Genomic DNA, 247,289 nt, shown 5'->3' with positions numbered 1-247,289 from the left:
CACCAAAATAAACAGCACCCCTACAGTAATGAAAGATCTTACAACCTGGAAAAGAGCAGAGCTATGGTATATGATGGAAGGGACGCAGAGATTCTCAGTAACGCACAGTCAACACCACAGAAAAACAGAACATAAAAGCTCAAATTCAACATTCAACATCTGACCAAATCAGATGCACGAACACTTTGCATGACCCAGTCCTTCACATGCCACACTTCACTGCAGATGTGGCAAAATCGAGGCTGCCTCTTGCATATACCTCATAGATTCTTTGCCACTCAGTTGAAGGAAGACCTCGTTGTCTTCATGGTAAGTATCAAAGAGAATAACCACAAAGTAAAAAATCCAACCCTATTTTTAAAGCAAATAGAAACCAGATCAGGCCGGGAATTCTGTACGATTTCAGAGCAGAAATGAAACAGCTGCATCTCTCCCTTTTGCCTAATTCAGGATGATTAATGAGCGGGCACAAAGGATTATATATTTCATGTCAAAATTTGGGGATGATAATGTCCAGATAGGCAAAGAGTGAAATAACGTAATAAAAATGATAACATTTTAATGATAATTGTGCTTTTTGGTATTCAAAAAACCCCAACCGTCACAAAGTCTCATTATTTGAAAATAAGCCTTTCCAAAAGCTCAGTGAAATGACAAAATGCTCAAATTCAAACACACACCCTGGAAGCATCCTTTTCATATTAATATTCTTCTTCGCAATGTTAGTTTGTTTTCCTTTCCCCAATCAACTCCAACGTGTAACTCCATCCGCTATACAATTCCATGAACGCATCTGTATTTCATCCCGTATAGACAAAGTACCACACCGCAGAGATAGAAATAGCTGGGAACAGGCAACAACAATAATAAAAACAAACCAGAAACCCACTGCAGGTTTGTACAGACACCAGATCAGAATGAGGAAAAAGAAGATTGCTGTTCCTGCCGAGCAACTGTGCAAATTGTAGAGAGGAGACAGCACAGAGGAGGTCTTGTGAACCCCACTCTGAGAGATGTGTTTTGCAGTCCTGTCACGTGCTTTAGGTGAAACCCAGTAACATTCCCACCTTTTTTCATCTGCTCGTGTTTGGGTTTCATTTCTCGGGTCTTTATTTCCTGATTTTTTTTTTCCCTTTCCCCCTATAGAATAACTGGATTTAAGTTCAGTAGCGTATTTTTTTTCTCCTTACTTTTAAAGAATATATCATATTCTATTTACGTCTGATTCCTTCTGGTCATTACAATTTACCTACTCATTTTTCACAGAGCAGTGAAGGAAAATGCTCCTTTCCCTACAGTCTGGTGGAAGGGAAATGGAGAGGATTCACCTTGTTCTGCTCCCAGTGAAGACAGTGCGTGAGATCTATTCTCAAATCAAGAGTGCCAGCGTTTGGGCTCAGTGTATTTTTTTTCCCCCTAATTCCAGCCTGTGAGAGCCTCGTCCTTCTCAGCAGTCTTCCCTGACACTCATCTCCCTTCTGTAGGACTCAGCCAGCATTTCTGTGCCAGATTTTTGTCATTTTTTTGATACTGCTGGATAGTCCCTGGGTCTAAGGATATTATCCACCACATGAACATAGCAGCAACAGGTAGAGTTCTATTTTTCCACTTTGCCAAGAGGGCAGGAGCTCCCACCTTCCTCATCCCCCCCACTGATAGAGCACGAGTTATTTGGTTCAGAATAATGCACATGACCAAAACACTGTGAGAGTTTTCATTAGCCAGGATGATCTTTGTGCACTTGCGATGGGAGTCCTTGAACTTGATTTTAGCCCAGAGATTTGAGGTGTCTAATCCGAACTCCTCTGCTCTATCCACAGAGAAAAGGAGATACACCCATCCTGAAGGAGTTGTATCCCACGTATCTCAGACAAGTGTCTTAGGTGTGAAGAGCCCTAGGGAACTTTTTGTCTCTCTCCATTCCAATAGAAAGGAGCTGGATGTGTGCCTCCGGCCCAGGGACTGCCATGAGGCACACAGCTAACTTTTCACTGCCTGGAATTAAGCTCAGTGAGTGCAGTCTCCATCATAAAGATGTGCCACATTTCATTCCAGTTATTTCAAAGAATGAATCCTCTCTTCAGCCAAATTGTGATGAATATTTTTCCTTCATTCCTTCCTATGCTCACCCTTGTAGTCTCTCTGTTTTTGCTTCCACTTCCTGCCAAATTCAGTGCTACAATCAGACAATCCAAAATTGAAAGATCAGGACTGCAAATCATTTTCTTTCAATGTCACTGTTTGATTCCAGTTACATGCGGGCTATATACGGGGAAAAAAACACATAAACCAATTCATGTTTTGACAATTCTGGTGTCTATCTCACATCTCAAAAACATCACTTAAGTGGAAAAGCAACAGAAATAATAATCATTCACTCGTGAATGCGACATTGATTTTAGTGTACAGGAAAACAGGATCCAGACAGGATTTTACAACTAAAATGGGAACATCACAATAAAGATTATGACATTTTATGAATATTCAGTGTTATAGCTTTGAGCTTTATTGCAAAGCAAAAAATATATATTTTTATATATATATATATATATTTATCTACATTTCACCTCTGACATTGTATACAACACTAAATCACAAGAAATCAAAGAAATCATAGTGAGGTAGATACAAAACAAAGGGATGTTGAAGAATCCAGCTGCTAAATTTGGCTTAACGCAACTGTCGTTAACATACGTATATCCAACACAGCAGTGAGCTTTGATTACTTGATCAATGGGTCCTACTAACATTGATACCAGTATTACAGTCCACTTAGAAACAATGCCGTTGGAAAGCCGGGGGAAAGGCAGGGGTAAATCAGAAGCATTTTCTACTGACTAGCCATCTTCAAGGGAAAATTTTTTGTGATGTTCAGCATTGATAATATAGCTCTGAAAAATAGCCTGTTTTCCAGGGGTACTCATAGTGCATGAACACAAAGAGGGAGAAATCTAAGGGAATCTACTGGCACTCAGTGAAAGAAAGATAAGCCATTTCCCCTCTCTTTTGGTGGCCAAGGGGAAGCAGCACACCCTGGGAATGCTTGAAGCTACATTCACCAACACGTGCTTGTGAATATTAGCTCAGACTTGTTGACAGTGGCCAACAAAAGAAGGCTTCAGCAGAAGGGCAGCCCCTTGATGGATTCTGTTGCACTCTTCAGGCAACAGCAGCTACGTGGCAAGAAAGATGGCACCACTGAAGTGACTGGGCTCTGGGGTGACCAGCATGGGTAGCTGGTGGGATCTGGCTGTGTGGTCAGCACTCCTACAAGGAGACTTGCTAAGGCACCTGGATGACTGGGGCTCTTAACTCTGATCACAAACCTCAGAGGAGGCATTTGGAATAAGGTTAGGCTTACTGGCTTCTATATTTTGCCTGTCGATCCAGGATGGTGTGTAGGTGGCACTTCCATAGCAGAAAGGATATGGAGATGAGAAGCAGCTGGTCTAATGACAGCAGTGGGAAGCAGGATGGATGCTGGTAAACATTCCCAACAAGACTGGTTGAGCACATTCCCGGTAAGAGTGGCTGAGCACGGGACAGTTGGGGAAGGCTCTTCTTCAGGCCAATGGACCAGTCTCATCCAAGTGGTATGTGCAGCAAAGAAAGGGTGTGCACCTTCATATCCCAGGATGTGGGAGCCACACTCCAGCAGGGATGGAAGGAGCTTAGGTGCTCAGTGTGAAACAAAGACAAAAGCAGATAAGACAGCCCACTTGCTGCTGATCAAACATACCTTCAAAACTTCTGCAGAGTTAGGAAGTAGTGCCCTGGAAGGAGTGTGATTCCTCAGCTGTTCTGTAAATGGTTGCAATCTGACCTTTACTCTCCTGTCACTTACAGTGTGGTGCTTGAATTAAAGAAAATGAGGAAAATTGACCGGAACGGATTGCTAATGAGATGAAGAAGCCAATGTGATTGCTATCAGCTCGCTGTATTTGAACAAGTCATTGTTGTAGCTCAGTTTTTCCTTTTTGCTCTTCATCTAGACAAAGAATGACCTTATCCTGCAGGAAAACAGAAGGAAGGTTACTCCTTGTATATTAATTTTCAAGGTTTTTTTGTGAATCCTTACTGTGATCAGGAGACTGTCACAGAAAGTGACAATTTCTCCCCCACTTGAGTGGGTCCAAGTCTGAACTGTAGCCTGATTTTCTTCAGTCTGACTGCCTGGTGTCAGTGTATCCCTTTGGTAGGGGATGTTGGGCAAGCACAGAGCTATGCTGAAGGAGATAACTTTGAATGTTTGTTGGCTGAGCAAGCAGAGAAGCAGTCTCATGGTAAGACATGGTGGGAAATGGTTTGGAAGTGTGGAAAATCCTGTCCAGTCCAGGTGGGATTCAACTCACCTAAATGTAACCAGCTAAAGGGCACATGACTGATCTAAACTGGACACCAAGCAGGAGAAATCCCTACCTGGAGGTACCCCTATCTCTCTTCTGAATACAGAAGGAATCATGATAACTCACTGGGTATCCAGCTTTTCTTGCTAAATTAGAAGATGTCCACTCCATGCTCACAGAGCCAGAAGGCAAAGCACTTGGAACAAACATCTCCAATTAAGAGGACAAGAAATGTGCTCCCTCTTAGGGTCTGAAAACTGCAACTGGCTTTCTACTTGTCCACAAAGCAAATCTCTCCTGCTGTTTGCCAACAGTTTCTTAAAAGTGGGTTCACTGCATTGTTTTGAAGGCTCTGGATAACACAGAGAGGAAGAATATATCACCGAGTGTCCTCCATGCATTTATTTCCCTTGCAGAGAGTTTCTGGATGAGCCATGGAAGGCAGAATCCTTTCCAATGTACTGCCTTTAAGAAACTGAAGCGCGTGAACTTAAAAGACTTTGACTGCATGATTATGGATTGAGTCAAATTTGACCTCTAGGCTCCTCCATTTGTTGAATCTAGCAATTAGAAAAATATCTTTTTCTTTTTTTCCTTAAAGCTTCACTAGAAACCACTAACTGAGGCAGCAAATGATTCCTCCTGGCCTCATTTTTAGATGGACACCTTTCAGCATTGTATTTTCAGGGAAGGAAATTAAGTGTTCTGCCTTCAAGTCACTCAGGGGGAAAAAAGACCATCTTTGATTTGTGAGAGATTAATCATTCACACAGATCCCAACATCCTAATGGCAAGTCCAAGGGACAGATACATCTCCTTGCAAACACCAGCCACAGTCTGAAACGTGCTATTAGGCAGAAGAGCCTGCAAAGTGTGGAGAAGTAGACACTTGAGACAATACAGCTGCATTACATATTACACCATTAAATAGACAGTGTGTAACATCAAAGGCTGGGCAAGGTCTCCTATGATACATTATTTTAGGTATGAATGCTGTTTTCTAGAGAACTGAGTTACAAGGAGCAGTCACAGTAGGTTTCCAAACCCACCTGGCTCTACAGCTCAACCAACTGACTGAGAAGGGCAGTTTTCAGATAATTGTGGGTTTAAGGATGTTCTAGTTTAGGATTTAAAGATGAAAGATGGCCTGAAAGGACATCCGTGTTGCTACAGACTGATGTGGACACTTGTATTCTCACTGACAAGTGGAAGAGATGCCACAGACCCATTCCCTTGTCCTTCCCAGTTATGCTGGCTCCATTAAGGGCCCTTTCTGTATCCAGAGTGGAGTATAATACCAGCCTAGCTGTCACGTGGAAGGTGACCAAATGGGCAAGTTTCCAATGGGCCATGAAGTCAGAAATGGAGCTTCATGTGCCCTACACCGAGAAATGTGAAGTTCACATGTAAGATGTGGTACAAAAGTGGGCTTGTAATTACTTCGTCACGACGGGACATAGCTCTCGAGGACTGAGAAACCTTGAGTGGAAAGAAGAACGCCATTGCTCGTTTAAAACCTAAAGAAAAGGTGATGAAGGACAAAGCATGCACCAACAAGGCAGGGGTGGGCTTCATGAACAGAAGAGAGCTGGAGTACAAGGGTAAGATGCTGAAGATCTCACTGTAAACTGGCCCAAATCACCTCCCACCAGTGTTGAGGGGAACCCTGTGGTATTGGCAGAGAAGGACCATGAGTGCAAAGTGCTTAAAGGCTTGGAAAGAATCAGCAACCCCAATCTGACAGGCACAGAGAAGTAGGAGAGGTGTTGCTTCGGTGGCATGGTGAGTTGGTGGCAGGGGACATGGCAGCCGGTTTCCTGAGCTCATCACTGGCTGGATGACCTGTTTTTTCTTCCTCTACACCCACTGGTAAACCAAGGTGGGAAAAGAAAGGCGATAAAGGCAAAATCCTCCTAGATCTATGCACGCATTTCTCCCATGACAAGGGCACAGTGCACTGGGGACAACAAAGGAGGATAATTTTCTACCTTTCATCCAAGGACAGGGAGGAAGTTTACTGAATAGAGCCAGGCTATTTATCGTAGCTTGAAAACTTCAAGGAAATGCAAAACCTCTACTTTTATGGTACAGGAGGGCATGATCATGTGTTTGGATGTGTGTATCTATTATACACACCCTAACATGGACGTACACTATTATATATTTCTGTAATATATAATATAGTATATAATACACACACACGCGCACATGAGATACTCAAATATCTGAACTCCTCTTAATCAAAACTCTCTTCTTTGAAGGTCAGATTACTCACTACTTTTTCTATATAGACAACTTTGTACATACATGTCATAAAGTGCGTTAAAAAGCGTGTAAAATTTTCTATGTAGAAAACTATATACATATAGCACACACATGTACTAAAACACTTGAAGTTAAGCCAAATTTCACCTTCATCTTCACATCCCCAATACCTACAATACGAAACCAGACTTAAAAAAAAAAAGAGAAAATAAATACAGAAGGAAACAAATCAATAAACAAATCCTCAAACCCAAGAGAGAGAACATGAATCAAGAAATGAAACCAAACTCAAGAAACAGTCAACAGAAGCCTGGCACATGTAGAAAACATCAATTCATTTAGAAAACAGAAAAAGGGTCATGTCTGAACCTCCTTTTTAAAAAAACCAAACCAAACCAAACCAAACCCCTTTTGTTTTGTCTGTTTGTTAGCTCTTATCGCTTGAGAAAAGTCACAGTAGCACTCTCACCTTGAACCAGAGTTTGGAACTTTTTGTGTTTCTTTGTACGAAAGAAAAAACGGTTTAGGTTATGGAAAATAGTTGGGAAATTTGAGGTTGGAGAGAAGAGATAGAGAGAGAAACTGGAAGATTGCATAGTTGTGAACAGTGGCTTCTCATCAAGGTGAAAAAGTGCATCATCTGATAAAATAGCATTTGATTATTATTTTTTGTTCGGTTCCATATGTTTTTTTCCTCAGTCAACTGTACATGTCACACATGAAAAGGTATATACAGCACACACACATGCTAACATTAAACGTCTGACATCGAAACAGCCATTCTTTAAATGCTCCATCAGTTTTTTTCCATGCAAATTTGTATTCTTTTAGATACATTTTTTTTTGCTACAGCCTAAGACCACAAACTCGTCCTAGCCCATCTCGTGTGATTTTGACCATTAGCAAACTAAAAAGGGGAAAAGCACCAGAATGGCTCGATTTGATCACCAAACCTCTGCTTTGACTTCTTTCTTTGATATTTCTTACGACTCCATTCACTGCTGGTTGTTCATGTTTTCAATTGTTTTGTTGTCATTGATTTCATTTGTTTGTTTGAATTTTCCAGACACGGGGGGGAAAAAAAAAACAACAAAAAAAAACAACTGACTTTTTTCTTTTTGTAAGGATTCTTGAGGTAAGAGTTACACCAAGCACCTGGGGCAGGCAGCAAAGCTTTAAAAAGCGTTTGAGAAACGGAGTCCAAACACAGTCATAAACGAGCCAGAAAAGGAAAAACAAAGATGAATATTCCAGGCTTGCTTGCTAGCTAAACCTCCCACCTCCTTCCCATTCCTCTTCCCTTCTCTCAAAAAAATTACACACAATTAAAAGGAAATAGAAGTGCCTTGGCACATTCCCTCTTGCACCAACTGAATGAGAAAAGACAGGTGTTGTACATTAAAAAGTGTGCTACAAAAGCTTTCCATGCTTGCCGCCTGCCTCAAGTGCATTTTAATATATGTCTGATCATTTACATTTATATAGGAACCTCATATTTGTTACACTTTGTACAGGATCACTTCATTTTTGTCCTTTTTTAACCTTTTCACTTTTTTTTTTTTAATTTTTTTTGGATAAAGAGTTGGTTATAACAATTTACAGTAAGGCTGCACAGGAAGAATTCTGTGTAATTTTTTTTTTCTCTAAGAACCAAAGTATATAAAATGAGGTTTGATTCTAGCACCTTTTACAGTATTATTGGTGTTGTTCCCTTTAGTACAAAATACCTTCACTCAACATCTGTTCTATCCAAAACGGGCCCATAGGTTCAGTAATACGATAGATAACGACAAGGTGACGATTGACCCAACCCAGCAGTCCCTTGACAAAAATAAATTGCCCCCTGAAGTCAGGCAGAACTACCAGCGTGAGCAAAGCAAACCACGTTTGCCAGCTTCCCTCCTCCCCATTGTGGGAAACCGAGCATCCCAATGGGAAAAAAATGAATTGAGCGCTTGGGAAGATGAGACAGGAATGCTTGCTGGTGGGCAGGGTGGTTGGCTAGCAGGGAAAACACCACTTGCAAGCTGTTGGGTTGCATCCCCTTGGTGCAAAGGAAAAGGTAAAGCCACCACCTGGGGATGCCGCTCCACTGGTCCCATCGTCCTCACTTCATGGCAGGGCAACACCCACCCATCCCATGGCAGGAGGACGATGCTGCCACGTGGCATCATCTGCCCCAGAATTTGGAGAAATGGTTTGGAAATCATTGTTGCAAGGAGGAGAAATGGGTGACGTGAGAACGAATGCACGGGAGAGAAGCTCCTTGCCAAGGCTGCAAGCCTTTATGAGATATTGAGCTGTTGGTTTCACCCAGTGTAATCCTGCAGAGGAACGGTTTGTTCCTCGCACAGCGGCATCAGAACCTCAATTATATATATATAATTATTACTATAGTAATATTTCTATCTATCTATCTATATTTATATATGTATACATTAAAGTCTGTTACTGCAGTGGCACATAATCCAGAGAAGAAGTACTGGCATTGCTGTTTGATGCTAGTGGTTGCCTTGACTGGAGTCCTCCAAAGGGTAAGCACCACAAGAAAAGGCACCACAAGGTCTGGAGAATTGAAACGTTTTTGCCCTAATGTCACTGGTGTCAATAAATAAAGGGCTTTGGGAATTAGTGAGGGCAGGCGGGGCCAGGCCAACGTCTGGTCTTGCTGATGGCAAAAATTCAGGCTGTTCCATTAAAAAATTCATACAGGGTTCATACAGCGAAATGAGGACCAGAATTTGGTCTTTTAAAGGAGCACGTTGATTTTTGCGAGCTCTTTTCTAGCAATTTGGACACTTGTAAAAACAGCCTTCCTAAATTTGAAAGACCACGTCTTGCCAAGTTCAAGATGCTTGCATCAGTGTAAAGGAAGCAGGATTTAGCACTCAAAGCTTGATCAAAGATCAGGGCACAGCCTGACGTGGGCTGCCTCCTGGGACGTGCTGGATGTGCTCAGAGAGGCTGATCTCATCCCTCCACACAACCCTGCCCTGAATATCTCAATCTGTCACTCCACAGGAGCCCGGAGACAAAACTGTCCCGGACACAGGCAACAGTCTCAACAGATTTACAGAAGTGCTGTCAGATGGAGATGGAGATCAAAATGAGCGTGTCTGGTTTTCTCAGGGCTTACCCCGCACTCCTCATTCACTCAGACCAATCCTCTGCTGCAATGAACTTTCTGGATTGGCCCTGGCTTTGTTACTTCTGCTCATGGATTGACATGCAAGCACCCACACATGCACACCTTGCCCTCTAAGATGCAGAAATTAGAGGAAGAGCTGAGGAGCAAGATGGAATAACTCAGAGCCCTCCTGTGAAAGGAGAAGTCACAGCAGGCAGTACATAAACCTTGGGTTTCCTGTGCATAAACTGACTGCTTGGTGAACAAGAAAAGATGAGACTCGTAGGCACTCTACGCCAAGTTAATAGCACCACATTTGCATCATGGTGACGCTCGCCCGACTCTGCTTTCAGTAGCACTGCACCAAATCAAGGGGACAGTCACTGAGCTCGGTGGCAGTGCATGAGGATCAAGCCTACCCTCGTCTGCTTCTCTTAGCCAGAGCAGGGGTCACTGGGGGTCCTCATGCCTCCCAAGTGCATCCTGTTGGCAAAAGCTGGGGATGGTGCTGAAATGCTACCATGGCAGGACTTGAAGTAGTTTTGCTTGGTCTTTCAAATCTTTTTGTGGGGTCTGATTTGGAGCCCAGTTTGTCTAGACCCCAGTAAGGACAAGAGGGTGGCTCACAAAATGACCTAAGAAGGAGTCAGCCTCTCCTGATCTCAGTGGTAGATTCTTGATCCTTAAATGATGACAGACAGCAAGCCCCACAGGATCAGAATGGCACTGGAAGGATGACTTCAGACGAATGAGCTGGGTCCAGAATGGGCTCAGTGTGGTTAATAAGGCAAGATTCAAGGCATGGGCATGACTGAGTTTCAAGCTTAGTTTGCAAAAGAAAAAATATATATATACTTCTTACTAGGAAATCTTAGGCCATTATTTCTGTTTAACGTGCCTGATCAAGAGGGTCTAGGATAAGCAAGGCCCTTCTTTGGAATATTTCCATGTGGACAGGATTCAGGGTGGGGAGCATAAGATAAAGGATGCCTGCGGCACAGGCATTCTTGGGAATGCACCTGATGACCCATGTGCTCTTTCCACCTCTGCTCTCTAACTCCATGCCCAAAGATGACTGTAAGAAATCCCTCATCAGCTGACTGCCGTGGCTGTTTTCCTATGGGAGAGTGAAGCATTTTGAAGGTTGATCCTAAGCTTAGCATGACATTTTGTGTGGCTTTTGCTAGTCCTCCTTGAAACAGCCAAATCATCAGGATTCTAGGCTGCGTGAAAACAGGGGCCAGGAGATGTGCTGCACCATTCTGACTAAGAATGCCACAGTCCTACAGTACTTCTGATATTAAGGGCTCAGAGCACTTTGCTGTCGTTGACATAATCCTTACACCATCTGCAAGGTGGATGGGCAGTATTCAGTGGTTACGGTTTAGCACACTGCAAATCCATGAGAAGAACTCCTCCTTCACCAGCTTCCCCTGACCATTCTGGAGTGATTTTGGAATGTGTGCTCACTGAATAAGGTTTATCTGAGGAATCTGGTGCAGGAACGTTTTCCGGGTTTTCAGTGTTACCAAAGAGCTTTCTAGTGACCATCAGTCAAATTTCAATGTCGATGGGAAAAGTGGCACTTTTGAAATATTAGAATTTCGATTGTGCTATTCTCTATGGCTGTGCCACCTTTCTGGCGCTATCAAAATTCACTAATCAAAAGTGCTTCTAGGATGAAAGCTGGTTTTAGAAGATGCCATCAACTTACAGAATCCCATTCCATCAGAAGGTGCTCAAGAGCTTTGCAAGAAGTGTTTCACTAGCTTGTCTTCCTAATGCTTCTGCAGGGCAGAAGGGACCTTTAAAGCCACACTGCAATACCTTGGGGAAGTATGGCAGAAATGCAGTGCTGGAGATGGGGTTGCTGATGGTGCCAGACAACAGCCTGGCCATTCCCTCATCACCTTCCCCAGAGCAAAAGCCAATGGTATCAAGGAGTTTAGGCAGGGCAGGTTGCATTTGCTAGCAGAAGCATCGTTAACATCTTCATGCTTTGCCTTTCCAACAGCCCATGGCAGAGATGGAAAGAGAACATACATCTTCAGGCACTATGATTTTACCTTCTATATTACAACAGTCCACCCAAAAATATGCATGCTAAAGAGATGATATTTCCCTGCAATTAAAAAATAATAACAAAAAAAAACAAAATAAAAAACATTAGGGAAACAGCTCCTGAGTATGGGACACAGTGGAGATCCTTCTGCCTGGTGGGATGTGGTAGGTCAGGTCTCCAGGTATGTCACCACTGGGAACACACTGCATTGGGTTACCACTGGGAACCACATACAGGCCCCACCCCAGCTGTTGTCTCACTCTGGTTTCATACCATGGGAAATCACATTACTGGAATGGTTTGAACTTGGCCCAGTGACACAAATGGAAGTCACCAGACCTAGATTTGAAATAGTCCTTCCCTGAGTATTTAAACACTTTTGAAACTACAACCCATTCCCACTGGAACTAAAGGCTGGAATGGTAAAAGAGTTTGCAGAGTGGAACCACTAGACAAAACCATTGTTTTCTTCTGATAGAGGGCACATTTTGTAGCTAATGGCAAACTTTGATGCTTATGTAAAGTCTCTTCCTTCTCACTCTCCCTACGTAGAGAAGACAGGGCCAAGGGACTTTGCTGCGATACCTTTTTAGACAAGAAAACAACACAGCTCTCCTCCAAACGGCAGCAATTACATCCAATTTAAGGCCTGCTTAATTGCTGGAGTAGTGCTAAGAGGTCTACGGATAAGTGAGAACCAGTACACCTTTCCCACTACTTATCCATTGTAAATTTACTGTCTGTTAACCAGTTTTCAGTATTAGTTGGAAAACAAAAACAAAACCGAACACGAATCATATGGAAACAGCACGAAACTGTGTTAATCTGGAGGAGCCAGGGGAACGCGTGGTGCGTGGTTTCTCTTTGAGCAGTGTCAGCTCAGAGCAAGTCCATTGAAGTCAAGTGGCTTCAACTTCAGGTTACTGCAATTTCTGCGGGCACGCGTCTCTGTGTGTACTCACATGCCCTCTGAAACTGAAATAAAATCCTAAAGCAAACAGATTGCAGGTGTAATCATCTGGCATTTGTCCTCGATCTCTGCTACTTGGGAAAGACTAGCATTTGTTTTTAAGGTGGAAGAAAGAGGAGCCATGCAGGTGGTGGTAGCTGGGTTTGAGGAAGGGGACTCTGGCACCGGGAGCACGTCTTATTGGCAAAAACAGGAAAATATGAGCTCCTTGTCCTTGTGATTGATGGATGGGAATGAAATCTGGAGAGAAAACAATCCTCATTCCCTTTGGGTACCAGTTGTCATTTAGATCTGAAGGGCTTGAAGTCAGATTTGGGGTCGTTCGCACAAAAAAGGACCCACTGTGTTGGGTTGTTCCCACTGCTATGGGTGACAGAGAAAGCCCCTGTTGTAGGTCAGGGGTTTGCCAAATTCACATGGCTCTGCTTGGAAAAAGGTGCATGGTTTCATCCAAGGTTTTGTTTGGGTTTCAGCAACAACAGAAAGTCTCTTATCACCAGTTCAGGAAAGCCCAGTGGGGCCATAATGCTCAGTTTAGGTTCTCCTGGCACCAGATGAAGGGATTGTTTTTGAGATGCAGAATGTGAGGACATCAGTGGAGCTTTACTGATTTATACTGACACTATACTTGGCCCTTATTTTTGGTCTGATTTTGGCTTCCACGTTTCTTCAAGAAAGGAAAATCAGGTGGTACAGCATTTCTCCAGAAGGATCTTAAGTTTCTGATGATTGTTTATCCCTGTGTTGACTTTATTAAATGATAGACTAGGAATACTTATTACAGCCCTACCTTCAATCCCCAAATTCTTCGCAGCTCTCACCAGAAACTACCTTCCTCATCTTGAAAAGCCCTTAGGAATTCACAATGTATTCATATATATATTAAAACATATATACTGTTGCAGTAACATGGCATGTATCCTCGTCTATATCTCCACAGGGCTGTGGATACAGACGCAGACATACATGTTGACTAGACCCTTTAATCCCCAAAACTCCGAGCCATCCACTTCGGATCAGGCCTCACACCTGCTTGCTGACCTCTGCAGTTGGAACAGCCATTGCTGCTGGAGTGGCTCAAAGCAAAATTAGCTGGCTGCGAACACGGGCAGATGTGTTTACTGTTGAACAGTGCATTTCCAGGAAAATTAAAGGGCGATATTTATCAATAAAGGTGAACTTTTCATCATTTCTTATATATGTATGTATATATATATATATAAATATATATATAATGCCCTCAATACCTTATAGGCTATATCCTACTTAGTTCCACAAGTCGGTTGACAATTAGCTATGAAAGCAGTCTGCATATACATCTTTTTTTTTTTCTTTTTCTATTGGATACACATAAGACTTCCGTTGCTTTCTGAACAGCACTCGCCCTCTCTCATCCCCCTCAGCTCATCCCTGTTCACAGCACAGATGTGTGGTGCTTCTTAGGACAAAGAGGGACAATCTGTACGTTGGCCAGCACTTGGTTGGGTAGAACAAAGCAGTTAGCATAGCACCGAAGGAGTTACATTGCTGTGTGGTTTTTTTTTTTCCAGCTTCAATCTTTTTTTTTTCTTCTTTTTTTTTTTTTCTTTTGGAAAAGAAGCAGTAAAAAGAAAACCCAGAAGCACTGAGCTGAGCGCTTCCAACAGGAAAAATAAATGGTGGAGGACATGAAGGGGGAAGGAGCAGCTCCAAAGCTGATGCTCACGGGAAGAGGCTCATCTGCAAGGAGAGAGCTTCTGAATGTGCTCTACCCCAGGGGGAAGGTCTGCAGTTACATGGTTGGTGATGTGGAAGAGACTGGGCCACGCAGCCAGAAGATCTGACCCACCTCCCTATGGTGGTACGCAGGGACAGAGAAGGAGCACAAGGGACTCAGCACACTAAGGCGGAGGTGGAGGAGGGGGAGGAGGGTTTCCCAGCTTTGTTCTGGCTTCATGCAAGGCAAATCTCGGGTTAGGGAAGATGACAGCTTGCTGAAACGCTGCCCAGATTTCAGTCCTTACTCAGGAGAGAAATGGAGACGCCACAGCAAAACCCAGGGGCTCTGCCTGAGTAAGGAGTGCGTGAGCAGGCTTCACAAAGCGCTGCTGGACGGAAGTCTTGCCTCGCATTGCATTTCTAACAGAAGACATTACAGGATGGTCAGGACACTCAAGCAGTAAAATAACAGTAAAACGGCAGAAAAAAAGAAAGGCTTCCGTAATATGAGTTTTCCCTTCTGAATTATCAGACAATAGTTGGAGCAATGAACTAGACCCCTCCCCCTGCTCTAGAGAGAATTACCACGGGTTTCACTGAGCGTTCTGGGGTTAAACCAGGGATGGATCCACCTTGAAGGACTCATCATCGACAGCCAAAACTCCCACTGATGGCGAGGGGGGCTTTGGTTGAGGATGGGTGTGAAGGCAGCCCTGGTCTGGTCTCTCTGGATGCGTTTTTGGCAGGGAAGCAGGTACTTGGAGGAGAGCTGCACACGAGCAGTGCAGACTCTGGTTTACCTTCACACAACCCACCTTCATCCTTGGTGGAAGGAAACAGTTTGAAAAATGCTACCAAATGACCAAGCAAACTAATGTTACTGTGCTGCACCTAGACAGCCAAGAAACCCAAAGGCAAAAGCAAAAAAGACTAACAGATTTTTCACGTTTTTCAGTTAAGACTCCAGTTTCCCATGCCTACAAGACTCCTCAGCAAACAGAATACCAGCCTCCCAACCAAGGTCCAGGCTATTCCAAAACAGCGTGAGCAAATTTTTCACTGTATTCAGATGGATGCTGATGACTGAAAGATTAGTGCACATTGACCGTGGCTGATGAGAGCATCTTTTAAAGAAATTCAAGTATTTATCAGTAATCTGTTTGTTTCAGAAATACTTCTGTGATCTTTAGTTTCAAGTTTCCAGAAACAGAAAGGAAAAGGGAAAGGCTATTGAGTTGGCGCACGACAATTTTCTCCATTCCTTGCTTTTGGGGAGGGGAAAGACTTAAGATCACTTTCTCAACACGCACTCGGACCAGCAGGATCTCCTTCTGCATGGTGTAACCAACCCCTTGACTTCTCCTTTCTGATAACAGCACAAACCCAGAGAGAACAACAACGTTACGGCGTGACTCCCGCACCTCCCGCACACATTTGCTTAAGCCTCACAACACCCCTGTGAGGTAGGTAAATATTATTGTACCCATGTATACAGATGGGTAAACTGTAGGCACAGAAAGGTTAAATCACTTGCCCAAGGTTACACAGCGACGTCGTGGCAGAGCTGGGGCTGAAACCCAGGAGTCCCATCACCCTGAAACCTGCAATGAGCTTTCAACCGTGGCCCCTTGCTATGCTCACTGGGAAAAAACCATCTGACCAACACAGCCGTTGACAAATTCAAAGACACTCGTACATACTCTGCATGTAACAGGTTTTCCAAGAATTCCTTTGCTGCACATGTCCCAAAGAGGGAGAGAGGGAAGTCTGTGCGCTCGAATGATGTCGCTGTGGCTTGGGAATTTCTGTTTGTTTCTTCTAAAATATACAACAGGAAAGAAGAGTCCACATTATTTTATCATCAACATCGCTCATTCCAATTGGGTTGCGTGTATGTCCGAATTTATACTAAAGCCCAGATTGTTTTCATAGAACCACAAAACAGCTCAGCTTGGAGGGGACCTTAAAGATCACCCACTTCCAACGCCACTGCTGTAGGCAGGGTTGCCAGCAACTGGATCAGCAAGTTCGTTTTAGATTTTGCAGATTTAATTGTTACCGATTGCCTCCCTCCTCTTCAGCCAAGAGCCAGTGGGACATATGCAGCTATCTGTCATCACACTTTCTCATTTTTCTCATTATCCTACAGCCTGAGCTTCAAGTAAGGAACAAGGGTTGAACACAGGCAATCTCCATCTCAGAAGGAAGGGTCCTCCCTTTCCCACATCACACCACAGCAGAAAAGAGCCAACCACACTGCTACTTCCAGGTTCAAACACAATGATGCGATTCTGAACACGCTCATGGAGAAATAAGTGGTACCCAAAGGTCTGGAAATGCACTCTGCACACAGTGAAAGGTTTGCCCACGTCTATTTGGGATAGCCTCCAATCTTCCCATTCAAACCATGCTGAGGTTCTCTGCACCAGAATACACCTGAGCTCCAAGGAAAAATGAAAACAGCAATCGCAGCCCTGGGCATCGACCATCCCCAAAGCCCAGGGCTGCAGACAACTGCCAAAGTAAGAGCATGCAAGCTGCAGCAAGCAAAGGGTGTGCAACTGAGTTCACGTCGTCCCTACCAGCTAGCCTTGGCTTCTGTGGGGATTGGCATAGACCTTATTTTGTGTGAGTTTTGTTGTTTGTTTTACTTCGCATGACCTCATTGGAGCTGAACAGAATCCAGAGGAAAGCTAACCCAGTAACAGAAGATCCTAGAAAAGCCTGTCCCTACAATTTTTTTTTACTGACTCTGGCAGCTTCCAAATGGTCTCTCGCCCAAGCTGCCCAGCAAGCAGGCACTAAAAGGTTTTGCAAATGCACAGTAGTTAAGTTTTCCTTTTCAAAGCACCTCTGAGCTTCAATGAAATCGTGCTGGGTGGACCTCAGACCACATTTTCTTCAAGAGGTTTGGTGATGCTGCAGGGGTGTGGGTGACTCGGTTCATGCATTGCTGGGGAGGAGGAGCAGGGTTGCATTGTGAAGTGAATCCTGTGTATAGGGAAATACATCTGAAGAGCAAGGGACGGTCGTTCTCTGAAAGCCAACAGCGACACTTTCCTATCAGCACCATCAGATGGATTTTAGCAGACCACTGTCTAAAGCTTGGAATTCATTTTGTCCCATTTAATCTCGTCAGCTCTAAATAAATAGTCGCTTCCAACCCCTACAATTCTGTGATTCTGCGTGATAAAAATACAGGCAAATGGCTACTGAGATTTTGGCAGGTGCAGAGATGGACAGGATGAAGTGGACAATTAGCTCCCATCCAATACACTGCAAAATACACACTTACTCCTGAAATCAGTGGCTCGCTTGCACTCTCCACTGGCAATTACAGAACACTGGCCCCCCTTCTGCAGTCCAGATGAGATGTGCTTTGGATGAGAAACAACTTGTGTGGGTGGCACAGCATGACGAGCACACGGTCAGGGACCTTGGGACTCCTGTATGCCCATTGCAGACTTGGCTTGGTCTGAATCACTCAAGTCTCCAAATTAACTGCCTGCAGATGTGTTAACGCTGCCCCAGTGAGCGCACCATTCATCTGACATGGATGGAGAGATGGATGCATTGACATGAGCGCAATGAAAGTGACACTGCTTGAAAAATAAGCTCAGCAAAAAGAACCAGGTGAACTAAGAAATACTTCATCCATCGAACTGGGCAGAAAACAGAAGTATGCCAGGCCAGGGCTGATGCACTCCACACAATCCCGAATCCTGCTGTGTGTCATACAGATACATCTTTATTAGCAGAATAAGCACTGCCAGGATCCATTCCGGCCTCAAAGCCAACCGTGCTGGCCACATCCATGCTACTAAACTCTTTCATCTCAATACAGCGTCGCCACATCCACGCTGCCAACTGGGGATGGTCTCTGGCAAGCATCAGTGCCTGTGCAAGCTGTGCCCAAGCCCACACTTGCTGGAGTGGATGAAAACCATGCCAGGGATGGGCTGAACAACTTAACAGTGGGGACGGTGAAGCCCCGGCTTTGTCCTGGCATGGTGTGGTTGGCTCATTTCTATGGTTTCAGGGTGAATTTAGCAGCACAAACATGGCAGAGAAGTTGTCCATGCAGCTTGTGGTGTGAATAACTACGGGCCCAGTTTTCTCCAGTTCAAAAAACCCCTCAAACAGTATCTTCTGTTAAAAAAAAAAAAACAAGTGAAAACAAAGCATCCTGCCAGGGTGCACTCCAAAAATCAAAGGGAACCTGGGCCAAAAAAAAAAAAAAAAAAGATTAAAAAATGGTGAGGATGAGACTCTCTGTTTTGGGATTACTATGAACAAAGAGATGTGGGCAGTTTTGCTCCCCACGCTTGGCAAAAGGTGCTGTTTGGCAGCACGATCACAGACAGCCCCTAGAGGAGATGGTCACCACCCCAAGCTGTCCACTGGGCGTGCTGGGAGGGCACGTGCTTTGCGTTAAGGCTGCAATGAAGTCTTTCAAAGGGAAATAGTTCATGTCTGGGACGGGCTCTCACTGGAAATCTTCTGCTAAATCAAGATGCCAGTGGATATCAGTCAAAGCAAGGACTCAAAGCAGAGGCAGAAAGTCCGTGTGGCTAAGGATAATGTAACAGTCTTAGCACGCAGTGGAAGCACCTGCTTTCGTTGTTATCCGTACTACGAGACCCAAAGAAGGAGGACTTTGGAGCAGAGATGAGTCAAGCCCTTAGTCAAGCTGGTTTGGTTGTGAGAAGTTAGCACTGTATTGAGAAGTAAGGTCACTTCTGGAGTGGTTTGCCCCTCTGCTCTTGCAGTGAGACAGAGAGGACGGCTGTCGGTGTGGTGGTCTGGAGAGAGGGTCTCGTTCCTGAGGGAAGGCAGGCTGCAGGTGCTCCCAAGGTCAGGCAACGCCGAAGGGTCTCCTCTTTGACTCCCAGTGAGTGTACTGTGGCACACTGGCTCATCTCACTGTCTTGGTGCAAAGTGACAGGGTCCGACTGTTCCAGCAGATGTGTTCACACCTCCAAAGCAGACCTCAAGTCTGATGTGTTTGGTGTGGAACCTTCTCCTGGTGCTTTTGGAAGTGAGGGCGCTGCCTCCTGGAGGACATGTCCCCAAGGAAGAGTGGAGCTGTCCACCCATCCGTTCCTTTCTCGTGCTCGTGCCAATGAAAAGTTGGAGGTGTGGATGAGAGCTCTTCACGGAAGGATTAAAGAGAGTCTATAAGAAGGGGGTAAGACTTGGAGAAGCAGATTAGAGTATATCTACAGTGGTATGAAGGCTGAGTCCTTGCAGAAAAAGAAACAAGTCTTGGGAGGAGAAACTCAGGGCCATTGTCAGGGGGTTAGCACCTGTGTCTTTTAATGACAGCAATGCAAAATTGCTCAGAGGATGGCAGGTTCACTTCACAAATGATCTCTTTTGATGGAGACAGCATACTGATTAGGGAAGGAACACAGTGATACATTAGTAGGGCGCTTGAGAGGGGACAGACTATGGGATACGGGCAATGGAGAAAGGAAATGAAAGCTTTCCATATGTAAGTGTATATACATATATATATGTGCACAACAAACAAGGGAGTGGGAATTTAGGTAGGGGATGACAAGACAAAGCACCTCCTTTTGCACGAAAATGTGGCCATCGTATCGGTTCTAATCAGAGCCCAGAAAACATTTGCCTGAAATGGAGTTTGACTGGGAATTACAGTACCAGTGACAATTTGGCTTTGTACAAACTTTGCCGTGTGTCTCTAGTTTGGCGCAAACGAGTCCCACCCTCCTTAAAAGGGATGGACAAGAGCTAAAAGTTTCTTTACAAAAGAAAATGACACAACTGGAAAAAAAATAAAATGATAACAATAATAAAAAATAAAACGTTTTTCTCTCGGAATACTGCAAAGGATCACTGATTGAAAAAAATGTTTCTCTTCAGGTATATTCAGGCGAAGAAAGCATTCAGCTTCTTTAAACTGTTATATAAAATTTGTACTAGTTTCTTTAAGTGCTATTATGATTAAAAAAAAAATCCAAACCACAACTTATTCTTCAAATTAAAAACAAAATAATAATCGTAATCATAATTAAAAAAATATCCCCCCGTGCTGATTTGCTCTACAGAAGAGGTCAGCACGGGAGTTTTTGCACCCTAGACAGTTACAGTATTTCTGGAATAAAAAATTGCAAACACACACAGAAAATACTACAGTATTCACGTAAAAATACCATTTTTGTTGTTGTTGCTTCTCCCCTCCGAAGCAGAGGGGCGGTGGGATGGAAAAGATGCCCTGAAACGGGGATATTCCTTTAAAAGAGTAATGCTCTCCAAAAGGAAAAGGGTGGTGGGTGAACGCGACCCCGCGATTGAACTCGAAACAGAGATTCCAGCACAGATAACAGAAGTTGAAGGATGCGAATGGTCTGAGAGCGGGCGGGCTACTGGGAAATGTCAAGACAAGCACGCGACCCTTGGCAGGTGACCGAATACGCTTCGCCATGATCGGAGGCGGCAGAATCTCCTTGTGGTGAGAAGGCCAAGCTACACCACGACGCTCTCGCTACGCTCTTGCGTTCCCCGTGGTGTTGTTCCTTGCCATGTACTTACAGTCGAGGGTGACACGAGACAGTTTTATCAGCAGTTCCCCACATGTACCGAGTCGAAGAAATCTCAGCTAAATCACAACAACAACATCAACAAAAATACAAAGCACCAAATCATCTCAAGACGTTGAGTCAGTTTACAGGTTGTTACCGTGTGAAGAAGTTTGCTGTCGTTTTTTTTTGTTTGTGTTTTTTTTTTGTTGTTGTTGCTCTCCTGTTGTTGTTCGTTCCTTCATTTGTTTTATCCCGATTTTCAGATTTTGTTTTCCTTAAAAACAAAAACAAAAACAAAAACAAAACAAAACAGAACAGAACGAAAAAAATCAAAACCCCCAAAAAGCCCCAAATGAAACAAAGGATGCTTTACAATCACTTTAAGGCTCGCACTGAATGAGACGTGACAGGTCTTACACGAGATTACAAATAATACACGTATGCCTTTCACAGCCTTAAAATGATACAGTAGGTCAAATTATTTTGCCAGTCACTGATCAAGTATTGTGCCTTTAAATTGACTCACTTTTTGCTACTATGCTGAGTTTTATTATTACTGAAATTATTAGAGATGCGTAGGTATGCTTTAGGACAGCGTTTTTGGTATACGATCTCAACATTTGCAGATCTCTTATTTTACTTTCCAGAAATCAAGGTGGCCGGCCTCATTCCGGCCTCAGGCGGTGCTTATTGACTCCACCGAAGCCAGTGGTGGGTCAAGGTGTGAAGCTGTACAAGACAAGACCAGCTATGCACGGCCTTGTTCCCACTCTGCAAAATGACCACGGTTTCTGCGTGGGCAACCTGCAGGAGGAACGTGGCTCCCCAGCAGGGCCGCATGTACAACATGACTTGGGCAAGGTGCATAGGGCTTGGCCAAATGGTGTCATAAATGCGCCGTCAACTGGAGGTGCAGACCTGATACTGTCTCTCAGCCTTTAGCAAAATCAATCTCCATTGGGATGCCTTGGCCTTGCTTTCTTTGTCATTTCTTTTTGTTTGTTTCTTTTTTTTAACGTTAAATCCAATAAGAGCGATGAGATGTTTTCAGACATTTCTCTCTCTTTTTTTTTTTGTTGTTCCTGTTATTAATTCTAAGGTTTGTATTTCAGTTGCACGTTCTTTTTATTATGATTATTATTATTTTCCTGGCATATAATCATCAAAGAGTTTTGCATGAGAAAGGTGACAGTACTTAATGAAACTCAGCACCTAAGGGCATAAGGCAGTTGTAGGTCTGTTTGTTTGTTTTTTGTTTTTTTTTTTTTATTTTTCAATCAGCACCAATCCCTTAAATAATGTTCTACACTTGGTGTACGGTATAAAACTGATGTGGAGATGCCTCCTTCTCCACCTGTGAATCCTAGGTGTGGAAGTTGAAATACTGTTTCTTGTGTGTAAAAAACAAAAGAAAAGTTTTTCTTTTTGTTTTTACTTACAAAACATAGAGAATATCTTTTTTTCTTTTTTTTTTATACATACAGCAACCAGAAAGAAAGCTTATCTGAAGATTTGTGTTTGTTTCATGATCTGTGTTTACCGTAAACAAAAATAAGGTCCCCTCTTTTACTTTTGCTTTAAGGAGCTTTAAAGTGAAGATTCATATTGTAGCAACTCATATAAGAGAGGTCCATCTCTATACCTAATACCTACAGCTGTGGGGGTGACATACTGGAGGATGTTGATAGTTCTTCTTAACCTCCTGTCTACAAAATGAGCATCCCATGCAGGATACCTCTTTCTTGGGATGTCAATCTTAATGAGAGGCCCCTCGGGGGGGTAGGGTCGCCCAGATGGAGTAGATGGTACCATTGCTCTCACCTGGAAAACGGGCAAGCAAGTGTCAGCTGTGAGTTCCTCCTGTTGCTCCGTGACCGCTCTGGTGGGCGTAACCTGGGCCCCCCGGTACCCAGGGGTTTGGGGTGCCATGGGCTCAACATCAGGGGGCAGAGGAATGCCCCAGAGCAGCTCGGCGCAACAGGAGCTGGCAAAGATCTTAGCTCTTGGCCCCATGGGATGCAGCACACCATAATATAACAGCATCAAAGCTATCCCAGCAGCAAAGCTAAGAAAGACACAACACAGTGCTGGCACGGCATATGAGTCAGTGGTGTCAGGATCTCTGTAAAAATACCAAAGGAGCGTCAAGGCAGCGTTCTCTGTCAGCACTACCGTGTAATACGCAAACATTCTGTATCGAGTCCGCCCTTCCTTGACATTAAACCAGCAGAAAATGTACACAATCCCTACCACCATGTTGAAGAGGATCTCCTCCCACTTAGACATGCAGAAATCTGTCCCACCATGGATGATCCAGAAAGCCATGGCACACCAATGGACCACTACAAAGATCCCAAAGTAGAGCTGGAAGATGGAAGCAAAGAGAGCAAAAGAAATAACTCGGGATGAGATGGTGAAGAGGCGCCAGAAGAGATGGATGAGGGCCCCTCTGTAGCTCATACTCTTCTTGTCGTCCCTAGAGTCCCGAAGAAGCTTGTGATAGGAGGCTAGCACCCAAGCCAGGGACATCAGGGAGGCCACAGAGGACACACCTGCCGGAAGACACACAGATCCACTGAGTTAGACAGGAGGATTGGTTGAAAACATCATCTGCTCACTAAATTACTGCATCTGGGGCAGGCTCAGGAGCCCAAAGGTTCAACTCACGCCAGGTTGTCCTTACAGTCTGGAGGAGAGAAATACAGAAAGATCAGTGTGGGAATTGCAGTCGATGCCGCATTCATGAGTTTTCTGACACGGAACCGTGTGCTTATATTCATGAGCAGTGGGGCTCTGCCACCCCACCCCAGCTCTGCTGTTCCTACTGAAAACAGTCTCCGTCCTCATCATGATTACGTCTACATCTGAGACTCTGAAACTCCCATCTAGAGGTTGCAGCCCAAGGATGAAGGTTACTTTCTGCAGAAAGGGATCCATCTTGGAGCACGTCCTTGGAAGAGCAGAACAGCTATGTTTCCTTCACACCCTTTTTATTCTGAAGTACTTTCCTACAAGCTGCATTCACATTAACTTTTATGATTCTGCCTCGATAAGGAAGCTCTGTTTGCATTCACCAATGGGACAAATAGGCAGATCTTCAGTTTTATCACCAGCAGTCACATGCAGATGAATATACAGATGCCATCAGCACCGTCTGACATTCCAAAAACACAGAACCTGATTGCTCCAGCAATTTTCCTGCACTACTTCCAGCACACACTAAAGACCTGTATCAAAAGCAGCATGCCTCCAGCACCGACTCCAGAACAAACCTAGGACCAGCCCCAGAGTCATGTCTCCAGTCCTGTCTGTCTCCTTCTCCAGATGAGACCCACTGGAAAGACCTCAGACCTCTTTTATGTCCTTGCTCTGTGTTTCGGACAGCTAATAGACTATTTGGCTCTGCCTGGTGCTCCTGGATCCTATAGGATCACACAATGGATAAAATAGTGCCCCATCACACTCCAGGAGTGCGATAATGTTTTAGAAATACAGCACCACTGATTATCACTAGGGTAAATTGAACAAATCACTGAGCAAATCACCAGCATAAAAATTAAGAGAGAGATTCCTGAAAACAAATAGAGGCCATTGGCATCTCATTGCTTTGCTCCTACTGCAGATCACTGGACAACAGCCCTGCACGTGAGGGAACTGGTGATGGGCTAAGATATGTGACTGAGAAGCCAAATCATTGGGTAGCTATAGTTTGACTGGGGCATGGCCAGAAATTCCTCCAGGAGCATCACCTATACATTCAGATCCTCCTTCCTTCTCCCCTTTCCCTACAGGGATGGTAGAAAGACCTCTGGCTTTTCAGATACCACTCCAGATTAGCTTCAGCCACTCATAAGAGCACACAAGACTTTCACACAGAACTTGGGGAAGTATGGAGACTTCTGAAAGGGAACAGCCTAAGCCCCATAGAGTTGCAGATTGGATTTATTTTCAGCCTGCCTGATTTTCCAAAGGCGTGTTATATTTTTGAGGGACATGGTAAAACAGTTTTGGAAGCCTGGGAAACGCCACTGAACTTTTAGGTAAACGCTGCTGTGTGTCAGTGTCACTTGCTGCAGTTCCTTCTAGCTATTCAGTTTGAAAACTTTACATGATTGACAGAAATAAGTGAATAAATAAATAAAAGTCATGTATTGGCTTACTGTGCTGCAATACGTATGGCATTAGGTGTACCTGAACACTGAAAACTCAAGCAGTGCCAGCCCACAAGAGGCAGATGTGTCATGCTGGCTTAAAAATGTTTCTGTTGAGTTCATTTAGAGGGAGAGGAATAAAATACATCAGAAACAAAGACCCAGTATACACATAAAAGCTTTTCCCACTGTAAGGTTTTCTGTGCATAAACCTACACTAATCACAGCCTTTGCTGTAAATTGCATAGAGCTGGCTTAGAGTACGGGCGTTGAGTCACTCACATTGCACAGTACTAGGCCTGCTGACAGTCATCTGAACGTCTCCTTGAGAGGCAGACACCCCCAGAAAGTGATTCACCCTGTCCTAAGATCCACGTGTGGGACAGGGGGGAGTTGACTCATGCTCTCAAAGTGTCTGTCTCCATCCTTGACAGGGGAGTGTGGGGACTTGCAAACGCCGGCGGGCAGGAGGGATGAGTCCTACCCTTACCACAACATCAGTTGCATCCTCATCTGTGCTCTGATCCGAGGAGGGGAATGAAGTATCTCCAGACAGTTTGACAGACTCTTGCCATTGTTTAAAAAATTCACGACTCTGTGCCGAATGCATCTTTGAGCTGAGTGTCATTGGGATGCAGTCAGGAGGCAGACATCAACCACGGAGCAATATGAAGGTTTCTCCAGTACTGGGGTGCCACAGGAATCATTCCCTGGCTATTTTATCCAAACTCAAATGACAAAGCATGCTTAGATTTTTGCTATCTTGGCTGTGAGTTTCTCATTCCCACCTCTCCCTCTTACTTCCAGCCTGTGACTTCTTCGCACAATAGGATCCTCTGGGATACGAACACTGGGATAATCTTTTCCTTTCTATTTCACTTCTCCCAGGCTTCAATTATAACTAAAACAAAAATTTCTGGCTGGTTGGATCACATGGAAAGTATTTTCTTGTTTTTACTTTAAAATTTGCACATGGTGACTGACGCACCTTCATGAGGTGCATGAGTGGGTTTACACTCCCTTCCAAGGTTTGTCTATCAAATCCAGGCTGGGGTTGGTTTGAAACTGAAGTCACTTCAAAGAAACCCACTCCTACTCCTCTCTGTGCTTAGTCTTGGGAGTAGAAAATACCTGCTCTGCTCTGCTGAGCCTATGTGGGCCCTCTTAAACCAGTAGGACATCACTTGTCATGGGACTGGAAGCCTCACAGACCTGTGAGGTCCGTGTCACCTGCCCATAACAAACCAGGGTGACACAGGCTGGTGTCATCTCGAACCTCCCTGTACCAGCTGTACAACAGCCCTTAACTCCTGATATCACCCACTAGGCAGCAGTGGGTGACTCACAGGCTATAGTCAGCACTTCTGAGGAGTCAAGCCCATGTGCCTTGAATGACACATCACAAGAATTAGCCTCCTAGTAATATGCCCCAAAGTCCCCACAGTGAGACATCTACCTTATGTTCAGCACAGTGAGGTAAACCTCTATAGTGTTCCCATTTGAGAGATGAAATACCAAGATTTATCTTGGTAGAAGTACCACCTTGGTAGAGACCACCTTGGGGTGTCCATGGCTGAGGACATCTTACCATACCCAATGGAGAATTAGGACTAAGTGCAAACATTTGAGATACGATTCCTACACCATTTGAGATACTCTAGGCTATTCCAGACCTCCCAGTGGAGCCAGCAGACAGGAGAAGCTTGCATACAGAAGACATTTTGGAGCTGGAAGCTGGAGTGAGGCATGGTACTCAGGGCTTCTCAGATGGCCACTGACTTGAGTGCTGCCATCTCACCTCGAGTACTGCACACAGTTTTGGGTACCTCAATAGAATAAAGGTGTAAAACTAATAAAGAGCATCCAAAAGAAGGCTCTGAAGATGTGGAAGGGTCTAAAGGACAAGAGGGGAGGCAAAAAAGGCTCTAAAAGAAGGGCCCTGAAGGCCGATGGAAGCTCATGGGGGCAGGCTGAATATTAGGCTGTTTCCTCTGTTTCCTGCTGATGGGTCAGGGCAAGAAAAGGTCACCTCAGAAATGTAATGAAGCTCTCTGAAAAATCCCCATCAACAAATGGGACCCAAGCAAATGGCTCCTCTTAAATTGCCATTGCTGTTTTCAAAGCCCTTGTACATGCAGGAACAAAAACAGCGTATGGAAAGGCATCTCAGGCTACCTGGCTTGTTAACACTACACAATTGCACACGGCTTTACATTTCATCTGAAAAAAACTGTAGACAAATCACATACAAAAAAAAAACCCATAATATTTAAAATGAACAGTATTTCCATTCTACACATCGTGCTACTATTAGATGTTGTACTGAGGGACATGGGCTGGATGATCTTGGGGGTCCTTTCCAACCTCAGTGATCCTATGATTCTATCTTACTGAAGAGAAAGGTTTTCACAAAAGACATGTACAGCTGCAGGTTATCTGCTGTGGAAAATTTGAATGCAGTTAGTATAGCATACTGCCTACTTACTGCGGTGCCTGTCCCTTTAAAGCTGAAAATGATGCCTAAATGGTTCTCTATTTCTTCTTTGACATTAATTCTCCTACAGATTCTCTTACAAAAACGGGAAGATGCCAACATTTCTTTCTGGTGGGCTGGACAGCAAATGTTCAGCATGACACGAACCCTTCCATCAAGCCCTGCGTGAAGGCAGCACCTGCTTAATGCAGCGTGCTGCATCTCAGTCCCTCCCCATCACTTGCTGGCTGCTCATGCTCTGTGCAGTGAACCCTCTTATCATGTTTTCCCCTTTGGGTGGCACGCTCCTTACTGAAGCTCAGCATGAATCTAGGAACAGTTTTCATTCTGATGCGCACAGAGTGGAAGTGTACTCCTATACAAAAGAGATTCTGCTCGCCTAACAGCATTGCCTGAGAGTCATTCTCCCTTTCTTTTTAACCCATTATTGCTATTTATTTACATTGGAGTAAAAGGGATCAGAATCAGACTCCAGATCTGATTTTCTTCTGTTCCTGTAGATTCTGACGCTTGATCTTTCTTTTAGCAGAAGGAATAACCTTTAGTCTTCTTTCTTTCATCCCCCTCCCTTTGTTTTTCCCTTTCAACATGGAAAAAGAAATAATAATGGGCTGCACAGACTGTTCTGCCATTCATTTTCTTCATAGGATTTCAGAGCATCTCCTTAACCGATTTCTCCAGTGTGTCTCCAGTCCATTCCAGTAGGTGAACACTAACATCATTCATGAGTCCGACCCAGGAATGGCTTACTCACTCTGGGTGCCCTTGAACACTCTGAAAGTACTCTGCAGCTGAAACCAAGCCCGAAGGGTGAGCTGCATGTAACTTTGGTGGTAAAAACTTCTCCATTCGTCTATCTGCTTTTAATGGAAAGAATAATTTTGGCTAAAAACCAGAACTCCCATCAGGGGTTGACTCGATTCATCCATCTCAGACATGGGAAGATGGAACAAGTCACCATTTTGGAGGGTCTTCGTCAAACCAGTGACTACATAGGGTGTCAACTGCATTTGGACAGTTTAAGATGAAGGTTAAGCTGTCTAAGATGAATTCAGTTGTGTAGCAAGGGGGAATGGATCCCATTCCAAATGAGCTGAGGGATCTATTCACCTCCAGAGGTCACGTGGGTAAAAGATACGGATTTACTGAAATGCTTCTAGGATGGGGACTGGCATCCATCCGTCGTGGCAATCTGACTCTAACTCTATATTGAGATCTGCCTTTGGACATAGGACTGCCAGCTTACCTCTGTGCTACTTGGAATGGGAGTGACAAGGGATGGAAAACCAGAGCCTGACATTCTTAAGAGATGTGACTTAATTGCTGAATTTTTTGCTGGCTACTCTGATATCCTGTCCTTTGCTCGGTTCTCATGACAAACACGTTGATTTCATTTCAGTATGGGCAAGAGTTGAGTTTCCAATCCTCAGCATTCGCTCCCCTGTTAGGGACCTCCTATGAGACTTTCCTCCAAGGAATACAGCCCTGCTCTGCCCAGGATCTCTCATGGGACAGATTCACCAGTCCATAAGAAAAATACTGGGGACTGTTTGGGAAAGGCAGGGAGTCAAGACAAGTAACTCAGTTCAAGAGCCAATCTCCAAGTAGACCTGGACAACATCTGGTCTTCTGCTACTGAATCCCACTGGGACTTTCTGATACAATAAAGCTTGCTTTGAACTTCTATTCAGGACTATCTGTGACCAAGACAGCACAAAGAAACTCTTCCATATTAGACCAGATGAACAGCCTAGGCCATCATTCCTGAACCTTGTATTGAGAGAGGGAGAGCAGTTTGTCGTGCTAAGGCAACCTCAGAACAGCTTGCACACATAGAGTTGCCCTCCAACCCCTACCAGTTAAAGGCTGGCTCATGGTCTGAAATGTGAATGCTTCCTAAAGCCTGCTCCTTCCACATAATTAGGATGACTGCAGATGTCCTCACTGACCCCAGAAATGTTGGATCCCTTTTTAGCTTCCCCCCGAGTCTTTGCCTTAACACTGCCTTGAGTAACTGAGCTCCACAGGTTCACTGTGGATTGTGTTTTGAAAGGGCTTGCTTTTCTCCCCTTTCATCCTGCTGCCTTTCAGCTCTCCCAAATGCCCCTTTTTTCTGTACTGCCAGAAGAGGTGACCAGCCACATTCGTCTGATCTGTGCTCTCGTTATCTCGGCTGCCTCTGTCATGTCTCCTCCTATTCATATCCTCTGCAAACACAGAAACTGCCAAACTGGCTCAGGCCCTGAGGCCATCCAGTCTTGTATCTTCTCATGGATGCAAGCCAGCCACTGATCTTCTGCAGGAGGCACAAGCACCCTAGGCCAAGCAGAAATGGGATAATCTGCTCTCTGTTTTGGAATACCCTCCAATACCCTCAGCAAAGTGTCAGATCTCCTGTTGAAAATGTTGGCAATCACCTTCCATGTAAGGATTGGCAAGCCTTCCCCCAGTTTTACAACACCCTTAATGAAGATCTTCCCTGCATCACACGCCTCAGTGCTTATCCCACTCTAGGAGAGCTGTCCGATGCAAGCGATGAGCTGCCCTCTGGAAATGCCTCTCTGATGTTCCATTGACTCTGCCTGGAGTGTGGATGATCAAACTGAGATGACAAAGCAAGCAGAAAGGAAAGAGATGAAAAGCACCCTGATAACAGTGGTTTGGCATCCACCAAATCCCCACCAGAGAGAGTCCTGAGCTCCAGAGGGGTGAGAAGAGCAGAAAGGAGGACTGGGGAAACCTGTTCCTGGCTCCAGGCTGGGCAACACAGCTTGCTTTGAACTTCTACTCAGGACCATTGGTGACCAAGAAGCTCTCCCACGTTAGACACAGAGCAGAAGTTGACAGATCCAAGAGAACATGGGAAAATGCAGGTGATGTGACATTAAGATTCTCTACCACTGAAGGACAAGCAGGCTAACAATGCTCCAACATCCTCCTGATGAGCAAAGGTGCCACGACAAGTCAGAGGTCATATTCAAGGTATGCCATCCTCAAGAGGAAGTAAATATCTCTCTGCTGCATCAATGAGAAGAAAGTTGATCTCAACAGTCCTCATAGGCATGGGAGTTCACTGCCTGCTCTCCACAAGTTTTTACCTATGTCAGCAAAAAAAACCCAACTCTCTCAGACTCCAGAACAGAGCACTTGTATTCAATCTGCCCTTTGGGAATGGCTCCTGACCTATATGACCATACCAGGGAAGGCCTTAGGAAATGGCTAGCTGGCCAAAATTGTACCAGAGTCATCACTAAGAGAATGAGTTTAGTGTCAGTGCTTGAGTAGGAATCTGGTCTCAGATGTACTCCCAAAGCTACATTTGGGGAAAACATCAGCGTGACTGTCTTGCTGGATGGACAAACCTGCCTATGGAGGAAAGCTGTCTTCTGAAGGGTCATACTTTCACCAGTCACTGATCAATGTTTAATGAGGGTGTTCATAGAACTTACCTACTGAATCACACTTTGAATGGGGACCAATGCATGACAGGAGACTAAGACCACTCAGGAATCTGAGGTGTGTCTGGTGAACTGTTTCAACCCGGAGATGTAGGCAATCATGAAGTGAAGGAGAGAGGAGGACATACAACGAGACTAATCTGTCCTTTGGATGTGCTGCGCTCTCGTATAATGCCATTCAAGGCAAGAAGCTACTTAATTTGAAATGCATCTTCCATTTAAGTGCTAAAAGGAATGTTCCACCTAAACGTTAAACGAATACAAAGAAAAGAATTCACTGTTCCTCTCTCACTAAAAGCAAGCAATCCCTCTTTAGTGAATGCAATTTTCAGGCTGTTAACACAAGCCTTTCCTTTGTGGTGTTTGGCCAATAAACCAGGAACTTCAACAACCTCATTTTGATGTTGCTGTTAGGTTCTTGCTAGCTTTGAGTTGTTCCCAACAGGGATGGTTGCAGTTATCCCCCAAGCTGGGGCTCACACAGCCTGGAAACCCACCCTTCAGCAGTGAAAACTCAGGCTATCCTACCCAAATACCTCTCCAGTATCTTACTGTAATGCTGTGGGACATTCTCCCTCTGAAAGGCATGCTGAATCTTACGTGACGCATAGAGATTCTCAGCACCAATAGCTGCATGCATCTCTTGCTTCTACTGCCACCCATATAGGAATAAATAAATGTCCAGTCTAAGCCTGGTCTACTTTTATGCAGGTATGAATTACCTGGGCTAATTCTGCAGTGGTAAAGAGCTTGGTGAGTAGCAGACAGGATTTCCTGGGCACAGTTAAGGCAGCTGGTAAACAGAGCATGAGAATTCTTGCATATGTCTACTTTTGTCAAAGACTGCATGAAATGTCACTTTTCTCTTTCCCTCCACGCAGTCCTCCCTGTCATTATGAAGACTCCAGTTAAATTCCTGTCAATTTGACTGTCTTAACTTCTATCTTAAGATAACACTAAAAAAAAAAAAAGTGCAACCACACACACACACACACATACACACACACACAAAAGTAGCCACCAAACCAACAAACACCTAAATCCCCAAAACTGAACAACCACAGACAAGGGGATTCAGGGCTCCCAAGAGACCCCAAGGGATTTCACTTGAAATGTTCCATCACGATGCCTTGCCTCAGCAAGGACAGTATATCTACATCTCTGCTTGCATACTGAAATCCATCTTTGTACGGTGTATCATGGGTCTACAATATAAACCTGGCCCAACCTGAAAGAAGCAAGGGCAGCAGAGAAGTGCAGAAGTCGTCTCTACAGACTTCTACTGCTTTTTTTAAATGTACATTCTATTTTTTTTTCTTAATCTCTTCTGACCTTGGAAATTAGAGGACCGTTAGTAGAGCCTTGTATCTGGATGGCCATCAGCCAAGCAATGCTGAGGCCCAGAGGCCTCCAGATCTTACTGGGCATCTTAAATGGGAGAAAAGCCCATCTAAGATCCATTTAGAGTAAAAGAGTCAAAAACCTAGATAACATAGATCTACAATCAGCCTCTACTGTCTGAAAATGCCCCAGTATGACAGAGCTGCTCCTGTAGCCTCTTGGTTACATGTTCAGTGTTGAGAGGCCAGATGAAATCTATTTTTTTTTCTCTCTGATGTCAAGAATAGTCTTTCCTGGAGTAACAGGAGGGAAAAGAACCACCTTTTTGGTGATTATTTTAACTGAGAGAACAAGAACTGCTGAATATTCAAATATCTTCACAAATTCCAGCAGAGTCAATTCTGATTTACGCTCCACAGAGATACGAACGAACTTCCTTCACTGAGAGTTTTTTCAAGACATAATAATCCTTGAACTCTACCAACAGGAGCATTTAGTATAGAAACACACCTTACAACACTACTAGGATGCACTGAAATGGGAAGAACTTTGCTAGAATAGAAAACATATGTTTTGATTTAGAACAAAATCTTTCCCACCCATTTCTGTGTTCTGATTAAGGATAGTTGGCATGAAACAACACAACTCTTATCACAAACACATACAGTATTCTTGAATTTTAACACTGTGCATTTGATATTTACTACAGCATTTTTTCTCCTGATATTCCTTCTTAATTCAGATGAGAACCACCGTCACGGAGAAGAATTTAAATCTACCTGGGACAAATAGAAAGGATGCTGAAATCTTGCAGGTGGGACTGGAATACTCTGAAAAACAGGGGAGCACATCAGCACTGCGAAGGAAAGCCCTAGAAGTTCTTTTGTCCACTTTCAAAAGTAACTTCAAGAATCTCTTTTCCTAGCACAGATCTCAAACCTGGGGCTCTGTGCCTGGAGATCAGTGACTGAGCAAACCTAGCTCTGTTAACTGCTATATCCAGGCCATCATTCTGTCTTAGCCTCTGAAACAGGGTGGCCTGATCCAGACTGCTCACTGGGAACGGTCCTTGGGCCACGCTGATGCCTGCCACAAGCCAGGGAATTGTTGGGGTTGGTGCTAATTGATGTGGGCTAAAAATGTGCCAAGGACCACGCTTCTCATTGAACCATGTGGATGACCAAAAGCTGCTGGCTGCACTCATGTTCTGATGTGTTTTGGGCTTTGAACATGATGAAACCAACAGATTCATCACCAGATCTGGGAAGTGAGAGCCTCTGACGGGTCTTAGCAAAGGAACTTCCTGCTGTAAATACAGCTCCCACGGCCAGTTTCTTGGGGGTGAGGCCATGGCAAGGCAGCACTTCCAAGCAGTGAGACAGTACATGCATGGATCCTGCAAACCACCTCTGGTTCATGGTTAGACCCAAGCATAAATGACTTGGAGAAATAGATTCATCTCAGTCCTGGAAATGCTTTTGACTTGAGTGAAGGGAAAGAAAGAAATCCAGCGTGGTTCACACTTACTGGCCAAAGGAAGAGGTCTTCAGTCACTGAGAAGTGTCACAGGGCACACCGTGCTCACCTTATGGCTTATGGATATTTGCTATTGTGTATGGTGAAATTATCTCGCTGTCAATACAGACAAAGGGACTGGTTTCCTGAAAAGAGGGAGAAACTCAGCCCTGGGGCTGAACAGACAGGGCTGGCACTGGGAAATCAAGTCTGGCAGAGCATTTCTGTGAGGGGGAGTGACAAAGTGACAAAAACGGATGTGGTGCAGCTGGTATCATCTTGCAGTGAAGTAGTTGCAGGCACCAGGGAAATGGATTCCAAAGAACGACAGTAGGAATCTGTTTCTTCCTCTGCTCCCCATGCTCTGCACGCTCTGAAAACGTCTGAGCAATGTGTAGCAGGCCAGACTCCAATGGCATGCCGGCATCAACCAGTTTAGTCATACCCAGATTGATCTGTCTCTCCTGGGACTTTCTGTCTCCTCAGAAGTTCGTGTATACACAGGATGGAGTTTGAGACTGCCTCTTCAACAGGTTAAAGAACAACACCTTCCCCAAAGACAGGCTGAGGCCAAAATATGCATCTACTCCCTTATTGAAAAGGTCAGCTTGCACCTTTGTGTGTTTGGGAAGTGGTCGTTAGCGAGCATCCGTGTGAAGATGTGATCATGCTGAGGGCACTGAGAGCAATGAGGTCAGCCAGATGCCACTTAGGACAAAAGTCATTTCGGGAGGAGATTTCCACTGATTCAGTAAATCTGATGCACTCCCAGATTCAGGACTGTCACCCCGAGCTGGTCGTATAAAAACAGTGATAGTTTCTGAAACAAAGATGTTCCTTCCTTCAGTGCTCAGCAATTTTGAGCCAGTTGTCAACCGAGTCAATCTGAACTGCTCCGTCTATGTCAGGGACAGAAACATGGACAAGTCCCTGCCTACTGCTTGCCTTGCATCTTCCCTAGGTTTCCTTTGCACATCTCAGCGGATATCTCCTCCTTGTTCATCCAGAGTTACCATGGATGCCTGAGATGAACCCCAGAGCACACTAGAGTAACCTGAAGACGAAGAGTTGAATTTCTGTATAGTTTACCAGCCACCTTCTCCTATGCTCTAACCACGAATTTGCAGCTATGTCTCCAAGAATGTCTGCTGCACAAAATTACCTGAAAAGGCCTTAATTTCCTACCTGGCACCTGGTTGGCACGACCTTGCTCTGCAGGATCCTCTAGCATAAAGACCAAAGACCTCAGGCTAATCAAACCTCTCTCTCCGTGCCTCAGTTTCCCAGCTTGCAGCTCCTAGGAGCAGCATGAGCTAATGTTTGTGTAGTGCTCTGAGGATGCAATACCCCCCTGGTGACTGCCACAGTCTACGAAACCTAAAACTGGCAGTGCTGGCTGCCTGCCAGTGCTGTCCCGTGGATGGTGACTCATCTCTATTGGCTGTGCCATGTCCTGTGCGTGATGGTGGCACGTGATGTGGAACAGAAGGGTTTTTATCAAGAGCTCCAAAATAACAGCGCAAGAGCTACGGCAAAGCAGTGGACAGAGAAGCTGAAGATGGGGGAAGGAGAAGGCAGAAGGATGACATCGCTTGCTGGGCTTGCTCCAAAATCCCACTGGAACAAAAAGCTGCCCCTGGCTTCAAAGACTCCTGGACCCAGCCCTTCCCCGTGCCGTTACAATACGGCTGATGATAGGGCAGGCTTTCCCCACATCACTCACTGCCTTGGGCCTCAGGTTGGCCTGCTTTCAGCACGCCAGAGCAAGACGTTTCTGTGCCCACTGCCAACTGTGGAGATGGCTTTGATGCTGCTGGGAACTGGCTGGGGACCAGAGACTCGTTTCAAGCAGGGCACCAAATTGCTATCTGTCATCCGGCGTTGGTGAGGGGGGGTGGGAGGAGGCAGGAACAGAGCCATATGCCCCTGTCTGGCAAAGCACTTGGGTCATATGAGCGTCCTCCTGAGCGAGCTGCTCGTGTGTTTGGAGCCTCCTTGGTTTGTCGACGAACATTTAAAGGGAAACTGTGGTTCAACCAGGGCAAGCTTTCAACGAAAATAACCCAGCTGCTCTCTGCCAAGCTCCTTCAGTGAGCACACATTCACTGAAGCCCTTTTTTCCTTGCCCACATGGCTTCAAGCAATTGCTTTTCTGCTCACCCCTCCACTCTCGCAAGGAACTGGGGCTGTGGGAAGGATATCTCCCATTCCCAGTAGTACAACTCTCCAACATCTCCACCTCCACAGATAAAAGTTTTGATGTTGTATTTTTTTGCCCTACAAGCTGTCACACAGCCCATGTCTAAGTCCAGAGCCTGACACTGGTAGACCTTCCCTTCACCCCATCTCCTGTTATGTAGGACTCAGTGAGGCAAAGCTTTTCTTAGACAAACACTTCTATTACCTTATCAAGAAATAGTCAGCAGTAAAAAAATGAAGGAGGATTTCTGCTTCTGGAGGAAAAGGGCTTTACTTAGGGCAGCATTAATGCCTCATCCACCCCAAAACAGGAGATGTACATGACATGTCAGCCTTTGGGTACTCAGTCCTCTGGAATCTAAAGGCTGTGTAGAAAGAGTTAACCATGGTTTACTTGTGAGGAGTAACTTTGGTTATGGGACTCTGCATAAACGGAGACAATTTTGCAGTGTGAGGCCACAGAGGTTTGAACTTGGGTTTTTGGATTCATGTTTTGGGTATGGAATGCATACATTTCATTACACACACATTGAAAAACACTTCTGGAAACCAGGTTGCTGCAAGTGCTTACTCCTATGTATGATTTTCCATTCAGCATGGTATCTCTCACTCATAGCCCTTTGTGGCTGCACCTCTGCTAAGAACCAAACATTTGCAAGGACTGATCTCCAGCACTTTGGCCAGAAGACACATCCTGGCCCTGCATCTCATATCTTGCCATCCAAAGGTGGCCATATCCAAACTACCTGCTCAGAGCAACCCGTTCTGTGCTCCCTCCCAGGCAGACTGTGGGGATTATGTGGCTTGGAGTGAGCTGGGCCATGCCAAAATCATGCCAGGTCCGAGCTAGCGGTGCAGTTGTGATGACAGATGCCCACTGCTGATGCCTATACATCTGCACCCAAAAAACTGCATTACTGCTGCATTCTGCAATGGACATACCTTGGCTCAGGTCAACTAATGAGGCTCCTCTCCACCTTCAGCAGAGATTGTGCAGTCTCAACCTCTTCAGTCACATTCAGGTTGGTGCTGATCACATCTGAAAACCCCACCCTTGGGCTGCTAAAGGTTGAAGGCTCCCTTTCTAACTCACCCCAGCTAAGGAGGTTACATTGATTTTTGGAGCATGAGTGGGAACAGGACTGACTAAGAAAGTGATCCATTAATTTGTTGTCTTTTCAATATCACCTTGTTTTTACATCTCAAACCATTCCTCACCAAAGTCCTGGTGCCTTTAGACGTATTTCTTAGCTAGCAGGATATTTCAGATAGTATATAGTTCCCAGCAAAGCCATTATTCACAGCATATTATTGGTTAAATATCAGCCTGTCATCGGGGAAAATTAATTGAGAAGTCTATCTTCACATTAAACCTAACTCATTATCACTCACACAGGAAGAATCTCACTCAGGTGCAGGGGTGTTGAGTCAACCTCAGGTTGACTCATCCCAAACCCACTCGGCGTGGCTGGAAATGCCTTTTCCAGGCAGCAAAGACATCTGATAGCTCACTGACTTTCCTCCGGTATCCTTCCCTCCAATTCTCCGCAAGGACTGGTCCAGTTTTCTGAACAGAGCTGCAGGGAAAAGCATCTGAAGTGTCTCTGCAAAAAAGGACAAGCCGTAATCATAAATGGTCCCTGGATACAGTAAAGGTGAGGAGAGGACAAAACAGACAGCACTCTGCTTTGGGAAAAAGCAACAAGATTTGGCTATGTCCTTTGCAGACTCCACCACAGCTCTGCAGCCAACAAACATCTGTAGCTAAGATGTCCAAAACCCCTTTTAGTGCCTGACTTGGACCCCTTGGCCTGCATGAGGGACACCTCAGAGAGGCTGAAGCTAATGTTGCTGTTCCTTAAGTACACGTGCAGTTTCAGACAGCTTACTGCAGGCTGCAGAGAGCACAGACGCCTTACAAAATCCTGGAGGTTGGAACAGGGCTTTGAATAATGGAGGCTTACGTTGAAAATCTCCTTCAGATCACCAGCAGGGCTGCAGAGGAGACAGCACGGCGTCGGTGGATAGACAGTGCTTATGGGGGGGAGAGACCCTGCACTGAATGCTGCATCCTCAAGCAGGAAAACTCCCATCAGGAGCATTGGGAAAGACACTTGTGTCACGACTGGGAGGAACACTTGATGTTCTGCTAAATCTCATTAAGTCTTTAAGTAGTGACATGAAAAAAATAAATTCCGTGAAAGGAAGCCTCTTTAAGAGATTTATGGTGAAAAAGTGACATTTCTCTTCCCTCGCTAGCTGCCTAAAAGCTGGGGGTCTTCTTTAAGTTGGTTGTACATGCCCCTTGCCATTCAGCACAGGGGAACAGGCATCTCTGAAGGATGATGTGGGCTTATGGCAGCTTACTCTGCGAGAAGTGAGATGGATTATCCACAAGGAGTGGTTATGAGAAGAAAATCTGGGCTATTTTTGTTGCTGTTAATGTTACGTTTCCTTCCCCAAATACACCATGTCCAAGGGAATCGGTGAATTCCTCTGCCTGGTGCTGTCCAGGAGTCTGAAGGTGAGGGCCACCTCTCCAAAAGCCCAGGGACAATTACAGTGAGCAAGGGACAGGGCTGCCCCTTCTCCTGAGTCCTGTCACCTTTTGCCTAATGATAAAGGGTTGATCTAAAAGCACCACCTAGGTTCCCTCCAGATTCCCTGGAAGCAGAACCACAGAATGGTTTGGGTCAGAAGGGACCGTTAAGGTCACCCAGTCCCAACCCCCTGCTATAGGCAGGGACACCTTTCCCTGCACCAGGTTGCTCACAGCCCCATCCAGTGCAGCCAGAGGACAAGCACCCCATCCCCCATCCCTTGGCCCTTTTGGATACAGGCTGACCACATTTTGGAGGCATCCACCCTCCTTCACCCCCCGCTGGCACCAGGACATGGCTTAGTGATGATGCTCTGTAGGTTAGGTTGACGGTTGGACTTGGTGCTCTTGAAGGTCTTTTCCAACCCAAATGGAAATGATTCTATGACTCTGCTCTGAGCTGGCTGCCAGTTCTGCAGACAGCTGCGCTTGCAGCAGATGAATTGCTCGCAGTGGGCCTGCATACCAATACCTGCTCCTTCCACATACATATTCAGGAACTGATGTAGACCCACTTGTCCCAGCAGCCACAGCACGAGGTTCTCCTGCTCAGGCTCTCAGCATGCATCTTCCAGGTCAAATCTGCTGACCCAATGGAGTACACTGTGTTCTCGCTTCTTTTCTCTCCGTGCTATTTTCTGCTCTTCCCAAGTCATCAGGCAACAGCAGCTAAGCTGAGATCTGGTCTGCCTTGTGCCAAGGATATGATGAAGGAATGGGTCTGACCTTCACAAAATCTCAGCAGATGATGTCCTGAGCTGTCCAGAGTCTGGGATTTTACCTTGAGTCCCAACTCCAGCACTTCTGTGGTTGGTGGTGTCAGAGCATGCAGGAGATGCTAATTCATGGGTTAGTGAAACAGGTCCGTACATTTCCCCCAGCCCTTTCAAAGAGCTGCTTCTAAGATTAAAATGACTCTTGCAAAGCATGGTAAGGCTGTTCTTTCTTCAACCCATCCACGGAATATAGAACCAGAATCATAGACTCCTTTGGGCTGGAAGGGATATACATGTAAAGGCCACCTGGTCCAACTGCCCTGCAGTGAGTAGGGAGACCTACAGCTCCTTCAGGTGCCCAGAGCCCATCCATCCAGTACAAATAGAACCCAGGAAAAGTATTAACTTGATCTCATCCCCATCTGCTCCCTGCTAACTGCAACTACAGCAAGTTAAGATCAGTCCTTGCTGTCCCTATGTTCCTAAACATTTCTGGAGGAGATGTTCTGGGTCTAAGGAAGTACTTCCAACGGATCCAATCCTCTCACCTCAACAGCTTTTTTATCACGGGAACCAAAAGGAAAAGGCAAAATGTCCTGATAGCCTTTGCACACCTTATCTATTGGATAGGAGATGGAGATGTGAGCTGACATTTGCACCACAAGCCTGGCTTGGCTTCCTGCACTGGGCTTGGCATTGCAGTCTTAAGATTAGGGAAGACTGAAGCTTGGGAGTGGGATGTATGCTGTGGCAAATGGTAAAGACTGTCCTCTAGCACTGACTGAATCCATGAAAAACTGTCCACCTGGATTGTGGACTTACAAACACGGGCTGTACCTGGGTTTTCAGGCCCTGATGTGGGTCATTTTGCCCACAGAAGATGTTCTCTCTGTTGAGAGGCAAAACTGGCCCCTCCTGTCCCACGACACATAAACACCGTCGGTCAGAAGAGGCCTGATTTTTAAACACAGTGACTTCCTAACAATATCTATCTCCACCTCCTTTCATTTCTGCCTGCGTTAAGGGAAATCTGCGACACCCTTGTTCCTAACTGATCCACTCAGTAACTATTTTCCCTTTGCAGAATTACGTGCTGGCTGGGAGGGAGGAAAACAGAACCATGGAGGAGCTCCAGGAAACCTTGCACCTGTGCCAGGAGTGCTGAGCAAGATCTGCTGCCTGCCTCCCTGAGCATCACCTGCTTGCTGTGCTCTCAGAGAGAGGACGTGTGCTGCCTTGGAAGAGACAGCAGGTTGCTCGCTTTGGTGGAGGAATGGAGGAACTGCATAGCTGGAGGAAGGGAGGGGGAAGAAAATGATGCAGCTTGTCCGGTGGCAGCCACACCTGGAAGTGGCAAACTGAAACAGGCACAGGCCTGGAAGCTTAGGAGAACTATGGCACAGGCCAGCAAACTTCACCCAGCACATTCTGCAGAAGGCATGGGCAGACCTCCTAGATTGAGATTTTGTCCATTTTTAGTGGGGTTAATAATCACTGTTGGAAGCAGCAGGAAAAGGGATGGCCAATGTGAGCAGTTGTAGCGGGAGCTGTAGAAAATCCTGTCCATCAGCAGCAGTTTGGAGGTCTGGAGAGCTCGTGATGGAAGGCTTCAGAAAAAAGATTGTTCAAACAGAAGCCCTGTGCTGGACACGCTTAAAATATGGAAGAAGCAGAGTCCAGCTTAGTGATAGAGGTTACCTTGGTCCAAATAGCATAATTTATCCCAGAACTGCTTGCTTCCAACACCTACAACAAGAATCATCCACACAGCAATGCCACAGAGAGGCTGCCTTTGGGAAACATCATCTAAATGCAAACCCTGGTGCACAGATTCTGCAGGGTCTGAATAACCCAGCAGTTCATGGGCTGATACCACAGCTGGTTCTCAGAAGGGATGGCTCTTTCTCAAGCTGGAGACCTGTTGGTGGCCAGCTTGCCCGTGGGCATGGAATGGGGAGGTGCTCACCCAAGGGCTGGGACAGGGACAGATACCTCTTGGCTGGGACGCACGTCCCCTGCTCCAGAACCTAAATGCAGCAAATGACATTAGAATTGGCCAACTCTACTATGTGTCTGCTCCCGAGATTCTGCTCACCTATCTATACAGCTCCTGTGATGCCTACTCTACAACATCTTTGTCTCCACACACTCCTTTCCACTGACTTCACCTTGGACTGGCTGAGACAACAGCACCACGGTCACCCCTTCATCCTCTTATAGGCAGGACATGACAATGACCAACCTTCATTCCCAGGCACAAAAGGTCCTCCAGCCTACAACCAAGCCCCTTATACTACACTTAGCACCATCAGAGTATTACACAGGCATGGAGCTGTTTTTCCTCACAACACAATGCCAAATGTGGCCAGCTTGATCATCTCACAGGTGTTAGGAGGGAAACTGAGGCACAGAAGGATTGTGTTCACTCAGTGCCTGGCGGCACTTCCAACTGCAACAGAGATTGCCATCCTCCTGCTGGTAATGTTACAATTCCTCTAGTCTGTACTGAGTTTGGAAGAGCTGAACCTCATCTTTCGACTGATACTGTCTTTTCTCAGCACAAATTTTACCCAGCAAACACAGCGCGGAGCTGCAATGAGGTTTGTCCAAAGTTACGTCGCGTCCACCGGCAGCAAGGGATCACGGGGAAGGCCGGGAGGACGGGGAGGGGAGGACGAGGGGACCACTTACATGGTAATGTTTCTGCACGGTTCTTTTGGATCATTATGCAGAGCTGTAGCACCAGTTGAGGAGCGCTCTCGAGGAAGGTTTCCAGGAGGCGCAACATATTTACGTCTGCATATTCGTACATCATAGCCCAGTAGAAACGCCGCTGGTGTTCCTTCCGCCTCTGGCTCTGGATCCCCAGGTACATAGTTCGGATATACCTGCAGGAAACAGGAGGAAAAGCAAAGTGTGAGACTTGGGCGTTGGACGAAATCCAACGGGAGAGGGGCTGTGGGGCAGCAGGTGGGGGAGGGAAGTTGTTGAGGGCGAGACTGGGGTGGGCATAGGCGCCTCTGCAGCTCTACCAGCAGGATCAGAGGAGCTGGGAAACCTACAGCATCCTCACAGTGCAATGCAGAAGTGGGACCTCTTTGACTTACACCACACAAAATGTGACGTGTGAGGGGTAGGAAATGCTCATGGAACATCTGCACAAGGAAACAACTCCTCTACCTCATTTTCTTGAGGAGTAGCTACGTAGCAAAGGCTGCTTACAACACTCAGTGATGGTCTGTCCTATTGCCTACGTCCCTTCAGCACTCCACCAAGACCCTCCCTCATGGACCCCAGAAACATGACCACATTTCATCACTGGCAGAGCAATAGGATGGCAGCTTTACCGTCAGCACGTGTGCCACTGAACAGCAATTGAGGTTTTTGGCAATGCTGGACTACAAGGAGGTGCTGTGTACGGACACACACTGCTCTGTTGTCTCTGTCTCCATACCAGCTGAGTAAGGAGACCTGCAAACCTCACCCTGGGAACGCAACTTCCCTTGAGAGAACCTCTGGCCAACCTTGGTCAACAGTGTTGATCAAATCAGGGCAGCACAAGCTGCCCAAATCTAACATGACTCATGGCATTCTTAGAAAATAAGCATCTCCTATTGGGCTCCTTGATAATTCTTGCTGACCCGATAGTAGTTCTCTTTAATTCTGAGCAGTAGCTGTAACCTTGTGCACTGAGATTTAGTATAGGGATCTCTGTACTTAATGCTGACACTGAAGTTGGTCATCTGAGCGAATCAATGGAGAGAAACGTCCCCTCTGCTCCACCTCAGATGCCTGTATGGGGGTGGGATGTGGAGCTGGGGTGGGCTCCCAGCTTCACAAACCTGGGTCCCACCAAACCACTGAGATCATTCCTGGCCACCCAGAGCAGGATTGCATGGCAAGAAAGAGTGGGAGGAAAGGATGCAAGCCCTGATAGCCTCTATAGCTCTAAACAAGGGCCAGGGAGAGGGAGAGAAGCTCTGCAAGCCCTGCCCTTGCTCAAGCACCTTGTCATTCCCGTTGGCTGCCCACGACCACAGAAAATTAAAGACCCCGAAAGAAAACTCAAGAGGACACCAAAGGACTGACGCAGGAAAGCCACCAGGTGGGGCTCAACACTCGAGAAAATGCCACACCGACCACTGGCGACACTGGTGACACTGGTGACACAGCCCCAGCACAACCCGAGTGGGGTGGGAGCACCCACGGACACAGTTGCTTCCCATGGCAGCCGGCCTCCTCCCAGCACCACCCATAGCCCCGACCCAGCAGCTGCAGGATGACATGGGACTCTGAATTTAGGCAAAGACAGCAGTCATTCTGCCCAGCTCTCTCCACACGGATACCCTACGGTGAGTTGTCTACCCACTGTCCTTCCTTTCCAGGAGCTCCCACTCCAGCTAGGATGTGAAGCCTGAGCCCCTCTGCTGAAGATGAAGATGCTCATTTCTCATCATCCCAGCTGTGGGCAAGGAGAATTCTGTCTCCTTGTGCCCTGCAGCGGTCTTACGCCTTTTTGCACACAGTTACCATGTAAACCCTCAGTCTTCTTGGAAAAAAAAAAAAGAGCATTATTCTTTCAGTCCCTACTCACAGCTCACTTTTTCTCCATCCCTACACTGCTGTCCCTCAGTGGATGGTTTTTAAGGACACTGTTCTTTTTTGAAGACTATAGGATGGCAGAAATGACCACAGCAATGGCACTGAGTCACTCAGGACTCAGGAGCAGCTCCCCTGCAGCATCTGCACAAAACACATTGGAGTAGTGCATGCCCTGACCCTGACTGCACCGGGAGCTGGAACAAAGGCAATGACAGTGTCGCACCTCACTCTGCCAGCTGTAGAACCTACAGCTCTTTGCAAAGGTTGGCTGCACCACGCTCCCCCTGTAGTTGGGGAAACTGAGTCATGGATGCCCACAAGGCCCCTCCTGAGTCCTCCAGACAGGCAGAGAGCCGAGTGCAGATGTCTCAGGGATGAAGCACTGGCACAGGCTGCACACAGAGGTGGTGGAGTCTCCTTCTCTGGGGACGTTCAAGACTCATCTGGACGCCTACCTGTGCAACCTGGGCTGGGAGCTGCTTTGGTAGGGGGTTGGACTGATGATCCCTAGAGGTCCCTTCCAACCCCTACAACGATCAGTGATAAACTGGTGGGAGCTGTTGGCTCTTTCAAAGGCAAAGAGGTCTTAGAGAGAGATGTGGACAAACTGGAGGGTTGGGCCATCACCAACTGCATGGACCTGAGCAAGAGCCAACACTGAATGTTTGCACCTGGGATGGGGCAAGCAAGGCTATACACATGGGCTGGGGGACTGCTGGGCAGCAGTTCTGTAGAAAGGGATCTGGGGGTTCTGGCATGCTGAACAGGAGCCAGCAGTTTACCCTGGCAGCCAAAAGGGCCAACTGTACCCTGGTGGTGGACCCAGCAGCTGGGCTCAGTGGTCCTCGCTGGTCCCTTCCAACTCAGGATAGAATGGCCTGGGTTGAAAAGGACTGCAATGATCATCTAGTTTCAACACCCCTGCTATGTGCAGGGGCCATAGTGGCTCATCAGCCACTAGAGCAGGCTGCCCAGAGCCACATCCAGCCTTGCCTTGAATGCCTCCAGGGATGGTTTTATTCCACTACGTATGTTTCTCCTCCGTGGTATTTCATTCCTTTGTTTGAGGGCTTTTTTGCCTACTTTTACTAACGCTGGTTAAGTGTAGACAAACTCAAAAAATAAAATCGATGTCATTTCACCTGAAATTTGTTGTTCTTGGTCAAGCCAGTAGCAAATAGAGTTCTATAATTAGACTTTCAAATCCATATTCAGGCCTGATCCTCAGTCTCCAGCAACACGATGCTTCCTCTTATGTCAGTGAAAGCCATTCACCGCCCCGTGCTTTCAAAAATCAGGCTAATTTATTTATTTAAGAGCTTAATTTTGGATACAGGAGTCTAACTTTGGGCTTTGTTTATTTTGTTTTGAATATTTGGGGCTATTTTTACATACGAGTGTGTGCATTCGCGTGTACGCATGCATTTTTAGTTCTGAGTTCCATCACGGCTTCAAGAGACAGAACTAATTTGGGGTCGGGGTGCTTTTCTTTACATGCACAAAGGGTTGGCTGTCCCCTCAGCTCTGGCAGGGCTCCCAGAATTCCTGTTGGTATAATTACCCTCATGCTTATTTACTACGGATGCTGCAGCAGCACACAAACTGCGCCGGGCAAAGGCGTTGCTGTCCTGAGACAAAGAGTGTTTTGGAGGAGCGAAAGCCATCGGCTGCAAAAACGTGGCCAAATAATTTTTGGAGGGGACCCCGTGGATGACAAAGACTGCTTAGAAGAAATGCCCAGAGATGGGATTGTGGAGTCAGAAGCTGTGTCTGCACCATTAAACAAAAGAGACCAAAGTGTTTGGCCAGCTGGCTTGACTCGACTCCACGTGTCTACATCTGTGTTGGCTGGCCTTGGCCAAAGTTGCCAGAGCCTATATGGAAAATATAGCAGCATGGACTGTTGCAGGATACTGCCTGCTCCTTGGCCCTGTCCCTCTAACAGAGGTAGCAGAAAGCATAGAAGGATGTTCCATGCAGCAAGGGAAAAGATAAAGGATACTGGTGTGTGCGAGGGCTGCAAAGCACAGTAAGGAACAGCAGCCTAGCCCCTGCGTTGTGTTTTGGGGGAGTATGTGTCCTAATGGCCTGTCCCACACAACCAGAGGCTGACCAAGGTCAAGAACCTCATGCTGCATCTACAATAGTCAACAAATAGTCACCTGGTGTAGGGAACCTGCTTTGGCAGGGGGGTTGGACTCGATGATCTCTTGAGGTCCCTTCCAACCCCTATGATTCTATGATTCAAAGCACGTGAGCCTGATCGCTTTACCTGAGGCCAACTGGCCCAAGATGACCCCAGAAATGAGCTCTGTCATGACCTCAAGCCAGTTGACTGCTTTCAGACCCAGTACTGGGAGTGATTTCTGGCCCCTGCTTGGTCCTGAACCCTGTTGAGGTTATCTTCATTTGAGAGAGCACTACTATAGCTTGCTGGTTACCCAACAACTGCAGGTTAGGAAACTCATCTCGACTACACATAACCAAGCTTGCGACTGCTGAGAAGCAAATCCAGGATGGAAAAATGAGAGTATTTATGACCTCAAGGATCACTTTTGACAGTTTTAACCCCTCTACGCTCATTTTTTGACCCTAGAAGATCACAGATGGTAGAGGAACATGAATGGACTCCTGACCGTTCCCTACAGACCACAAATAGACCACAAGAGTAAGAAGAAGCTCAAAGCATTAACTCTGCTTGTAGCACCTTACATGCCTTTTTTGCTTCATCGGGGTTTGTCAGGACCAGGAAGGCTGCAGGTAAAACCTCTTTCATTTCTCTCCAGATAACTCTTCTCTCCCACACTACAGCAGACAGTTGGTGATGTCCTGAATGACATGGTAGCAATGCACACAGGGTAGGCAGACAACATTTCCCTCACCATCCTGTGGCACCAACCTATTCCCTGGTGCTCTGCCCTGGGAGAACAAGGATGGTTTGGGGTGAGTTACCCACGTTGCTGGCTCACCCTCCTACCACCTCCTCCACTGGAAGTCCATCTAACTCTTGCAAAGGGCCATTATCTTTATGCACCAGAGGGTGTTTGCAGATTAAAAGCCTGCTCCTTGGAAGGGAGGAAATCAGGACATGTGGAACCACTCAGCTGGAAGGCTTGAAAGGGAGGCTGGCTGAACACAGCCTTAAAATGAGGTTACATAAGGCCAGATCTCAGCTGGAGCAAGCTGGCATCCATAGGGCTCTAGCAATTTACACCAGCTGAGGCTTTGGCCTGCTTTTTTAATTTTAATGAATTATTTTCATTCTAACGGATATAAAAAGGAATATAAGATGCAGCACTCAAGCAACAGGGGAACATGAAAGTAAAATGCTATCTATTAAAAACATCAAAATCCAACGTACAGTCACCAGCACAATTAACGTGCTCAGTATCAACATTTGTTAGGGATTTCTGCTTTGTTATGATGTTGCAAGTTAGCAATAAGGATTCACAGATGATTACTGTTCCTAGATGGAGTACCAAGGTAGCAACCCCAGGCCCTATCCAGGTGCTGACAGCACTGCCTCCTCTGGCTGCATCCAAACCACACTGAGGAACAGTTCCTGGCCCTGGGGTAACTCCCAAAGGGTATTTCAGGGCTTTTCTGCACCACTGCTGGCTGTCCTGGGCCCACACCATGCTGGGGACCACAGCTAAATTGGGAAATATCACTTGCCACTTCAGTAGCAAGCAAGGACACCTAAAATCTTCCATGTATGCCAATCACACATGGCTATATCTGTCTGGATTTTGGATGCATTCATCAGGGACTTCATTTTCCAGAGTTGTCTGATTTAGAATGGCAGAATCACAGGATCACCGAGGTTGGAAAAGACCTCCAAGATCATCCAGTCCAACCATCCACCCATCACCAGTATTTCCCATATCTCACCACCGTTGGCATTTTTGATGGGGTTTGTACCCCAGAATGAATAAAATGCAGCAAAAAGTGTGTTCATCGAGTATTTCAGCCCTTCTGCCTTGTAATTTCTGCCCTCTCCTTCCAAGAAAACGTGCCTTAGTATACAACTACCCTTTATTTATGTGACTGCTTCAAACTATGCCTAATAATTAATAATCTCCAAGCCTTGCCTTGCTTGAAGAGAATGTTGGTAAACACAAGACAAGCTTGTTCCAAGCATCAGAGATGTTTAAAAAGCTTACATGAAGGGCATGACACCATTTGTGACTTCTGTAAACTGGCAGAGGAGGACAGCAATCTTTGCTGGGACACAGAGTTTACACCATTACCTCGGCACCGAACCCGGCATGCCAAAATTGCACTATCTTAGCTTGAAAACTTCTCTGTGAGAGAGATTCTCAAGGGTATTAGTCAAGATCTGTTATCTTTAAAGACAGAATCAAGTCAGCCCAAGCTGGATGGGCTGTGAGCAACCCGGTCTCGAGGAAGGTGTCCCTGCCTATAGCAGGGGGTTGGAACTACATGATCTTAAGGGCTCCTTCCAACCCAACCCATTCTTTGACTCTAAGTCCAGCTTTCAGAATAAGTGCCTCTCCAGAGGAAACACTTGTCTCAGGGTGATTCAAAACCTGACTCTGTAAATGCATGTCTTTGAGAGCGGATGATATCTGAATGTCCATTTATATTGTAAGGCCATTTTGTGACAATCCGTTTGCAGCTGTAGCATCTGCTAGAAAAAAAATAAAATGATAGTGCCACTCTTCTGCTGTGTAGGAGAAACTGTAATCATTTTGTATTTTAAGCTAGTTTAAAGCTGTTTTAAAACACAGATGGCTTTACTATACACCAACCATGGAAGGCGCATATGATTTATTTCATTTAGGGAGTATCATATCACAGAGTGATAGTGTAATTTGGTTTGGAAGGGAGTCCTAGACATCTATGAACCAAATCTCATCTCAAAATGGGGATAACTTCTGACTGGTCGTGGCTTTGTGCAGTCAAGTGCTGGAAATCCCCAAGGACGGGGACTCCACAGACCTCTTCCAGCACTTATCTGCAATTGCTGCACAAACTCTTTTCATTCCAAGGTCATTTTCACTACTTGAAGAAAGTCTACAAGCCAACCTCCACGTGGAAGGACTCCATTCCATCCAATAGTTGGAGAGGCAAAATCACGAGGATGCTTTTAAGGATCACCACTCACAGTACTCTGATGTTTGCACGCTGATTTAACTTGCTGCTGATGATGTGGGGGCTCCTGTGGTTGATAAGGGGCTCCAGAGGAAGGCCATGAAGATGATCAGAGGGATGGAGCACCTCCCCTAAGAAGACAGGCTGAGAGAGGTGGGCTTGTTCATCCTGGAGAAGAGAAGGCTGCGAGGAGACCTCATTGCAACCTTCCAGTTTTTAAAAGGGGACTATAAAAAGGAGAGGAATCAACTTTTCACAAGGGTAGACAGGACAAGGGGGAGTGGTTTTAAGCTCAAGGAGGGAAGGTTTAGATTGGATGTCAGGGAAGTTGCTTACAGAGAGAGCAGTGAGGTGCTGGCACAGGCTGCCCAGAGAGGCTGTGGGTGCTCCATGCCTTGAGGTGTTCAAGACCAGGTTGGATGGGGCCCTGGGCAACCTGGCCTGGTACCAGATGTGGAGGTTGGTGATCCTGCCTGTGGCAGGGGGTTGGAACCTGCTGATCCTTGGGGTCCCTTCCAACCCAACCATTCTGTGATTCGATGATTCTGTAATTTCAGAATGGTTTGATTCCCTTTCTGCTGGGCAGTTTAAGTGGAGATTTGGGATTATTTGTTTTGTGACCTCACGGCAGAGCTGCAGGTGTGCTTTCATCCTGCTGACAGTGCCGGGGTTGTAACCTCCAGCAAACACACGGAGCAGAGATCTGGGGCAGAGGCATCACTGCTGCTAAAGCTGCCAGAGGCTGAAGACACATGGGCTATCTGTACCTGTGCTGCATGGTCTGGGGGTCGTTCGTGGGATTCATCTGTGTGACTTTCTCCTTCCATACCTGCAGATATTTGTTTCTGACTCACAGACCAAAAGATCACAACCAGAGAAGAGAAACAAACCTCACTTCCCATCACTACTTCATCAAACTTATCCAAATCCTGTCTGTTACTGAAAGAGAGGAGGCTTCTCTAGAGCCTGGCACGCAGCCCCTTGTTTGCACAGATAGTCATGGCTGTGTCACTGGCATCTTCAGTACAGCCCCAGTTTTGCAAGCTGCTTCCCAGCCAGTCTCTCCTCGCCTGCATTCCCACGGGCCATGGGGCTCCTGGGGACAGATGGAATCCCCATTGCAGATCTTTGCTCAGTAAATCAATAGAGGATCAGAGAACAGCTTCGTAGCGGGAGTTACCACGGTGCTGAGATGAGCTTGTAGAAATCATGCTTATGTTTTGACTCTGTCAATTATGTCGTGAAGCATACAGCCCAAAACACAGAAAATAACAAGGACCTCTACATCACCATGGCATGGAAATCCCTTTTTTCTTTTTTAATTTCAATGTGGGAAGCATCTTCTGTGCCGTGCAAAAGAGCAGGCGGGGTAGCAGGGGCTGCTGGGGAGGGCATCAAAGTGCTGGGTGCTGCAGAGATGTTACAGCATCTAGCACACGTGGGAGGGTCTCGTATCCCAGTGCTGAGCCAAATGCCCTCTTCTGTCACAGGTTCTCCCCAAATTCTTTACAATTCTGAAGTCCCCATGCCTTTCCTATTTTACACATGCTTATTTACTTAAAGCACATTCCCGTACCTACTGCTATCGCCTCTGGCAAAGCCTTCTGTTTTAAATCAAAGCTGTTAAATAGCTTTATGCAGAAAGAAAGGAGTTGAACTCAGAGTGAATTTTCATTTCAAGAGTGTTTGAGTGAACAGGGTTTAATGTCAGGGCTCTTCTTTCGGAAATAAAAGTGGTCCCGGTTCAGTTAAGTGTTACAGAACGGATGCAGCCTTGAAAGCAAATGGAGGTCTTATGAATGACCTGTCTGGTCTTGGCTCCTTGCAAGGGAAGTTTCAGTGCATATCCAAAGAAATGCCTGAGGCCTCCTAAAATGTAAGTATTCAAGGGCATGATACTACAGGGACACACTAAACAGTCACCTTGCCCTTTCTATAGGACGGGCTGCATTATAGTACTTATCCCAGATGGCCTCCAGAGATAACCTGGCATCATGTGGACTCCTCAGAGCCACTAGATAACTCAGGGGAAGAGGAGTTTGCATTGGTTTGGGAGCTGAAGGCAGGGACACATATATCCTCGCAGCTCTCTGCAAGCCTCCAGGATCCCACGGTGGAGGATGAGAGCAGCAGAGAGGGAAGCACTGGCTGTAGAGATGGAGGCACACCATGGGTGTTTCTTCCTCTGAGGGTCTTCCACTTCCCAGATGATTTAAGGGACCACCGTGGCCCTGGGATGTGGCATTCAGCAGCATGTCCCCAGCTCGTCTGTGCCGCCGGGTCACAGCATCCCCAAAGCAGGGCTCCCGACGTGTCGCACAAGAGCTGAGGCTGTCGCCTTCGCTTTGCTGTCTGCTGGAGAAAAAAGGAGCTAAGAATTGGGTGAGCGCCTGTGAAATCCTGGAAGAGCGGCCTCAGATCTTGGCTATTTTTAGTTTCACAGAAGCTGTGCATACATTACCAGGGGCCTGCCTTCCTCTCTGGGCTCTCAGAAATCACACGGCGTCCTCTCAGCCTGCCATGAGAGTTTAACCCTTGCTGTCCGATCGCCGACAGCCCATCCGTGCCAGTCTCACTTTCGTATGGATCCCAATGGGGGCCAGAAAAGGGTCTGGGAAAGTCATCGTGACTATTTTGGCTGTAGTCAGGTGGAGGAGAATTTGGGGTGTTTGCTGTCTGGCCCTTACATCAGTCAAGATCTTCGGGCAGTCTGGTCTAGTGGAAGACATCCCTGCCCATGGCAGTTTGACCTGGATGGTCTTTAGGGTCCATCCCAGCCCAAACTGTTCTGTGATTCTATGATTACATCCAGAAGGAGGAGCTTTCGTCTCAGAGGGGACTGGACCCCTGTCTGATAACCATCACCAACAGCTCTTGTTGGGAAATAGCCAGCCTGTAGGCTGAGAGGGGCAGGGAGTTGTTCAGCACACTTGCAGGACCCACTAATTGTTGCCTCAGCTCCTCTCTGACAACCTGTCAGCATGGCTAAGCCATACACCCTTCGTGAACCACCACGTGTCATCCTCCCATGAGGTGGGACTACCCCGCAGTTCCCTAGCCATGCAGTCACCCAGGAAGCCAGACCTCATAGCACTCACACTCTCCAAATGCTTGGCATAGCATCTCCTTCATCCCACCAGCTGTATCTCCCATGGCCACAGAATCACAGAGTCATTAAGATTGGAAAAGACCACTAAGATCACCTAGCCCCACCACCAACCCATCCCACCACCCCCACCAACCATGCCCACGCTCCAAACGCATCGTACCAAGAAAACCATCGCCACGCAGGGGATGAGAGCAGGATCACAAGTGCTGAAATGCACTTCAACAGCATCCAGCTCTTCAATATTTATTACCTCTGCCGCTCTGTGTTACTCATCAGCTATTCCTGGCCAGAGGAAATGTCGCGTAGCGTGTTTGTACTCTGCTCTTTAAGGGGGCTGTGAGTACAACTGCAGGCTTGCAAACAGGAGCACACGTGCAGGCACTGCATTGCATTTGGGTGTCACACCCTCCTGGGGCTTTTGAGGCATTGGTATCAGAGAAATGGGCCTCCATCCCCGCAGAGTGGCTTTTCCAAGTTGCGAGATGTGGTTAGCCATTGGGAGAGGAGACACGGCGCTTTCAGAAGGCACAGGAGCCCTTAACTCAGTGTATGTGTGCTGATCCCTGCAGAAACACCCCTTTCCCCCTTGGCATGGTTCAGAGGAGCATCACTCCCCGTGATTAACCACGAGCATCCCAGCAGCATGCCTACTTGCAGCACTTACTCCAGCTGCTGGGAGCTCTGGCTATGGACGTACCACTGCAACAAAGCAAGTTGCACTCCAGAGCCTATGGGTACCTGCAATTGCAGCTGCTCCATTAAATAAGCAACTCCTCATTAAGACTGTAAATAATGAAGCAAAGAGGGATGCTTTCTAGTGATTGCGATCAGGAAAAAAAACAACAGCCCAGGTGTGGCATTGCACAGCATTACAGCAACCATTCCTTCTCCTTTCCTCCTCCTAATTCAAAAGGAGCTTTCTGCTCAGAGCTTCATGGAAACGGAGCCACCTGAGCACGTCTCCATCCTCCCCTGCTCGCTGCAGAGCACACGTGCTGGCGGGCAGTTTGTCCAAGTGACACAAATGCAGCCGCAGGAGCTCTGTACCAGCAAACAGCATCTGCGAGGCACGGCACCCTGGGACGAGGGCCTGATGCTCACGCACTGCAGAAATGGAGGCAGGGAGGTCAAACGAAATGGGGAATGGGGCGCTGGAGGGAGGATCTCAATTCAGAAGGCCTTTGTCTCTCTGCTCCTCCTGGATCAGCTCCTTGTCTCCTTTTGGACGTGCAAGGTGAGCGCCTGACACAAATGAAAATAAAGCCCTTCCTTCTCACACACGTCCTTTCGACCTCCTGCTGCTCAAAATGCTTCCCCAGCCCAAACGAATGCCTCCTGCATGCATGATGTGCCCGAGGCAGCTGCCCTGTGCTGCACGGGGGGGGATGTTTGCATTAACATTGACTATCGTAAATGCTCAGACGAGATATACCCCAGAAACACCGATAAATTGCTGAACTCATTGATCTAGACATGACTCAGGAGTCACCACTGAATAATCTCCTTTAGGCACCTTCCTCTGGCAGAGCCCGGAGCAGAGTTTCTGCTCTGATCAGCAAAGAGGGAGAGGTCTTTTCCATCTTGCACTTCTCTAGGGGAAGGCCAGCTTAAATGACACGTGGGGGTTATCGATTCCAGTAATGTATGAATGGATTTCCCCCCCTCCCTGCTCTCCCCCTGCCACGCAGAATCATTCAGCTTCTCTGTCATTCACTGCCCAAGTGCCTCTTGAAAGTGCAAAGATGCAACCTCTCCCTGCTGGCACTGCTTGCTGTCTCCAAAGCCCTGATCATGGCCATCCTGCTTTCTCCTGCCTCCTGGAGGCAGGATTTAACCTTGTGCAGTGATAGGAGGATCCAGCAATGGCTGCTGAACTGGATGGGAAAGGTGGTGCAGCTGCCTGTCGGGGTGGGCCTGGAAGAGGAGTGACCCCACCACCCCATGACTCACTGCCAGCTGCCACTGACCACACGCATAGCTTCCACTAGATCAGGAGTTAGGACCTCAGACGTGATGGGACTTAGTCCCTATGACCTCCACTTGCAGAGATCTCTGAGAGATGGGAGATGTCCAGCCCATAAAATGGGAGGTAACAAAACCAAATTTGGGGGCTGGGATTTGGTATGACCCCTCCACTACAGACTCCGAATCTCACTCAGGTTGTCCTTCCCCTCCAACGCTGAGCCCTGGCTGGTTAAAAAGATGCAGATTCTTTACCTTTGAGAATTCATAATGTCCTCTTCCACTCTCCCATCCCTCCAACACACCAACCCATGTGTTGGCCTAGAGCTCAGCACCCAACTAGAAACAGTCCCCCCACTCCTCTCCCCTCAGCCTGGAGTTATCCTGGTGGGTTCAAACCCCTTCTTGTGGGTCCACACTCCTTTCTCCTAAGTGTGAAGGACAGCTTTGACTTTGGATGCACTGCCACTCTCCCTGCCTTGAACTGTGTTGGATGCCGAGGTGTGGACGAGTGAACAGAGCTCCTTGAACTCATCCCAGAGGAGGAATCTCTACCATGAAAGACCACCCAGCCAAGCAAACCAATCCTACCCTGCCACAGAGAAGGAAGCAGGCACTCCTGCTCCCTGTGCTAGTAGTTTCCCTGTCCACCCTTTCCCACTGGGGACTCAGCTTTTTCACCTCAAGCCTGGAGGTCCTGTCCCCCTCAGCTCCTGCTGCCCACTGCAATCACCAGCTGGAAGAAAGCCTCACCACGAGACTGACAGCAGAGCCTGCACGTCCCTGCAAGCCACAGCTGGCCATCCCCTCTGTCCTGGCATCCTCCAGGGCTGCTAGTCCTCCTGTCACCAGCAGTGCCCTCTGACAAAGATGTCAGCGCTCAGAGTTCAGCAAAGAGAAGCAGCACATAAAGCTGGAGAGCGCTGCTCTGACCTGGGTAGGTTTGGAGGCAGCACAGAATAGGACGTGGGCAGAATGCAGCCCTCTGAACAGCTTCGTTTCTTAAGGCAGAGGGCAGAGAAGGATGGGAAGCGTGGAGGAGCAGGACAGCAGCCACACAGCGAAGCCAAGACATGGCCCAGTACTGGATCAGCCCTAAGGGTAAGCAAAACCCCTGTAGGAAACTCAAGCACGTTCAGATTAATTACTCCCAACTGGTTATTCGACTCCCACCCCACCAAGCTACAATAAAGTGATATTTGTGATCAGATCCTCCATTCCTCTCCCATTCAGCCAGTCCTTCCAACCTCTGTTTTATAGGTGCTTGGCTCTAGAGGGGGGGGTGAAACAGCCGGTCCCTGGTGCACTGCAGTGCTGAGAGACCTGGGCACAGAACCTAGCAGTCCTGGCTCCTAGGTATCACTGTTATTTATATTACAGCGATGCTAAAAGGCTTCTGCTGAGATCAGAGTTTGATTGTACGGAGCCCGGTTCGTGCAAATAGTAAGAGACAGTTCTTGCCCTTAAGGATTTACAATCTAAACTGACAAGGACAGAGACACAGCAAAGGGAGGGATGTGTTATTAACAGCAGGGGACCAAGGCACTGAGAGATGCAATAAATTGCCTGCAGTCACACAGGGAGCTTGTGGAAGAGCCGAAGCCTGACCCTTGATTTCTCACTGACACTGCCTTGTGTCAGCCTGTGGAGCTTGCCTCTCGAGGGCTGCACTGCTGCTTCAGGTACAGCCAGGACCACAGCCAAAATCCCATCACGTTCAGGAAGGGGGAGAAAAGCCCCACTCCACTGCCACCCCCCCCAGTGTTGTTATCAGATGTCTCTGTTTTGCACAGCAGCTCCCCTCCAGGCCCCATTAGAGGGGTGAGGGCTGAGGCTGGGGTGACATCGATGCTGCTGCCCACGGAGCATTGCATGCAGAGCTCAAAGGCTTTGCCAGGGCTCATCCCCACTTGTGGGTTGCCTTCTCCACCACAAGGAAAATAAACCTCTGCAGTGGTTGGAAGCTGCTTATGCCACTTAGCACAGTAGATGCTATAGGAAAACAATGCATTGCTAGAGCATCTGGCTGCAGTAAAGTTGATAAATTAATCCACACACTCCAAATAGCCATTCCTTTTCCAAGGCAATTTTCTAGGCCCAAGAAAGGGAGGCACTGCGAGGTTCAGTCAGGCCTTGATGTGCCCTGAGCTCTGGAGGGGTCTGGCAGCCCATCCGGCCCAGCCTTTCTGCATCCTCACCATGGCAGGCTGCACATGCTTCAGATCCTGCACACGAATCCTGACTGAGAGACGACCACCGTGAATTGGATGCTCAGATCTGACCCAAACCAATGAGTCCTTCCCCAGAGATCTCCTGCATAAAGCCTGGGAGATGGATCAGGGAATCAAGCAATGCATCTTTAGCCACCCCGCTTCAAGGGGTGAGAGAATGTATGGGTGGATGTCCCTGGGCCCCAGGGACAGAGTTTATGAGTAGGGAATGCAGCCTTTTGGCCTCAAGAGGACCTGAAACCTCAGCTCTTCAGCCTCCTGCTATTCCAATTGCACTGGGCTCAGCTTCTTTGGCTTTTGTTGAGGTGATGGAACATGGCTGAATGCCCACAGTGGAAACTGACCACACTGTGATCAGCAAGCTGACTCAAGACAAAATACAAGTGTGGTTAGAAAGACCACCTCAACCACTCCCTCCCCCCTAAAACCATTTAATACAAGCTGAATCCCCTACCTTTCTATTTCACACACCTACCACTAAACAGGTATTTCTCCCAAGTTCTATTCCTGTTACAACCCTTGGGCACAACTCACTCTTGTAATTGGTGAGAAGCAGCAGTCCAGGCACTTTCGTGGGCTGCTAAGGATGATGAAGCTGAAATCACTTTTACTTAGGGGAAACCTACCTGAAAATGCAGGTTTTAAGGAACATCTCTTTGAAAGTGGGAGCCCCATCATGATTGCTACGTTGGGCACAATGCCATGCTAAGGCTGACAAGGTGTCTTGGCCACTTCTGAGTCGTGCCAGGACATCTCAAAGCACACAGTGATTATCCCAGCCTGACCTCTGCACCTGTCTGTGCACACATGCACTAAAGTGCATCAAAGTGCACTTTAACAGTCAGGGATGGATTCAAACCTTAGCACTGATAAAAAGGAGATTCATTATAAAATCATGGAATCACCAAAGTTGGAAAAGATCTCTAATATCATCCAGTCCAACTGCCCACCTATCACCAGTACTTCCCACTAAATCATGTCCTTTAGTACAACTTCTAAACGTTTCTTGAACAACTCCGGGGACATTCCAGGGTCCTCCTCTGGCCCCAAGGCCAATGGGCAGAGTGTGGCCATGGCCCTGCTATTGGAGTCTCCTAATGGCACATCCTGTGTCCTCAGGAGAGGGAGCAGCTCAAAGCTACAGAGAGCAGGGCAGGTGCATTGTGGCTGCCCTCGTCAACAGGGACAGACAGGATTTAATAACACCTTATGTCAATTTATAGTAAATGTTTCACACTGTCAGTCTGCTCCCCCAGGAAGGCATCTCTAACTCTGTGAAACCAAGGCAGACTGTGATAACTGCTTCCTCTGCAAAGCCATAATCTCACAAGGATCCTGTGCCAGTGTGCTGACTGCCTTCTCATTCCTGAAGAAGGTTAAAGTCTTTGGGAAGAAACCCCTAATCGATTATCATGACCTTAGCTGGGCCCTCAGGTCTGATTTTCTTCATGACACAGACTTATTTCTCAAAGAGAGTTGTGCATCATACTCCTCATACATCCCAGCATCCAAAAAACATCCCCTGGCTCAAGTAGACTTGGTGTTGAAGCAAGAGCCTTTGGGCTTCGAAGTCTGCCCCTTCCCTCTTGGAATCATACAACTGTTAATTGACCAAGACCACTACGATCATCTAGCCATCAACCCATCACCACCACACCTACTGAACTCTTCCCTGGCTTCAGCCACCTTTGGTGGAAGTTGACTTGGGATGCCAACCTTCAAGTGAAAAATGGTGTTAGTTTGGGGAGCACCCCACTGAGGGCAGCTGTCCATGCACAGAGGTGGTCAAGAGGAAGCCTTGCTTTTAGGAAAATCAGTACAAGCATGAAACTCCTGATGTTCCATTGACCAGAGGTCTTCTTGGGGATTGCCATCACACAAGAGTCCATGATTTTAATAGTATTTTTCTTCAACAGCTGCAAAAACTGCAGTGCCTTCACCCACTCTGCTGAATAATGGGAGTGTTTCTGCAAGCTTACCATGATAATTTAAAATCAATTTTGCTTTTGTATCCCATTATAAGTTTTGCTATAGGAAATTAGCGCTTTAGTAAATCATATCATGCTTGCAAAAACAACACCACACATTACATTGTAGCACTGGAAGGTTTAGTTGGTTTTCAATTAAAAAAATTTTAAAAAAGGCAATGAGTGCATATGTTGTAACTCAAATGTGCACTTCTGTAACATTAGACATAAGAAACACAAGGAAGGAATGTGAATCCTGAACAGACAGTGACATTTATTCAGTGATAGGGAGGAACACGCCCAGCTATTTAAGGACAAATGGGAGTCCAGGTGAGATCCAAAGTTGTGTGAGCTGGGCACCATCTTATTTATGGACAAGTTGATCAGTAGTGGGGGGGGGGGGGAGGGTGATGAGATGCACGTACTCTTTGGAGGAGCCAAAGCACAGAGGGAGAGCTAATGGATGGAGGTGACAAAACTACTTTAAGACTGTAAATGGTGTTGGATGGGGTCTGAACTGGGTCTTCTGCTACCCATCAAATGGCCTCATCAACAGGGTACAGTAGAAGAACTTCCTCCTCCTGCATTCAGGGAATGATCATTAAACCCTCTGGCAATGCCGGAGTGAAAATGAGTGTTATATCTTCCATGGCGAGTGAACTAGTCTTACCAGGATCATTTCCTGTCCATTTTCCCACCGGTGAGCAGAAATTGCAAAATATATTGGTTACCTCCAGCCCTTTCCACGGCCATCGCTTCAATAAAAAGGCTTGCTAAAAAGATACACACTGAGAAAGAAAAAAAAATAAAATAAAATTGCCTGTCTCTGAGTTCCTCCATTTAAATTGCTGCAGCCATTCAAAAGCGAGGTGTTTCATGCTGTCCAGACCTCCAGATTACCCGACCCATCTCTTTAAATGCACAGCACCAAAAAAAAGGCATTAGGCCGGGCCTTCATCTCCTCTCTCAATGATGCCTGCTTTCAGCCCTTGCTGTCAGCAGTCCCCTCCTACCATCAGAGGAATCAAAGGCGAAACCGGCTCCGACATGACAAATAATAAAAGCACCAGCTCCTCGCTCCTGAGCCACGAGTCATTAGGAAGTTCCTGCCTCTCTCCCAGTTGCACGTTAATGAGCAGACGGGATGGTTTGGCTCTGTGTCTGACAGGCAGCTCGGGGGAGAGATGAAACCTGCAGCTCAGTGGCTTTTACAGGAAAGCTGCTCCCCTCACAGGCTCTGAAAACCTGCATCGAACCCGGCAAGGGCGGCCTGAGCCAAAGGACGGGGAGCGATGGTGATGGTTGGTAGGGATGCAGGAAGCTCCCCTGACCCCACTGCCCTTCATTTCCTCCAAGGTGTTTAGCATCCCGCTGGGGTGTTAAATTAGAGTGCAAGATGAACTTTGGATTAACCCGAAGACACATAGTGTAACCTGCTAATAGACAAGGTTGGGTAGACCTAGGCCGAACTTGGGATTAAGCCAATGATGCACAGTGCTAACAGACAAGGTAGAGTGGACCTAGACCAGGACCTCAACCTCCTCAACTCAATGGAGATCTCAGATCCTGAAGAGATGGGAGATCTGGTTTGCCTTCCTTAGAGTGCTGTTGCTTGTAAAACAGGGGCATGAAGGTGAAATTGTGACAGATGGGACAGAAAGGCCATGCCTATGCTGCAAAACTGCCTTCTACCTGTTGGCCTCTTCTTCCCCATGCATTCCAAGATAAAGGAGATGTACCTCCCCCTGTATGAACACACTCCACTTATCAGCTGCTTCTGGAGATGGAACCAGGAGACCACCTTGGACACAAACACAGCCCTTCCCACAAAAGCTTTTCCAACATAGGTGCTGCCACCTAAAACATCTGCTTTTGGGAAACGGGCAGATTCCCTCAAGGGAAAGTCAGCAGCTTCATTCTCAAATGTCTTGCTTACGTTACTGAGTATTCTGCCCAGATGAGCATTCTGCCACACAAAGACCCCCACAGTGCTGCCACACCAGCTGGTGACAACTCAAATGTATGCTATGAGATCACAGCTCCGAGATGCCTTTAGGGAGCTTGCAGGGTGCACTGTAGGCTTCCCATTGTACAGTAAGCCCTGAGGGATTACTTGTGCCACGTCGTACCACTACAAAGCTGCATGGAGGAGGAAATACAGTAAAAAACATAAATTTGCTTGCCCCATCCTCTATCATCCCCAATCAGTGAGACGCTGCCTGTGCCTGGGGCACAATGTCCAAGCCAATCATGGCTGACACTGCCTTCAAGGGATGCTGTCAAAGAGGTTCAGGCTCAGCATTCAGTGGGGGAAAGGCTTCGTGACCGACTTGGTGGGAAGCAGCACCTCTGCAGACATGCCAGGAGCACTACCTGCAGCCGGTGCAGCTTAACCCCTGTTCCCTCTGCTCAGCACTGCTGCAGGATGCTGCCACCATCCTGGAAGCCCAGTGCTAGGTCTCAAAAGGGTTGTGGGAGTGATTGGCTGAGGAGTCGGGACTGAGGGAAGCTCTAATTAGGGGCATGGTGGAGATGCTGTGACATGCCAGTCCTATGGGACAGGTAGATGTCCTTCACTTGTCCTTCTGCTCCACGTTTCCAGTGGTTTGGACGCTGCAGCTTGACACGAGGTGCTGAAACACACGGGGCGTGGTGAACTGCAGTGCTCAGTGCATCAGGTTTTGCTGTGTCCCCAGCTCAGGTGTCTGACAGCAGCTGGACATCTGCAGCAAGGGGCAAGGCAGAGCGTGACTGGGCTCGGGAACCCAGGCTCTGCACTGAGGCAACCTCTGGAAGAACCTTTCTCAGATGGGCAGCAGGAGGACGAGGTGGGCAAAGCTCATGGGCACAGCACAGCAGTGGCTGTCAGAGCTTCCCAGGGCTGCAGTGGCTGAGGTTCTTTCCCAGGAGGACCCATCACCCACACGACCGTGTGTGCCGACAACACACAATGCCCTTTATATTCACCAGGAAGAAAACTTGTGGGTTTTTTGTTTTGTTTCGTAGTGAGAGCCATCTGATGCATTTCAGAGATCTGCTTTAGGCTGAGATGAGTTATGAGTTTAATTATAAATTATATAGCTCATTTCAAAGCATCTCCATTGCCAAGATACCAAGTCAGGTGTGGTAAATCTCTTCCTTCTGGCCCAACCATTCTCCCATTTAGAAATTCTCTACATATTCACTCGTTTCCATTTTCTGACACTAGACTGCTGCCCCATTTTTGTCTTTCCTGGGATTTTGCTTACAAGTCTCTTTATGCAATGGCTCTGGAATTAATTTTTAAGCAGTTTTGATTTTTTTTTTTAATTTCTAAGCACCATAGAGGGCTGCATATCCCAGGGAAATTATTGCAAGGAATAGCATACAATGAACAAATAAACCACATTACATGTACATGCCCTTACACACAGGTACAAGTTCATATATAGGTACAAACCTATATGAGTACATTTACAAGGCATACTCATTAATGATCTGCGTATATACATGTATAGATGTATGCATTTATACGTATAGTGCTTATTTATAAATATAAGCACAGAGCATTCAAAGACCATTTTTACATCTTTTATAAATTAATAAGCAGTATTTGTGTACGTGTCATCTACTGGGTGATGTGATATATTTAGGGGACATAGTTAGTGGGCATGTAGGTTGATGGTTGGACTGGATGATCTTAGTGGTCTTTTCTAACTGTGATGATTATGTTACTCTAAGATTCTATTATTTACTCATACATCTACAAACACAATCTCCTGCTGGTGGAGCAGGTAAAACTAGGAATTATCGCTTGATGTAAATATGGCAGACCAACACAGAGGTCAAGCTGGACCAAATAAATGAATATTTGGAAAATTCTGTGTAAAAGATCGTTGGAACTCGTTGGGACAAGGCTTTTTTAGAAACCTTTGAAATATCATGGTCTAGCACAATTGGACTTCCTGGTTACGTTTCACTTTTTAAACCTCACAGTAAGTGTATGCCAGTGCTGGATGGGATGACACATTATTGTGTGTTATCGTGACAAAACACTACTGCAAAATCTTAGGATCACAAAATCATTAAGGTTGGAAAGACCAATAAGATCATTAAGGCCGTCAACCCATGTCTGTGACTCCTCTAGGCCACGTCCCTCAGTGCCACATCCATTCTGTTCTTGAGCCCCTCTGGGGATGGTGACCCCACCACCTCCCTAAACAGCCTGTGCCACTGCATCGCCACTCTTTTTGAGAGGAAGATGTTTCCTAATATCCAAGCTGACCCTCCCTTGGTGCAACATAAAGCCACAGCTCTCACCCTATTGCTGTCACCTGAGAGAAGAAGCTGACCCTCACCTCACCTCAACCTCCCTTCAGGGAATTGTAGGGAGCAATGAGGTCTCTGTGCCATCCTTGCAGAACCCTCTTGGTGGCAAAGCCCAGCTCCCAGCCTTTGTTCTGGGGCACCTGGCTTCACGAACAAACAAGCATGGAAATGACTCATTTCATTCTATATATATACACACACACCATAGCCCGACGAATGGAAGGGAATCTCTTTCTTGTTAATTCATGAATTAAATCTGAATTCATACACCTTCAGTGAACCTCCAATCATCTGTGCCAACCCAAGTGGGAGAAGGGAGAGAATTGTAGCTAGGAAAGAGCTGTAGGGAGCACTACAACCCTTCTCATGCACAACTTCTTCCAGACATCAGCAACGTGCTGCTGCCAGCCCAGCAGCCACCAGCCCAACAATAGGTCAGAATGGTGAAATCAGACTGTAGAATCCAAATCAAATGGCATCATTAAGGTTAGAAAAGATCTCCAAGATCATCTAGTCCAGCTGTCCACCAATGTCATGCACTAAACCCCATCCCTCAGTACCACAGCTAAATGCTTCCTGAACATTTCCAGAGACAATGACTCCACCACCTCCCTGGGCAGCTCGTTTCAGTTCATTATTTCTCTTTCAGAGAATAAATGTTTCCTAATATCCAAACTGACCCTTCCCTTGTGCAACTTGAGGCTATTCCCTCTCATGCTATCACTGGTTACCCAAGATATAAAGGAGTCACGGAGGAAGAAAGCAAATGATGTAAGATAAACAGCTTTTCCCACTTTCCTTGCTCCCTGCCTTGCACACTGGCTATTGAATGGTTTCGAGGATCTTTATTGGATGCTAATGCTTTTCTGGCAATCTTATTGATTGTGAGTAGAAATCTGATCTGCTGCAGACAGAAAAAGGTGGGTCCGAGTGCAAGCCCTGGTGAAGCACACCGAGGTTGCTACTACTCAGCAGTCACCAGATGAAAGAAACACCGAGATATTTCCACAGGATCACCAAGAAGCTCCGTGTTGGTACAAAATACTGTTGTCAGCTGGGCGAAGTGAATGTGAAAATGAAATACTTAAAGAATGAGTGGGAATTCTTGTTTTTTCTTTTCTTTACAGACAGGCAAATGGGGAGGAGGAGCTAGCAGGGCAGTAATGAGTGACTGTAGGTGTGGGGTTGAGCTCCTTGTTCAAGAACTTCATTGGAGCCCTGTCTTGTGTTATGGCTTCCAGAAAGCAACCCAGCCTTGGTGTATCCATGCAAATAATGGAAAAAAAATCACAGTCCCTGTTGGTGTTTGTTCCCGTTTCCAGCAACCCACACAGCTGAAAGATGCAAACTTTGTGTTTCAAGTGGGAATTGACACGACAGCACTGCCAAACTCGGCACGTCAGTGGGCGATTTTCTCTCTTGCAGCAGTTCCTGCCTTCCTGCGTGTGAGCAACCAACGGTGCCCATTCAAGAACTGGTTGTGCCTTCAGAAATCAGAAGTTCACCCACTGGGGCTGTTCTGACTTGGGAGACAGGATCCATGGGAACCATTGTTAGCAATTCACAGCAGAGTGGGCTCGCATTTTTTTTTAATCAACATTTGCATACTCTACATGTGTTTCTATTTTATTTTTATCCACCTCCTTTCTTATTTCCAGAGGAAAAAAAATGAAGACCAAAGAGAACTTTTAAATTAAAGTTCGGAAGAAAAATGCAATATTAAAGCTGCTCTTTATACTGCAGGAAACAAATCACTGCAAACATTTTAGAGAGGCCTCCCTGTTCCAGTGTTTTGAGTGCACTGTGTCAGGGCAGACCCACCTCAGAAGTGACCTCAGGTCCCAGCTTGGCTCCAGGTTGAATTTAACTCAGTCCCTGCTTCACAGACTGAGGAACCAGCCAAGGCAATGTGATGTCAGATACATTTGGGGCACCCCTGACAAGGGATGAGCATGCCACATCCCTCCTATTCTGATGAAACACAGAGGTGTGCAAAATACAAATCTTTGCACATGGGCAAAGATCTTCCTGACAGAGAGATTACACCAGCATTAATAAATCAAAGAATCAAGACTGACACTCTCCCACCTGAACTTAGCAAACTCCTCAGCTACTAAAATTGAAGATTTTGGGACTGATCCACATAAAACTCCATCAGATTTCAATACAGAAATGTCATGGTGTATTTTCCTAGGAGCTATGACTCACATGCTCCATATTATCAGTCTTAATAAGATAAGGCTTCTCGGAAGACTTAAACTTCCAGGATGCACCAGCCTTCTTCCCTTGGTACGTGACCTTACAGGAATAAAATCTCGAGTCCTTCTATGAAAAAGCCAGTGGATAAAGGAAAAGCAACTGATGCCATCTCCCTGGACTTGTGCAAAGCATTTAACATTGTCCCACAGGACATCCTGGTCACCAAATTGGAGAAAAACGGACTTGATGGATGGAGCACTCGCTGCATAAGGACCTGGCTGGGTGGTCGCCCTCTGGGAGCTGCAGTCAGTGGCTCAATGTCCAACTGGAGACCAGTGACAAGTGGCACTCCTCAAGGATCAGTGCTGGGACTGGTGCTATTTAATGTCTTTGTAGGCAATGCGGACAGTGGGATCAAGCACACCCTCAGCACGTTTGCAGATGACACCAAGATGAGCGGTGGAGCTGACATGCTACAGTGAAGGGATGACATCCAGAGGGAGCTGGACAGGCTCGAGAGATGGGCTCATGCCAACCTCAAGAAGTTCAACAAGGCCAAGTGCAAGGTCCTGCACCCGAGCTGGGGCAATCCCAAGCACTGATAGAGAATGGCTCGAGAGCAGCCCTGAGGAGATGGATATGGCAGTGCCAGTTGATGAAAGGTTCAACATAAGCCAGCAAGGTGTGCTTGCAGCCAAGAAGGCCAACAGCATCCTGGCTTGCATCAAGAAAAACGTGATCAGCAGGGTGAGGGAGGGGATTCTGTCCCTCTGCTCTCATGAGACCCCACCTGGTGTACTGCATCCAGTTCTGGGGCCCCCAGTGCTAAAAAGACACAGAGCTGTTGGGGTGGGTCCAGAGGAAGGCCATGAAGAGGATCAGAAGGCTGGAGCACCTCCTCCATGTGAACAGTCAGAGAGCTGGGGCTACACAGGCTGGAGAAGGCTTTGGAGGTACCTTATAGGACCTGAAGGGGCCTACAGAAAAGCTGGAGAGGACTTTTTAAAAGGACACGTAGTGACAGGAGGAGGAGAAATGGCTTTAAATTGGAAGAGGGCAGATTTAGGCTAGATGTTAGAAAGAAATTCTTTACTATGAAGGTGTTGAGACACTGGAACAGGCTGCACAGTGAGGCTGTGGATGCCCCCTCCATGGAAGCACTCAAAGCCAGGCTGGATGGGGCTGTGGGCAACCTGGTGCAGAGGGAGGTGTCCCTGCCTACAGCAGGGGGTTGGGACTGGGTGATCTTAAGGGTCCCTTCCAACTCAAACCCAGTCTACGATTCTATGATCCCATGATCCCCAAGTCAATATCTCTGGGTATCACAAAAGATCCTAGTCAAAGGTTTTTAAGACAAAATACTGAAGCTGAATAAGCAGTATGCAATGAATTATGCATAAACTGAACTGAACCTTAGGTGTCTAAAATGCAAGTGTCTACTCTTGAGTTTGTTGCCCCAGGTTCTCTCTGTAATCAACTGCGAAAAATGCATTTGTGCTATTTCAGCTACATGTTTCCCTCCATTAACTATAAAGAGGTCTAGGTAACAGCTCAGAAATAAGTGTCTACATGGAGGAGGTTTTCTTCTGGCCAGATGACTCCCACTGTCTATACCTTCTTGTTTTCCCCTAAGGTAGATGATCTTCTGCTCCGTTCGTGATGTTTATCCGAGCATCCCCTCACTGGATATTGTGGCCATCACTACCTATTTATCAAAAATACAAACGTTCTCAGTTGTTGCTCTTGTTTTTAGAAAAGGCCCCAGAAAAATGAAGACTTACTCGTGTTCACAGTGGAAGGGATGGGTCAGCACACAAGATAAAGCATCAGCTAATATTAAACACCTTATCCATATCACAACTCTCGCTATAGACTGCTGCTATCACTCCTCCTCCTACAAACTGTCCAACTCCATAGAGGTTAAAACAACACTTCTCCAGAACAGGGATGTGAAGCTAGCAGACAGGGATATTTCAGGTTTGCAGGAGAAAACAAATCAAAAAAGCCCTCTGCTTTTAGTCCAGTAGTAGAGGAACGATAAAGGCTTCTTCAAACCCTCCTCGTTGACTCATTAAACATCTCTAAGCACAATGAACTGACAACACACTTACTCACCAGTACCAACAAGAGTCTCGTCATGCTTCCATGGGCCTTGGAGCAGCAGTTTGGTCATCAGACCCAAAGCTCCCAACCAGTTTGGCAGCCATCACACAGACAGCAGTCTGCTAATGGGCAAGACAGAGAGGGATGCTTCCCTCCACACCTTGGCAAAGAAGATCCTTGGATGTAATGGTTCATATCCTGGCCTGCTCCCCTTTGCACAGGAGCATTTGCCTGTCAGATTAATAATGCAGTCGATGCAGCTTGTCACCATGCATAAGGTGAGCTGTGATAAGCCCAGCATCCGATAAAGCTGTCTTCAATAGTGACAGCTAGTGTAATTTCCCAGACTGTCAGCAGGGAAAGAATAGAAAGAAATGCAATGGGACTTTTCCAAAGTATTTCCTGGGCTCACTGATCAGTGGCATCAGCAGGGAAAGCCTGCAGATGAAGACCAAGATCAGTTACTGGGTGCAGCGTGCAATGGCAGCATGAAGTCCCCACAACAAAGTCTTCCCATCCTCTTTGCTCAGATGCCAGGTTTAGTTGATAAGAGTAACTGCAAAGGACTTCTGTCAAGAGCTTGACTTTGTATTCTGCTACAATGACTTGGAAAAATCAGCCCAACACTGTGCCAACAAAACTCAAGTCTGATCAAATATCCCAGAAATACCAGTTGGAAGAGAAACATGGAGGTCTCTGATCTCCTTGGAGCAGGACTACGTGCAGCAACGGAGAGTGCTCACCAGGTCATGACAGCCAGCAGAGATTTTCCACTCCCTGAGTACCTTTTCCAGAGCTGCAGGACTCAGGGTGGATATTAGGAAACACGTCTCCCCTAAAAAGTGTGGTGACATAATGGCACAGGTTGCCCAGGGAGGTGGTGGGATCTCTGTCCCTGGAGGGCTCCAGTGGGAGATGTGGCCAGTGGGCATGGTGGGAGTGGCTGGGGATGGAGATCTGAAAAGTCTTTTCCAACCTGAATGATTCTGTCCATGATTCTATGACCTCTTATGGAAAAAGCTTTCCTGATGTCCTGCCTGAGCCTCCGGATGTCTTGGGAGAAATGCTGCCTTAAGGAAACAATGGCTGCAGTCACGGGAAGTGATGGATGAATTTGAGCAACAGCTTTGTGTTAAAAGTAAAAAAAGCATCCAAGAAAGGAGAGAAAAATGTAAGAAATCTGGACTGAGATTTAGAAAAAACAAAACCCAAATGCTTCAACAGCCCTTGTCAGTGCTCAGCTTAAAAGCAAAACACAAAATCAGCCTGAAACAACGGTACTTTTATTTTTAATATCCAAAAGCAGTGCAAGCTGCACTGGGGAGGATCTGTCCTTTAAACACAGAGATCACAGATGTGCTCAGAATCAGGCAGTAAAACCAGGGGTGCACCCCCTTGCACCCAGTTTTCCTCCTGGATCCCCACCCCACCCTGCCAGACTCCCTAACAGGGATGCTGCATCCCGCATCCCCCCCCCTCTGCAACCCATGAGTTAGAGACCACACCACGTGTGATGTCATCCCACAAGGAGGAGCTGGGCAACTCCTGAACGATTTCTTTCCTAACCCTTATATTCGTTCCCTCTTCTAACAGCACCAGCTCCGGAGAGGAACTGGACAAAAGGAGCCACCCCACAAGGGGATGGGGAGCATGAGAGGATGTCCCACACCAGCATCTCTACACCAGCATCCCTTCTGCTGGGTGGGGAACAGCTGACCTGCCTCCCTGCCACGATCACCTGCCTCATGGCACAGCCAGCTTGCCTGCAAGAAAACCCGTGTGCTGCAAAAGGTGATGTCATCCTTTCCCAGCTCCTGAAATCTAGCTCCTCACTGCACGGAGCTAGTGTTATTCACAGTCCCTTCTGACACATCCTGTGCTCTGATGATTTCTTTCTTTCTCCATTTTTCTCCCCCCCTCCCCTTTTTGCTCCTCTTTTTTTTTGCTGCACAGTGACCAGGCTCCTGAGAATCAGGTTGATTAAATTCCTACGCCTAGCAGCTTCCCCTGGAGTCCACGTAATTTATGTAAATACGAGAGATAAGAAACGAGGGGGAATCACAAGAAAAATGGAGCATTAAGCCGCCAAGATCCATTAAATTCTCCATCACCCTCTTCAGAATCTCAATGTTCAGCCGTACCGCCCCCATGCTTTCCCCCTGCCAGAGCAGCATGGATCAAATTAACACTCATTGGGCTGAGGAAATCCACAGGATCAGCCCTGCCTCCTGCCTAACGTTTGGATTTAGCTCTGCCTGCAATGAATCAGCGCACAAAACCAGCCCTATCTGAAAAGAAAGCACCAAAGCAACCCAACAGGTGGTGCAGCTGGTGGCAGCCTTCTTGCCTTGCTGCATGGTAATGGTGCCTGAGGTGGGATTGGGAGGTGGCCTTGGTTGGTGGCAGGACTCAGTTTGCAGGTTGGATTGAAATGAGCTGCTGGAGATCAGGGAGTGTTCGGGCAATGCCCTCAGACATAGGGTTTGGATTTCAGGTGATCCTGTTTGGAGTCACGAGCCGGACTCGATGGTCCCTGTGCATCCTTTCCAACCCATAAACCACAACTCTGACTCTATGACCAAAGGACGACAGGGACAGGAAAAGAGCATGAGTATGGCCAGGCTGCACCTCAGGGCCATAAAACACACCTGGAAATCTGCTCCTAAGGTGCAAGAGCTCTGGGTATTGCACCAGCCCTGGGTATTGCAGGTCAGAGTCACCACGGCCATGACCTCCCCAGGCAGCACTGGGGCCCAAAGCATGCTGGCATGCTCTAACAGCAGCTGAGAGCACTCTGATTTCCCTCCTGCACGGAAAATAAAGTTAACCTCAGCTCTTCAGGAATATCTTTCCCTCACCAGAAGCATTGCTAATAATACCACGTAGTTTTTATTTAAGTTTTGAGCTCGCAGGCAGCACTTGAATCGCTCTTAACAAGTGAGATGGATAGAAGCATCTCCTTAATGGAAGCAAAGACCTTCCAACAACAGTGTTGTTTTAGGAGAAGAAAACACCACAGTTCCTGAGCGATGTGGGAATGCCAAGAGCAGAAATCACAGAATGGCCTAGTCTGAAAAGGACCTCAAAGTCCCTCCAGCCCCAACCCCTGCCATGGGCTGGGTGCCCCCCACCAGCTCACACTGCCCAGGGCCCATCCATGGCCTTGAGCACCTCCAGGGATGGGAAACCCACAGCTCTCACTCAGCCCTGTCCCAAACCTGCAGCATTACCCTTGGCTAACACGGCCTAACGTTGTGCTCAAGGCACAATGAATCAATTCAATAATCAAATGTCACCTTGTAGACCTTTCAGTAGTCATCCTGGATTGCAATCTAATGAAGACCACAAGTGAGTTCATCACATCTGCAGAAGTCTCCCAGGAAAATTATACCCTACACTTACATCCTTCTCCCAGAGATGCAGATACTTTTGGTAAAGCCCCAAAGAAGAGACTGAAATAACAGCCCATGGTAAATGGGTACAAGCAACAGAACTACATGGGTTTCATGAAGTACTCAACATATAATCTGCAGCATGGAGTACCAAATTCTTTGAGACAGGCTCCTTCAAAATATTTAATAACTCCACAAATCTCTTTCCCCAGCACTCGCTGACCAACAACTGAAAAAGACCTACTGAGGTACAAAAAAAAGCATTGCTTTCAGCCATGGGTAAATGAAACTCCACCACAGCTGCCCTTGATCACAGCCAAAAAAAGCCAAGGAGAAATGACAAACTGTTTGAACTTCCAAATCAATGATGGTGACAGCACAGCCTAGAGTGCCCTGGAAGTAATAAGTGTGCCTGACATTTAACCAGGCTTGAAAGGTCTGTTCCCTGGCTTCATCCTGCCCCACAAATGCATCATTTGCTGTGCTACCATGCTAAAAGTGACCGTGGTCATTAGGAACAATTTATACTTAGGAAAATAATGATGGTCATTAATGGGGCTGAAAGGAGACAGTGTTTGGAATTGGGAGCAGAGTTGTGACAGCCATCCACGCATGCAACATGATTGACATGCATGGCAATTACAGTGTCCACATGAGTAGGCATCCCACCTAACTCATGTTAATGATCAGAAGGGAGCCAACGAGTGATACATTCAAGGGATGTTGGAAGAAGGCTGGGAGGTAACACCAGGACAAGCCACAGCAGTGCCTTGGAGAGCTGGCAGATCACACAGCATGGGTGAGGGTCACCAAGAGTCACCACTGACCACAACAGCACACAAAGTATGCCTGCATCTTCTATCTACTGCTAACACTGGCTGGCAGGGCCTTGTAACTAGGTCACACCCAGCTGTTAGAGCCTAACTTCACAAAAACACAATGTCTAGGCCAGTGGGTGAACTTGGAGCCAGCTGTTGGCATTTTAGGACCACATGGTGTAAGGCAGGACTAAGCATGGAGGGCTTATCCTCTGGAGTAGCTCTCCCAGAGAGAAATCAACAGCGAAGTGAAATCTTTAAGCATCCAATTGCACCACGTTCTCAAGGCAGGCTACGTGCTGTAGACCTGGGAAACAGGACCAAGAAATTCAATGAGAATTGAAAGTCCTGTCTGGATTTCCTTAGCCCCCCTCTTCCCATGAAAAGCCTGGGATTATTGGCAGTTAGTTAATAAAGCTCATTTGGTCTGTCTGGACAGTCTCCTAGAGATTTAATATATTACTTAACAAAAGAGTGAATTTGGAAAGGATAACGCTTAGTAAAATTGGCCAGTGACTGATTGATATCTACACCAGTGATACAAATATATGCTGTTTTCATTGAGACCAATTAGGAAGGGGAGTTTATCTCAGCTGTTCACATCTAAGGCAAACCTCTTCCCTCCCAAACACAGGAGCACAAAGTCGCCTCACTGCACAATGCACACAACACGTACAGGTAGGTAGGAGCATGGTATCTTGGCCATGTGAGAGATTCAGAACATGGATGACTATATTTTGCACCGCAGAGGACAGCTATCGTGTCCCAGAGGTGATCAGACAGACGTGATGCGTAGCCCCAGAGCCTCCAATGATATCCAGGAGCAGTCACACTCACCCAAGTTATCCCCTAGTTCAAAATACCTTTCTCTCTTCCTTAACTCCCAATCTACAAACCTCTTATCCCTTCAGCAAAGAAACATTTGTGCCCCTATTTCACTGCAAAGAAAAGGCACAGAACCATAGACCCACAGAGGTTGGAAAGACCAATAGGATCATCCAGTCCAACCACCAGTCCACATCTGTGGCTGCACTAAGCCATGCCCCTCAGTGCCACATCTCCATGGGTCTTGAACCCCTCCAGGGACAGTGACCCCACCTCCTCCCTGGGCAGCTGTGCCACTGCATCACCGCTCTTTTAGAGAAGGATTGTTTTCTACTATCCAACCTGAAAAGTCACATGTGTTGCTTAGGCCTATCTGTCCTCGTGTTGAATTCAAGGCTGAATTTTGCTGATTCAGCTGCAGGGATCTTCTTGTGATTTAATTTAAAGAGCCTTTTAGTTTGAGGAATCTCCCTAGTACGTATTTAGTGAGCCCTGTTAAGTAGATCCACGGCACTGAGTACAAATGCATGCCGCAAGGCCAGGAGTGCAGCTCCAAATTGTGATGGAGAAACTTTTGCCAGTTCCACCTGCACTGGGATTCATTCCCTCTGATGGGAGGGAAGCTGGCACCAGAGAAAGAGAGAAAAGCACAAAATCTGGGGTTAAACCACCCCAGAAGACACAATTCCACCAAGCTTCCCACCTGGATTAAGCATGTCACAAAGCAAATGGACCATCTGCAAACTGGGGCATCCAATGGGTGGGAAGATACAAAGTGCTCGGAGAACAGCAAAATAAACATGGTGGTGCCTTGAGTGCCCGGCTGACCAGACAGGAGAGGTAAGTGCATGGACACAGCAGGCACTGTGCCATGCAGGACACAGGGGTGAAGCAGTCAGGCTCTGGTGCCAACTTGCAGGCACTCTTCCATAAAGAGTTCACTTCATCAGTTGTCCATTGAGTTTTGAGAATGTGGAACCCCTTCCCACTGTACTCCAGCATGTGGGACATGAAAGACAGAAGCAGGAGGATGTACTAGGGTGCATGCCCCATCCCCAGAGGTGTTCTAGGTCAGGGTAGATGGAGTCCTGGACCACCTGGTCTCATGGAGGATGCCCACACCCATAGCAGGGACGACCTTGAAGGTCCTGTCTAAGCCATGCTATGATCCCTTGCAACCTCAAGAACTCTTGATTCTGTGAAACTCCTGCACTAGAGGATATTGTGTCCATGGACTGCAGCCAAACCCACATCATCCAAAACTAAAGGGGAACGTGGGCTCTAAGGATCACTTGGGAAGGCAGCCTTGTTCAGACAGAACAGCTGGAAGTCTGACAACAAAGGCAAAATGCAGAGAAAGAAACTTCTACCTGGATTCCCCAAAACTGATTTCCCTTATGAATGAGACCACAGCTCAGCACAAAGGCAGGCCCATAAGTAAGACTCTCCTTCCCATCATGGGTGCTTCCCTGCAGTGCAGCCACAGAGGCAAGATACTCAGAGGTGGGAAAAGTAAAAACAGACCAGCCAGCCCTGCTTGAGTAACCTCCACTCCTGCAAGCCAATGATTTGCAAATGGAAAGATTAAAAAAAAACACAAATGAAAAGGAAGCTGCAGAAGCCCACGATGAGCACAGAGTATCTCCAGTTGCAGAAGGAGAAGGATCCCTAAGCTCACACACGGCTCCCTGAAAGTGCTGGGAACATCTCTTTCATTTTCGAAGCATGCTAGCATCTCTGAGATGCAAAGGGAAGAAAATGCAGCAGCAGCACTGCTCCCAGGCTCTGGGAAAAGGAGATGTGGTGGGGAAGCATCCCTCAATGCAGACCTGACCATCAGCTGCCTGCAAACAGAGGGCTGAATGCCCCCTTTGCTCACAGGGGTATATAAATCCATGGGTATGATGAGCACTCAGAGCAGGATTACTGAAGCCATCCTCTCCCCACAAACAAGAATGGGGGGAGAGGGGCTTTTGGGTGCAGGGCTCTTTCTTGGTGGGGGCATTTGCCTGCTTACCTCCTTACAGTAGCTTTACAAAAGCTCTTAGAATCAGCAGCAATCTGCTCCATCGTTGATTTTGGAGGTATAACCCCTGCTGACTTCAACACGAGCTGAGATAGTGCAGTGCTGAGCTGCTCTGGAAAATCCAGCCCTCAAAGCTGAAATTCTATTAATTTTTATTTTTTTTAAAGGTTTTTATACAAACTCTTGCCACACACATTATCACAGGCTTTTGGTGCAGCTCCCACAAAGCCAAAGGCATTTTCACTGCATCTTGTGAGGCAGTCATAAAGAACCTACTGCCCGTGTTACTGAGCTCTTGTAGATATTCTTTTGTCCTTTACTTGTGGCTGTAGCCTAACAGCTGTGACAGATTTCATTTGAAGTCCTTTATTTACAGCTGTGATATGCTCTCACTTCATCAGCCCTGTCCACCCTGCTCCACCCATTATATGTGGCTACCTGCACTCCAGCTGCCCTGTGGGTGTGCTAAGGAGACACAAACAGAGAAACCTAGAGTTATCCAGGCACTTCCAATGACAACTCCCCTGTCCCATAGGTGAACAGTGAGTGCCATATTGTCTTCTCCACTGTTGGGGTTTCCCAGGATACTTAAGTAAAAATTTCTGAGCATACTGCAAGGGAGGGTGGACCACAATGGAGTAAGAAGGAGTCAGAGTCATAGAAGTGTCACAGAACCACAGGATGGTTTGGGAGGGACCTTAAAACCCATTTAGTCCCTCCCACAGCCCCACTGATGGCCTACAGAGATGGGACACCACGTAGTTACGTAACAGATAAACAGTCTGAATAGTATTGCAGTTAAGACAGTGTTTTACAAATAGCATGGAAAGATCATTGTGGTAGAAAAAGATATAAAAAATAAACTAAATGCTCACCAGTATCCCAGGCTTATGGTAGAAAACTTCAAAGGGAGCAATCTCCAGAAAGAGAGCCTTCCCCAGTGGTGGTCAGCCCTTAAATGGGGTCTGGGAGAGCTGGAGTCAGACTCCACCCCTTCTGGTCACACAGGTGCATTGCCTTCACCTGTGCTCCTGTGGCTGACTCAGTGCTCACCTCAGGTGATCAATCAGTGGTTCAGACTGTGATTCAACAGTTCCCATACAAGCACCCACAGCTCTCAGGGCAGCAGTACCAGTGCCTCATTGCCCTCTGGGTCTTATAGCTGAGTATGTTTCTCCTGTCCTCGGCCCTGGCACTTCTCTGTCCTTCTCCACCTCATTCAGGTGAGAATGATAATGTGAGCTGTGATCATCAACTTCTGAACATGAGATACCAGGGAACACATGAAGTCTGGATGGTGAGTAGTACAAGCACCTGAATCGTTGGTGCTCTCCTGAGCCTGGAGGCCAGGTAATGCAGGGTGATCCTGCTGAATGAAGCCTAGAAAAAAAACCCAGACACACTCTGAACCAAAGGGCAGCCAAGCGTTTGACCCTGTGTGTCTTTAGCTAAACTCTTCTTGACTTGTGGCAAACTCAAGGGATTGTTGCTAGACTTTCAACATGACTGACACATCTGGAGGCTGCCCCAACAGAGGTGGGATTGAGATGCCATTCAGTTTTTGCCCACTAAGACAAAGTCTTTGCAAGCCAGTTGTGTCCACACTTTGGGACACGGTAATAGAAGAGCAATAGCACTGGGCTCCCACTGACTGCAGCACGACTTTCCCCACTTGAATGCTTGGGCAACCCCACGCCAAGCCGTGGGACAGCAGCTATATGGTTTGGGCTGTCGAGGTGTGAGGAACAGGACCTCAGTGCAGAGGGACTGCCAGGAGAGGGACCACTACCTGCACATCACCCTGGGACAGCTCACACTAGGAGATGCTAAAATGCACCCTGAGGCTTGATTCAAAGCTGCAAGGCCAGTTCATCACCTCCATGGCTTGACTTCCCATCTTTCCAATGCACAGCTCAAAATTCCAAATCATCACAGCAAGCAAATCAAGCTACAATGAGAAATACAAGAAAAATCAAAATAGTTGGACCATCCTTTCTGCCCGCTAGTACTACGAAGTGGCACGGAGCATCATTCAGAGATGGGTTCCCATTGCAGCACGGCTCCTGGGAGAAGAGCTGTGTCCACCCCACCACCCCAACACCCTCTGTTTTCAAACCACAGTCCCTCTCTTTGCTGCAGACCTGGCTGGGAAAGCCAAGCCAGCATCTTCACATTAACTTCATCACCATAATCGTTCCCCTAGGGAGCACATCACAGGGAAGCTGATGTGAAAAGATGGGCCTCGCCAGCTCCTGAAGTGACAAAGATCCCTGGTCATCTTCACCTCCAGAGGATAGAACCTGTAGCCAAAGGGCAGCTCTGCCAAAAGCCCAACCTCCCTGCAATGGAGATGTTCCCCCTGAAGGCTTGGTAAGCACGACCTCCCTGTGGAGCCCAGCTGTCTTGGGTGGTCACATCATGCAGGCAGAAGGCATGATCTTTACATAGTTTCCCCACCCTGACTTCCTTCATTTTGCATTTCACCAATCATGGTGCCTCTGCGTTTCCCCCAGAGCACCTTCTGCACCTCAATTCCTGCTGTTTGGCCAGTATAAGACCTGGATGAGGTTTCAAATCATGAATAAGAACGTTCCTCTACAAGATGAAGGGCCACCCAAGGGCTATCCCTACCCTAAGCTAACCCCAACAGAGCACCTAGGAGCCATCTGGGCTCTTGGTCCCGAATCCTGTCCTGGCACTGCTTAATTCACCCATACAGCTGTAGTCATGTAGGACTCACTGAAACGTCTAATACCTCAAATGAGAAACATCTCAAAAGGCTCTTACAACACAGAATTCTCATTTTATTCTGTCTGGAAATTTGCAGCAGCTTCTTGGAAGAAAAAACAAATCCCAATAATTTAGGAAGATCATTTGCTGCTGGGCTCGAAACCAGAAGTGGGTTGCTTCACGTCTGCTCATTTGCCTCTCCTCTGTGTCCAACAATCCCACTCCTTCTCACCTCTCCTCTTCCCTCTCTTTCTCTGATAGCAGCTTTGCCCCTTCTGACAGTGGGAGAAACGAGCCAAGAGCCACTCAATGGATCAGTGGCAGAGTGAAGAAAAGATGAACAACCAACACAATTTCCAAGCAGGTCAGCAGCTTTCCTTCAGCTCACCTCCTGTTGGTCAATGACTGCAGAAAAGGTTACCTTCCCCAAGCCTGGTTGTCATCGCAGCAACTTAAAATGTTACCCAACATCAGCTAAGACTCAGTCATTGCTCACAGGTGTGGATGTTCAGAGCAAGGTACTGCTGGGTGAGTTTATCCTCCTCTCTGAGATGGGATATTGGGCTGATTTGCTTCACATTTTCTACGGGATTGCCTGCCTGTTGGGTTGGTTACCAAAGCTCAGCTGATCTGTGCTAATTTCTTAACCTGGTTTTGTGGCGGGGCCCCGGGTGAATTGATCTAATTTGGAACGAGGTGTGTCTGAGTCTAGAATAGGAGCATCAACACAGGGAATTAATTATGAACTGCTAATGTCAAGTGCACAGTCCAGAGTAAGTCCTTGGACAGATGAGGCTTAAGGCCAGTTCCAGCTTTTTTCCTGGGTCCACCTCTTGATCTGTTTATCAGGAAGTACGCTGCTATTTTGCCCTTGTCTCGTTTCAGACCCTGACCCTTCAAAATAGCTCTGTGAATGGGATGATCAAAGTTCTTTGCACAGTTAGGGCTTGATCTTACCCCTGAAGCAGGAATTGTGCTTATTTTCTCTAGAAGTTACTGAGATCACAGTCCTATGTCACCACTGTCCTGCCAGTTCAAACAGAGATTTCCTAAAGGCAGTAGGGAGCATCCCGAAAAACGGAACCAAACCCAGAGAAAGTGTGATCCTCCAAGCACGTGCACCTCTCTGCCTCCAGCCCCCATGAGCACACCCTCTCTATCGTATTTCAGTATAAAATGGTTTGTTTATCCAGACTATGTACATATGGAGTTTTAAGTCACCTACTTCAGAAGATAATCAGACTGACTTTCAGTAGTGGCGCCACTTAAATACAACCTTTTAAGCCTCCACTGTAGTTAAGCTGGCTTTAATTACCCTGAGATAATTTACACGATGTAGTTTCCCATGATCACCCTTTGAGCAGGATAATGCCAATGTAGGAAGCATTCTGCTCCAGCCCCACCATCCCCAAAGAACCCAACAGGAAAGATGGGAACCACTGGGGCTGCCACCTCCCTGCTCCAGTGTGGGAGGTCCAAGGTGACCAGAACACCTAGAAAACATCAGTGACCTCATTTCCAACCACAGCTTATCTCTGAGATTGCTCTGCATCCAGGTTGTGGATGTGAACACTGCTATCTCCTGTGCTGGCCCCAGAGAAGAATTTTAGGCTCGTGGAAGTGTAAGCTGGTGCCATTTAGACCTGAGAAGCTTTCTTGGCCTGAGGACATTGTGTTACAGGGATGCTGGCATACAGAAACTGCTCTCATCCAGGGAAGTTTCATCAGCATTGTTAGATAACACGATAGAGACATGGCAATTCGGTTCAGTTTGTCACTTATTTGCTCAAATTGTTTTCAGTTAGAGATGAAGTGCACGGGCAGTTCCTAATAGCAATATAACCATGACAAAGTGAGGATAAATGCTAAAATTAGTTTAACTGGAGTGATTTGTAGAGCCATCAAGAATGATGCGGTAACGTATGAATATCGTAAAGACATCTCAGAGCTCTGCCAGCAAGGAAAGCATTCCTGGTACTCGTACAGGTCTCCAAAGATGATTTTCCCTTTTTCTTCCAGTGCAAATACCACTCATTTCCTTGGGTTCATCTGAAATCAAGCCATCTCCGTGCATGCAGCCACAATTCTTCTGTGCTTTCTACCTGCCACTATATACACACTCCCTGGGTGCAAACCTGGCGTGCTCCAAATGTTCATGGGAACTGTCCACTCAGCTTCTGACTCCAATAGCTCTGCCAGGAGAGACCCAGGGGAGAGCCCATGGCCCTCCATATTACATATGTAATTACATATTTTACATAGGTGCCCATGAGTGTGGGTACAGACATAGGGTAAGAAGGTGAGAAGTGATCTCCAGGTTCCCTCTGGATCTTCACTGTCATCCAAAGTAGGGATAGCTTGAAAGTTGGATGAAGTTAGATGCCTCCCATCCTTTCCCTGGGCACCTTGGAGGGAAGATCTTCTCTATTTCTCATGCTCATGACAAGAAGTTAATCCCTCTCCATGAACCTTCCTCAGTCCCTTCTAGGACTGACAGATGCAGAGAGAGGGCACTTCTCTGCAGCAAACCTTCCAGCTGCTTCACTCTGTGACTCAGTTTCCCATCGTTTTCTCTTGCAGCCTTCTTAACATCCCCACAAAGCAGAAGTGGTCACCCATGAGTGCAGCCTACAGTCCTCATGACAAACCTCACCCTCTGACATCACTGCCTTGTGTACAAGGACTTGCTTTCCTCCAGCATGTCCCCCTCCAACAAAACCCAGTGGCCCTCAAGGACCAGAGGACAACAACCACAACTATCATCACCTAAGAACTCTTCAACCTTTGTTTCCAGCCTCCTTCCAATTAACTCTCCCCATCTTTTTCTTTTTATGAATGGAATCACTGATGGAGCTTAAAAAGACCAATTCCCTGATCTGCATACTCAGTGAAGCTCAAACACTTCATAAATGCGACATGAGTTTTAATGGTATTTAATGGTATGCATTAATTAATAATTCTTTAAAGACGTCAAACATTTGTAGGTTTAAAAACTTTTATAACTTCAATAAATTCAGCAGGGCTTAATGAATTCATTCGGATTTATACAGCTTCTGAAACACGCTCCATCTCAAACAAACTCAATAATGTGTGCATGTTTAAAAGAGGGGAAGAAAGGAAAGAAGGAAGGAAGAAAGAAAAAAAGGTGAAAAAAAAAAGAAGACGATGAGTTAAGTCTTGACTTAACGGGAAAGAGGCGTATTAAATCTCTTTGGCATTTTGTTACTTGATTGATTTTTCAAGCAGTTCTGAGGAAGAACCCTCGGTGTGATGAGGGGCTGAGCAAGGCATGGGCTGCGTGAACACCACCCACAACAAATTGAGGTCATGGTGGGTTGGGTGAAGTCACCCCCACGAGAAGGAGGGAGACCTGAAATGGTCAGACTGCACCATGCACAGGGATTAGCAGTGAGCTGAGCTGGGATGTTTTAATTCAGGAATACCCAAACATGCAATAATGTCAGCAAAATGAAGATTGCCCATTAGCATACAAGTATCTACTGACATAGATACATGTCTCTTTATATATCTACATCTGCACGTGTATCTATATTCATATTCACTCATAGAGTAGCTCAGCTATAAATACTTAGCACAGACATATACACAATCTAATATATACATATATATTATTAGTATTAGCAGTATTATTTCTGAAATAAAGTAGTCCAGCCTCCCTCCCATCCCTGGAAAGGTGATGGTATGGTTTGTTCTGGATGCCATCTCCAGGCAGTTGGAAGAAGAGTGAGTTATCAGGAGTAGTCAGCATGGGCTCCCCAGGGGGAGGTGATGCTCGACCAACCTGGTGCCTTCTATGATGTCATTCCTGGATGGGTGGGTGGGGGGAGAGCAGTGGATGTAGTCTACCTTGATTTCAGCAAGGCATCTGACACTGCTTCCCACAGCATCCTTATAACAAAGCTGAGGAGGTGTGGAATAGGTGAGAGGATGGTGAGGTGGGTTGAGAACTGGCTGACTGGCAGGGCTCAGAGGGTTGTGATTGGTGGTGCAGAGTCCAGTTGGAGGCCATCCCTCCTCCCCCACTGGTAATTGCAAGTTTTGGGGAAGCTCTCTGCAGAAGGGCTGGAAATGGGACATAACTCACCGCCATGGGTGGCCATGTGTACAAACAGACTGGGTTTTAACTTAAAACAACTTCCCAAACCAAAGAGACCATAAAGCCAATGAGTTTACCAAAAGAGCTTTTGTTCCAGCTTGTTCAGGGAGCCATTGACCCCCTGATGCACCTTGCAAGCCTTCTAGTAGAGATCAATCACCCCACTCCTACAAGATATTGGGTGCATAATGTGGCCATGGTCACTGGAGACCTTCCCATTGAGTCTGCATGCCCAGGAAGGCATGAAGGAGAACAAGGAGGATGTTACACAGAAAACAAAGGCCCGCATGAAGGCTGGGTATTCACATCATGTATGTGTACTTTCTTGTTCCCACTGTTTGACGCCACTCTTTTTGAGTCTCTCATGCAGTGATCCCAAAACCAGAGGTGAGTCCTATTCCCAAATTAGCTGCTGACCTGCTGAAGGGCACTGCTCGCCCTGTGTGACCCGTATCCCTCAGGACAGGGATCACAACGTGTGCTGCTGCCTCTAAAAACAGCAGTGCAGGGCTGCAGCCTCTGCAAGCTCCTGTCACGCAAACCAGATCCTAGCAGATGCCCCTCAGTTCGACCACAGAATAACTTTTCTTATCCTACAGGATGATGTTTTGATTTTGGCAGTCAGAAGGCTTGCAACCTTTGCAAGGCTGCAAAGCTCTCAGCTGACATACGTGTGAGGGTACACATTGTGCTCCAGAGCCTACACCTTACTTTGGGGGCTGTCTGATGGGATGGGATGCCACTGCCCCCCAAGGTTTTGGCACCTCCCCTTGTCCCTGCAGCCTGTAGGGACACTGAGCCTTACAGAGGGATTGATGAGAGACACAGCCATCCATATGGATTTGCTGCTGACATGAGTTTGGCCCAGGAAACCTGTCCGTGTGCCTGGCTCATTCCTGCAGCTCTTTTGCAGCATCCTGGGAACGTCCTGGGCACCAGCTCTGCTGGGCAGGCTGGGTTAGGAGGCAGAGGAAATAAGGCTATACTTGCAACAGAGGGGAAAGCTGCAGGGGGGGGTTGTCTCTGGATGGCATGCAGGAGCTGGCAACACAAGAAGGAGCTTGGGGAAGAGGGATAAGGAGCAGCAAGAAGGGCTTGAGCTGCTTCACCACACTGGCTGCAGCCATGGGCACTGGAGGAGGAGGAGGATGCTCTTACAGATAAGGGCTTGTGTGATGCAGCCCTGCTGTGCTGCACAGGACCAGCTCCAGCCAACCCAAAGGGGCTGAAGGTACCTCCACCACCAGCAGCAGCTCCCCTGCAAGGTGGGTATGGCATGTTGTGGTTTGATGGGGCTTGGGGTACACAGGGTGGGAGGCTTAAATCCACCAGAAACAATGGGAGTAGCCCTGGTGCAGCCAGGGTCCTGCTCGTATTGAAGTAAACCCACATGCTCACTGATTTTTTTCCACCCATCTTGGCCCACGACTTCAAAACTCTGCCTCTGTGCTCCTGACCTGACAGAGCAGCATCAAAGCATGTGGCCAAGGCCACCTGCTTGCTCTAATGGTCATGCAATAGGGCTCAGAGAGCAGTGAGGCACTGGCACTGCTGCCCACAGAGCTGAGGGTGCAAATTAAAACTACTTTAAGATTCCCCTCCCCTTCTCTCTTCTCCTCATCTGTTCAAATCCAGAGGCATCACCTCATAGAAACACAGCCGGATCTGCCCTAGGGTGTCTCCTCGAGCCCTGTGTTCTCAGCCCTGCCCGAAGGCTTGGGTACTCTTTGCTCTAAAGCAGGACCGATGAAAAGAAAAAGTCTGTGGTCTTCCTGGATAATAGAACAAAGACCTAGATGCTTTTCGGATGTCAGCTGCTGCCAGTAATTAGCACTTAACAGCTGCTGAGTCATAAATAGCTTGAGAAGTATTTCCAGTCCTCACTCTCCTCAGAGCTAATCCCTGAACGGACAGTCCTTACAAAAAATAATAATCCTCCAATGACCAGAATGACTCCAGCATCCTTCTTAGGGACAGCAGGTTGAGGTTGGCTCAACCACCGAACTGCCCCATCCTCAAGACTTCCCCTCTGCCCTCTGCTCCTTCCCCTAACCTTCCCCTCCCTGCCAAAACATCAGATTAAATACTGTACTACGTTCATTGCTGGTTTTTTGTTTTTATTATTTTCTGTATGTGGTTGGGCTCAAGTTTTTTCCAGTCGCCCTTCAAATTGAACATGAACATCCTTCTAAATAGTTTCTTAACTGTGCTGCCCAAACGTTTCCCCTGTGCTTGACTCAGGCTTGCTCCAATTTGGTTTACTAGTCCCGTTAAGGGGAAAGAAAAGGACAAAAACCCAGCTCCTTTATCAGACTTGTAAAAGTGAATGCCAAGCACGCTGCCGGTGTCGTCATCATTAATTAAGCAGAACAAAGGCCAGCTGAAACCAACACGAGTGCATCCGTGCAGCTGTTTGCATCAGTTTAAGCAAAAATATCCTTCAGTGCTCCTCCTCCAGCTCCGGCCACCAGAGCTCTGCCAGTTCCCAGCTGGTGTGACCGCATGGGTTGGTGCATCCCGCGTTGGCAGTCTGGAACTGCACGGCCATGGTTAGGTTGACATTGGGAAATGGGAGAGGAAGGATTCTCATTTAGTAGCAGGGTGAAGGTGTTGGCATTCTCACACCTGACATCCCCTGTCATAAAACCAAAACGCTGGGGCACAGCAAGGCCGTGAGCACCCAGGGTGGCACTGATAATGACCCTGCCCATGGCAGAGGGGTTGAAGCTAGATGAACTTTGAGGTTCTTTTCAACCCAGGCCATTCTCTGATTCTATGATAAGGGGGAGCAGTCCTGACCTCAGCTTTTCCCTCCCAGGTCCTTCCCAATTCTGTAACTCTTACTCCAGACGCAAGGATCCAATACGTTAAGCAAACCCAGGACATGGGTAGCCAGGAGACATCCACACCTCACCAGCCCGGTGAGAGCAGAATCCTCTATAGCTCAGCAGAGCATATTTTTAACGTGAACAAGAATAAGCGGATGATGGCCTGCCCTACAAAACCCTGCTGCAGGGCATCCAGCCCAGCGTGGCAATGCTCCCGAGTGGCTGCTGGGGCTCTCGGTGCTAAGTTTAGCCCTACGATGAGCTCAGACCCCACGCTGAGGTCTCTGACTCACCGCCTCCCCCTCCGACCTCCGGCACTGTCCGTGCTGATGGCTCCTTGTGCCCATGGGAGGGGATGGCACAAGGTTGTGCTTGTCCCAAAAGCTTTGGCTCTGAGGGATCGGTGACTGCCCTGCCTTGCTCCCTGCTCTGATTTTGCCACAGAGAAGGAAAGACAAAAAGCAGCACCAGCTCCTCCTCAGCCTTCCCCCTTGTGATGGTCAGAGCTGAGCTCTGCCCTCTGTGTGAGCTGAGCTGAGCAGGAGGCCTTCAAGGACGTCTAGACAAAGCACGAGACATCATAAGGAAATAAATATGAGATAAATCAGGGGGGGGGACCCCAGGAATCTCACTGCCATCCCCAAGACTGCACAGAGGTGAAAGGAAAGGAGGGGCAGCCAGCAGGCGGCTGGCTATTTTAAGGACAAGCTCCAATAGTAAAGCAATCATCTCCCCAGCAATGCTATTTTCTGGATCCCTGCCCTCGAGGCAGCACGAAACCACCGCGCTTTCTATTCCAGTCACACCCAGGGCTTCTCACCAATCCATCCATCTTAAATCCAACCCTGCCGGGGGGGGGGGGGGATGGGGGGGGATTAGCAGGGATGGCACTGACGTGGGGATGGGGACACGGGACTCAGTGCTGGTTTGGGACTGGCTGCCGGCACGATGTGCGCGTGGGATGAAGGCGTTGACGCTGCACCAGCACTAAGGGCTCTTCTGCTTCTGTCATCTGCATTCTCACTGCTGCTGGACAAAATGCCTCCCACGTAAGTGGTTCCCAGCCTCCCTCCTCCCCGCATCCCCTCCTGCATCGCATCACGGCTGTGGATATCAGCACCGGTCCTGCGGCGACGGGGTCATTTCAGCACAAGATGCTCATCTCCATAACAGCCCCGAGGGATGGGACCAGCCAGAGCCAGGGAGATGTCAGGATGCTCTGTGAGCTATGCCTGCACCCACAGCCCACCCCGGTGCCTCTTGCTGTTTGCACGCTGTGCCTCAGATCTCACGGAGGCAAATGGTACCTGCAATGCACCTTCACCCTTTGCATATTCACTAGGACCCTCTTTGCTAAGCACATCCAGCCCAGACCCCACCTGAGTGCTGCTTAAAGCTCTTCTTGCTCATCCGTGGATCGCCAGCCAGGAGCTGTATTTCATGCTGCAAGGATTTCCCTGCAAACCTCACCTTCAAAAGCCCGAGTCCCCCAAAGCCCCGAGGCACAGTGCTTCCTTCTGCTCAGTGGTCCGGAGCTTTGGTATTTTATTTGTTTCTGAAATATGTTTTTTGTTGTTGTGTTGCTTTTTTTTTTTTTCTTTTTTCCTGGAGCCTAAGAGATGAAAAGCCCAATTCTGAAAAAGATGTTCACAGGGAGCACAAAAGGAACTGGACATTAAACAAGCACAGGCACACACACCGATGTAATACAGCACTCTGGGACCCTCCTGAGCACAAAATAACATCCAGTGATGCTCTGGGTGGAAACCTTCCTGGGGCTGTGTGCTGTAGCAATACTCAAATGCCAGTCACTGCCACTGCACTGATAAACCTGAGCCACTCAGGCAATTTTGGCCAACCTGAACACTTGAATTTGAACCCCATTTTTCCATCAAACCGACTCAGAAACCCTGATCTGAGATGTTCATACATCTGCACCTCAGTTTCCCCACGTGCCCCAGCACCTGAAGCACAGGAGAGCCAGAAGTTTGCTCCAATTCCTTTTCCTGCTGAAAGAAACCCTCCTCAAATCAAGAAACCCACAAAAAGGAGCCAGGACTGCACAAACAGGAGCGGAGTTTAACCATCCCTTGGCCAAACCTCACGCCAGGACAGATAAATATTAACTGATACTCTCAGTTCAAGCAGGGGCTCTTTACGTGCTCCTCTGCCCCTGCTGGGCTGTATCCTGACCTCTCACTGCCCATCTCCTGCCAAACTGCCCTGGCCACATCCTCACCCATAAGTCAGCATTCAGAAGCCCTAATAGGAAATGAATAAATACTCATAAATACCCTCCAACCTGGAAATCCTTAGTGTTTTTTCTCCTCAAAAATAGGGGAGGGGAAAAAAAAGCAAGGCAGAACGACCCCAAACCTCCTAACAGGCAAAACCAGATTGCACCACAGTCATTCTGGGTCCCCAGCACTAAACTGGAGCAGGTCCCTAGGAGTCACTCGAGCAGCAGAGAAGATGCAGAGTGCTGCAGGAAGCAGTTTGACGCCCTGCAGCTAGCAAAATAAGAATAACAGTAATAATAATAATAAGCCATGTCCAATCAGTCCTAATATCCATCACCGCCATCAGGTTCGATGCACGATGAAGGACTGAAAGTGAAGAAATAGGCCTGTGATTTCCACTGCATCCAGAGAGAGACTGGAAATCCCAGTGGAGATGCATTTCCAGCCACAGATGCACTGCAGAGCTTTGGCGAGCTCTCTCCCCACGTCTGACCCCACTCCTCTTCCTCCTTCCACCTCTCACTTATGGCTTCAGCCACAGCTGGGGTCATGCAGGGCTGTAGATGAAGCTAAAGGGGCCAAACCAGCTCATGCATGAATACAACTAGGGATTCACTCTGTCTTACACTTAGGGATCCCCCTGGCTTGCATTTATGTTGCCTAATTCCGTGCATGTGAGTGAAGTCCCTACGAGGGGACATGGTCACAGACATCCCTGTTCTTGTTATAAGCATAGGAAGTTCATTTGGAGCGATTTGCAGCACTGGATGAAGTCCATCACCTTCCAGAAGCACTTCCTCCTCTTATAAAGGCAGCTCTGGGCTCAGGCTACTATCTAATATTTATCAGGATAAATCACAGCTCGCCGTTACCTCTGCTGCTGGTGAAATATTCATCCCAAGCACAGGTGGGGATTCATGCCTAAAGCTGGACGAAATTTCACACTGAGTGCACAGGCAAACCCTCTGCAAACACCTCCTGCAGGCTGGGGACACCTGTGAGCCCCACTCAGCTCCATCTCTGCCACCAGCATTGCCCCCTGTATCAATGTGGCACTCCTGGAGGGAATGGTTCACTTGGGACGCTCACTGCAATGCTGAAGGCACCAAAAAAAAAAGATGAGGACACAAGATGGATGGGGCCACCCAGTTTTGGAAATGCAAGACAATCCTCAAGTTTTGAGCATGCAGTACTGGGATATGGCCAGAGCAGGCCACACCAATGGGTTAAGAATAGTGCTTCACTCAGGATTAACTCAGGGGTGTGCAGCTAGCAGCACTTGATCTGTACCCAGCATTTTAATGTTATATCAAGATGTTGGGGGTGGTGGTGGAGGAAACTGGGAGGTGTGAGGGTACAGCAGGGGCTACAGATGTTCTCCCTGGACCCCACTGCATCATTCCCAGCATCACACACCTCACCTACACAGCTGCACTGCAGGAATCACAGGGACAACAGCACTTGGCATTATTCCTCCACGCACCTCTGGATCCTCACCAAGAGCCTGCTCATTTTCTTCCTTCTTTCTCTTTTTTTCTTCAGTGCTACGGGGAGGAATGGGTTGACTTGGAGAAGGAGCAGCACAGACAGATCCATCAACTTCAGCCCTGCCGGTCGGGAGGAGCCGAGCCAGCGAGCTGCAGCACATAAAGCAGCAACGAGATGCCTCCACCTCGGGGGAGCTCTGCATCGAGGGATGATGGGAGAGCCCCCTGGCCTCCCTGCCTCCCCGAATCCTCCTCCTCCGCACCACATCCCTGGTTTCCGTGACGACAGCCGGCTTGCATCAGTCTCTCTACTATGCAGCAGTGCAAGGGACAGCCTGTGTGGCTCACACATCCTGTGGGGAGTTCTGTGGGGCCACCAGCCAGAACCCTGCTGGTTGGGGATCACCCCTTCAATCCAACTCCTGGGAAATGCTGCAAGAGGAGGTGCTGAGAGCAGCTGGGATGGAGGAAGGGCAAAGCGAGAAATCCCAGCAGAGTTTGGTGCTCAGAATACACATCTGACAAGGAATAAACCCATGACAGAGCATAGCCAAGTCCACACTACCAGTCCTAAGCCACCCAGCTGTATGGGAACTTTTAAATCATGGCCTGAACCTCTGATTGATCACCTGAGGTGAGCACTGAGTCAGCCACAGGAGCACAGGTGGAGGCAATGCACCTGTGTGACCAGAAGGGGTGGAGCCTGACTCCACCTCTCCCAGACCCCATTTAAGGGCTGACCACCACTGGGAAAAGGTCTTTTTTTTAGAGATTGTTCCTTTGTAGTTTCCTACTGTGAGCTCAGGACATGGGTAAGCATTTCCCTTTGTTTCAATTGTCTCTTTCCATCATGATAATCTTTTTACAACACCTGTAAAGTATCTCTGCTCTGAATACTGTTTGGTACTATTCATTCTGTTAACCATATACCAGCCCACGTCAACACCAGAGCTGTGCCAGAGATGGTTGGAGTAACCCCAGTTTGGCCAGGTCTGCAGTGGTGCTAGGGAGGGCATTGGCAATGTAAGGGTAGAAAGGATTCAGCCCTAAACTCGGTGTCATAACCGTTTCATCTGCAATTCACATCACTCAATCACACAGCCACAGTAAGGCTGGGCCAAACTTGAGCCTATCTCTTGGCTGCTGGCATCACTGATTTTAATTAAGGATATGAAGGCATCTCTATGGACTCAGATAGGGGAGACAGTGAAGGGCTATGGCTAGAAAACAAACAGCTGATGGAAGAAAAAAAAAGAGCTGGAAGGGTGTGGGTAAGTGCAGGTGGAAGAGAAACCCTTTCCCAGGAAGGGAATGTCCCATGGTCTTGCTCCTGCTGCAGAAATCAGCAAGTCCAAGTGGGGTGGACAGCATTCACCAAGGCCCACGCAGAACTTGCACCTGCTAAGCAGAGGGAAGGGAACTTACATCCTCACTCCCATTACATTGGGAAAACGTGATCCAGAGGGAAAAACCTTCTGGTTTCTAGTGAAGGCTCAGGGTTGGAGGCCAGCAACATGGGATTTACGTACGCTGCTGCCTGCCCTAGCCCATGGAAATAGATCAATGGAGGGGGAAACACAGCTCAGTGTGAACCCTGGACCACTGAAGAGGGAGTTAATTAGCCTTCCTGCAGCTTGTTATTGCCACAAGATCAAGTGTTTCATGCTCTTTGAGAACACCAACCATTCAATGAAAAGACAAAGGAGGAAAAAAGCACAGGAGAAAAGGGGAAAAAAAAATGGCATCTCGCTGTCGCTGCTGGAATTTGTTTGCAAGACTGCTTTATCAGTGTCAGGAGAACACCAGGCTGTTTTGCACCACAGGGGTCCACGCAGCTCAGCTTACTAACAGCAGCTTGGTGGGGGCCCACTCTGCTGGCTGAGTACCCTAAGGTGATGGAGATGTCGTTACAGGCAGCCAGATCCACACAGCGCACAGGAAGGGATCAGTGTGGGCAGCTCTCCTGTGTCACATGAAATCACCCCTTATCATGGGTGAGAAGCAGTGTTTTCTTCAAGATCCAGAGCCCTGGCCTCAGTGGGAAGGAACCCTGGCACTTGAAAATATGGGGTTGGTCTCAGTAGTGTTGGATAAAAAGCTGGGATTCATCCGGACCCCAGAACACTGAGCACCTGTACTTAACAGCATGAAGATAGAGCTCTGTGTTATGTACACACACACAGAGCTGTTCCTGGCATTAAAATTTCATTACAAGGAGTGTACCAGGAATAACCATTATCTATTATATATTACATGCTGCTTTAGTTTAAAACAAATCTAATGGCTGAGGGGCTCTGCTGCAAGAAGGAGCCTCTCTGGCCTGCAGCTGCTTGTGCTGAGGAACCTTCTGCTTCGTGACATCTCCCCACCATCACCTCCCAGCCCCACACTGGCACAGTGGGGAAATCCAGCCCAGGAGATGGCTTGCAGATTGTTTCTCCAGCTCAGTGCAGGTCTTGCTGGATTCTGGGTCCCTCTGTGGAATGCCCAGGGCAGGGATAGAGGATAAGATCAGAGGGGCTGTTCTGCAAAGCCCTCTCTTCTCTGCCTGGGTGAGATCAAGGTGCCATGGGCTGAATGCTTCCTGCTCGTGGCTGTTTCACATCCTGCCCTTCCCAGACACAGTGCCCTTGGTTCAACATTGCAGTGCTACCAGATTTACAAAGTCCAGGAATTGCTTGTGAGTTCACCCCACGACCCTGTAATGCTTCTCTCCCACCGTGCATCCTCCTTTCAACTTGCTCAGACAAGACCTGGTCATCCCTCACAACCCCAGCACGCTCCTCCTGGCAGCTCAGGGCCAGAAAGAGATGCTCATCAGGAAACCTTTGAACACCTACCAGGCTCTTGCCTCCACCAGCTTGCAGGCAGCACAGATCACAGTCCCCAACAGTCCCACACTTCCCTGGTGAGGAACAGCTGCTCCTCAGCTCTGTGGCACTGCACTGCTTGTACAAACACCCACAGCATCCATGCAGGTAGAGGTGAAAGGACTGAAGCCTATATGATGAAGGAGCATATGTGCCACGTCTGACCCTAGATCCCCCTGCCCACCCTCCATGCTCTTCTGCATGGCCATCATAGCAAGAAATTAATGTCTGCACTGTCCAAAGGCTTCCCTTTGTTATGTGATTTGCAGATCCTGCTTGCTAGATGGCAGACAGCAAACAACCCCAGCATCCTGATAGATGCCATCTAATAAAAGATATTAACAGGGACACTAAGCTGTAATGGGGTGGAGGGAGAGGCTGCTGGGCTAAAATCTTAACGTTGCCATCATGCTGCATTGGCACCATGCTACCACTAATCCCATCAGTGCCCTAGTTTGTACAGAGGTGGTGGATCCCTTGGAGACCTCCAAACAAAGGCAGTCAGCTGAGGAGTGGGCAGGATTCTGCAGGACTTCAGCCATCCTTTTGCTCAGGAGTTGGAGTTGATGATCTCCAGAGGTCCCTTCCAACCCCTACAGTTCTGTGATTCGCTGAGCTTCAGGGAAGATGTGGGAGAAAGAAAGGAATTAAACCGTAAAGCCGCCTTGATCTTGTCCAATGGTTCAAAATCCAGCAGGTTTCTTGTGATCGAAGTTTTGGGGACTTGTTGTGGGGTCACTGCAATGGCAGAGCAAAGTGGGGAAGCAAGCCCAAGCCCAGCTCAGGCAGCAGGATAAGCTGCCAAGAAGCAGAGAGGATGTGGCCACCTTGATGGCTGAGGAACAACGGCAAGAGGGAAGGGGCATTAGTTGTGCAGGCATGTGTTGTACTAATGCTAAAGCAGGTCTCACCTTTTTTCACTGTCAGCAAGCATTCTGAAGACCCTTTACTCCTTCCCCATTCGGTAGCTGGTGCCTGAGAAAGTGATTTCTCAGGATGCAGATGAAAGCAGAACAGCAGAGAGCCCTCAGCGCAATTATGAAAAGGAAGTCGTAAAAAACAGTAATTAAAAGTCGTATTTCTGCTGGGTAAATGCCTGGACAGGGCCAGGAGTTGTTAAGAGAGAAAGATGTCTGAAAGACAGGATGTGGAGGAGGGAGAGAGGAGATGGGAAAAGCTGTGTCTGCCCCAGGGAATGAAGCAGGGACAAGGGCAGAGATGGCACCATCCCTGCTGTGACGTGCGAGCACAGCCCCGTGCGTGGTTCTGCTCCTGGAAACCAGTCCTGGTCCAAACTGCACCCAGGCACAGCTGGGAGCTAAGGCAGGCAGCGTGGATGCACCTACCCTGCCATAATGTGTGCCTGCAACATGTAGGATCTCATGTGAGACTCCTTCAGAAAGAACTGGTCCTGTTGCTAGAATGGTGGCAGGGAAGGGGATCTGGTGCCTGATGATATCTCTTAGACGCGTTCAATCCTGGCCTCTGTTGTGACTCTTCTGCTCCTCAGCTTCCTGATGCATCCGTCTCTGGCACAGAGACCTCCCAGCAGAGGGGTTTGCAGGTGAGTTCAGCTTGAAGGTTCTGCTCTTGGAAACCTGAACCAAGCTTCTGCTGCAGACACAGAGTCAGGAGAGGCTGCCAGGGGAGTGATTATGGGACCCTCCCAGGGGAGGCTGCACGTGTCATCCATCAGTCCATTGCAGCTGCAGTGACACTGCTCCAGCCCCAAAGGTAACAGATGTGGCCCTGACTGGGATGAACCTTTTGGGACATCTTCTGGGAAATGATAACAAACAAAACAAAACAAAAAAACCCCAACCAGGAGCCAACAACCTCCAATTCCAGTGGGAGCCCTTGCCTTCCTGCTGCTGGCCTGAATCTCCGGCAGCTTGTCTTAAACAGAAGAAGGAAGAGTGGAGCAACAGTAAATGGAAACTGTAAACACGAGACAGATTAAGAACTTAATGGGTCTAAGTAGGCACCAGGGGAGAGCAGGAGTGGGAAGGGATGGGGCTGGTCTCGTATGATGGTGGAAAGGGCTGCGGGAAGATCAAGAGATCCCGCTGCACTCAGGGGAGGGAATGAGATGCTCAGAGAGCAAGAGCTGGGATGCACTAAAGAGCTAAAAATGGATTGGCTCTCCCGAACATGCAGCTGCTGCCTCAGAGCTCGGAGGGAATGTGGAGGTCTTACCCAAGGCTGTGATGTTCAGAAAGTCCAATGAGTGGTTTTTGGGGTGGGTTTAAGAGGGGATACGATAGGACAAAAGGAAACTGGTAGGACAAGGGGAAATAGTTTTAAGCTAGAAGAGGGGACATTTAGATTGGATATAAAGAAGAGGGTTTTTTATACAGTAAGGGCGGTGAGGCAGTGGCACAGGATGCACAAAGAGGCAGTGGTGCCCCATCCCTGCAGGCAGCCAAGGTCAGGCTGGATGGGCTGTGAGCACTGATGGAGCTGTGGGTGTCCCTGCTCAGTGCAGGCAGTGGGACAGATGGCCTTGAAAGGTCCCTTCCATCTCAGACCACTCCATGATTCCATGTGCTCCTAAGCCTTCAGTGAGGTCAGGACACTAAGTGCTCCCTCCTCTCTATCCAAGGGCCTGGACGTATGAATCTTGTAGGATTTACCCTCTGCTAAATTAGTATTAAAAGTTAGGATGCGTCCTCAGCCACTGACATCCCCCCTGCTTTGCCACGTAGGTCTGGTTTCCTTAGAGAAGCAAAGTAAACCTGAGACAGTCACTCTACTGAAAGACACTGCGTGAAATCAAGCACGAAACCTCTGGAAACAGATTTTTGCACCTCTCGCACCAAATCAGGCATTTTAAATGTCTCCCAGGTGAGAAGATACGACTCAGAAGTCTTCCTCAGAGCGCTGACACGCCAAGGCAAAAATAATAATTAAAAAAAAAAAAAGGGATGCCTGCTTTTTTCCTACTCGGTTTTGTTTTCTGAGGAAATGACATACATCCCAAAGGGCGTGAGACTGGAGAAGTGATAGAGGAGACCACTGTGTGTGTGAGTACGTGTGTGCACGCATGTGTATACATGCACACAGCGGGGTGTGTGCAAGGGGCTCCACACGAACCCGAAACCCTTCCATGCAAGTCCCCGTGCAATGACAGCGAGGTGGGCTGACCTGCACCACGAGGTGTTAGCAAACAGCAACGGGATCTCGCTATGACTCATCATCAAGGCGCTGAAAAACTGTTGATCCCATTGATAAAAGCCCAGAGGGTTCAGGCACACAGCCAAATCCCTCCACTTCATTCATGGAAAGAGGGCCGGGGAGGGAAAGCAGCTGGGCTCGGGGCCAGGGAACAGAAGCACAAGCTCTGGCTATTGCACAGGGCCCTCTGATAGCCGTGGATGGAGGCCAGAGGCACGGGCAGGCAACATGAGCCATGGGCACCCCTACACAACAAGGCACTGGCCAGCAAACAAGAGTTACATGGCAGGTAAAAGGAACCACGATGAATGCCACAGTTACCCTTCATGTCTCCAGATTTTACATCGATTCGTGGGCGTAGAATACTTGGCACTGATGGCATCACACCTCGTGTGTCTCAACAAAACTGTGTCCTACGCTCGCTCCTTAAAATTGGGATGATGAAACATGGCCAAGTCAGGGACAGGAGCCAAGCTGTATTTGGGGGCTCAAACACCTCACCATGCCAGCGATGGCTGGCCTTGGATCTCTGTGCTATGGGACGTGCAGATAGCAAGCTGTGACCTGGGCTCTTCTTACCCCGCTGGCAGCCACAGAATCACAGAGTTACAGAATCACTGAGGTTGGAAAAGACCTCTGAGATCATCCAGGCCAACTGCCCACCTACCACCACTACTGCTGGCCATACCACGTCCCTCAGTGCCACATCTGCACAACTCATGACCACCACCAAGGACAGTGACCCCACCACCTCCCTGGGCAGGCTGTCTCAGACAGCCCAGCTATGTTTTGTCACCTTCTGCCTTCTAGCACAAGACAGACAGTCGACAGCAAGAGAGAAACACCTTCAGAAAGCCTCATCCCGTGCCTGGACCAACCCCTTGGAGAGCGATCTACATCACTCCCTCACATCCTCACGTTATTTCCACGCCTGGGTGCAGAAATCAGGGAAGCACCTGCCTAAATACCGGTGACTAACGACATCAAGCAGAGAGGAAAATTAATGCTTTCGACGTGTATTGCAGCATTAGTCACGAACTGTCGTGCGTGAGAAGCGCCGGTCCCCGTGCTGTGCTCTGCCCACACGAGCAGTCCCATTGAGATCCAGAGGTTACTCAAGCGGGGAAAGTCAAGCAAAGAAGCGAGGACGTGTGGGTAGCTTTCACAGTGCTTTTAAGGCAACGTTTGAGGTTGCCATCTGATTTTTTCTCTTGAAATTCACTGAGCAATTTCCCCTCTCTTGTAATGCTTTGCTATTTTTTTTTTTGCTTTTTTTTTGTTTTTTTGCTTTTTTATTTCCAACCAAACGCGCGTTACGGAGAAAAACGGTAAGGAACTGTAATTGTAGAGGAGGGGAGTGAACGCAGAGAAGGGAGACAAGGCAGATGTATTGACCATCTGCTATACCACTAAAAACACCCACTTAAGTATCTGTTTACAAATCAAGTTGCCTGTGTGAGTAGAAACAGAGGCGCCTGCTTCTGAAGTAGCAGAGGATTGGCAGCCAACACGCTGAGTTTATCCGTAGCAGGATGGCTCTTTGAGCGAGGCGTGGTAGGAGGAATAAACCCAAAAGCTGTTCTAACAGGGAGATACTGCGATAGAAAGAGCAGTGGATCGTGAGGAGCTGCCAAGAGTGCCCAGCCCAGAGCCAGCTGCCATGGCTGGAGGAAGCCTAACTGTGGTGTTATAAAGAAATCACGATGAATAAACGCTCGGCCCCAGCTCTACCGAGGACCATGTGCAGGAATGCTCTGCTGTCACAGAGACAGCTCGTGGCTGGGTCATAATACTGTATCATTTCTTTAAAAGTACAAAGTTCTTGCTTGCTTTACAACTCTGAGAGCTCAGAATCCCTCAGGAGCAGGGTATGTATTGTTCAAGTGTTTATCTTTGCAACAAAAACCCAAACAACTCATATAAACTATTATTGAATTAATATCTTTGTGACATTTTGTGATTGTTACCAAGAGATATGGTCTGATACCTGATGCTATCAGCCTGGCAGCCTTGATTGAATTCCAAGCAAGTGCAAGAAAGATCTCTGAAGACAGGAGCTCGAACATGCTCAGCATAAGGAGCCCAACAAATCAGGTCCTGTTCTCCTCTGCTTATACGCCTAGAGAAGATCTGATGGTGCTAACAGCATAAAAGTGATGGTGGCTTTGGGGCTGGGCTGCCTGAGGGCTGCTCAGACCCACACCAAGTCTCACATGGTTGCAGGTAGCAGCAGACCATGCAGGGAACCTGGCCGAGATGCTGGATCCCTTCCCAAACATTGGCAGAGAAAAGCACATCCCTCTATTCCACAGAGGTCCCACTAGAAGTTTGCTTCTCATCTCTGGTCACTGGAGATGTTCTGGGGGATCTCTCCAGCTCCAGCCTGCACAGCAGCCCTGCCAGGACACCTTGGTGTGTCCTGAATGACACTAGCAGCCTACATGTGGACAACTACTGGAACACTGTGGACAAACACTTGCCCTGAGAGGTGGTGGTGCCCCATCCCTGCAGACAGCCAAGGTGAGGCTGGACAGGGCTGTGAGCACTGATGGAGCTGTGGGTGTCCCTGCTCAGTGCAGGGAGTGGGACAGATAGCCTTCAAGGGACACTTCTAATTCAAATTCCGTGATTCACATTCTGCTTCGTGGCCCCAGAGGTGCCAGCAGCGCCAAATGCAGCACTTAGCAGAAGGACCAGAGGAGCCTGAATGTCAGATGGCACTGCTTGGAATCTTACATCCATTTTTCATATCGAAACATTAAACAAAAAAATCCCCAAATACCTTCCAGAGGTGTGTTTGATCACAGCAGGGATCACGGAGCATCCTGACCCCTGAGCGCTCAGGTCACCGCTCATCAATGCCTAATGGTACAAACAGAGTTTTAAAGACGTGCTGCTAACTGATCCTTATTTCCATCTGCATCATCACATGAGAAACAGGTGCAGCAGGATGTAGCTGCATCTGGGGAAGCCAGGGTTTGCACACACAGCTGAGGCTGCCTCTGCTTTGAAAAGAAGGGGCTGAGCACCTCTGACTCAGCTGTGTCTCAGATGATGCCCATCAGGCAGTCAAAGTCAGGTCTCTGGCAAGCACCTCACCCCATGCCACCCTAAAACGGTTTGGGAGGAAACAGCAGTCCTAGGACAATCTGGTAATGGTGAGCTGAAGTCAAGTGGAGGGAACAAGGCTTTGCTGTGGCTACAGGATTCACGGGATAGGACATAAGGACCAGGAAAGCGTTGATAAGTTGGCTCAGACTAATTGCACTCAGCAGCTCAGCCCCAGTTTGGGGCACTTTATAAGGCAGAAAGCCACGTGTCTGCCGTGTTGGAAATGTATCTGACACAGGGAAAATCTCCAGGAAAAACAGATGTTTGAGGTGTCAGCTTCCAGTGAATGTACCTTTAAAAGGGAGCGAAAAGAGCAGACGCTGCCGATCAGCTGCTGATGCTCACTGCAAAGATGAAAACATGAAATCAGATCTTAGGGGATAGGGCTTTATTTTTTTTTCCCCCCTCTTCTTTCTCTTTCATTCCCGTCCCTTTTAATTCGCTCCTTTATCTCTCAGGCCTTGATAGTGTCAAGCACTGACTGATGAGTACAGCAGTAAGTTGCCTCTGGTTAAATCAAACACTGCTCCAAGCAACGAGTGTCTGGCCAGGAGCAGTTTAGGACTGAAGAGGAGAAAGGGAATAGGCAATGCTCCTTTGATGAGTGCAGAGAAACGAGCTCTTAGCCTGATGGACAGAAGAAGAAAGTGTCCCTGCATCAGTTATCCCCCTCCTCAGGCACACGGAGCTGCCCACGGTGGGATGGGCATGAGATGGGGTCTGTGAGGCTGATGCTGATGGGAGTGAAGGCACGGAGAAGTGGCAGCATCTTCCACTCCAACACCGATACCAAGCACCAGTGCAGTCACTCTGAGCTGCTCACAGATACACACATGTTGGAGCTGAGTTTTCTTCAAGGTCAGTTCCTGCCTCTGCTCCCACCAGGTGAAGCTCCTCTGCAAAGACGGTGCTCTCTTCCCACTCCACTTTATGCCATTTTGCATTAGCATCAATGCCACTTGGAGCTGCAAAGCTCTGCTCTTTATTAATTCAGCAGGGCTGTTCATCCACCTCATGCACATGAACTCCAAAGCACGTTCAGAAGGGCCCCTGGTGACCAGCACTGGGGAACAGTCCCCCACTTAGAAGTGTAATTTTGGTTGATGCAGAAAGCTGGAAAGGCTGGAAGAAGGGGTCTTTTAGGAGCTGTAGGATCTGCAACACATCAGGTGTGAGCCAGGCTACCTGCAGCATTCATATGGGCATGTCACCTTGGTGCCAAGGTGGAATTCCCACTCTGAAGTCATGCAGCAATCATGATGCTGAACGTGATCAATCCCTCGGAGCCCAAACACTTCTCCTCCCCAGGCTGCCTTGGAAAGCTCTTTGTGTGCTGTGCACTGCCAGTTGTCACGCTACCCCAGAACTTAAAACACGCAAGAGTTGTCCAAAATGGGCTCACGAATCCTAACTCCCTTGGGCTGGCTCATGCTGAATCAAATCTAGGTTGGATATGAGCAAAAAAAGTCTTTTTCAGCGAGGGCTCGCAGGTGAGGCACTGAAACAGGTTGCCCAGTGATGTGGTTGACATCCCATCCCTGGAGACATTCAAAGCCAGGCTGGATCAGGCCCCAAGACGTCCAGACACACAGTGCAGGGCAGCTTACCCTGTGCAGCCTGGTGATACAACACACCAATGCAGCACCTGCAGGACATGCAGCCCGTGTCCATGCTGGGAAATAAAATGGGTTCACAGCCAGGGCAAGCAACACGGAACAGCTCACGTCCATATGGCAAACCTCACCCATCCTCCCAAAGCGTGGCTCTGTGCCCACTGCAATGCATCGACACTAAACCCTCGAGCATGCCATCGTCTGGGAGAACCAAGCTGGCCCCAAACCATGCTTTGGGCCGTGGTGATGGTATGGAGGTGTGCCAATGTTAGCTGCCTAAAGCACACTGCCCTCCCTTCCTCTGAACAACTGCAGCGGCTCGACAAGGCCAGAAGCAGAAGAGCTCCTAGGGAATAAAGCATTTTTGGGCACGCTTCATCACACCACTTGTTCTTCACATCCCTGCCTCCACGGTGTGCACACTGCAGCTTTATTTCCGTGGTCTTCTGCCTTGGCTCCGCAACGCATCTGAAAGGCTTCGAATCAATCCTGAGGGGACATTTATTATTACAGCTTTCACGTTTGTATTTTTAACCTCCTTGAAGAGTTCCCAAGGATAGCCAGAGGAGGCATGCTATTTTAAGTGCACAGAGCAGAGGAAAAAAAAGAAGTAAAAAAAATACAAAATTAGCACTTTTAGCGGACTGGAAAGCAGTGTGTATGATCTGATCCTCAGCCTGGAAGGGGTTGGATTTCCTTGCATGCCTGAGAGCAGAACACTTCAGGATGGCCGATATCCACCTTCCACATGCCAGCCCTACACGAGCTTGGTTCTGCCTGAAAAGCAATAGTCAGAGTGCATGTTCACATCCTCATGGAGGTCAGTGGCCAGTTTTACCTGTGCAACCTGGGCTGGGAGCTGCTTTGGCAGGGGGTTGGACTCGATGATCTCTAGAGGTCCCTTCCAACCCCTACAACTCTGTGATTCTGAGGTCTGCCTGCTCTCCTGGAAGCACTGCAGGTCAGTGTCTGTGCAGTGCTGGATCTGGAGCAAGGCGAGCACCAAGCTCACCTGCCCCCAGATCTCCTTGCAGTGTCCTAAAAAAGGGAGACCCCAACCATCAGGATCAGCACACACCCTGCTGGTGCCCCAAACCCACGAGGAGATGGGGTGCTTCCAGCTAATACCTTACAATCCTTCCACTATCCCTCTCCCTTATGAATTAGGATGACACAGACATCCCCCTGACCCCGTCCTGTCCTCTGCCATCACAAGATCAGCATCACACAGTCTCTCTCCTTGGTGCATCAAAGACCAGCTTAACTTAGCACGCCTTGTTTCTCACACATCAACATGGAGACATGTATGGGAACTGCTGAATCACGGCCTGAACCACTGATTGGTCACCTGAGGTGAGCACCAAGTCAGCCATGGGGGCACAGGTGAAGGTGATATACCTGTGTGGGTGGAAGGGGTGGAGCCTAGTTCCTCCTCTCTCAAACCCCATTTAAGGGCTGACCACCACCAGGGAAGGATCTCTTCTTGGAGATCCCTCCCATGTGGAGTCCTCTGCGAGCCTTGTCATCTTAAAGGTGAGCCATCTTCTCTTTTGTATTACCTGTATAACTGTTTGTATAGAACTACTTAAAATATACCATCTTCTATACTATTCCCTGGTGGAGTATCGTCATTAGGAGTTATTTACTCTACATTTGGCGAGCCAGGCAGCTCTAACTAAATCCATAATGTCGTTTATTTGGAATATGTTTAAATGGGCCAAGGGGGAGAACGTTACCCCCCTAGAACAGACAATCCCTGGTCTAATTCCAGGATTCATGGGGTCACCCTACTATGGATTGGCATCCGTTATTGAGAAATGGGGACCCATGCGGGTTCCAGGGACTGCCGCTCCTTCTCCATCTTATTTGACTGACTACTTTGTAGGATTAGATAAAGACATACTTGTTACCAAGGAGCGGCGGTTAGCTGCCTCTGCAGTAGCCTGGCCATTAGTAATGGCCATACTCAAGTTAGATGTTGCAAATGTTAATTTGGAGACTGAAAATCAGTTATTACGAGACCGTATTGAGAAACTGGAACAACAGCTGGGTACGTTAACAACCAAAAAGCCTGGCCTAAATGTCCCCACAAGACAAATAAGGAATATATTGGTAGAAGACACCCCAAAATCAGAGGAAGAAGACTCTGATATGACAGGGGAAAAGATCTCTAAGGCAGATCTCGAAACTCCATCTATGATGGACCCATTCGAGATTCGGCCTATTATAACTCAAAAAACAAAGAAGGTACAGGATAGACCAGCAGGGGTGCCTCCTGACCAATGGCCCCCTGCAGAAACCTGCCTCCATGTGACCGCTCGTCCATATACAGCCAATGAGTTGATGGACCTAGTACAACGGTTCCATCAGAAACCAAGAGAAAGCATACCATCATGGCTCCTAAGGTTATGGGATGCAGGAGCTGAAAGTGTTTTAGTAAATGGAACAGAAATGTCAAAATTAGCATCTATAACGATAAACCCGGCATTAAGACAAAGATTATATGCAGCTGTCCATTATAATGAGGAAAACCATTCTATTATAGATTGGTTGATGGCTGCATGCCGCTTGACATGGCCCAACAAAACCGATATCCCTCTTAATACTGGTTTGTGGTCCTCTATGGAGGACCTCCAGACCTATATCAGAGAACTGGGTATGAGGGAGGCTCTGTATGCGGACACTTTTGAAAGCCCCGATACGGAAAAATTTACAGCGGGCATGAGAGATCTAATACTACAGCAGGCCCCCTCCCACCTATATGGGATGTTGGTTTCCATATTAAATCCATTGGTGGCATCAGAAGCCATCGTACAGCAGGCAGCCCAGTTAGTAGCAGACTTAGGGGAGACGGAGCGCGTAAGAACCAGGCGTAATGTTCGTATAGTGGAAGATGCTGAGGCCTTCCCTATTAGAACTAAAAAGCCTGCTCCACGGATGCCCCGATCAGGCCCCGTACGGGTATCCCGGAGGACTATGTTTAATGATCTCATACGGGCTGGGGTTGCATTTACCAAAATTGATGGGCAACCCAACCATGTTTTGTTACAGCTGTGGAAACAGCTTAGAAATGATCAGAAATTTCAGAGTGCTCCCAGAAAATCGGGAGTACGAATTATAGAAAAAACACCAACAACAACCTGGAATTTGGCTGACTTTATAATACCGAACAGAAGGAAAAAATATCCGCAGGTGTCACAGGCTACAGTGCCTGAGCCACCTGTGGCAAAAGATTTAGATCTGGCAAAATTCATGGATTAACGGAAAATTCTGGTCCCCATAGGGCCTCTAGCTGTGACCGGAGGCCCTATGTAGAACTAACAATATTCTGGTCCAGGACAAATGTGCAGAAGGTGATGGCTCTAGTGGATACTGGCGCAGAAACATCGATTATATATGGAGACCCAACGAAATTTAAGGGTAATAGAGTGATGATTGGTGGGTTTGGGGGACAGACTATTCCAGTCACCCAGACGTGGCTGAAATTGGGGGTTGGGCGTCTCCCGCCCCGGGAGTATAAGGTGTCGATTGCCCCAATTCCAGAATATATCTTGGGCATAGACATTCTATGGGGTCTGGCTCTCCAGACAACTGTGGGAGAGTTCAGACTACGGCAGAGGTACATTAGTATCCGGGCAATACGGACAATATTGAGGGGCCATGCGAAACATGAGCCCATTTGTTTGCCAAAACCACGCCGGATTACTAATGTAAGACAGTACAGACTCCCGGGTGGACAAGAAGAAATATCAAAAACAGTGCAGGAATTAGAGAAAGTAGGTATTATAAGGCCTGCACACAGCCCATATAATTCCCCCATATGGCCAGTACGGAAGTCGGATGGAACATGGAGAATGACGGTGGATTATAGGGAACTGAATAAGGTCACGCCGCCCATCCATGCGGCCGTACCCAATATTGCCTCCTTAATGGACACTCTTAGTAGGGAAATTAAAACCTACCATTGTGTCCTGGATTTAGCGAATGCGTTTTTTAGCATACCTATTGCTAAAGAATCACAAGATCAATTTGCATTTACGTGGGGAGGCAGGCAGTGGACCTTTCAGGTCTTGCCACAGGGGTACGTGCACTCACCAACATACTGTCATAATTTGGTGGCACGTGACCTGGCTGATTGGAGGAAACCAAACAGTGTGAACCTATACCACTATATTGATGACCTCCTGTTAACATCCGACTCACTGGAAGCAGTAGGGGAGGCAGCAGATTCATTAACTGCCTACCTAAGTGAAAGAGGATGGGCTATCAATCCTCAAAAAGTGCAAGGTCCAGGACTGTCCGTAAAATTTCTAGGGGTAGTCTGGTCAGGAAAGACCAAAGTATTACCTGATGCCGTCATAGATAAGGTTCAGGCATTTCCAGTCCCTACAACACCAAAGCAGCTGCAGGAATTCCTGGGTATATTGGGATATTGGCGTTCCTTTATACCTCATTTGGCGCAGCTGCTGAGACCTTTATATAGACTTACCAAAAAGGGCCAATTATGGGACTGGGGGAGAACAGAACAGGATGCTTTTCAACAGGCGAAACAGGCGGTTAAACAAGCCCAGGCACTGGGTATATTTGATCCTACCCTTCCAGCTGAGCTAGATGTTCACGTAACTCAAGATGGCTTTGGCTGGGGCCTGTGGCAACGTCAGAGTTCTGTTCGGACCCCCATTGGATTTTGGTCTCAGGTGTGGCATGGAGCAGAGGAAAGATATAGTATGATTGAAAAACAGTTATTGGCTGCCTATTCCGCATTACAAGCGGTAGAGCCAATAACCCAAACGGCCGAAGTTATAGTCAAGACTACACTGCCAATCCAGGGGTGGGTAAGAGATCTGACCCACCTTCCTAAGACGGGGGTGGCCCAGGCGCAGACGGTGGCACGATGGGTTGCCTATCTCAGTCAGAGGAGTAGTCTATCTTCCTCACCGTTGAAAGAAGAGCTTCAGAAGATTCTTGGCCCAGTAACGTATCATAGTGATGCACCAAAACAAACTTCGGTTGCTCCACCACAGAAGAGTCCCGTCCAGGAAGGAAAATATCCTATTCCTGAAGATGCCTGGTACACGGATGGGTCCAGCAAGGGCAACCCAAGTAAGTGGAGAGCAGTAGCGTACCATCCTGCCACAGACACAATCTGGTTCGAAGAGGGGGATGGTCAAAGCAGCCAGTGGGCAGAGCTGCGGGCGGTGTGGATGGTTATAACCAAAGAACCTGGTGATGGTATCCTGAATATTTGCACAGATAGTTGGGCTGTGTATCGGGGGCTCACTCTTTGGATCGCACAGTGGGCCACCCAGGATTGGACTATCCACTCCCGACCGATCTGGGGCAAAGATATGTGGTTAGACATATGGAATACAGTCAAACACAGAACTGTGTGTGTCTACCATGTTTCTGGTCATCAACCCCTACAGTCACCAGGAAATGATGAAGCCGACACACTGGCCCGAGTTAGATGGGTTGAGAACTCTCCATCTGAGAATATCGCTTACTGGCTACATCAAAAGCTGCGGCATGCTGGGCAGAAGACCATGTGGGCAGCCGCTAAAGCGTGGGGACTGCCCGTACAACTATCGGACATCGCTCAAGCATGCCGAGACTGTGACGCCTGCTCTAAGATAAGACCGAGGTCGTTGCCTGAAACTACAGCCCATCTTGCTAGAGGACACAATCCTCTACAGAGGTGGCAGGTTGATTATATTGGGCCTCTCCCTCGGTCTGAGGGGGCGAGATATGCCCTAACCTGTGTCGACACCGCGAGTGGGCTAATGCAGGCCTATCCAGTACCAAAAGCCAACCAGGCATACACTATAAAGGCACTCACAAGGTTGATGGCTGCCTACGGGACACCGCAAGTCATCGAGAGTGACCAAGGAAGTCATTTCACGGGTGCAGTGATACAACGCTGGGCAGAAGAAAATAATATTGAGTGGCGATTCCACCTGCCATATAATCCAACGGGGGCAGGCCTTATCGAACGTTACAATGGTATTCTCAAGGCTGCCCTGAAGACAGACTCTCAGTCCCTGCAGGGGTGGACAAAGAGACTCCATGAGACCCTGCGGGACCTGAATGAAAGACCTAGAGATGGCAGACCCAGTGCCTTGAAAATGTTACAAACAATATGGGCCTCCCCACTTAGGATCCAAATTACGGGCACCGATAATGAAGTGAAACCTCAGATTGGCAATGAGAACAACCTTCTGCTCCCTGCCCCTGAGGACCTAGAACCAGGTACCAATAGAATAAAATGGCCCTGGAAGGTGCAGGTAGGACCACGATGGTGCGGCCTACTTGCACCTTGGGGGAGATTATTGGAGGTGGGGGGTTCGGTAGCTCCTCCGGTTATAGGTACATGGCCTACTGAAATAATGGTTAACACTCCAGTCTTCATTGCTAAGGGGACCCCTATCATGTCTCTGTGGCAGATCAGGACACCCCCTTTGGTGCCTGATATAGTCGTACAGCCACAGACATCGGGTCAAAGGGTTTGGTACAGGCGACCAGGGCGTGCCCCTGTACAAGCTGAAGTGTTAACCCAAGACAGGAATACGGCCTGTATCTTGCCCTGGAAAGTGGATCTTCCCCTCTTGGTACCTCTAAAACACTTGTATTACTCCCCATAAGTCTATGAATCACCAGAAGGAATCAAAACAATACTGCAGTGTTCCAGAGTTGTTATAAGACCATGTGAAGCATCTGGTGATGGTCTAACCGGGACTGATGACACGTAAGATGGACCTGCACTGTATGATTACATGCTTCCAGTAGATACCACCGAGCACTGGCCCAAAAAAGAGTTCGACGGATGCGCCGATCATCACTCATATCAGATTACATCAGCATGCGTTGCGACGGGCAATTATGTAAGCGTCGCGATGTATTGGGTCTCTGTATCAAGGGGAACTCACCTTATGGTTACTTGATCAGTGGTTCATGTCGTGAAGGGGTGGAGTGTATGGGAACTGCTGAATCACGGCCTGAACCACTGATTGGTCACCTGAGGTGAGCACCAAGTCAGCCATGGGGGCACAGGTGAAGGTGATATACCTGTGTGGGTGGAAGGGGTGGAGCCTAGTTCCTCCTCTCTCAAACCCCATTTAAGGGCTGACCACCACCAGGGAAGGATCTCTTCTTGGAGATCCCTCCCATGTGGAGTCCTCTGCGAGCCTTGTCATCTTAAAGGTGAGCCATCTTCTCTTTTGTATTACCTGTATAACTGTTTATATAGAACTACTTGAAATATACCATCTTCTATACTATTCCCTGGTGGAGTATCGTCATTAGGAGTTATTTACTCTACAAGACACTTGCTCCAACTCCGATCTGTCACAGCAAGTCTTTTCATCTGGTTCGTACCTCATTTTTTTTTTTCCTCCCAGCTTCACAGCATTTCTTCCCTCCCTTCAAGCTCTTACCTGCAACATACTACAAACTGCCAGCCACTGCCCTCTCCACTGCTGTTCCCCACCACTGGGACTCTTCCAAGCTCAAGTCCTGCCATCAGACGTTCTGCCCCAAACCCACTCTGCTCCTCTCTTTCACCTCCTGGGATGGGGAACATGCAGGTGCTTCCACGGCAGAGTAGAGCTGGAGCTCTTTGTTTTGGGGCACTGAACTTGTGCAAACCCTCTGTGTTTCCACTTCTCTCCATCCTCCTCCTGATGAAGCAGATGTCTTCACTCTTAGCTACTCAGAAGCATGAAACTTCTCAGAAAAAAAAAAGACATATTTTCAAAGCAAGGATCTTTAGGAAAATGAGATATTTGATGAAGAGCTATCCCCTTACCTTCCCTCCCAATTACTTCTGTAAGTACTACAGGCATGAAATAAAATATTTTCATTAAAATGTCAGCAAGCAAACAAAAAATGTGAGCAGATATTCCACACCAAAGCCAAAATCAACTCTGAAAAATGACTGAGGCAGAAGAGCTAACCCCTAGACTGTAATTTCTTTCCAAGGGAGGGAGCAAAGCCTACAGAGCTCTCTGTGCAGAAGGGACTACCGCAAAGCCTGGCATTATTTGATTTTATTGTTTTCACTTCAGAGTTAATAAGTCCTCCTCTAAGAATGGAGACTGGATTTGTCCTTACAATATGACCTTTTTGCAACCTGGGAAAAGGACAAACTCTGGCAGCAAACGGACAAGATCTCTGGCTTTCTGCTGGTGGAAAGCCAGCTTTTATCCAATCTCAGTTCTAAGCTGCCCTGCGAAAACAAAACCAGAACCACAGCAGATGTATAACAGCCTCTCACTGCTCAGGTGGCCTCACATCTGAGTACTGAGAGTGGGAAAGGATCTCACCTCAAGCCTTCTGAGATCCCTGTCAGGATCTCAACCCAGTCCCCATAACCATCTCTCAATCCTGCATGCTGAGAGAGCTTGAATTTACACTGCACCCCATCCCAAGTGTGACCAGAAGGACCACGCTAATCCCCAGTCCCAGCTCAGTGTCCCGGACGTCTGTGAGAGGCAGTGACCCTACCCATGCCTTAGGCAGGATTCAGTGGTCAAGTCCCCACTGAGTTCTGTTTTTTCTTGCAGTGGTTGAGCAAATCCTCCTCACTCTTCAGGAGCAGAAGGAGCCCCTTCCACCTTGCTAGATTTTCTGCACTTCTTCTGAGTGCCTTTTCCTTTCCCTCATAGGGGAGGACCCCAAGGCTGCACTCCATATATTTCCCCCTCCTGGAGTCACTCAGAAACACAATGCTTTCTCTCCCAAAGTAGAAAGAACTGCAAAATGCCAGAACACATAAGTGCTCCTGCACAGGTAATCCACCCAAAGTCTTTCACCTCCTGTAAAACTCCAAGAATGGCAGGCTACACTCAGGAGCCTTCTTGCTCGCTTCCCTCCAGAGATTTAAGCTCTCTTGTGGTCAACTGTCCCTTTCTCTCCACTAGGCAAAGCCCAAGGCACTGCTCTTTGTCCATTCTGAAAGTCCAAGAACCACAGGAAAATGGCCACATGCTGAAAATAGAAGGAAAAATTGCTTTCTTGGGTGAATCAGAGATCAGTGCAGCCCACCCAACTCAAAACCCATCCCTTCCCACAGTGCTGAAGGAACTGAAGCGGGGTGCTGCCGGCAGTGGGACTGCCTTGTCCCCTTGATGTCACTACTGAGAAAAAGCTGACGTTTGGTTCTCAAACACAACCAACAGCACGTGTACGATCTTTCAGTGAGAGGAGAGGGAACAGGCAGAAGTACAATCTCATTTTACTGCACGGGAAGCACGAAGACCTTCCCACCCAACCCAGTTGGGTCTGAAATGTCAGGCACACCCTTCCTCAAGGAGCACATCAGTAGGTACATCAATCAGACAAGCCTTTCTTCCAGCATGCACACGAATGAACGAATACCTCAATTATGGCTGCGTGTTTCATTACACTTGACCTTAACAGCCCAATGCTTCCAACGAAGGGGTTTGATTCAATTAGCACACACATGGGGTATTCAGCCAGGCTACGAACTGACCCGATGATGCAGGGCATTTAAAGGCAGCTCATGGCAGTTCAACAGCAGTTCAAATGTACCATCTCGTCTTCCCCTGTTTGCCACGTGGCAACCCCAGAAAGGACCAACAGTCCCTGCAGAGACAGCAGTTGTTGCAAAAACATCTCATGTTTGGTCTTGCAGGCTTAAGGGAGAGAGATATTGGCCACTACTCTTCACTTTCAAGGTATATTCAAACACAGACGCGCAGCGAAGCACCCATGAAATAAGGATAAAGTCAAACCTGTCAAGTACTCAATGGAAGAGTGCTATGTTGGGAACAAAAGGCAATGAGAGGTGAGATGGTTCTTCTTTGGAACAATCTGCTTAGCAAGTTGTAGCAGACTTGCTCTCCCATGGGTCAAACAAGGGTTTTTGGTTTGCTTCGAAGAAAGAGGGGTTTGTGCTGGACAAACATCAAGTGTTGTCCAAGGCAACGTTTGGAGGAAGGCTCATAACCTCATCCATCCCAACAGACGAATCTGTTTCTGAGGTTTTGGGTGGTTTTTTTTTGAGCTACAATGGGATGCCTCAAGTCCGTGCTACAAGAACACCCTAACTTTAATCACTAAGCAGCACAGCCTGACACATCCACCCCACAGTTGCAACTGACCTGGATGTGTTCAAGGCCGGGCTACACGGGGCTCTGGGCAACCTGATCTAGTGGCTGGCAACCCTGCTGGTGGCAGGGGATTGCAACTAGGTGATCTTACACATCCCTTTCAACCCAGGCCATTCTATGATCCCATGATTCTACAGTTCTACAGTACCATGATTATGAGTATACCTGACTTACGCAGCAGGGACACACTGGGTAAACTGGCCAGCAAGCCAACATGCCACTCAGCCACCACCTACCTCACGTTCCTCTTGACTATGTAAGCAGCCCTACTGCCAACTAAACCCAGGCCAAGGCACAGGCTTCACTTTTGGGAAACCAATGATCCACATCACGAAGAGTTTTTGTGGTGTGACTTTGGTTGAAACTCTCACTGACCCACACAATTCCCAGGCAGTGACCGTTCCCTATACACAGCACAGAGAAACTGCAGTGGGTCGCCTCCACCCATCCAGCAAAGCCTTGCACAACCACCCTGCCTGCTTTTAAGTTCCCCTGGGGATGTGACAGTTCATAGGATCATACAATGATAGACTACTTTGAGCTGGAAGGCACCCTTAAGAGTCAATGAGTCCAACTCCTGATGAGTCCAACAACAGCAGAAGAGAAAGCATCTCTTCCCCCTGCCACCCTTCAAAGGACAACTTGAGGGGTTAATTCTGGAACATCTAATTCCACCTAACTTAAAACAGAGCTCTCTGCAAGCCTGCATGCAGCCTGTTGCTCACTCAAGATGAGAAAGGAAGGTCGACCTGAATGGTCAAAAACTTGTGAAGCAGCAGTGCTGCTCCAAACCCCATGAAACCAGAGTGCACCTCACTCCTGCCCCATGCATCCCTTGGCCAGAACTTGCCTGCTTGGCTGTGTAGTGGGGTTCTTTATGGTGTTCATGTGTGAAAGGCCAGCAGAGCCAGTTGCACCTTTGCACAGCATCCCAGTGGCAGCAGCAAGAGGCAGCAGGGAGGGGACAGGAGACCTCAGGAAGAACTGAGATGCAGGGAGCAGTGGGAACTGCTGAGAGAATGTGAGCAGAATACCTAACGGGACGGGCAGATGGGGGAGAGCAGTGAGGATGCAAAAACTGGAGGCCAGTTCCCAGTGCATTTGCTCCGAGGATGGCAGGGAAGCAGCTAGGGAGCATGGCTGGCAAGGCAGGGGGAGGCAGGGGGAGGCAGGGGCACCCGCGGCTCTCATTGCTCTCCTGGGTACCACGGAGCTGCAGGAAGAAAAAGGAAAAAAAAAAGCAGAAAAGCCATGCAGCGACCTCGCTGAAATTAGAAACTTAACAATGAACACGCTCCACATACAAGGAGCACCGGCTCTGTCACCATGGAGACGACTACAAATCTGTGTCAGCTGCAAGCCACTCTCCAGTTCCTAAAATTTTAAACGAAAAAGGAGGAAGGGAGGGCGGGGAGGAGGGATCGGGAAGGGGGAATTCCTCCACGCTGTTTGGCTTTGATGTGCATCACGTTTAAAGGCACAGGGGATTAGCTCAGCCTGATGCCGGATCAAGCGCAGCTGAGGAACAGCTGATGCGTGCCGGCCACGCTCCCCTCCAGCACAGCATCTCCCAGGACTCAGTGAGGCTGTGTCAATGCATCTCAGTGCTGGGGATGGACCCAACGCTGCAGTGCTCCCAGCACGCTGTGGAGCCTTCAGCATCTCCTCATGGAGGTTAATGGCACCTTGGAGGGGATCAGGAGCATCCCAGGGCTCGGTGAAGGGCACTGGAGGAAGCACTCAGCAAAGCTGTGGTCCCTGCACAGCAAAACAGGAAGAGCTGGAGAGGAATTCCTGCTGCCAGAACCAAAGGGGATGAGACGGTTGGACCGGACGATCTTAGCAGTCTTTCTGGCCTTAATGATACTATGGTTGATTCCAAGATGAAGCGGGAGGAAGAATGGGTCCAGAGATCCTTCTTCACAGTGCAGGTGATGAGCACTGGAGCTGCCCAGAGAGGTGGTGGAGTCTCCTTCTCTGGGACTACTCGAGATTGTTTTGACTCATTTCTTCTACCACGCATCTCCCTCCCACTCCTGCTCTTACGTAAGATTTTAAGGCAGCAGTGAAACTAAATCACAGAATATCCTGAGATGAAAGGGACCCGCAAGGATCATTGAGTCCAATACTAAAGGGCTGCAGGAAACTCTGTAGAAAAGGAGATGGAGAACTTTGAAACTCTTTCTGCAACTGAGTAATGCTGAAGGTGACACTCCCAATGCTAATTTATACCACGGCATCTTCAGCCCACCCTGGAGTGAGTATGGCCAACCTGTGGAGTTACAAAGCCAGGAAGGGCTCTGGGCTGTTCTCAGCTCTACATCTCCAAACAGTCCTTGAGGAGATGCTGTAGGGTTCCCCACCAAAGTCACCAAGGGAAGCTGGAAGTGTCCATTCAGAGAGGCAAAAGAGATCTGGTGTATTCTGGTGGTCTCCATTTGTTTTCAGGGCTAACTCATGAAATCATCCTCTGGTGACCAGTGCAGAAATAGGGCGCAAGCTGAAGCCCACAGTGGCAAAGAAAGGAAGCTCAGCTCCCATTATTTCTTGTATGATGGGGGAATGTTACCAGCAGTAGGTTCAGGCTAACCCAATGAAAGCAAAATAATTTTCCCATGCATTCACTCCCTGCTCCACCATGGTCCCACTGATACTACAGGGAGATTTTGGATGGGTATGGGTGGCAAGAACAAGTTACCCAGTGGAGGAAGACACTCAGAAGACTGGAGCTCATAGAATCAATTGCAGAATCAATTAAAGAGTGGCTTGGGTTGGAAGGGACCTTAAAGCTCATCCAGTCCCAACCCCTGTCATGGGCTGGATGCCCCTACCAGGCCACATCCATGGCCTTGGGCACCTCCATGGGGGACCCACAGCTCTGGGCAGCAGTGCCAGGGCCTCACTGCCCTTCCCAGAGCCTCCCACCCTGTGCTTCTGCCTTCCAGCAAGACATGGCTGCAAAAGAGAAAGACATCTCACACCAACCGTAGTGACTCCTAATTAATTAATCACTGCTATGGAATAAGACTCTTCCAACAGAGTGAAATTACCTAGCTCACTGCAATGCACTGTCAAATAGGTTACAACTTGATTAAGGTCTAAAATGTGCACGGAGGATTTTTTGGAATGGTCTCATTTGCTGCAATGCAATTAATTAGAGATACATTCCCAGTCAGGTATATTCTTAATGCTGTCTGATCACTCTTCAAAAAGAGAAAGAAAAAAGGACAAGTTAACTCATCTTAAATCAGGAAATTTCATGCATCAGTGTAACTCCTCTTTCTAGAGCACAGAGCTTCTCCTTTCTAAGAAAAATGCTTCACAGCAGAGTTTTGCTGAATCCTGGGTTTCCCCAAAAAATGAAGTGCACCTGAAAGCAGCACTTAAGACTTGAAGGAAGAAAGTAAACATGAACACTGGGACAGACTTCTCAACAGACACACCAACACCCCACCCTGACTCATTAGCAGGGCTCTACTCGTTACATGCACTGCAGCCACTTTCCAATTAATTCAGTCATATTTGCAAAGCCATTGAAAGAGAGGAAGCATTAAATATAGATGCTAAATAAAGAGGAATAAATAGCAACCAACACTTAGCTCTACAGGTTTCCAGGCCCTGTCAGCAGGGACATTCAGTCACTGCCCACAGCAGACTCCTTAACTAAGACCTGTTAAGTATGGTATTAATTTTTCAGCAGCATCTCCCAGACCTAATGAAGACTCAGTTATGCTATGCACGAGGAGTCAGCCCTGAAGAGCTTTAAAATCTCCTGTCTGATGGCTGGTCGTGGCCAATGCTGAACTTCTATAGGATAATCTGAGCACTGAGCTCACTGCTGTCCATTTTCATGCTCCCAAACTGTGGCTGCCCCCACCAGGACGTGGGTACATGATGAATTAGGCAGCTGTCACCAATCCTGCCTCTCCCAGTCTGGATTCTTCACTGCATGTGTTTTGCTTCTCCACTTTTTGACTCTCCCTGCTGTCAGTGAGTAAAGATGGTTGCAGCACCAGGAGCAAACTCCAGGCAAAGGCCTTGCAACAGCCTCTGCTGCATACCTCTGCTATTCAGCTACCTTGGCACCCACAGCACAGCAGCTACACACAAATCAGGCTGTGGGTCTTCAGACCAGCGTGGAGGAACACCTCTGAGTTGTACACCTCTCTGCAGAGAGCGTGCTTCCTTCCTTCGTAAAACTAAGGGAATTTCAGATCCCACACAAGGGATGGCATTGTCTGCATGGACAGCGAGAAGAAACGTAGAACAGAATCATAGGACCACCAAGGTTGGAAAAGGCCTTCAAGATCACCCAGTGCAACCAACCACCTATCACCAACATTTCCCACTGAACTGTGTCCCTCTGTACAACATCTAAATGTATATTGAACAGACTCCTGAGGTACAGCAACAGAAACCACCATCTGAATGATGCTCTGGAATCCTGAACGACAGGTCCTTGGTAGGATATAGTGACACAAGATGTGAGATTTGGGAGCATGGCAAGGTGAATTACTCAATGATCTTCCTAAACTCACGTGCCAATGCCACAAGGAGCTTTCTCATGACTTCATCTCTCCTTCCAAGGGCAAAAGAAACAAACAAAAGAGGCTTTTGAGCCACTCCACCTCCTGGTTGAGCCAGGCTTTTAAGTACTGCAGGACTGCAGGTTCTCTGGGCTGCAAGGAAAATTCCAGAGAAGCCATGGGTGCCCCATTCCTGGAGGCATTCAAGGCCATGGATGGGGGCCTGGGCAGTCTGATCTGGTGGGAGGCACCCAGCCCAAGGCAGGGCGTTGGAATTAGATGATCTTTGAGATCCCTTCCAACCCAAACCATTCTATCATTCTACAGTCCTGCGAAGCTGCCCAATCTCCATCCTATGGTTGGTGACTCCACAGCCTTTGGGAATGGAAACAGAGAACGAGTGGCACAAAACACAGTCAGGGTCAGCAAATGTCTCACTCTTCTAAGAGATGCTGGAACCAGTCAGCCTCACCAAGGAGATCACAAGGTAAGTGGGTGTACACCTTGTAGTGTGTGAGGTGACATGAGCAAGGCTTGTCATTGCTATCTCTGCTCTTGGGTAGGACAAGAACAGTTCCAGCACTGAAAAGGTCTGTGCACCTGCCCCAGAGCAGGGCAGAAAGAGGCAGCACAGAAGGGGGATGAAGCCACGTGGAAAGCCACATGACATCCTATTTTATGGGACCCTGCATCTACAAACTGGAAATGGAGTTATTTAACATGGCTATACATATATATATATGGGGTAACCCTCCTTATGGAGTGACCCCAGGATGCTTTGGCAGTGGGAACAGCTGCCAGATCACTTATTTTATGGGGGTTTCACCCCAAGAAAGGACAGGAAGGAGTGAAATCCTTTCTGGTCAGGGCTGCCCCGAGCATGAAACTGTTGCAAGAGAGGGGAAGTGAGAGGTGCTGGGCACCGAGCACCACCTTGCAGAACAAACATCCACATCAGATTCATCCTCTCTGATCAATGCCCTGAAAGAAAAGATAGAAAAGCTGTTTAAATTCTGTAAGGCAGTTCCTTTGTGGATGAGGCTTCCCCACTGCAAGTGGATTTAACGCCCAGGAAGGGGCTGATGCCCACCTAACCCCAGATGCCCATCTCCAAGCCCCATCTGCAGGCTGATGGAGACACCTGAATGCAGCCAGGGGCTCCCTTCCCTAGAGCTGAATTCTATGTGTAGGTGTTGGGATAAATGAACACAGCACCAGCCTGGCTGGTGGAGCTCTCCCATCCTCCATCCTAGCTTTATTTGACCCCTAGATTCCCTCACAGCCCCCTCTGCCCAACCTTTCCCCAGCTGATCCATCCACCCTCTGCCACAGAAGAACCACTCTTGGGATTGTGGCAGGGCAAGTACAAGATGCCCTGCTCACAAAGATGCTGGAGATGGTGTTTCCTTGTTGAAACTGACATTTTGACCTAAGAAGGAAACAGGAACTATTGAGCATGGAAGTTCTTCTTTGCAACCAAAGCAATGGGCTCAGCAAAGGTGGGAATGAGAGGGTGCAGAATCCCCATGAGATTTTTCATTCAGTGATGGGCCTCATGTTGCATGAGCTAGTGATATGCACCCCTGTGGCCTCAGAATGAGAAATTCCAAGGACTGAAGGACTGCAGGGACTGAAATCCAGCTGGCAGTTCCCTGTTGGCTCTGGCTGCAGTGAGCTCCTGGAGGAGCTGCACGAGACTGGGTCTGTGTCTGTGTCCTTGTGTTGATGCTCTATGGAGTGAGAAAATCTCTCAGGCCGGATGATAAAAATGTGCATGAACTGGACTGTTTAAGTCTGAAGTCACCTCATCTGCCCATCCCCCCCATTCATCTGCAAGTTCTCATAGGGGCACAGTCTTGTAAATTCAGCTGGAGACTGCCAGGCCTTAACATAACCCAACATCCAACAAAGGAATCTGAGTTTCCCCAACTAAGGCACGCTTAAAGGGAAGCCAAGCAGCTCCCCAAGCTGCCCTACACCCTTTGTGGCTCCTGGGCACAGCCAGCACTACGAATGTGGAATGTTTGGGATGCCTGAACACCAAGAAGACCCCAGCTACCAATGTAAGGAAGCAATATGAAGCAAGCAGATGATTCTTTGTCAAACTGGGTCGCAGCATTGGTGGCTTCCTGGGGTCCAGATGACTTCACAGCATCATCTGAAGACACCCTAGCACTGAAGGCACCTCAGTTCTGAAACTTCTCCAGGTCTAAAGGCACCTCAGTCCTGAAGACAGCCCAGATGGGAAGGCTCCCCAGCTCTGAAGTCTATCTTGAAGCCCAGGGGGACTCTGCAGAGAAGAGCTTGCTTGTTTTTGAGGGGAAAGAAATCTTCCTGCCCACACACTAAGAAAAATTGCTGCAGGAACACTTTGAAGCTGTTAAACTTTCCCCGTGGGAATTTCTCCCCAGGTTTGAGTTTTTCCTCTTAAAAAGAAAGTGCATATTTCTGTGGCCGTGTGATCACACAGTGGGACTGCTCACACATCAAAAGGATTCAAAACTCACTTTGAAAAGGGTTCAGGGAATAACCATAATGCTTCCTTGCTTTTCCAGCCACCAAACTTCCCTGTCTCCAGAAGCAATTGCTCCACAGCACTATGGATTAGGCAGGAGTAGACTTGTCTGGCTGCAAAAGGAGCACCACCATCCTTCTGAAAAGTAAGTTTGTACTGTAAACTTACCTCGAGCCCTTGGTGCTGTTAACTCAAGTGCTTCTTCATACAGAGAATCTCTTTAGTGCAACGTGAAGGTGTTTTCAAACTGCTTTTGCTGGCAGGGCTGAGGCATGCATCACTGCCTCTATAGGGTGCCAACAAGGGAAATGTCATCCCCATAAAGCCATTCTGCAATGGCTCTGCCCCAGCTGCTAGCAGTGTTCAGGCCCCCAGGATCTGCCTCCAGGCTCCACGACATACAAACCCTAAGGTTACCTTGGTTAACCCCACAGGACTGGGATCGTGGGCTCATCCTGACCAGACCTGTTGCAGCCAGCAGCAGTGACCAGCACAGATCCAGTAGCAGGGACCTGTGCACCATCCTGACGAGTGCACTGAGACAGCTGTGCACTGACCATCACCTCCTGAGCTTTGCCAGGTGGAGACAGCACCTCAGGAGCGTTTGGACAGCACTGCAAGGCACTGCTTTTATTGCAGTTTGGATTTTCGAGCCCAAGAGTATGTAAGGAAAACAAATGTCTTCCAGCAGAATCAATGGGGAGTAGCCTCAATCTCAGCACCACGATCTCAGCATCCCTGTCCCGTCGTGTTGCCATTTAATGTGCAGTGAATCCTGAGACCTACAGGAGCTGCTGTAAATGTGTTCGTCCTACAGTGCCCGCTGTATGGCCTGTTGTACAAATCAGGCTAGGCAGCCCTAAGTGACACTGGAGATTCCTAACAATTGCACCTTAAAAGCATGCAACTAACCCTGAGAGCCATTCAGTTCAGAGCAGGGAACAGCAGATTCTCTAAACACCACAGAAGAGGCCGGTATTTAGGCTGCAGATGGAGAAAAACCATGTCAAGAGCATGGTTCAAACCACTGCTGTTTAAATAACCTCCTCCCAGCAGGTTTGGTAAATATAATGCCATGACAGAGCCCTTCTACGACAGCGATCTGTCATCTGGATTCCCCCACGTGTGCTTCTCAACCACCTTGCTTCCCTTGGAGGGGAGATGCTCAGAAGAAACAAAGCCTCTGTGGTCTGGAAAAAATGCTGGAAAGCACAGATAGGATTCCCTGCTGGCTTAGCAACATCATAAATCAAGACTCGGGTCTGACAAGGAACACACCAGACCCTTTAAGTGATGCTTAGCCCCTTACTGCCATCACTCTGTTTCTCTTTCCTTTCCTGTCTCATCGGACATCAGCAGGAGACACATCCTTGACCAGGAGCTCTGCAAGCAGACCTGGATGCATGCCCCAGTTCCCATAATGCACAGCCTTGGTCTTGTTTGCCCCAGCATATCATTACTGTTTTAATTGGCCATACTTGCACGCCTGGAACACAGCGATGTGATTATGCCTGCTCCCCTGGTGCCAGCCATGGCAGCCTGGTTTTGCAGGTACAGCACTGATTTATGAGCAATGAATGCCACCCTTAGTAAGCTGGACTGCCACCAGCTTCCAACATGTGAGAGCCATCCCAAGTTTCTAAACCCATACTTCAGGGATGGGGATAACAGCATCCCATCTTCCCAAAGCACTGTGGCCTCTCTGGCTGCCACAGCTGAAGAGAACACCACGGACGGTGTCTATTTTAGAACGTGTTATTTAGTTTTAATACTTTCCAAGACTGGTTTTTATTGTTGTTGGTTTTTGTTTTGTTTTGTTTCCTTTTCATTTGCAACTCCACCTTTGGGATTAGAGATTTTATTTTATGGAGGGATATTAATAGTATGCAGCCAGCCTTGTTTGTTGCTTTTTTTTTTTTTTTCCAAAGCAGCATTCAGAAGGAATAGATTAAATCATTGAATACACACAAGCACAGGAAACACTGGAAACTCTTAGCCATTATCCTATGAAGAGAATGCCAATGCAAACACTGTAATAAAATATTCTTCACTGAAATCAACACTAATTTTCCGAGGCAATCAAATTCATCCCCTTGATCCCTCCTCCTAGGGAAAACAGCCAGCACAGCTAAATTCAGATCTATGGAGCTCCGTGCTTAAATTTGGTTTGGGCATGCTGCAAATCAATGATTTCAGAGAGAGGAGAGCACCCAAAGGGAGCACAGTCACGAGGATGATACTCCGTGCTGATGTTCCACCAGCAGCCAGCTTTTCCAGCGCCTACACTTGTGCAATGGCTAGCATGCATTCTCTCATCAAAGAATGGTCTGAGTGGAAGAGATTCTTCAAGACCACCTGTCCCACTCCCTGTGATGAACAGGGACTCCACACTTGCTCTTGTTAAACCTCATCTGCTTGCTCTCTGTCCAGCTCCCCATCCTGCCCAGGTCTCACTGGATGGCAGCACAGCTTCTGGTGTGTCAGCCATTCCTCCCAGCTTTGTATCATCAGCAAAGTGCTGAGGATGGACTCTATCCCCTCATCAAGATCAATGATGAAGATGCTGAACTTGAATGTTTTCTTTGAAAACATCTTAGCTTGTTTTCTAGAACATATCCCCATGGCAGTACGGGGAGAGCTGCCAACCCCACTTTTTTTTGTACGGGTGATGCAAAATCCCTAATCAGAGACTCCTAGAAAACATACAGGTTCTCATGATTAACAGAATCTACAACAGAACCACAGAATATCATTTGGGTTGGAGAAGACCTCTAAGATCCCCCAGTCCAACCCCAGCCCAACCCCACCGTGCCCACTGCCCACGTCCCTCAGTGCCACATCCCCACGGTTCTGGAGCACCTCCAGGGATGGTGACCCCACCACTTCCCCATGCAGCTGTGCCACTGCATCACTGCTCATTCAGAGGAGAAATGTTTCCTAATGTCCAACCTGAACCCCCTCGCTGCAAGGAACAACTTCAGGAGAGGATGGCTCATAAAATGCCACCACTGTGGATTTGGGTTTTTCCCCGTAACTACTGCCCATGAAGAAAATGGCAACAGCATGGGCTGGACAAGAGGCTTTGCTGGAAAAGCAGAAGTATCTTCTGCTGCCCAGGCTGCAGCACTTCATCCTTAGCTAAAAGTTGCTTCATCCACAGCTAAAAGTTGCCCAAATTGCACATAGTGCACACACTAATTTACTGTAATGTGAAGCCATCTCCATGCACAGTATCACTAAGGTTACCTACTGTGTTCATCTTTTGCCATCTTCTGCTTGCTCTCTCTTCCTTCTAGAAATGCTACGGGCCTTGCTTTTTCAGGGTTTTGTTTGTTGGTTTTCGATCTTTTATTGCCATCTGCATTAAGAAAAATGAGATAATACTGCAAGGTGTGATCACGACTACAGGCATGCAGCAGGAACATGTCCAGCTCTGGGATCTCTCCAGCTCACCACCACAGTACACATGCTTGCAGTAACTTGGAATTTAAGCTTTCAACCTATAAAATGCAGGGTGTTAGGCTTGCATTCCTGACCTGCCCAATACTTCCTAGTCCTAGGAGCAGCTCCTGAGATGTGCCTGGGACGGAGCTGGGTGCTAACAGCACGGCTCTCAGCAAGCTTTGGTCAGTTGAGCAAAACACGCTGTCTTCTTTTTAACACACTGCCTGCATCCTTGAGATAGAGCACGTGCTTCGATGCCCTGCTGCTCAATTTCCAAGATGCCTGGTGTGTGCAAGGAGCAAGGCTTGCAGAAAGGCTCTTCAAAGATCACAGACAAGTTGTTTTTCAGCCTGGAAATACTTATTTATTATGAAAAATAAAAAAGAATGATTATGGATATACAAACTCACAGTGCATCAGACGAAAAACTCCCATACTGACCATTTAGACCTTGCACCGTGCTGGAAAACAGCACCATTCACTCCTTTTTGCCTTCACTAGCAGTACTGCTGCACACTTGGCTCATCTCACCTTGGTTCACACCACTTGTGTTGCTGTACTACGATCCACAAGCCCTTTTATACATAAATATGCTCAACAGCCCTGAGCACAGGTTATTTGTAAGAATGGGGCTCAGACAGTCCAGCTACGTGTGCAGTAAGCATATAAAGTAGCACAAGCACAATAACGATCCATATGTCTTTGAAAGCCATACACTACAAAGCAGCAACATTAAGTATATGGCACAGGATGAAATGGGATGCAGTAATAGAAATGCAAATTGGATCGAGGCACCAAGTACTTGTAAAGCAGAGGCTTCACTGCACAACTGCTCTGAGGAAGTTGTAAGGAGCCCAGTCCCCTGGGACGTGTAAAACTGGATTAGACATAAACTTCAAAACTCGTGTGCTGCAGGATAATCCCGTGCTGGCAGAAAGGGATTGGAGCGAATTTCTCTCTCTAACTTTCTTAATCTTCTGCGGAGATATCTGCTGGGGATAGCAGGTCAAAGCAAAAACATCGTGATGCAGGTGAGCCTACTTGGTCACTGTCAGGATGTCATCGTCCAAATCCCATCACATCTCAGTCCACGGGTCCCAGGATGGTTTATATAGGCATGAAATACACGTGTAATTTAAAATCATACAGAAGCAGAATGGTTTGGGTTGGGAGCGACCTCAGAGATCAGCCGGCCCCAAGCCCTGCTGTGGGCTGGCTGCCCCCCCAGCTCAGGATGCCCTCTGGTAAGAGGAGAATGATTTCCCTCTGTTTCCCTCACACCAGAGCACAAACCTTGCTAAACCTCATGCTAGTGTGAGCCTTTCAGACCTAAAAAAAAAAAAAGAGAAGAAAGAAAATATAAATAAATAATAATGCTCAAGCATTCCCTAATCCACCGTCAACAGATTTCAGTCTTAAACAGTGAAAAACAAATCAAAATAACGTTTCAAACCTACAACAGGAATTTTCCCCACTGGGCATACTCTCGTGTTCCCATCTATTAAGAGGAAAAAGTTCAGAAGAACTGTAGGAATATTTATTTCTTTGAGAAGTATAAGTAGGGGAATCCTCGACATCCTAAGCGTGTTTATTAAAGGATTCATGTCTTGATTTGTTGTTTTTGAGTGGAATAGGACTGGGAAGAGAAGGGTTTGTGCCCAAACGAGTTGCCCGTGAGGTCTGCTTAGTGGTATACATACCCAACACGAGCAGGATCCCAAGATACAAGGCACGTATGTATGGATTCATATGGGTATAAGGGGTATCTGCCCCTCGGGATGAGACATCCTTCCACAATCTAAATGTGCTGTTAGCTGTGCTGGTAAAATGCTACTGCTAACTACTAAAAGCAGAAGTACTCAGAAGGAATTGTCTACTTTCAGGTGTAAATTAACTCACCCACTCATCTAAAAACATCCCGTTGGAAGAAAGGAATAAAAAAGTACACAATGACTAGACATAATGGGATACATACCATGGGCATCTGCTCTGTTAATAACTAATTTAAACGGACACACTTAAAGATACAAACACCCATTATATGGGTAAGCACTTTTTGTTAGAAGAGGGCGACTCCTGTTAGTGAGAGTGGAAGGAAGAGCTACAGAGGAGAGCAGAGCAAGGCATTTCATGCAAGGGGCAGGCCAAGAAGGAGAACACCAGCTACCAGAACCTTGAGAAAGACAAAGAACTGTTTGTTCTCACGTCTCAAAGCTTGCTTTCTGAGGCATTGTTTGTGATAAGACTCTGGCTTATCTAGGGCGTGAGTGGTGGGTGTTACATGGCCAGCATCACTTTGTGGACAGTTTGGCATCTGAAAGCGTTTCTCTGGAGGTGTTTGCCTTTGAAAGAGAGTGCTCAGGAGTGCTTACTGGTGGAAGATCTGACCAAATAACTGGTACGGGAGATCTGGGGATGTTACTCTTGTATTGAGTGAAGATACAATTTGGCGTCTCCCTGCTCCCTCTTATCCGCTGGCAAGGTCTGGAAGATGGGAACAAAGGAGTTCCTGTGGAGACCCAAAAGCCAGGAGCTTGTCTCTCCAAAAAGATCCGACTCAACCACTTTGGACTTACAAACAAGACAGTACTGTCGTTAAGGAAAGAGAAAAAAAGAAGTCGTGGTCAACTGGACAACACAACCTCCAACAACTCATCGCTACTGAAGATCAACGTCTGAACTACGTGCTACGTTGGAATGCCAGTGGTTACGGTCTCTCTCTTGCTTTCTACACAGACTCCTTGCTTTTATTTCCTATCTCTTCTCTATCACCCATCTTCCTTTCCCCATCTCCCTAAGCTGCTAGCATTTGTAATAAACTGGTCAGGCTAGCATCGGACCCGTTGTGTCTTAATCTCACTGTTGGGTACACGTGCATCAAAAGAACCTCCTCTCCCCCCTATTAATTGTGAGACAATCCTGACACACGCAGACACGGCCAATAAGCTTCTCACGTGCATGCTATCAGATGCATTACAGTGAAGCTCCTGTAAGTTAATTCCTTCCTACGGGATCGGGATCTGTCCTTAGTCCTGAATTACTTCTGGAAGGAGTTCTGCTCCAACTCAAACCAGGCTTTTTTGCTTCCGGGGGAATTCTTGGATAGCTCATGTTTGAAATACCCAAAAGGAAAGCCAAGGGACAAGGAAAGAGGAGCTCTGTGAAGAGGAGTGGTGCCTGATGACAAAGAAGCGAAAGAGCAGCAGCACAGCAGAAGTTTTTTGCATTTTCATTACCATTTTGCTGAAGTTTTTCAGAGCGATGGTCTACAGCACGTTCTGTGACGGGATCAGCTGAGGTCAAAATCAGCCCAACTCAGCCTTACTGCTGCATGGCTTTTGCTTAAGCTAAAAACAAAGATACACATGGATGGTTATGAAATGGCAGACAAGGAACGGAAGATAATGCTTTGTTTCAGGATTCTGGATGAATGAGAACTGTGATATCTACAGAGATAAAGAGGCCGTATATTAAAAAATGGATGCGAGGTGCGTACGTTATGATAAACACAGCAGAATAATAAATGGGTCATCAAAAAGAAAGAACGCAAATAATGGGCAAAAATGTCTACTGTGCTTCCAACAGATGACAGAAATGATCCGAAATGGAGAACACGTGTGATTCGTGGTTCAGGATAAAGGCATTTTACCAGTGACACGGCTGCAATTAAGATCATCTCGTTGGCAAACAACAGCACTGGGGGAATTATTAGTGGCTTATTTGTCATAGTGCATTACCTGCCGCATGTGTGTGCAGAACTACGGGCTTAAACATTCAAACGAATTGCCTCCAAGAAAAGTCATCTTTATTTTCATTGTCCTCAATTTCACACCCAGGCCAGCAACACAGAACGTATGCGTGTCAGCACGAAGCCTGCAGTTTGAGGAATCCACACTGACACGACAAGAACTAATCCTATTATTTCCTTAACAGCATCTGAATAGGCATTTTCCAAGTAGTGCTTCTTATTGTAAATTTAACCCGTGTGTTAATTCTCTTACTGAGATCTCAAGCTGCTTTCTCCAGAATCGGGGATTTAGGGGAATAAAATCTCTTCTGTTCGGTTTCACACTTAAGAGAGATGAACCTTTCAAAGTTAAGTGGGGGTTTGCAGACTGCTTGCCTTAAAAAAACATTTATTCTCTTTCCAAAGCATTCGGAACTTCTTCCAAAGCCAATTTTAGCGCACGGGAAACCACTTTTTAGCATATTTCATATATACACCTCCGTAAGATAGACAGCAGTTTGGACAGCTGCCTTCATATAAGAATCAAGAGTGCAGAAATATGTGATGGGAATGATTTTCAGCACGATTTTCATGACAGCTTGACGAGTGAACAACCAAGCGGCGCTCCACTACAGTGAGTTACTTCCTGCAAGTTCAATACTCCTCCAATAAACCACAGCATCCAAAGGTGATCAGGTGGGGGAGGACGTGAGGAACACAGGCTCCTTGGGGAACCTTATCACCTTGTGCTCAGGGGAGTTTTCCTTTCCATAGTCAAACATTGAAGTAAGCAGTGTGATGAAAGCAAACACCCAACTCAACACGCACCCGTGCTTTGCGTGCTCTCCTGCACAGCCCCACCAGCTCCTTTGCTGTGGGTACAAAGGAACGTATTGGTGGTGTATTCCATATTGATTAAAAATAAATCCAAATAATTACGCCTAAATTTTAAGACCCGAGTACGTCTCTCTGTAATTCATGGCAAAGGGAATTTCATGAGGTTCTACGCGAGGCTCCGGGTTTAATTTTGATTATGCATTTCTTACATAATTCACCAAATTCAGTAATGGGTGCTGAGTCTCCCAGCCATTCAAGTGAGTAACGAGATTTATCAGCCCAGTTTGTCACACGACAAATAGGATTCAGAGCGGTGATAAAGGCGGGTGATGAGAGATACATGGAGGGAGGGAAGAACCAGACGCACTTTTATTCCCATATAATAATGCTAATAATATGCAAATAATTCCCCATCTTAATGAATCCTTCAGATGGCTGCCACGTTCCAAACGCTGACTGTGGGCTGAATGAACTCAGCAGCTCATGTTGGGTTTTCAATGCTCTTCCGAAGACATGAGGTTACGAGTGCCTGTACCCATCCACCTCCACCTGCTCGAAACGATGTTCTTGCATCATGGAAGGTATCTCCAAGCTCCTCACATCCTGCTTTTACAAAGTGGTAGGCACATCAAAAACAGCTTAAAAACATGCATGATTGTTGAATGCATTGAGCTCCATACTCCGGAAGGGTGTAAATGTGGAGCACGGCTCCCAGGGGGCTTAAGAGGAAATGGCCACAAGTTGTAGCAGAGGAGGTTTTAGACTGGACACAAGGAAAAACTTTTTCTTTCAGAGAGTGGTCAGGCACTGGGATGGGCTGCCCAGGGAGATGGCAGAGTCACCATCCCTGGCAGTGTTCATCAGGTGTCTGGATGAAGAGCTATGAGATATGGTTTAGCAGCTTGTGGTAGCAATGGGAATGGGTGGATGGTTGGACAAGATGATCTTGTAGGTCCTTTCCAACCTTGTGATTCTCTAAGTCTATGATGCTGAATGCTCAACCTTCTTTTGGACTGGGACTTGCTCTCCAACATACTTCTAGTGACTTCCAAACTCCATTTTGGATGTTTCTTCAAAATCTCTGCATGGATAGGAAAAGCAAACTTTGCTGTCTGTCCTTCACTGAACAGTGCAACCAGTTGTGGCCAGGTTTCTGACATCAGCACCCCTGCAGGGTTGGAACTAGATGGGCTCTTCCAACCCAACCATTCTGTGATTCTACAATTCCCATCTGAAAACCATTTGTTCATTCCCGCTCTGACATCCTTTTCATTCAAGCTTCCCACACCTACTCATACCCTCTCTGATTTCCAGTTCGTCTTCCCCTTCCCACAAGCCTTTAAGACAAGCATCAACTTTCAAGGTGTCTCACCCCTGTCCTCCAACCAGCTCTCCAAGCTAACTTCTAAGGTTGTGATGTGCTATACCTTTTTGAAACTATAATTTATATCTATTTATATAAATACAAATATATTTGCATATATATTTCTCTATATAGCTAGCTGTAATTTATCTATGAATCTATCTCTTTCAGTAGATGCTCAAGACCCACCTGGATGCCTACCCGTGCAACCTGGTCTAGGGAGCCTCCTTTGGCAGGGGGTTGGACCCGATGATCTCTAGAGGTCCCTTCCAACCCCTACAGTTTCTGAGATTCTGTGACCTATTCACATGAAGTTTAACCCAAAATCACAACTCTAGTTTTAACAGCATTATGTCAACTATCCTTTTCCCCCTAATAACTCAGTTTGGCACACTTTGGCTTGGAGCAGCTGTTAAGTCAAAGAACAAGCCAGTATGTGTAAGCTTAGGTTGTAACACATGTAGTTTTAACCTTTTACGTTGCTTATCAGACCAAATTGCACCTACACCCGTACGTAGGACACAGCAAGAGCAATCATAAAATGATAGAATATTCCGAGTTGGAAAGGACCCATAAAGATCATCATGCTTCAGACCACCCAAAAACCATACCATAATCTTAAAGATAATTTCTGTTTTAGAAGTTTCAAAAATATATAAAGAGAAAAAAGACCCTGAGTTCACAGAGAAAACCAGTTAAGAGCCCACAAAAGATGACGCTAATGCCAAAGAAGGCTGGGAGCCCTGATTTGCTCATATCCTCAGGGAGACCACAGCATGAACTTTTCCCTTAACAAGCATTGAAGAACCTGCACAGAAGACAACCCTATAAATGACAGAAGAACCTTGCACTGGCCTGCAGTACCCTCCTGGGGGCCAGAGCAGCCAGCCATGAGGCAGCAGCTCCTGGGACACCAGGCATCGTTAGCTCTGGCACTCACAGCATGGCCTGTGAGACGTGTGAGCTGGAATACAACAAAACAGGCCCCTACCAATGTCTCCCTTCCCAAACTGTCAGCCTCAATGATACTACATGACTTCGCTGGGAAATTGCTGCCTCTTCACATATTCTGCCTATTTTGACCTCAAACTGAGCTGCTTCTGCTGTGAGATGGGAACTGCAGAGATGGGATTTCAACATCTGATCCAGCATCAGAAGAGCTCTCCACTCACTGAATGCAAAATACACTCCGAATTAAAAGAAGAAATCAGTTCATGTTTCACTTAAAGGATGTCTTTATTCACCAGAGGATCATGTCCTGCTCCCAGATATCTACTACAAAATATCCACGTGGCTCAGGAATTCTCTCTCCTCCTACAGCAACGAGAGACACCATGATTGTATTGCACTCACTGAGATGCATCATTTTCAAAATATAAGAGTGAAGTGCTGACTGTCCTCCTAACCCAGGCAGCCTATAGATCAGCAGCATCACTCAGGAAGGACATCACCTGAGACAGAAATTAGCCACATTACACCTCACCATTCTTCTTTCTGGCACATTATGGGTGGCCCAAAGGTGAAGAAGTGGTAGGAGCTTCACCTGGAGGCCAAAACCAATCAGTTGCCTCTTAAACAGCTTGAGAAAACACAGCGCTGCTAGCTAGGATATGGTGAAACCCTTCAAGGTAAGTGATCCCACAGATTCCTGATAAGCCATTAAGCTCTTTGTTTTCCCCTAAATTACAGCTGAGTAAACAAATGGAAACAAGCAGCAAGACTTGCAGCAAGTCCTTCATTGCCCATTCCCTACAGCACCCAAATAAAAGAGAGGAAGGATGACAGACAAACAAGCTACCAGGCAGGGAAACATCACTTAATAGAGCAGCTTTGTGGGCAGCACCAAGCTGGAAATCTTTATTCTGGCCTTTACAATCACCACTTGAAACACTCTGTTGACACAACAGAACATGGCTCAATTTCAAGCACCGTTGAGGTCGAGTAATTTCAAACATCTTTTAATGTTTGTAGATGGTCCGGAGGGAAGTTGGCTGAAAAGATCTCCAGGGCAGCCACGTGGAAATCCATACAAACCCTTCAGACTGTTACAGTGCTGGGCAGGTGGGAGGAATGGAGAGCAAAGGGGGAAAGGTGAAGGCTCAGACTTCCAGATAAGTTGCTTAAGGCGTTTATTTATGTCCAGTGCCTCCATTACAATGCTTGAGTGTGCCCCGGGGACCTGTATCAGATCGATTCCTTCAACGCAGATTGCTACTTCAAAAGTAAGATTTTAAGCATGATCCATACTCTGCTTTCTTCTCACCGTGTGAGTGGAGGGAGGTTACACACTCCTGTTTTTACTGGGTAGCACAAACCATCGCATGAACCATCAGATAAGATGTTAATGCAGCTGGACTTCACCAGAATATCACAAGCCCAAGCACTGTCGCTCTTAATGAAGGCCTGGAAAAGACCGCTGATAAATCTGGGTTAGAAACAAAGCATGTCAGGAAAAATGGGCAAAGTGATTCATCTGCAGAACATCCCCTAAACTCGAGAGGTCAAGGGAGAGCCCTCTGAAAGGCTTGATTAAATTTACAAAGCATAAAATTAGCTGTTTGATGCTACTGCTAATATTGCAGAGATTCAGCAGCAGGATGAGCTGGTGTTAAGACTTTTAAACCAAGGCATGGGATGGAAAGGACCCCAACGTCCCAGCAAATTCACAAGACCACAGAAGAGCTGAGGTAGGAAGGGAGGTCAAGCTGGTGCAACCTCCCACCCGCTGGATCTTCTAAACCCAGGCCATCCCTTGGGTCTGATTCTTTAAATACACAAAAGTAACCTGAAAGGAACAGCAACACATTTGGGATACTGCTGAACCAGGGCTAAAAGCTGCTCGAATCCTGCTGACATCTCTCATTTCTCAGTTTCCTTGTGACTCGGTGCATGAGCTGGGTTAGCTACTGTTTCCTGAAGTTTTCTATTAGCACTTAGCAGTGGTAATGCTCTTAGAAATTAAAACAAAGGCAAACGTTAATGAGCCAGCTCTCACACCGCTTCTGTATGGAAATGGCTCTGCTCTTACTGGGAGAAAAGAAAAAGCAGCAGGGCTTCTCAACTTGCTCTAAAGCCAGTGATGGGGACTTCTGTGCAGCTCCAGCCTGAGCCCTCAGCCTGCAGGACTGCCTGCTCAGGGCATGCCTCACTGCCTTTAGACCCTTTTAGAGCACTGCTGGCAGCATCACTTTGTACAGCTTCAGAGAAAAACAAAGTTAAGCCCTCCCTACCTGTCTGCAGCAATATCACCACCACGCTTGCCTCTGGAGATGATTCATCCCCTTGTACAGATCCACACCTCCACCCCAAACAGCATCAGGATGGATTCTTTTTCCCTAAGTTAGAGCTGCACTCTGTGTGACCCCAGCCAATGATCAGCTGCTTCACAGGTGAGTTTCCTTCATCTCCTCTCGTCTCCCACTTCAGTTTGGATGCTTACCATGAGCAAACTCATCGGTGCCCATCTGACTTCATCCATCCGGCCCAGACACCGGATTTGTTCACACCAGACTGTGACATATGGATTTTTCCTTCAAAAAACAAAGAGTGTTGGCACTGTGTGCAGACAACTGCTACGACAGCCGAGACAGCGTCCTGTAAGCATCTAACATTTCCTCCTGCGTTCCGGTTGGTGTCTTTCCTTGAAAGAAGCTGTTTGTCTTTCAACTGAGACAGCAGAACTCTCTCTTGCCTGCAGAAAACAGCAAAAGCTTTCAGCACATGATTGAGCTGCTTGGTGTTGGCCTGCTCGGGACTCAGACAGTTTTGTTGAGTGCACATCGGGCCACACAGAGCTGAAGTCCCATCACAGAATCACTCAGGTTGGAAAAGACGTCCAAGATCACTCAGTCCAACCCCAAACATGAATGACCAGGCCCCTCGCTGCTGTATCTCCATATTGAACCTCTCCAGGGACGGTGACCCCACCACCTCCCTGGGCAGCTGTGCCACTGCATCACCAATCTTCCAGAGAAGAATAATAATATCCACCTAATATCCACCCTAATATCCTAATATCCACCCTTCACCTGCAGCACAGTGCTGTGGATACATGCGGTAACGGTTTAACTCTCCCCTCCCAGAAACCAAGGCAAATTTCATGAGAACTTTGTCAAGTGAAGACGCAGACCAGTCAGATCCCTGCCTGTAGGTGGCAAAGCAGTTTTAAAATGAGCATTTAGGGCAGACACAGCTCAAATGGCTTTACAAGTTCAGGCAGCATCGGGTCCTTCAGCAGCTGATTACCTGGACGTGAAGCAGCCGCAGCTGAAGCTCACTAATTCCTTCAAAGGCTCTCTTACACTCATCTCCACAGATCAGACAGTAAATACACTTTAATGAAGCACTTTCTAACCTCAACCCAGCTATTCGAAAAAATAAGCTTTAACCAGTGGGCCTCTGATTATTTTCAGCATTTCACTGCTGCTCCTTTTCACCCACCCATCCTCAACAGAAAATTACACAGTTAATCAGTGCCTTAAATGAGCTGGTAACATGAATGCATCCAACTGTCCTAAAACAGTTCAGCAAGGGCCATGAATACCAAAATTATCCTGAAAGTCGCCGTGTTTAAGGTCAGTGATGTTTAAGCACTATTCCTGTACTCAATCAGCACCAACCCATCAGCCTGCTGCATGCAAGTCTAACCCAAGCCCAGACAAGAGGAACCCAAATGTATCAGCTCCCGTGCGATGACTTTGAAAGAAACCTTCCAAATAACACTGCATTTTGGAGTGACGATGTTTACAACGCTTGGGAGCTGTGAATTAAACTGGAATCGCTCAGCAACAGCTTTCCCTAAATACAGCAGCCTGCAGAATAAGCAAAATGAGGCACATGCTGAGTATTAGGGAATTACTTGCAAGCCAGCTCCATAAGGAAAAGGCGCCAGTGGGGTCCTCCAGATCCTTTGTGCTTGACACCTTTGTCCACCATGAACACTGCACTGGTGTCATTCATCAGCAAACTCGAGGGATAGCTCAAACTGTGGGTCGTGGCAAAAGTTGGTGGATGAAAGGACTGAGCACAGCACTGCCGAAAAGGACCGGGGCTCTGATAAGGGGACAGACTCTTTTAGCAGGGTCTGCTGTGGCAGGCCAAGGGGAAATGGTTTCAAACTAAAAGAGGGGACATTTAGGAAGAAATTTTTTAGAGTAAGGGTAGTGAAGTGCTGCCACAGGTTGCCCAGGGAGACAGAGGTGCCCCGTCCCTGCAGACAGCCAAGGTGAGGCTGGTCGGGGCTGTGAGCACTGATGGAGCTGTGGGTGTCCCTGATCAGTGCACGCAGTGGGACAGATGGCCTTCAAGGGACACTCGAAGGCCCTCCACTGAGCACATAACTACACACTAGGTCTCTTCGGGACAAAATCTTTCTCACTGTGCTTTTGAACAGCACCCAGAGACGTTCCCTGCCTAGCAGACTGAAAGCAGTTCCAATGACAAAAGGAAGGTAAAAACTCACAAAAACACATCCTAAAGAAAAGGGAATGGCCCTTCAAATAGGTGGCTGCAGCTTTGCTAGAATCAGAAATCAGAAAAACACCGCTTCGGGAAGCAGAAGATGTGCAAGAGGATGACTGTGGGCTCAGTGAGCACCAGAGTGCAAAGCCAGCCCTGGAAAGAGTTGGAGCAAAGTGGTGCTGCAACAGTTTGCTGCTTTCCAGGAGAGGTGAGCTGCAGGGACTCCTCACACATCCATTATCCACGAGGAGCACACTCTTGCCCGTGGAAATGAATCTTGGCTCCGGAGCGAGACAGCGCTGTTAGAGTGGAGGAAGCGCCGACATCCAATTACACCGCCTTAATGAGTCTAAGAATAGATGAATATTTTATCAGTTTTCACCCTGAATATTTGGAGGGTTTTTCATTTCAGGAAAAAGGGAAGATGCAAATCCATGGCACAGAATGGCACAGCATATAGATGGTTCAAAATGGGAGGCAGACCTGCTCTTGCTCTGCTGAAGCCTTGTGATGTGCCTGGACCACAGACCCAGCAAACCATTCGACATCCCTCCCCAACCATCCTCTGCCATCAGTGTGAGGTCAGACACAGCTCTGACATGCCTCCTCCTGTGGCGTTGGGAATACATGGGGGTTGGGTGAAGCTGTGGTTAACTCCTGGGTTTCTGCAACAAAACGCTCTGCTACAATCTGTCCTCCTGCAAAGAGCACAACGTGGTTGGGTATTAGGCAAAATTTCTTCTCAGAGAGCAGTGATGCAGTGGCACAGCTGCCCAAGGAGGAGGTGGGGTCACTGTCCCTGGAGGTGTTCAGGAAATACGGGGATGTGGCACTGAGGGATGTGGGCAGTGGGCATGGTGGGGTGGGCTGGGGTTGGACTGGGGGATCTGAGGTCTTTTCCAACCTGAACGGCTCTGTGATTCTAAATCAAACAGCATCCAGTCTTTTCTGCAGGAGGCTGTAGCAGCAACAGCTCTGAATGCTCCTTGGTGACACATCTACCAGCAGCTTTCTCTGTCGAGGGTGGCAGGGCATACCCTGATTTCAGGCAATTGATTTAGAGGCAAAGATTGGCTTGCCTGATCTCTCTGGGCAGGATGTTCTCCCTCCATCTTGAATTAAACCTCAGCATGATGCAAAACTGGCTGCTTTTGAGTTATGATACATGGAAGAGTTGGTAAAGCATTTTAGGATCCTTCAGGAAAAATGCTAGATATCTCTTCTATAATTCAATGCACGTTAAATACACTCACAGCACATCCTGACTCTCCAGTTACACAGGAAAACACAAGAAGATCATCATTATGATGCCAAGGTATGGAAATGGTCCACGATCTGGGAATATAGTGTTGCATGGGATGGAGATAAGAGACACTGCCACAACGTGGGCACGGTGGTGATGGGCTGACAGCCGGACTAGATGATATCAGAGGTCTTTTACAGTCTTAATGGTTTTATGACTCTGTGATTCTAAGGAGAAATCCTTTTCTCAGAGGCTGCCCCTGCTGTGAGGCTCCATCCATAGGCTGCTTTTGCCTGAGATGACCTCACACGGACGGGGCTGAGACCACAAGGCAAAGGCACTCCTGCTCTTTTTCCACACCTGCACACCACTCATTGCTGCTGGAAAATGAACTGCAATGGAAAAATATTTTGTAGTAACTTACAGCAAGCAACCACGCTCCACTGTTCATGCAAACAGGAACCTGCTGACCATAAGCATCACCACGCACTCCACCAACTTGGAGCACATTCCCTTTTAGGTGCTACATTAGGATCTGCACCTTCACCTAAGCCATCAGGGCTCAGGCACCACCTGCTTTAACTCCTAGAATGGGCAGCAAGAAACAACTGTACACGGCAATGCTCTCACCCAGGATTCCTACAGTCTTCCCCAAGTCCCTCCCAAAAGCTCTGCCAACTGTTTTCTCCTCCAGGATCTCTGCCTTCTGGAGCCCAGCCCGCGTCTCAAACCTCTCTGTCTTGCAGTGCTACAGCTAACATTCACATCCAGGCTGGGAGCTCTGAGTGCCTTGGAAGTAGGGGAGGGAGAGGCACTTTACAAGCAGAAGTATTATTCTCTCGCAGTGAAGCACCCTCTTCTCCTGCCTGGAGCAACAGCAAACCTTGCGTTTCTTTGGTTTCTAACAATATCTTCTTCCTGCTGTAGAGTTACAAAAGGCCCGACCTGAAAATCAGCTCTTAAAACAACTGTCAGCAGTTTTTAAAGCCTGTTAAGTACTAGGCTGGAAGGAGAAGGGGAACCAACACGCCCCGGAGGCAAACTCCTGTTCAGCTTCACTTAACCAGAAAAATAAATACGGCTGCATGTTGGTAAACCTGAGCACTGGCACGTCATGGGAGAGGCTCCCGGAGCCCCAGAACACCCATCTGTGCTCACAGCTCAGCTCTGGCTATGTAGAAACCCTTCAGACCCTCACTCACCCATGCAGCACAGGTCCATGAAGACACACACGGCCCTCGTTCAGCTCCGAAGCAGGGAGAGATCCGTGCACGTGCACAGTGCATCCAGGATTCACTTCCCTCCAGTACACAGCACGGCAGGGAGCCAGCGACAGTTGTGTGACCTTCATTTTCTCATTGCCCAAGTGTGTATTTCACAGACCAATGTATTACATACCCCCAGGTAACGAAAGCACATTTATAATCTGATAAACCACTCTCCCCAGCCAGGCTCACACGAGCCATTTCAGAACATTACAGTTACCATTTGTTGGTTTTGGTTTTTTTTTTCTCAAATGGCAGATTAAACCAAGAAATCACTGTCTATTCCTTCTTCTTACTGCTGCATTTTGTGCAGCGTTTGATGAGTACAGAGTCACGAGTCCAAAAACAAAGGCTGCACGTGGGGTGGGGCAACCCCAAGCACAGATACAGGTTGAGCAGAGGACGGGTTTGGGGGTGTCAGCTGATGAAAGGTTCAACGTGAGCCAGCAATGTGTGTTTCCAGCTCAGAAGGCCAACAGTATCTTGGCTTGCATTGAGAGAAGTGTGCCCAGCAGGGTGAGGGAGGTGATTCTGCCCCTCTGCTCTGCTCTCACAAGACCCCACCTGGAGCATCCAGTTCAATATTAAGAGCTCCAAAACAAAGGCAACATAACGTGTCGAAAAGGAGTTGAGTTTGACTCAAAATTGCTGATCAGAATCGCTTCTGTCATCACAGAAAAGTAATTCCTGCGCAAGACACGAGCAGCAGCAGTTTGGTGCTAAGGCCAGAGAGGTGTCAGCAGGAACAAGGAGACGTCGGCTCCATTTGCAGGCAGCTGGTGCAGCCGTAGCTCTGGAGCTGTTAGCAATGTCTCTGCACTGTCCTCGAGGGACCAACTCAGTATCACTATCACATACTTCTCCGCAGCGATGGAAGCACATTACAGGCTGATAAAAGGCAATCTGTGGTGTTTCTTACAGGCCTCCAAAGACGAACAATTTATTAAAAAGAGCTTTTCAGGAAAGTGGTGAAAACGAAACGTCCTTCATCAACACCTCACACCAAATCCATCTTCCCTTCACTGATCACACGAGTCGGCGCTACGAAGGTGCTCTTCCCTAATTGCCACTCTTTTGCTTTTGCAGGTGACGAGAGGTGATGCCTCCTCACTCATCAGCAAAGGTTCACTGAGCCAGGCTCGTGTGGACAGGTCACAGCATCAGCTGTCACACTCCCAGGGAGAGCTCTGGTTGGGGCAGGAACCCCTCCTCCGCCTGAACGGTCCCATTGATAACAGCACACCAAGCCAGGATGACAACGCACAGCAAAACAGCATACATAATTAATATCAAAACTATAATTATCAAAGTAAAGAACAAAGCGGCTCAGAGATGGTAATGAGCCTTGCTTTTCTCATCCTCTGTTCAGTTACTTGCAACAGGTCTCCCAGGCACTACAGTGAATGAGTGTAACGAAGAGATGCTCCAGGGCTTGGTTAGAGGCTACTGCGTCCAGCTGTGCATCCTTCATCAGAACAAAAGAAAACCACAGGGAAACAGAGGGTCTGATTCTCATTTACCACTTCAAGCCGCTCTGGAAGTGTATGTGCGAGAATAAACTACACCCACACCTCCTCTAACAGCAGTGCAAATGAGCTGTAATGGGAACGACGATCCAGCCAAAGATTTCAAGTTAAGAACTACAGGAAATGCCAAGGAAAGCTGTTCTGTTGTCTCGTGTGTGGTGGGGTTGCTCACCCCTCCCCAAACAGCACACAGGGACTGCAGCACGTGGAAACGTCCAACAGATGAACCATCCAAAACCTCCTTCCACTGTGACTGCACCTCCACTGACGGAAAAATCTCCCCTCATCCCCTCTGTGTGAAATCTAGTGAAATCAGCTACATCAGCTGAGCCAAGTGAAGCAACCAGGGCTCCCACAGCACGAGGAGCCCCGACCCTTCCCAGCACATCTTTATCCATCACAGGTCACACTGCTGCTTCACAAAGGATGCTGCAGACGGAGCGATGCTTTGTCATCGTTGGCCCCCACTGGGCAGTGTGTTCTTTGCACGTTGTCCCCAAATGCCCCGAGCAAGAACAATGGGGGGGTGGGGATGCAGGGAGCAGGCAGGAGAGCCTGGGCACAAAGCCCTTCTGCTGCTGGGGAAAGCATCTTCCCAATGCTGCTGCCTCCCAGGAGCTCTGCTGACAGCAGTTTTTCCCTCCTTAACATCTTCTTTTGTTTCTAAACGCTTAAGGCTGCAAATGGTTAAAGAAAGATGTCTCTGTGCAGCTCAAACCAGCCCTGACAGCAGCACAGCAAGTTCAAGTCACCCTGTGATTTATTAACTCCAGGACGTCTCCCTTCTGTCTGGGTCAGGACATCCTATCTCTTACTCCAGAAATGACACTCAATTCTGCTTTATATCTCAGTCCCACGGGCTGGAAAGCCTTTTTCTACTTTTCCTCCGAAGTTTTTAAGGGATTCCTGTTCATCACTAAGATTAGAATACATCATCTGAGAGCGTTATAGACAGAGAGTAGAAAAATGTCAAAAAAAACCCCCACCACAATCCAGAATTACACTATCAAATTGGATTGGGGAGGGGAGGGATGTCAAAATATTTTGGTAGAGGAAGGATCTGGAAGCTCGTCTTTGAAATCACACCGTTTTGCTCAGTGTTTTCTAACAGTTTCACCAACACAGCCAGCTATGCTCGGGAATAGCACATGTTCTGTGTTCACAGGTTTAGCTCGACACTGAAAAAGCTTTCAGATAATTCTGGAAGTGGTTTGTTGTTGTCTCAGTGTGGCTTTGAAATCCACACATGCACCACTCGTGATGACATGACGCAGCTTACCCTGCCCAATTTCTACCAAAGTGCTGAGGATCTTACAGTAAAGATACACATACAAGTTTGCATCTGCCCTTTCCAAGCTCTTCCAGCCTGTCCAGGACAACCTCGGCAGCAGCCCTGCCCTCCCAGGAACATAACCTGTGTCATTTCCAACCCTGGTGAGCATTCCCCATCACACTGGACAGGCACAGACACGGTCCTCCAAGTTGAGTGCCTCTGTGCCAGATCACCCAATCAAGCTGTAACCCATTGACTGGTCCACTAATACCCCAGCTCGGAAACGGAGATATTTTGGGAGTTGAAAGCTAGCTCTGAGGTCAATGGCATCCACTGTTCTACCGTCACCCACAGATTTGATCCTTTTAACTTAAAAAGCAAGCAGGTTGTCCAGGCATGGCTTAGCCCCAGTAAACCCATGCTGACTGTTCCCCAGCACCTCCTTTTCCTGCTCGTGCCCAGAAATGTGCTCCAAGAGAATCCCCTCTGTGATTTCCCCAGGCACTGAAGTGGGGCTGACCATCCTGCAGCTCTCTGGATCATCCCTGTGTCCTTTTAGGAAGATGGGTGATGTATCTGCCTTTTGTTCATCACCGAGGACTTCCCCTGATCCCCACGATTTTTCAGAGATAATAGTGACCTTGCTTTCAGCACCCATAGATGGAGACCATTTTAGGGACTGCCAAGCAATACCTGACTCTACCCTCCCCTGCTGCTGCTGTTCTTCCACATCTCAAACCCCTTTGCTAATTGCAAAGGCCCGGGACATCTCACTGAAGACCAAAGCGAAGAAGGCGCTGAGGACTCCAGGTTTGTCTGTGTCTCCTGTTCCTAAATCACCTCAGCTGCCCCACCCATCAAGGGGCTGTGTTGCTAAAGCAGCACCTCATCTTGCTGCCTCTAAACATCCCCTTGCAACTATTAATTTGACATGAGTTTTGGCTTTCTTGCCACCATCACTACATGCCTGGACAATATTCCTCCATCCCTGAAGCCAAACTCTGCTTCTGCCTCCCACGTGCCGCTTTTTTGCATAGTGAAGGCACCAAGAACCCCAAACAGATCTCATAACACGAGAAGAAGTTTTTCTCTAAAATCCAACCTGATAGTTCCCCAGGAGATGAAACACCGTCTGGAGCTGCTAGTGATGAGCTAAGTCCCTTCACAGCAGCCTGTAAATAACCCTGGCTTGACATCAATGCCAGCGGTCACGAAGCCTCAAAGTTCTTCAAAGCACTGCAGTGTTATTGGGCTGAGTGTCCCCACGCAGGAGTGAATTCTGGAAGTTGATTCTATGTGATACAATCAGGATATTTTAGTTCCTGGAGATAAGATGGCACTTTTTCTCCCACCCACACCTATAAACTTCAGAAGCGTGACAGATTTCCTACAAACCAACAAATGTTTGCCTCGCTGTTTCAGCATCTTGAATGTGCATCAACTGTATACACAACAACAAAAAAAGAAAGACTATAACCTGAAGTTACAGCATTTCTGTGATCCCTGGTGTTTCACACACATTTACACATACCAAACCAATGGTGTCACTCAGTATGAGCTCCTCCTGTCCCTGACACCCTCACCGTGCCTTCACCTAAATGAGATGGAAGACGAAGCAGTGTGGGAACACCTAGGCCGTATGCCATCAATATTCCCACTCAAGGGTTTAACAGGACTAAAGAAGGAAAATTACAGTGGAGAGAACTGCATTTCTTCCTCTCGGAGAGTTCTCTAAATGTTGAATGTCTCTAATCCGAACATGGATCTTGCGCTGCAGCCTTTTTGCACCTTCCTAACGAGAGACAAAGTGCATCCACTGCACGCAAAAAATCAAGCTGGTGCCCACCTTGGGTGCTGTCCTTCTTTCGCAAGGACCAAAACTCTTCAGGAGATGGGAAAGCCCATGTTATCCTCTTCTCTGCCAAGAAACAATCCCTTGAAACTGCCTGCTGCCTGCAAGAGGAGCTTGAGGAATTTGTTACTGAGTGGCTCCCCTGCCAAAAGCAAAGCTCAAAGCTTTTTTAACCTATTGAGCCCCATCAGGTCACGCAGAAGATTCATTGCAATTGCCTAATCATACTTCCCCACAAGCAGAGCAGCAATAACCTTTCTCAAACAACGCAAGGCTTTGCAGTTTCTCCCTGTCGTGTCGTGGAAAACCTTCTGTGGCTGAACTTCACCTGCACGTGCTGCTGCTGACAAAGCAGTGCTACAGCCCTGTCACCTGCAGTACGGCCTCGTTATGAACCTTGGGGGCAGGATCCATGTCAGCAGCCGGCGCAGACGGGTCGTGCCAACTTCTAATTGAGGAAGGGTGCCACCAGGTGATCCTGCACTGGTGCCAAACCTTGCTCTGCCAGAATTGCTCTGGAGACCATCTGCAACATTAACAGCAGGGGAAGAGCTGAAGTGGGCTCCGTTTTCTCCTTTGGAGATGGTTGAGCTGTTTTCCTTGGGTCATGCATCGCATGTCACGGTTCTGAGGGCTGTCCTGAACGCAGGGCTGGTACCAACCCTCAGGCTCCATCCAAGCACACTGGTTCAGTCCTTGGCACACTGCTCTAAGCCTCGCACGGTGCAGACACTGCACACATTGCGGGCTCGAAATGACGTGCCAGCTCTCGACCCACCAGGTCACCAAGATCACGGGCTGAGCTGTAATGCCCCGGAGCCAAGAGAGAGACTGATGTCTCCTACCAGTGTAATTTCACAGAGCACACCTCTCCAGAAGTACTCGTGCTCACTTTAAAGGTTAGACGCAGTTTCACAAGATTTATTCTCATTAAATGAGATTTTATCCTCCTTTCTATAAATCATTTGGTGTCACGTTATCCTTGGGCTGTAGTACTGGCTGGACAACTTCGCACCTTTTCCCAGGCAGAAATGTTAAACAGGGAAGGCTCAGGAACTGGAGAAAAATGTGCTGGTTACTACGAGGGATGCAGAGCAATGCGAGGCTCAAGAGCATTAAAACAACTTGCTTAGGACAGAAGACAGATATACACAACCACCTTCCACTAACCATGTGAAAAAATTGTTGGGTTAGACAAACAGACCAATTAAAAAGGGACTGGTTCTGAAAAGGGACCGAGAAGGTGCACAGAACCTTCTCAGCAAAAGAAGAACCTCCTCCTGCCCAGAATTCCAGTCCAGAGGGGCACTGCTTGGACACAGCACTTTCCTGAGAGCAGACCAAGTTTTCAAGAGTTACAAAAGCAAAGTGGAGATCTCCAGGCTTACCCCATTCCCAGTACATCAGTTCCAAGTACACGAAACTCCAGGGCCACCATTGTCCCGTGTTTTGGAGGCAGCCATTTTGTCGTAACTTGGATGGAAATTACATATCAGAGAGCAGTAGGTGGGATATTGTTGCACTCCTGACTAGTTGGCCTGAATAGCAATAAGTCTGTGTGTCTACAGCAAAACAGGAAAAACCACAGTCATCTAATAAGAATGCAACCCACTGCCTCAGAACGCAGTTTTGGCCAGATCTTAATGCTGTGTAAATTACATTTGCTTCAGCAATCAAATCTCCCTCTCATTACCTTACTGCTACCAGACTTCTGAAATAATTGACATGATCACTTGTAATGGTTAGGAAAGTTTTGATTTTAGGGCAGCCAATCTTGCCCTCTTTCTCTGTAGTACTTAGACTCATCCGTTTATATAATCAATTTTTCCATTTAAATGCTTCTTTCTACAGGAAAACGAATTCAGAATTGTTCAGAATTCCCAGTGATTAAGAACAGAAATGGAATGAAAGTTGTAAAAAGTGTTTCTAAAAGGACAACCTTGTGCTTTCTCATCCTCTGATGGCTTTAGGTGGCAAGGTTGCAGTGGTGGGGGCTGCACGGGCCTTACCATTCTCTGCCTGAGACCAAGGCAGACTATTGTGCATAGCAAATCTCCAGCTCTGCTGTCTCCCAGGTCCTCTCTGCACAGAAGCAAGGAGTCTCCTGCTCCTAAAGGCACTCTTGCACTCACCTGTGCACATAAGCTTACACCTACCCTGCTCAAAACCAGGCTGGCTGAAGAGATGGTAACAGAATTAGAAACCAAAAAACCCTAAAACTTACACATCTGGTATTTCCTCTTAACACCTCTTCAGCATTCACTATTCGCTGAGCCTTTCATTTCCTTCCCAAATAACCTCCCACTGAGATAAACCAACACAATCGAAGAACACCTCAGTAACCAGGCCAACAAACAGAGCTTGCATCTAGCTACAGAGCACGCCTGGATGTGCCGCACACCCCGCCGTAGTGCCCTGCTCTGCCATGCCCTGGGTGCTGCATGGAAGGCACCAGCTGCAGGAGGACACCCAGAATCTGACTAAACTTGACATCTTCAACATGAAAAGTGAAAAATTTGGTTGAAATTAGTCAAATTCCAACGTGATGACCCACCAGGTGGATGAGGGAAAGGCTGCTAACGTAGTCTACACGTACTACGTAGTCTAGACTTCAGCAGTCTTTGACACTGTCTCCCACAGTATTCTCCTGCAGAAGCTGCAGCCCACAGGTGGGACAGGTACACTTTTTGCTGGGTGAGGAACTGGCTGGAGTGCTGGGCCCATGGGAGGTGAATGGAGTTAAGTGCAGCTGGTGATCTGAGTGGTGGTACTGGGGCCTGTCCTGTTCAGTACCTTTACTGATAACCTGGAGGAGGGCACTGAGCTCCCGTTGGCTACCAGCAGCTGCCAGCTTCAGTTCTGGCACCTAACTTGGTATCTTTAGGATCTGAGAATGCAGCACCCAAGATCTCATCCCTCCTGGCCACTATCTTCTCCTGCAGGCTAGCTTTCTTAAAAGCTTGTGTGGTCAAAGAAGACACCCACTAAGCAGAAAATGCAGAAGCTGGAGAAATCTGTCTGTGCCCAAGCAGTGGACAAACCCAAGTCTGATTCCTGCTCCGTGGGGGAACAAGCAAAGATCATATGGCACAGGCAAAGACTCCTCAAACAAGCCTAAGTCAATTGGCACCCTCCTCTAGCACACAGCAAGCAGAGTGCTCTCTGCTGGCATATCAAAACCACATCCAAGACCAGATACAACCCCAAAACACCACTGCAGGTTTCCTGTTTTCCTCCCCCACTCCCCCACATACCCACTCCAGAAGACAGAAGGGAAAAAAAGATTAATCCCAAGCTAAAACAATTCCATCGAGGCACGCTGTGCCGGTTCTGGTTTTACTGGGAGAACAATTTCATATTCTGACTGCAAGATACACAAGTTTGTGGGCTCTGGACTCTGCCAAGGCAACACATGGATATCACAGGGACCCTAACAAAAGCTGACAGCAGACGCTCTCCTTATATTCTCTGCCAGGTCTCCTCTGTGCCAGAATATTCAACCGTCTCCGTCCCCCTCCCCGGCAAAATGCCCCCCAGCTCTGCCTTACCCTAATTGATGGGCAAAGCCAATTTGCAGAACACCGATGGACAGAAAGCAGCAGCCCAGCTTACACCAGCTGGTGCAGGTGCTGATTATTTTCAGCATTTAGAAGCTCTGAAGTCACATCTAATGGCTGCTGAACAAAACCTGCCGAGTCTGGCATCGTGAGCCGCGCTCCTGCTTTCTCAGAAAGCCAGCAGTTAATGGCATTCAGGCTGAATCTAGAATCATGAAAATATCTTTATTAAGCATGTCAGAAAACGTAGCAAAACGCTGTGTCGAACAATTGGCCGTAGCAATGCTACTCAGTTCTGCAAAGCGAGTCCGTATCACATCTGATGTGTTACATAAAATATATGTCAGCATTTTCCTGGCAATAACAATACAGCCGTTGCTGAAAACCTTAACACGCCGCAAATAAAATATTTGCAATGCACATGGAATTGTGGTCACTGCTCAGCTTAACACGCTCAGCCACGTACTCAGTGCCTCCATGGCCTCAGAAGAGTGCTGAACAAACCTGCCCTGTTAAGGCCGGGTTCTGAGGTCTCCAGATATATATTTCAGGCCAGAAAGAAACATTCTGCTTTTATTCAGCTCTGTTTATGCATTCCTGCACATAGGTGTGCTCCCCCTGAAAAAACAAGAGATGAAAGCGGGGAAGGAGGACCGGCTTAACAAAGGAGACACAAGCTGGAGGCTTGAAAATTGCTGTGATTAGTCAAGCCGAGAAAGGAATCAGAAAGATGAAGAAAAAGATGGATGGTTCATATAAGGACAGGAGGGAAAACACTACAGCGAGCGGATGGAGAAAGGAAAAAAAACAACAAGCAGAGGAGTGACTTTTAAACGAGCTGGAGTATTGCCTAGGGTCAGAGAGGAGTACCAGCAGCCAGGAAAGTACCCACCGAGTTCATCGAGCATGTGATTTCTGCCTGAAAACCTGCTCAGCCACAGCCCTCACTGCTGCCCGTGATGAGGCCGTGCAGCCATCACCGCCGAGCGCCGCGTGCAGGCATCCATCAGCAGCCCCACACTGCACTTCCACTACATCACATCCTGCTTGTGCTGCTGAAATGGATGGAGGGAACCTTGAGCCAAACTCAAGCGTGGACCAACAGAGGTGGATTCCAGGGACTTCACGCCACCCAACCCCATGGGGCAAATTCTACTTAATTGCAGAGCTCCCAGAAGCTTCAATGGAGCCCAGATTTCTACTTAAGGGTCTGAGGAGCACCAGCTCCTCCCAGATCCCATGGAGGTGCTGTGCTGGGAGTAGAAGCCTCCATCCCCAACCACACAGCTAACCTCAGCTGTGAGAAGAGAAGGCTGCAGGGAGAGCAGCCTACCAGTACCTAAAGGGGCTGGAAGAAAAGGGGACAGACCCTCAGCAAGGCCTGCTGTGACAGGAGAAAGGGGAAATGACTTCAAACTAGAAGAGGGAAGACTTAGTGTGTGCATAAGGAAAAGATTTTTTATAATAAGGGCAGTGAGGCACTGGCACAAGTTGCCCAGAGAGGCAGTGGTGCCCCGTCCTGCATACAGCCAAGGTCAGGCTGGATGGGATGTGAGCACTGATGGAGCTGTGGGTGTCCCTGCTCAGTGCAGGGGAGCTGAGCTGGACAAGATGCCCTTTAAAGGTCCCTTCCAACTCAAATGATTCTGTGATTCTATGATTCATTCACCTCATGTCCCAAAAGCTTCTGCTGCCCATCAGCCATGCTGCTGCACGGGCCATAAAAATCCCTCTGGTATAGGCTAAAAAAAAAGGAAAAAAAAAAACCCAAACCCTCAACCTGAAAAGGAACACAGAGGAACAGTGCAGTGATTCAGTACCGCTTCAGTCTGAAGTCAGTCTGCTTCAAGTGAGCTACTGTAAAACCTGCAGCTTTTCACACAATATCCAAAGGAGTATACAAGGCTGGGTGGAGTGAGTGGGAAAGGAACAGCAGCTGTGTCATGGGTCTGTTCAGCCCTCACATGCTCAAGCTCACCAGCACCACCAGTAACAGCACCAGGTCCGTCTCAGCTACCTCTGAAGAGACAGACACCAGCAGAAACAAAACACTTCCATTTCTGTGAGTGCGGTCATCCCAGGAGAGCAATCCTGAAAGGTTTAGGAAGTCTTTTGATTAGAAAAGAGATTGGAAATCCTGGCTACAGATCCTAGCACATAATAGGCAAAAACCTGCTGTCACCAAAACTACCCACTTCATTTCATCAGAGTTCTCCCAGAAAATGAGCTCCAGAGCAAACCAAATTAAGCAGAAGGAAGAAGACCAAGGGCTGCTCATGGGGCTCACTGTGACCTCCACGGACACTCCCTGCTTTAGGTAATTCTACCTTTGTCTCAGCCAGCCACAGAGAAAGCACTGGTGCTGATTTTGATGCATCTTGACACCTATCAAAGCTCCAGATCTTTCCAGTACGGCGAGGTGTCTCTCCTACCCTTTCCAGCTCTCCTTCCTCCTTGAAGAAAGACATTAGATGAGAACATAGCCCTAAGCTTGACAGCTTAAATTTAGGCTGCCCTCCCAAAGAAGGAAGGCTTCCACACACGTGGGGCTGAGCATCCGTGATACTCCTTTTTCTATTGCTATAACAAGGAAAACAATTAACCAGCTCGCAGAGGTCCGGCTTAGACTCACATCAGACCTTCTTTCCCAGGTCCACAGGACCACGAGCCCCCTGCAGTAAGGGGACAACGTACAGCATGGAGATGCTGCCATGTTAACACATCTTCTGCAAAGCCAAGAGTGGCATCCAGGCCTGGCTTTGGCACCCTGGGAAGGGACACAGCTCACCTGGGTCCCAGCGAAGAAGTGAGGACAGGAATGGGCTGCACAGGCAGATGACAAAGGCTGGAGGCGAGGTTTATGGGAGCAGGAGGGAGGTGAAGGCTGGCAGGCCCACAGGACAGGCAAATTTCCTTAGATTATTTAGGGTCTCCCCTAAATCTTCCTTGGCCCTGCCTCAACTAAGGCTGGCCCTGCCAGAGACACTAATTTTCCCTGCCCCATCTGTTTGGATTTGCTTACTTACTAATTTATATGTCTATCTCCACGGTGGCTAAGCATTTTAATCACAGTGATTAACACACTGAGCAAGAACAAAACAAAAATGGTTAATCAAAGGCTATTAGTAGTGTTTGAATGTCTAGACACCGCTTTTTACACATGAATGCTGGTAAACGATCATCTCCCCATAACCCTCACATGGGCCCTGATTTATTCCTCCTCTTGCCAGCTCCACTGTTTGCCACAGCACATTGGGGAGTTCGACCCACTTGGCACCAGGAGGACACAACAGGTTCCTGCAGGACACACTTGGGCTTCTCAGCCCAGCTGAAGCTCTCAATACCATGGTCAAAAGAAAGAGGGAAATCTCTCAAGAACAAGTAGAAGATGTGACTTGTGCTCCCCGGCCTTTAACTTAAGGGGATCCTTCTCAATTAGCAGAAGGGCAGATCAGACCTACAACCAGGAGAAACACACAAGCACAGTTGTTATTAGATACACAATGCCCTAATTAGGATTTGCAGTACAAGGAGCAGGGTATAGCTTGCATTGTACACAGGTTAGGAGTTGTCTCTTTCAACCACGTGGCACCAGCTGGCAGCTCACCTCCTGGGTACAGGGCTCAACACCTCAAAACTGCAGTCAGCACCCAAGCACAGAACGGGCAGTGATGCAAGGACCACTCACAGACACACAAGGAAGCCCAGGGGTGCCCTACCACCTGGACACAGCACTCATTTGGAAAGCTTGAGCCCCTAAGAATGAGTTCCTCGGGCAGAAAAAAACAAGTCTTATCTGTGTTTGTAAAGCCCTGTGTAAATTAACAGCCTTACACAAAACAGGATTTAAAATAGAAACACAAGTACAACTACACGGCTTACTGCTCTAAATACATCTCCAGTGGTTTCCACCGCCAACAGAGCTGAATGGCTTCATTTATGAGTCATGGCTGCTTAAGGTAAAGCATGAATGCAGCAGAGTTGGGCCACTTTTCCAGGGTTTCAGTTCGGCTGCTGTCAGCTAGTCTTCCTGCCCCTTCTGTCATTCACCTCATCCTGAGGTCATCTGGGCCAAACTGTAAGATTTTATAGTGAAATAGGGCACCACAGCTGCAGCACTGGGCTGGGTCTGCTTTCACATGCCTCAGTCCACGGGGGTTTGCAAGGAGACACTAGATGCGGCACTGTGGGACATGGTCAGCAGGCATGAGGGGGGCACGCTGGGGTTGGACCCCAACCCCAAAGTTCTATGCAAGCTGAAGGTTGGGTTAATGTCCATGAGAGCCAGAAAACCCAGAAAAAAAAAGCTGTCTTATGACTGCTCGCACGCATTTGTCTCTTTCAATAACAAAAGGTTTATTTGGTGGCAAACTAGAACAAATTAAATGAGGAGCTAAAGGAAATAACCAGCATAAAACCTGCTCGGGTTGGTACATCCTTCTCTGTTTCCAACAGATCACCAATCCAGGGACATTAATCATTTCAGCTGTAGCTTTTCACATTCACAGCAAAATAGCAGGGTTTTATCTCTGGGTGAAACCCTGAGGAGACATCTACCCACATTCACGGTACCGTGAACAGAGAAGAATATCTCAACACATATAGCTCAATCATAAAATCATAGAATCACAAAGTGGTTGGGTTGGACAGTACCTTAAAGCCCACCCAGTCCCAAGCCCTGCTGTGGGCTGGGTGTCCCCACCAGCTCAGGCTGCCCAGGGCCCATCCACGGCCTTGGGCACCTCCAAGGATGGGGCACCCACAGCTCTGGGCAGCAGCACTGCCTCACTGCCATCTGAGTGAAGACTCTCCTCCGAACATCTAACCTAAATTTCCCCTTTTGATTTTTGACATGGTCCCTCACCACATCCTTCTCTCTAAATTGGAGAGGTATGGATTTGAAAGATGGATGGTTCGATGGATTAAGAACTGGTTGGCTGCCAAAGGGTCAATGGTTCTATGTGTTGGTGGAGGCTGGTCATGAGTGGTGGCCCCCAAGGGTCGGTTTTGGGACCGGTGCTCTTCAGCATCTTCACCAATGTCATGAATGATGGAATTGAGGGCACCCTCAGCAAGTTTGTGGATGACACCAAGCTAAGCAGTGCAGTCGACACACTGGAGGGAAGGGAAGCCATCCAGAGGGACCTGGACAGGCTGAAGAAGTAGGCCTGTGTGAACCTAATGTGGTTCAGCAAGGCCAAGTGCAAGGTGCTGCACTTGGGTCAGGGCAATCCCAGGTATTTCTACAGACTGGGGGAAGAACTCCTGGAGAGCAGCCCTGCAGAGAAGGACTTGGGGGTCCTGGTGAACAAGAAGCTGCACATGAGCCAGCAGTGCGCACTTGCAGCCTGGAAGGCCAACTGTGTCCTGGACATTAAAAAAGGGGTGGCCAACAGGGAGAGGGAGGGGATTGTCTCCCTCTGCTCAGCTCTTGTGAGGTCCCATCTGCAGTACTGCACCCAGACCTGGGGCACCCAGCACAAGGAAGATGCAGAGCTCTGGGAACGGACCCAGAGGAGGACCACTAAAATGATCAGAGGGCTGGAGCACCTCTCATGTGAGGAAAGGTTGAGGGAACTGGGCTTGTTTAGCTTGGAGAAGAGAAGGCTCCAAGGAGACCTCATTGTGGCCTTCCTGTACTTGAAGGGAGCGTATCAACAGGAGAGGGAATGACTGTTTACACTGGCAGATAGTGACAGGACAAGGAGGAATGCTTTTGAGCTAAGACGGGAGATTCAGGTTAGTTGTTAGGAGGAATTTTTTCACTCAGAGAGGCTGTGGATGCCCCATCCCTGGAGGCACTCAAGGCAAGGCTGGATGTGGCTCTGGGCAGCCTGCTCTAGTGGCTGGTGACCCTGCCAACAGCAGGGGGTTGAAACTAGGTGATCTTTGAGGTCCTTTTCAACCCAGGCCATTCCTATGATTTAATACCATTCCTCCTTGTCCTATCACTGTCTGTCCATGTAGAAAGTCAGACTCTCTACTGTTTCTAAGATCCCTTTAACTACTAGAGGGCTACAATGAGGTCTCCCTGGAGCCCCCTCTCCTCAAGGAGAGAAGCCCAGCTCCCTCCACCATTCTTTATAGGAGCAGTGCTCCGGCCTCTGATCAATTCACATATATCTCCAGCCATTTTGGTCCCCTATAACAGTATTACCAGCTACTGAAAGTAATAACCACACTGAATGTGCACATTATTAATTTAGAAAGGTTGTCTGCTGGATTCTTACATTGACTGTCCCTGCTTTCTACCAGTCCCACTCGATCTTTGACTGTTTATTTATTATTTACTATCTAGGTGTCTCTGGGACAACTTAATACAGTAAGATGCTCTCTCATCTCATCCCTGCTAATGAATGTAATAAATAACTACAGTAAGCACTATAATCGATACTACACTCTGCTCATATCCTGGAGAACACGAGGTCTGTGGCCTGAAGCCCTGCGGGGGATACAAAGCCTCTGCGGGCTCAAGCCCTGCTCAGTGCTCAGCCAGGTGAACTAGCAGCACTGGGGTGGATACCAAGCTGAGCAACACTGCCTGCAGAGCACGACCAGGATGGAGCTACACGGAGTTTTTCCTTCTACAATGAAGGATCATGGAAAGCTCAGTTCAACTGCTTCGTCCCTTTAGTTCCCACTCTCATCAATCCAGAAGAACCTGGCACAGGATGTAATTCTGCAGCTGGCTGAAGCGATGACATTCCTCAATTCATTCACAAACCCTCCATCTCTGTCTGGCCTCGACCTGCACCGACAGCTCCAAGGCGTGAGCCCAACCACACTCTCCAGAAGCTGAAAACAGAAATGGGCTTTTCTTCTTAACACTGCTATCACCTCCAAGATTAGCTGTTACACGACTTGGTAGGAATGTCTGTAGCCAACATCTATCTTCTTGCAATGCCCAGCTCACTGCTTGCCCCCTTCCTGAATTTTTCTTCAAATTAAGCCGTACCTCTTGCAGCCAGGATCACAACCTGCTGCAGCAAAACCGTGGGGACCCAATTCTCACCAGACCCCATGGCAAATACTGTGAAAGCAAAAGCAAAAGCGGAAAAGCTCAAGAAACCACAGCTTAATGACTTGGCTGAGAATGCCTCTGCAGCTGAAGCTATTCCTTTTATGCCAATAAATCTGTGCATCAAATCAGCCCAGATCCCATTCATCAGCTCACATGTCCCAGGTGGGAGATGGTACCTGGTCCTGAGGGGTCCTGCAGGCTTCCAGCACACTTCCTGAGTCTGCAAGCCCTTTTAGTGCACATCAAGTTCTCGACTGACATTGTTCAGTTGATTTACTGGAGCTGCCATCAAGAGGGAACTTGATCTTCCACATCCACACTGCAGAGAAGCTGCAAAACTCAGCTTCCAATACTCAGTATCTCACTCCACTGAAAGTTAGAACCGTCCACAATTAATCTGGGCAACAGTGCTTCTTACACAAGCATCTCCTGCCTCTGCAAGGGGCAGAAACTTGCCCTGCTGATTTGAGCTTTTCCGGTGGAGCTTAATAAATCTAACACTCAAGCGATCTCTGTTGCCCACATGAATGTAAGTAAAACAAAGCAACTGCAATTACCCATGGACAGCATGATATTCCATAGGAAAACCCTACACACATGCCCCGACCCCGTGCTTTTTCCTAGAGGCACCCTGTGCTCCTGTGCAATCAGACACGCAATGGAGAGGTGCAGGGTGCTCTGGCCTGAGATCTCTTTAGACACAAATGCTGTGGCTGCCCTTTATTCTATACTCCCAGAAAGGCTCTTTCAAATACTGCAAACTGTTTGCAATAACTGGTAGGGTTTAAAAAAAATTAAAGAGAGCATTTACGCTCAGATGAAAACTCCACTAAAAGCATCAGACATCGATGCTTTGCTGCTCTGCCTTTAACTCGGGCACTCACTATACATCAGAGGCAGCTCCTCACAATAGCTAGTTCTACCTGTCACCCACAGCTCTGACCCACTCAGGACACAGAGCTATTTCTCCAGTTCACCAAAAGCAGACTGAACAGATGCAGGACACCCCAGGAATGGCCCCCATCAAAGCCACCACGGGGCAAGAAAACCACATGCTGAGATGGGAAGGCTCAGCCAGCAAATGGCTTCATTGAGGCAACCCTGCTGGCCTGACCCAAGGCAATGAGATCTTACCAGGTAACAGAACTCCTGCAGAAACAAAAGCATGAGATCATAAACGGACTGAAGCTGACACTGCTGACTGCATCCAGAGGTTTGGGATGGATCTCACTGCATGCTCGTACATCTGCCCCATTTAACGTGTAGCAATAAACTGTGTACCAAGGAAAATAACAGCTACTCGACAGAGCTGGGTATGCAGCCTAGTTTAGAAATGTCTCTTTCTAATTCTACTCGTGATTAGGAAGAGTAATGTTTCTTTTAATGGGCAAATAAAGTCATTTCTGCATTACCATTAAAATCCTCGAGCAAAGGATGCATGAGGAAGTGTTCTGTTTGGGATAGTGAACTCTCATGGTCATCCCCAGCTCCTACAAACACGCTTCCTTGAAGTCTAATATGCTGCATAACAGCACTTCAGACAAACCAAATCTAATTTGCCAGGCTTTATAAGTTGCATTTCTATTATGAACTTCTTCAAACAACCTTTCCTGCAATTAATGCCTTTTGTTAAATCACCAAAGTTGGCTTCTCCATCTCTTCTATTTCCAAAATCTAGCAGCTGTAGAATTACCCTTACACAAAGGGTGGTGAGGCACTGCCACAGGCTGCTCAGAGAGGTGGTGGTGCCCCATCCCTGCAGACAGCCAAGGTCAGGCTGGATGAGCTGTGAGCACTGATGGAGCTGTGGGTGTCCCTGCAGGGAGCTGGACCAGATGATCACAGATGATCTAGGTCCATTTCAACTCAAGCTATTCTAGTTACATGCCCCCAGTTTGGGGTTAATGTTAAAGGCCCCAAGCAGGAAGCTGCCTGCTGGAGACCCAAGCCACCCTTGAGACTAGCTGGGGTAGAAAAGTGGGGTAGGAAGGCTAGACCAGAAAGTACCCAAGCCCCAGAAACTTGAAGTTTCAAAGGCTGTATAAACCTAGCTGGTAAAAATCCACTGTTTTATGATGGTGAAGTTGATCCTCAGAACGTAGTCTTCTGTTCTGAGTAACTAACAGTTGTTTTCAGTAAGGATTTAGGGCAGAAAGAATACAAATGCAACAGTAACAAGAGCCTAATGAAGTTTAATCTTCAGTTAATTTATATAACCAATTAATACTACACCCATAGAAAGGGTAACCAAGGTATGAACCTTTTCATTGCTTTGAACAGCCAGCGCTAGGCAAAATATCCAACCTGAACACACGCATCTTAATTATTTGCACTAAAGACCAACAAGTGTGTTAGTGGAGGGCTCTGGTCCTTGGTGAGCAGTAAATTTAAGGCAGGACATGAGAATCCAGCAGCAGATCCCAATCAGAAGCACTGCCCCCTGTTATGGTCCGGCTCCTTGAGGAGTCCATGAGACTTGTACTGCCTTCTCATATCCCCCAGTGCCTGTGAAGGACCCCTTCCACTTTCCCCAAAACACACCCACAGTACCTTGACAAGCAGAAAAGTTTCAGAAACCCAAGATACCAGCTCCCGTGGATCCACTTTAGCACATTCCTTACCTTCAGCACCTTGAGAGCGATTCATGCAAAGAGAGATGTGACCTTCTCAGCTTTTTAGGTACCTGTGTTGGGCGTGCCAGATTACAAATGCTCTAATCCCCTGTAAGAATAGGGAAAATAATCCAGCAGCAGGCAGACAACTCAGCAAAGCATCAGAAATGAAACGTACACCCTGGATTCAAGCTCCCTGCGCTCAGTTACATCGCTCCTAATGGTTCCAGTAGGTTTTGTCTCTGAGAACACAACGCCGACAAGAAAACTGTAAGGGTCAGAAATAATTTGCCATTACTGCTAAAAAGAAAAAAAAAAAGCCTCGGTGATTTCAAGTTCCCAGTGAGAGGAGCAGTAGGGAATTACAGGGAGATCTGCATGTTTAAACAGTCAATTCAGTGGCTCGTTGCAGGCAGAGCTTGATCACAATGAGGAAAAATAATGAGAGCTTATAACGAAGCTGCAGTTGTGCAACAAGCCATGCCAGAAAACCTGCTTTTATAAATGGAATTATTAAACTTCCGAGCGGTAAAAGAAAACGGCTCCTTGCATAAACTGTAATAAAGCAACAACTGAGGTGATGTCTAGAAGTGCACCGACTGAGGGATTATTCAGGTAAATGCTGGGTCACCCAGCCACGTTCCCAGTATTAGAAGTGGTGCTTAATGTGAGCCTCGGCTCTCCTGCACGCTCCGGGATGCAGGGGATCAGCAGAAAGGGCTGAGCAGTAAGACCAGACCCATAGGCTTCATGTGTGCTGACAGAAAAGCAGGCTTCCTGTGCTAGCATCCCAACCAGAGGGGGCACACCAATCCCAGAGCAGCTGAGGATACACTCCAGGATGTCTGAACTCATGGACACTAAGGCTTTTACACCATGAAGCTCCAACAGCTTGTCTGTAACTTCTGCAATAAACTTCTCAAGTCCTGGCTATGTTCATCTACCAAAAGATGATTAAGCTGAGTACGTACAATTACTTTTAATCCGAAATAACAGATAGATTTTTAATTCCCTACCACGCAGCATCTAAGGTGGGATATTACCAGGAGCTTGCTGAAACCAATCAATAACTATTAAAGCTGGATCCCATCAGCTACCACCAGGTATTAGCCACTTTCTCAATATTTCAAGTATTCTATTATCTTCAGACGCAGTTAAAATAGTAAAATGAAGTGGTCTCATACTGACACCACGATAAATATGAGATTAAATATAGAACAGATTTATTACTTTTCCAAGTCCTACTGAGCGTCCTGATTTTATTTGTAACCACAACAGTCGTTTGCTTTGATGCTTTATTATTTCAGATCTAAAACGTGCAACTGAAAAGCAAAAAGTGTGCTGGTTCACAACTGAAGTTCATTTGAGACTGGGTGAAGGCAGGTGACCTCACAAGTGTGAGTTTCTGGCTCTCTGTCCCAAAGAGGCTGAAGGAAGCTGCCCCAGCAAGGCCTGAGCAAGGAAATGGCTTCAAGGGGACACTAGGATCCAGGCCTCTGCTCGATGCACACAGCAGAGCACTTCCTCCAGCATCCACCTGTGTGCCATCCTCACGTGCTGACACAAAAGTGAACCACTGAATGTAAATCTCCTGAATGTGATATTTATAATCTGATCCGACGATTGGATCTGGGCTTCACTGCTGGAGCACATACACAGGTCATAAATAAATTCAGGTCATGGCAAATAGATCAATGGTGGAGCCATGGCTGAAAGCTAGACGTGGCTTTTCCAAGCCTGGATAAATTTGCATTAGCTGGGGAAAAACAAACAAACAAAACACATATTCCAGTAAGAAAGTAAGAAATTAACCTCAAGTGAGGGGAATTAGTTTCCTTTCCAAAGCATTGCATCTTCCTTGCACATTTGGCAGGGACAGGACACCGGCATGACGCTGCCTGGTGCCTGAGCTGTCGTAGCAGCCCTCACGCCCAGAACTCACAGAACTGTATGACTTACAGAATCACTGCAGCTGGAAGAGACCTTTCAAGTCATGTAGCCCAACTCCACAGCACCGATCAGGATTCGGTGCACCCCCCACGAAAGAGGGGTGTGAAAGCCTACCATACCACCTTCTGAGATGGGCACGTGCCATCTCAGCACCTCAACCTCCAGCTCCTGCTCCAAATCCTGCATTACATTCCCTGCTGCAGCTTCCCTCGACGAACCCATTTTCTCCCCCAGTCTAATCCTAAGAAGCAATGGGAAACCAGCATTAAAGCCATCTCATGCTCTAAAGCTGAGACGACACATCGGTGTGACATCCTACACGTGGTGACCTCACAACCCCAGAGCAGTCTGCATCCTCCCCAAAAAAGGGCCCGTGGCCATGAGGGAGGAACAGATGCATTTCTGCAGCCAGGGCTCCAAGACTCGGCGATGCACACCGTTCCAAATTACTTCCACTCCCAATTAATATTCATAAACGAAGCACAACACTATGCTTTCCATCAGCCATCACACACCACCCACGCTAGATGAAAGGACAACTACATGAGATAAGTAGTTTATTGGATCAAAAGTCCCCTTTAGATGAGAAGACAGCTATTGCAACAGCATAAAACTGATAGCATCCCATCCCGGGTGTACGTGTGGAGGGAGTATCAGTACATCTCTCTTTAAACCAGAGATTCAGCCCTGAGAACGCACAATGTAATTATTATGTTAATTTATCTGAATTTTTCTGCTTGCTTGAGGCTTTGGGCTAGAGGTGGGAACTTAGGTTTGAAAAGCCGACGCTGAAAACCTGCTCTGAAAACAGAAGTGACACCCAATTGTTTCATCAGCAATTTGAGTTTAAATCCCTAAATCCCAGTTTCGCTTGTGCCCACGGCTGCCACACCAGTCTCAAAGGGATTTTAGGGGAAGACCTTGCCCTGAAGCTTTTAACTTCCACTGCCATCACAAGAGCTTTCAACCTGGGTGCTCAACGAGCATGGTCAGAAACACATTCCTAGCTCCTTCCCCACCTCACCTCTCTCCAGCAACATCCAGAAAGTGCTTTTCCTCCTCCTCCTCCTCCCCAGACTGATCTTAGCTGGCAGAAATCAACGCTCTCGTCCTCCCAAAGACTGGAAGCAGCTGATGGGTGCAGGCTCTGTGTGGATAATAAATGAATCAAAAAGATACCTGAGAAAACTCACGTGGAGCTCAGCACAGTGACTGAAAGCACATAACCTGTAAGGACACACTGCTCACTCCACCAGCAAGCAAACTGGTGTTTCCTAGAAGTAACTGCAAGATGGTGCAACACTGATGTCTCCAGCCCTCCTCTCTCCAGAGCCATTCTGCTCCCCAGCCACGAGGGACAGAAACAGGCGGCCCAAGAAGCGTATTTACACCTCCCGCCAGAAAGGGGAAGTATAAATATTGCCAAAGCTTCCTGAAGGCTAGTACTTACAGTCATGCTTTGAAAGGGAAAGAATAAAGCAAAATATTCAATTAGAAAAAATTACTGTAATTGCAGGTTCTATTTTATCCCTCCATTAATGCAATAAAGTGCCTTGAAATATTGCTGAGCTGGGATACAGAGCTTAGTGCTACTTAACATGTTAATATACATCCAGGGGGCTAATTTAATTTAGATCTGCACCAGGGTCTCCTCTCCCTGCTTGTCTCTACTGTCTTCCCCAACACTCCTCAAAACACAGCACAGAATAAATGCTCCACCACCACACAGAGCTGAGGCCAGACATAAACCCTGACACGTGCGGTGAAGGGAAGAGCATCAAGAACACAAGCACATAGCGGATGCACAGTTAAAAGTGTGTCTGTGTGCACCTGAAAGCCCTAGCACCTTGAGTTTGTATGTTTAGGGAAGGAAAGCATCCAGTTCCTGCTGCCCCAACAGCAACCACAACCCCCTTGGAAATGTAAGGCCATACCATTTTGCTGAGTATAACCCCGGTCCTCCCTACGACAGAAGACAAGTGAATCCTATTTTCGGGAGCCCTTCATCCCTTTAATTAAACAAATTAATATCACTTCTTTGTATCGCATGGCCTTTGTCATCTCCTGCGAACTCCTCCGATTCTGTTGTAGAGATATACTGCAGAAGCACTAATGGAGATTATCTCTGGAATTCGAGAGCTGGTATATTTTTAGGCATGCCTTAAAAACTATTTTCCCTTTGTTTCTGGAATGCCTCCCATCCTTCCTCCCATGCCAGACTGTTTACGTTATTTAAATGCCTTCTGCTTATACCACTCTTTACAATTTTTACTTCAACAACATCGGCCTCCGTTGCTCTTTTTTTCTTCGCTTAGACATAACTGGGATGAATTCCAATCCCATGCTCAGAACCACTGCCGGTGCTGCACTGCTGCCTTCGGTACATTCAGCAGTGTGTTTCTGTGCCTCCTTGTTCAGCTGAGGGAACCACATCCAGAAGGGTCAAAACGTTGAGTTGGAAGGGACCTTTAAAGGTCAGGGTCCAGCTCAAATGATTCTACGAAACCTCTCTTTTTTTTTTTTTTACAACAGAAACTGTAGAAATGGCCATTCCCACAGGCACCGGAGCTCCGCACACACTCACTGGGCTCCTCCTCACCTTCTGCTTCAGGCAATGAGCCCTCCTTGTGCTGGTGACCCTGTAAGGGATGCAGCTGAAAGAACAAACTCAGGAGCATGAAGTTCAAGGCTGAAGCACAAACCCAAAGCCTTCCCCCATCCCCAGATCTAAGGGTTCACCTCCAGCTCTGCATCACGCTCCTCCCTGAGGCTATTCAAGCAACAAGTGTGCTTCACAGACAGGGCTGGACAGCTCACCTCTATGCCCTGACCCGATGAAGATGGGAAAACCTAGCACTCCTTTACTCTGCAGAGGAAGAGGAGGTGTTGGTGACAAAGGCACTGGGCTTCAATACAGGTCTGGGTGCAGTGCCAGCTCTGCTAGAGACCTTCCGTGCCACTGAAGTCGCGTAAGGACACGTTGTGAATATTTCATAGGCGAACCTGAGCCCTCACTGATTTAGAAGAAAGGAGATGTGAGGAGAAGCACAATCTCCAGGCCCCAGGATGGTTTTGAGGACAGATTTCAGATTGCTTTTTCCTTGTTTTTCCACTTGGGCGAGATCCGATTCTGCCGCAGCGGGGCTGCTCGTTCAGCTGAGGCTTCCAGACACCGATTCAAGGAGTTACACATCCATTTACACCGAGATAAGGAAAGCAGAGACACAGTTCTGCTTCAGATGGAGTACACGACACATGGGCCAAACCCACCCAAGGGCAGAGAGACTCCTCTACAATTTCCTGAAGATTCCTCTCCCCAGGAAAGTCCTCTCCCCGTTTCTTTGGGATCTGCTTTGGAAAAGCACCTCCATGCCCTAAAGCAGTCACAGACCACTGTGAACCTCAGCATAGCAGAAGGGGGTGCGTCAATGAAGTGATAGCATTTGTCACATTTTTTTCCTTACACATTCAATTTAATTTCACCTCTATCCAGAAGAAAGCTCCCCTTGTACAAAAGCTTCCAGGTACTGCGACATGGGCTTACACTACTGCTGGTTTCCAAGACAGTGAGGAGCTAAAAATCAAGTCAGAATTCAAAGGGAATAAAGTAAAATGGAAGTAAAAAGTTCTCAGAGGGATCCAGACTTCTCCACCTTCATTCCCCATGGAAAATTATACATTTGCCATCCAATTTCTTTTTCTTGCAGTCTCAAGGCAGCGAAACAGCTCTCCTCCACAGAGATGCTTTATCACCATCAGTTCTTCCTACATCCTTTTCATTAAAGGAAATGCTCCCTGAATAACCTACATTTGTACTGTGAGGAGAACCACTGCAAGGAATAAAACCAGCTCAATTCAGCTAAAAGCAAAATGGAAGTCTCTAGAAGGGTGGAAAATAGAGACCTTATGATTTTTAACATACCAAAAAACGCAAGCTGGCTTTCCTTTACCCCTTCACATCCTTATTCCTCTCCACCAGAAGAGTGTTTTCAGACTGCCACTGGTGTCAGACATAAAACCAGAGGGCACCAGGAAAATAATGGCACTCCTAGCCCTACAGCTCAGCACGAAGCCTGAGAAAGTGGAAAAAGCATGTCCAGGTCCAAGCTTTTGGGAACCAGGCTGCCTTCCCGGACTGTTTTCAGACTCCCAAAGATGGTCACTCTAAAACACCTCATGCCGGTGTCCTCGCCCTGAAAGCCAAGGAGGCCCCAGCCCTGAAGGTCCCATCGCTGGAGGTGCTCAAGGCAGCATTGGATGGGGCCGTGGGCAGACTGATCTGGTGCTTCATTTAGTGGTAGGGCACTGAAAGGTCACTGCGACCCCATATAACCACACAGAGAAGTGCCAAGTGGTCATCACTGCACCACCACCTTATCTGCAGAGCACCGTGTTCCCCAACTTGGCTCTTCCTCAGCAGCATCCCTGCAACCAACAGGATGCTTAATTTTACTTTCTCCTCCCAGCCTTGTCCATCCACCGCCCCAAACCACGCTCACAGCACCGAACTGCGTGGACCCAGAGCTCCCAACAGGTCAGGGAAGCACATCTTCCTCCGAAGGAGGAGGCCCAGAGCAACCTGCCCTGCCAGGGCTGGGAAGCAGACCTGCTTCAACATCTGTGGTTTGACCCCCTCTAGTGGGTAGCACTCAACAAGACATAGAGCCTGGCCAACACCCCAGTGGAGACCCCACTCAAGTGAGAAAGCCTCTTCTGCACGATGAAGATGGTTATTAACTGTTCCCACAACTTACCTGCCCTGTAATTCAGATCTTTGGCACATTCTCATGAACTGGACCTCCACACCCACGACCCAGTATTTATGGAGGCCCTACAGAAAACTCTTAGAAATGGGGACAAAACAAATAAAGGTTTTGGAAGGGAGAACCACTTTGCTGGGAAAAAAAAGTTATACCCCAGACTGGTTCTGTAGAAGAACACATTTATCATCTGTTCCAGAACATCTTCCCTCTGCCAACTTGTCAAAAGCTGACAAAACTCCATACTATAAAGGCAAGCTGTTAAAACTTGGCTAAAGGGAAAAACTTAGCTGCCAGACATGCTAACCAGAAAAAGCTGAAAAAAAAAAAAAACCCAAAAAAAAAACCATTTGGGTGTGCCAGGGCAGGCAGTAAATTTACAGAAAGGCTCTATGGAGTTAAACATCCCAAACCAAGACAAGGTGGTGGCAGGACAGCAGCTTCTCCTTCATCTGTCATCTCCCACTTTGGGAGTCTTAGGCAGAGATCTTTAGATTAATCTCAGCTGCTCGCGTTTCCAAACTATCTGAAGTAGCTTATATCCAACTCACAGTTCATCCCAGAGCAAAGTATTTTAGTGAAGCCGAAACCTACTCATAGCATAGTCATTAAATACCACATATTCCTTTTAAACCCATTGATTCATCCTTCCACCTCCGGGCACGCCAAATGATGAACTACTCATAGATTTGGTCTTTCCACTAATAAATAAGATGTCAAGTCTTTGCCTAAACTTTAGGAGTTTTTCTCTTAAACACGCACTCATATGGTGTTTTAATGTCAAAATACAGCGTGGGGTTTTTTTCTCCTTAGCAAAATGTTTCCCTTCTAAATATGTATTCCAATCAATTTCAAAAACAAAACCCAAACACTGCATTGAAGTCACGCATCTTCCCATTACTGACAGTCACCAGACAGCGAGGTTTCAGCTGATCAGTGTTCATTTTGGCTCAAACTCCACATTCTGACAATGCAATAGAATTCAATCATGTTTTCTTTAACAGCACTTTGTATTGCAAAAGGTCAGACTCGAAACCTTGTACTCCAGGACAGTAACCACGACCCACTGACCCATTTATAACAGAGGGTATGGGAAAGTACATCTGATGCAGAAGTTACATTCCCAATCGTCACAAATACACCTTCCACAGCTGCTCAAGACATGAAAACTGTAAATCAGAATTTGAATTTACAGAGGTGGAAGGTTGCAGTGAAAGCAACAGCCCTGGTGAGCTGAAAGGGCCGAGCAACCTTCAGCAAAATCACAGCACTGCACGGCCAGCCCTCAAGAAGCCACTGCTCAAGAAGCCACCCCTCTGCAGCTCACAGGGCAGGAGCACAACAGCCAGCGTTGCGTGCCCAGCTGGCACCCTTCACTTCTCTGGCAGCCTGGCTGCATCACTCTAGTATTTGAGATCGTCTAAGGGATTGAGATGAAAGGTGAAAATGGCACATTTAGGAAGGTAAAACCCCCCAGTACCCAAGCTTCATCAGTGGGAGTTTAACATTTCAAGCATCCATTCAAAATCCGTATATGAGTATGTTTGTATGTATGCTTTTACAGCGTACTTTCCAGCAAGTCAGCGTAGGAAGGCAGTATGAATACAGCCCCAAGTTCTCAGCTGAGCAAAAGACAAACGCAACAAAATCAAAGCATCGCTCAGTCCCACTCAGTAACCCCTCAGTCATCATTCACAGCTGTAATAGGAACACGAACAGAAGACAAAGCCCCCACCCTCCCTTACTGCGCAGACACAGATATCTACAGACCCACCCCCGTCAAAGACCGATGGACAACCTTGCTGAAACAAGAGCCCGACGGATGCTGAGTCCCCGCTGTAGCAATGTGACTTATCCATCTCACCGTTCCAGGACAAGTCCCCGCAGGAACCACGTTATCCCCACAAGTAAAACCCAGATTACCAACATCTCCCAAGAAGCAAGCCCTCGGCAATTCAGGAACAGGATTTCTGTACAACCTGCCCCCTCTATTCTCTGCCATTTCACTTCCAGCTGCTGAGCGATGGCTACTCCAGCCTCTCCAGCCCTGATTACGCCCCATGCAGTCGCAGCGCGTATCCATTATCATGCAGGAAACCAGGCTGGATGCATTATGCACTGAACTTACATTGTTCTAGGTCTTCCTCCTCCATCCCCACGTATCAACTTCTTAGCAGCACGGAGTGATTTAGCTGCAGGCAAACGCTGCTAAAACAGCGCTTTCCAGCGTCAGTCCCATCACCGCATTCAAGATTAATTTTAACGGCGTTTGCAATCGCTACAGTGGGAATGGAAAAAGATGCCTTGGTGGAGGCTAGCCTACAGACAGCACGAAGTTATTCTTGCTCTGGTCAGATACTGGGAAGCAGCTTCATGCTGCCAGCGTGCCCTGCAAAGCAGGAGCCGTGTGCTGGCGAAATGAGCTATCAACAGGAGAGAGCAAGCTCCTTCATTGCGCCTAATGCGATTTGGGCTGCAGAGCTCCTTCCCAGTCCCTCTCAGCAGCCCCAGCACTGCACTGTCTCACAAGGCAAGATTTTTTTCTCTGCAGTAACAAAGAGGGGGGAAATTCTGGATAACTTGAGCCTCAGTTCTTCTCGTGACAAAACAAATCACCCCTCCGTACGCATCACCCTCCATAGGCAGCAGCATCCCCCTCCCCGCTGCTCACCGGAGCGTGCCGGGGCTGTGTGAGCCCATGCAGGCTTGCACCACGCTAATACATTTATATCTCATGGCCCTGTGAGAGGAGAAAACCAACTTGCACGAGATGCATCTGCATCGAGAAACGCTTTTGCTGATGGGATCAGCATCAGGGAAAGCAGAGAAAGGGTCGCACGCCAATTTATCTCCCTCGCGGGCATCGCGGCACACCCACCCCTCTTAACAGCCCTGGGTCCACATCCCGGCCTCGAGGAAACAAAATCCACCCCCAACAGGAGCTGAGCACCAGTGTGGTCGCAACGTTACACAAATGACATTGAAGATGCAGAAGGAATCTATGTACGTGCTGTTGCGTGACGCCGTGGGCTCCTTTCCCAGGTATAGGTTTCACGCGCCCTTCCCACGCAGCTCCCCGCCCCTCCGCCCCCTCGAATGAAAATAAGAAATAATACAGAATCTTTGATGTGTATATTCATTTTATCTCAAGAGCGGTGTCCTCAGAAGAGGTGTCAAGGCCCTCCCCTGCCTCCACCCACACAGCCCTCCCCCAGGCTCCCGCACGCTGGCTCCATCTTAACTCCAGCCACTTCTCCACCGATTTCATTAGGCAGCAGGGTTAACCCCTTCCGCATTCCAGATGGCCAAAAAAGAAAAAAAAATCATAAATAATAAAAAAATATATAATAACGACTTCCCCACCTATCATCACCTTCTTCCTTCCCTTTCCTTCTCATCCGTATCCCGGTAAAAAATTCCAAACATCCATCCACCCATCAGGTTATTCTGGCCCCACAGATTCACACTGGAAATGCCGATGCAGGGATGTGCACCTTTCCCAGCTTCATCCATTCAGTGCCATCCTCCTCCCCTCCCCTTCAAAAATCCAGTACCTTCTGCCTAGCTATGATTTTAAGAGCACCCAAGCCCAACCAGCCCCACTGGGACCCTCTCCCCATACGTGCGTGGGGGGGGGGTGTATGCAGGACCTCATGCCACCATCAGAGCCTTCACTCCAGCCTCCATCACCCACACCTCCTTCTCCTTCCATCTTATTAACCCATATCCCCTCCAGAGCGATCTTAGAGGACGCAGGGCCACACGGGGTCTTTACAGCTGTCCTTACAACACCTCTTTCCGTAAAAATGCTGTCTCTCTGGAAGCGTTTGTATCTGAACAGGCTTTCATCCCGGAGAATCCCTCTCCCTGCCTCACTCTTCCATCTCTTTTTGGGGATGACAGCTCCTCACTCGCTCTTTTATTCCCACTGATCCTGGGGACATTCCCCAGCCCCTTCCCCTGACCGCCCCGGGGCCTGTTCCCAACTGCTCCAGGGCAGCGGTCCCCGACTCTGACCTTCAGCCTCATACCGACAACCCGAGATCCATCCTCTCTTCCCCACTGCCTCCTTCCCCACCACCACAGGGGACAGATGCAACCCTCACTCCCTCCCTCACCTACAGCAGGTTGCAGCCAATCCCTCCAGAAACGGCACACCCCACAGCTGGAGGCCTGCCCCCCATATGCTCCCCACCTCTCTGAAGCAGCTCCCCCTTTCTGTGGGGCAGCTTCCTCGCTGCCCCCCAGCTCTTGGGGCCAGCCTTTCCTGTGGCTGCAGGGCCTCACGCTCTGCAGTGATGCTGGCATGGGGGTCACCCCCAGCCCCAGGCCTATGTCAGTACTGTCACCGCTGGGGGGGGGGGGGGGGGGGAGGTCTAGCATCACCTCTCAGAACACCTGCAGGGAAGAACAGCAGCCCCAAATCCACCCCCTGATCCTGCCCCATCCCTGTGGGGCAGCAAGAGCCCATCCTTGAGGCACCCCTTCCACCCCCTACGCTTGTTGGGAGCGCAAACTCATGTGTCCCCAGGCCATAACGTGACAGCAGCCCCTCTTCATCCTCCCTCCCTCCCCACATATCGATTTTGGGGGGAAATTTCTCTCCCCTCAGTACTACGGGCTCCTATCTCCCCCTGCTTTTACATGGGGAGAGTGCTGGTCTTGCCCAGTGAGGACCACTGAGGTGACAGTGACCCCCATGGCCTCCCCAGTCCCACCCAATTACCTGGGAAATCTCTCCTCAGCCCAGTGGGGGTGACCCCAAATCTCTCCTGCTTCTATATGTGGGGGGCAGTGACCCAAGTCCAGCTCAGACCGTGAACAGACAGCAAACTTCAGACCCCACCTCAGCCCCATGGACACATTTTGTGTGAATTTCTCTTCCCTTTGGACAACTCCTCAGCACAAGGAGGCTCCCCACATCTCCTCCAGCTTGGAGACCATTGACCCATGTCCACCAACCTGTGTGCCCACAAGCCACGAGGTGGCAGCGATCCCCATTTCCCTCACAGATCCTTCTAGGGGCATCTCTCCTCCTTTTGAGGCTCTCTCCATGCTACAGGGAAAGAACCCCCAAATCTCCCCTCTTTTTCCACGCGGGGTGCACTGACCACATCCATGGGGTGGCAATAACCTACATCAACTTCAGATCATGAGCTGACACAGACCACATCCATGGTGGACCGTGAAGAGACAGCAGCCAAGCCCTCTGGCCCCACCATAAGCAGAAGACTTTGACCCACCCCAAACCATACTGTGACAGCAATCCTCATACATATTTCAGCCAAGGGACAGCGTCCCCATGCCGAGAGGACCTTGACCCACCTCCATCGTGGGCAACACGTGGATAGCGACCCTCATTCAACCAAAGGACAGCAACCCACTTCCACGCTGGACCATGAGGTGACAGCGATCCTCACTCTTCCCAAGTGGCAGCGCTCGACGTCCACGCTGGAGTAAACTCAGTGCCCCACGTCCCCACTGCACACGAGGCAACACCAAACCACGTCCACGCGGGGACCGTGAGGCGGCAGCAAGCTCATTACCCCCACATCCCTACTGAATGCAAGCTGAACCACGCACCACGAGGCGCCGGCGACCCCTGCTCCATCAAAAGACGCAGACCCACGTCGCAAGACGGCAGCGGCTCTCAGCAAAGACACGCTGACCCACGGCCACGAGCCGACAGCAAACCCACGCTCAGCTCACGGCCGCAGCGCGCTCCGAGCCCCGCTCCTCCACGCTGGACCCACGCTCCCACCGACGGACCCCACAGCCGCGGCCCCGCCGCCCCTTACCTCCACACCTGTCCCATCTGCAGCAGGTGGATGACGGACTGCCAGACCCAGACGGAGATCCTGCAGAGGCGCTGCGCTCCGGGGGTGGCGGTGCCGCCGGCTCCTCCTACCCCGCCGGGTCCCCCCCGGCGCCCGGCGGCCCCCATCATGGGCGGCCCGCGGCTGCTGAGGCCCTGCACGGCTCCCAGCCCTCCTCCCGTGTAGTCCTGCACGAACCAGCGGAAGCTGAGGATCTGCACCAGCACCGAGGGCAGCAGCACGAAGGCCAGCGTCAGGCCGCACCACACGTAGTCCCGCCGCCCGTAATGGTGCAGCGCCAGCCACAGGTCCGTGCCCACGTCCCCCAGCAGCACCAGCAGCGCCAGCACGATCCACAGGCAGTCCAGCCACGGCCGCTCGCCCGCCCCTCCGACCTCCGGCGCCCGCGGCGCTCCCTCGTCGGCGGGGCGCGGGGCCAGCGGCTCGGCGGCGGCGGCGGCGGCCGCCCTCCCGAAGAGGCTCCGCAGGCAGGCGCTCCGGCAGCCCCAGTAGCACGACGACGTGTTGCAGCAGTGGCAGATGTGCAAGGAGCTGCTGCCGCCCGGCTCCTCCGCGCCCTCCGCCGCCGCTGCCCCGACGCCGCCGCACACGCCCGCCGCCGCCGCCGCCGCCTCGTCCAGGTTGTGCAGCTGGGCGAAGCCCACGCCGCCGCCGCCGCCGCCGCCGCCGCCATCCGACTTGGCCGCCATCTTGCCGCCGCGTCTCCGGCCCCTTCGCCGGGCGCGCTCGCTCGCTCTGCCCCCCCCGTCCCCGCTCCCGGCGTCCCCCCACCCGCTGCCCGCCCGCCTGCCTGCCGCCTGCCCGCCCGCCGCCCGCCCGCCGCTTCCGGGGGCGGAGCTTCTCAGGGCCCGGGCCGCCTAGCGACCGAGCGGGGCAGCGCCGGGCCGGGCTGTGGTGGTGGTGCGGGGGTAGCGCCCGCGGCTCTGGGCGGCGGTGCCCTCTGAGTCGTTTCTTCGTGACGTCTGACCTAAACGTCCCCGCTTTTGGTTTAAAGCCGTTCTCCCTTGTCCTGCCATTAGGCCGTGGAAATAGGCGACCCCCCTCCCAGCTCGTAAGCTCCCTTTCAAACGCTGGGAGCCGCAGCCCGGTCTCCCTAGAGCCCAGCTCCCTCACCCTCTGGCCCTCCTCCGGACCCGCTCCAAGAGCCCCGCATCCTTCCCGTACCCGAGCCCCAGACCCCAATGCAGCACTCCAGAAGTACCCCATAAAGGCAGAGCATCCCCTCTCTGTCCTTCTGCATCCCATCTGGTGACACAGCCCAGGTCACTGTTGGCCTTCCAGGCTGCCAGCACACACACACTGTCTAATTTCATGTCCACCAGGACCCTCAAGTCCTCCACGTCGTCCTCCTGACCCTCTCCTCATAAACACACGCATCCCCCTATCCTCCATCCCCCCCTTTGCTTTCTCCCTCTTTGGGGATGCTCAGCTCACCCACTCCATTCTTAGTGAGCCAGGCAGACCAGCTAGACCCTCCTGGTGGCCCCACAAAGGATTTGGGGTTTGCTTGGGCCTGAGCTCCCCAGACCCAAGCTTTGAACGGGGGACCTGCTGGGGAGGCCAGCTCCCTATCCTTCCTCTCATTTCCCTTTCTACCATTTACATTTGCTCACTCATCTCATCCACATTCTCTCTGCTGTCTTGTGCTGTCCTCTGTAGGTTATCATCTCGTTCTGTTTTATTTTTCCCATTCAGTAAGCATTCTCCTGCTTCCCTGTGGGCTTTGCCTCTCCGTGTTTGATTTTATTTTATTTTTTAATTGTGGCAAAATATCAGGGCAGATGGATTCAGGACTCCAGAACTGGCTGCTGCTTTTGCAGAGTTTAACTTTCAACAAAGGAAATAAAATGATGAGAAAATGGAAAGGTGCACTAGTGCAGCTAAAAATACTTTCTCCAGCAATGAAAAAAAATTAATTTGGGGAAGAGGGCTTGCATATACTAAGCAAGCTGCCTAAAAAGGGTGTATTTGGCCTTTCCAAGTGATTCTCGAGGAGATGAAAAGTATTTATTGCCTAAAATCTGCACTGAGAAATAAGGACTGGCATCACTGACCCATGTTCCTGAGTGATGAGTGAATGTGCATCGCCTAAACTCTTGGTTTGCAGTGCAGTGAGATATAAATGGAAGCATCCCTCATCTCGGCAAACTTTTCCATCTAGCAAATCTGCTACGTGCGATTTCAAAACGAAACGAAACCAGCACAAAAGTAATTAAACTATTTTGCCTTGTTTAAATAGAAGTGTAGGTGCACGTTGCACTTTGTGAACCAATAAGGCGGCGGAAGATTCATCTGTTTTGATACAAAAACAGCCCAAAATTGTGCGATGAGACATACGGGTGGGAGAAAGGCAGCAGTTAGGGATTATAACATTGGCACGCTAAATGAGGAAAGTAATTGCTTGGGTGATACATGACATGAGATAATATTCTGTTGAGACTGCCTCTGCGTTTCCCGGGGCAGCTGTGGCCAGCTGTGGCCAAGAGGGGTGAAGTCAGACTGGATGCACGTAGGGAGGAGCCAGGTGTTGATCAGAGATCAGCGTATCCCTTCTTCTGAGGGCTGAAAGAGTTCAGCTTGTTCAGTTCAGCAAAAGCGAGAATGGAGGGGGGAACGTGTTTTATGCATGGAAAGCAGACGGGAAGGATGGGACACTGAGGGGCAGCAGTGGAAGAGCAGAGGAGTAGGAACCGGTCGTGAGTATGTCTGATCTAGAGACCGTCAGATCCTTCCGGTAGGAGAGAAAAAAAATAAGTAGCTGACATTAACACGCTGCTTTGCAATTTTGCACAGGAAATTGCGTACCGGGGTGAATAATAAATAAATAAATAAACAGTTGGGATGAAAGACCTTGGGAGGTTTTCCTGCTCGGATCGTCTGTCCTTCGAAAGATCTTGTCCATTCTGATGCGTGGTACGCTGCTCTCCTTTCCTGCATCAGGCGATGAGTCATGGCTACATGACTCTGTGGGTGGCCAGAAGTGATATCTCCACCGCTTACATCTTAATTCCTGATCATCCCATGATGTTCTCCGGCTCCAGCTCACCCGCTTATCCCACAGCAGAAGCGTGGCTGTGCTCAGAGCACCCCAAACCCCGTCCTGTGCCCGGTACCCACAGCTGCCACTGGGTCACTGCTTCAGCAGAGGATGTGGGAAGGGTGCTCTGCCCTTCCCATCGGGCTGCAGCCCTGTGTGACTGGAGCACCCTTACAGATTGCCACGGAGTCATAGCATCCTTTGAGTTGCAAGGCACCGACTGAGTGGTGACCCACGCTTCCATCGCTGCCAGCAGCCGTGTCCAGAGGTCTGAGTAAACTCCTTAGATCTGCAAGTATCTATAAAACTTGTTCAGCAAGGGGTTTTCTCTGGTGGTGGTCAAAGCTGATCTGTCTAATCCTTGCGTTTCAGAAGCAGCAGTGAGACACTAGAAAGAAGAGGCACGTTTGGTGCTCCAGCAGTGCCCAGCAAAGCATGGCGTGGAATGGTGCCCTTCTCTTGCTGGTTGGTTAAAGGCTTTTTTTGTCTCAATCAATAACACTAATTGAGCTGTGTGGTCTTCCATCTTCCAGGCATTTATTCAGATCAGGGGAACAAACACTATATATAGAGAGGTATGTAAGCCAGAATCAGAGCTGTGTAAATCTGGAACTAGCTCATTTAAATAACTGGGGGACCCAGCTGAGTATCTGGTGGATGTGGAGTACTCTGCTACCAGCCCGGATAATTACAATTAACGGGGATTTACTTTAAGCAAACTAGGTCAGAAAAATGACATTTTATTGTGTCATTAGTTTCCATCAATCACTTCCATGTTGTTTGCTCAGTTCCCAACTCAAACGAGTGTGGGCTAACTGACAGCCTTGCAAGCTCAACTTGCTATTGTCACTAAAAATCAAACTGCATTATTTCTGCCTCATGCATCATCACTAACAATAAAGCATCCACTGTTGGAATACAGCAGGTGGCTTTATTATTCATGCATGAGGCTGAGAAGACTCTGGCTTCTTTTGTCACGATGCTAAGGTCTCTGCAGTACTAAAAGTTGGGAATGTTGGTAAACGTAACAGCTAATGTTGGTAAACCTAATAGCTAATGTTGGTAAACTTAACAGCTAGTGTATGAGCCTGACAAGAGGACACACCTGGGTCAATCCTTCCGCCTGTGCTTTCTGTTAGACGTAATGAATGCTACATATATAGGCTGGGGGAGGATTAACACAACGCTGTTCTGACTGGTGTCTCCCTGTGACAGCACTTTGTGATATTAGCTTCTCTAGGAAAGGTGTAGAAGTTGCCAAATGTTATATATTAAAAAGCTAGCTCACAGTTATCCAAGGAAGTGCCTGTTTGGTGAAGCTTTCCAGTTCCAGCACTTTGGTTTTATTTAGGGGCTTAGGTTTTTAGCTTTCAGTGAAAAAAATCCAATCAACTGACAGGAGTTATCAGGGTTAATGATCAACTGAGTGTGGTGTGTCCTCACAGCTGGACCAAGTGCTTGACTTCTATAATTCCATACGCAACTGAGTAGTTTTGAATCATGCAATCATTGTCATTAATATTGAAAAAGGCCACTAAGATCATCCAGTCCAATCCCAGCCTTCCCCACCATGCTCACATCCCTCAGTGTCACATCTCCACAGCTCTTGAACTCCTCCAGGGACGGTGACCCCACCCCTCCCTGGGCAGCTGTGCCTCTGCATCACTGCTCTTTTGGAGAAGAAATTGTTCTGAATATCCAACCTGAACCTCCCCTGGCACCATGTCTTACCCCTTCCTGTTAGAACTAAAGAATATGTTTGTGCTCCAGTGGTCCAGTCAGGTTTGAGTCCTTCTACAAAGTAAATATCCCTGTGACCCTCCCTGATTTCATGAGCTGAGGTTTTAGTAGGATGGAGGCTATCGCAGGGGATAAAAAATTCAGCAAGAGGTCATTCCTTAAAAATGGAGTCCTCTTTATGGCTGTGTTTTTGTCAAGATGTAATGCTATACCCTAGATACCTTGCTATACTCTGGAGAGGTTGTGCAGGTCGAATTATGTCCCTAAAATGTGTTCAGGTTCTCAGCTGTTACATGAGAAAGCAGATAATATTTCTCTCCTAACTCTGTAATTACAGGAATCCTGTACTTCCCTCTATTGGACAGCAGTATTTTATTTAAACTTCTTTACACCTCCTGACAAATTTAATAATTGGTACGGTCCTGGGGAAGTTAGAAAACTTCACAGCTCCTATTATCTAGATATTACCTGCAGTGACATGGTTTATTCAGCTCTTCTCAGGCTTCCTTTAATCTCTTGAGAGCTGCAACTGTGTTCATTTATTACAGCGCATCAAAGGGAATCTGTCTCTCTGCTTTCAGAAGAGTGCCTTTACGGGGACACCTTTTAGATGCAATCAGCTAACCCGGTGACATCGGATGTGTGATCGTAGGGCCTCCTGGGGACTGGTCTGTGCAGAAGAAGGTGACTGCAAGAAGCTTTCTGACCTGCCTGCCTTTTCTTTCCATAGTCTTGTTAAACCAAGCACAGGCTAATCCCTCAGCTGTGCTCTTCGAGGTACTGGCTACCCGGCAGGAAGGAGCAACCTGACTTCATCAGGCAGAAGAGGTGATGAGTGGTGCAGGGAAGTGTGTTTCTCCCCTCAGAAGAGCATTAACAGCTAAGACCTCCAGTCTGATGGACTTGCTTGGTGCTCTTCCAAGCTGAGATTTAGGAAAAGCAACTACACAGCATTTCCTACTTCCCCCCATGGGACCCCAGTGATTTAATTGCCTATGAAGGGCAGGGATGTATCTCATACAGTTGCTGGCTGCTGTTGTCAGTGTGCCATGCTGCTCCTCGGAGCTCAGTGAAAAAATAAGTTATCAAGCAGTGCTTCCCCTTCCGAACTGGGCACATGCAAAGGTTGGTCACACTGCCAACAGGAATTGCTCGTAGCAGGTAGCTTTTTTCTTCTTCTAGGTTACTGGGAAAGCCAATGTATCGCCTTGAGCCATGAGAGCAAGTGGAACTGGAATTCATACAATCATCATAGAATCATAGGGGTTGGAAGGGACCTCAAGAGATCATCGAGTCCAACCCCCGTGCCAAAGCAGGTTCCCTACACCAGGTCACACAGGTAGGCGTCCAGGCAGGTCTTGAATATCTCCAGAGAACGAGATTCCACAAGGTGAAGTATATTCCCTGCAACACAAAACCCTTTTCACATAAAAACGCTGCTGTTTTAGTACATGAAAATGCTGTAACCTCATCCAAACCCATGCATGTAACAGGATAATGTGTTTTCTATAATTAATGCTTGTCACTACAGATTGCTTAATTAAATTCATGACCTCTCCTATCAAGCCAAATAAATGTTAATCCCAACCTGCCTGAGTTTCCTTTGGAAAACAAGAAAATGGCTGCTGGCTATAGCAGCTCCGGTCGCTTCCATCTTCCTTCTCCTTTCTTCTGAAACATCAGCCCACTCGTTGCCCCTTTGTGGTGTGGGCTTCTCCATCCTTCCTTCAGTCAAGACACTGCAGAGAAATCTTCCCCACTGATTTCCCACTGATCCTGTGAGACATCGCAGTAGTTTACGTTGGTTGCATCTTTGCAGCCCTTCTCTTTTCATGATGAACCTTGCAGGGTATTTCAGTTACCCACCCTTTTGTTCTCAGTAAATCCTTGACTCCACTGCAAACAACATTTGTACCACTTTGGTCCTGAATAAGATGCCTCCATCTGGTAGAGCTCATGTTCTATGTCAAGTGGGAGCTGGATTTAGCTCTGAACCAAGACACTGAATTGTATGCATCCATGGGTGAGTTAGATATCTGAGTTCCATAGTCAAGAAGTAGCTCACCAATGGCTCTGTGCAGTTGACCACATCTAGTAGACATCTAGCTCCGTTTGTAAGGCCCTAGGATATCTCACCAGGCCCCAGCTGATGCTCCAAATGGGCACTGATCTTTCATACCTCCTATGTCATACCTGTCAGTTGGATCAGGATATCCAAACCACTTTGGAGATCCTCAAATGGCATTAGACACTGGGAAACTGCATCTAAACCAGAGTATTTTGCTATTAATTTGGGGGTTAGGTGGGATTAGGCCCCCAGTGCACATCCACATTTCCTATTAGGTGTATTGGTTCTAGGCACAGGTAAGACCAGCTTCTTCTCAACAGCAGCAGAAGTAACAAGCTGGCATCACCACTTCCCTCTGTATGCTTTTAACGCTTTTAATTAATTTGACTATAGACAGGTCATTTAATATCTCAGGGGACAGATGAGATTTGCCCAGGTTGGAAATGGATGCTTAAGATCTTGCTTTTATGACAAAGACAATTGTGTAGCTATTCCAGACAGTGTCTAAAAATTAAGTAGTGCTATTCTGAAGTCTCAGTTCAGGCACACACTGTGCTTTCTAACATGGGCACATCACCAGAGTCTCCAACTTTGGCAAATGCTCCTATCATTTCTTCCATCTGCCAGCAGACACAATATTTCTGAATCTGTTAATTAAGGAACTGAAGTTTTGCCCTAAGATACCAGAGTAACTGGTTCTGTTTCCTACAGCAAAACTAATGCTTGCCTTGTCCATAATTATCTAAATTGTTGAGAAAAAATTATTCAGCTTTCATGTTGATTCACTTTTGTAATTTCATTGCTGAGGCTAAGTGTAGCACCATTCAAATTATCCCCTACTCTCATTTTACTCAAGACATGTTGTTTGCTAACAAAGATTCAATAAGGAAAAACGGGACGGTGACGACTACCTCTTTCATCAATGCAAATGGCAATAATCTCCTCTCCTCTGCCATGTAAAAATAAACACTGAATCATCCCAGGTGGAAATACCCTTCTTCATTTAGAGGTACGGATATGGGAAGGGAACACCTGCTCTCATTTGTGTAGTCATAACGTTGAAATTTGGCCAGTGATTCCATGGAAAATACTTCAGTGCATAAACCCAGTCTGAAACCGTCCCCATTGTTTTTCTCAAGAACTTGTATGTTCTTCATTTTGTGCTATTTGCATTTGTAAATGAAAGATTAATTTCTGTTCCCGTTGAGTAACCAACTTCATGGTTTGAAATGGAAGGACCACGCACAAGTGCATGGGATCTTTCTGCAGAACATGGGAGTTTACCTCTCGGGAATGCCAAAGGGAATTTTTTTATCTCAAGTTAATTAAACAGAAATCCCTGAACTGCTGCAAAAACAGAACACTTCTGAACTCTTATCACCATCAGGAGACCCTGCAGCCTTACCTGGGATAGTACAGCGTGCATGTCAGGGAGCAGGATGCATCAGCTGAGGTTCATCCGTGATGGTGTGGTCATGAAGTCTGTGAAGAGCTTGGAACTCTGCATGATAAAGCCCCACGAGGTGAGTATATACCTATATCATAAGGTGCATAGCTCTAGCTATAAAACCAACATTTCCTTCATAGTGTGGCCCACAGTTTTTTTTTTCAGCCTCTCTGTAAGCTTTTACAAGAGTCTGCGTGAGTGGGAACCTTTGTTGGACCTGGACCTGGAAGGTATTCTGGGAGATGTGAGAGTCCAGCTGCTGTGTAAAACTTCTACAGAGAGCTGAGTGTTTTTTGCCAACTTGGTCAGAACACCAACAGAACGTGGTCTTGTGACAGGTTTCACTGCCTTGCTCCTTAACCCAGTGAAGCAGAGAGGAAATGGCTGGAAACTGTGTCCAACAGCTTTTGCCACAAGCAACTCAAAAGTAACTACAAAAAATAACATGTTTTTTTCTCAGAGATCGTATCTGTCTCAGTATGGCAAACAGTTGCCTTAACTTTTTCACAGAGTAGAATAGAATCATACAATTGTGGAATCATTCAGGTTGGAAAAGACCTCTGTGACCACCAAACCCAACCCCAGCACACCCCACCGTGCCCACTGCCCACGTCCCTCAGTGCCACGTCCCCACGGTTCTAGAAAACCTCCAGGGACAGTGACCCCACCACCTCCCTGTGCAGCTGTGCCACTGCATCACCGCTCTTTCTGAGAAGAATTGTTTCCTAATATCAAACCTGAACTTTATACAAGATTGTTTTCAGACTGCGGCTTGTCTGCTTTTGTGGACGGGTTCCTGAAAGCCAGTGGGGTCAGAGGAAGGTCCTGGTACTGTTGAGTGGGCAGAAGAGCTGTTGTGTGCTCCTGTTATCAACAGAGACAGAACCAGCCCTCCCTTCTGCACTTTTGAGACTGGTTTCCAGCCCCATTGCAACTTGCTAAGCAGGTAAGCATAGGTAAAGCATGCCCACAGCTGCATGGATCTTGCATGGAAAGCAAGAGCAAACAACCCCAGAGGCGACCATTCTCATTCTGCTGGCTTCTCCTTCATTCACTTTGTTTTTGGTTCCTCACGTGGTTTGAGCCGTTCTTCTCTAAGCAAGGATGTTTAGATGCTCTCTTTCTAATCAGCTGCAATTACAGTCTTTCCCAGTATCTTCTGCTGCCAAATAGGAGGGAGGAAAAGAGAAAGGATTTTAAAAAGGAGAGGGAGGCTAATGCTTGAAAAGACATATGTGTTTAGCGTTGTTGGCAGATTTGTAAACTTATTAGTGCCTCCACACACCATGTAATTAAGATCTACTGGTAATTAGTCAATAGTTAAAAATGGGGGTTGGTATTGTGCTGCTGAAAACGCCTACGAAATAATGTGTTCTTTGCACTTAAGATGCAGTTAATGTCTTTAAAAAATGCTAATTTAAAAAGTATATATTTGTTTCAGAGCCAGATTTTTAGCAAAGTAGATTTCAGTGTGTTTGTGTGTCTGCATGTGTGTGTTCAACTTATTTATCTTGGTGCATTTACGCGTGTTTTTGTGATGTCCAAAGAGTCTGACTGCGTATTTTGTCTTGGATACAAATGTTGAGCTATAAAACTGCAGACTCGACACAACCATAGAGGCAATGGAAGCTTTTCTCATTTGTAGATTTCCATCAAAATAAACCTGCTCATTAAAGGAAATTGTTCAAAAATCCATGGGAATGGCAGATGTGCAGCACCATGGGGCAGATGTCTGATGTTTGGAGAGTCGTGCATGTATTTTCTAAATATTCAGGGATTACCCCAGACTATAGATATAATCCCTCAGTAACCTGAAATGTTAAAGGCAATGGAAAAGCTCTAATGCCTTGTAGCAAATGTTTGGCCAAGCTGCCCCATAGGGTCAGGCATTGCCATGCATGTTTGAAGCCGTTTGTCTTCATTCTATGAAACAAGACCCCAGATAGTTGGTGTGATTTTTCGATTTCCCAACTCCTTTCTTTCTCCTGTGGTCTGGAGCTGCTTGAGTTGCTGGGTGATGCTCCGAAAGGACGTCTCGTTTGGCTGTCATGAGCAATCTGTGGTGATTTGTTGTGCAGACAGACATTTGTCTCAAGTAATCCAAGGGGTTTATTTTGATTGCTTGATAGATCCAAGGAACGTGTCGTCGACTCGAGGGGGGATTCATTTATTATGCTCCCAAACCATTCCTAAATCTTTCCTTATGTCATGTCAGTGGATTTGGCAGGCCACCCTCAACCAGCAGTAATGCACTGATGGAGGAAATCTACCCTTGCCAAGCAGTGTTAGTTGCTCTGTTTATAGACCTGTTTCCAAAGTACCAGCAGTGAGTGAGATCCTGTGGCAGGAAACAAACCAACCTTACTCCAATTCCATAATGAAACAGAAAATACCGAGCCTGGAGATTCCTAGCAAGGGCCAACAAACTTATCTCATGGGTTGTTCATGATACAAGCATCTGTTAGTGACCGTACAGCCCTCTGAGGATGTGTGCATGCATATTTGTGATGTTATATGTTTTTGAACAAAAAAGTCATTTTGAGAGTGAATTTGATAATTTTATATTATTATGTATTACATTCTAGTGTGGATTTGTTTGTTATTTTTTAATTGAAAAGCACATAATTAGTGACTCTTAGAAACATGGCAGATTCTTTTCCCCACGATTGCTTTTCCATCAGGAAACACTGCTTTAGTAATAAAAGAGATGCACGGCAGAGGGGCAATGCAGCAGACAAGCTCATACACAGAATTGGTCACACTGTGCGGCCACACAGAGCAGCCAGCAAGGACCCTTCAGATTGCCTCTCATCTGCAGCCTTTACTGGGAGAAGACATTAATGGGACACCTAGGTCAAGCAGAAATTGGTCAAGGGATGAAAGAGTCATTGGGAGTGAGAGAGAAGATAAGGACACAGAAAAGCAGCGGTGCAGCACAGACTGCAAGATCCTGGAGGATCTGAAAGGGTGAGTAGAAGCCAATTTCACCATTTCTTTCAGGATGAGAACTAGGAAGAAGAGCCTATGGCAAGCAAATGGCAACAGATCCAAGGAATTCACTGACATGGACATGATCAGAAAGTGGGAAATTAGCAGGGATAAGTATAATATGGGAAAATATTACGTGAATTCTTGGTTTGAACAAGTCCACCTGCTCTCAGTGTGGAATTCTCCCAGCAGGATGCGTGCTGCAAGTTCTTCACTTTGCCTTGCTGTGAGATGAGCTTGGAGCAGACCCCACATCTCTGCAATATACAGTCCATCGGTGTTTGCTTCACGTTGACATCTTTTCTTCTTACTTAGAAGTTCTGTTTTGAAAGGCAGTTCTGATGACTCTGATTTACAATGACAGCAACTTCAGTGGCATTTAAAGAGACTGGAAGGAAGAGATAAATAAGTGTGAAGATTCCTTAATAAAGCAATGGGAAAAGCATAGAGGCTCTTATATCAGTCGTTCTTCCCAATATGGCTCCTAAATGCTAAGCTGGGTATGGGATTCTGCTTCACCTTGTTTTAGGTATCTAAAAGCTAGATTATTTCCTAAGCTGGTCCCTCAGAATCCTTCTGTAAGACTTGCAGGGGATGCCAGCACGTCCAGAAAGCAATTCTGCTCCCCAATTTAGACATACACCTTTGTGAGGTGAAGAAATGTGCTCTGGAGTTGTCTGTCCTCTTTCTGCTGACTGTGGTGAACGCAGAGCAGTGCACAAGAAGTCTGTTCTATGGCTGAAGCTAGGCAAGAAGAATCCAGACTAGCAAAGCCATACTCACAGGTAGAGGTGGCCCCCAGCAGCTCTGGATGCTTTCATTGGGCAACACTTTGGGTCTTGTTTCTTGGGTTGCCAGAGTGTGAGAGCCACAGAGGATGTGCCTGGCCTTTGGACAATGTGAGCGAGTCCCATGAAGCACTTCTTACTTCATCTCTTATGGGAAGCACACCCAGTAATGCAGAAACTGGCCTCCTCCGCTCAGCACGACACAGAGGGAAAGCTGAGGATGTCAAGCAAGGCAGGAGGAGAGAAAGGACCCATCAAAGAGTGAGGATCTCAGTTAGGTTGATAGAAAGGGGCAGAGGGGATTCTGCAGCACAAATGCTCAGGTTGAATCTCTGAGAGGATAACAAGCTCTGGCATTTTTAGGGCAAAATGGAGAAGGAAAAAAAAAAAAAGAAGCTGAAACAGCAGCAAACAATAACTCTTGATCTAAATCTTACAGATCGCTGTACTTGCAATGAGTCCAATGGGGCAACCATCCAGGAGTGGACTGCAGAACAGGGCCTGTTGAGTGAGACCTACCTTGACCCAAAATATTCTTTATTGTCCTTCTAGGTCCACAACAGCCCTGCCTCATCACTTCTCAGCCCCTGTAAGGAAGGCAAGAATTCCTATTCCCCTGAGATACAAAAAGAGACTTAACTCATAGATCTGAACGCTAAGATTTGTGCTGCTTGAGACAGGTCAGAATATCCCGTCAGAAAAGCTCTGATAAACGCTTCCTTCATGATGAATGGCATCACACTTTCAACTAACCACCCCCCACTGCTTTGCAAGGTGCTGGAAAGACGCAGTGTGCCTCTTGTGCTAGCTACTCATTAATTAATATTCCAGAGAGAAGCCACCGGTTCCACTTGCGCGAGCAAGCTCCTGCGCTGCATCTCGTGGCTGCCAGGAGGTCTTGGTGCAAGATGGCAGCTGGGCTGCAGGAAAGGAAAATCTTGCTGCTGGGGAAGCTGTGGCAAGGTTTTAAGTAAACAGAGAGCCTGGTGTAGGTGCTTGCAGCTTCTCCCCAGTAATAGGTATGGAGAGTGGGAGGGTCTTGAGACCTCATGTTCCCAAGATCTTCCCTTCCCTCTCACTGGGGCAAGGTGGATCCATCTTAAGCTTCCCTGATTAAGTTCACTTTCATTCACATCGTGCAGAAATCAATACTGAATGATCTATGGCTTTCCAACTATTTTCGAGGACCCATTCCTTTATCTTCAGAAGAGCTTTCTTATGTCAGCAAGTAAACTAACACCAGGGGTATAGGCTGCTGGGTTGAACAGGATGTATGGGCACTAGGAACAGAAAGCATTGGTGAATATCACAGCTGCCTGCCAGCACTGCAGCAAAGCTCGTTTTCTCTACAGCCATGTGTACGTTAACCCAGTGCTTGGCAAAATGAGAATCCAAGAGCAGTCAGCAGTGTGAAGGCAGTGTAACAGTCTGGCAGCCGATCCCCCAGTGGGAATCCCATGCCCGGATCCTGTTGACCCCCACTACGTCAGGGAGCTGCAGTCGTGACTGGAGGTGATACCTCTATTTTCAGGTACAACTGCTCTTTCAGCTATTTGCCTTCCAAAATCACTCGTTATTGTTATGTGTGAAAACCTTCTCCACTGTGCAAAATTACTGTGTATCAGATGGGAGTAGTTTCCTGGCAGTGGTTTTCGGTAGAATATTTCACAGCTGTAGGCTTGCTGGGTAGCATCCACTTCTGCTCCAGTCCCTCCTGACCCACAGGAGCAATAGGCTTTAGCAGCCTCCTGATCCTGAGCTTTGACCCTACAAACTCCAACTTTTAGGTTTGAAGAGCACTAATTGAGCATCCTCTGAACCTGACACAGAAGGTGTTTTTTTCTGGTTGGCCTTCACACTGCTGGATAATGCCATTTACTCCAAGATGCTACTTGTCTATGCCATCTTATCTCCAAACTTCCCAGCTCTGCAGCACCTTGTTCACATTAAGATGCCAAAGAGTTTTCTTACTGCCACATCACCTTATTTCCCTTCTCCCTCACATGCAGTGGAAATGTTAGAGAATTTTAGTTGGATAGGTTTATGGAAGCTAGCCCCATAGATACACTTCTTGGCTCCCAGCATGATTCCCACCATGGTGTTGTGTTTCTTCCCTGGTTTACAGTAGCAGTGGTGCTGACCTTTTCATTCACTTGAATCCCAATGGCTTGTTCCAGGAGGGAGTCTCAGTGCTTTAGCTTTCACTGAGCACTGAGCAGCTCATCCAGCCACCATCCTCATTCTTGAACTGGGCCAAGTGCCACCTGCAGTCTCCAAGGATATTTCAGACTCCATTGCATAAGTGCCCCCTGGTCCTATCGTGACGTTTCGGACTACAGTTTGATGTTCAGGCTAACTCCTGAACTGCATCTATCTCCAAATGTGGCAGCACAATGGCTCACTGTAGCACATTAATTGCACACTTCTCTTCCGTGATCTCATCAGGTCTTGCATAGGAATTGCCACAGCCAGTTAGATCACTGGCTCATCAAATCCTGCTTCCTGCCTCCAGCGATGGCCAAAACCTGAGGCTTCGGAGGTGGCCTCCACAGTGCTCCAAGCAAACTGCTCTGTTCTGGGTGTGTGGGTGGAAAACTTCCTTCCTGACTGCTGGAGAAGATCCACTTACGCTCTGAAGCATGAGATTTGATTACCTTTATTACAGGATCTTCCTGTGCAGAGCTACAAATGTTCGTGGTCATGCAATTATACCGTTGACTCAGTGACCTTTTTGGCAGCAAAATCCATAAATTGGCTATAGACAGTGCCCTGGATTGGAGGTGGATGTCCTGTATGACATGCGGGGTGAAGATCTCAGGTATGTCTGGGGAAAGATCACGACTATTATTTGAATACAAGAAGGAGGTTCTTTGCAAGGGCCAACAACACCTGAAACCCTGAATTTGGAAGTTGAGGAGTGCACCCAGTTAAACTTTCAAGGCAAATGTATGGATGAGGAGAAATGCAGTGATTCAGAGCGTAATTTGCCCAGCAATTTCATTTCACAGTGAAGGCAGCAAAAGCAACAGGAGGAAGTGAAAAATGTTGGTTACAAGCACAACGTCACACAAAAAGAAGCATTTAGCTTCCCTTCACACCCATGCTGCAGCGACCTCGAGTGCAAGGAGCCGTAAAAGTGAGTAAAGCAAGTGTCTCAAGAGTGGATTGCTCAAGTGAAGCCAGAATGAAACACCAGCCATCTCCGTCGTCCCCTCGCTCAGCTCTGCTCCGAGATGCCTGATGCTTTCTGACTGGGTAGTCAGGGCTGGACTAATTACCCAGTTGCAGTGTTTTCACTTTTACAGCTGAAAGGAGGTTTCTTTTCTTTGCTGGAGTTACAGTTTTGCCTCGTGTTTTATGCTACGAATGATCTTGGGGTTAGTGGCGTGGCCATGTTTTTTGGTTTTGCTTTGTTTTTACCAGTCTGGATGTAGCCCTCCAAAAGGAGATCCATCTTGAACATACAGTCAGGAGGCCCGAAAGCCCCTTCCAAACTGGATATGGGGGCTGAGCTGTTCATACCTCCTCCCATTTTTTTTCCATCTCAAGCATCTACCTGAACCTTCTGCATGCAGGCCCTAAGACATTTGTGAAGACATCACATATCCTTGGTTATCCAGAACTCCCCTTTTCTGGTCTCTGGACTGATTTTTCTCCTCCAAAGCATCTATTAGTAGAGTTGTTTCTCATGCTCTCTTCTGCTTTACTCTTATTTCCCACATCAGGTCTGAATCTTAAGTTCCAGATCCAGCTTAGCCTGTATTCTGCATCTCTCTCCTTATTCTCTTCATTTCACCACCCAGTGCCTCCTGCCTTTCCCTTACTCCAGTTTTCCTGTCTCCTGCCAAGTGATGGTCCCTGGAGTCCTTTCCATCCTTCCTGCCCTTGTTGGCCATCCTTGCCTTCTCCACCTCTTCCGTACGTGTCTGTGCTTCATCCTACAGGCTCGCCTGCTCTTGCTTAGCCCTTGCAGCGCACTGAGTGGTGGAAGCTGAGGGGTTGAGCCCCACCACTACTACTGGCAATACTGCAGAAAGTGGGGGGAGCCCCACATTCTAGCTGAAAAGCAGAACACATTTCTTGCTAATAGCATCACCTTGCCAAAACCCTCTCTTTCACCTTCCTGTGCAGCTCGTGATTGCTTCTTTCCTACCAGGCCTCGCTCTCCCAAAGGGGATCACAGCTACCAGCCCCCATGATACTCTAAAATCCAGCAATCCTAAGCCATTCCCTGTTCCTCCGTTCCAACCCCTTCCCCCCAGCACACACTCTCCTTCTCTAATCCTCAAGGAGCCACGGCTTAGGAGCCATAGCTTAGCATCACATGACATGCACATCCCGTTATTCCCCTCTAATAGCATAAGCCCTGCATGAATCCCCTTGATTCATAGGACATGGATTGTTACTGGAGTTCCTTGCTTTGTTTTTAGCACTTTCAGTTCTGTATTGGATCTTTTCAATTTCTAATTTGCTGGATAGTCAGAGCACGGTGAGATGTATCACTGTTTTGATCTTAGAGATGGTATTTGGCTTCACTGTAGATAACGAAGCAGGGATGCGCCAGAGAGGGAGTGGTCTATATCATGCAAATGGAAGGCAAAATTTGTGAAACAGGTTAAAGACATCAAGATAACAAGTTCCTTTGGTACAAAATCCCAGTGCTGACTGCCTTGGCCACGCATCCCTAGCATCTGTCCACTTGGTTCTGCCAAACAAACTGCTGTAAAGGATTTGAGTTGGGGACACTCTCACTTCATTTGCATTTGATGCTTTTGAGGGGCTGGACTGAAGATCTTGGCTTGGTCAGAGATGTCAGGAGAGGTCAAGTAATGAAGATGTAGAGCTGCCAGACTTGTGGAGGTGTAAAAACTTTGAAGCAACGGATATTTTGATTGATATGTTGGGGGGATTTGTCTGGCATTTCCTTGGCCAAGAAGATAAGCAAAAAAACATGATGTACACTCATGCACTGACAGAACATTTGGGTGTTAGTTTGTTAGATGAAGGTGATGTGGAATCAGAAGAAGGTGCCTACACTGAGAGGTACAGGAGGATCAGGGAAAGATGGGATTGGGATATTTGGCCATGTGGGCATGACGCTTTTCAGGCCATCCCTTGTCCATGATGGGGCAAATCCTTCCCTCCTTTCCTACCTGTGGGAAGGAGATGAACAGACTGAATGCACAAAAGGGAGAGAAAACACGACACGCCTAAGAAACACACCAGTGTGGGGGCACAGCAGTGGTCCCAGCAGGGATCCATTTGTTCTGGGAGAGTTCATAAAGGGGCTTTGCCCAAGACATATTTAAGCAGCTTATGGCCATTAGACAAATGTTTAATCTGCGGGAAAGTGGGCCACCAGGAGGGCAGGTGCTCTGACGCATTTCAGGCCGTGGAGCAGCTGGGTCCTCAGAAGGCAGTTTGATGAGAGTGAGTGATGGAAGAGGACCCAGGGCAGGTTATAAGAGGAGTGCAGAACCAAGCTGACAGGTGTCACAGCAACCTCACCAGGAACTGAGAGACTGTGCAGCAATTGCAACCTCCTAGAGGATTTTGGTGGAAGTGTAAAGGGAAGCGGTGAAACCACCCAGCTGCGGGGATAGGGAGCCCCAAAACTAGTATGCCAAACCTAACTGCACCCCTTCCACCCTCAGTGGAGGGAGGCAATGTAGGGAAGCAAAGCAAGTGGGATGCATGGGGTTTTGCTTTCTGACAGAGACAGAGAACACACACTCATGTTTCAAGGTGCAGTGTCCCCATGGCTCACTGAGTGCCCTGTGATACTTGTGGGGCCAAGGCAGCTAGGTGGAAGTAGCTTAGCCTTGCAGATGAACCCACTGCTGAAAGGCACAAAGGGACAGACAGAAAAGCTACCAGATCTTTTTCAGGTCATACTCTATTTAGCCTAAAATAAAGCTCTAGATCGGTCTGTGGGAGGCAAGAGATGAGCGGGAACAACTTCAATCACCCACATCAGCAGCTCATCCTCCAAAAAGAAGGCCAGAGCATCATCTCGGGATCGTGAGCAGCATCTCCTAAGCACGCTCCGTTATTTTGCAGTCATCCAAAAGATGGCAGCCTTCCCCAAATCTTCCTCCTCGACAGCTGGCTGGGCTCCGAGCCTGAGGGACGTGTCCTACCTTGACTCTGACACTGCAGCTGGCTCAGCCCATGGGACACAGAGCCGGAAAGCTGCAGAGAGCTGTTAAATCCACGTCTCTGGCCGTGCTCTTGGTCCTGGATCCTCACAGCACCACCTAAACCCAAACCCTATGGCTGAGAGTGGTATCCCAACACTCCCTGAGTTCTGGCAGCTTGAGACCGTGCCCACTGCCCTGGGGAGCTGTGCCATGCCCACTGCTGCCTGGTGAAGAGCATTGTATTTGCAGCCTACAGATGTCTACGGAATGACCCGAATACAAAGCAAATATAAAATCTTCAGTCAAATTTTCCCAGCTCCATTTTTCTGAGTTTACCAGTCTGAGAGAAATAAGTCACGCAGCCTATTTCTGTCTCTGTTCCCATGGCCTTGGACACGCTGCAGACATCTCTTCCAGGCCATTAAGCAATGCCAGGGCCTTTATTCTGCCCCTTAGGCCTACTGGCACTACCTGGCCATTCCCAGCCTATGAAAAATCACCCATCAAATCATGATTCTGGATCTCAGCTGTGGTCCCCTGTCCCATTCTACATCACAAATATTAGAATAGTTAAGGTTGGAAAGGGTCTCTGAAATCACCAAACCCAACCATCCACCTACCACCAATACTGCCCGCTGACCACGTCCCTCAGTGCCACGTCCCCACTGTTCTTGAACACCTCCAGGGACACTGACCCTGCCACAGCTCAGCCCCCATATCCAGGAGAGGGAGGGAAGGAGGGAGGGAGGAAGGAGGGGAGGAAGGGAGGGGGACATTCACCAGATACTCCTTCAAATAAACTCAGTGATGCTAAGAGATGCCACCTTGGCCAAGGATGAGCAGCTGACAAGAAAGCTCCCAACACTGTCTCCTTGGGAGGAGTTTTTTTTCACTCAGCAGGAACACCGTGGGCTATTTACCCCTTCATGCAAAGAGGGACACCGTATTTTGGAGAACACAGGGTCTAATGACACAGGACTGCTGATGAGAGAAAGTGAAGTCCATTTGGGGACAACACTTAACTGAGGTGGCAGTGTGCAGATACAGAAGGTGCAGTGCAGATTTCACACTGCCCCATCCATAGCTGGGTTCAGTCTGCTCTCTGGGATGTGACTGATTGCCTCTCTCTCCTCTTGCTCAATTCCCCAGTGCAGCACAGAGCATTTCACAACATGGTAGTAGCTACTCCATGCCCACAATGCAGTCCCAGTCTTGCACCATTTAAGGAGTTAGAGCCTTGCTCATGTGTACAGAGACTACAGAGCCAAGGCTCTACTGAAGTCCAAATCAAAGGCTTTAACAGGAGTTTGCTGCTGTGTTAGAACAGCAGTTTGTTCAATATGTGCCCACAGTTAATACCCCTTCATAGGACTCTTGTTATCTCTATGGACAAACAGTGGAGGAGGAATGGGAGGGAACATTGTGGGATATAGATGCTTTATAAAGTTGGCTCCCATTATATTGGCCACACACTGGGAGCTGGAACTACAAAATCACAGAAGCCCATAAGGTTTCTTACATGTTAGAGACATTTTTTGAAGAAATTTGAAAAGTCTTTGGGAACAGAAAGTGTCACCTTCATAGGATTGAGTCTGAGCTGTTGGTTCAGATTGTCTGGGCCAGAAGAAAAGGCAATGAAAACTTACGTAAAAGTCTTTGGTCCCTACAATCCAAAGATGGTTTATAGGCCATCTACAAGTCTGGAGACCCAAGCTTTCAGCACAACTTCACATGAACAGACTACAAAGGAACTCAAGTATGATTTCTGTTGCTATGGGGCTGATGTGGGAAAATGCAGTTCCTGTTTTTGACCGTGTCTTCACTCTTAAACATGGATTTGTCTGACAGGACTTACCCAGTCTTTCCTGATGTCCTACACACGAGCTTTTGGAAGACAATGAACCACACAACACACTTCAGAGTAAGAGCTGGTCTTTTTAATGAGAGGATGTTGTCCCATCACAGAAAATCTCTCCTCTACTTCTTTTTCCTGTGTGTCAGGCAGCAGTATGACCTCCTACAGTCTTCATCATGCTCCTCCTTCTCTCTTTTAGTGCATGTCCTGGAACAACACCTACCACAGCACTTTTTTGACTGTCTTTTTCCTGTAGAAGAGAACCGAAGAACATTAAGTCTACACTTCTTGTGTCATCATGGTCTCTTGGAACAGAAAGATTCGTACAGAAAACCATCTCCATAAATATCCACCTCCAAATTGATATTTAGGAATGGATCCCGGCCAGGCAAATCTCTACATGAATATCCCCACTCGTACTTGCTTTCCTGGAAAAGTCTTTTTTTGCCTTTATGGTTCATTCATTTCTTCTCCACATCATTTGTCACCTTACCTGGGGAAGCCATCAGGGCCATTAGAAAAACAACAAACACAACATAGACGATCTTCATGACCGGATATCCACCAGGACCACAGCAGGTCTGGGATGCAGCCTTGCAGAGAGAGCCTGAGCCTGTTTCTAGGAATAAGGCTGGAAATCCTGATATTTATACACATTCCTTGACAGAAAGGACAGTGTTAAGGAGGAGCGTGACTTTGCTGTTGTCCAAGGACACATTGTTTGCTGCTTAGTGGGATATTGTGTCACTCCAACCCAGTGGCCATCTGACAATGAGACACCCACTCTGTGCCCATTTGCCACTGTGAAGTAGGGCTGCACAGACTCCTTCAGGGCAGGGCTCCCATGTCTGGCTGCCCATGCTCTTAGCACAGACAGCTGGCACAGTCATCCCCTGGGTGTGGGACTGTGATGGAGAGTGTCAGAGTGACAAGTTTGAGAGTGCCCTTCTGGAGAAGGACTGGTAGTACACAGGCCAACACCACCATTTGCATTCTTAACAGTATGTCAAGACCTAAGCCCTCTACTAGGATTCAAAGCGGCAGTGGACAAGAAAGGTTTATATAAAGTTGAAATAACTTCCTTGCAAAAGATCTCCGTGTATCTCTAATTTAGCTAACACTCCAACCACTCCCCCTTCTTTACTGCCAAGCAGAACTTGGCTCTTATATAGGGAGTCCCTGCCCACAGCACAGAGCTGGAACTCCATGGTCTGTAAAGCTTCCTTCCAACCCAAGCCATTCTATGATTCTGTGATTCCACGATTAAGCTGTGGCATAACTCACTGCCTGAATGCAGACAGCCAAGTTTCTCCTACTCATCTGTATATACAAGGGATATGGAAGCCACATTCTGCAGATAAATTTATCAGCAAGTTTCCTAGTTTCTTATTCTCCTAAACACTCTGAATGTTGGATTTTAAACATAAATGAAAGAATATAGTAAAGAAGTAAGTGCAGAGATGATGAAAAGCAGCCCATGCCCCTATTGCTTACCTAGAGCCTCCTTCACCATAAGCTGAGCAGAAGTCCTAGCATTTACTTTTACATCAGCTTGTGATTTACATGTTTCTTCATGGGATGGCTTGGGTTGGAAGGGACCTCAAAGCCCATCCAGTCCCAACCTCTGCCATGGATAGGATGCCCCCAGCAGCTCAGACTGCCCAGGGCCCATCCATGGCCTTGGGCACCTCCAAGGATGGGGCACCCACAGCTCTGGGCAGCGGTGCCAGTGCCTCACTGCCCTCTGAGAAAAGAATTTCTTCCTAACACGTAACCTAAATCTCCTATCTTTCAGTTTAAAGTCATTCCTCTGTGTAGACTGTGTAGACTGTTAGCCAGCCCTCCTCCTGCTTATAAGCTCCCTTCTTTCTTCTTGCAGAGAAGGAAAGAAATAGCAGCCACAGCACCTCCAGCCCAAGAAGCAGTTGAACCCGAGCAGAGGCACTGTAAGTTGTGCTCCCTGGCAGTGACTGAACGTTTCACACTGAACAATACTGGCACAGCATTGTACCATTCCTCCCAGCACTGCCTGGGAGCAGGTTGGGTTTATCTGCCCTGGGGAGCAGGACTTACAGAAACATTTGCTCCAAGTCTATTCACTCTGAGTAGGATTAATTTTTAAGGGAACACACTTGTATCTTGATGTTTCCTTTTGCTCTGCGTGCTTACAATCCTTTGACAGACAAAGGACATCTACTCAAGGCAGTAGAATTGCTCCTCCTCTAGTAATTTTCTATAGCAAAGCTGTCATCTTTTGTGTTGGCTTTGGAAAGCCCTTCTAAGGCTCTGTATGGAATCACGGGGACACGAGCAACCACAGCACACACACAGGAGTTACATCTTTTTCTTTCTCTTTATTGAGAGGAGGGGATGACACGTGGGTCGGAGCGTGCAGAAGCTGCTCCCAAAGCCACCGAGGTGCCTCCTCTTCCCCAGGGGCTCCTCCTCAGCCCTTATTTCCACTTCCAGTTGGTGGGCAGGCAGCAGTGCCCCTTGCAGTCGGGGGAGCGAGCCCAGATCTCCATCTTGTAGCACTTGGTGGAGCAGTAGCCTGTCTTCGGGCAGTAATCCAGCACCCGCCCATATCCTGCGAAGGGAAGCAGAGAAGGTTGGCTCAGGGTGATGCCTCCGTGCCCTGCTGCCCTGTTCACCTTCAGGAACAGGCACAGTTCAGGGGGAGGAAAGCCCAGACCTGCAGGTGGAAGGAAACCTGAAGGAGAAAACTTAAGAAATTAATTGCAACTCCCTCTCCCCTTAAGTGGTGACTACAAGGGCAGCTGATGGTGCAGATGTGGATGAGAAATGATATCTGAAAGGGGTTTCTAAAGCCCATCTTGGGATTCTTAGCCCAGAGTCACCTTTTGCCTCCTGTAGAAGGACCAAAGTCTCAGAAAGAGGCATTAGAATCTTTAGCTGTGCTATGTCAGTAAATCATATACGCCCAGAACTGCTCCTTGGTACAGAAATCAATTGGAAAGAGTCCCCTCTGGTACTATGAACCTCTCATAGGTCCCAACAGATTTATCCACATCTAGACTCCTACTGAGAAATGATCTCTCCCAAACTGAATACCGAAGCTTTAAGATATTCTTACTCAAATCTGCCCGAGCTAGTCCTTATTTCATAGCCCCATTAAAGACATCACTGATGCACCCGACCTGGTGATAGCAACCAATCCCCATGGGGAAATCTATATTTTTGAGAGTATAAGTCACCTTAAACCAATCCCAGTTTGTATCAGCTCATCTTGCCCTCTTACCTGGGGTGGCCAGGGCGACCAGCAGGAAGACGGAGAAGACAAGGTAGAGGAACCTCATGGCTGGAGGTGAGCTGGGGTCTGAGCGAGGCTGGAGAGAGAGGAGCTGGAGAGGGCTCGATGGGAAGAGGTGGTATGGAGTGAGGCTGTGGCTGCCAGTATTTATAGAGCGTTCCCTGCTGAGCGGAGGATGCTAGGGAGACATGGGAATCCATCCAAGACTGTGCTGTTTGTGGCCGGACGCACAGCTGTGGAACGGGCACCAGAACTCCCTGCACGCATCCAGGTGTGCTGGCAGCCTCCTCCTTCTCCGGCTCCAGTTGCTCAACATCAATCACCATTTCAACACACAGCCCCCGAAGAGAGCACCAAGGAACAGGGACTGTCAACAGCAGGGTTGGTGGGATCGATGGGTCAGAGGGACCCGATGGACATCTGCGGGGAGAATGAGGATGGAAGAATGAGATTGATATCACAGGGCCTTTCTCAGCCTCTCTGGCAGGAATGCAGCACAGCTCAGCCATGGCCATGATGTACTGATAACTCTCCCTATTGTCCGGATGCATCACTGTGAGAGACTGGCTGCAGTGAGAGGGGGCAGCCTTGGCTTGGGAAGGACCTGGGGCCTTGTGTCCATCCCCAGGAGCCAATATAGCTCTTACTTTAGCAAACCTCGTCTCTTAGTGTAACCTCTTCTCTTGTCCCTCACCCCATTGATGTGCCTGGGTGAATTGGCCACTTGCAGACACTTTGCTCATTATCCCTGCCCCACAAACGGTTCAGTTCTCCAAGATTTTATGACTCAAAGACTAGGTAGGACATAAGGGTAAAGCATGCATTTATTGGGAAAGCTGAGCATAGGAGCACACTGAGCGTTTGAAACAATTAAAGAACTCATGAAGTAAACGCAAACTCAAAAATCAGATACAAATCCTTCTTGAAGAGACCCCCAGATGTCATGTTACTGCAGGCTGGAGAGTTTTACTGAGTGAAAACACACTTTCCTGAACTCTTTCCCATGCTCTTATTGTAGAACTGTAGAATCAAGGCGCAGTGTGAGTTGGAAGGGACCCTTCAAGGCCGTCTGTCCTACAGGGACACCCACAGCTCCATCAGTGCTCACAGCCCCGTCCGGCCTATTATTCTTTCTGTTTGCCTCAGCCTTCTCTTACAGGCCCTATCTTCTCAATCTCCTGCCATTTTCTGAACAGCCTTCTGTTCTTTTCCTGCTGATATGAACCACGCACGGTACATGAACTGGCTGGATGCCTTTTACAAACCCAGCTCGTGTTTATCCTTGGGGGACAATTGGTTCTGGCCTCCCAGCACCATGATATTGCTCATTTGTTTTGTTCCTATGACCCACTGCAATCTGAAATTTTCTGCAGGCTCCTTGCTTTCCATTCTCCAGCTAATTGCTCTTGTTTGTATAGAGAAGGTAACTTTCCCTGTATTTGTTTTATTATTTCTTAGACACAGAAAGATCCACGGGATTGCCAATTCTGCCCTTTAATGCTTTGAAGTCCCTTTCAACTTCTTATCTATGAATATATTTAGCAGAGTCTACAGATGACCATCAAAATCCTTAGGCAGTATAGTGCTGGACCCACAACAGATTTCTGACCAGATACGGTGTGGGATTCCATTTTCTCAGCTTCACTGAGATATCTGCCTATCTCATTTAATTGCCTTTTGGAAGAGATTCAGACAAAGTTATCTAAATGTCTTTCAGGCTATTGTTGTGGAGCACTAGGTTGGGAAAGACCCCTGAGGAACCTCCTTGACGATGTGGGGATGAATGCACTCTGAAAACAATCCTCTGTGATGGTTTTGATCGTAGCACCACAGAATCATTAAGGCTGGAAAAGACCCCCGTGTCCAACCCCTGCCCACCCCACCGTGCCCACTGCCCACGTCCCTCAGTGCCACGTCCCCACGGTTCTGGAGCACCCCCAGGGACGGTGACCCCACCACCTCCCTGAGCAGCTGTGCCACTGCATCACTGCTCTTTCTGAGAAGAAATGTTTCTAATATCCAAAGATACGATGTCCCAGTGCTGCTCGTGGTGCCTGTGCCTTGCTGGTGGTGCCCAGGGCTGGCAGCTCACGACGTGACTGCGTGGAGCAGAGTGCTGGGTGCCCACAGGTAGATCTGGAGGAGGGTTGGGAGGCAAAGCCCACTGGAGCATGGCCCAGGCACCCAGCACCTTTGGCAGTGGGTGCAGCAGGTCGGGGTGACATTGCACGTGCCACAGAGCAAACACCGCCTCTTTGGAGATGGCTTTGGTTGAGTTCCTCCTCCCCTACCTGCTCCTATCAGGAATACACCTCTATAAAACCCAGGGTCTCTGGTGCTGCCCACTGTGGCCGTGTCTGATCTGCTTTGCTCCAAGTGTGCTGAGATCTCCGCTCTCCTGCAGACATGAGGCTGCTCTGCGTGCTCTTCGCTGTGCTCCTGCTCTTCTCCATGGCTTCCCCGGGTAAGCCAGCAACACCATCCCCAGGCTCTGAGGGTGTGGGTGGGTGCACAGCCCCCAGCAGAACCATCCTCAAATGCTTCCCTGGGTGTTGGAGGCACATGGGGGTGTTCTGGAAACACCACCTGATCTTCTCCTTTCCACTCTCTAGCTCCAGCCCTTCCTTTCCCTTCCATCCTCTGACCTCAGCACGCTGTGCCTCTCATCTTTCCCCTCTGGTCTGCAGCTGGACAGAGGGTGATGGTGCTGGCACTGCAGCTCACCTCCCTGCTTCCCCACTGCCCCCTTCTGCTTCAGACCCATGTAGCTGAGTGCCCAGCGTCCAGCAGGCTCAAGAAGACAAGAAAGCTCTTGTCCTACATGAGCTTAAGCACGATGCTGTGAGCCAGCAAGGAGATAACCTGTGACCTCCGGGGCTCTGCTGTCCCGCAGTGCCTGGCATGATGCATCTTCACCTGTCTCCATCTCTCCCACCGCAGGGTACGGGCAGCACAAGGTCACCTGCAAAGGGTATTGTGATTCTGTGTGTGACAAAAAGGAGGAGTGGACGTTCCACCAATCCTGTGGGAAGAACATGTACTGCTGCCTGTCCCCTCCTCCCAAAAAGGGAAAATAAGGGTCCAGCAGTGGAGCACGAGCGGCTCTGGCAGCGGAGCTCCCAGCACTGTACTCGTTGCACGGCGGGCAGTGGTTTTTGGCTTTGAAATAAATACGAGTTGACGTGATTGCTGTGTGCTGTGTGGTTCATGCAGCCTCAGGCTGGGGCACCAGGAGGGGTTCTGCAGTGTCTCTGCACAACACTCCTTCGACAGCCCCCGATCTGGGACTGCAAAAGGACATGCAGGGTGGGAAAAGGCTTTGGGATCCCTGCTTTGAAGCAGAGCGTGGAAATAGTTGAATGGATTGCCTAATATTGCATTTTCCTCCAGTAGAATTTAGTTATAGGAGACACAACAGCTCCTAGAACCCCCTCAGTCCCATTCGGCCCTTGCACTGAGGATCTCAGTCCCACCAACAGAGGCTGGGTTGGACAGCCATTACCTTCCCCTGCATCCCCAAAATCCCACTGCCAGGCTGGGTCTAAAGCATCCTTACCCAGTGCAGGCACCCAGGTTTCACATCCTGTGGCTGCCCCAGCACAGGACAAAGCAGGGGACTCCTCAAAGCAGTCCATGACCCAGTGCCCATGGGCCATGACCACATGTCCATGTCCATCACCAGAGCTCACATAGCCTGTGACCCCTTGGGCATCACCAACAACAGAAGAAAAGCCACATATTTCTTCAGTGCTCCCATCCCTACCCCTCTCTCACACAATAAATCTGCTGCTGGCCCTCTGCATGGGGACAGGGATGGGGAGTGCTCTGGTGCTGGCTGGCTCAGAGCATCCAGGGATGGCTCAGGAGCAGAATCAGAGGACGAGGTGCTTTGTGCCAAAAAGAACTGGCTCCTGACTGCCCCGTGGGACAGACACAGTCCTGTCAAATCCTCCAGAAGCCAGAACACATTGCCAAAAACGGGGCCCTTCAAAATACTCCAGTGCTGGTGCAGGATGTCCCACTGCGAGCTGCAGCTGTCCTGCACACCCAGTAAGGAGCAGTGATTTGCCAAGCTTCCCCTGGCCTCAAACAAAAACCAAAAGGGAAACACCTAAATGAACTGTGTGCTGATGAGGAGACGACACAGCCTGTGGGGCTGAAACAATCAAATATCAAAACCTGCAAGAGGGGACCCCAAACAACGATAGCAACTCTGACCCTTTGCTGTTTCTTTCCTGTTTTCCCCCAAGAAAAATGTAATAGCACGAAGGAAGCAAAGAGCCCTGTGAAAGCGAATGAGCTGCAAAATGGGTTTTTGAAGAGCTCGCTCTGCTGTGCCTCCAGCCTTCAAAATGCACTCTGCAGCCAAAGAGAGTTTCTGATACCAATAGCTCTTACCAAATTCCCTCTGTTAGGAGAAAGAGAGCTCTTCCCAGTGTTACTGCCCTGAGGATGTTACTGATGTGTCCTCACATCAGTCAGGAGTGGAGGCCAAGGGACACTGCCTGTTTATTGCAATGATTTGGCCACCAAAGTGCTGCCTCTGTGGTGTGGGAGTGATGCTCGTCCAAAAGGGCAACAAAATGCCCCTCTGCAAATAGCATCCTGGAGGTTCTCAATGGATCCATCTGGGGGCAAGCCAAGAGAGCAGAAGCTCAACCAGCCTCTTGAAAGAAAGGTCATCAATCAACATCTTAAATAGCAACCCCTAGCACTGCACAGACAGCATCACTTTGATGGTGCCCTACTTGTCGTGTGCTGCACAGTGCTTTGGGTGGGATGGTGTGTGCTGGGGCTGGGAGACATAACTCACTCTTGCTGGAGTTGGGATCTGATACAGAGATCTCAGAATCCATGCTCAGAGCTCAATGGGAGGAGATCTTGCCCAGGAGTGAATTGGTGTTGGCACAGGTGAAGGGCAGGGCAGTCCAAATTGGCACTGTGACTGCAATGGGATTGCAGGACCTCAGACATTGAAGTACGAAGAACCATTAAAATATCCTGGAATAGAACCGTAGAATCATCGTGGTTGGGAAAGACATCTGAGATCATCCAATCCAACTATCCACCCACCACCAAATTCCCCCACTAAACCACATCCTTTCATACAACAGTTTTTGACCATCTCCAGGGGTGGTGATCCCACCACCCCCCAGCACCTGTCCGCTCTTTCAGAGCAGAAATGTGTCCCAGTGTCCAACCTGACCTCCCCTGGCTCAACTTGAGGCCATTCCCTCTGGTCCTATCACTGCTACGTGGGAGCAGAGGCCGACCCCCACCTCACCACAACCTCCTGTGCTCAGGGCATCGTTGGGATTTCCTGCATGGCACACACAGGACCGTGGCAGCTTAATTCTGCACTGCATGCAGTCTCTTCTGGTTGGCTCGGATCTCTTTTTTGAACAAAGTCATTCAGATGTGAAGAGATGTGCAAGAGAAAGAGGAAACAGCTTCCCTGGCATGGTCAGTCTCGGCTGCTGCTAAAAAAATATGCTTCCTTTCTAAGTTCAATCCGTTCTTATTACAAATTTCAGCCATTCTTAGATGGATATTTATGCCTTAGAAAGTCAGCACTGATAAATCACTGCTGCATGCAGTGTTTGCAGCGGGAGAAGAGCAGTTAGAGGCTCAACCCACATGGAAAGGCCACTGCTTTCTGTGCTTAATAGCGATGAGAGGGTGAGATAAAAAAGGGGGGAAGGTTGAAAAGAAGACACAAGGGACAGCTAAAGGAGCTGAATCTTTGCAAATAGATTATTTGCAAGCACCCAGGGAGCGATTTAAGGCCACTGTGTTGGAGACTCAGAGAGAATGTATGACACCTATTAAAAAAAAAAAAGCCCTGAGAAAGAGCAGAAAGAAAAGGTCGCAGTAAAAGAGTGGGACGAGGAAGGTAAGAAGAAAGAAGGTGGGAGTGTGTCCAAATGCAGAAAACCAAAAGGATCATAAACTGTGCATGACAAAATGAAGAAATCCTCCCCAAAAAGCATTTTATTTCCATCATATCAGAATGGGAATCTTCGTGGAGAGGTGTGGGGAAGGATATGGCCGGAGTGGAATAGCTAAGAAAAGCCAAGGGCATTCAGTGGAGGATAAATGAGACACTGCAGAGCCATAGAATGGTTTGGGATCCTTCAAGGCCATCTGTCCCACTGCCTGCTACTTATAGGGAGTCTGAGCAGAGAGGAGGACTGTGGGGAGGGGCTGCTGCTCAGCATGCCTCTCCTGGCTCCCCAGGGTGGTGGGAATGGCACCAAAGCCTGCCCAGTCTGAGGGAGCAATTGGGACAGTGCTCTCAGATACAGGGTTTGAGTTTTGAGAGGCCTTGAGTGGAGCTGGGAGTTGGATCTCACAATCCTTTTGTGTTCCTTCCCATCTGAGATGCTCTGTGGTTGTGTGCTCCCCTCCTCCCCCCCTCTCCCCCAGCTTTCCTCCATCCCCCTTGTTTCTCCTCTGGAAAGGAGCACTTCAGCATCTCCCAGCACTGCTTTCTTTGATCCCTTTGCAGGTTCATCTGGACTCAGCCTTTACATTCCTTGTGCCTTAAGTCAGAGAAGGAAATTATAGCTGCTCCTTTTGCACCCAGAAAAGGTGGATCCACGCAAATGCTGTGGCTCTGCATGCTGAGCCAACATCAGCAATGAGAGGGAATTCAAATACATATAGTGTGAATTAGGGATTCTCCTAATTCAAGAATTTATAGGAACTGATACATTCCTTATCTGTAAGACAAACAATTGCTTGTTGAGAAAAATAAAGAGGATGCTCTGCAGCTTAATTCAAATAAATAGCTTTATTCGTTTAGGAAAGTTGTGAATGGCCAACTGCAGGAATAAGCAGTTATTTCCCTGCTGTGGGCATGGGAAGCAGGAATAAGAGGGGAAGGTGAAGAGGAGAAGCCAAGAATGAATGAGGGAGCTGGGATGGTATGGACATGTGGTAGATAACTGGGATTAAAGCAGAAGGAGTGGAGAAAACTGCAAAAAGAGCACAGGAGAAAGAGAGAACAGTTTTCCTCTCATTTATTCTTCATAAATGTGAACATAAATCATTTATGGCCTCTGGTGTCCCTGCTGCATTCCAGACTGCCCCAGTCCAGTTTGCCTCAATGGGAGCACTGTGGAGGGGGTAATCTCGGGTCCTGCCCTCCCAGCTCTCCCTGCTGTCTCGCTTCCCAGCTGCAGTGTTAACCCGTCTGTGCACGGAGACACGCCGGAGAAAAGCAAAGCAGTGAAGAAAACGTTCGTTCCAGGGGATCAGATGAGCTCTTGGCACGCCAGGAACACAGAACAATACTCATTAGAAACAAAGACGGAGCTGCTAATTAGAGGTGTATTCCTGATAGGGGCAGGTGAGGGAGGAGGAACTCAACCAAAGCCATCTCCAAAGAGGCGGTGTTTGCTCTGTGGCACGTGCAATGTCACCCCGACCTGCTGCACCCACTGCCAAAGGTGCTGGGTGCCTGGGCCATGCTCCAGTGGGCTTTGCCTCCCAACCCTCCTCCAGATCCACCCGTGGGCACCCAGCACTCTGCTCCACGCAGTCACGTCGTGAGCTGCCAGCCCTGGGCACCACCAGCAAGGCACAGGCACCACGAGCAGCACTGGGGAACAGATCCATCACAGAGAATAGCTTTATGAGTGCCTTCACCCCTACTTTGGCAATGAGGTTCCTCCTAACAGGAGGACTGCAATGTTTTCCTCACATTCATTTGGCTTGAGAACTATTTTTCTCAGTCATGACTCGGGCTTGAAGGAAACGAAAGCAAAACGGTCCATAACCATCAATTACTACGTTTCTAGTTACCATGGCAATGGTAGAAGGACATCTCAGAAAGCTGTTCTGAGTCCAGACCTAACTCAGGGTCTTCATTACCAAACTGCATGATGGGATAAAGACTATGCTTACTGAATTTGCAGACAGAGGGCTGGAGAGTGCTGGCAATCCACACTGTTTGCAAAAGATCAATGGAGAAGTTGGAGCAGGCAGATTCTGACAGTGCAGCAGTTCTGCAGGAGAGGTGTGGAGTTGCAGTGAGCAACAAGGACACAACTAAGGATACACCACCCTGTTATGGAGATGGAAAAGCAGGATTATGGCTGGAAAAGCACTTAGAGAGTCATAGAATGGTTTGGGTTGGAAAGGACCTTAAAGATCACCCAGTCCCAACCCCCTGCTGCAGGCATGACCACCTCCCCCTGGACCAGGTTGCTCACAGCCCCATCCAGCCTGGCCTTGAGTGCTTCCACAACCTCTCTGCACAACCTATTCCAGTGCATCACCACCCTAGCAGTGAAGAATTTCTTCCTGATACCTAGTCTCAATCTGCCCTCTTCCAGTTTAAAGCCTTTTCCCTGCATCCGGTTGCTACCTGCCCTCATAAAAAGTCTCTCCCCAACTTTAATGTGTAGCATTAGAAGTCTTTTCCACTATTGAATTGGATCTGGATGCATTGTGTTTGGGCTTCTTACTACAAGAATGTTGCTTTGTGTGATGGAAAGGAAGGGGACACAGATCCCAGGTCTGTCCCAAGCCAACACAGCTCACATCAGGTTCCCTCTCACATCCACAGGTCTAAACCACAACAAGAGAGTTACTGCTGCATCATACCCTCTGCTCAGCCCTACTGTGTGGCGTTACATCTCTGCCAAATATTGAGAAAGACCTGAACCCCTGTGATAGTGATCTTGATTTCCATCAGGTTCCTCTGCCCCAGCAGATCCATTCTATCTGTTCTCTTGCCTTCTCTCAAAGTCAATAGTTTTCTTTTGAATTTGGTACTGATACCAGAGATGGGGTGGGCGAGCAGGCGTGCAGTGCAGTGAGCCATGGCATGCTGAGCAGCAGCCCCTCCCCACAGTCCTCCTCTCTGCTCAGACTCCCTATAAGTAGCAGGATGCCAGCTCTGCCCCTCAGCAGCACCCAGCTCCTCTCCTCCAGCTCTGTCCAGCCGTGCTCACACCCCAGCTCGCCTCCAGCCATGAGGTTCCTCTGCGTCGTCTTCGCTGTCCTCCTGCTGGTCTCCCTGGCCGCCCCAGGTAGGAGGGCATTGCATTGGGACAGAAGTCAGAGGGCAGTGGGAGAGCAGAGGGGTGAGGGTCGGGGCTGTGGGGGCTCTATGGACTCGAGGGTTTGCTGCCCACGAGTGAGCATCTCATCCTCGGGGTACACTGCTCTCCTGCACGCGTGCAGATGGCACGGTTATCCCACGCTGCTTGAAATGGGGCTCTGCATTCACGTGCAGGTCACTGAGCTGGGCCCTGTGTGTCAGAAACAGATCTCCTCCCCAGGGAGAAACTCGTGTTAGAGCGAAAGTAGTGCGGGAGGAGATTTCGGGGAGCTTAGGGCATTTGTCAGCACCTCGGTGTCCCAGCCTGGTGTGCCACCTTGAGCCAAAACCCTCTCTGCTTCCCCTCGCAGGATATGGGCGGGTGCTGGATTACTGCCCGAAGACAGGCTACTGCTCCACCAAGTGCTACAAGATGGAGATCTGGGCTCGCTCCCCCGACTGCAAGGGGCACTGCTGCCTGCCCACCAACTGGAAGTGGAAATAAGGGCTGAGGAGGAGCCCCTGGGGAAGAGGAGGCACCTCGGTGGCTTTGGGAGCAGCTTCTGCACGCTCCGACCCACGTGTCATCCCCTCCTCTCAATAAAGAGAACAAAAAAGATGTAACTCCTGTGTGTGTGCTGTGGTTGCTCGTGTTCCTTTAACCCCAAGCACAGCATTAGTATGGTTCCACATAGAAAACAGAGATATTGCTGTGGGGTCCTTCCATGATGTCCTTTCTCACGGCCCTGTGTCCTCACTGTGCAGGTCTATGGGAATCTTGGGGGCTCACATTGTGTGGGGCCACCAGCAACGGCCTGGCTGTTACCTACATGCATGATGGACCACACTGGCCCGTGGCAAACTTTCTTTTCCTTCTCTTTCTTTAAATAGAAGTCCAGCTTGAGTGAAGCTAACACTATTTCATATGGGGAATGGATAAACAGTGGACAGTAAAGGAGCTGCAAACTGCCTCTTTTCTCACATTTCACACTCATAGAATCACGGAATATCCCAAGTTGGAAAGGACTCACAAGGACTATTGAGCCCAACCCCTGTCCCCACACAGCACCATGCAAACCTTATGTCTGAGATCAGTGCCCCAGTGCTCCCTGAGTTTCAGCAGCTCAGGGCTGTGCCCACTGCTCTGGGAGCATATATACTACATTACTCCCACTGCCCTCTGGGGCAGAGCCTTTCCCTCACCTCCACCATAGGTCTAGCTATATGCTTGCTTCAGAGCAGCAGGTTCTGAGGTCTTCTGACAGTAGTCAGACTAATTAGGCTCATACGAAGCTGTTAATTATTTGCTCCAGGAAAGGCAGATACAATGGTTGCAGTTTTATAAAGCAAGAGCCTTTTGAATTATTTAGGAAGTGTGTTGGTCTTCGTTGTTTTAGAGATACAGCCCTTGTTTTTCACCTGCCATAAACAACGTTGGTCACATTTCTGAAGAGAAAGGAGGGCAGTAAGAAAACCATCCCATCCCATCCCATCCCATCCCATCCCATCCCATCCCATCCCATCCCATCCCATCCCATCCCATCCCATCCCACCCTACCCTACCCTGTCCCATCCCATCCTTTCCCACTGTATTTTATCATGTCACCCCATCCTGCCCCCTTTCAGGAGTGTCAGACACCTCCAAGCTATCAATTAAACCCTTTTGTCATAAATGTTCACACAAGCAGAGACAAATATTCATCTAGTTCTTCCACAAGACTGTGATTTATGCTTTTTTTTTTTTAACCAGTGGTGCCCAGAGGACCTTTTTCACTGCTTTTGACTTATTTAATCCAGCAAATAAAGACATGTCCACTTCTATTACTGATTACTCTGACTCTTAGGAACTAAGCTTTCTGTCTATGTCCAATCTGCCTGACTAGAAAGAAGGTTATGCCTTTAATTAAATAGCTCCCATTGACTGTGGCCATTTTCCCCCTCAGAGGACACTTACACCATGCACTGGACCACTCCCCTGTGTGGAGCTTTGATAAGCCACACTGATTCAGCTCCTTATCTTTTCTCAGGGTAACCTTTCCTCCTTCTTACTGCATAAATCCACACCCTTTTCCAAAATATATAGTTTCCTGTAGCATCATCAACCACAGACATTCAAATATCCTTGCATCTGAGAAGGCAAACTGGACTATATCAGTCAAAGCGTGGCCAGAAGATCAAGGGAAGGAATTATCTCTCTCTGCTTGGCACTTATGAGACTGCATCTGGAGTCCTGTGTCACTTTGGTCTCCTCAGTGCAAGAAAGATCTCAGTAAAGGCACAAGTGCTGCTCTGTTTCTCTCTGAAGTTTGAAGCCTCGAGCCCTCAAGATGAGCCAGTTCTTTCTGTGTTGTTACCTTAATCTTGTCCTGTACTGATGGTGCTCACTAGAACTGAGTCCTATATATTACTTCTTCATACCTGAATTTTTGCTGGAAGAATGACCTGTGAGAGAACGTCCCATTAACTTCCCTCCTGCCTGCCGTGTTCCCCTTCAAGGTTACCCTTCAGTCGATTTACAGTGACTTTATTAACCCTCCACTCCTCATGTGAAGTAGTCTTTCATGAACAGTTCACCAATGATCTTTACTGAAGTGCATTTCATAAGATCTGATGCCTTCCCTTTGCTAAAAAAGACCAGGTTGGTCTGTTGAAATCTATTCAGCTGAGAACCCTTGATGCATTTTATTTTGTATTCTTGCTCGTCTGTTTGTTCTCAAGGCCTTGCACAGTATTGAGATCAGATCATATTCACATGGATGGTTTTATTCTTCTCTGTCAGAACTGTAATAGTGTTTGCTGTTCTTAAACTTGTTTAGTCACACTCTTATCAGATCCCTGAGAAATTCATAGAATCCGTAGAGTTGGAAGGGACCTTTAAAGGTCATCTAGCCCAGCTCACCTGCAATGAACAGGGATTCCTGTTGTTTCACTCTGATTTTAAAAGCCCCACTTCTGAATCTGGGGAAGGGTAATATTAGATGATACTTATGGGACCCTTCCATCCCATCCCATCCCATCCCATCCCATCCCATCCCATCCCATCCCATCCCATCCCATCCCATCCCATCCCATCCCATCCCATCCCATCCCATCCCATCCCATCCCATCCCATCCCATCTCATCCCATCCCATCTTCTAAGTAAGACTGTTCCATTTTCTGAGACTGACTTCCAGCGAGGCCATTTCCAATTTTCTTCAGTTTCCTGAACTTTCCTCTTCCTGAGCACTAAACCAAAATATTCATCAGTCAGCTGTGCCTGCTCACTTTGCAAAGCCATCCCACTACAACAGCAGCTCTGCTTTGCCTCTGATTTTACAGCTCCAGAGACTTGTTGGTGAGCTATAGCACAGCCTGACTTTTGTCACTGCTCACTTTCTCTACGTCCCTTTTGGTTCCCACAGTAACAACTCGTTGCTCTGAATTTATCCCACTCGCTATGACAGGGAGTGGAACAAAAGGCATTTCAGCACACAGGAGCATGGCTGACCCTGCTGGGCTACCCTGTCTCTCCTCTCTTTGTCACATATAAGCGTGGGCACTCTGTCCATTTGTTCTTTATTAACTGGAACTGTTAATTGGGTTCTGAATGAAAAGGTTTTTGGCTCTGAACGTGCAACAGAGAGAACATTTGCTCCCACACTGAGCACCTTTTCTTCCCTTCAGACATCGCCTCCAGCTACTGTACTCAGCCTAGCAAACCCTAATGCAGCCTATTCAGATTTGATCTGAAACGTTCACCACAATCCAAAGTCACTGCTGAATGTGTGGCCACATGCAGATTTCCTCATGTGGAAAACCACAGCTACAGCCTGGAAACGTTTGGATGTGTAGAGAATACAAAGGGAGACATTGGATGTACAGGGAAGAAAGGAACTCTTCAGCCCCTTGACAAAACTGTGGTGATCCTATTCACTTTGTAGTGATGAGACAGTAGTTAAACAGGCCACAGATTGCTATGAGGCAGCTTGCCAGGTTTCACCAGTTCTTATCTTCGAGCATAAAATTCCTTTCTTTTCCTTTTTTCTTTTCCATTTTTTTATTTTTACTTTTACTTTTTAAGCAGAAGACCTCTCCAAATCTCCATCAAGCCCAGGAGGGTTTGGTTTTGAAGATGTATTAATTTATACACTTCTGGAGGCAATTCATGATGCAGCTTCCTCAGAAATGATTTGGTAATCTCCTAAATTGGGTCAGACTCCAAGAACCCAGCTTTGAAGACAGGAGGAATTACCCTAGTGTATGCACCTCCCGGGACTCAGAGCTCCACATCCTACAGAAAAGCATGCAGAATTATGCTTTGAAAGCACCACAGCTTTTATATACTAACAATGAAAAAAATAAAATTCAGAAGCAGTTTGCTGTATCAGCTTATATTATCCTCATTTGCTCTTTCAAGAGCAGGTGGAAGAAGAGCCCTGCTCACATGAATGATGTAATGCTTTCCCCTGGACTCCAGAGAAATCACTTGTCTCTATTACAGGCTGCAGTCACTGTATAAGTGTCTGTTTAGTTATATTTCCACTCAATACTGCATGCAGGTCAAGATCATTTCATTAATGCCTTTTCTTTTCTCTCTTTTCCCTTCCCTTTCCCCTTCTCTTCTCCTTCCCCTTCCCCTTCCCTTTCCCCTTCCAATTTCCCTTCCCTACTCATTCTCACACTGCTCTCTGACATAAACCTTTATAATCTCAGGGATTTTTCCTCCATGCCATTTTTTTCCCCCCTCAGTGTCTCTCCCTCCACCCCGGACTCTTTTTCCTTCAGACTTCTCAGAAGGCAAACGTAGAGCTTGAGAAGGAACAGTAAGACCCCACTAATAATAAATCAGCTCAGCATATGAAAGTTCATCAGACCACTATCAGGTGGCATTATAAACAACTTCAGTTTCTCTAGAGTTCGAGTTTTCTTCCTCTCCCCCACCTGAAAAAGCCAAGTGCAGGTACCAGAAAAGCTTTCCACATGGGTGGTAGGGAACACTAGGGAAAGATCTGGGGACAGTTTGTACCACAGTGGTAGTTCTCACTCAGTCAGAATAATTGCATGCAATTTTGGCATCGAGCTGCCCACACATTTGGGACACCCCCACACTGCAGAGGACTGCAGGTTCTTCTTCAGTGAGAGTCCAGCCCGTTCCACTCTGAGCCAGGACTTGCCCAAAGTGAGGGCAAAACCAACCTCAGCAGTTACCGTGTCATTGCATTTTCAGAGTTACCTTTTGATAGGCATTGCCCAGATGGAGAAATGAAAGCGAAATCTGCTTGAGATGAAGGAGTCCAAAAGCTTTGCAAAAATAATACATTTCTGATTTAGGGGCATTTATAGGATGCCTCGTGATTCTGAAACCCCTTTCTGTATGACAAAGTGGAAAAGCTTGGCCAGAAACTAGCCAGTTCCTGAGGGGGAAAAAGATAATAAATAGAATAGAGAAAAACAAAACAAAACAAAACAAAACAAAACAAAGTAAATAATGAAATAAAATAGAGAAAAAAGCAAACTAAATTCTGATAAAAATTATTTATTATGAGAATTTAGAGGCAAGCAACGCATCGCCTGTGGTGTTGGATAAACTGTGGGTCTGGGCCAACTAACAGTGCCCAAACTCTCTTGAGCAGAGCTCAAGAGTCAGCACAGAGGCTGATACCCCAAAATCCAATCCCTCTTTGGAAAGACAGGACATCCCCATGGCCAGTATGTGTGAGCATGGCAGCAGGCCTCATGGCTGCCTTGGCACTCCAGGTTCCCCACTGCAGCCGTGGGCACCACAGCCTCGGGTGGATTTCAGCCACAAACATCCTTTGCCTCGTGCCTGCTGCTTTCCCATTCCTCATCAGGAAGGTATCGTAGAGGGAATGGTTCTGTGTTTGGATAATAAAATTGCAATCTGTTTCAGGAATGAAAACATGCAAATGGCACAGCCCTAAAGAAGAGCTACTGCTTTTCCAAGAGGCAAACGGTCGTGGGACTGCGGCAGATGGAGGGTGATTCTCTGGCCTTCTGCAGCCAATTATGCTTTGGATATGACAGATGAAACCCTGCTGATGGGAGCAGAAGAGGGGAGAAGAGCTCGCTCACTGAGGAGCCCCATATCACACTCATTACCTCCCATGTGGGAGATGTGTTGTTGTAGGGGGAGAGGAACCTCCATCAGACCAACCTGGGAAGTGTGACCAGAGACTCAGACAGTTCTCCAGCTGGGAAATGGGAACGTGGGAAGAGCCCTCCTCTCCAGTGGTCAGACAGCAATCCTGGCATCCCCTGCAGGATGTGTGAGAGATGGTCAGGAAGCAGATGGTCAGGCATTTAGGGATCTGGCAGGAGGACTGCTGGGCATCGGGCACAGAGCACTGCCTCAGCTGCATCTCCTCCTGCCTGGACATCTTCTCGATGTATATGCTACTGCTGCTTGAGATGACTGCTGTTTCTTAGGAGGCTCTTTCAGAGCAACCACCAACTGTATGAAGTTTAACAGGAACAAGTGATGGATTCAGAAATGGGGATGGGGCAGCCCTGGCTATTTGTACAGACTGAGGGGAAAGAGGTTGGGGAGCAGCCCTGTGAAAAGAGACCTGGGGGTACTGTGTGGAGCCAGGAGTTGGGCTCAGTGGTCCTCGTGGGTCCCTTCCAACTCAGGATGCTCTATGATTCTTTGGAGCTCCCAGCCTTCATGAGCTGGAGAACCCTGATTAACCCATTCTCTGTGCGTGCACTTTTTTGCATTAGAGATGTGTTGTACTCCTCATCGTGTCCTGTTCATTCTCTGTTCTTTAGAAGATTGCAGTGACACTTAATGACTGCAGTACCAGGCATTCCTGCAGTACTCTAGGAGGGGTCTGCTACAAACATTCCTGATCTTTATTTCACAGGAGGGACAACGAGCCTTGGAGAATGGTCAGGCTTAGAGCAGGAAGAGAACTGAACTGATTTCTTTTTATGACCTGGCCTTGAGCACCTCTAAGGATTCATAGATTCATAGATACATTAGGTTGGAAAGGACCTACAAGATCTAGTCCGACCATCCTCCTATCACCATCCCTACCCACTAAACTACTAAATCAAATCCCTTAGCACCTCATCTAAATGCTTCTTGAATGGATGGGGCGTAAGGAAGAAGGGGCTGTACAGAGACCCCTTCCTTGTGGCTGAAGGTTTCAGCACAGCACCAGCCCCCCAGAAATGCCAAGCTGGGTTTTACCTTGGTGGCTTCAGACCTACAGGATGAGTGGAGGTTGACAGGAGTTGAGCAGCACAGAAAATGTCCAGGGCTGTCGCCCTCTCTGTTCCCTGTGTTTTGGTCTTGGAAATGATGGCAGATGGAACTAGAAATGGGGGCAGGTAGAATGAACGCTGCTTTCCAGGAGTGCATGCTTTTTGTGTTCTTTTCCAGGTTTGTTTAGTCAGGTTAAGCCAAGGATTTCTGTTAGACAGCTGCACCCATGCCGTGCACATACATGTGAGCCTCCAGCAACACTGCATGGTAAGGGACAGCAAAGCAGCTCTTTGTTGTGAGCCAGGACAATGCTACCCCTCATAGCCTAAATATGAGAGACCATGTTTTACTCTGGATTCCCACCAAAGGTTTCCCAAGCTATCCAGTAGAATGCAGAGAGAAATGGTGCAGCACTGCTTCAAGGCCATCCCAGCACCGCATTAAAAAAGTGCAGACACATTTTTAAATTACACATGGGAGTGCCATGCTTTAGTAGCTCCAGAACTAGGAGAGAACCCTCTTAGAGCAGCTGATAATGTGGGGCAGTGCCAACACTAGAAGAATATTAAGCTCCCTGATTACGAACCTTTGCTTTTATCTGCAAGAAGAAAATGTCATTAATTAGACTTTCAAATCAAGCTCAGATATGAAAATCACCTAAATTGCCAGCAATAATAAGACACGCAAGGAAGAGCCTGGACAAAGTGTGAGTGAATTCACCATCAGAGGTGATTATACAAATTCAGGTCACTGTACCTAAATAGCCGTGCAATATTCTCTCTCCTGTGCAATTGCCAGCAAAAATCTGCACTGATAGTTCCACACTGTTCCCATAAGGTGGGGGCTGCACACCTTGAACTTGCCCCCCCCCCAACAGATAGGTTGGCATGAAGCAGCTATTCTTCTGAGACAAAGAGAGAGATGGGTGTGTGTGATAATGTGGATCTCCACGCTCTGTTCTTCTCCAGAGATAAGTGGATGGAGGATCTGGTGCTTCTGGTGCTGAGCAGGAGCTGTGGTTCCACACCAGTGCCTGCAGGCGGCATGGGCAGAGTCCAACCACGACCTAACCATACTGCCCTCACTCTAACAACCTTCTGCTAAACCACGGCCCTGAGCACCACATCCAAATGGTTTTTAAACACATCCAGGGACGGTGACTCCAGCACCTCCCTGCGGGGCCCATTCCAGTGCTTAATGACCCTTTCTGTAAAAAAGCGTTTCCTGCTATCCAACCTAAGCTTACCCTGGTGCAACTTAAGGCCATACCCCCTCGTCCTGTCCCAGTCACCAGTGAGCAGAGCCCAACCCCACTCTCCCTGTGAGCAGTTTCGAGATAGTGGAGGAGAGCAATGAGACCAAGACCAAACATCCCGAGTTCCTTCAGTCTCTTTTCCTAGGGCACACCGAGATCAAGGCGCACATTCCCGTGCCCGCTTTGTGCCTCGGAACGCACAGCCGCGGGGCGCGCTGCGCGTCGGACCGCTGAGCGCAAAGCACTTCCGGTAGAAGCGGGTCCTCTTGACCCCGCCCCCCCCCCCGGACTCTCTCAGTCGGGCCGCGATTGGTCGGCGCTGCGTCACGTGAGCGCCGCCTCCTCCCGGCAGCGGGCGGCGGTCCGTTAGTTCTACTTCCGGCCCGCTGTGGGCCGGGTGGGTCCCGTCGGCTCCGGTCCCCTCAGGTTCCTTCGTTCCCGTTCAGCATGGAGTTCGCCGAGCTGATCAAGACCCCCAGGGCGGATAACGCCGTCCTGCACCGGCCCTTCCACCCGGCCGTAGAGGGGACGCTGTGCCTCACCGGGCACCACCTCATCTTCTCCTCTCGGCGCCAGGATAACGTGGAGGAGCTGTGGCTGCTGCACTCCAATATCGACTCCATTGAGAAAAGGTGCGGCTCCTCAGCTCAAGGCGGGCGGGGAAACGCTGGAGAGAGTGCGTGAGGAAGGGCTGAAGGCCCTGGGGTGCTCGGTGTGGGGGGGATGACAGGGGGTCTCGTCAGTGCCTGTCAGTATCTAATGGGTGGGAGCCACGTGGATGGGGCCGGGCTCCTTTTTCCTTTCCACTCAGATGTGTGGTTTCTCCCCTCTGCTCCTCCAGGGATTATTAGCTCTTAGCATCACGGTGCTCCTCACAGGACTGGGGTGATGAAGTTGTGTTGTGGCCGCAGCTCTCTGGTGGCACTTTGTCCTTGCTCATCTCCTTTTGTCACAGCTGCTTAAGAAATCAACCTTCTCTACGTTGTTGCTGTTTTATGTCCTCTTTCCTCACTTCTTCCCTTGTTCTGTTGAGTGGCAGTCCCTTCTCTTGCCATAGCCTGGTTATGCTTTGCTGCAGTCCTTTTCTCGGTTTGATTGTACATACACACACACACACATATATATATAAATCTCCCCTGTGCACCTCTTTTAAAGCAATCTGTAAGAATAGACTTCCTCTCCAACAAAAACAGGAGAGATCCAGTAGCAGTGGTTGTAAAAATTGAGCTTTCTCACAATGGGTAAAAATATTTGGCACTGTTTGTTCCTTTGGCTCTGATTTCTCCCAGTGTTCATGAGAAATGCTGTTTCCTGGCCTGAGGGTGGAGGGGAACAGAGTGAAACCTAAGGGAATCTGCTCCCATCTGTCACTACTCAGTCATCAGGGAGGTTTGGCCTTGTCTTCATAGCTGCTGCTACTAAATCAGCTATAGCTCTGTCTTAGAAAATTATTCTAGAGAAGCTTCTCTTTCCTTTTTTGTGTTTCACTGAATAACTAAGTTAATACCAAAGGACCAAGGGGTGTTAAAAGGTCTCTAGAGTGGACATTTTCCTCCCTGAGAATGGCTTTGTGTGAGTAATTGCAGTGAAGCTTGTCCACATATAACAGGATGGGAGAGCATGTTCTTCTCAGTGCTAGAGAGAATGCAATAAGAAGGCTTTTGAAACCAATAAGGATTGTAGGATGTTCCTGTTTGGCACTGCCTTGGGTTACTAGTGCTCTACAGCTGTGAAACCATGTCAGGTTTGTTGTCTCTTCTCCCACTTCCATGGCCTGTGTTCTTATGAGAGTGTTTTCACTGCTTACCAGCCCTCTAGTTCATCCTTCACAGTACTAAAATTGGGATAAGTTCTGTGCACTGACCTTGGCGCTGAAAAAATAGATGATCATCTCTCAGCTGTGGTAATTTCTAAATTATAGGCATGTCCTTGCCGCCCAGGTGAGGCAACCACAGCTTAGCAACCATCTCCTCTTAGAGCAGGTACAGCTCTGACCCTGTGTGTGTGCTCTGACTGAAACCTGGCCCTTCAGTTCTCATCCATCTGCATCTGTTTCTTGCATCATTCCTGGCTGCTGCAGGCACTCTTCTGGTGAATGAGGAAACTTTGCTGCTCTTCCTTAGCTCTCTGCTTTGCTAACTGAAGTCCACGTTGCTTCTATGAACAGTGCTGACTACTTTTAGTGGAAAAAAAACACTCATTTTCTGTTCAGGCATCATCCAGCTTTCAGATGCACGGGGAAGACTGGAGAGGGCGTCTGTGTGCTGTGTTTACTTTGCAGCATAAAGCTTTTCTGGTTTGCTTTGTGAAAGCTTGAGATAAGAGCTGTCCTTAAAGTTGCAGCGTGTCACCTTAAGGAGACTGAGAACTTCATCAAATCTTGAAATGCTTTAAGTTGGAAGGGACCTTAAGATCACATCCAACCCCGTTCTATAGGCAGAGATGGTTCTCTATAGGCAGGGATGGTTCTCTCTAGGCCAGGTTGCTCACAGCCCCATCCAGCCTGGCCTTGAATGCTTCCAGTCTTATCAAGAAAAAACTGAATGTGCCCCTTCTTTCATACTTGAAAGCAAAGCTGGGATGAAGGTCTTTTCCATTCTGTAATACAGATGAAATAAAGCAGAGTGCAACTTGAAAAATACCAAATACACTTCGGAAAGGTTATAATGTATATACTGTGGAGGCATTACTACTAACATGTAGGCCTATGTTGAAGGAAAAGCTCTAACACGTTCTGAAGAGGCTCTTTCTTCATGTGTTGCTCCAGGTTTGTGGGCTCACTGGGTACCATCGTTATCAAATGCAAAGACCTGAGAATTATTCAGCTGGATATTCCTGGGATGGAGGAGTGCCTGAACATTGCCAGCTCTATTGAGGTAAGGGTTCTTAATGGTAAGCATGGATTCCCAGTCCTCTGCTTTGACTTTTCTCACGTAGGGGGGTAAATGTCACATAGGATGTTTCCCATTCTTTGTTGCGCTGTTAAATAGCATAGCTTGCACGAGGGCTTCTATTCAGGCAAGTCCCCCTTTGTGGTTAGATCATTATCAGCTTTCTTCTGATACTTGTCTCTGCTAACCTGCCCTTCAGGTGACTATTTCAAGCTTGATAGCTGTATACTTCAGGATGACCTAAGTTTTGTAAGCTTTCATTGCCAGTTTTAGAGAAAAAGCATAGAGAAAATGGTGTTTTAGAAGGAAAGAAGTTTGAATCTCAGCCACGTGTTTTTCTCTCATCCACACAGGCACTTTCTACGTTGGATTCTGTCACTCTCATGTACCCGTTCTTCTATCGGCCCATGTTTGAAATTGTTGAAGATGGCTGGTGTGCTTTTCTGCCTGATAAAGAGTTTGAACTCCTCAGTTCAGTGGTGAGTTGAACCTAAAGATTTGCATAGGCACTCAGGTGTACTTGTGCAAGTAGTTCTTGAAGGGTTTCAGTCCTATAGCATCAGGTCTGAAAATCTCTATTGATGATAATAGCTGCCCAGTGCCTGGATAAGAAAGGAGTGTTGTTCAGTCCCTCTGTGAACATCAGGCATTTCTGTTCCTGCTAAATATTCCCACCTGGTGTACAGATTTCATTGTACAAATAGAGTTCTGAGACCCATGTAAATGCTGCCTGGAAAGACATGAATATAGGAAATGTTTTTGTCCTCTGGGGATGGCTTCCTCATTGTAGGGATGAATGCAGCACCTCTGGCATGGGTTTGCTCGAGTTAATTTTGCATCTAGAGAAGGATAAATCTTTGTTGACCTCTGAACTGCAACAAGTCATCTTTAGAAAGAAAAGATCTGCAAGAAGTCCTTAAAAATTAGTAGAAATGTCACAGCTGGGAGGGCGATGTGTGGATGCCCAATTCCAAATACTCTTTGCTGTAACTTGGGGGGGTTCAGAGCAGAGGATTTCCAGCTGCATCCTTCCAGGTGCTGTGAACACGTTTTGATGTTATTGTGGTACTAGCAATCGTTCTTGTGGAGTTTCATGTGTCCCTTCATTTTAGGATGCTGAATTTGATGCAGTGGGAGATGGCTCAGTTGCAAGAGCCTCTCTGCTCCAAGTCTGTTTCAAGTTAAGTGTGTGCTTCTTGCATCATCTTTGCTTTCTGAGGTTACAGCCATTAGTAGAACATCAAAGAACATTGATTTTTTTTTTATCTGCAGTCCAGCCTGTCTGCAGGATTTGTTGCTTCCTGTTTGAGTAATAACTGGATCTGATTAGCTTGGCTGGATTCCTATGGTGAGATCACTAGGAAATTAAGGGAGCTCAGGGATCTTTTTTTTTTTGTCTCATAATCAGAGTACTCTCACTTGTCCTAGCTTTATCTGTTGTCAGAAGTCATGCAAGCTGATCTGTTACAATAACCAGCACCACAGCCTTTGTTTTAATTGCAGTGGGGTGAGTTAAGCTTATGATCAGAGCACTCTGCTGTTCGGAGGCAAAGAAGCAGGTGTATGTCCAACTCAGCAGGGGAAATGTGGGCATTTCAGTGGGAAGGAAAGGAGCAGGAGCATGTGAGAGCAGGAAGGCAGCAGGAGACCTCAGAGTTCAGTGAGAGGATGTAGGAGCTGCTCCTGTTCATAGCTCCCCTTTTTTCTGTGGATTTGAAAACCTTTCTAGATTTCATGCATTGGTTCACTGCTGATTTCTGAATTTGTCAGCATGGAGATGCTGCTGCTAACACGCATCCGTTGGCATGCTGCTTTCTTCTTTCAGAGATGGAGAAGTGCTCTGATAACATATCTGTGGGTCTCTCATCTTTCTGAACGTGTGCTCCTTGGAAGGCTTATGTTAAAAAAACTCATTACTTCGTGGTGCTGTGTCTCAAGGGCAATGATTCATTCCTTTCAAAGGCATATATCTACCAGTTGTTGATGAATTCTTGACTGATGAAATTCCAAAGCTTTGGAATTTCTTTGTATTTTTAAAGAGATGGAGACAAAAGCTGTGTTCAGGTGACTTCCTTTCCCCAACCAACAGACAAATATTGCCGACCAAACACTTCTTGTTCTGTCATTAAACTTCTCTGAGAGACTACAACAAGTTAAGTGACTGATGATTTTTCCCATGAAATCAAATGAGTGGAATTCAGGATGTTGCTCCCTGTCTTTTCTCCATCTGGATGTGTTGTGCCATGCCCTCAGCATGGCAGCAGCTCATCACCCACGCTAGCTCTAGCAGTGCATCCACCAGTTGTCTGTTGGAGGACAGTTTTAAAGCTCTTAGACATTTGAAAGGCAAAGTAAAAGTGTACAAGGTAAAATGTAAGAAAAAAATGATGTAATATGTTGCCTGTGATATTTTACTGTATCATAATAGTCTCTTTATCTTGACTGACCTTGTTCTCTCAACACTTAGGCTCACCTGTGTGGTTCCTGATGCTTTGGTCTCACAGTATCACCCAGCATTGCTCCCAGGCCTTGACAGCCAATACTCCCTATTGCAGCTCAGGTCTGGGGTGTGGGAGGCTGTTCCTCTGCCACACATTCTCACCTTCAATCCATGAAGGCCTTAAGGGAAGAGCTGTGAAATGATTTCATTTGATCAAAGGCAAATTGGTCAACTGCTCTATTTTAGTGTACTGTCACTTGATGAGTGTTGCAGAATGTGATGGTTATTCTTTAGGAAATGAAATACAGAGGATTCAGGGCCCTCCTGGATGCCTACCTGTGCAACCTGGGCTGGGGTTCAGAATCAGATGAGGATCAGTCTCTGCATCTGTTATCCTTGCACAGCCTGTTGCAGGGCTTGCAGCCTTCTGCATGTTCTCATTATGGACCTCCTGCTGCTGTTTTGGGCTTCTAGTGCTCTTCCAAGTCTTACTATCAGAGCCCAAATTACTTCATATTCTTTTATGGCAAATGACCTCTTCTAGCAATGAGAAGCATTTGGGAGGCAGGATAACTTGTGCTTTAGAGTTCCAGTAACATCTGAAAGTTGCTATCTCTAGGAAGTACCGGTACAACAAGGTGGAAATGTGAGAAAGCAAATCTTGCACTGTGTTTAAGAAAACACCGACTACCTTTCTTCTTCCTTTGGAGTCTTCTTATTCCCCTTTCTCTTCCTCCATCTACTACTGTACATGGTTGAATTGCTGGTCCCTCACTCTTAGTTGTTAATGGCAATTTCTTGTTTTTCCCCAAATTGCAGACAGATCCCCAAGCGAAATCCAGGAACAGACTTTCACTATTGGGCTCTGCTGTCATCTCTGTTCATGCTGGAGTAAGCTTTGGCAGCTCTGCAGAGATCCAGTTACCCTCTGCAGAGCTGGCCGTGCCACAGAAGGCAAATAGTGCTAATTGCTGCTGCTCTCCTCTTCCTTGCCATATAAATTACAGCTGGATGACATAACAGTATCTGTCTCATGTTATAAATGGCGAGGAGAGGTGGTTATGGGCAGAGTGAAGTTACCAGTAGAGATAAATCAGGTTGCTGCTTTTGTTCCCTGTCATACTGGTGGTATCAGTGACAGCCAGTCTCTCAGAGGGTGTACTGCAAGGTTTTCATTCTGCCTTCCTTGCATCCTATGTGACAATAAAACATTGATCAGTTCCTCCCTATGTCCATGCGTACTATTTTCCACTGTAAACAAGTTGTGTATGATCATCCCAAATGTGCTGTAATTGGACACAGGCACCCCAAAAAGCTCTAAAACCAATCACTTTTGATGCATAAAAAGCACGAGCTGTCACTAGCCAGCCTCCCACATGCATTTCCAGGCATTTTTCATCTCTTCCTGTGATATGTTTGCCAGAGGCAGTTTAACTTCTGCATCTGGGAAAGCCTTTACTCCTTAGTGTAGATACTCAGAGAAGCTGCCTTTGGGTACATAGGTTCATAGGTAGGTTCAGGTACATGAACTGAACCCAGGTAGCAATTGCTGTTCTTGATAATGCACACAAGCATATTTTCCAGCATCTTTCTTAGGCTGCCACCAAGAGACAGATTTGCTGCCCCTTGGGCCCCATATCCCTTGCACTGCATCTCTTGATGTTGAAACTATGTCATGGCTCAGATCAGCTTGTTTGTCTGGTGGAAATGCTTCCTTGCAAGGAAACACTTCTAAATTGATCCTACTTCTTCCCTGGGCCAGTGAGCTGGGCAAATAGCTTTGTATGATTGGGTATCGTTCAGGAGGTGTGAGGTAAGAGGTAGTATGCCTGTGGAAAGGAGCTGAGAAGACACCTCCTGATCAGAGTTGTGCAATTAATGTGGGTGAAACTGACCTTCCTGAATCAGTTTTCTTCATATGATCACAGATGGAAAGTCTGCCTTGAGTCGAGGCCTGCATGTGCTTTGCTGTCCTGGGATGGTGTCAGTGCAGCAGGCAGCAGTGTGCTAGCAGCCCAGAAGCAGAGGCAGGGCTGAGCACGCAGGCCAGGCTTGTCCGAGGCTTCAGGTAGGGCAGAGTCCAGCCTGGACTTCAGTGAGAGCCTTTTACCAGTGAGACCACTCACTGACCTTTGGTTTTACCTGAGATGGAGCCAACTGTTGTGTGTGACTCCAGCTATCTGGTATCCCCTGTGTTCTGCCAGCTCCTTGTTGGGAATAGCACCGGCATGCTGCCAGCATTCAGCAGGTTCTTCACAAGCATTGGGCTGCTGGGAGCTGGGAGATAGTGTAACAGGAGTTCATGATGAGAACTTGGTGCTCTGGTGCTGTGGTGGTTCTAGGAAATGCTTTGGGAGGAAGAGCTGTAGTGGTTTACATAGAGCAGTGCCCAGATTGGAAGTGTGAAATTACAGTTTTAACCTCAAAGTGGTTTCATCATCTGAGATGGGTGAATGTTTTTACCCTTCTTGGCCTTCTTTGCCCTGTGGGCAGCAGAGAGCTGAACTGTTAGGAACTCTGGTCTCAGCATAGTTATAGATATGAGCATATATGACTTGTACCTAATATTTTTTTTCACTTAAATCTGTGGTTACAGCAGTATTTATGCACTTCTGTCCTGAGGTTGCTCTGGGAGTGAGATGCAGTGCTCTCTTGAGATGAGACTGAAGTTGCCTGCTAATGCAGTAACTTAGAACACTGTGTGCTGAAGGTATGTTTCTTGCTGTGCCTGAGGAATAATTCAGAGCCACAACCACGTATTTCTGACCACGTGGGCTAATTTTGTGCCTTTTGAGGATACAGATAAACTAAAATTGGAATTATTGTTGTGCACCTTGAGATGCACAGTCACCTCAGAGAAGCTGTGCAGGCAGCAGAAGAGATGAGCTGCACATCTGACTGTGGAAGCTCCTCTTCGCTACGAAGCTGAGATGTAGGAGCTATAGTGTGTGCTCTGACCCAAGCTGTGTGTGTGCTCATCTCTTTCAGACAGATGAATGGCGTCTAAGCTGTGTCAATAAGGACTTCTCTGTCTGCCCTTCCTACCCTCCAGTCGTTATTGTCCCCAAATCCATCGATGATGAAGCACTTCAGAAAGTTGCCATGTTTCGCCATGGCGGCCGCTTCCCGGTCCTCAGCTATTACCATAAGAAGAACAGCATGGTAAGCTGCATGTGCTTAGTGGTTGTACCTGGAGGAAGAATACAAGCCCTTCTTTAGTTGTTTGTTAGCAACTTGTGCTCTAGACTTAGTGCAGTTCATGAGACGTTCTCTCATATTATTTTCCAACTTATTTTTAAGCTTTGAAACTGCTTCTGGGTGATGGAATGAGTCATCTCCATCTTAGAAGTAGCTATTAATGTGCTTGTTTGGGCACATACGTGGCATGAGCTTGTCTCATCTTGCCCTTAGTGCTGTGAGCTTGTGAAGCCACTGTTGGCACCCTTACTTGCTTTATCTGCCAAGAGGCTTCATGCTGAAAGGATGGCAGGAAGCACACTGTCCTGTCTCTGGGTGGTGGGCTGCCTCCTTCACAGTGGAGCCACGGTGACAGTGAGCATGTGCAGAGCCAGCACTGCTTCTGCTGTGTAACTGTTGGTCAAGTGATCAGAACAATCTGTTCTCTGAGCCTCTCAGTATAACGTGTTTCAGGAGCAGCAAAATCCTGCTGTTGCACAGACTCCGGGAGCTGATACATTATAATTAAATGCACTTCATGAAATCCTTGAGTAATTCCCTGATTCTTGCTGATGCAGTCAGTTCTGAGGATGTTGGGGTGCCCAGCTTGCATCCTTGATCCTGGCTCCTGAGTCATTTGCTGTGTTCTCACCTACCATAGCCAAGAATTGTAAGGCCTCAGTTAGAGGACACCTAGCCCAGCAGTACTCTGTTATTGTGGGCTTTTTTTTCTTGCCTCCAGCTTCCTCAGTTGTGTGTTCAGCTCATTCTCTGCTTGGGTGAAAACTGTCGAAGGAAGACTTGTTCAGTCATCCATCTGTACGGTGTGACTGGCTGCCCTCACACCTTAAATGTTTCAGCCTGGTGTGCAAACAGTGCACTAGTTGGGAAGGCATTGATGAAAGAAAAATCTCAGCTAGTAGATCCCTAGAACTAGTGTTTGTTCATGTGGCTGCTGAGTGAGGCAGCCTGCCTAACTTACCTGCATCTTTAACACCTGGGCGAGTCACACACAGACTTGGGAAGAGGTGACTGCCAAATGGTTGCACGACTCAAGGATTTCTGCTTTCTTTTGAATAAACTCAGTCTCTGCCCTTGAAAGGATGGAAGGTTCAGGGCAAGAGGGAGGAGAGAAACACAGGACCCTGTTTTAGTGCATCAGTCAGTGCAGATGAATGCACTTTTGACTCACCAGATGTGGCAAATCAAACTTGAAGCAGCTCTAAGAAGAGCAGTGGGATGAGAGGTGTGTAAAACACCACAGGAAAACTGCAGATCCAGGAGGGCTCCATTTGTGTTCTCTCTGAACAGATGTAAAGAAGCTCCTTAAGTCTGAGAGCCTTAAGCCTCTTGTTTCCTAATTTGGGATTGCTTGTCTCCACAGGTCATGATGCGGAGCAGCCAGCCTCTCACCGGTACAAACGGGAGACGCTGTAAAGAAGATGAGAAGCTGATTAATGCCACTCTTCGTCCTGGGAAGCGTGGGTACATCATTGATACCAGGTCCCTGAACGTTGCCCAGCAGGCCAGGGCCAAAGGAGGAGGCTTTGAACAAGAAGTGTGTTACCCCCAGTGGAGAAGGATTCACAAGTGCATTGACAGGTGGGTGAAATCACACAGGCCCTCTTCTGTGTTGGCTTTGTAGGTTAGAGCCACGCCAGCTCCGTGGGGTGATTTGCTTCTGTAAGACACAGCCTTATCAGCAGGGCTGCCTGCTGCCAAAATGAGGGTGTGTGGACCAAAAAGGTTTTGTCTTTGGAAAGCTGTGCTTAGTTCCTTGTTTTGAGCAGCTTGCTCCTGCTGCAGGTTTCAGATATCGAGCAATCTCCCTGTGCCATCTGTTTTTCTGACCGTGTGTAGTTGCAGTCCAGCTTTCGTGTGTCCCCCTTTGCAGTGCACAGGAATGAGGAAGTCCCTTCCCAGAGAATTGCTACAGGTGAGGACTTGAGTGTGGCTATCACAGCTTTGTACCCAGTACTTTTCTCTGGAAATCTTATGTTTTATCGGCTATGTGGAGACAAGTTGCTGGGTTAAACAGACCTTTGATCTGACCTTGCTAAACTGCACTTAAGCCTTAGTTTTGGGGAATCTTTCTACGTGGGCAGTAATGTTGCTGGATCTGTTGGTTACTCTTCTCAGTTGCTGTGTAGGCAAGCTTCTGAGGAGCTACTGGAAGGATTTTCCTGTGCTCTACTTTGAACTGTTAGGTTTTGCTTCTCAGAGCTATGTGGAATGGAGCTTGACATTGGTTACTTTGTGCAGGTGGACGCATCAGGTTTATTAATTCCTCTCTTTGCATCTCCTGTTAGGTTTTGCAAGCTTTCTGAGGTCTAGTCTGCTAGCTGCTTCCTTTATTACCCACTGGAGTTGGTGTGAAGTGACATTTGATCCAGTTGTAGTTTGATGCCTCTGGGTATGGCATGGTGTGACTTAGGTCCAGAGAAACAGCTCACCTTACCAGCTCCATGCAGAATGCCAACTTGGCAGAGCTTGAGGATCTACTGCAACAGCTGTGCAAGTGCAACAAAATGCATTCCCTCTCCCTGCTGCCTGTTAGGTTAACAACTTAGCCAAACTAATCTTCGTGTGGTCCAAGCTGAGTCTAGTTTGAAGTTGTGTGATGGATGGCTTTCAGTTCAGTGCTGCAGCTCTGCAGGTTAAAGCATCTAGTGTAGTAGGAAACAAAACAGTGCTTGAAGCTTGGCTCACACCTGCTAGTGTCTGTGCCAGACTGCAGTAACGTGTGTTTGGTAACAGAAGTAAGACTGCTGATGCACTTCGTATGAAGTGCACGTATGGCTGAACGCAGGCAGTGCTCAGCTATGATGAGGAAAAGGCTGCACTGTTGTAATACCTCATTTGCTTTGAAATGGAAGGGACAGCTTGGGGTTTGTGGCTCTGAATAATGACGTGACACCTACGGGGTCTTCCTTCCTGATGTAACTGCACATAGCTCTCTGTGCTTCATTCTCATTCTGAGATCAATGTGTGTGCTGTTGGTGCTGCTGCATTACTGAAAAACGTTAGTAGTAACATTTGGCTCTTCCCAAAGGTTTAATATCCTGCAGGAAAGCCTCATCAAACTCGTGGAAGCTTGCAATGACCAGTCACACAACATGGACCGCTGGCTCAGCAAACTGGAAGCTTCCAACTGGCTGACTCACATCAAGGAGATCCTCACTGCAGCTTGTCTAGCTGCTCAGTGTATTGATAGGTAAAGCTTTCTCTTTCTTTTTCAATAAAGCCTGGGGTTTCTCATTTGCTGATTAAATTAAGTGCATTTATTTCCTGTTTAGGTGTTAATACTTGAACCACTAGTAACTGGCCACTGTTATCAGCTTGCTTTCACTTAACACACAGCACCATTTCCTTATTGTGGTTAAGGACTGTTCCTCTAGTACCTCATGTTTGCATTTGAGTATGAGCCTGAGGGAGGAAATGCTGACTGAAAGTAGGTATTATTGACCATGTAGATGAGATCTATTCCTGTGTCTGCTACGACCACCCTAATGTAGTTGGTTTTGCTGGAGTTGTCAAGTATTTTTTTTTTCAGCTGAAAGCTTCCAGTAGCCCAGCTCACTTCCAGACTGTTTGAAGGAGAAATGTCACTTCTTTATTTCTCTCCTTGGAATTGCAAAGAGCTCTCAATCTTTACCCCTTTAGTCTGAGCAGTCTTGCTCATACATTATAAGTGTTTGTGACCTCTTCTAACCCAATATTTCTTTAATAAGTGCTCCTAACTCAACTAACTTGTCTTCAAGCTTGAGAGATGTTTAATAGTCAGCTGTCAGGATTTAAGACCAAATATTAGGGTAAATTTGGTCTTTTTGTGGCCCTGGAAAGAGAAGGCCTTTCTCAAGGCCGGGAAACGTCAATTAGCTACGTAAGCCAGCTGAAATGCACTCTCATTGGTAAAACAGCATTACTGCATTGAAATATGAGCTGCTGTGCTTTTTAAAAGCACTGATGGTGTCTGTTTAGTTATAGGCTGCACCAGGAAAGGCTTGCTCTCGATCAGTGTTTTTTTCTGTAGTTCTTTCTCCTCGTGTACAGTGAGAAAAATCGGCAATGAAACTCTTCGGGCTTCCTGGGGAGAGCAAATGGTTTGGTTTTGTCACCTTGAACCTCTCCTCTTTTGCTGTTTACCTGGAGTTGTGACATGCCAGCTCCAAAGTGATGCCCTGCCTGCCTCTCTCGGAGCCTGCTGATGGCAGCTGGGCTGACAAAGGTGGCTCGGTTATGTTGGCTCCAAGGAGGGTGTGACTGGAACATCTCTCTGGGGGAAAAAAAGATGATTTTTCGATTCAAAAAGCAGATAACACCTACCTGCAGGGTTACTTGCTTCTTAGGTGGAGGTATTTTACCCATGCTTTGCTGCTAAACTTGGGTATCTGCACAGAAACAAATACAGCCTCCTTTCTAGGTGTAATGATGTCAGAACTGAGACATCAGTTCAAGGTCTGGGAGGAGCAAAGGGTATAAAATCCATTTAATACAATCCAGTCTTTCCATCATGAAAATTAGATTCTGGAAGCATATCTAAATCTAGCCTGGGATGCAGGAAGAAGGGAGGGGGGGGATCAGCTGTCCTGGGGTGTGGGTCATATGAACCCCCAACAGTGTGCGAGACCTTCCTGTCCCAGATAACCTCATGCTTTGCTCCTCATATTGTTCTGCTGCTTTGCTTGTGCTGGCTGGTGAGCGAGAAGCCTTTGTTCTTGGCTCTTAGACAAGCTTCCTTACTCAGGACAAACAGTTTGTCTCCCTTTCTGGAAACCAAGCTCTGCCTTTTTACCTTCTTTCTTTCTCCTGAACTGGCTTGCTTCTCTTTCAGCAGGCACCAATTAAAGTGCAGGCGTAAGCAAGAATCTCACAGCACTGTTTTACAGAACATCTGGGAGGAGAATCCATCTTCAGAGGGTAGGGGAGCATTTCAGGGTACTCAGCAAAACCATAAACAATGAGCAAATTTTGAGCTGCCCCTTAATACCGTAACTCAAAGGAATATTGGTTCACAATGGGGAGCACCACTGAAGAGACTTTGCACATAGTCTTCTTTTGTCAAGGCTGAACAGCCCCAGGTCTCTCAGCCTCTCCTCATAAGGAGGTGCTCCATGCCCTTTATCATTTTTGCAGCCCTCTGCTGGACTCTTTCCAGGAGATCCCTGTCTTTTTTGTACCAGAGAGCCCAGAACTGGACACAGTACTCCAGGTGAGGCCTCACCAGGGCAGAGTAGAGGGGGAGGATCACCTCCCTTGACCTGCTGGCCATATTCATGTTGTTATTCCTTTCCATCCTTCTCACAGGGAAGGTGCATCAGTGCTGGTTCATGGGACTGAAGGAACTGATTCGACACTCCAAGTCACTTCTCTGGCACAGATTATCTTGGATCCAAGGTGCAGGACCATACGAGGCTTTGAATCTCTTATTGTCAGGGAGTGGCTACAGGTAAGTGGATAAAATCTGTTCTGTTGATGCTTGTGTTGGGAAATGGCCTGAGAGGCAGTAAACAGGTTACACCTCGGTGCAACCGTGCTTAGCGTGAACAAACAGTCCTTGTCTGAAGAAGTGAAGTTATTACTGAGTCATTTGTACCTCTGGCACATCGTGGGGGCTGTACCTCTCGCTGTGGTTCTACAGTTTGGGGCAGCAGCCTGTTCTGTGTGAACATCTCTTTAGAACCATTCAGACTTAAACAGAGAACTTTAATTCCACTCTTTGTACTCCTGGAGTCAATATCCTCAGCCCGGCCCTTCAATCCCCCTACAGCATTTTGTTCTTGGTTAAATTATCTGATCAAATAGTGCTAACTGCATGGCCTGGAAGGGCAGAAAAGTATCACTGGGTGATACTTTTTGCATGTACTCATGTTCTGTTGCTCTGTGTGATGCTCTGATTTTTGTTTGTAGGGTGGTCACCCTTTTCAGCAGCGCTGTGCCCAATCAGCCTACTCAAATAGCAAGCAGAAATGGGAGGCCCCAGTGTTTCTCCTCTTTTTGGACTGTGTGTGGCAAATCCTTCATCAGTTTCCTTGCTCTTTTGAATTCAATGAACACTTCCTTGTTACGCTCTTTGAGCACGCTTATGCTTCCCAATTTGGGACCTTCCTGGGAAACAATGAAAATGAAAGGTTGGTGAGAATGCTTGCTCTGAACTCTTTAAATATCAATTGCATCTGGCAAAAATGTCCCTTGATTTGAGAACAGGTGAGGGCGATGGTATGGTCTCTCTGGACACAGGTGAGGTTCTCTTGTTTCAGTTGCATGATGTGTTCCAGTGCTTGGGGGCTTCTCCTTCTCTCAGGCACTGGAGCAGACCAACACCCAGCTTCTGAATCCTGACCATGTCTGAAGACCACTGAAGGAATGAAAGGAAAGAACAGTGCTGATTGTACAAATAAATAAAGCAGCCTGAAGCCTTTCTAGAAAGCTCTCAGCCCTGAGAGTAACCTTTGCTTAGAAGAGACTCTGTCTTCTGCAGGGCTGCTGAACTGGTTGGGCTGCAAAACAAAGTCAGATTTAAAGTCAATCAAATGAAATTTGAAAGCATATGAATGCTACATAACTCTGTCACGTCTGAGTGAATCCACCTGTGAGCAAAAAAATGTTTGAAGTATTCATGCGGGTGGCAAATACCCACATGGGTGACAGCTCAACAATATGAGATTTGCTAGAATCCAAACTCTAGAAACCCTTGTTTAACTCTAGGTGGTGGATTTGACCCAGATTGACCATTTGACCTTGGTTTCCTTCTGAGCTCTGATGCTTCCTGCCACCAGAGGGATCTAATGGGCCATACCCAGTGCACTAATGCTGTCTTAGTCTACACCAGGAGTTGCACTTGATGTTGAGCTACCATCATCCCTTACGACTCAATCTCAACAAGATTCAGTCCCTTTCAGACCTGGCAGGCAAACCATTTTGGGGTAGGTGACTGACATCTGGCAAAAAGGCAGCTAACTTTTGCCCAAATTATAAATGCTTGTTAAAGAAGAGCTGTAGAAACAGAGGTTGAGTAAACTGCTTTTAGGTTTCTGTCCACCTGGTGCCATGTTGGTGAGTGGTACTGAAGGAGTGAGCCTGAGTTGTTCATCTATTACTTTGTCTGTGCTGGTAGCACATGGGAAGGCCTGTGGCAGTCTCTGATAAACCAAAATGAGTTGTCTTCTGTATCAAGCCCTGGGCAGCCTGACCTAGCTGTGCACATCCCTGTTCATTGCACAAGAGCTGAACTAGATGACCTTTAAAAGTCCCTTCCAACTCTAAGGATTCTATTATTTTAGTATAAAACTTAAAGCTAATTTGGTCCTTTGGGTTTGCTAGGTCTAAACTGAAGCTGTCGCAGAAGACTATGTCCTTGTGGTCCTGGGTGAACCAGCCTGAAGAGCTGAACAACTTCAAGAATCCTCTTTTTGAGGCCAACAGCCTTGTCATCTGGCCCTCTGTGGCCCCACAGAGCTTGCAGCTCTGGGAAGGTGAGCCAAGCTCATCTCTGTCTTGTGGCTACTAGTGAAGTGTCTGCTCCTGTTGTCTCTGCCCCATGCTTAGTCCATCTCAGTTCTCACTCCCTTTGAGATCTGTTCCAAAATATGCCTGGCACGTAACATACCCAGAAGCATAATGCTTCCTCATGTTTAGCAACATGCTGCTTTTTGCCAGAGGGTCACACTGGACCTTCTCAGTAGCATTTAACTTGGTAGCACTGTATTTTTGCAGCGATGCACCTTATCTATGGTATGTTCTGTAAGCCTCAGGCTCTCCTCGTTCTGTTTAAGCATGACTTTTTCCTCCTCTATCCTGGCCAGCAGTTGGGTGATCTGTGCACTAGACCATCTGCTGAAGAAACTTTCTGCATCCCATGTCTGCTGAAAAATTAAGTGCAACGAAGTGAGCAGGGTGTGGTGTCAGGCTAGAGTCTGCACGTGGGTTGGTCTGATCAGGACGTGAGAAAAAGGGAAGGCAAATTTTGTTAACCTTGCTGAACAGAATGAGGAATGCAGAGGAGGTTCCCTACTACATACATAGGGAAGAGGGTAAGAAAAAAATATGTAAACTGTATGCGTGTTACTTGAGAGCTGATAGATTATGAATAGCAGTTCCCCTTCTGGTAACAAGAAACCCTTCTGACTTTTTCTGTCTCTGGGCTTTCAGGTGTATTCCTGCGATGGAACAGGCCTTCCAAATTCCGAGATGAAGCCTGGGAAGAAATGAACAAGATAATAGACTACAACAGGTTACTTCAGGAAAAGGTTAATTCAATGAGGAAGCAGCTAGCACAGTTAGAAACGCGTGACAGGGTGCAGGAGAACCTGTGAGCTGCCAGGGCTTTGCCTCAGGGCTTTCTTCTCCCGTTCCCTTTAGGTTAAAGATTAAGCATGGGAAGTGCATGTATTGCAGAGTGCTCTGGTGCAGCTGACCCTCAGTCCTCTGCTGCTGAAACCTTCACACCATGCACCTCCCTTGCTTTTTGGGAGGCGTTTTTGTTTTGTTTACAGAAGATACAACCAGGCATAGTTTCCTCCCCTGGCAGCTTTCTTGTCTCTTCCTTGTGCAGTGTCAGCAAAAGCTGGAACTCTTGCCTCCACCCAGCTGGATGGATGACCACGATGGGCCAAGAGATGGAATGTTACAGATTTTAGTTTGGACTTTATTTGCTGAACTCCCTAAGCACTCTTTGCAGGATTAAATGACAAAGTTGTGTGTAGATAGGGTAAAGGCATTCTGAGAGCACCTTTTCTCCTTGAAGTAGGTAAGGCAGCTTAGTTCTTTTAGTTTCCTAGAAATGGTATCATGTGAACGATGAGACCAACCAGTCCAAGCAATGCTTTTTTAGTCTTCACATTAACACTTCTGGGTTTTGTGGTTTGGGAGCAGTAGGTTACGTACCAAGTAAGAAATTCCAGTGCAATACAGAACTGAAGTTGGGATTCTGCTGCTAACGTTGAAGCGATGACCTTCAGGTGGCATTGTTCCTCATGGACAAGTAATGGTTTTTTATTCTACCTGGAAAACAAAAAGGTTATGTGATTGCTGGAGGTGAATTCACTTGCTGAGCAAAGCAGGGACTTGGAGCTGTCCTCTTTGGAGCCACGACCTGAACATCTGACTGCACTGCTGTGTCTGTACTTCTGAACAGCTTCATGGCATTGTCAGGGTGCATGAGCAACACTTAATTTACTGCTCAGCAAAACATTCTTACTCCATTTTGTTGTTTTTTTTCCTCTCATGCTCTTCCTATATGCTTTGTAAAACATCCAAAGCTGCAGCTGGGAGTTGGTGTGATCCAGCATACCAGCTAGCTGCTGCAGATGAGAAGGCTGTCACACTACAGGAGTGTTCATAGCAGCTGCAAGCTGCATATATCTTACACTAAAGCTGTTCAAAGATGCTAGGGAAGATTTTCTTCTAAGTAAGTTTATCTTGTAGTTATTTGTCTCTGTGGCTGCCACCTGCTATTTTATAAGATGATTTTTTAGCTCATGTTGGTGCTTGTTCAGCTTGATTTCCTTGATAGCTACGCATAGCTGAGGAGACTTGAAATCAAGCAGTGTGTATGGCTGGGATTACTGTAAGCTGTTTGCACGTCCCTGCTGAAAGCAGTGCAGCTGCACGAGGTCAATCTAGACCTCTTTGAAAAGTGCTGAATTTCAGTGTCATTTTTTTTTTTTTGATGTTTTGGGTTGAAGCTGCCTTTGCTTAAAAGCCACTCGATGTAAGGATATGAAGATAGAGGCTCCTTGGTTTCCTTGGAAGTGTCTGGAGAGCAGCCTTCTGTGTGACACCTAAAATTACCTTCCTAAAAGGTGTTCTGTAGCCAAGGAGACTGTGAGAGTGATATTAAGCACTGCCTTAATGCCTTTTGCTTCAGTCCTTATCTCCTTAATTTTCTTCTTGAGTAGCCTAATCTTACTTCTAAAGTCCCTTGACTTAAACACTTCACTATAATACCTTATTCCTTCCTACTCTTGTAGAGCAGAATTGTTCCCTGAATGACAGCTGACATAGGGAACACTTGTGGTATTTATCATAGTAACAAGGGAGAAGCAACAAGGGAGAAGCAAGCTGGCTGTGCCTTTCTTCCACTTGCAGGCTCCTGATTTTTGGAGCTGCCTGCTTATACTGCAAATGAAAGCCCTGAAAATTACTGCTTGCCCTTCAGAGTCATGGCTGTGCAGTCTGCAGCCCCCTGGGATGGTGTGCTGCCATCCCCATTCGGAACTTCTGCTGTTGCTGTTCATCCAAAATACATCACTAGTCAGATGAGAAAGATTTGGAAGGGGCTGTTTTCCCCATAATAGGCTGTACATAAAACACACTTAAAGATGATGCAATTTCCTAACGTGGTAATTATATCTTGAGCTAAATAACAGAGAAGCAAAGAAGGCTGTTCTCTTTTTGTTCAGTGTAATTGCTTGGCTGCTCTAGACTCTCCTGCAGAACCTGTGGCAGTGGAGGAGCCAGCTGTGAGAGCTAACCAAAGGCAGAGCACTCTGAGCTGGTGCTTCGTTCCTGCCTTGTGCTCAGGTCTGAACCCACCCCCCAATGCTGTGCACTGTCTTTGCCTTCGTGGTGGTGTGGTCTTCACATGAAAATGACACTATTCTGAGCAGCAACAGCAGATCGTTGGTTTTTTCCCCCCTGGTTCTGCAAAGAGTCCCTGTTGAGCAGCATTACAGTACTGCCCAGTGCTGCGTGGTGGTGCTGACCCAACACGTGGACCCCACAGGTCCTCCTGGGAAAACAGACAGCTCTCAGGATGCCTGCAGTTCTTTTTACCTTTCCATTCCAGTGCTTTCCAGACTGTGGAGCACTCCAGCTGTTTGCTCGCTTGTGTCTGTCCCACTTATTCCCTTGCTTTGATCAGCTTGCTCCCTCTTGCCTGCAGGGCTCACCCCGTGGAGTAGTGGAGTAAGCAGCACGCTGCTTGCAGCTCACCTGTGTCCCCCCAGGCTCTGAGCGTGATGCTGCCTCACACAGCTGCAGGGATGCCCACTCCTGTTTCTTAGTTCTTAGTGCAAGGAGCTGCACGCCGGGGTCCTTTCCCCCGGGCTCACTCAGTGCGGACACGCTGCCATTAAACAGGAAAACAAAAGGGAAAAGGAGTCAAACTTGGCACAGTTCTCACGGAGACAAAGGGAAAATATGTTCTTTCAGTATTTGGATTCTATTGATGTCACTTCTTGAATGTGGATGCCTGCTGAAGCACACTGTTGTCCACGCTGTAACCAAGATTGCACTGTCCAGCATTATTGGCTTCTCGTTGTGGTTTGGAAAGTGCTGGAAAGGGGAAATGTCCATAGCAGCACTCCTTTCTTGTGGCTGTGACACCGACTGGCACTGTGTGATGCGTGCTGTCCATCCCTTAGCTGGCACAAGTGATGAGTGCACTTCTGTCTCGACATCTGGAATTGTTAACTGGACTTGGCTGCCACATCAGTCTTCATTTGAGAATGAAATCTCAGGGCTGGGAGCTGCGTGCTGTTGTCAGATGTGTGCTGAACAGAATCCCACTGCTGTGGCGTTGAGTATAGTGCAAAAAAAAAAATAACAAACTTGAGGAAAAAATTAGTGGTTGAAATGGCTGAGCCATCAGAGGGGGAAGAAACAGACACAAACGGGCTGTAAGCTTCGCTGTAGATATGTTGAGAAGATGATAGAATTGTCTGTTCAAATTAAAACGTTCCAATGAAATCCTTGAAGAGTGGGACTCTTTAATTACGGCGCTGGAGGATCTGGATTTCCTAACGTCTGTTAACCTCTGTGAATGGGCTGTGTGTGAGTTCAGCTCGTTAAATCCTGGGCACCTGTGGCTGGTGGTATTTGTGCAGCATCCAAATCCCAATATCTCTTGCGTGCTGTGGTGTGAGTAGACCTTGAGTGTGTTACAAGTCAGCAGATTGTGGCTCTAAGCACTGATGAAAACCCAAATGTTTTTGTTGAGTGCTGTTGTAGGGCGGTCAGTCCTCCCCCAAGCAGTGGAAGCAAACAATAAGGAGGGACCACTGTCGTGCCCTGGATGACTCTGAGATGCTTGGTTGCTCCGTTCCTACTGCTGTGTGAATGTCAGCAATGCTCTTACAACAGGAAACCAAAGCCTCATCATCTCCAGCTCTGAAACAGGCTGTGGCATTTGTCTTTCAGAGCTGCAGATGATGATGCTTTGGTTTTCTCTTGTATGAGAGCCATCCAAAACCACCAGCAATGCTATGTGATAACAGCTGGTCCTTGATAGGGGGATTATTCTTCCAGCTCAAATTCTGCTCTCTCAATGTATTAAAGACTGCTGGCAGACAAAGTGGCCTCTCTGCAAAAGATGAAGAAACCTTGCTCCTACAAACCTGGATTTCTGGACAGCTTCTGGTTGCTCATCTGGTGAGCAAGACTTTTTTTTCATGAGATAAAAAGGTGGGGAGAAAAACCATTAAGTCACTGTTTGTCTCCTGCAGCAATTTGGCTGCTTTGTAAAACTCAGTGTTTGCTCCTGCTGCTTTTGGTTGAAAAATACGCTTTTGTTTCGTGACACAAAACGAGCTGAAGCTCTTTGTGCTACCACACACCTTTGAGTCAATCTTAAGTGTCGTTGGTCATGCTGGGCTGGTGAGGCACTGCTGTAAGTGCTGACAGTTTTACTTTGCAGTGCAATGTACAGGAGAGCTGTATTGCGATGCCATATGGAACAAAGTGTCCACTAAATGATGTCCTGCAGTAGAATGCACGTCGTGTCAGTCTTAAAGATGCTGTATAGGTGTGGAAATCAGCTCTGATACAGCTTGTTGTAACAGCTCCCAGGATCTGTTCTTGCCAACAGAAGCTCCTTTTGATGTACAGCTGTACAATCAGGCTCACAGCATTACTGTCCTTCAACCATAGGATGCACAGTATAAGGTACCTGGTCTATTTCTTCAGGGGTCATCAGGCTGTACCCCAGCACTACATATCCTACTGAGAAAGATTTTCTTCTGTAGATCTCAAAGGGATGCTCTTATGTGTACAGCTCATGCTTTGGTTGCATTGCCCACAGCTGGAAGACGTTTGGTAGTGCTGAATTAGAACGTTGTTCTCCACTTCTGTAAGAAGCAAATCTGTAAGATGAAAACCCCGTGTGGGTTAGTGAGATGTTGTCTGAGGATCTCCCAACTGGATCTCCCTAAGCAGGCTGGAAGGATGACTGCTTTTTAAAGCATAGGATTGGGAGACCAAAGGCCTGGTCCTGCCACTGCTACAAGCATCATCTTGTGAGGAGGCCCATGGCCTCCTCAGACATGGAGGACGCTGTATCTGGTCCCCTCCAACTTAAACTGTTCTCTGAGCACTTACAGATGCTGCATGGAGAAGGAGAGGAAGATGAAGGTAGTATGAAGTAGATAAGGGAGAATGACAAGAGCCCTCTAGAGCTCCCAGCTTCCTGGCATCGTGCTGCTTGTGAGAGAGGATGGATGGCTCTGCTGCTGGAGATTCCTGACAGCAGAAGTTGTTCTGGTCCCTGCTCTGGCCATTTCAGTAGTGCTATGCTCAAGCTTCAGCTCAGAGGGATTCCTCGTGCTGTGCAAAGGACTGTTCAGAGTTTGCAACCTTATTGTACAGTAATGAAAAATTCCTCCCTCCTAGGAGATTGCTGTGTCCTGTGTGCTGCCATTGTCTGAGCTCATGCTGCACCTTTCCAAATGAGCTGTTCTGGGCGGGGGAGAAATGGGATTAACTGCTGAAGAATAGGATCACTTAAAGGTGGGCTGCTCTCCAAATTGATGACCATCCTTTCAATCTGCAGTTCTCCTGCTCCTCTATGGGAGAAGAGGAGCTGTGTCCTAACACAGCTGAGATCCTGCCATCCTCCTTCCTGAGTTACAGTCAACCCTTCACTGACTTTCACAAAAGTCCTCTCGCCCTTTCTTAGCTCCCTGCATTTTTTTTTCTGACAAGAATGTTGCCTCCAGCCCAGGTATGACTCTTCCCTGTCATCAGGGCTCAGGGAGGCAGGGCAGCTTGTGGGAACATGCCCTGCTCTCTTACTTTGCGTTTCCAATATTCCTTTGTTAGCAAGTTTCTCGACTTCAGACTGGCTTTTCCTGTTTGCACTCTCTTAGATATTGTTAAAAAAATTAATTAATGAACACTGGTATTTTTCCATCCAATCTGAGTTTTAGAAACACAAGCTCCTTAGCAGTTTGTAACCCGTGGCCTCTCATAGAGTCAGTATCCTAGGATGGTTTGGGGTGGCAGAGAGCTATGAGCCCACCAAGCCCCAACCCTGCCGTGAACAGGGACACCTCCCACAGCCCCATCTGTGGCCTTGGGCACTGCAGGGATGGAGCATTTCTTAAAGGTAGCAAGGACTAGTGAGGTGTAACGTGATGCAGACCACTGGAAAAGACACCCAACGTTGTATTGTTTGCCTGCTGCTATTAAGCTGCCTTCTGTGAGCTCATGGGGTTGGGCTTTTGTCCTTTAAGGATCTTTTGCCAATCTGTGTTGAGTTTTCTTCTTTCAGACCTTTCAGCTGCTACCTATTGCACTTGGACGCTCTGTCCTTGTTTTTTTCTTTCTTATCTTGCAGGGCTCTGTGCTCTTTCTCACAATTTGGCAACGTCCTCCGTGCTCAAAGGTAGGGTTATCCAGCTGGGCCCTATCAGGGAGGCCTTGGAGTTCAGCTGAACCTTCAGGACAGGGTGCTGTTGACACCAGTTGGCTGCAAGTTCTGTCTAGCTCATGTTCGTGGCAGTTCAACACTCTGGATGGTTCTCCTGGTGCTGGAGGACACGTGGTTACTAAATCATACAATCACAGAATCAACGAGGTTAGAAAAGACCTCTAAGATCATCCAATCCAACCTCCCCCCTACCACCAATATCTCCCACTAAACCACGTCCCTCAGGGCTGCATCTAAACCTCCTGCCTCTTTTTCAGCCTGACGCATCTGGCACAACTACTCACCAAGAAGAGATCTGAACTTTAAGACACGTACGTTAAAACCACTGGAGAACAATTCAGACTCTGTGCATCGTCTTATTGAGCAGTAAAAGCCCTTCTGCTCAGCTGAACCCAATGAGGGTCTTCTTTCGTAGGGTGTGTGGTGGAGGTGAGAAACCCACGGTGACAGAATGTGGTAGATGCCAAACACGACACGAGTCAGCTACACATAGGAAATAAAAAGGGCCATTCAGTGCAGATTCAAAGAGCCTGAGCAGCATGGGATCAGCGTGGCAGGGAAGCACAGCTGGGGGTTTTCCTCTATGCTGTTCTCACTGGCTGCTGGTGGCCTTTGGGACAGCACAGGACTGGGACAACCCTTCAGTTTGACTCGGTTTGCTGAAGCTGCTGCACCCTTAGATGGAGCAGTAGTGCTGATGCACCCTTAGCTTGGCTTCCCCAGTGCGCTTCCGAGGCTCTGCAGTCAAACAAGAGTTTTCTGTTTATTTTCCTCCTGTAGCATTTAAGAGAGACAGCTGTTTTTTGTGAATGGTACTTAACAGTTCTTTCAAACCCAGTTAGGCACTTGGGAGCCCGCAGTTGCAAGCACTCAGCTTCTGCAGCTAGCAAAATATTTCCTCCTGCCTGCAACTTCAGTTGTGCCTGAGATATCTACACACTGCGAGCTCAGCTTCTAGAAAGCAGCTTTTTATTAGTGCCCGAAGGCTGCAACGCCTGGAAACTGCAGACAGCTTTGCTTTGTTGCATTTGAAAAGTCTGGACAGTGAGTCTGAAGTGCTTTTTCCCATTGCCATCAGCACATACCAGTGTTCTGCACAGGGTTTTCTTCTCGTCCTCTGCAGCCGTGCCCACGTGCTGCCCAGCTGGCACTGAGGGATGCGATTCAGAGCTGTCACATGTGGTTGACTCCCTCTCTGATCTCTAGCTGGGGAGATGCGTGTGCAGTGGAGGGGTTTATTTTTGCTAGCAGAGCTCTGGGAAAGGTTTCCCTCCCAGCAAATTGCTTCTGCTAGTTTGAGGTTGGCCTTCATCCCTGACTGAAATGTGAGAACTCAAAAAATACACATGCATGCATCTTTTTGTAGGATACATTTTTTCTTGAAGCAGTTAAGCTTGCTTTTTTTTTTTTTTTTTTTTTGTATTTACTTTGGGTATTTTTAACAAAAGCAGTTTCCTATTTCAGATTTCCTTCCTGGTTGCTGAGCTGAAGGTTCTGGTTCACTGAACCATACCGTGCTCTGAAATTCTCTGTGCTGTGTCTTCGTGGTCCGGATGCTTCTCCTCAGAGCAGGACACAGGGCTGAGCTGGCCTCATGAAAGCAATAAGCACAGCCATGCTGGACAGGATGGATCCTCAGGCAGCTCCGTGCTCATCTCCAACAACTGTCAACAGTGGATGAGTGGGAACACAGAATGGCTTGGGGTGGAAGAGACCTCAATGATCATTAACTTCTAACTGCTCTGCCATGGGTAGGGCTGCCCCCACTAAATGAGGCACCAGGTCAGGCTGCCCATGGCCCCGTCCAATCTGGCTTTGAGCACCTCCAGAAACGGGACAAAAGGGAACGTGGGATGTGCCTGACTCAGCTGTAAACACTGCTATGACTTGTTGGGGCAAAATTTATATCTGGATCATAATACTCGTTGGCCATCCTCTCCTCGATCCCTTTGGGACTTCAGGAACCAAACACTTGAGCCATACTTTGTGAGGACACCCAAAAGTGTACACTGCAGGCAGGCAGTGGCATGAAGTCATGCAGCTTAACACTGACAGGGCTTAGTTCAAGAAAATGCTGATGTTTGACTTGGTGGGGAACGAGAAGAAAATAAAAGTCCAGGTGAAATCCCTTTCTGCCCCCTATGGCAACTCTGGTTTTATTTTTTCTTGCTGAAATTGCTCTTTTAATGCATGGAAAATTCCCCACTTGCTGGAGCTGGCAAGCTCTGCTTTTCAGTTAAAGCACATGCTGCTGTACCTTTGTGTCCAGCAAGGTGCTGTAGATATAGAACACAAAGGCAGCATGCAGTTCTTCCCCATTCCAACAGCCCTCGTAGTGCAAGTGAGAGCAGGGGTGTCTGTTTCAGTCTGCAGGAGTGACAGTGGAGCTACGCTCATTAAGAAAACAAAATGTAACTCAAGCTCTGTCACCTGTCCTGCGGAGGACTTGAATGTGGATGTAAAAAGATCCTGAAAAGTTGATCTGCTGCACCCGTTGCCCGAGAGACATCCAGCAAGAAAGGATAAGCTGGCTTTATTTCCTGAACTCTCTAACTTCAAAAGGAGATTTTAGGCTCGTTGTGCCAGATTATATTGTCTAATGATACCATACAGAATGAGGCATTCCTCGGTGCTTTGCCTCTCCCTCACTCCCAGTGCACTGCCTTATTGCCCTCCAGTGAAAACAAGAGCTGCTTTTAAATTCTTAAGCTGATCTTCACTGATACGCTGTGTGCTGCTGTGCTCGATTTTAGCAGCTGAGAGGCTGGGAAAGGCTTCTGCCTCTTCGTGATGCATCAAGCATGCACTTGACAAACGATTCTGCAGCTGTGCTGATGGCTCTGTTTTGCAGAGATGGCCATCTTAGGTTTCATTTTTAAATTCATTTTTTCTCTCCCAAAGTTCCCCCCTCCCCCCCGGGGTTTTCTGCCAGAATTCAGCTTTGTTTTCAAGTCAAAGTTTTGAGGTTAATGGAACAGAGAGCTTTGGAGATGAGGGATTTAAGTCCGGGGGACTCTTGCAGATTTCATGAAATACACTGATATGCACTTTGCAGGATTTTCTCAGGTCTGTTCACGAGGGTTACGTATTAAGATGTGAACCCTGGTGGTTCCCTGGGCCATAATAACCCCCACTGGCTGTACCGAGCAGTTGTGCACCTACTCCCAGATCTGGCAGGCTGCAACCATAGGTTTTACCAGATTTACTCTGCAGTCCACCAGCACTCTTAAGGAGAGAAAAGCACTGCGTACTCCATCCCTTTCAGATCAGATGGTCACTTCCCATTTTCTCGATTTCTGAGCTCTTGGGGAAGATGCATCATTGCACTGACAGCACAAAAACAATAGCACAGAGATGTCTTCTAAAGCCGTCTGCTTTGCCTTCTGTGGCTTCCAGACCTCCCCCCCAGCACCAAGGGATCTCTCCATACACAAAGCTTAGCAGAGCATCCCAGCTGCAGTGGTTGTCTCCAAGCACAGTGCAGCAGATGATGCCAGCCTGAGGTAGATGCTGCTAGGACTGGAAATATATCAGAATTAGTGCAGTTGGATTGGAGAAAGGAAGAGGTGCGTCTGTGACTGCAGAGGATCTTCTCTAGTGGAAGGCTCAAGGCTTTTCTCCCTTACTGGGATTAAGGAAAGGATCAAGTCTGGTTTCTTTTCCATTGGAGTCTCCTATTATGGAATTGAAACCTCTCTGTGCGTTCTGGCTTGCAATCGTTCCTGTACCTGCTGAATAGCCCAGCCATTACCCGGGAAGGCCAGATCCAGGCGAGCTTTGATAGAGTTGTTTAGTAGCATAAAGATCTGTAGAAAAGCAGAGCATGATTTATCAGAGAATTGTTTGAGTTAGATTTTAATGGCCATCTGGTCCAACTCCCTGCAGTGAACAGGGATGCCTACAGCTAGGTCAGGGTGCTCAGAGTCCCATCCAGCCTGAAACTGGCTACAAACAAACCCTTTCCTACTGGCCTCAGAGCTGTCTGGGATGCTGCTCCTGCTTACAGTGGACACTTACCAAACCTGCTCTTAAATCTCTTGGTGACAAAAACTCTGCTCCCTTCCCAAGTGAAGGGCTTTTTATAGCTATAATTTTTGCCCTAATATATAATCTTGCTAGTACATGAACGCATGGCTTTGTGGTCTCTAGAGTCATTAACTGTCTCACCTCTCTTGCAAAACATAAGGGTGGAAATCAGCATCATGGATGTAAAAGAAATCAGATCAGAGCATTAGCAGCATTCACGTCTCACATCTTGTTGCTGTATTTACAGGGCCCTTCCAGGCATATTATTCACACCAAAAAACGTTGACTGTCAGAAGGTAAAAACACAAAAGCACCCAGGGAGTGCTGGAGGCTTTATCCTGCAACATTCCTGTGCAGAGTGCTGCACGCTCCCCCTACACAGAGAAATGTGACTGCAGCCACTGCAGTCTGTAAGATTTATGCCTGCAGTGCTGGAGGACAACCTGCTGCAGAACCCCCTCCTCTCTCCAGCCAGCTGACAATGCTGCTTTTCAGGCAGTGGCAGCCAGGCAGGGGGATGCTACCAGCAGAAGTGTCTCCTGCTCACTTACCTGAAAGGAAGACACCTGGGTTTTCACACTGCATGAGCTCACATGGCGATGCCAGGGGAGTGAACTTAAGAACTACAGCAGCAACGGCTAATATTCTAAAGAAAATCCTTTCCATCTCTTCTCCTGCAGGGAAACAGCAATCCGGTGTGTTATGTTTGGGTGCCAGAGCAATGCCAGTCACCCACAGAGGGAAGACTGGACTGCTTTTTGACTGGGATGAGATTTTCCCTCGCCTGCCAATGCAGTGTGACACCTTCCTGTGCACAAGCACAGCCCATGTCAGATCTGTTGGGGACAGTGAACATCAGGGTTAAAATAGTTCAGTGCCACAGGGGGAAGATGTTTGTTCTGTTCACGGTCTTTGTGGTTGAGCTGTCACTACACTGAAGTTCACACTCCTTCCTTAGTGACTCTTGGTGGCTTCTGTGGCACATTTGGTGACAACAAGAACTTGCAGCATCTAGAATTGACCATTTACTCATTGGTGTTGGCTGCTGTGGTCTGGGGGGTCATATGACCCTGTGAAGTCAAGGCTGTTCTCAGTAAGCATAAGTCAGGATGGCTCTTGGCTTACCCAAGTGAGCAATCTGGTCCAACAAGACTCTGCTAACATGAATCGAGAGACCTGGATCCAGTTTCTTGCAGAAAAGCTATAACGTGCCCAATCTGCTTTCCATTAACAATGGCTGGCTCAGTCCATGTGCCCAAGAGCTGTTTGTCAGAGAATACAAGGACACTAAATGTGTAATAATGCAAGTACAACTCAAGATAGGTCAGACAAAAGCGGAGTCTCCTCTGGAGATGTTCAGACCCACCTGGATGCCCACCTGTGCACCATTTGCAAGGAATGGGGTTGTTTTTTTTAGTTAATTTGCCTTGAAGATTAATTGTACCATCACAGCACCGTCAGCTCTCCTTGACTGCTCAGACTTTGGAGTGCTGTAGTACCCAACTGAACTTTCTCTTGCTAATCCTTACCTTCACATTTCAAACTTCTGCTGCTGCCTTTTCTGGCGCTGCATCCTTTTGGTGGCTCTTCTGCATGAACAGCTCTAAATACTTCTTTTCCCTTTGCTAGGCTGTGGTTTCCAGCCCTTGCAATCGTGCTGATGTCACTGGCCTTGTGGCAGAGCGGGACCTGTTAGAGCTTCTGGGCCAGGTTTCCTTTTCCATCAAGCTCAGCAGCTCATGGGTGTGTGAAGTCCAAAGTGCCTCCACCCAGCAGAATGGTCTTAGATGCAGAAACCAGCGTTCAGCCAAGTGGATCCTCACGGAGCATATCACAAACAAGAGTCTGCTGGCTGATTTTGTGCAGGATCCCAAGAAGAAAACTCACCCTATCGACGTGCTTGCTGTTTAGGTTGGAGGCCATACAGTGAAGTTAGTGGAGTTCTGTGTCCACCAGAGGCCCACTCGGATAGTGCTAGTCTGTCAGTGAAAGCTAAAATGATCTGGGAAAGGGAATTTGTTTGATAGCAAGTATATTGAGCTGGGATAGGATGGGAGTATCACATGAACACCACTGGTGAGGCTGCCAAGCCTCCAGTGAGAAGTGACTGCACGTGGCAGACAGCTCACACAGTCATATGGGACCTCAGTGTGCCAGCTCTGCCTGTTTTCTCCAGCACTGTCCTTCACTCAGTCTCTTGATTGCTTCTCTTTTGCCCACTTCTGAGCTGTTCTATCCCTCAGCCCATCATGTGCAGTTTGCTGCCGTACTCCTCCCTGTCCAAGCCTGCTTGGGTTACTTAAAGGAAATGTCCTGAACAGTCTGTTCTTGTTTGCAAACACCCACTGAAAGGCAGTCCCATCTGGTGGGGCTCATACAGAGACACTCCCCACATCAGTGTGATTAATACTGCTACACGGGACAGAGGCAGCATGGTCATCACTGTGTATTTCTTGGAAGCCCCAGCAGAGTATCCTTATTGAAAGGGGTCACTGCAGAAGCCCGTGAGCGTGACATGGTTCTCTGCAGTCCAGACACTCCTGATTTTCTACACAACTGGTAAAGCGAGAAGCTCTTATCGAGCAACCAGAAAGATTAGAGAGCATGGAGCAGTTTGTGCAAAGTATTTGGACTTACGTCTAATCTCATGGCACCCTTTCTACAAGTCTCAGCAGCATCTGATGTGCCAGGCCTTCCTATCCTAAGAAATGGGGCTCGGTGTGGTTACCCTGTTCCTAAATGAAGGTTCTCCTGCTGTTTCTGGCTGAGGGGGCTGGTGACTTCTGACAGCATAAGGTGCTGCTGGCAGGGGAAGCTTGTTCATTCACAGGGGACATTGTGACTGTATGAACTGGAAGGATAAAGGAGAGAAGCTGCTGGCAAACAGGACACCATGCTTGTTAGAGAATTGATTTTGATGGCCACAGAAGTCCCAGACAGGGAATGCAGTCAGTGATGCCCATCTTCAGGCACAACCTGAGAGAACCTCTTTTTCCCTTATCCAATCCTCACAAGACTTACTTCCAGCTGCAACTACACAAAGAGCTTCCAGACCTTTTCTAACTTCTGCTGAGCTGTACTTCTAGCAAACTACACTTTTTCCCCCCTTATTCCAAGCATTTCTATCTTGCACAGGCACGAACAATATTAACTCCCCAAGTAATCTTGAAGAACAAAGACTGGGAGATAAGATTAGCTTACCACAGAGATGTTTGTAAGACATTTTTCCCTTCCCTCCTACTCATGAGTTTCACCCCTTGGCAGGCAGGCTGGGGATTGCATAACAGTTTAGCTACACATAATTAGAAGGCACAAAATTATATGTGAAGCAGGCGTATTACCCAGCACGGGTGACAAAGGCTTACCTGAGTTTGAAAGCATATGGAGGAGTTTATAGAGGAGAGTGACTGTAAAAACACTGAATGTGAAGTTGCTTTTGAAATTCCTTCGGCTGTAGAGTGCAGACATCTGTGAGAGGACTGCAGGAAACAACTGCTGTGAAGTGACAAAGAAAACAGACTAGGGTGAACTTGGTTTGCTGTGGTTGTCTTCAAGTCCTTACCCCAGCGTGTGATGAGCAATACCTGCCCATCCACAGCAAGAAGTGGATAAAGGCTCTAACTGCAGTAATGACACTTACTTAGGTTTAATACTTCATTAATTTGCCCAGTGTGAGCCCTTCTTGTTGGCTGGACCCACCTGGCTGCCATTCCTTACAATGGAGTCCTTTCCATGGTGGTGAGCTTATCATTTTGCTTTTATAAATGATTAGTGCTTGAGACATGTTTACCCTCAAACACTCTCCTTTCAGCAGCACTTCAGGTGTTTGAAGGTGTTCCTGAAAGCAAACAAGCCTCCTCCTTTGACCAAGATTTCACATTTAAACATGTTTTTGAAATGCCACCTATGTTTTCATAAGATGGTGGTTCCTAGATGATGGTATTTCCATCTTGCCCAATTTCTGCCCATCAGTTGGTTTACACCCTTTGCAGTGGGACATAAAATACCTTCAGGATTTACTCTTTCATCTTCTATGCAGACAAGCAAATGTCTAGTGCTTTATTTATTCCTCACATCATGACATCAGTAGTCTGGCACTAATTACCACGGAAGATAACTACCAGTCTTTGAGGACCTTGCCCTTATGTTGTTTTCATGGCAGAGCTTCTGATTTCTTTCTTTCTTCCTTTCTTTCTTATACTTGAAGACCTTTCTGTCACTTTACTCTGACAAATAAACGTGCCCTTGAACCTCTGCACAAATTCCTTCCTGGAGGCAGGAGGATTTTCCATCCGTATACTGAGTATTGAGTAGTCTCACTTGGAAGTACATAAATCTTGCAGAACTCATGGGCAGGCCACGCTTTCCTCAGCATTTAATCAGGTTTTCTGTTGGCTGTACAGGCAGCTGCTCCTTCCTTCTGCCCAGAGGGGACATCACCAGCAGTGCTGATCCCACACTGAGCTGAGAAAGAGCTAACGCAACCCCACGTTAGTTTCTCTGTCCTTTCCACAGTCGGACAGGCTCTGTGGCATTCTTACCTCGCAGCCAAATCAGAAGGTGTTTTGTGGTTAGAAATGCTATTTTAAAGCCATGCTTGCAAGGGGGCAACCCTAGGGCAAGGTGGAGCCACAGCCTCTCTGCTGCCCGGCGATGTGTTGCAGGGTGGTTGCTGTTCTCCCCCCCACACCCCCCCTCAGCCCATGGGCGGACGAGTGTGGGATTTTCCAGAGCGACCTCGTGGGTTTCTTATCTTTCTTATTGCTGTAATGTCCTATGGCTTGCTAATAGAAACTACGAGCTTCGATAAACATGGGTTTTTTTTCTGTTGTAGTGTGAGCGAGGGACAGGTGCTCGCCTGTTATGTAACCCCGAGGGCTCGGCAGGGATGGCTGCAGGCAGTGAACCTGCTCGGTGTCAGCTCACATGCTGCTGCTCATTTCCCCTCCCCCCCTCCCCCCCCCTTTTTTTTTTTCCTATTATCACTTTATTCAGAATTCAGAAATTTCTGCTGCCTGAGTAACTCTGCTTTACGTCGGAGCGATGCTGCGCTTTAAGCCAATGAGTTAAAGCCCGTCCTTCAGTGACGACTGCGTGCATCTGCGAGCTCCAGAGCAGCTCTGCAATCCCCTAAATCCCCTCTCACAAAGCTGCAGGCGTTTCAGCATCGAGCAGATGCCAACAATATATCCCTGCCTGCTGCTCTCTGCCTCGTGCCTTTTTTTTTCCTTCTTATTTTTTTTTTTTTCAGCTGTGGGACAACTCCTACTTTCTGTCTCGTTTTGATTGGCTTTCAGAAGAGGCAGTGTCCTATAAATCGCCGTGTCCAGGGTGCCTCTGCCCTGCTGCCAGCCGAGGGACAGGTGAGTACAGGAGGGAGCATGTTCTGCAAGGGATGGAGTGCCCAACCCTTGCAATCTGCACTGCTTGTTCATTTCACTTAGCGGGGTGGGGGGGAGGTAAGTGCAGTGCTTCAGGGTGAAGCCTCCTTATAAACACCCATATAACTCAACCTAGAAGACAAGAGGGCTTAGAGAGCATCGCTTTGGGTCAATAAGTAAAAATAATGACTGAGAGGCTGATTAGAAAGCTGCGTAGGAAGTGGTGGAGGTGACATAAAGCTGTGTTCCTTTTTATCCTTTTTTTTCCCCTCCAGTTCCTAAGTGCAGTTTATTCCACCTGGGGATAGTAACAGCAGAAATAAGCTGCCCGAGTGATGTTTTTTCTCTTCAGAATTGCATTAATTCTTATGTTCAGTGCTGTTAGCAGCTCCTTGAGGTTATTTACAAAGTGAGAAATCGTGGTGCAGCAGAATGGGCTTTTCTGCCCCAGTTTCAGTTGGGAGGTAATGACTTTGTGTCAGGGCTAGCTTTGTCTTGCAATTACTTTGGAGAAACTGCATTTGCTGGCAGGCTGCAGAATTCAGTACTAATTACTCCATTTCTCCTCTTTATATAAATTTCACTCATGACATAGGTGGCATTTTTGCATTCAGCTTTGCTGCTTGGTTAGCTAAGGGGTTTTTCTGTGTCTGATACAGAATGTTTACAGCTCTTTTGAATCAGTCTGGACCTGCATGTAAATTCCCCTCCTAGCCCTTTATCTATGTCCTGTATCTATGCTGCACGTGCCTTTGGAGAAACTAATTCAGTGAGTGTGGATCAGTGACCTGATGCTGCTGTGGCATTTTCAATAGCGACTCAGTTTTGGTTTGTGCTCTCTGCACGTAGAGCTCAAAGTGTAAAATGCATCTTCAGGTATCACCGGGGAAAATGCTGTGAAGCAGGCATCCTGTATGGCCTTCTTTGTGCAAGGCCACGTTGCTGGCTTAGGTTCAGCTTTGTGTCTGCCTCAGGCCCTTCCCTGCAGAGCTGCCTTCCAGAGCAGCTTGTAAGCTGAATTGTGCTCAGCAGCACTGGAGAATGAAGGTAGGAGAAAGATCTCTTGGACATCAGTGAGTCACATCTGAGGTTGAGTCCAGGGATAGTGCTCAATAGCAGGGCTCCTTCAAGTGTCAGAAAATTCCACTCCCTTGTGTGTTGCCGTAGTTGAAAAGACCACCCTAATTAATCAGGTGTTTGCTTCCCTGTGCTAATTGTGAATTGGTGCTGGGATACATCTGTAGTAATTAGCTGGTGTCACTTCTCGTGGCCTTCCATCCTCTTGTATTTCTTTTTTATCCTATGTGCAACAGAAAGGGAACCTTTTCTGACAACATAATCTCAAGCAAGCTGTGCGTTGGAGAAGGCAGTTAAAAGTCTGAAGGATTTTAAGGAAGAATTTAAGCCACTGTGCCTTCAGAACTGTATTTAAAAGAAATAAAATACAATCTCAGAAGAAGCCAGGTGTGGATGCACGTGTGGTTTATTTAGGGCACCTTCCCCCTTTCTCCTTTTGTAGTATAAAAGTAGGAAGAATGAGCATGCACGTAGACCAGGATAATCTAGGGGTGTTTTTGCAGTGTGCTGTGATCAAATCTGCATTTCAGTGAAGCAGCTGGGAGGTTTTCACGAGCCATGCATAAATAAAACACAGCTTCTCCTTTGCTGGTTGGTTTTGTCCATAATGTGTGCTAAGTCTGAGCAGAGCAGTGCCCTCTGAAATAGAGTTGAACGCGGTTGGTTTGTGTGAGTGTTGCTGATGCAGTGCTCAGAAGTACTTATGCTGAAGCTGCACAGTCACAGTAGGTGAACCCACTGAATTCTGCATTTGCTGTTGTGCTTGGAGTCATGGTTTCTAGTGTAGAAAGGCTTACATTTGAACTATATTCAGTGTTCTTTAGGCTGGAGCCTGTGCTGGGGCTGTGGATGTTTTCTTGTGCTCTCTCTGGTGAATACATTACCTCTATTCATGCTTTTTCCCAGTCTGCTTCTAGCAGACGTGGCTCTCTGTTGGCACGTCAGCTGGGATTTGGGTTGCATCAGCCCCTTTTAAACTCTTTAAGACCATTCTAAGGGAGTGTTTAAAAGGTTGAGTCGTTTGTGACTAACATTTTTCTCCTGTTCTCGCAGCCTGTTTGAAGAAGGAAGATGCCAATCGTCAGAAACGTGAGCAGAGCTGTCAGCCAGCTGCTACAGAGCTCTGCTTGTGGCTGTGGGATTTCCATCGTGCCTGTTCGATGCATTGGCATCTCACCCCGCCAGGTGGCCTCTGATGCTAGCTTTCACTCGGTTTCTTTTTCCGAGTCTGATCATCCCCGGGTGCTAATTACAGGTCAGCATTCCTGTCCTAACTGTATTCCTGCTCCAGGAATTCCACGCTCCCCTCCTCCCACCGCAGTGAGCGGAGTGATGGAGGCAAAGACATCCAGACCAACCAAACAAAACGTTCTGGGATTTTTTTTTCAGGATCAGAGTCCCATGTGAACTTGCTTCCAGTGTTTATTCCAGAAATCTACTAAAAAACCACGGGGTTTTCCTTGAGAATGTGTTATAGCTTAGTGGGTAGGGGTGGTGATAGGAGGATGGTTGGGCTGTCTGATGTGGTAGGTCCTTTCCAACCTGGTGTTTCTGTGATTCTGAGAAGAGCAATGACACGTGTTTCTGACGTGATGCATGTCGTACTGGGATGCTGTGTTTCAAAAGCACTTCTGTTTTGTGTCCTGTGTGCTGTCTTTCAGGTGGGCTCGGCCAGCTTGGGGTGGGACTCGCTAAGCTCCTGAGGTATGTCACGGTTCTTTGGAGTTCAAACCTGGCTCACAACTTTGGGAAGTGATAACTTTCAGGAAAGATGTTTTTAAAAGAGTCCTGGTGAGAGTGGCAGAGTGTTTTTTTGGTTTTTTTTTTGCAGTTTGGTTTTGTATATAACCTTAAACTTTTACCTTTTTTTTAACTTCTGTACTCGGTTTACGTTCACTGACGTACTTTCTGTGTGTACATTGGTCACATTTCCCAAAATAGTTTTGTCTGGGAGGCTAACCACTGAGTTCAGTTTGTTCCCAGTTCAATGGGAGCATTCAGAACCTGTATCCTCAGAGTGTGGTCAGCCAAACAGGGCTGTGTTTCATTGCACAAGAGGCGAAGGTTGGGACTTTATACAGGTACTACTGGAGAGGAAAAAGAAAACTTCCTTCAAGATCTTGTACCCTAATATTTTATAACTGATGAAAGATGGGCTGATGCAGAAGTAGCAAATAAAAGAGGTATCTCTCCTGGTTCTTTGTTCCTCCACCTCGTGCACACACGTACCTATTTTTTCTTTCCAAAACTCTGAGCTCTTGTTGTCCATACCCACACATACTCACTACTCAGCTCCAGAGTGTGGTTTGCATGCAGACAGTGTTTGATGCTGAGGGTTTGGACTGTGGTCCAACTGAACCAACCTGCTGTGCTTGATGCCGTGCTGCAGTTTGAATGTTTTCAACCATTTCTATGATACATTTAAAATCATGCAGATAATGGAAGGCTGCCCTGTGCTCTGATTCTGTCTGACTTGCTTTCCCACACTGTGCTGATTAGAACAGCACAAGGCTGAGATTACTTTATCAGTTCTATTTACCTTGTTGATAGGAAAGCAGCTGCTGTTACAGCATGCCCAGTGGCATATGCTTTTTGGTGTGTGGGGGGAGTAGGTTTTCTGGATACAATTTTCAGCAAGAAGAGGGTTGGAAGAGTTTCTTTCTCAACTTATTTTCCCAAAAGTCAATGTGGTCTTCCAGTTGAAAGAGCACTAGAAGCATCTTACTAATTTCCTAAGATGTGATATAGATGTTAAATTGGTGGTGGTTTGTTTCATTCTAGTAGAACAACTGATTCCACTGAAGAACTTATTTTCCTTTTGATATTGCTCCTGCTTGCTGAAAATAGCAGCAGAGCACCTGATGAATCATTGTGAAGGACTGTGGACTCACTGTGCCATGTGGGTATTTTTCTACAGGAAACGATTTGGAAAGAACAATGTGATCTTGTCTGACATTCGAAAACCCGCGGATAATGTCTTTTATAGTGGTAAGTGCCTGGGGGAGCGGATGGAAACATGCACTGACTTCACCAAAGTTTAAATGATGCATGGATTACTGAGCAAACTGTTCTTTGAAACTTCTGGATAGTGCCTTCCTGCTTTAAAATCTTGCCCAGACATGGATTTCATCTGTTATTTACTCCCTCTTTCCAAGTAGTTTTTCTCTGAATTTATTTTGACGTCTCTTTGCCACATTGTTGACTGGGGTAAATGCTCAGATCAAGCTGGAGTTGGCTTTTGGGCTCCTGCTGTAAAAAGAAATTATTATTCTTTTGGAGGAAACAAGTGGTTGTAAATTAAATTTCTGCTTTGCTCCTCCATTCTGAGGCAATTTAGATGACAAAATGAGTGTACAATGTTTTTTTTGGACTCTTGTGCTTTCATCAGAAACTTGAGTAGATTTTTCCTTCTCATCACAGCTTAGTAATATACGTAGATATATGAATAGTAAATACTAAATGTTCCCTTTCCTTGTGCCACTGGCTGGGTAAAACAGGAGTTCTTGGATCAATCTGATGTTAAGGAACAGACATCAGTTCACTTTAATTTCTCCTTTCTATTTCCTAATGTGTTGGCTGCTGTTGGTAGCAGGGGTGCGTTTTGCTGTTCAGTCAAATCCCAAACAGAGGAATGGGAAAGAACCAATCTGAGCTTTTCTTGACTTCCATGCTTCTTGGTGCTCAGTTTCCTTCCATTCTTTCAGGCCCTTTCATCTACTCAGACATCTTGGACTACAAGAATCTACGTGAGATAGTGGTGAATAATCGCATAACTTGGCTGTTCCACTATAGCGCTTTGCTCAGTGCTGTTGGAGAAGCAAACGTCCCCTTGGCCAGAGCTGTAAATATTACTGGTATGTGGCAAGGGTTTCAAATTCTTGATTCTTACAGGCTTCCTGTAGAAGCTTGAGAAAGCACAGTGGGTGTTCTGATAAACCCTGATATTGTTCCAGGTTTACACAACGTTCTGGATATTGCAGCCGAGCATAATTTGCGACTCTTTGTTCCGAGCACCATCGGAGCCTTTGGGCCCACCTCTCCTCGAGATCCAACTCCTGATCTCTGCATTCAGAGACCAAGGACCATCTACGGCGTCTCCAAGGTTCACGCTGAGCTCATGGGAGAAGTGAGGACTTGTTTTGTTTTCTTCCATTGATGGTTTGGGAGAATACCTCCTCGTAGTGGTTTTTCCACTTCTTTTTCCTTCCTTTAGGGCCTTAGTACTCGTTAGTAGTCTGAGGCAGCAGGAAAAAGTATTTTTGGGTTTTGTAAGAATAAGTACGAAGAATTAGAAGCTGGCAAGTTTGAGTTTCAATATCATTTATTTCCCTGATTCTTTTGACTTTGACCTCTCTTCTTTATCTGCCAGTGTGAATGACATTGCATAAATGAAAGCATACAAAGCATTGGGAAAGCACACTAGGCAGTGGTGACTTTTGCCAATAAGTAAAAAAACAAACAAGAAAACCTCACTTCTGCAGTGTCAAAGCTGTGAGAGTCTGTACAACTTCCATATTGGCTTTGTATCAGAAACTTCTGAGCACTGGATCTAGACCATCTAAGTCAGTACATATGGAGATAGGTGATCTTAAAGGTCCCTCCCAACCCAAACTATTCTATGATTCTGTGGTCTGATGTGGATGAAGACAAAAAGAGGGCAAGCAGACAGCTCAGCTACCTGACACAGAACGTACACTGTTGTGTAATTCCTTTTTTCCTTTCTCTGTGAAGGGAAGGTTACAGAATGAAGGTTTATCCTGTTGGAAATTGCTCCTGTGGAAGCAATGAGCTGTAAGGCCTAGCTTTGTAGTGTAAAACTGCACTTCTCTCCTCCCTCTGTAGTACTACCATTACCGATATGGCCTGGACTTCCGCTGCCTGAGGTATCCAGGGATCATATCTGCCGACTCCCAGCCTGGTGGGGGAACGACTGGTAAGAGGCTTGTGTGTATTTCTCAGTGCTGTGGGCAAGAACAGCAAAACCATAACCCAGTGTAGCCATTTTTGACCTGTTCATAGAATTGTATTGAAGTGTAGAGATTCTGTCTCAACTGGAAGCTGTGGCAATGTGTTTGTCCACTGCAACCTTAGGGTATACTTCTGTAGTGTTCACTTTTAAGCACTAAGAGAGTTTGGCTTAGTTATGCTCACTGAGTCCACTTCCTTTAAAAGAAAATAAAGCCTACTGTCGTGCTGCAGTGTGCACGTGCTAGAAGGACTTCAAGATAGTTTGAGATGGCTCGTCCCATTCTGCTGTATCTTGTAAATCAAACACTTCTCCTGGGTTTTAGATAGGAGACTGGAGGTAACCTGAAGATTGTTGGCTGTCAAGATGTGAACAACAGATTAAGGTAGATGCACACATCCGTTGTGCTTTCCTACAGATTACGCTGTCCAGATTTTCCATGATGCCATAAAGACTGGCAAATTTGAGTGCAACCTAAAGCCAGACACCCGCCTTCCTATGATGTACATTGATGACTGTCTGAAAGCAACTCTGGAGGTCATGGAGGCCCCTGCAGAGGCACTGAGCATGAGGACGTACAACATCAGTGCCATGAGCTTCACTCCTGAAGAGCTGGCACAAGAAGTGCAGAAGCATGTTCCTGAGCTTCGGGTGACCTACAATGTGGACACAGTCAGGCAGGCCATAGGTTGGTATTGCTTTTTGGGCAGAGGGTAAAGGGAAACCATTAGGTTGCTGTATGTCAAGAACAGAACAGTGTTTTCCTTTTAAACACTCCTTTTTTTTTTTCTCATTCTTTTAATTGCAGCTGACAGCTGGCCAATGAACTTTGATGACAGCAATGCCCGGAGAGACTGGGGATGGAAACATGATTATGACCTCCCTGAATTGGTGTCTACGATGTTTAGCTTCCTTGGGTCTGATTCCAGGATTGCTCAAGCTAACTGAAGGGTTTTGTCAGATGTTTCCAGATTTTCCACAGGGGACCAGGAAGAAACAGCTAAATCAGTTCTATAATTTCGAGTTTTAGAGCATGTTGATAATTAGTTTCCCTAAGTAGCAATGGAGTTGGGCAGAAGTATACTGTAGCTGGAATGTCCTATTAGACAAACAACATCATTAGGTGCTGTCTCCAAGCACAGCACCCATGATATAGAGTTCTAGAACTTTCACATTCAAGCAACTAGGAACAAAAAGCACGTATCCTTGGCTGATGAATCTCCAGTCATTCTTGCTGCCTCATATCCAGCAAACAACATGGGGCAATATTGTCAAACCTCTTGTTTCAGGAAGATCCCACTGCGTTAAAAATGTTTTTCGTTTCCCTAGTGGGGGTCATTAGATCATAGTGTGATATGATCCTTTCTACTTACAAAAGAGAGAAACGAGCTACTTGATGTTTCCAGATTGCAGGCAGGGTTTTTGCAACTCTAGTTTGAAGTCAAATTTTGGTTAGTATTTCATATATATGTATGACTGTAAACATTCTGTTCTCTATATGTAGGGCATATGAAGTGACATTATTCTTAGAATGCCTATCAATGTGAAGAGGAATAGAACTTGAATTCTCTTTATACTTTAAAAATGACAGGGTTTACAAGCTAAGCTCCTCCTGTTATTTCAAAATGCTGCTGCCATCAGTTTAACCTCAGTAGATCCAAAATCCAGAAAGCTGTTACGTTTATGTGAATCCAGGGTTTACTTCAAGAAGACAGTGCCCAGGAGTGGAGTTATTGTTGATTAGTGCTACTTCTGGTTATCCCAGTTGTTTGCTGTGCTAGCATTGTGACATACTGCCTGGAGCAAGTTAAGTTGGGCTGATGATAGAGGCTTCTGTTAGAGTCAGGCTTTGAAGGCTGTTCACAGTGGCTGCTTTTTCTGTGCGTGCTGCAGATGTGTTTGTAGGTGCTATTGATGTGTAACTGCTGTATGCTTCTGTTCTTTGAAGAGGATTCCAGGGGCTGAAACCACCTCCTAGCTACAGTTAAGGCCTGTTCTGCTCACTGAGTTTAACGCACAGGAGATTTTGGGTTTAACAAGGGAATCTTAATAGATGGATGCAGAGAAGATGTGTCTATCCAAAAGAGACTTTGAAAGTGAGAAATAATGGACTGGAGAGAAAGGAAAGCCTTTAAAGTAAAGCAGCAGTCCTGAGTCTGAGCCACGGGCTACTGTAGCAGTAGCATGCCTCGAGAAACAACATCTGGGATTTTGGGTTGTTTTACTTTTTCAAAGAAAAAATATCTTTCATTTTCAAAATGACTGGACATTCCCTAGCTGAAGCTCTCCATCTTTTTTGTCTCGTGTACTCCAGCTGCCTGTGTAAGGCATCATGTTCAAGGATTTTCTTCCCTACTAAGTTTTCTGTGATGAGGCTTTGGGAACCGTGAGTCTGCTATGCTCTGTAACCCTGTAGTGTTTCTTCAGTTAGTGGCTAACGGATGTGACCTGATTTCTGCCTCTTTGTGAGGGAATCTACGTACTGCAGGGAAAATGGCTTTCTCATGAAAGTAACCTTCCAACAAAGATGGTATGGTGAAAACCAAGAACTGTTTTAAACCTTTATTCCAGTTGTATCCCTTGGTTTTGGATGTATCTTACTGCTTCATCTGTTGGTACACAAGCTCAAAACCCTCTAGGGTTATGGCCTGCTGTTAAACCTTTATTTTATAATGTTTACATTTCTGAAAAAGGCAAGTTTTTAAATGTTCACCACTGTTGTAACTCAAATGTAATATTTGGCCCAGTGGGCCAGCGAAGTTGGGCTTATACCATCCAAGAATAGTTTGAGTCTGGCTCTGTCCTCTGCCCTGCCAGAATTGGGTTATCTCCCATTAAACACTGATCCATCAGATGAAGGGCTTTAAGAGGAATTAGGAAGTCTTGTCTGTTCTGATCTTTCCTAACTCAGTGCCAGGGGACTCCTCGTTGCCTCCAGTCCATGAAACCAACCGAAGAGTTGTTGAGTGAGTCTGATTCCATTTCTTTAGTTCAAAGGAAGTCCCATTTCATTCGCCCTTGTTCAGAACTCTATTTAATACTAAAAAGAGTGAAGAGCAAAAATATTCTTTCTTCTGGAGCCAGCTGTCCTTCCTTGTGGCATTGCACTAGAGCTTTGAATAACTTGAAGTGCAGGTGAGACTCAGACCTGTGGCATCTTGAAGTGTGTTGTCTGCCCGCAGTTGCTGACTTCCTGAGGAGCTGGGGTTTAAGAAACTCATGTTCTACAAACTGAAAGCAGTTCAGAGGTAACACTGTGACAGCCAAGGGATGTGAGCAGGGAGGTCTGCATGGTCCAAGTCCCGTTTGAAATTCTGGTTTGTAACCTGTGACCAACAATGCCCATGTTTTCTTTTTGCATATTTTCCTTGTAACTTCTGTTGTAACTATGCTACAGTATTTTCTGTACTAAACCAAGCTGATGTGTACCAAGTGTACAACTTTTTCTACCAGTTTGAAGTCTGACTTCTGGGCTTGGACTTCTCCCGTGACACTGGAGTGTTGCAGCTGTTACATCACCTATTCAGGAAAAAAAAAAAAGATGTTGGGAATATCTTTTTTTCAAATACTGTAAATTGTGGGTCATGCCTACTTAAATAAAGTTCTATACAGATGCCTTTGCTTTGTCATCCTTGGTTAGATCATGTAACGCTGTGATCCACGTTGCAGACGGGTGCTGTAGGTGCTGAAGGCTTTCCTTTTGCAGCAGAAGTGATGGATGGTTTGAAGCACACGGATTCATCCTTTAGCAGTCCATGCAGTGACTCTCAGACATCTGTTTTTATGCTTCCTGCTGATTATTCCTATTGCTCTGTATAGTAGGCAGCAGGTCCCAAGCAGATGCAATGTGTTTATGCTTTTAACATTGTTGAGGCACCAGCCTTTATAGGCAGGTGGATGTAACCTGAACAGTTGAGTTTCGAATGTTCTCCTGTCCCTTCTGGATTCCCTACCCCTTTTGCAGGGTGTGAAAAGCCAGCTGGTCTACGTTCAGTCACGTTTCTGTCCCTCTTCTTATCTCTGTAGCTTCAAATTTACAAGAGCAGAGTTCTGATGGAGATAGCTTTGGGATCACCATTCTAAAGGGAGGTGGGAGGCAAATAGATGAGGCCGCACGCTTCTCAGTGCTGAGCAGCGATAGGACAAGGAGCAGGGGCCTAAAACTTGAACATAGGAAGTTCCATATAAACACAGTGCAGGTGACAGAGCACTGGCACAGGCTGCCCAGAGAGGTGATGGAGTCTCCTTCTATGGGGATGTTCAAAACCCATCTGGATGCGACCTGTGCGACCTATTGTAGGGATCTGCTTTAGCAGGGGGTTGGATCTCTTGGGGTCCCTTCCAATTCCTTCAATGCCATGATTCTGTGATTATCCTTCAGGTCCCAAATCAGGCCCTGCAAAAAAACCATGGTCATTTTCAGTCCGCTCTGTTTTTTTTCAGAGATTTGAGAGTATTTGTCCCTGAAATCAAATTCATACAGCAAAAGCAAAATCCTCATAACCTTTTTACTTTTAAGTTCTCAGATTTACTTCTGCCTGGATTGCCTTGAAGTCAGCCATTAATTTGTTGACTTCTCATTTAAGAAGGAGCACAGAGCTGGAGCAATGCTGGCACCGTGGTGCTT

General features: G+C 47.5%; 3 protein-coding genes across 3 annotated transcripts; 2 read left to right on the top strand and 1 right to left on the bottom strand.

Annotated features, from left to right (window-relative positions):
* Nucleotides 1-22,138: 22,138 nt before the first annotated feature.
* Nucleotides 22,139-163,942, bottom strand: XKR6 (XK related 6). Its single transcript, XM_065730500.1, has 3 exons — nucleotides 163,173-163,942; nucleotides 42,181-42,377; nucleotides 22,139-23,568 (listed from the first exon to the last, which is right to left on the bottom strand). The coding sequence occupies exons 1-3, from the start codon at nucleotides 163,898-163,900 to the stop codon at nucleotides 22,604-22,606; spliced, it is 1,890 nt and encodes a 629-aa protein (XP_065586572.1). The 5' UTR covers nucleotides 163,901-163,942; the 3' UTR covers nucleotides 22,139-22,603.
* A 40,523-nt stretch (nucleotides 163,943-204,465) lies between these two features.
* Nucleotides 204,466-221,238, top strand: MTMR9 (myotubularin related protein 9). Its single transcript, XM_065730467.1, has 10 exons — nucleotides 204,466-204,689; nucleotides 206,825-206,933; nucleotides 207,302-207,427; nucleotides 212,377-212,550; nucleotides 213,950-214,167; nucleotides 215,618-215,779; nucleotides 217,873-218,014; nucleotides 218,476-218,696; nucleotides 219,889-220,040; nucleotides 220,717-221,238. The coding sequence occupies exons 1-10, from the start codon at nucleotides 204,505-204,507 to the stop codon at nucleotides 220,878-220,880; spliced, it is 1,653 nt and encodes a 550-aa protein (XP_065586539.1). The 5' UTR covers nucleotides 204,466-204,504; the 3' UTR covers nucleotides 220,881-221,238.
* Nucleotides 221,239-236,332: 15,094 nt separating this feature from the next.
* On the top strand, nucleotides 236,333-246,181 carry LOC136044929 (L-threonine 3-dehydrogenase, mitochondrial). The gene is made up of 9 exons (XM_065730466.1): nucleotides 236,333-236,601; nucleotides 238,750-238,951; nucleotides 239,358-239,400; nucleotides 240,614-240,684; nucleotides 241,401-241,550; nucleotides 241,650-241,822; nucleotides 242,539-242,629; nucleotides 243,081-243,350; nucleotides 243,471-246,181. The coding sequence occupies exons 2-9, from the start codon at nucleotides 238,768-238,770 to the stop codon at nucleotides 243,608-243,610; spliced, it is 1,122 nt and encodes a 373-aa protein (XP_065586538.1). The 5' UTR covers nucleotides 236,333-236,601; nucleotides 238,750-238,767; the 3' UTR covers nucleotides 243,611-246,181.
* The last annotated feature ends 1,108 nt before the right edge of the window (nucleotides 246,182-247,289 follow it).

This window comes from Cyrtonyx montezumae, unplaced genomic scaffold (genome assembly GCF_038088225.1).
Source record: "Cyrtonyx montezumae isolate F1298 unplaced genomic scaffold, pur_monq_1.0 scaffold_13, whole genome shotgun sequence".
Lineage (NCBI taxonomy): Eukaryota > Metazoa > Chordata > Aves > Galliformes > Odontophoridae > Cyrtonyx > Cyrtonyx montezumae.
This window is presented reverse-complemented; position numbering and strand designations above follow the sequence as displayed.

Excerpts from the sequence above, each read along its gene's own strand:
- XKR6 (XM_065730500.1), bottom strand. The coding sequence starts at position 163,900 with ATGGCGGCCAAGTCGGATGGCGGCGGCGGCGGCGGCGGCGGCGGCGTG. Across the intron at positions 42,378-163,172 it reads CAGATGGGACAGGTGTGGAG|GTATATCCGAACTATGTACC; the intron begins GTAAGGGGCGGC and ends TGTTTCCTGCAG. Across the intron at positions 23,569-42,180 it reads CCGTGCAGAAACATTACCAT|GTGTGTCCTCTGTGGCCTCC; the intron begins GTAAGTGGTCCC and ends GTCTTCCGGCAG.
- MTMR9 (XM_065730467.1), top strand. The coding sequence starts at position 204,505 with ATGGAGTTCGCCGAGCTGATCAAGACCCCCAGGGCGGATAACGCCGTC. Across the intron at positions 207,428-212,376 it reads TTGAACTCCTCAGTTCAGTG|ACAGATGAATGGCGTCTAAG; the intron begins GTGAGTTGAACC and ends CATCTCTTTCAG. Across the intron at positions 220,041-220,716 it reads GAGCTTGCAGCTCTGGGAAG|GTGTATTCCTGCGATGGAAC; the intron begins GTGAGCCAAGCT and ends CTGGGCTTTCAG.
- LOC136044929 (XM_065730466.1), top strand. The coding sequence starts at position 238,768 with ATGCCAATCGTCAGAAACGTGAGCAGAGCTGTCAGCCAGCTGCTACAG. Across the intron at positions 240,685-241,400 it reads GGATAATGTCTTTTATAGTG|GCCCTTTCATCTACTCAGAC; the intron begins GTAAGTGCCTGG and ends CCATTCTTTCAG. Across the intron at positions 243,351-243,470 it reads CACAGTCAGGCAGGCCATAG|CTGACAGCTGGCCAATGAAC; the intron begins GTTGGTATTGCT and ends TTTTAATTGCAG.